Raw genomic sequence first — 287,455 nt, 5'->3', positions numbered from 1 at the left:
ACTATATATGAAACTTTTCTTCAACATCTTTGTCAGAATACCTTTTGTAAAAGAATGGTGTATTTTTCTTTTATTACTGATAATATTGCTATGTTTTCACGATATTTATAAAAAAAAATCTATATAGATGACCGAAACTTGATAATGTCTTTAAAAATAAAACCGACACTTAACAATTTTTATGAGTTATGTATATAAAATTTTGAATTATATATTGTTGTATTTTATTTTAATTAAATAATAATTTAATGAGTTTTTTTATATGGAATAATTTTATGGCTATTAAATTTATCTGCTAATTATTTGATTGATTGATGGAGATATTATGTACCAAATATAAAAGTTGGTAAAAAGTATAATAAGTTTCTACCCACTATTTTTTCAGGTTCCAAGTTACGTGAGGTAGGTACGTATATTTTTTTTGTTTTTTTTTTTTATTCATATATATGTTCTTATACCTTGTTTATATTTAAGTAATGACAAAATAATTTCCTGATATCTGAAGAAAAATAAATTGGAGTTTTATATACATACCCACGTACGAATGAGATTTATCAGTATTTATAGCAAAATTCAGTCTTAAAGAATAAATAATACTATGTCGTATAAAATAATTCATAGAAAATATATTTTTTATAACGTTAAGCTACTTATAGATATTACAATAATTGTTATTAGATACCGAAAAAACTTCCCACTGTTGGGGTCACTCTAGTGTGTGTGGTGTTCGATGTGTAGGTTGAGGATGATGATAATGACGAAGTCTACGATGTAGCCGGGTGAGATTTATTAGCAGCGTATCGGTACAATAGTATATTATACATGATAGTTACTAGCTAAGTACTCTGATTCGAGTGACATTGAGATAAATTGTTCTTCGTTATTTATACAATAAAAGTTAGTACATTAACATTAAATTCTGTTACATAATCATATTGAACTAAATATAGAGTCAGCGTTTTAAATTGAGTAGCGAAAAGAAATATTATTTATTTTTACAGTGGTAAGAAAATACTATGAGAAATGTTTATTCAGCTCATACACCGTAATGGTATAATGTACTGTGATATGATGTAATAATACACCGTCTCTTATTTCGCCTAATCGATTTGCTTGTCTAGCTGAATTGTTTACTGGAAATGGATTGGGAATATATTACTACAAAGTAATTTCATATTTTTATAAACAATAGATATTTGATCGCTTATTATTCTGCAGCTACACCACTATCCCGAAAGCGTGGTACTTATTTGTAATGTACTATTAAATTCAAAAGAATATAATATTATTTATAAAACATCGCGAGCGTAATTGTTGGATGTGATAAAAATGTAAAGATCCTGACGTGGAGATAGACAGACCAAATCATTACTTGACAATTATCATCATGTGAAACCCAAGAAATAATAAAATACTCAAAAAGCTACTTTCTTAAAGCCTGTTGGATCAATGAGATAAACAAGTGTGGTGGGAGTAAAAAGGTCGAAAGAAATGAATACAACAAGGAAAGGCTTTCGTCTATCAGTAAGTTTAGATGATGATAATGTCGTTGATAGAAGAACCGTCAATTGATCTATTCAATACTTAAAATATATTATATTATATATTATTGAAAGATTGCGCCACTGCATGCTATCCAGCCTATAATAATAGGCGTGACGAAATAACTTACTCAGTATGTAAAAAAACAAACAGGATAACGCGCCTGAAAATATGAAAAAGGGGAGTAAGCCACGAGACGCTGAATAAACTGAATAATGGATGAAAGGGGAATGATACGCGTCTATGCTGGAAAGTCTGAAAACTTTTACTGTCTCAGTTATTCGTCATTTAAAGAGGCTTATATTAAGTCTGCATCGAATGCCATAGGTCAAGATAGCAAATAGGTTGATAAAATATATATAATTTTCACAGTAAAATCGTATACAAAATATTTGTGAGTACTTGTAAATATTAATGTATAATAAAAATGCGACAAAGTATACAATTTTAAATATTGTAAAAACTACTTCTTTTATTCAACGAATACAAGTGGAATGCAGAAACATTTGTCATAATTAAAATTTCCTTAGCCCAACATACTATGCAGAAACATGTTGTCTATGGTTCACCTTGTCTTAAAAGCTTCGTTCGTTTTTTCTATTGAAAATAATACCATATTTAAAAATTCTCTTTCCTATACATAGTTTAGGTAAATTATTTTGTAATTGTTAAACGATGACAAAAATATGACAACTGCACTTTATAAATGCAATAACAATAAATACATTAATAATATTTAATTATAATACTCTTATGTTTCCGTTACCAGTCATTATACGTGATTTCACAGGCACCACAGGATATTTTTTTTAACATGGTAACACTGGCGTCAAGTGTCATTCTGTCTGGCATCTTGTATTTCTGCGGACTGGCATATACACAGTAAAATAATATTCTCCATGTACATGTTAAACAAATTAACACTATCAATATCCATATTGAGATACATTTTTAAATGAATTTGAGTGTATGGACTGTTTTATAGACACGCGAATTTATTTTGACAGCAGCTGTCAGTGGTAAATGGTGATACAGAAGGAGGCTTGTTCATAACAAAAGTATTCTATGGTTAAGGATTCCTTAACTCTATAGTCAGTATAGTATATAGTTAAGTCATCCTTTTCGGCAACTTATGCTTAAAATCGAAATATTGGATTCTGCATTCCGCTCCTAATTCACAAGATTTGAAAATGTAATATTGAATATACAAAATTTGAAAACATCTCATGCATAATATATGTACTAGAAAAAATCCATTTTATAAAAAAATACCATACCCGATGGGACTTAAACATGTATAACCGCTAGATTTGCGCCATTGTGCTTTTCCAAATTAGCTACGGGTTATGCTATATTTTTAAATTATTTATTTTTTTGTCGTGTATTATACTGGTCTTCTTCTTTTTCTTCGATGGCGCTACAGCTCAAGTTGAGTCCTGGCCTCCTCCACCGCCGTCCTCCAGCCGGAACAGTCCTTCGCACGTCTTTCTCAGTTCCTGATTTTTAGCAGCTAGTTGGCATCTTTTGTAATGTTATCACTCCATCGCGTGCGTGGCTTTCCCACTGGCTTTTTCCCCCCTGAGTTTCCTTCGAGGATCTTCTTCGGTATCCGTGACTCAAGCATGCGCTGGATATGGCCTGCCCAGTATAGCCTCTGGAGTTTTATGAAGGTGGAGAGTTTTGAATCTTGGTATAAGCGGAATAGTTCCGTGTTGTACCTAATGCTCCACTCCCCACCATAATTCATGGGTCCGTATATCCGCCTCAGGATCTTTCTCTCAAGGCAGTACACCATTTCAGCTGCTTTCATATTTAGCATCCACGACTCGCACTCGTATCAACGACTGTGCGTATGACGGTTTTATAGAGCCGGGTCTTAGTTTCTCTGTGGACATTTCTGGATTTATTCATATCTGGATTATACTGGTCTAGCTTCCTTCAATCGTTTCGTTTTACAGTTACATAATATTTATGGTTACGACTTAAATATTTTTTATCGTAGTAGATTTTTAGGTTTCCACCGGATGTCCTTCTTCCTTCTTTATTTGACGTTTCGGGCTCGTTGCAGAGGCCATTATCAAGAGATGATATGTTTTATGATGAAATGCTGCAACGAGCCTGAAACGTCGAGTAAAAAAGGAAGAAGGACACACGGTGGAAACCCAAAAATTTACTACGATAAAAAAACAACCGTGAAAGCCTTAAACATTATATAAATATTTTTTCTTTAATATTTGATTGATATCTTTATTGTAAAATGTATCGTTATCTTGGATAAATTAATCTCCGATCATAATTGTACATATCGATTCAATGAGTAAACATCAAGTTAATCCCTACTTTATTTATTATAAAGTGTGTTTTTTAATTAAAAAATCCTTTGACAATACATAATTACTTACCCCAGTAGTCAAAGTAACGTTTTGTCTAACGGTTGCTGTTTCAGGTTAGATCAAAATTCTTAGACCTACAACTCTAATTAAATTTGCCGTACAATTTTGCTGTCAAATACAATACAATTTGTGAAAAGCTGTTGCGAACACTATTACGGGCCGCTTATAACAAAGCAAATGTCCGTCGAATACATTTTGGCTTACCTTAATTTTGCTTTGTACAAACAGATCAAGAAGTTTAACTTACTCTGTAATCAGCAAACAATCTACTCTATTACTAACTATCCCGTACAGTTATAGTCAACAATTCAAGTTACGTCTGTTATGTAACTGCTAATAATTAATAAACATTAATTAAGAGACCCAAATGATTTATGTTTTCTATCATTGCTATCTATAGCTAAATGGTTGTAATTAATGGACTGTATGTGTGGGTTGGAATGGTATGTTCATGGTAATGTTAGGTTTCCGTACTTCTCACTAATTTATTGAACACCGTGTCCGGAAACTTGTACGTATGAAGTTCGCCGTATCACACTTCACCGTGAAATGTCATATCAGAAATATATGGCCATATATTAAAGACCGTCCAACTCCTTTGGGTCGTATTGTACTGACATAAAATTCATCTCTAAATAAAACACGGTTCTTGTCGGCTTTCACTTTACACTTTACATGAAGCGAGCAGCAAACAAATTTTGAAAATAGCCGATATACTGGATTATTTGTTGGGTTAGGTTGGGTAGGTTTTCATTCTTGAATTCATGAATTTTGCCTAAATCAGCTATGAAAAATGAATTAACGTTCATGTTGAATCTAATAAAATTGGAGACCCTATAGTATGCGGTCATCTCTTTCCATAAGAAAGCTCACGGCGAACTGTGCACTCACGGTAAATGTTTTACGTAAATTTTACAAAATATAACCATTGCACACACTTGAATGGACGACATAATTTAGAAACACTTTTTGCGCTTCCGGTTTTGTGCGTACTTTTCGCGCTGACCGCTTGTAAAAGACAATTTACTTTCACTTTACACTTTACATGAAGCGAGCAGCAAACAAATTTTGAAAATAGCCGATATACTGGATTATTTGTTGGGTTAGGTTGGGTAGGTTTTCATTCTTGAATTCATGAATTTTGCCTAAATCAGCTATGAAAAATGAATTAACGTTCATGTTGAATCTAATAAAATTGGAGACCCTATAGTATGCGGTCATCTCTTTCCATAAGAAAGCTCACGGCGAACTGTGCACTCACCATAAATGTTTTACGTAAATTTTACAAAATATAACCATTGCACACACTTGAATGGACGACATAATTTAGAAACACTTTTTGCGCTTCCGGTTTTGTGCGTACTTTTCGCGCTGACCGCTTGTAAAAGACAATTTACCTGTCGCATTGACGGCTTGAACCGTGACATTCCATTTACTCGTTTGTTGTCACATTCATAAGTCTTGAACCTATGAAAGAAATATAACCATATCATATGAATTTGGAGCAAATTTTATATATTATTATAAGATAATATAGATATTACAGTAAGCCGCAAAACAGTTAAATTTGTTGATGTTAATATTCCAGATAAAAAACACATTTTTTTTGGGCTATAAAACCATCATCAAAATAGTATACGATAACTACGTTTTAAAGCGGCGTTTGTGGTAGAAATAAGTATGAAAGTTATGAAGTAACTACAATATAATAGAATTAAAAGAGCAATTATTTCAAAACCAATACAATGAGTTCTACCACTTAACTAATATAATTTAACGGGGAATGCTGATAAGCCATTCGTTTATACAGTATCAATACGATAAAATTGTGCACATTTTTACATTAATACTCATTATTCATCTATATAATATTATTATATCTATAAAGTATTTAAAGTTATGTATGATTTAATGGTATAATTTTAGATATTTTATAGATATAAGAGTATTTTTTTACTATTATAATATTATTGCTTGGTTTTCGCAGGTTTTAATTGAGCGTACCTAGTTATACACATAAAGCAGCCGAGCCACACAAACTTCAAACAGAGATAGAAGCACTTTTATGTAAATTGTGTTTTTTAAATCAGCAACGCTTCTGAATACTGTTTATACTTTTTGACTGATAGATATTATATATATATATATATGATTTTTTTATAACTTTTGAAGAGATAAAAGCATATAATCTATGAAATTTTGGTATTTTAGCAGTCCAGGGTGTTTTGTGTAAAACGATTTTTTTTTAATGTTCATTCTGCATAATGCAGCCATCTCTAATTTTTGTAAGAAAAGTCTTTATTTTTTATTATTTTCTTTAAAAATAGCCTTCCAAGTTACTAAATTATTATGGGAATTGCAAAATTCTGAAAATAATTCGAAAAACTAAAACGTAAAATATATATCAATATTTAGCTGCCTGGCACTATTTTTTATATGAAAAATCTGTATATTATATTATCTATAAAAAATTAAAAACGTATAATGTAACTGAAAAAATAATGTTTATTAATTGAATGTAGAAAAATAAACCTTACAGTCACGATTTAAAAAATTAGGTAAGTACATAATATTATCGTTTCGCTGCTTTTTGCAGAACGAATATGGCATATTTTTAGAACGCATTTATATGACAGCAGCTTAGTTGCTTTATGCAAATCGAAAATGTCATATTCTGCGATTTGTAAAATCTTTAAACGCATTTATATGAGATTTTTGTATGACAGCAGATTGGCTGATTTGTGCAGAACGTAAAACAAACGTGTGAGATTATGGAAATCACAATAACTCATTTTTTTCAAAATTGTAGCTTGGCTGCTTTGTGCATAACTACGCTCAATTATAATTAATTCAAAAAACAAACCAACACCATCTGTAAATTGTAGTCTTATTTCAATAAAAACAAATGCGTATGATTTTTAATAAGTTTAGTGTGCACAGTTTATGGCAAATTTTAATAGCCTACCTCCATCCTTAACCACTGCTTGGACGTATACCGTTAGGCTGTCCATACCTGCTTGAAAATAATATTATTATGATAAATTTGTATTGTACTTTTCATCAAATAAAAATTATGCTCCGCTAAACGTTGTATTTATGTTTTATGAACCCTTTCTGCATCATGTCATGTCAATAAACAGAAATAAGAAAGTCCCCCCGTTTCACTTCCGGTCTATATGCATTATTTTTAATACTTACATACTGCAGTCTGCAATTTAGAAGAAATCTTTATTTAGCTACGTATTCTTTTCGACTTATACGAGGTATATATGAGAACTCTGCCATTCTGGGCAGTGTTGACCTGTGTGTCCCTGATAACTATCTTAAAAATAGAGAGCATCAGTTGTTTATTCTTCCAAGGTGCAGAACCAACCTGCCACTGGTAATGCCAATTGGGAGGGCGATAACTATTTTCAACGAAATTGCTTCGAGTTTTGATACATTCCACCTACGTGAGGATGAGTATTGGTGGATGTTGTTTTATAAATTCTTAAAATAGTTTAATAACTTACTATCTATCTCTATTATATTGATCTATTTCTTTTTTTTTGTAATACTGTTTTATATTTCTATTTTTCTAAATGTCATGTTGTGAACGTCTTAAACTTATAATTTTTAATGTCCACAATATGTAATATATAATATACAATATGAAAATAAATAAAGTGAAATAATTGTATGCCTAATTACTTTTTAAAATATTGACGAAATCCGCATACTATACTATTTATTCGCAAGTAATTTTGAATTGAAAGAAAGTATCGTGCATGCTCAACTTTTGATAACAACAAACTGGTTTTACATCACTCCTCCGAACAAACCAAAATGGCCTCAAGGATTTGTAATTGAATTTGTGACGTTGACTGATCAACACCTCTTTTAGGGCAAATCTTTTCTCGCTAAAAGCAGCAAACATCGGGGCGAAGCGCCTCACTTGAACACTATCAAATATCTCTTCACATATATTTGTGTGCTTATTAATTTAACGGGGCGTTCATTCACCCTCTCAAGTGCCCCAGTCTTTAAATATTTAAGTTTTCCAATTTGCGTCGAGTGAAGATGTCGTTAAAATAAATTGTATTGACATGTCTAGTCACTGATAATTGTTCTGAGAATCGCAAACATTTATGGTAGGTAAAGGTTATTCATTAAAATGTAATTTATTTATTTAACGTATAACGATGCAATTTATTTTATTTGAATTTGATTTACTATTTCAATTTCACAATCAAATATAAAACATTTAATATATTCAATAAATTATTAAATTGAATGAAATAAAAAAACATTAAGTAAGTATCTCAAAACTTTCACACTTTCAAAAGTAATTTAACCATTTATTTACATACTTGTATAGGAATATAATACTATATTTTTTGTAACAATACTATCCCTATTTTTGGTCTTTCTTTTTTTTCTGTAAGTAGTCAATTTATTTTTGAAAACATTTTAGTCATCCAAGTTATCACACATCGAAATACGTTCTATGATTTAAGTTACCCAATCTTCACCCTTTAGGTATATGTAGCCGCGATTTGTACATAGCCGCCTTCCGTGACACTATAATATTTATAGTGCAATACTTCTTTATCCCAAAACGACGCTTCATGGGACTGATGCAGAAAGCATGTACCACAGTGCTTAAAAAAGGAGTTTAGAAAATAAATAAGAAGAATATTGACTTGCTCTGTCGTCATTTATATCTTTATTGGCATAAAATATCGTCTGTATCCATGTACTGAATCTGCCGAAACTGACGAGTTAGGAGTTGAAAGTGATGAATCTTTTAAGAGCATACTCCAGTAAAACGGCAAATAATTTTCAACTATAGGTGCGACGAAATTTCGTGCTCGCTGTCCATCGGAGAGCGAAAGTCGAGCTGTGAACACGTCAATTTGTTTTGCGATGGCGTTGGGGGAACTACTTCTTAAATCGTCTAAAGATGACTAAAAAACGTTACCCATTTACTTGAAAAAGAAAACATGTCAATGAATATATTATTAATCGAACAATAAACATAACATTACATGGATGCATGTTGAATTGTTCTTTGCGTCACGTAGTCACGATCATTTTAGACCGTGACCTAGCTGAAGTATAGTCTTAAAGGACCAGAATTAATCCGTACTCCGTATGACGCAGGAAACTTTTCAAAGCCTTTTCCATCAAAGCTGGTATGGCCAACTGGGCCCGTGTATGGATAGACCCTGAAAAACAGCTTCGCTCGGTCGGATCTCATCAGCTTACAGTCACATAGAAAAAAATGAATAGTTTAATATCTTATGTATTTTTTAATACATAAACAGAAAGAAAACTATAATATTAGGCATTGGCGGCCCTTTGTTTGACCATTTGGTGGGTCATTTTTAAATAAGTAATTATATTATTTGAACTTGGCTTTTCGTTGTATACTTAAAAAACGTATTGCAAATTAGGGTTTTATACATTTCAAAAGAAGTGCTAGAAATTGTTATAGATAGGTGCCTACTTACTCTTCAAAAAAAAAAATTCACATCAAACAATCAAACACATTTAATAAAATACCGTAGCTTTTTAGCTTCATTTTTCATTTAACTGTCACTGTCAGAAAAAGTGTTGTGTACTGATATGGAACGGCGGGATCATTTATATATATAAAACACTTTTTATATTTCCACTGATTTTATTAGAAGGTAAATTTTATGATTAATATAGCAGATGATATTTTAATTGATAACTTGTATACAATGGTTTAACACAATGAAAGCAGTCGATGCGTATTACTCTAAGGTTGGATTTAAACTAAACTGCATACAAACATTGAAATTGCATATAAAAATTTCAGACAACAATAGGAAGCGATAACAAATAAGTATAAAAAGGTTTACCAAAACAAAACACGCTCGCCCATTTTATACCTGTTTCATTTTAACACATTGAAAATTTACATCTCTTTCATTTCTGGCAATGACCTAAATATTTTATAATATTTTATCCCGGCAGATTCTGAAATGCCCGAGCCCGACTATACAGCGACCGATCGTGATTCCTTCTGTTTAAATTTTATACACACGGTTAGCGTGCGTCGCGGATTGACGCGTTAGCCGATAATTATAAGACATTGTACCTACATCTTAGATTATAACCTACATATATTGTAAGATATTTATTTTTGGAGGGTCATTGACCAATTGACCTAAGAGAGGAGCCGCCAATGATATTAGGTATCTATCTATAAGTTCAACAAAATATAAACGATCATTGAAAATGTATCATTTTATGCATAACTCACTAGCTGATCCACTACTGGGAGTAATAACGCAAGGAAGCATTTCGGTTTATTGAATTCGAAAATGCAAATTGAAATAAAATGGTCGCGCATCACGACAACTTGATGCCGCATGAGAGTATAAGCACGCTGCATTTGCCATATTTCATGCAATGCGAGGAGGCCACTGGTTTTGCTGACACTGTACCGTAGCCAGAATCGTAGCAAGCATGATCGCTATGAATATAATATTCTATAAGTACTGTATCGAGTCATAGTTCAGATCTTACGTGTATAATATTATCATGTTCGTATTAGACTGAAAGGTTCAGAACGATTGACGACAGGCACTTGTTTTTTGAAAAAAAAAAACTAGTATCATATTTTAATAGGTTTTCAAATATACGAGTTAATATAATTGAGTCACGCAATTTATTATAGTCGTTCACATCTTCGGAGGATATTCAAGAGATAAATTGATGGACAAGTTTAATAGATGTCCAATAGATAGTATCAAATCAAATTACTATCCAATAATTTCATACAATATGCCAACACAGCGTGTCTGGTTAGCTATTAAACCCTTTAAACCAAGGGTTTTTAACCTAAATTCATTAGGAGCAAATACAAAATGGAATTGAAGGCATTTTTTAATTTTATAATGTTTGATGTATTAGTTTTATTTTTTTACAATTTTACAAGTCAATAATGTAATTTAAAATATTTCATTTTCATTAAAAATACTTCCTATTAAATAATATTTTATATTGAAACACATGATTAGAAATATGTAATTATGTTGTTTATTATGGAATAATAATACACAACAACAGGCCATGCTACCTAATGATAATAGTGTAGCGACACAGTAGTGCAAATATTAAAGGAAGAGAAACAATCACAAATACATTATGACCTGAATGGAAATCGCACCCGCAGCCCCCAGATGAAAGGCCATTTCTTTATGCACTAGACCAAAATGAACGTCGTGTGCATTGTTTAATTTATCATTAATCTATTTTTAATATTTTGACAATATTTTTTTTATTTTTTAATAAACACTATAGATCCGACGAGTTTGGGGACGCACGCAAAAGTGAACAGGTGCGCCCGCTGGCACAAGGTTGGGAATGTCTTATTTAAACTATAAAACACGGAAATCATTGAAATATTTTTCTTACGAAAGTTATCAGAACTTTCAGTTTAGCACTTTAGTGTAACTGTTTAGAATAGCGGAAGAGGAGTGATTTAAAACGGACACATTTAGAATAACTAATTTATCAAGACTTTTGACTCTTGGATATTTTGTTAAAATATAAGTAGGTAGTAAGCTATTATTATCTGACATAAGTATATTTTTTTATACGTTATCGATCGTAGTAAATCAATTTTAGTGTCTATTACGACATTTTATATAGTCGAAGTTAGACAAATTCTTATAATATAAGAATTTCTCTAACTTCAACTATATACAATGTCGTAATAGACAATTAAGATTCGTGAATTTGGTACGTTTCAAAATATCTTCACCGAAGAGACTCACAGTAGAGTAACACTTGTAGATAATCTAAATTTGCAAATACACTTTTTGAAAACTGTGCTTAAAGTAAACTTAAATAAGGCTATAAATAATGCTTTTAATGATAATATATGGATCGGAAAGCTGATCATTATAAAAAAACCAGTGAGAGAAAGCTCGATATTAAAAAAATAGGTATAAGGAGAGGTTTTAAGACTTGTTTGATATGATTATGGTATGCGGCAATAGCAACGGAAGACCAGCGACATTGTACGTATTGTACATCTATCATTATGCCAATTATAATGCGTATCCGGAAATTTGTACGTAAACAGTTCACCGCATGACACTTATTCTTGCGCCGCTGTACATGAAAAATGAGTTCGTGTAATATTTTTAATCAAATGACGAATTCTTCGTTGAACATTTCACCGTGGAGTACATATGCTACAACATGTGGAGATGTCTTTACTAGGTTAGGTTAGGTTAGGTTAGGTTAAGGTTATTCTAATTGGAAAAGTACTATTTGCAAACTATCGCCGCATTTTGTAAGATAGGTACAAATGCATTCTACGGTGAAATATTAAACGAAGAACTCGTCATTTGATAACATATTATACAAACTCATGTTTCACGTACTGTGACGCAAGAATAATTGTCCTACGATGAACTGCATATGTACAACTTACATGTAACCATTATAATGCGTGGAAATAATATGATGATTTTGTTTCGAAATATGTTGACCAACCACTTAATAGGCTTCTTTTTATTATCCAGAAAAGATAAGATAAACAATGAGATTATTGGACTATGAGTAAAAGAAATAGCATATTATTGAGGTAGTTTGTGTCAGACAAAAAGATACGTGACGTTTAGTTATCAAATAAGCGATATAATTAATCACAATAGCGTATTATTTGGCATTGCAATAAAATAATAGTATTTCCAAAAATTTTCTTTGCTGTTTCCAAAGATGTATTCGAATTGGTTCGCCTAATAATGTCGTGAATGCAAGTACTGCGGGGATGTGCCATAGCCCCATAACGGGTCTTGTATCGCATCCGAGGACGGAGGGGTTAGTACAGGCATTACCCCAGGCAAAACGAGTTCACATTAAGTTTATCGACTGGAAATACATTGGCGACAGGCAAAATATCGATAATATGATTTCTGGCAAACCTTACAGCGTCTAATTTATTCCATATTTTATGATAATTCTGTCTAACGACGGGTTCATCCGTATCGGCAATCTTTCACGCCGTGATTTTGCTAAGTTGATAGAATTTCGCTGACTATTTTTCTCAAAAGCTATTTATCACTTTTATGTATTTTGGATACATTTATCTTTCCAGAAAAATAATAAAATATGATTTTAAATGTTTTATCCCCCTAGAGATGACTTGAGAACATATTAAAGATCCGTTTTATTCTTTATTCCACACGCACAACTGAATACGAATTGAAATATACCAGATTGAATGCCACACATGCTAATCTTTTTATATTATATAATAATAAATACACACACTTATGTATTAACTCATTTTTTTTCCTGTCTGTATAAAAAAATGTATGTTTCTAGAGTGATTACCTAATACCTTAGCCATACATTTTAAATCATAATAAATATACCTATCTATGAAAATAACCATTAGCTAAATTTAATCTTACGCTAAAAATATTTGATAATTTAATAGTTATTTTAGGTGTGGTTATATGAATGAAATATGAGAGATATTTAAGAAATAGTACCTGCGATTCCACCATTTAAGAGAAAATAATTATTATTGAAGACATTTTGAATATAAAAATATATTATCTTAAACATACTTAACTTGAAAATACCTCAGATATATCATCATCATCAGCCGGGGTCAATCCACTGCTGGATGAAGGCCTCCCCAAGCTTTCTCCAACTCTTCGTTGCTGCCACGTATTTCCGCCGAACTTTACCAGTTCGTCAATCCAGCGGCTTTTAGGGCAACCCTGTGGCCGTTTCGTACCCCTTGGGTACCATTGGATGACGGCATTTGTCCAGCGGCCGTCCTTTCGGCGAGCAATGTGCCCCGCCCATCTCCATTTCAGCTGTTTGGCAACGTCTATTACATCGCGTACTCTTGTCTGCTTCCTAACCCATTCGTTTCTCTTACGGTCCTTTCGCGTTATGCCCAACATGCACCTCTCCATGCCTCGCTGTGTGACTCTTAGCCTTTGGACATCTCTCGTGTTGAGGGTCCACGTCTCGCAGCCATACGTGAGCACGGGTAGCACACATTGGTTGAACACCCTACGCTTAAGACATAATGGTAGGTCACTCTTGAAGATACTATTCAGATGTCCGAAAGCACTCCATCTCAGCTTTGTTCTTCGAGCAATTTCATCGTGTATGCTTCCGTCTATGGACACCTGCTGTCCGAGATAGACGTAGCTGCTGACTTGCTCGAGTTATGTGCCAGAAATACAGATAATCGCAGGGTCCGAAAAACAGTTCCTCATCACTTTTGTCTTTGAGACATTTATCTTTAGACCGACCGTTTGACTGACATCCGCGAGTTCTTGCATTCTACCTTGGAGGTTTTTCGGGTCTTGTGAGAATATAACAATATCATCTGCAAAGCGCAGGTGACTGAGGTGCTCTTCATTAATTGGAACACCTTTTTTCTCCCAATCAAGTTTCCTAAATAAGTCCTCAAGAGTAGCGGTGAATAGTTTAGGTGAAATGGTATCACCTTGCCGGACACCTTTGTTAATGGGGAATTTACACGACCGTTTGTGGAGTTTCACGCATGCTATGGCATCACTGTATATACTGTTCAATGTGTTTATGTAGCGTCTGGAAATTACTTGGTTGCTAAGGGAGTCTATAATTGAGATTTTTTTGATGGAATCAAATGCCTTTTCATTGTCTATAAAACCAAGATATAATGGCAGTTTGTATTCCTGGTAGCGCTCTTTGATTTCTCTGACGACCTGTATATGATCCATAGTACTGTAACCTCTTCTGAATCCGGCTTGCTCTCTTGGTTGGTTCTCATCTTGAACTGTTTCGAGACAGTTTGAGAGTATTTTAGTGAAAACCTTATACAAAATTGTCAGTAGACTAATTGGTCGATAGTTTTTCAGATCTTCAGTGTCTCCTTTCTTATGGAGAATAATAATGGAGGCATTTTTTCATGACTCTGGGATGTTCTCTTCGTGCAGACAAGACTTGAACAGACGTGCGAACACTTCGCTCACCGTCCTTCCGGCCCGTTTGAGAACATCGATAGTCAGCCCATCTTCTCCCGGGGCTTTCCCACTCTTCATGCACATTATAGCATATTCCACCTCTGTGGTAGTAACCTCGGGAAGAGGATCTCCATATTCTCCGTTCACCGGAAGATCTGAATTGATGTCAGCGTCATCTTTGTATAGAGCGCTGTAAAACTCTACAACAGTGGCCAGTAGATGATCCCAGTTACGCACGATACTTTCATCTTGCGCTTTTAGTGTCGTAATCTGCCGTCTCCCTATTGACAGATGCTGCTTGTTCTTATGTGTAAGCTCCTTCCTGACGCAACAATTGATTCTACAAGGTTTATATTGAACTTACAAAGATCTTCTCGTATGTTTTTACGTAGAGTTTTGCACAGCGTGGAGTACTCGAGATCATTTGCAACTTATTGCTCGCTTTTTGTACTCCTACGCAACTTCATAAGATCCAACGTTTCCTTTGAAAGTTTGCTTACTCGTTCAACCACAGCAGCAACTGTCTCTTCTGAAGATTTTATAATAATTTTTGTTATTGCCTCGGTGTTTTGTAGAGAGATGGGGTCATTTTCAGCCTGGAAAGCCGCTAGCCTGTTCTCCAGCTCTTGTTGGAATTCGACTCTGCTTCTCAAGCCTCTGCGGACTCTGGGTTTCTGCATCAGTTTCGATCTCTCACGTTTGATGTTAAATCGTACTTTACACCTTACCATTCGGTGGTCGCTGCCAGTATTAAATCTGTTAATGACTGTGCAGTCTAGAAAAATATCTTTGTTGTCGTTGAGAATGTAGTCGATTTTGCTGGTTCGTTTTGCTGGGCTTCGCCATGTCCATTTTTGGGAAGGCTTCTTTTTGAAGAATGAGTTCATGATGAAGAGATTGTGGGTTTCCGCAAACTCCACTAACATGTCTCCTCAGCCATCCCTGGTGCCATGTCCAAAGTGCCCGACCGCTACATCATCCTGGTGTTGAGATCTGATTCGTGAATTAAAGTCTCCCATGATGATAGTGAAGTGACATTTTCGTTTATTTTTCAACGTACTGATTTCTTCATATACCTCCTCCGCTTTTTCATCAGGTGAGTTTTGAGTGGGAGCATAAACTTGCAAAAGCAGAATTTGATATCTTTTGCTGAGCTGACGTGTTAAACTTGCTACTCTATCTGAGGAGAAATCAAATTCAACTATGCGATCTTTCCAGAGTCTGTGGATTAAAAATCCGACACCGCTTGTGTGTCCGGTCTTAGTCCCATTATAACAGAGTACATGTCCGCTGTGGAGATTGACGATATCGTCTCCTTGTCGTCTTACCTCGCTGAGCCCGACAACATCCCAATGGATTTTTTCGAGTTCTTCTTCGAGCTCTAGAAGTTTGGCGTTGCTGGATAATGTTCTCGCGTTATAGGTGGCAATGGTCATAAGTAAGCAGCCGTTACCGTCTTTCCGGGGATTCTTAGCACCCTCTGCCTTCCCTTGCTAATTGGTGCCGTGATCAGTGTCAGGTAGGCCTCCGGAAAATAAGGGCCGATATTTTTGTTTTTGTTGTTGTTCCATGGTGGTATTTCGACATAACACACCACGCTATCCAAACGGGTTGGTGTGTGGTTTTCTGTCCTGGTTTTCCTTCCCGTAGCCAAGAGGTCTCTCGTTTTAAGGCGCCAGAGTTTCGCCTTTCACCCTTTTCTTTTAGCTACAGATGAGTTATACTGTCACAAGACCGACCACATCTGCATTGCCCAGGGGACGCCGCGTGGAGGCTAGAGATAGGATTTGTTGGCCATCTGTAGAATAGCGTTTCAACACTTTATAGAAATGTACCTATTGGCATTAGTGCATTTCATTGAGGCCCTAGCCAACCATTTGCCCACCCACCCCGATATATACCAACTAGAACCCACGATGGCCACGCGGCTTAATTGTCGGCCTATAGCGTCATGGGTCTCAGGTTCGAATCCTGGGTCTGGTAAGAACACATATTGTTTTTCAATTTGTGTGTGAGTCAGGGTATGGACCTAATAGAGAAAGAAAGAAAAAATCATATTTGAAAAAAAATATGATACTTGACGGGTTTTGAATCGTGCCGTGTAATCACTGGTGGTCGACACCCACGGTGGCCACGCAGCTTAAGCGTTGGACTATCATGCCGTGGGTCCCAGGTTTGAATCCTGGGTCTGGCAAGTACACATATTGTTTTTCAATTTATGTGTGAGTCGGGGTATAGACCTAATAGGTTGAGCAAGTAGCTGACATCCATTTCTCGTAAAAACAAAAATCTGTGAATACAAACCTCTACTCTGTGGAGGCCCATATGATCCTATTAGGATCGGACATGGTCGGGAAAACTGGTATAGCGCCACTATAGCGGAAAAATACTAAGCTTGCAAATTTGAGACTTTTTTTTTTGATAATTTACAATTTCAAATGTATTAATTAATAAAAACTATATGTATCTGAAAACATTAAAAATAAAAATATTTTTTATTTAAAGTCAAAGATAAACATATTGTTGTAAAAAAAATGTTATGAAATGTGAATTTGTCAAAGAACCCCCCCCCCCCCCATCTTATTATTACATATAATATTTTATGATCATTGAGTTTTCTATGTTGAGATGAGAGAGAGATTCATGATTAATTCATAGTTTGAATATTATTTGTTATATTTATTTTAAAAAACATCGATTTTTATAAAAATATAAATGTGTATAACTTGAAATCCTTTTTATTACGGTAGGTAAAGATATCAACCAAATCGCTTCAGATGTTGATATTATATTATATTCCACCTAAGTGAAGATGAATATTATAGGTGGACGTTGTTTTATAAATTCTTAAAATAGGATCCACTTAGTTCATTCGGTGTGCTTCCATGCTTTATAATTTATAATTTTTGTACCTTTTACTTTACTTTTCATACTGTTTTTGTGATACTGCGTATATTTATTTCTTCTTTACACTGTTTCTTTGTTTTTAAATGTCATATTGCGAACGTCTTAAATTTATAATTTGTAATGTTCACGGTATAAATATAATATATTAAATAAATTTGAATTCTAATGGATTTAAGCATTTGAGTCGTTTTTTGCGACGCGGGTTTTGCCTTTCGGCATCTTCAGGCGTCGTGTGCACTCACCAAAGGCAAACACGAACTGACGATGAACACTCTTAACTCTAGCTTATATAATAAATCAATACAATAAAGTAGGTAAGAACTCCATTACCTACCTACCAAGTCAAATGTTGCAAAAAATACAACAAACAAACTAGTATAATATCTGTTTTATGAATAACAATACACTCGATAATAAATCGTCAAAGCCTAATAATAGATCATTATTCTTTATAAACAATAAAAATATACTACACTCAAGAGTTGTCAATCGTAAATTCTAGGAACAATGGTCGTATATTGTGAAAATAATGAATGGAATTAACAAATGAGATAATTTAAATTCAAATTCCATCAAGTACCTTCGGTCGATAGTATTAATTAAAATAAATTTGAATTGAATTTGAAAAGGTATTCTTTCTATACATTTTTTTTATTTAAATATAGTGTTTTTTGTACCCATATTTCATTACTTATTATTATATACGTTGTATTTTAATTCTATATTGTACTTGTACTTTAAAATTGATGTGTCGAAAGACCACTTAAATTTGTAAGCGAACGTGTTTTTGTAAAGGTGCCAGGATTTCGTTTATCGCTTAGAAAATATACTCCTCTCTGGTTCAGAATAATTAATGAGTGTCCTCAATTGAATGCACCATGTTACTTTTGTACGTGAAAAAGCGGGCAAAGGTGGGAGGATACAGGAAGACAAATAAAAAAGAGCTTCGAAATCGGGGCAAATAAAGCACGGCTCTGACAAAGGTAGGTTATCTGATTGAATTATCGATGAACATCCGCTCTGAAAATTCATTTCCCGATGCTAAATGATTTTTCATTGAAAACACTGTAACAAAGATAATTTCTTTATTAACAAAAAATATCGAAGTACTCACCTCAATATTTATATAAAAAAATTATATACCTATAAATTGATATCTGTATGTGAGAGCTAGTGTATCGTATAATCAAAAAACAGACTTCCAAAAAATTTTGATTTCAGGAATATTAGGTTTATGTAATGACGTTAATAATGGTATCTTTACAACTCACTGGCTCTGAGTTACAAATAAATATGACTATAAATATAAATTTCTTGATATTATCATATATAGAACAAAATTTTATATCTATTGAGATTTAATTTCTTTTCTGTGTTAACTGTCAATTCATGGTGTAACTGCATTGTATTGTTGTTTGGTTAAATAAAACGCATTTTTTTTGTAGTACTTATTCCACTTTAATAAATAAATTTGGACGGTTTCGTTCGCCTCAGAGGAACATTTTCAACTGAGATATAATTGTTGATATAGCATCCATTTCTAAAGTCATCGGTGTGAGTTCAAATCCCGCAAAATTAGGACAACTTACTGGCTCTAAGTTACAAATAAATATGACTATAAAATTAAATTTCTTGATAATATATAATACTATAGAACAAAATTTTCATCTGAGTTCATTGAGATTTGAATGTTGATATATCATCAATCTCTGAAGTCATCAGTGTGAGTTCAAATCCGACAAAATTAAGATTATAATATTGCATACAATAATATTATGGATATAAAAAATTTTATAAAGTGCATTATTTATCATAAGTGGTGTTTTTGCCAAAAGTTGGTAAGTCTCAAAATCATGTTATGAAGTACTTAATTGTAATTTGAATGTTTGACATGCCCTATAAAATCAGGCATAATGACAATTTCTTTGTGCTTTATGTGCATGTTCTATTTATATCGGATTACCTTGGTTTTTTTTCTAGCATACATATTATTTATATAGACATAATATAATCATAATATATACATATCATCATACAATTTTGAGGAAATGTTTATTTTTTATTATTTATGTTATATTGCGTAGTTTAATAAAACCATTAATATTATAATTTTATAAACCCAACATAAAATATTATAATTATTAGGAGAAACCTTACAGATATTACATACACTCAATTATAGAAAACCTTTACTACCACTATAATAATTGAGAAGAAAATATTCGTTCACTTACAAAAAAAAAATGATCATGGTTAAAGGGTAGTTTTCTATCTCTTCTGTGAAAAAATCGATTTCGTCACATCGGAAATTTTAACAGCTCAAAGACGATGTCTCATAAGTATCTAATATTAATTTAATTCAGTGTTACCTTCAAATTTAATATACGTAATAAATTAAATAAGCCTATTCAAATTTACCAAAAATATACCATCGATAATATTCCCTCCCTAATAAAAACAAAATAGAAAGAGGTGATGGAAGGTTTTGCATTTGAACGCTTCAAGGGCCTCAAAGAAAGATTAGAGCACGCTTCACGGAAATCGTGTTGACTTTCTTTTGTAACTACCCCCCAGTTAAAGGATGGTAACTAGGGTTACCATTTCGCGATATCTATCAGTTTACATTTTTTAAATGCAGATTTGCAAGAATTCCACTGTATATAGTAAGCGACTATCGTATAATATTATTGAATTGATATTATTAGCTTTATTGCATTTGTTGTTTCCAATCGTTGTCATTAAATTTACAATAATATTATATTTTTCAATGTGTTTCAAAGAATTATTTCTATTAATCCATATTTTAATATAAGTTTCATTTAATTCAATTATATTAGCATACGTGAGTCTTAATGATATAAATACCTAGTATCGTATTCTTCTGAGATTATTGTATTTTGATATAGAATTAAAAAAAAACGAATTAGGTATACAAATGATGTATATTATACTATTATTAATCGCTATCGGTTTTAACCCAATATATAAACAATGTCGATGTATATTTATGAAATGTGAATACAATAATAATTTCTAAAAAAGCAATATTATTTCCTAATATAAAAATATCATTTATTTTAAAGTAAGTATATTCATTCTAATATAAAACTAAAATGATATTGATTTAAATTCTAATGGATTTAAGTTTTTTACTATTCCATTTGAGTCGTTTTTTGCGAACCGGGTTTCACTTTTCGGAATCTTCAGGCAATATGTCCACTCACCAAAACCTCCCTGACAACGAATACAATTAACACTAACTTAGGTACATAATAAATTAATACAATAAAGTATGTAAAAACTTTATCACCCACATATAAAATCAACTAAATTATGAATAGTTGAATCAATAGGCGTATACTATTACATCGTCAAACCCTAATAATAGATCATTATATTCTAACAATCAATAAAAACTATGTACATTCAAGTAGTCTAAAATCATCAATAGTATGAATTTTAATTTTTCAAAATTAATATAAACCCTTTTCTACGATATATAAACAATATTGTTATATTATGCACTATGAAATGAATAATAATGAATTGAATAATATTAGATTTTTTCAAGTTATCAATTTAACCATACTAGAAATAATATACTTATCTTAAAGGTATAAAATCAATGATGTGTAGATGAACAAAAATAGTCTATAGTAGGTATATATTTACTGCTGACATCTTGCTAATTCTTTCTCATTCATAAATAGTCTTGCCACCGGGAATAGAGCTATTTAAACTTTTTCAATGCCTCACAATGTAAAGTAATAACTTTAAACCTTATCAGCACAAACTAAATGCTATTTTTCATATTATATTTTTCATCATAAATAAACTATACATAATAATATGGTTTTATTTAAATTTTGATTGATGAAATTTTGGACATAGCAGCTACGTAATAATGAGTCGTCGTCACGTGTGTCAGCCCCATCAAATGGCAAATTGTTAGAAGGCATGTTGACTCTCACACTCAGCCAAAATGACTCCCAGTCTCAAGTGTTTAAGAAGGAGAATCAGGCGTCAATATTGATAATTTACATGCTGATGTTTGTTTATTCATGGACTTACGCCCCTGAATTATTGGCTCCTCAACTAAACGGGTATCAAACATTATTATCACCAGTTTTCATTATTAATAAAAATACTGAAGCATTAAATATTAATTTTTTCTTTACTAAATACCTTAGATTATAGAAAAATAAAGATGGAGCTTTTGCATGTGTTTGTCCTTCAAAACATGACGAACTTTTTCATCCACTAGCCTCGCCCCCTTCACGCTTCCTCCGCGACTCTTTCCTGGGTTATTCGAAAATATGTGTGACAGTGTGCGTGTCGTAGTGTTGCCACATATCGAATATTTATTCTAATGTTATAATTTTACAAGCGATGTTTTTATAAATTATATTATGGCAACACTGGCGTGTTGGCTATGCACTTGGTAAAACATTACTCACTAAAATCGACTCATGCGGAGGGCTTGCTAAATACACTATTTTTGAAGTTATACTTCTTTAAGCGCGTTTGGGAAAAGAAGGAGTAAATTTTTTGCGTGTGACCGGTCGCGATGTAACACATATTTTTTTATAATTTATATTGCATTCGGGTTGCGTAATACTTTGAAATAGCGTTGTGTTAGGCGGATTCAAATTTGTTTCTGTTAACTTTTCTAATTAATAATGACGGAATGAAGCAATAAAATAATTTTAAACCAGCGGCGCTCCAATAAGCGGCGCTTTCTCTGAGTGTATAACAAGATAATTAAAATAGTGCTAATAAATAATATTAATTATTACAAAATGAAGCAATAAAATAATTTTAAATCAGCGGCACTCCAATAAGCGGCCCTTTTTCTGAGTGTGTAATTTAACAAGATAATTAAAATAGTAATATTAAATAATATTAATAATTACGGAATGAAGCAATAAAATAATTTTAAACCAGCGGAGCTCCAATAAGCGGCCCTTATTCTGAGGTGTAATTTAACATGATGATTAAAATAGTAATAGTAAATAATATTCATAAATACAGAATGAAGCAACAAGATAATTTTAAACCAGCGACACTCCATTTCAACTTCTTACCAATAAGGAAAACAAATAATTTGGATAGTTCGATGAACCAAAGAAACACTTTTTATTTATTTTGTGAACCTGATTTTAAATCACCACACCAAAGCTAGTCGAAGAATCTAGGTTATCACAAGTTTTTTCTTTATTTATGATTTTCCAAACTAACCTCACAATAACTTGATTTGACATAAGTACCTGTAATATAAAATTATTATTGTGCATGCACAATTGCACATTTTGATAATATTATTATATCAATATCTGTCTTATAAATGTCAATGTATAATATATTTGTGATCAATAATCAAATAAATGAATTCTATATAATATTCTATAGAAAGTCTATAATATACAACAAGATTTGCAGAGAATAGAAATAATGGTGATAATTTTTTTTCAGAATTCCTTAGTAACTATTGTTACCGTTGTAATAATTAATCTGTAAGATATGTGAAGCAGTGGATAATTTAGTCGCCTACTAGAGTCATTACTAACATTTTGAAATGTTGTCATTTTCTAGTTAAATATACCACGTGATTCTAATAGCATTAATCTATATAAAGAAATAATTTTAAATTTTCTGTTGAATCAGAATTAAACTTGACTTGACTAGCTTAAACGATCAAAAAAATTCGTGGGTCGGGACGTGTAGTCAGGTAAGTCACAAAACAGCAAAAATGAGATATGAATGCCAATATACTAAAAAAAAATCTTTCGTTGTGTGTAGTCAGGTAGGTCGTAAGTCTCACCATTGGCGAGGTGCATTTTCAGTCAAAACATATTTTTCATTTTACGGGGTGTGTACACAGTTAAGTCACATGAGTTGTCAGATAAGTCAACATTTTGTGTGACTTACCTTACTACTCATAGTTGGCTTACCTTCAAACGTCATACCTACTCAGTGTTGATTTTTGTGAATCTAACGTATTTTTAAAGATACTTTGAGAAATTTTGAAAAAAAAAATAACAACAGAACGTAAGTAAAATAGTCATATTATAATTATGACTAATATAAATATGTGTAGTATTTGTAAATTATACAAAGTTTACAAAATTCTTCGAATTTGATGTATTTATTTCTAAAAACACGTACACAATATCTAAACAAATAATCTTCAACCATATACTCCAATAACTTGTATGATGAGGATTCAGATGACAGCATAAAAGATCCTGATTTTAATATTCAAGAATTATTACAGTCTAATTTGCCATCTGATGATAGTGACATTGTAGAACCACCTCTTTCGGGCTCAAATAATGCTTCCACGATTACACATCGCAACGATGTTTTAACCTGTAACCCTCATTTTCGATTCAGAAGAAATAATAACCAAAAACGTAACTTAAAGGATGATACAAAAACCTTCAGAAATGATAAAGAAGTTGCACGAAATACTGGCAAAAATTACACAGCAAGTATAATGGAAGTTATGAATACGAAAAAAAGTCGTATCAGACAAAACAAACTAGGCAAACATTTTCGACAAGTAACAGTTCAATATTACTTGACGTTTGAACTGTTACGGAAACCAATTTGTAAAGGTTATACACTAAAAATATTAGGTGACAGTCACAATTTTTTTGCACATGTTTAAAAAAACGTGCGACTTATTCCGGTATACTTATTCAAGCAGATGCTAGAGGAAAAAATATCCCTAAAAATAAACAACGAAGAAGATAGCCAAATAGCAAAGACATATATACTCTAAATCCCATCACAATATGAGAGTCATTGCTCTAGAAGGGACTCTGTCAGTGTCAGAAAATACTTAGATACCGCCACATTTGACAATAACTGAGATATTATATTCTCAATATTTGAAGAGTATTAGCTCTAATCCCATCCATATTCGTTTATACGCAGAAAAATTCCATGGCATGAACTTAACATTCAAACGGCCAAATAAGGATACTTGTCAAAAATGCGCTAAACTTAATAACATATACAAATTAAGAATTCCACCGACAATGAGGAAAGAATTAAAAATCGCGAGGAATTGAAAGAGCATCATGACGAAGCTGACTTTGCATATTCAGCTAAGAGTTGTGATAAAGAGGACAGCTTGTAAGATCTCTCTTGCCAAATTGTAACATTTGACATGCAGCAATGTCTACCCACACTAGTTGTTGAAAGTTTCCTGGCCTTTTACAAAAAACAGCTATGGACGTTAACTTTGACAGTGCATGATTGTGATAATAACCAGGGATATTGCTATGTATGGCATGAGGCTCTTGTTAATAGAAAAGCTAACGATATCGCTTCATGCCTGTTCAAATACTTGATCGAAGGGATACATGATAATATTAAGCATGATAGCAGTGAAATATTCTGAGACTTTAAACAAAATTTATCACAAATTTTTAGTCCCTGGCCACACACATAATAATATGGAGTGCAATAGTGACCATCGTATAATTGAGAAGAAGAAAAAGACATTTAGTGGAATAATCGAATGTCCTCATGATTGGGCAAATTAATGTGCGAGGCTGCAAAGAAAAATCCTTTTAAAGTCACTGAAATGACTCATGCAGATTTTTTTTAACTACTCGGATCGATTAAAAGGACCATTGCAACTCAGACAAATAGACACAGATGAGAATTAGTTTCTCTGGAGAGATGTTAAGTGGCTTCAATTCAACAATCATGAACCAGGAATAGTGAAATTTAAAAGAACTCTCGACGAGACGACAGCATTTTTACAAATTTCATATATAAGACGAGAAAAGACGAAAGATTTAAATAAACTTACTCCCATACATTTCACCATATTATAAAGAATTTTATGAGTCACTTGAGACATCTGAGACAGTTAATGATATTTAACCTGATACCATTGAAGAAATCCATACTGAAGTTTAATGATAACGATGAAACTTTATTATATTCACGTTTGTGTGCCTTTTCACTACTTAAATAACATTAAAGTTTAAAAAAAAGTTATTAAAATGTTAATTTAAAATTTATATATTTTGTTCAATAAACCAATAAAATCTATGCCTAAAATGTGTGTTTTATTGCTAGTATTAGTCGGATTTACTATGGAAAATTAATAATTTCACTTCGTGCGTAGTAAGATAAGTCAATCATTTTTTGTGCAAATCCAGATAAGTGAATTCCCCCTTTTTTTTAATCAATTAAGTTTTAATGAAACAAAATAGTTAGAATACTTTTAGGACATATAATTGAAAGCCAATTACATGTACTTTGATTTGTTACTCATAAAAAAACATAACTATAATTAGGGGAATGCGGGGATTTTTTTGAACTTTGTTTTTGCTATATCTCAAAACGATAATTTGTGACTTATCTGACTTCACATCCCGACCCACGAATTGTATTTGATAGAAATAATACTGAAATTTCATTTTGACACTCATATTGATTTCTATAGTAACGCACGTATATATTCTTAATTTAGTTGTTAGGACCCTAGCAACCAATAATAGTGGATTGGATTACGGATTTCTTCTGAAATAACTAAGAATTTAATTCTACTTAAAAATGGCTAAAAGTATTTAAAAAATGCATTAGGATTGTGTTCTGATACATTCTAAAAGTTTCAATTGTCTAGCTAGTCGAGGAGTTAGTTAAAAATCGATTGCAAGATTTGTACCGGACAAATAAGAATACGACCTAATAAAAACGTTGTAAAATAGTTGGATATCAAAACTCGGCCCCCTTCCAATGAGTCAAAAACAACTCCATAATCGTATATAACTATCATATTTTTTAATGTATAAATTGGTATCCGAATAAAATATGTGCTTTATTAGATCCGACCATAAATGAAGTAACTACCAATCCGCCTCCTCAAATTTAAATCATGTCGAGCTCTCTGTCGTTCACCGTAAAGTAACATAATCCCTAGTGTGACACGAGGATGATGAAGAAGAAGATTTTTATTTAACAAAATTGGTTTTTAATTTCGCAAAGTATTTTTTTAATTTTTCAATTAAATTGAACCCTTCTCCGGAAAAAGAGCATTAACGTGATCATGCTAATTTTCGATACATGTGCTATCGATTTGTCAAAAATCATTATTTTAAATTTTGACATCAGATGGCACTATAAATTATTATTAAGTGGTAACGCGTAGTATATATAATAATACATATAATGATTTTTGAACTAGAGTGTGCTATTTTGCCACGAAGATTTCAGGATAATGCTACTTTTTTGAAGTGGCTAAATTATTGTGATAAGTATATTTTTTATTAAAATACGTACATTTAAATAACGAATGAAATAAATTGTAGTGATGTACTATGTATTGCTGTATTGATTGATTCTGATTTTATTAAAAGCTTCAAATTAATCTGATTGTTGCTGGTTGAGTGAACATTTTATTTCGAGATATTTTGTTTAAAGCTCGCTTGATGAAGCATTCATTGGAAAGAGTATTTATTGGATTATCGAAAAAAGCGTTTTATTTTCAAAGTATGGAGTGAAAACCTGTTGAAACTTTCAATATTGATTAAAAATTTGAGAGTTTAAAATAATACTGATAAAAATGGCATATCATTTTTCAAATATTCATATAACACAATTTTAAGTAAGTTTGCAAAGAAAAACCTAAAATACATAAATATTCTTATGTACCTAAATAGATAAGAAAATGGAATCTTTTTAAAACTTAATGGACTATAATATATATTTAAAAAAAAATGGTTCTTTAAGTAGTCATGGTATAAATATTTTTTGAAAAATTATATATTCAGGAACTGAGTTTTACTATTTGAGATCACGGCAAATTTTCTTAATAATATGCAACTGGCACGTATTTTAAAATTCCTTAAATATTGACGACCATCTATTGTAATTTTGAATCCATATATTAACAGTACGTATCTTGATTCCTATATGGTACCAGAATCTCTTCGGCCATATCCGCCCCTTGATTGGAGCATATAATGGACACCACGTGGCGCCTCCAAGAATCCTTGTCGCTCGCTAGTCTTCTTACTTCGTTCCAGGTCAAACCAGCATCCCGTAGCTCCGCCGTATACGCTCTATATATAGTATTTAGAGACCGGAATCTCACCAAGTTTTAAATTTACCGTTGGCTTCTTGCATGAATTAATTGTTAAGAACATTATTGATTTATTAGTACATAAAAGATAAAATATTTAAGTATTAGTTTCAACCGTTACTTACATCGTTTATTTGACTTAAGAGTAAACGTCTTGAAATTATATGATACTTGTAGAGTTTACTTTATGTAAAATAATTAACCTTGAATATTTTGGCTTATCCGTAAGTTAATAATTGTTATATAAGTATACATTTTCGGTCTAATATGCTACATCTGGTAAGTAAAATTCCTCTTTACTCAGTGGCTGAGTTGGTTCATTATGCAAATAATTTAAAACAGAAAGGTTTATTAAGAGTATTTTTTAGGACAGAGGCTTTTTCATTTTAAAACACGAAATTAAAGAAAAGTTAATAAACGCAAGAAAAATTAGACCTAGTGTCTTTAAAGAAAGCTTTAATGTTAGAAAATTCATCGTCTTTTAATTAAGAGCAGGCGGTTGCTTTTATTTGCTTTGTTAATGAAACCGCTTTTTGCTGAAAAATGTTGTAAAAACAATTATAAAATGCCTCACTAAAGCGGCGGAAAAACATTGGCCTCGTCAAATTAAAAAATAAATATACAGTTTCCAAATCACAAAAAGATTCTATTCACTACTGCAAATGAATATATTTTTTTAATTTTCATAATATGTGTGATTAGAAATATGGTAACATTTCTAATATACCTACGCATACGGCAGGCTATATAATTATATTCGTCATCCCGTTTTAGCTTGCTATTACGCATTAATTTCAAAATAACGGTTTTACAAAAAAATGTCTATAATTACCTATACCTAATAAACAGTTGATCATTTCTCTTAAAAATAATTTCTTTTAAAATATTAAATATTTATATATACCTACTTACTTATTTCGTTTAAGTATAAACTTATGTTTTATAAGTATTTAATTATACATTCCACAAAAATTAATGTTTTATTTTTCCCCTAGCTGTTCTGTTTTTTCATCCTTCTATTTTGTCATTTTTTCACTGTTTTGTTTTGTCATGTTCTATTTTGTCACGTTCTATTTGGTCCGGTTACCCATATAATATAATATACAAAAAGCTTACGCATATTACTTACAATATCTCTCGTTCTAATTTGTCCGGTTACCATTAATTATAAAATAATAATTTGATAAACTAGTTTTGTAATTTATGCATCTCGTTCATAAATAATATTATTTTGTAAAATATATATCTATCTATACTGATGAAAAATTTCTATAATTATTTATATTAATTAAATGCGAACTATTTTGATAGTTAGGTAGTTAAATTAAATTAAAAAAATAAGTTGGCTGGTTTGCAAATTAAGCAGTCAAAATAACTGTTTTAATAATTAATAAAAGTATAAAACCACTTAAAGTGATACTCAAACTACGTCTACATTCTATCAAAACTCTTTCTATAAAACTTCTATTTATAAATTCTACATGTAATATATCGGCTATATCCGCGATGGTGAGAGATTAGATAATTGGATCTTAATATGCTAATCCTTTCTATCAAGCAATTATGATTGCAGATAAATAGGTTTTAATATAATAATACCGCTAAAATATTATATAACTGAAGATTGTGAAATCTCTAGTTTTCCATAGAATTAATACAAAACATATTATTACCAATAATAGTACGATTTATTTAGAGTATGTTGTGTTTATTTTATTCTATTACCGAATAGAACGGTTGAAAAGGAAAATTCAACCAAAGTGCTTTTGCAGTTTTCGGTTGGAGCGACTGTTATTATGAAATGCATGCCCGGGATATTTATGCTGACTTAATTGGGTCAGAATGAACGAGATTCTAGTTTTACAATGGAAAATTATTCAAACACAATATGTTGAACTACAACGGACCAAACAAGAATAAACAAGATATTATTACTACCAAAATGAATGATAGAAATGCTACAAATACTGTATGAATGTTCCACATTGAATTTAAATACTAATTATTAGGGAGCGGATTTATATGCAACAAAAAACATAAGTATATGCATATATGCACTTAAAATCATTGAAATATGCACTAAAACCAAAGAAATATACAGTTAAAAATTTACATTTGTATGGAAAAATATTTTAAATACCCACTTCACCCAATATTACCGATAAAAAATCGAATAACAAATTAATAATCCTAAGCAATATAATACAATAACAAAATAACACGAATAATCAATATAAATTTAATCAATTACAATTTTCAAAATAGTTTGTTTACAAGTAGGTACAAATAATAATTAAACAAGAAATGCAAAATGTAAATGTAAACTATGGAAACTAATTACAATTTAAAAAAAACAAAAACGACACACTTAACTATCCCTAAATACTATTTGCTGTTTTTTTGTCCGAAAAAATAGATTACAATATTTTTTCAATATTCTCTGGCATTAAATTTTCCGCATATCTGTGACTTTTTTTGTTTATATGCGGAAAATGGTCTCTCAACGTCCACAGAGGTGATGGCGCAAAATTTAAATAAAGGTGCCCGAGTTGACGTAACTTTTTTCTGATAAATTAATGAAATGCTCGGGGTGCCATTAAAAATGCAAGTGCATCTACCTGATTTAGTTATGTTTCGATAAAAATATAAATGCAAAAGCCCTAAAATATGCATTTATTAATGAAATATGCACTAATGTCTCAAATATGCTCTAGCCTCTCAAATATGCATTTATATGCACAATAATTTATTTTTGGATTCTGCGTCTTTCGAAACGGATTTCTGTGCAACTCCCATAGCTGTGCATATACCCTAAAAAAACGTCATGCACTAGCATATAAATCCGGGCCCTACTAATTATGATACCATTTATAGCTAAATAATTATTTACAAAGCGTTTAGGTACACTTTATTCATCTATACGTTAAGTAGTATCAAAGTATTGGGCGATGGTATTAAAATGGACAAATAAAAGCTCAGTTACAGTCATATTTATACAGTCACTTTGTCAACAGCACTTCAGGAACACCGGTGCCAGCCCGTTTTTATCAGCTTAGTGGACAGCATAAAATCATATACGTCGCAGGTCTGAACAATATGATCAGTGTTGTGGGTTTTTTCTCTGCACTCACACGAGAATAATATGTAAATATACTTAAGTATCTTAAAAACACACTGAGTTTGACCACAGCGAATACAATATAGAATTTATTTTTTAGACTACATGTCGGGTTCATTGGAGCTCTATCATTGGGTCTGTCACCAGATGGAAGTCCTTAACACACATGCCTGTTAGTCACTGCACCAATCTTACCCAGACGATTCGTTTCTTTCGTAATGATGCAATTTCGGTGAGTAATGAAAGGAGTTTTACCTACCAATAAAACTCTTATTATTCATGTTGACTTTGAAGTCCTTGAGATAGGGTTTGCTCTTCCTTCTTCGCGTGAGGTGTTATTCTACTAATTTAATTTGCTTTTTCTTGTCGTTGGTCATTCCTCTCTTTTTATAAAACTATTGTTGTACGACGCGGTGGTTAGGGATTGCAATAACGGTATTTAGAAACCGGTATTCTTTTATTTATCGATACCGAAATACCTGTTTCAAAAATCCAAAATACCATCAAAATTAATTTAAACTGTATAAGTTTTATGCTGCCAAAACGCAAATAAATTGACTGAAACCAATAAAAATTAAATAAAAACAAAACAAAATCCCTCAAATATACTTAGCATATTAGTTTGTTGTCTGTAAATATAATTCCGACTGTTAAAAATCACTTTACCAATTATTTATTATCAGTCTATACATTTTTGGAAGAATTGATATATTTGTTTATTTATTGAAGTCATAAAACTGCTAGGTATTGTAATAAGTAGCGAGAAAGTAAGGATTAAAGCGTGAATTGGATACAATTCAGACTGGGTAATACAATAATAATTGTTATTTTGTATCTTTTGAAAATATACCGTTGTGTTTATATAAGTATCACAATACGTTTGCAAGCAGTTTATCATTCCCTTCTTGAGATAAATGATTCAATTTTAGCATTATTGTAGGCATATGAAGATGATTTATTTTATCTAAATTCACTTTCTTGTGCATATTATAGAGGTCGTATTTTTTGGTGCGAAACTAACACGTCTGGCCACGTGAGGGCAGTTAATCCAGAGCCTAGGTACGTCACAGGGTCCAGCCGATGCCGGCGCCGGCGTCCGAATAGCTCTGGACGTCGGTTCTTATTAAGGCTACGCCTGTCCCACTTATGACTAACTGGAGAAGATGGGTTTCATGCCTAAAGAATACTAATGAACATTCAAAGCACTTACATGCATTAATATGATCATGTTTACCTATATAAACAGTTTAACTGGCATTACATGTGTATTATTATTATATATCGTACAAAGTGTACTACACACGTGATGTTTTTTTTTCTGTAGATATATCATTTTAATCATGTAATCAAAAAATATTGTATATAGAATCACACCCAGTGAAAGCCGACTTAATTGATAATTTATTTTGTAACAATAAATGGGTATCATCAGCTTGAATCTATCCACTGCTGGACGAAGGCCTCTCTAAGCTGATTCTATTTCTCTCGGTCCTGTGAATTGTACTTCACTGCCATGTACTTCCGCAGACCCTTATCATTTCATCGATCCAGCGGCCTCTAGGTCTACCTTGCGGATGTTTTGTACCTCTTGGATACCACTGGATGACTAAGTTTGTCCAATGATTGTCCTTTCTTCGAGATATGTGTTTAGCCCATTTATATTTGAAGTTTTTAGCAAACTCTATTACATCACAAACCCTTGTCTGTTCCCTTATCCACTCATTCCTCTTTTTTTCCTTTCGCGTTATGCCCAGCATGCATCTTCCCATACCACTTTGTGCTGCTTCTGGATATCTCTTTTATTTAGGGTTCATATGACACACGAATATGTGATTACGGGAAGCACACACAGGTTGAACACCTTGCGCTTTAAGCACAGTGGGAGGTTACTTTTAAAGACATAATTCAGGCGGCCAAAAGCAATCCAGCCTAGCTTTACTCTACGAACAATTTAATCAAATATAAATCCATCTATAGACACTTGTTACAGATAGATGTAGTTTTTCACCTCTTCGAACTGAGTGCATATTTAAATGCATATATTATTATGTATGTATGAATAGGTATATTTATCTTGTTATAATAAGAATTTGATTGATATAACATAATATATTATTCTAGTAACTCTCATTTGTCAAAAAAAAAGATATTGCAATGTAAATTATTTTGTCAATAGAATAATCTACCATATCGCGAAATATCTCATAAGTAATTATTCAAGACTTGGGATGCCACACACTCAAGTGTGTTTATGTAAATATAATATTTTATTGAATTTTTTCAGATATTTTTTTTAATATATGATATATTAATTATTGTATTGAAAAAAACTACATTCATCCGATGGCCAGAATAGCGGAATTGCATTTATGCGTTTTTTAATTAAACACTATATAAATTTGATCATGCAGGTTGCCTTTGATTCGAATTATTTCATTTGACGAGTAAATCATGATAGTTTTTCGAAATTTTTGTGTAAAATTCATTAAATATGTTAAATTGGTAAAGTAATTTATACTGACAGGTTCACAAATTTATGTACGGTAAACAGTGATGTCTTTACTCTCTTAAATTTAAAAGTAGGGTGACTCTGGTGAATATTCAATGTTGTAAGCATAACCTCTATAATATATACCCAACTAATCAAAAAGCGTCTATTTCGATCATAAGATAAGACGATGCTTGGAAGACCTAGAAAAAGGCACAGTACTCTTGAAGGTGAAGCAATGTACATAATTTGACGTAAACAGATTTTGGTTAAGATATTTTTTGGAGACAGCCAAGATCCTCATTAGTTTGAAATGCTAAAAGTAATATTTTTTTAACAATAATAGTTTTGTTCTATACATTAGAAAAAATTATCGATTGACCGGAATAACGCAATAGGTAGCGTATGTGCCTGCTAATCGAACAATATAGATCGTACATTATGGCTTTGGTTTTTTATTTTATTTGATAAGTAAATCATGATCGTTTTTCGTTACAGATCAGTAGGGGTTTTGTATACCGCGTACACAAAAATCAATTGAAAATTATAACGTAACAGTATATATTTTGGTAAAGTAGTCTATACTGACAGCTTTTAAGTAATGTTATAAAGAAGTATTTTCGTAAAAATCTATATTTAAATATTATTTAAACACAATAATTAATAATACTTGTAACACTCAAAATGCGCATCATATGTACAATTCCAATTTCAAAAACAGTATTTTAAAGTCGATGACAGATAAACGAAACAAATGAAAAAAGAAGACATTTATTTCATTCGCATTATACACTGAAAAAATATTTAATTAAGTATTCATTAAATTATACCTGCATATTATTTTTGAGGTGATATATTAAAATAAAATAAAACTGTTTGCAAAACATGGAAAAGATTTACTGCAATATTTTATAATAAAATCTAGCTATTTGGATGACGTATTTCATTACTAATTGTGGAGTTTGGGTAGAAAATTTATATGGAGACTTCACGCAACCTTTTTTTGTTGGTACGAGGTTAGAAGTACGTTTTTTTTAATTATTATTGGTGCCAAAAACATATCCCTAATATGTAAATAACAAGAATTTATTAATTGAACAGGTGTTTGAGTGGTAAAACTCCTTTGTGATGATGTAAAATGAAGTTTGTTTCATAATCATTAATAAGAATTTAGATATTATTTATCCGTCATTGGATAAACTCTTTGCCAATAAGTAATCGATGTTTATTTAATATTGTATTAGTCTTACTAGTCTCAATATTTATTAAATTATCTTTCGATTGAACTTTCGATAATCAAATTGTTTTCAATTGCTGATTAAGAAGTTTGAATAATTAAAACACAATCGTTTATGATAACGTTTTTAATGTACATATTATAATAAAGACACTGTAAATTTTTATCAGACTACGCTTTCGAATTGTAGTTTTTTGCCTCGCAAAATATGTAAATTTATGAGACTGAATATTTAATGGCCAAAACTTTGAGGCATGACAAAATGGAAGTTTAAAGTAATTTTAATAATTCATAGTGAAACAGTATTCATGAGATGTTATGACGGAATACTAATGGATTAAAAAGAACAATGTGTCTTTGGTTGTCACACTATTAGAACTTGAAATACTATTTTAATTCCATAAGCGTTTCAAAAATAAGATTCAATTATTTTACTTCCACAAATTTCTTTATATTACCTACTTACTTTATTTTATCGACGAGATTTGTGAAAAAAATTAAATAAGAGCCTACCTTTAACAAAAAAGTCTTAAAATGGATCATAAAATTATTAAATCTACAAATTGTCAAAAGTAGGTAAATCTCGAAATCATGTTATGGAATAATTGCAATTTGAAGTTTGACATGGCCTCTTAAACCAGGCATAATGCTAATTTTATTAACTATTTACGATAGAACTTGAACCTGTATCTGCTAGATTCGCGCCAGTATACCTTTCCAATTAAGCTACGGGAATCTTATTGAATCACTATAATTTGAACTAGTACCTGTTACATAAAATGTTTATCGAATTGCCAACATTATAACGCGTATTTTTTCTAGTGGGATGTTTTCAAATTATGTATAATATAATGCTAATTTCTTTATGCTTTGTGTGCATGTTCTATATTATATCGGATGACCTTGAATTACACACTTGAACACATAATCCGTTGTTAACTCTAAATACCTAAATTATCGACTTACCAACTTTTGGTGGCAGCCCCTCGGTATTAATTATAATGTTGAATGTTGAAATAAAAATTTACGCATTTAATAATTCATTATTTTCACCGATTTTCCTTTAAAAAAATCATATGACACGGTGAATTGACTAATAATTATACAAAATTATCTCTGCTACAAAAATATTGGCAAAGAATAAATAAACGATGTATACCTTTTGAATGTTTCGGCTACTTGGATGGTACTGGATGAGTAGATTAATCCAACTATTGTTTTTTTTAGGTTAAAAATTATGGTACCTATATAAATTGTATTATATATTTTTATTTATACAGATGCATACTTTTTAATCAGAAAATATGTAAAAAAATCGGTGTGTGTAGTTATGAAAGCACGTTAAAGTTATACTTCTTTGGCGTAACAAGACTTGTGATAAACTAGATTCTTCGACTAGCTCTTAATTATCTTGTTAAATTACACACTCAAGAAAAAGGACCGCTTATTGGAACGCCGTTTGGTTTATTTCTATACACTTTGGATTATATTACTAAATTATATAATTATTTATCGTTGTTTTTATTTTTAAAGTAACAACTGCCACTATGACGTTTAATAGTTTGTTTACGTAAGGAATTGCAAATGGCCGACAATAATAAATTTGCTACCTAATAACGAAACAATTCTAAACTATAATATTATACTGTACTATCAAAGCCAGCTGGCGGTCGCCAGTCTGTCTCGCTAGGTCTTGCAGACGGCTTGGCGGTGTTGGATATTAATATAATTGTGAAGTATGCATAGACGGCGCCATAGTTTCCCTTCGGGATGGATTTTCATTCACCTCAGACAGTTTGACATTTCGCTAATTTGTCAGTTATGTTACGATTTGCGAGTTGTCACCGCCAATATAAATTTGGGGTCATATGCGTAGTCTCTTCTGAAGTCTGGCTTTCACAATATCGTCTGACACTACTTCAGACTGATATAGCTAGCATAACAGATGGCAATCGCCGATTGCTACCACTGACATTTTAATTGAATATAATTTGTTTATATATTGCACTTTTTCATTCGTACTTATTTGTTTTCGTTAAATTAAGAATACATATTACACAATATGTTGTTATAATTAGTTATTTATGCCTGCCTAAACCAAACAATAGTAGTTTAAAATATTATTCTATCTATTAAAATCCTTTCAGCAAATCTATTGTGTCCGATTTAGATATAATTATCATGTTATTTAAATGTGGTAATTAAATAGTAATTAAATACTCCGTGGTGAATGATTTAAATATGTAAAATGATGTAGGTATGATTTAATGGCATAATTTTTAATATTTTATAGACAGATGCGTACACCATCTGTAAATTGTAGTCTTATTTCAATTTAAACAAATACGTATAACTGACAAGGCTTAGTCTGTACTATCTATGGTGGATCCACCCTACCTCCACCCATCGCCGCAGCAGTATAGTCTAATTTTTCATACATTTAGATTATTGCGTTACAATACGTTTTATTTATCCAATGGGGATAAGATCCCATTAGATGAGAAAAAATGTAAAATATATTAAATTTCTCATAATGTCTTTTAAGATACATACTCGTAATTACCACCCTAAAGGGGTGTGTCCATATGCTTTGCTTTGGAGAAAAAAATGTATTTTATTTTTAAATTAGTAGGTTCTTAATAATACCACTGAATAAATTCCAACATGCTTAATTTATTATTTAACAAATTATCTGGGTGGGGAATTAAAAATGATATTATTTTTATCACGTACAAAAATGGAAAAGTAGTAGCTACTTACTTATAGTACCTTCTTAATCATGGTGTAAAATAGTTATAATTGACTATTAAAATATTATTTGCCAATAAGCGATGTTACAGTTGATAAAGAATAAATGAAACGTAATGTAATTTTTTACAATATTAATAAGAAGAAACATTATTGCAATTTAATTATTATTAATATTTGTAATAAACGTCACATTAATTGCATTTACCTACCTACCTAAATGTAATAATAATACAATTACATACTATATCAGGATAATCAAGGTATCTGAATTTATTACTCATTGATAGTAGATGCGAAAATGTATGGTGACGGATATAAAACGCGATTTAAAAATGATATTATCTGTGATTGTGTCGAGTTTTATCAGATTGTGTCGGATTCATATGGAAGTAGATTCGGGACTCCAAAAATTGAAGTGAATTCCTTTAATAATCAACAAAATGGTATTTAAATAAAAAATTGGTGCGTTTTCCAAAATCTATTAGGATAATAATATATAGGAGATAATCGTCACGATTGCAGTATCATTATGTGGCGTAATGGTTGTGCGTTTGGCTGATAACCGAGAAATTGTCGGTTCGAATCTAATCGAGTGTATTTTTTTGTGTGAAAAAATAAATTATGTGTTACGTGTCACACGCCAAAAATACACTCTGATCTGATTTTCCAAACATGCATAAAGAAGTATAACTCTAATAAAATTAATGGCTTGAAGACAAGATAAAATTTACTTATATGCATAGTAATCTATATTTATATTACTTCTGTCACATTATTGTAATATCAGATCGATACGGTTATCATCCATCGCTTTCACGTGTGCAAAGAGCCCGAGGCATTTGGCTTGCATCTACTCTTGTCCGTAGTTCTTTTCTCACAAGAGCATGAGGATATATTCGTAACAAAGAAGACAGAGTGGATTTCCAGTGACGACCTGGTAGTATTACATTTCAAAGGGCAATCCATCACTTAGCCCTGGGGTGAAACTTCTGGAAGGATCGACGGCAAGGATGCGTCAGAGATATTGTTATTTGTGGGCCAAATACATATGGGAAATTATGTTATTTTTTATTGCAATAAAATATTATGTATGATACAAAAAGTTTGAGTGGAAGAAGTACTAGTTACTAATGTAAATATCAGCATGTTTATTTTTATTTCAACTGAAATACCATTTTCATTTTTGTAATACTATTTTTTCAGATATGTATAATATCTTCTATTACTCCGATCTCTAGTTGGACCAGTCGGACATTGCGACTTGGTATCTACGAGGGAACATTTCTCAGCCTTTAAAAAGTTTGAGGCATTTTACGGCGATCGAGAAGGTGTTTACTCATCGAGAATTGACCGTAATATATTATCGAAGTGGAAATCACGCACACTCTAGTCCACGCCAACCAAGGTCTTGGGAAGTTGCTCCTGGGACACTTTTGGCATAAATTTGAAGAGCGCCTAACGTTCGTTACGCCACGGCATAATGGGTGTGGAGACGTGGCGGTTGGTAGAAGGAAAGGCAAGTATAATATTTTAATATAGATATTTTAGCATAATATGCTTTTGAGAATCAATACAAAAATAAATTAAAAAGAATGTTAGAGAAGAATACAATAAATCATGATCATTTATTATCAGTGGCAAAATGCCAAACCAGCAATACAACGAATATGTTGAAATGAGATAATGGGACTCAAAGTTTATGGGTAAATATAATAAACATAATAAATAAATAAATAACATAAATCAAATGTAGTGCTGTCGATGTTTGTTGTGTTTTTATTCATTTAGCAGATATAATCTTAAACTAACTTACTTAATTAATTTTTTAGAATTTAGTCAGTTATTATGATAAAAAATTTAAGGAAATATAAAAAAAAATCTAAATTGTGTGGCTTAGGCACAGATATAGGCATGAACTGCAGTGATCTTCTGAGTGACTAAAACTCTCAACCCCCACTGCAATTTTCTTCTATCAGGGCTTAGTAAAAACTGCCTTCAGTAAGCACCAATGCACTGAAACTCTTCTTCTGCTCCACTTTGAATAATGTGTCCAATAAACTGCAGAATGCGTATCGTACATATTGTCAAGATCCGTTTCTTTATCTGGAGTATCTGGATAATTGACTGATTTATCCTGTACTATTTACAAGAAATACAAAACCTTTGGCACTAACACTACATTTTGAAGGCATCAATTGCCTTCCGCTTCATTGACCACGACTTGAGACTAATGCTTGGAGTGCAATAATTTTTGTGACAATTTCTTGATCCTTCTATATAGTATTAATATATTCATAATCACTTCTAACCTTTTAATTACCACATTTAAATAACACGTTAATTATACCTAATGACCAATGACTCCAAACGCGCCAGTCGCGGTGTTAGCACTAAATGAGGACGTGTCGTTGCATTTTTTGCAAACTGTATACGCCTTTTTATTTCTGCTTCACATCCGCATTTTCCACTAAAAATCTCAACCCAGATATACAAACTCGTCCACTGCTTCTAGATCGTGAAATGTATTTGCTGCGGGTAAACGACTATAAAACGGTGTCGCGCGGCTTAAGCGTTGACCTATAAATAGTGTCGTGGGTCCCAGGTTCGAATCCTGGGTCTAGCAATTACACAAATTGTTTTTCAATTTGTGCATGAGTCAGAGTATGGACCTAATAGGTTGAGCAAGTGGCTGACATCCATTTCTCGTAAAAACAAAAATCTGTTAATACAAACCTCCACTCTTTGGAGGCCCATATGATCCTATTAGGATCGGACATGGTTAAGAAAAACGACTAGGTATCTCGATCGATAAAAATGATCTCGGTCTTATTCATATTAATAATGAAGCCGTATTTTAGACTCTATTTCTCCATCCGGTGTAATAGTTATTTGAGCATAATAATATTAATATCCTACAATATTAATAAATTACATTGATTAAAATGGTTTTTATAAAATAATGATGTTTTTATACTAAAGTCAACGTTTTTTTATTCTTTTGATAAATAATGTTATTTATTACTTTTCTATAGAATGCATTGTCATCCCTGGTCGATGCCTCGGGTAAGAAAATTACAACTCGCGTTTCAATACTCCGATAGTGGAATTACGGTACAAAATACTCTTTATCGCCTGTGGAGTCAGGTAGGTAGAATTTCTTAGAGTTTTTGTTTGTAGGAAAACATTAGCTATGTACCTAAATTTATATATATTTTGTTAAATCACAGTAGGTAGTTTTAAAAATATATTTTTAAAGTTGCAGCAGAGCGTCTACATAATATTATAAAAAAATAGTATCCACTAGTCATGACGTATTTAAATTTCACATTTGTCAAAAAATTTAATGGTATTTTTTCAATGTGTATCGTTATTTTTTTTCTCTAGTTTTGTAATGATTATAAGCTTCTTTAGCTTGTTGGCGCTCCTGCAAAAAATATGTCTAATGAAACGTGTGTTTCTGACGTATAATTTCGACTTGTAGTTCCTCCATTTTCATTGAATTTTGATGTACTCTTACTCGATCATCATCCTCCAGTATCATAACGGATATTAAATGTACTATATAACATGGAGGTATGTGTTGGGCATATGGAGACACTTTCCATTATGCTAGACCTATGTAAAGGAAAAAAACCGACTATTATCGCGCTACGTTACGAGTTCACAGAAAGATCACGATACGAGCAAAAAGTGATCAATGTCAATATAATTAGTATTTAAATCTATCAAAACTACACTGAGTCACCTCAATCGAATTACGTCGCACTAATCATAGAACGTTTTATAATTATTTGAAAATTGACAAATTTTAGAGTCACGTGATTTCACATAGGTATCTTTTCTTTTAGTGGTTCGGAATGAAGTAGTAATTAATGACAGGTATTTAATACTTTGGACGCTGAAGACGCACATGCGCGTAATGACCAGGCGGCCGATCAATGTTTTTAACGTGCATTTTAAAGGTGCTAATTAAAAAAATATTATCTACTCAGCAGCGAATGAGTTAATACAAAGTTTTTGTAGGTATTATTGAATGTTCCGATTATTCTAACATACAAGTTCTTGCGACTTAATAACAATCGGTTTCTGGCCTAGTTATGGCTTTGATTTTCCAAATTATATGTACATATTATAAGTATATTTATCTGAAAATTGTAAGTACATAATATGCATTATAAAAACTTACTATAAATCACAGTTTTTATTGAGTTGCCTAATGTCATAACTCACATATTCCAAAAATTGAGTTTTGAGATAATCGCAAAAAAACACCACGCACTGTTTTTTGTAATTAGAAGAAAAGTATTGAACTCCCCTGAAGATTAATGAGTGGGTGAGACGATTTGCAATATTTTTGAAAAAATATATAATATTATACCCTTAAGGCTACAGACACACAGCACATTATGATAAATAGATCTCCCTGATTGGTAAGAAAGACCTTGATGACAGAACTTGCATTATTCATTGAAAAATGTGAGTTACGATTTTTAGATGGTTTAAAGTGACTTTTGATAGCCAACTACTTTTCTATATACCTATAGAGTGATGCATTTAGAAACACTTGGTATATTTAATTCAAAAATGACAAAATTGCAAAATGTGACAAAACTCTAGGCGACTCAATACGTCGTTTGTAAATATATTTAAAAATAGATACTATAACATTTGGTAACCGGGAGAAAATATTTGATAATACGTAACCGATTCGTACAGTATTTCCTACCGCGGAAATTGAGAGCATTTTTCTGGGAAAATTCCACCAGAAAATGCTCGAAAACAAATGTGAAAATCTATTAAATCGCGTTAGCAGGAACACTTTGAATGAAAAAATAAAACAGAAGTATACAAAAAATGTCCCCCTGAGGCCAACAAAGTAATGTATTTATTACGTATTCGTATTCCAATAGAAACGTAGCGAGCAACAGTTTATGTGGTTTATCTCAAAATAGTGGAATAATTATTGTGCATGTTTTATATTATATTAACTATTTTTTTCTCATTAAAGTATAACATTGATGATGCGGTTGCGGTGTAGTAGCAGCGGAATAACTACTTCTAGATTCGTGCTAGACTAACTTTTATATATTTTTAATAGTATCTATTCTAAATACTCCAGTGTGTTAAGTATTGCACGAATTATATGACTAATAAAGCACAAAATGGTTTTAAAAATAACTATAATATCTGCAAAATCATCGTAAATATGTCATTGTAATATAATAAATATTTTCTTTTCTCATTATGTCTGTATAAATAATATAGTATGACATTTATACTATTTAAATTATTCCAAAATTTCATATATTTTAAATTACCTCAGATATAAACGACGTTTTTTTTCCAGTAAGTACCTATATAATCTAATATATAAAAATTAATATTTGTGTGTTTGTTTGTTCGTATTTAATGCGCAGCCATACCGTTCATCCGATTGCGATAAAACTTTGTAAACTTATTGCTTGCACTTGCGAGAAGAGTATAGGCTATACTAATATATAAAAATGAATGTCTGTCTGTCTGTATGTCTGTGTGTCTGTCCCTTATGCGTTCCTATACCATTCATCCGATTGCGATGAAACTTTTGTCAGTTGTGTGCGCACACCTGCGAAGGTTTCTAAATTATTATTATATAACATACAAAGTTTGTTGTTTGTTTGTTCCATCCAATTTTGATTTTTTTTTTACTACATATTAATAACATTAATAACGTTTTCATATTTTGGATTCGATTTTAATTTAGTGTTCCTATGTTTGACCTTTACTCCTATTAGAATTATTTTCATATTGCCATATTGTATTACACAGATATTTTAATATTAAAAAAATAATTTCCTCTTATTATTTTTCAAATATCTAAGATAAATATAACCACGAAGCGACCCTGTGCGAAGCCGGGTACTTCAGCTAGTAATATATAATATATAAGATGTTTTCAAATTATATATATTCAAAATATTCGGTTTTTAATGGACATAATAATATCTATCTGATAATAAACTAAAAATAATTAATATTATCTATCTGCTTGGTTTCTTTCATTATTTGACATTACAATGTCCTTATTTGTTCTTTAAATCACTGTTTTGGTACTAATATTAAAACATTTTACTTGAAAAATAAAAATAATACCAATACCGACAAAAACTCTTTTTTGTACCTCATGAAAAATTGACTATAATATATTATGTCAGAACACTAAAGCTGCTCAAATTTGAGATGCAAAATAATGTCTATCTGCATTGAAAGACTGAGGTGGCATAAGTGTATATCTGCAGTCTTACAGTACATTTTTGACAGTGTGGTTGTGCTGCTAAGTAAGTGTCTGTATTACAATTTCAAATAATGTTGTGAATTATTAGTTGAATAAAAGAAATGATTTATTAAATTATTAGCAAATGCAAGTACGTTTAACTCAAATTTTATAGAGCTCGAGGCGTTGCTTAGTAATTGAGGAAATTAATTATACCTTAATTTTAAATACAAAAACGGATAGTCAAACATTAGCGCAATTTGATAAACATTTCATAGAAGAACTATTAATTAAATATGTGTCGTAATTAAGTAGGGTGCCCGTAGCTTAATTAGTTAAAGCATATTGCCGCAAATTCAGTAATAACAGATTCATGTGACGTCTAAGGTGATTTCAAATAATATATAATATTGCATATAATTTTATTATAAAATCTCAAATCTTGTCAATTATTGTTTATTGAATAGAAGAAATGGTTTATACCAATACGAATATATTAAACTAGTACACCAAGTATAAATATTTTAAATTTATATTTTTTATTAATTATTATTAAATTTAATAAAATTATAAAAACTAAGTAAATGCAATAAAAACTTTAAATACTTTAATAGTTACTTTAATAATTATAAAGCATAATATGAATCCTAAAAGGTAATGTAGTTACTGTTTTAGGTAGGTACAATTGAGGTTTCCAGGGACAGGAGGAGGTATTTTATATAATTGAACAAAACTAGTAATTTAGTGGTTTTATAATTAATACTAGTACTTATATCGTTTAATTTTACACGTTTTGTGACTTTTTTTCTTTTTAAATATAAATTAAATTAAACATGTACGTTAAAAAAATAAAAATAAATTACTTTTCATATAAATGTATAGTAATTTCCTAATATTAATGGTAAGTTTAGGTAATATTTAAACGTCAAATACATTTTTTGTATATTTATAAGATGAAATTACATCATCCATTAAAAATATAAGTAATGGTTATCAAAAGCTTCATTACTGCCAAATTGTCCTGTTTAACATGCGTTTGAGAGATTCTCCTGAGAACTAACCTAAAGTCTAGACTATTTAGCTAGAAAGCCACCGAAAAAAGACGATTACTGGAGCATCATAATTTAATTATTCAGTAAAGCGTTAAGCCCCGCTAGCTGCCCCTTTATAACCCTTGTAAGTGTTCAGAATTTTTTAAACTGAAAACTGTCGCACTTAGTTTATAAATAATTCATTTGCTTAACAGGATTTATGTAAAACTTAGACAAGCAAAATAATAATTCTAACCCATAGTACTTACCTATTATAATAAAAATTATACTGACACTTAATAATATAAAAAAACTTGATATTTTGTATCATATAATATGCATTTGTTTTACCTACAACTGATTACTCCCTGACATTATTAATTCCGTCGTCAAACATTTTAACATTTGTAATCAATCTAAAAAATCCTTATATTGCATTCAAATTTCTGATTATATTTGTGGGAGTACATAACATATTATTTACTTTCAACGTGACATTTTAATATTAAAACAAATACTCTGCTTTAGGCATCCAAAATTACGAAATGAAGTTGCACAGTTTTACCACCCATGAATTAATAGAAAAAATATTACAGATAGTCACTTTTCATTCTTTGAATAAAGATGGAACAAAAAATATGTAATATCGGTAATTACGTTGCTTTTAAATAGTCTTTATTTTGAGTCTATTCTGAATAACATGTGAAAATACAATGTAATTTAAAAAAAATCTTTGGAACATAAAGTGCTTTAAAAAAGTACAATAAGTCAAAAAAATATATATCAAAATAAATTATTAGAAAAAAATACTCTGCTTCAGATTCAGAATCTATGTTTGGTTTTGGTGCCCTGGATGGGATGCTGTTTTCAAAAAGCAATCTATACTATCCATGATATTTACGAGGATTCGCTCTAGTATCACAGAGTTTTCGTAAATCTCTCTTTTAACTTGGTTATAGTGGTATACTCAGTTCTTATTTGTACAAATGACTTCAAACAAAATGGTGGGATACAGGGCTCGAAATGGACCGGAGCGCACCGGAGCGCCGTTCCGGTTCGTGACATCGGTAACATTATCGCTCCGTCTTTTGTGGAAAAAAGTTTTGATCGTCTGAGCTTAACTGCACATAATTAGCTTTAGATAAACCTATGTATAAGCAGATGATGGAGGACGCTGTGGCTTTAACATAGCGTTGTTGTTCTAGAAAGTATGAATTTCATTAACACATTAACATCCATCATACAACATACAACAACCAACATCCATCATACAACATCCAACATCCAACATACAACATACATCATATAGCATACAACATACAAAAAACAATATACAACATACAACAAACAACAAACATTATACAACATACAACATCCAACATCCAACATCTAACGTACAACATACAACATACATCATACATCAAACAACATACAACATACAATATGCAACATCAAACATACAACATACATCAACCATCACACAACATAAAACATCTAACATCCAACATACAACATCCAACATCCAACATCCAAAATCCAAAATCCAACATCCAACGTCCAACATCCAACATCCAACATACAACATACCGCATACAACATACAACATCCATCGCACAACATACAATGTACAACATACAACATACAACATCCATCATACAACATACAACATACAACATACAACATACAACATACAACATACAACATACAACATACAACTATACTATCCATGATATTTACGAGGATTCGCTCTAGTATCACAGAGTTTTCGTAAATCTCTCTTTTAACTTGGTTATAGTGGTATACTCAGTTCTTATTTGTACAAATGACTTCAAACAAAATGGTGGGATACAGGGCTCGAAATGGACCGGAGCGCACCGGAGCGCCGTTCCGGTTCGTGACATCGGTAACATTATCGCTCCGTCTTTTGTGGAAAAAAGTTTTGATCGTCTGAGCTTAACTGCACATAATTAGCTTTAGATAAACCTGTGTATAAGCAGATGATGGAGGACGCTGTGGCTTTAACATAGCGTTGTTGTTCTAGAAAGTATGAATTTCATTAAAACATTAACATCCATCATACAACATACAACAACCAACATCCATCATACAACATCCAACATCCAACATACAACATACATCATATAGCATACAACATACAAAAAACAACATACAACAAACAACAAACATTATACAACATACAACATCCAACATCCAACATCTAACGTACAACATACATCATACATCAAACAACATACAACATACAATATACAACATCAAACATACAACATACATCAACCATCACACAACATAAAACATCTAACATCCAACATACAACATCCAACATCCAACATCCAAAATCCAACATCCAACGTCCAACATCCAACATCCAACATACAACATACCGCATACAACATACAACATCCATCACACAACATACAATGTACAAAATACAACATACAACATCCATCATACAACATACAACATACAACATACAACATACAACATACAACATACAACATACAACATACAACATACAAAATACAACATCCAACATCCAACATCTATCGTCCAACATCCAACATACAACATACAACATCCAACATCTAACGTACAACATACAACATACAACATACATCATACGACATACAACATCCAACATCTAACGTACAACATACAATATACATCATACGAAATACAACATACAACATCCAACATCCAACATATAACATCCAACATCCAAAATACAACATCCAATATCTAACATCCAACATACAACATATAAAGTCCAACGTCCATCATCTATAATCCAACATCCAAAAACTAACATGCAATATATAACATCCAACATACAACAGGCAACATCCAACACATAACATCCAACATCCTACATACAACATCGAACGTACAACACACAACATCCAACATCCAACATCCTACATCCAACATCCAACATCTAACGTCCAACATCCAACATTCAACATCCAACATCCAAAATCCAACATATAACATCCAAAATCCAAAATCCAACATCCAACATACAACATACATGATAGAACTTAAAACATACAACATCCAACATACTTCATACAACTTCCACCATACAACATACAACATCCAAAATCCAACATCCAACATACAAGATACATGATACAACTTAAAACATACAAAATCCAACATACAACATACAACATCCAACATACATCATACAACTTCCACCATACAACATACAATATACAACATCCATCATACAACATACAACATACAACATCCAACATACATCATACAACATCCATTCCATTCCAATCCACTCATTCGCTGATAGCTACTAGCTAGACTAGATAATGATTTTTTAATTACTACCTTTAAAATGCACGTTAATTACATCGATCAGTAGCCTGGTCATTACGCGCCAGGTTCGTCTTTAGCGTCCAAAGTATTAATCTACTATATCGACGAATTGATTAAGTTTGACGTAAACACGTAGTGGTCAAACGTAATATATGACCAAAGAGTGCCTAGAGGAGGCCACCATTAAATGAATGAATCAGCCATTGCTGATGATGACGATTCTGATCTTTTTAATAATATATTATTTAAGTTTAGTACTAAGTCCTTAGAAGCCGTTGATTGTAAATAGAGTATCATAGAGGCGATATGACAGCGAGTCGCAGTCAAAGCCTTGGTAAAATCATAAAAATAGTATCATGTATAATGGATAATTATTATTTATAATCTCTTCCAAAAATTATGTTAGGATATTACATCAAAGTAAAATGAAAATAGAGTTTTAAAAATTCTTGGTATTAACATATTATTATAAAATTGGACCTTGGTACCTACTAGTGCAAAACTAGTTATTTCTTTAATCTCATATTCCAAAAATGTAGTTCATAAAAACCCACCCGATATACAAAAAAGTGTAAAACATTTACTTCAACAAACATAAATTATAAAACGATATACAAATATTTAATTAAAACTCTGCAACAGTTTGATATTATAAATGTGTGTAATTTTGTCGATACGGTATCAATATAATATTAACAATTATTAACTAATTCTGATGATAAAACCGAGGCTTGATTTTTAGAGTTTATGAAACGATTAAAAATAACCTAAATCGACTGTTTAATCTCCAAACCGGCTAACTCCATTTTTGCAAATTGTTCAGGAAGGAAAAAAACTTAATAATTCAACTGTCGAGCGGAATCTAACAGTTCCAAAAATACACTTGAATTATATTTTTTACAATAAGCTGCACTATGAAATTAATATACTATTTTAGCTTCCATTTTATATGAGCGGAGTAGTAATGTTTTATTTAAGATATTGGAAATTTGGCACCTGCAGCTGTTGTGTGAAGAACAGAAACGCATTTATTTATAGGGTTAAGAAATTGAGCATACAAAACATGCTTTATAACAAAACAAAATCTCATTTTTGATCATAAGTGCAGTTGGCTGGTTTGCAGATTAAGTAGTCAAAAAATGTTCTTTGTGGACTGTGTTACTAACATATTTGTTTTATAATTATTTTATAATCAATTAATTAAGGAACAATGACAACGATTTATATAGAGCGAATGGTATGCAACTGAAGTAGGTATCTACTTATATGATTTTAAATGTATGACGTTATGATAACCTCTATACCAGGGTTGGCGAAGCTTTTTATGTACGCGTGCCAAAATTTCCCAAATATTATTTTTCAACTGTCTGACGTGCCGAGCTTGCATGGGGAAAAAATGAACAAATATTTTGTTAAAAGTTATATTTATAATATTCGCCGTATTTTGAGCCTTTCAGTAGGTATATATCTTTTATTTTTTGAATAATTTTTTCCATGTTCAAGGAGATTGTAAAAGCATTTTAACCATGCTTCCTTCATATTATATTCTTCTTTTCTTCTTCCATTTTTAGCGATTATGTTTGAGGTTAAATAACAACCTGCTGCTTGTATTTGAATGACTACCGATAAATTTCATCAGGTTTGTTGATTGAATATTTCTAATTTTAATTGCCTGATTGGTCTCAAGCATTGTAAATCGATCAAAATCAGTGGCTAATGATGCTGCCTCTTCCGCCGCCTGATAAGGTGAGTGCGATAATATTATATGTGATGTACAAAGCCTTAAGACCGACCTATAAAATTATATATTTTTTACTTTAATTTTACAAACGGAATGTTTATTCATGAATTATTTTTTGTCTGCTTTTCTTTATACAATGCGATCTCCCATTTTTATGCATTTCGTCGTTTCCGTTTGCGCATCGATTGGTAAATATTATTCTTAAAAATAATATTATAAATCGATGAAAATATGCATGACTATGTCGCCATTATTTTTTAATATTATGTAAGTACTTATATATATTTATAAAACTCTTTTGTATTGTTTTAATAAGTTATTTTTTTCTTCAAAATAAAACATTCGCGTGCCATGCAAAATCATCTCGCGTGCCATAGGTTCGCCATCCCTGCTCTTTACAGTTATCTGAAGTGAGTTATATTATATGGACCAATAACTCAAAGGATAATAGCATCCATACAGATAATTACTTAATATATGGGGTTTGAGTCTTACTTGGCCTATCTATTTTACTATTTTTTTCATCTAATAGGTATATCAAAATTCCATATTTTTATTTAAATTTGTAAGCAATCATCGTTGTATAAGACGCAATGAAAGCATTTTGTAATTTATTAATATTAAGTAAAATAATACACCATGTACTTTTACACAGGGTATGTATAGTCGAATAGCCAGTCATTGCTTAGAAACTCTTTAAAAATAAATTCGCTGACAATGTGCAAAGTTAGAAGGGAGGGTGGTCCCGCAAAACCCGCCAAATTTGTGGCCTTCACAGGCCTAACTGTGATGCAGAGTCATAAAAGGAAAGTGGCACACGTTTGGGATTTTAATATTTCAAAGAATATGTAAAAGTTTCCATTTCACACATGAGTTCATTTGCCTAGAAAAGCTTTTTTTGCTTGCGCTTTGACGACCTACGGGAAGCTTTTTTTAAAGAGGCAACCCTTTTTTACACAATTGAAATAAACATTTTTTTTGATAATGTCATCATTTTTATCACTTTTCGAATAGTTTCAAAGCAATGGTATTACTATGGACTCCTCATAATGAATACTGTATGATAGCTATGTTATTATAATCTTACCTTTGTTAAATATATATTTTCTTTGTTATTACATCACGCTATAAACGCTGTAGTTTGTCATATTTGCTATAATATGTAAAATAATGACATTTTAATAAATGTTGAATAATTCGAGTAATTAATAATGGTATTCTACAGATATTTAAAATAAATGAATATTCTTATGTGGGTTTTGCTATAAGTCTAACTCTATCTAACTAGAAAATTTACAAATATTTTTTTTCAATTTAAATTTTTGTTAAGATACAATTATTTACGATCTAACAATTTACTGTAAAAATCGGTTAAAAATTAGAAAACTACTAAAATTAGTATTCAAATACTTAATTAATGGTGATATATAAGACATTCATACTATGGTAAGTGATTTAGGCTAACCGATTTTAAAAAAATGTGAACCATAATATTGATTGTTTTTATTCAATACGTACTGAATAGAAGAAAGGTTACAAATGGTAAATTATAATTTATTATATTTTAAAATAAAAAAAAAGATAGGTAAGCTAAGTAAGACTCGAACCTCGAATCTTTTCACTGTCAAGGTGACTGCTGTAGTTTTTTGAGCTATCGACATCCATAATATGTGTTCAATATTTTCCAAGGTGATGCGATCAGTTTTGGACCTTTAATTAGTTAGTCATTTGGCCAATTCCGGGAAAGTTAAGCGTATCTAATACCTCGGGACTGATGAAAATATTTTAACTGTATCTTGTTGTACTTGTCTAATTGAATCCGCCATAAAAATAAGCCCCTATTCTATAGCATTTATGAAACTTTAAACATAATTCATATTATATCCGTTCAATTACTTTTCTCTGTAAGCAACTGAAATGTATATTTTTCCATAGTTGGGATGCCTTCTGTTGTCTAAATTATGTTGCCATACTGATAAATTCAACTATATAACAATGTATGCATCTTATAATAATATGATACAACTAGAACGCGTTAAATATTACACAACGGTTTAAGAGTCATAAAATAAAATTATGCCCGAGTCGTATAACTGCAGCGTTGCATTATAATAAAGCATCGCAGTGTATGCATTTATAAGGGGTGGTGTATAGGTTTATATCGCACTTTTAATATTTCTCGTTGTTTCCGCGTTTGAAAACGAATCCTAGCTTCGTCCCGCCAGCCGAGCATACACGCTACGCTAGCTCAAGCGATGCGAAACTAATGTATTATATTACAAAGCCATGTTACCCCGCTGCCTCTACAGGGTAAACGGGAAAATTAAATCAAAATCTTTGCTTACCCTCTTGCACAGTTTTCCCTCGTTTACTCTACAAACGGGTAAGGAGTTAAAGTTACAGGAATGGACAGGGTAACGTTTCTGGATTTTTATACAATGTTTATATTGTCAGTCATGAAATGAACTAGAAACTGTTCAAATTAAAGTAATTTATAATGAAGAATACAAGAGTAAACGTTTTATAACTTTGCACTTCTTTGCACTCTTTACTTACTGATACGCCTTTCTGTTTGATTATCTTACATACAATTAGATCAAATCGCACATGTATTAGAAAAGTGACTTAACTAAAAATTTGCAATTATTCAGGACAGATATTTAAATTTTTATTCGATTTTTGATTCTCCGTATTTTAAAAACAATGAGACAAAATATAATAAAAACAGTTCACGTTTTAAAGATATTTCTCATATATACGTACTAGAAAAGCGACGTAACTAAAAAAGGTCACTGTTTAAATTCACACAACATCAAATATGGCCCAGTGGAAAAGTGACACTTGTGAAATCTGGGGATAAAAAAATAAAATAAATTATTTTCGCATATACGCACATGTAGATGGCACTAGCGAGGTTCCAGTGATGATAATCACAGAAAATCGACAAATTTTGAGTTAGGTCTCTTTTCTAATACATGTGCGAAATGATATTTACTTGTAATAAATAATATATGTAGTATAATATGTAATAAATAAATATACAGGAAAATATATGTAAAAAGAGTATTTTTAGTATAATATATTACACCATTTTCATCCTAGAGATGGAGTGCAAAGTTATGAAGCATATTATATTATACTCTACTTATAATGAAATTTAAAAATGATATAGTGAAACAATAATATTTTTAAATATAGTATACCTACAATTATCATAGATCAATCCATTGCTAGATGAAGGCGTCTCCAAGCTGATTCAAGCTTGTATTAAACTGTGTCTTTCTGATAACTATGAGAGAATTCTTTAATAGTGTTAACTGTCAATACATAGTAAAAATACTAATTTTAGATAATTTAATAACTATCTATTATTATCGGGACAAGTTTTTTGCATTTCCATAAACATTGTAATCAGAATTGAAGCGGACAAAAGTGGTCTTGATTATTAATATGTTATGAGGAATAAGGCGTTGGTACTACAAATTGTATTTTATTTTAATTAAAACTATGTAAGAAATCGGTAGCTTCAGTTATTTATTTTCAAAAATGGCAACACTAACCTCGGTGATGCCAATTTAGAGGGCAATAATAATTTAAACTAATTTTCTTTGGTTAGTCGACAAGCTTGAGGGTGAGTTTAGATGACTGTGCCTCAATCAATTCTTAAAATATTCTCATTGGCTGTTGAAAATAATGTACGTATACGTGATTAAGTTCATTTCATATTTCTTCATACCCGAGAATTAAATCTTGTTCCAGCCTCACTCAGAAGACAACTTTCTTATCATTATTTGTGTGTTCTCTGATATGCACCTATTTGATAACCATTTCTTCATTTGTTCGATGTAAAATTTAACAACCCAACAGTGATTGCATACATAATTGGCTATATATTTGTTTTATTACGTTTTTTATTGTAATAAAAATGGCACCTATTTTCCCCAAAACTTTATAATATTATGTTTCAATTAATTTAATTTTTAAACAAATATCTAATCATATTATACATTTTAATGTCTAAATTATGGTTCCCAAAGTGTGGGATTGATTTAAATTCATCTTCTAAACCAGCGATGATGAACCATTTTATAAACTGACTTGCCAACAAAACTAAAAAGTTTTTGAATAAATAATGTTCGACGTGCCAACGGTTAATATTTTGAAGATATAAACGAGATAGACCATTATGTAGATATTAGTAAATCAACTAAAATGTAAATTTTATTAGTGACCCCTTCCCCATTATGTCATATACTGAAAATACTGTTTTATTAATAATATTATTACAATGATGTTATACCACTTCTTATGTGAGCACAATGTTCCATTAAATAAAAAAAAATTATACATATTCATGAAAATTAAAACTTTCTAATAATACGCATTTATCCAAATAAATTTATTGGTAAAATATATTATATACCTAAAAAAGGGTAATATTCATTGCGATATTTGACCACCCAAAAATATTGAAGTACATGACGTCTATAAATAATTAAAAAATATTTTTATTTATAACATACACACGACCGCATTCTGATTTGTCAAAAATGCAGTAGGTACTGTAAGGGTAGTGAAGATTAAATATCATTCTCTTGTTAAAAATTCAATAGGTATGATATTATAATACTGCTTTTATAATCTATAATTATTTCGATTGCCAGCAGAATTCTCGAGTGCCACAGGTTCACCACCGCTATTTTAATCCAATGTGCATACATTGAGATCCACTTATTTTCAAGTAATTACATGATGATGACATACAATATTAGACTCAACATAAATATGTTTTCCGAACCGAGAGAAAATAAAATAAACTAAGTAGATACTAATACTAAAGAAAAGAATGTTATTTTTTTGAATAAACAGATCAAACTGGATACAATAATAATTATACATGATCTAAATCAGATATTAATCATTTGATTGTGACCATTCAAAAAATCAAAATCTCCGATATAAAAAAATGCAATACGACGATAGTATGTTAATAAAAATCGATATTCTCGTTGTCTGACGATGACTGATATAACAATAACGAAAATGTGAACAGTAATTCATGATGCAATAATATGTTGTGACATCATACAGATTCTGTACAAGATAATTATCTTGGTTTTAACAAATACAAAAAATGGCGTTTTGGAACTCAAATTAACGATTTCTTACGCGTGGATCAGAAAATAGTGAAAACACGTATCTAACATGGTTGCGCTTTTCGTAGTGGACTATATTTTTGTGATAGAATGACCGTAATGGTGGATATTCATGCTGGGTGAGGGGGTTATGTTAGGTTGCCAGGCACTAATCTAATTGTTATTGAGGCTGGCTCCGTGATTTGGTTGCACTATCACACGAGTGGTATTGTTTGTTGGGTTACCCGGTGCGCACTACTTTACGATACACTTTTGATAAATGACAAGAGCCGATATCACAGCTAAAATTTCTTAAATTAAAATAAATTTCTTAAACTTTTTTAATCACGATCAACTTTACTGATGACCCGTGACTACTAGTCACCTGACCTTGCGACAATAAGTAGGGATCTAAGGTAGGTAGGAAATATAGGCACGATAGCGATCATAATTGGCTCAACCACAACATTATAAGCCGCAGCAAAATCACAAACGTGCCGTGATATTGAGACCCATTATCAAACCGGGATAATCCCGTTCAAATCGAGATATATGTATGCTATATGATTTTGGCTATATGTTGCTTAAATTTACACCTGATTAGATGAAAACAAAATGGTAATAATTTGTATAATTTTAGCCTGCCCTGTAGTAAAACTACATTGCAGTGTGCTCAACGAGATGTAAGTTTTGCTGAAAAGCACAAAGTAACCGCAGCTTTTTTAAAATCGAAGAGCCGCACGCGGCTTATGGTAGGAACACAACCGACGACCGAAAGTTTAATTTATACGCTATATCAACAGTGACATTTATTACTATCGTTACATTGTTAACACGGATTTTTAAAAAGCTTTATAATAATCGGTTAATGGTAAAGTTCATACGTAATTATTGTAACAACAAATAAAGCAATTCTACTCTCCTAATCCATCACGTTCCAATATTGTAAATGGTGTAAATATTATTGTGGTGCAACTATCTTCAAAAACCTCTGTTGTAAATGGAGTTATTTTGAGTATGTGGAAACCCATTGTTTCTAATTGAACATACATACTTCTGAAAACACTTCTGAGAAAATATAGTATAACCAACAGAAAAAATCTTTTTTGAAAAAATACGACACCCAGTAGGAATCGAACCTACATTTCTCGGGTTTCGCGCCCATTCACATAGACCACGATGCTATAGGCATCATACTTAATTGTGACAAATTTTAACTTATGTCTTTTAATACTCTTTGAAGCGCTTTCCAAATTAAGTTACTATTGGCGATCGGCTTTTGTATTTGAAATCAAAGTAGGTATTACTTTAATTACTAATCGACGTCACGGCATTATGTATATTCAAAAATTAGAATCTTACATTTTTAAATCTTCTGAATTATTCGCTGAATAAAAAGTTATACTTCTTTGGCGTAACAAAACAAAAAAAAAACTTGTGATAACCCAGATTATTTGACTAGCTCTTAATTATCTTGTTAAATTACATACTTAAGATTTTTCTTGAGCTTATTGGAGCGCCGTTGGTTTATTTCTATACACTCTAACTTATATTACTAAATTATATAATTATTTCTCGTTGTTTTTATTTTTAAAGTAACAGCTGTCACTGTGACGTTTAATCGTTTGTTTACGTAAGGAATAGCAAATGGCCGACAATAATAAATTTGCTGCCTAGGCAACGGAACAATTCTTCTATTAAACTTGCGTTTGTATACAGCTCACTGATTCGAAGCTAACTTCATAGGTACTGTCGCGCACTTTCGTAGCGGTGTGCGCGCGCAACTCTCAATTTCACTCTCTACCAAACGCCCCAATAACTTATATATTATATATAAATATTTGATTATAATAATAATATATACATATCGTGTTACTCGTATATCACGCCTTTACAGTAGACTCCTCATTCTGCCATTCTTCTTCTCAGGTTGTTGTCTTTTGGCATGACACCAAACCGTCAAAGTCATGGTATTTTGACATTCAGTGCACTACACAGGTATCTCTTCAACAATGTCTTTTTTATTAAGAAGAAAGTATTGAGCTCCCTTGAATATTAATGAGTGAATGAGTCGATTAACATTAATTATTATTTTTTAAATATATATATATTATAATACACCTAGAGCTGCAGACACACATCACACTATAAGAAATAGAGCTCCCTGATTAGTTAAAAAGGCTTTGATGATAGAATTCACATTATTCATTGAAAAATGTGAGTTATGACAACAACAGTCAACAATTTCAACGATTTTCACAATTTTTAAGTTTAAAGTGACTTTTGATAGCCAACTATTTTTCTTTATATATATTAATGCCTTTCGGCTCGGTATATTTTACTCAAAAATGACAAAATTGCAAAATGTTAGTTATGACTGTAGTAGGCAACTCATATGGTCTAATTTTCAATTTTGTTGATGATTTAGATGATTGGCTGTGGTCATGAATGCTAATATAACACGTATATTAACATTTATGTTATAAATATCTGACTCAAATAACTACCCTGAATAGTTTTATTTAACAATAATAATGTATTGTTTTAATTTTTGGCTGCATTTTTTTACATGAATAGAGGCTACCAAATCATAATAATAGTTTTAGTGAATAAATGACAATAATTATTATTAAACAGATCTAGAGATACGTCTTGATTAAAATTATCTTATGTGTGGTTTATGGAATAGTGTTTTTAAGTTATTATTTTTTGTAGGTATCATTAACATACTACTAATAAATGAATCTAATGACAAATTATGAAAATATTGTTGAATAGTTTTGACGACATATTTTGCTTCAAAACGATTAATCCTTTCCTTACAGTTTAAAAATTTCAATGTAAAAATTGTACTGTCACTCCGACTACTTATATAATATAAATTAACTTGAAAGTATTTCATAAAAAAATATACTCTTCTCAGATTCCCCGCTGGGAAAATATTTTTATGCGATACTCATTACACCAGCGAACTTGCCGGTTGCATGTGTTAATATTCCATGATGACAATGCATTATTTTGTCCGCTCCGATATACAATGGTCGTTGGTTCCTTGCCACCTTAGAAAAATAAAGAAAAAGAAGAAGAGAAAAAAGGAAATAAATAAGAAAACCGCGGATAACGTTGGATACAGGCGGCAAGGGCCTCGTGATGATTAATGATCTCAACTATGGGGGGGGGGGGGGTTAGAGGTGTAATTTTCTCGGTGAGGGGGACATGACCGCAAAGATGATTTTTCTATTTTAGTTTTATTACATAATATAAAAGTATTGTCAATACAGTGTTCACTTTCTATAAAGTATTTACATTAATTATTGTATGAATTTTCACTAGCAAGACAATCCATTTTTTATTTTATTCAACGAATAATAATGTAATATTCCATATATTCTCTCTTCTTTAGACCATGTCCGATCCTAATAGGATCATATGGGCCTCCATAGAGTGGAGGTTTGTATTGACAGATTTTGTTTTTACGAGAAATGGATGTGAGCCACTTGCTTAACCTATTAGGTCCATACTCTGACTCATACACAAAATGAAAAACAATATGTGTACTTGTCAGACCCAGGATTCGAACCTGGGACCCACGGCATTATAGCCCATAACTTGAAAATACCTCGAATATATAGGTACCCACTATAAAAACTAATAATTGCAAAAAAATACAATGCTCGACGGGATTTGAACACGTATAGCCACTGATATTGCGCCACTGTGCATTAACCAATAATGCTACGAACCTCCTATCTAATTGCGACAATTCAAACTAGTAGGTCCTACATGAAATCGTTATCAAATAGCGTTATTATGCGGAATGTTACATTCTCAAACTCTTGTGAATTATTCATCGAATAAAAGAAATGGTTTATTAAAAATTGTTGGCAAGTTCAAGTAGACGTTATAACTAAAATATTTGGCGAGAGCCGGGCGTCGGTTAGTAGTTAAGGTAATTAATATTCCTTGATTTAATACAAAGAAACTGATAGTCAATAATAACGCAATTTGATAAACATTTCATGTATGAGCCAGGTACTAGTTTAAATTGTCGGTTAATCAGATAGGAGTCTCGTAGCATAATTGATTAACGCACAATGGCGCGATACCAGTGGTTATACGGGTCCAAAGCTCGGTCGATTTTTTTTTTTCAAATATGGTTTTTACTACTGGGTATAATATACTTATCTGAATTTCTTTTACATTGTTGCTCTTCGTCTAGCTCATATATATAATAATACTGCTTGGTGTACTGTTTTAATGTATGTAACGTACTCTTTTACGTAATATGTTATTATATTACATTTTATTTTATTTGACTTGATATGTTAAGAGCTTGGTGAGTACGTATAATGAACGTTACAGTTCGCTATCTAAATGAAAATTCCGCAATGTGGCAGAAATGATAGCGTTCAACATTTTTGAAGTACGCTGTTTAAGTTTCATAAACCCAATGCACTACTAACAACATCGTACAAGGTGATATTTGGCGATGGGCAGTAATCCCAAATGCTAGCAACACACGCCGTCGGTGTAAAAGATTTCTCCACAGACATGAGCAATGTATTTTTCTTAATATTATTTACACAATATAATCAGATGGCATAAGATTGCATACTAAATATTGACGAATCTTTAAAATTGTAATTCCTAATAAACCATTTCTTTTATATTATAATATATTATATTGAACATACATAGCTTGAAAATACTTTAGATGCTACGAGAAAAAAATCGCATTTGAATAAAATACGACGCCCGACGGGATTTGAACCCGTATATCCACTGATATCGCACCAATACGCTTTAACCAATTATGCTACGGGCCTCCTACTTAATTATGATAATTTTAACTAACAGGTCCTACATGATTGCGTTTTTTTTACTATCGGTTTTTGTGTTTTAAATCAAGCAATCATTAATTGCGTTAATTACTAACTGACGCCTGGCTCTCGCCAAATATTTAGTTATGACGTATATTTAAAGATACATACAATTTAAAATAAACCATTTCTTTTATTCAACGAATAATTTACAGAAGATTTGAAAATGTGACAATATTCTATAATATTTTGAATATACCTACATAACTTTTTAAATATGATTTTTTATAGAAGGTATATATCTAAGGTATTTACAAGTTATGTATGTATTACCTAAGTTTACATTATTATTTAAAAAAAAAAAAGAAATTAATGGTTATTTTTTTCAATAAAACAGTCAAATTTGATATCATATCTGTTTATAATTACTTGTATATTCACAGGGGATTCATATATTTATAGTGACATTTATGAAAAAATTGCAATATTTAAATCCGAATAAAAAGATAAATGTATTAACAAACCATTGTTTTTTTTACTAATATGTTACTTAACTTTAATTTATATTATTCTGAAATCGTATTCATTAATATCGATCAAATGACCAGTGGGTCTATTCTATGCTTATCGACCGCTAAAGTGATAAAGTGAAAAATATTATCAAACTTAGGGTAGGTTTGTATCAAAATATTAGCACTTATTGTAACAATTACACGAAGCCGGTTTTTATTGTTGCAATAAGTGCTATATTTTAACAGCACCTATCTTGCTGCTGTTAAAATATCGCACTTATTGCAACAATAAAAACCGGCTTCGTGTAATTGTTACAATAAGTGCTAATATTTTGATACAAACCTACCCTAAGTTTGATACTATTTATCAATTTAGTGTTCGATAAGTATAGAATAGACCCACAGAACTTAATAACATAATTTTATTCTACGATTTCTTAGTACCTATCGATATAACATTATTTAAAAGAAAATTGATTATAATAATATATTTTAATACATACGATTTTGCCTCATTTATCCACTTCCCGTCATGTATCGATCCAGCAACGCAGATATGGTTGTGAAAATACACGATATTATAGGATTTCCTAAATCTTGGATCATTGTCTATTATATATTATTTAAAGTATTAACGTGGTTTTATTTTATTGTTTTTGTGCTAGGATAAAATATGAAACGGAATATTTTCATTTTTGAGTGCAATGATGTATTGTATGAAATTTTAGTTAATGTGGTATTTTATTAAATTTTAAATAAGATGCGTGAAAATATTGATAAGTTAATTCAATTTCGCGTTACAAGATTTAAACCTGCTGACAAATTTAATCTAATAGACGTTTTTTGAAGTAATTTTATATCTTAGTAAATAATACTGATATTTATATTTTAGCAATCTAACAGTATAGGGCGGTTCTCGTAGTGCAGTGCATAAGGCGCTGGCCTTCCATCCAGGAGCTCTGGATTTGATTGCCAGTGAGAACACAATATTTATTATTTATGTGATTTTCTCAAAGCCTGGATGTTTGTAGTTGTTCAAAATTACTAACCACCACCTTGTACGAAAAAGCATGGACATGGTTATAATTAATTTAAAAAAATCTAACAGTATAAGAGACATAATATGATAACTATAATTTAGAATAGTTATGAATAATATTTATATGTAATTAATATGTATTAGTCATTATACCTTCATTTTGTAAGTGACTCAATAACAGTCGATTGTTTGCATTTCACTCATATTTCCTCTTAAAGTATCCAATTTGTGTTATTTTGCTTAAAAAATATGCATAATATGACTTTATTTATCTATTTTATATGTAAGAAAATCAATATTTATTTTCACTAAGGTCGTATACATTCACCTGTTGTGAATCGTCTCATAACCTGGCTAGTGAGCAGTCAGTAGCCGGTAGATTGGATCATTAAGCCTCTTGTTTATGAGTAAGCGAAACATTACGCGTATAGTACTTTGTTGCGCTGCGTCCCAGATAGGGATACAGAATCCAGGTACGTAAAAGTACATATTAAAGCTATCGTTTTGGTGAACACCTATGTCCATTACCAAAATATACGCAGCCTGCTTATTATAAGAAGTTTCACTACGCAATATTGTGTCATTTACATGTATTGTACCTATTATATACATATATAGTAGTGACGAAATTGAAATTGAAAAACAAATGAAGAACTTTAAGTTATTTTTTTGGAGCTTTCTAAATAACTTTATTTATTAAAAAAAAAAAAAAACAAGTAGTGGGAGACTCGTCACCATCGAGTGTTTGACATGTTTTAACTATCATAATTAATCTTTTTTTTTATTTTGATAGTATATTATATAACATTGGGGCGTTTGGTGTTTGTGAACTCAAAATATTATGTTAACAGATTGATGACACTATCTATTTTTTTTTAATATTACTATGGGATAATGAGACTGACATAAATATCTATACAAAAAAAGTATGTATAACCAATTGGCTGTCTTAGCAGTATCAATAAAATGTTTCCACGCATCTTTGCCTATCACAACCACCCTCCACAGTTTTACCCACATTGAAAATGTGCCTGATTCTACATGGTCCAGCTCCTTTGGTATTTATAATCTTTATGATACAGTTTCCGACTTTTAAATTATTTTTAATATACTTTGAGAAGTACGGAAGTGCATTCAGAAATTATATAAATACATTAAATTTAGATTTACTGTTATACAATAATACAATTAATTATATGCTTGAATTACAATTGATTTAATTATTTTACTATTCCATTTGAGTTACTTTTTAACTCATGATTTATTTTTTGGTATCTTGTACTATGTGTACTCAAAAATGGTCACAAACATAATATGCATACATATTTAAAATAAAGGATTAATGACCACCTGATGGGCAACGCACCTAAGCACTACAACATATCAAAAAACTAATTTTAAAATTTTTAGTGTTTTAAAATACCAATCAAAAAAAAAATTGGAGTCGATGGCAGGTGAACTAAACAAATGAAAACAAGGTTGCTGTCATTAGCTTTACGTACTGAGAAACTCACTTTTACTTAAAATATTCGTATATATTATTATATTATGGTGGTTTCTTTATATTTTACAATCATAGTAAAGATTTATTGGAAGATTTTGGAAGACATTCTGGCCATTTGCATGACTTTATTAACTATTATTAATTGTAGAAATAATAATTTTACAAATCTTTCTAAGACGGTTTGCTTAGCACTTGTAAAAAATGATAAAGGGATTATTAGTTAACAACTTTATAAGGAGTTTAGGCAAACTCTTTGTGTAATTTTACCTACGGCAAGTTTCTAAAGTTAATATTATTATAGATGCCAATATTAAGTTCCTAATAATCAATAAAATTTTAGATATTTTTTTATACATTACTGGATGAGTTTTCACTTATGTAGTTTTAATACCATGCTAATAATATAGTATATGGTATCTAACTAAAATTATAATAAATATTCGAGCTTTTTAAAATTGGTGAACCGGAAAGTCAAGCAAGCCCGAAAATTTTTGGAGAAAAATAAAATCTCACACATTATGTGACTACATGTGTAAAGCATACAAAACATAAGTCACCGACGACGATATGTATTCACTGCGCTCGTGTGCAGTGCAATTTTATTATTTGCAGATGACACTCAGAGGTTTACAATCTACAAAAATATTCAACAAAACATCTTTGCAATACAATATTAAATTCTATTAGAAAGTATAAAAATAAGATACTCTGTAATCATATCAATTTTTCAGGGCCTTTTTCTAATAGTTTGGCGATCGGAGTATTACTGTCGCATTGTTTGATGAGCTTGATGTATCTAAGCTCTACGTCTTTGATACGTTGGCCACATGGAACATTTGGATCATCAAGTAGGTATTAACCTACTACAAAGTGTCCAGAAGGAAAATGGAATGAATAAAGATTTCTAGTTCAAAATTTCCTTCTGAGGCGGACGAAATCGGTCTAGACATAATTTATGAAAGTGGAAAAAGTTCTATAAAATTTTGCGATTTATTAAATCAAATTAATAATGCACTTCTACTATGAATTCACAGTTAACACAATAATGAAGCCTTGTAGCACTTTTAGAGCAGTGGAATGTAGTTTGAAGGTGATGCTAAATTGGTGGATTACGGATCTAGGGGGTGGGGGTGGGGGGGGGGGGGGCGGTTGTACATGATTCCAGATACTGACCTTTATGTTGAGAGGGCTAGCGCGCTAAGGCTGGTTTGGTGTTCACTCACTAACGCACTGTTAAACGGACGGTACATTTTTGATGGATGATATATTATTATGAGGTTGATGAATGATGATGATAAGTTCAGGGTGGATTATATAGACGCGATGTTTACTCAAACCGTATAAGATTTTGTGCAACGAAGGCCAAACATATGCATTTGGAGTCACTCGGTAGTTAACGAAGGCTAAGTTATCACAAGCCCGCAACACGACCGCTTTCTTGATGTCACTCGAGTTAATTCTTGAAGCAGTCTGTTTTTGAATTATTCAATAAACTGTGGTTTAGCGATAACAGGCCTACACGCACCAGTTATCTTGAACTAACTGAATGTTATTCAATCATGGTCGGCTGATGACCCGTAATTGCTCATCGTCTGGTCTTGTGATAGTAATAAAAAAGGGATTTGAAAGTAGGTGGGAAGAGAAGAATGGGAGCTAGCATATTTGGCCCAACAAAATGTATTTATTTCTTTTTCTTTAACCGTTTTAGCATTCTTTCCTCTTTCTCACACATTTGCTTTACTTTTATTCCTTTACCAACACATTAACATTTACAATTTTTTACCATGACAATTTCTTAGATGGATATGCTCGTAATACGATAGAACCTACGTGGTATTGAAGGTTAGTGTTGGGCACTATATACAGAAGACCATAAAATAGTCCAATGCTTTTAAGAATACAGACAAAAGTAAGTGATGTGATATAGGTTGTGATCTTCATAAAATTTTAATGAGCTGGATATGTACACTTGTGAGTAAACCAACCATTGCTAAGGGTGAGAATTGATTGGACAAACTACTTTAAATACTAGATTAAATTATATTTTTCTAAGTGAATTGGTTACTATATTTTTAGGTTTAGTCATTATTTACACTGTATAGTCATATTCTATTATTTCTATTGTATGGTGGCAAAAATAGTTATATCTAACGAGAATACAATGGGTGACTGTAGTTTTAATGACCTAATGAATTTGAAAATTGCGATAATGTTAAATATTTACCGATGTTTTTACCTTAAATAATTAACAATAATTTTTATTTACAAATAAATTTAAAAAAAAAACGATAGAAAATGGGCGTCAAATAAAAATTTGATAATTATTAGTATACGTCATATTGTGTTTTATGAATATTTTTTATTGTTAAATTATAGTTTTTAAAATGAAATAAAATGTTAAAAATATTTTCTTCTTCTTTCTGCTATTTCACCTTATAATAAATTCATAAAATTTTATTTCTAAATGTCGAAATCACATTGACCGGTATCATATGGATGCAGTCTTTTGCAATGTCAAATTTCCTCGTTTTAGGGAAATTTAGTGAAATTTATGAAGGAACCTCTATAAGCACTCGACCCCGGCAGATGTCGTTAAAAGGGTTGCAGAGTAAGCGTGGCCAACTAAAAAGCTTGGGATAGAGATAACTGAATGGTTTGTAAGGTCTTGGAAATGTGAACTGGAAATCCTTTTTATTTATATCAATAATTAATTTACCATCACCATAGTTTGATTTGATCTAAATTAAAAAATTAAAAAATATGAAAAAAAAACATTTAAAATTGCATTAATAATCATTTACCATTACAGTACCGATTTATAATAAAATGGGTGTTTTAGTATATTCATTATTGTTTTTAGATTTTTTTTCTTTAGTAAGGTGAGCCAACTTTGAAAACTACTTTAGTCTCCTTGGAATGGAGGAATCCCTGCAGTCCTGCAGCGCCACTTTAGCCAGAAATGCAGGCTATATTTATGTCGAACATTTTTTGACATTTTTATCTCCAGCAGTCTAGCTCCGGCGTGATAACTTACTTAAAAGCAGCATGCGGAGCTAGGCTTACACGTAGTTTATTAGCGCGGAATATAAACGAGGAGATTTTCGCGAGCAGGCACCCCCTCCCGCCAAAGTTGGAGCTCAGCGTTGATTAATTTCGCGCGACATATGGGGGATATATTTTACAAGCACATTTTGATAGATATATTCATGTCTCGGATGTGTTAGCGAACAAGAAATGTGGATTCGGCTAAAAACGAGGCACCCGTTAATATTGTGACGACGCTAAATGCGTTTTATTAAGATAAATGATAATACGTTATTTCGTAAATTTGTATAAAAATGAAAGTATTTTTTTCCATTGTGCCGTTAAATACCTTTATAATAAATTGTGATCAGATAGTTTTGTGAATTTCTTTAATATTATATTTAAAATAAACACATAGGTACCAAAAACTATTTATATTACATTAGTCAAATTTTAGTATATTTATACGGTAACCGGACAAAACTGAACAGTGACAAAACAGAACATGACAAAACAGAGCATGACAAAACAAAACAGAACAGCCAGGGGAAAAATAAAACATACATTTTTGTGGAATCTATTTAGGTTAGGTTAGGTTAGGTCATTATTTTGTTGTACCTAGTCACCCAATTATTTTGAACATATTATATTGATTAAGTATTAAGATGAGATATCCTAAACTTGCCGGCAACATCGAGTTAAGTCCCGTTTATTTGAGGCTTTCTAGCGATTAGGAATGCAAAAATTAGGTATATAATTTGATTTATTATGGCGTATTGAAAATTTGTGCTATTAAAAATTAATTAACATAATAGAAATAGGACAATTTCAAAATTAAATTTTAATTTTTCCTGAAAGGTTATAGTTATATTTATCGTTGTTCTGTTTTGTCACTGTTCTCTTTTGTTATATTCTGTTTTGTCATGTTCTGTTTTGTCATGTTTTATTTTGTCATGTTCTGTTTTGTCACTGTTCTGTTTTGTCATGGAACTAATTTTATGTGAGGTAATTAGGCAAAGAGGCGAATCAGTGTAGTAAAAAGTGCAAAGTTATAAAACGTATACTCCACTTCATTATCACACTGATAAGACAAAATTTACTTAAATATATCTATATTATTTACACCCACGATGGTTGCGTGGCTTAAGCATCGGCTTATAGTGTTGTGGGTCCCAGGTTTGAATCCTGGGTCTGGAAAGTACACACATTGTTTTTCAATTTATGTGTCAGTCAGAGTATGGATCTAATAGGTTAAGCAAGTGGCTGACATCTATATTGGAAGTTCCAATACGATACGACACCCAGACGGGTGTAATATTTTTTCGGTACAGTTCGGTTATGAGGAATACAGCGGAAAACAAATTTTGAAAATACCCGAGAAACTGGATTATTTGTTAGTTTGGGTTAGTTTAGGTTAGGTTGGGTTAGGTTAGGTTAGGCTAACCTAACCTAACAAAAAATCCAGTATATCTGGTATTTTTAAAATGTATTTTCCGCTGTATTCCTCATAACCGAACTGTACCATTTTTTCTAGTAGGTATATAATATCTGAGATGCATGGCCCAGGTTATGATGTTTGGCGGGCCCCCATACATATTGCTAAGGATAAGAGCAGTGTGATGTTTTACATTGGAACCCGAATCCATTGGAATACAAATTCGAAACATGATTTGAAAAACCAAGAAATAGTATTACACAATAAAGAAATATAAGCAAAATTAGAAAAAAGCAGTTTAAAAAGAATAGATCCAATATAAAAAGTATATCCCCTATTTTAGGAATTTATAAATCAACGTCCATCTAAACTCACTCACCTGGGTGGAATATGTCTGAATATCTGAATCAATTTTGTGGAACACAGTTATTACCCCCACAATTGGTATTACCAATGACAGGTTATTTCTGTACCTTGAGAGAATAAACAAATGATATTCCTGATTTATAAGATAGTCATCATGGATATACAAGACCAACACCACCAATAATGGCAGGGTTTTCATTTACATTCTGTATAAGACGGAACAGGTACGTAGCCAAGTATTTTATAATATAGATATCTTCTATCTTTCAGGCGTAAGAATATTAAATAGAAATAATTGACATTCACTAGTTAAAGTCAAGGAGAGTATTCATACCACCTCAAATAAAGTAGTTTATTCTAAACCCTCTCCACCATATGACCGTACGTCAACTCATACACTGCCCAAAGAATAGATCCACTTTCAAGCCAACTTTGAACTAAGGGCGTGTTTCTCATTTCTTTTAACTGTCATATATTTTTTATGAATAAAAAGCAGTGAATATAATCGACACCCACGTTGGCCAAGCGGCTTGCGCGTCGGCTTATAATGTCGTGGGTCCCAGGTTCAAATCCTGGGTCTGGAAAATGCATATATTGTTTTTCAATTTATGCTTCGAGTCAGAGTATGGACCTAGTAGATTGAGCAAGTGGCTAATATGCCAAAAAAAAAACAAAACAAAAATCTGTTGAGACAAGTCACTCTGTGAAGACCCATATGATTTTATTAGGATCAGACATGGCGTAATAATAAAATAAAATATAATTAATAATATTTATTATTGGTTAAATAAATGACAAAAAAATACTATGACTATATTTTATTTATTATATTTTATGCAATACTGGTTTCGTTAAACAAAACTGTTCTGTCTAAATCAATTCAAAAAAATCTCGGATCTCATAGAAGAATCGCAGCCTAAAAGTATTCACCCGGAAAGTGAATTTGACTCAATCGAATTCTTTTTTTTATGATTTAAAAATAAAAATGTTTTTGAAGTTTTTCAAAATTGTGAAATTATTTTTTTAAACTATTATTGAAATTTAGTATTGAAAAAAAATCGTATTAAAATAGACATTTTAACAAAATTATGTAACATGGCACCACTTACTTTCTTGGAATATTCTTATATCTATATCATGAGAATGAGGAAAATTTATGTCAACAGGCTTAAACGGTACGATGCCGATAGTGTCCTTATTCCGAACGAGGTTAGTCTAGTTCAAGAATACTAAACCTTTTTTTTTTCGAGATTTTGTATTAAGAAATTTGAAAATTGAAGTTTAGTTGTAATATATAATTACTACCACTATTATAATATTCGACCATGTCCGAACCTAATAAGATCATATGGGCCTCCACAGAGTGGAGGTTTGTATTAACAGATTTTGTTTTTTTACGTTTTTTACGAGAAATACTTTGACTCATATTTAAATTGAAAAACAATATATTGTGTACTTTTTCCAGACCCAGGATTCGAGCCTGGGACCCACGACGCCAAAGGCCGATGCTTAAGCTGCGCGGCTACTACTAAACCTATAATATTTGTATGATAATATTAAAGTATATAATACTCACAATTCGATGTTTTAAAGATATTGTAAACATGTTATTGAAGACGCGAAAACTAAGTGGGCCGGTCATTTGTATTTACATTTATTGTCAATGTGTTGTATTTAGATTTAAGAACATATTTATTGTCGAATCTGGATATATTGAATAAAAAGAAATAATTATATAATGTAATAAAACTTATTTTTCTAATATTATCTATTAATAAATTTAAAAAAAATATCGGGAAAACAAAACTAGTTGAATATTTGACCATAATATTTTATATTATATTATATTAAATAAATAAGCATTTACGTGGTAAACCTTTATAACAATGGTTAAATTAACTCGTTTATATTGCCAGCTATTTTAGGCTATAAACTAATCTTCGGAAAGATCGACTACTGATTTTATGAAACTAATCCATTAACCTGTATTTTGAACGAGATACTGATAAGGTTTGTTTGACAAAAACATACAGAGATAATGCTACATACCTTGTGAATAGAGAAATGTAATGAATAATATATAATAGTATTATAATTATATATATATTTTTTTCGACCATATCCGATCCTAATAGGATCATATGGGCCTCCACAGAGTAGAGGTTTGTATTAACTGATTTTTGTTTTTACGAGAAATGGATATCAGCCACTTGCTCAATCTATTAGGTCCATACCCTGACCCACACACAGATTGAAAAACAATAATATGTGTACTTGCCAGACCCAGAATTCGAACCTGAAAACCACGGCATGATAGTCCAACGCTTAAGCCGCGATGCCACCGTGGGTGTCAACCTACAAGTCACGCATCACAAAAACTGATATTTTGTAAACCAGATTGCAGAAAAATTATAGGCCGACCATATAAAAGATAATAATATATAAGACAATAATATATTTTTTTTATTTATTTGAAAAGCGAATCAAATAGAGATAATTAAAATAACATTGCATATAGATAGAGTGTCATAAAACCCTTCGTTTCACTTAACTGGTCAAGGACTATACGGATGTTAAGCTGCAAAAGATATACATACAAATATAACATATTTTAAGTGCGTTGAATTATTTTATTATTTTGAAATGTACAATTTATAATACAAAAAAATATCGGAACATATTATAAAGCAAGAAATTAGGTAGGTACCTACTATAGTTATGTAGTTTTTAACCTACATATTTTTTTTTTTTTTTACATGAGATGCACTATAAATTCTTGCATTAATTATTATTACTTTTACTAGGAATGCTACTGACAGCTAGAAATAAATATCACAAATTATTTAATAAATAAATCCATTAAAGATTACTTCATTTTATCATCCTTTATATAGGCTGACTACCACTGGCTATAGTCAATATTCACCAGATGGGTGATAAATTTATATAAATAACGCCATCCTATTTCCCCTTTAATGGTGTTATACTCCTCCAAATGTCGGCGCAAGACGAGACTCGTATATCTTAATAAAATATGACTACAGGTTGCGAATGAATTCCGTCCCTTCGTGCTAGACTGCTAGAGCAATGAGGAAGAATGCAAATAATTGATTGGTGCTTTCATTCTAGCACAAAGTTGCATTCTTAATTAATTGAATGAGATAGCTTTTAATTTTAAATTGATATTAACGATTATATAGAAAACCAATTGTGTATAACGTATTTTAATGAAACAAAATGCCAGTCAAGTATTATTTTAAAGCATATAATCGTATTATTGGTAGGTAACAATTGACCGTAGTTATACGCAAAGCAGCTATTCCACACCAACCTCAATCAGAGATAGGAGCACTTTTATATAAAGTGTGTTTCTTTAAATCCACAAAACCTGTGTATATATATATGATTTTGTGTAACTTTTCAAAAGATAAAAGCATAACATCTATGAAATTATGGTGTTTAAGGAGTCCAGGCTGTTTTGTGTAAAAACGTTTTTTTAATGAATACTCATTGTGAAATGCAGCCAACTCTTATTTTTGTAGGAAACATCTTTATTTTTGGAAATTTTTTCTTCCTTCAACCTTTCAACCTTCTAAGTTACTCAAGTATTATGAGAATTTCAAAGTTCTGAAAATAATTCGAAAAACTTGTAAATTATAAATTAATATTTAGCTGCATGGCACTAATTTTTAAATGAAAAATCTATATATTAAATTATATTATATATTTGATATATAATAAAATGAAAAACATATAATGTAATTGAGAAAATAATGATTATTAATTGAATGTAGAAAAACACACCTTACACAATTACGATTTAAATATTTAGGTAGGTACATAATATTATCATAAATGGTTGCTTAATGCAGATCGAAAATGGCATATTTTTAAAACGCGTTTATATGACATTTCTGTATGACAGCACCTTGGTTGCTTTATGCAGATCGAAAAAGTCATTTCTGCAATTTGTAAAATCTTTAAAACGCATTTATATGAGATTTTTGTATGACAACAGCTTGGCTGATTTATGCAGAACGTAAAACAAACGTGTGAGATTATGGAAATCACAATAAATATTTTTTTCAAAATTGTGGCTTGGCTACTTTGTGTATAACTACGCTCCATTTTGAATAATATTGGAACTTACATAATACTATTATATTGTTACAAACCCTCCTAGAAATGGTTCTAAAATATTTTTACTGACAAGATTTATAGTTCTGCAGTAATTGAGACTTCAAAATACCGCAGGTGTAGGTATTTACAATTTGCAAGAAAAGTACATACATTGTCATGATTGTCATCAGTAATTATATATTTGATATCCAAAGTATTTCGTTAAAAGCTTCTTTTATCTTATGTATTAATGGGAAGCTTTCTATGTAGTCTTTTTATGTTATATAATTTATTTTATAAATAAAAGACGTTAAAAATATGATGGTTATACACGAGCACGCTGTAAAATAAAACATACATTAAATATAGAGAGTAGTTAGCCGATAGTTTTATAAATACATTTAAAAATTCATCATGCAGATGAGTTATATAAACCAATTAAAGCAAATTGGTTGAATACAGATATTACACTTCCAAATGAAATCAAAGATAGGTTTACTTTACACCTTTGTAGAATATATTATTATGTACCTTCTTATAACTGAATGTATCAATTTTATATACTATATTATATTATACAGATCAACAGAAGTAAGATTTTAATATCATAACAGTTGGATGTGTTTTTCATAAAAACCATCGACAATTAATGATTTACAAGATGTACCTACCTCATGGGTAAAATTTCGGAATACAGAATTTACATTGGAGGTATATAAAGGTAATGAGATAGAACAATGAAGTTTTGAAGAATTTTATGATCTCTCATATCTTTAAGGTAATTAAATAATATATCAATGCATGTAATATGATGTAGTATAATATTTAAGAGTAGTTACTTGACCGAAATAGTTCGCTGTATTTTTCAAATTTGATTTATTCGTTGTTTAATTATAATAAAATTAAGGTTCGACCAAAAACCAATATATGCCATCCAAATCACTGGGAGTTGGATCACCTAAAAAATACTAACGCTAGTGACATAGATATTTGCGAGAGACTCTCCTCGATTTTTTACACTATCCACAGTGAGGATAACGAATACAACAGCTTTTCCATTATCACTGGTCGTGTATGTCTCTAATAATTGGAGAGAGAGAGATATGGCGAGACAATGGGAATCATCTGACTTATGAAGGTGTCATGATGGGGATATGAAAACGAGTGCAAAAATATACTTTAAAATCGTTTGATAGAATGTAATTCGGTCAATTTTTATCCGAAAGTATCTACTATAATTTATAAGATAATCAGTAAGTTGTATACTGTCAAAATCGATGTGAAGTGTTAATAAATATTAATTGCACGTTTATCATACATTACCTTGTGTTGTTTTACCCTCACAAATTTATCTAAAAAATACTATTTTGGGATAACGCTGAAGAATAAAAAATATAACTGTGAAAAATCTGTTTTCTTGTGTTAACTCTGCTAACCATTGGTTGGCATAAATCTCACCATAGAGCTTATTATCAGTGATTCACATATACTATTAAATACATACTATAACTAATACACTGTTAATAGTAATGATTATCTAAACTATCCCAAATAAACATTTATTCTTATACTTATGTGGTTTTTACGATCTCGAATGATAGTTAAACCTTCAAAATTCTTTATGGCTTCAAGAGATTTCTGTGGAAATTTAACGAGAACACACACTGATATAGTTTTATATAAATACGTTGAGATTTACTATATTCAGAAATACTCTCACAAATTATGTCTGAAGACAATTCGTCCCCCAAAACTAGAATTTTTTAAAAGAAATGGTTTTTAATTATTTATTAATTTCCGTATCAGGAAATTTGTACATAAACAGTTCACCGCATGACACTTATTCGTGCGCCGCAGTACATGAAACATGAGTAACATTTAATCAAATGACGAGTTTTTCATTAAACATTTCACCGTGGAGTATATTTGTACGTATTTTACAACATGTAGCAAATTTTATGAGATGTCTTTACTAGGTTAGGTTAGTTTAAGTTAGGTTAGTGTTAATCTAATTGGAACAGTACTATTTACAAACTATCGCCGCATTTTTAAAGATACGTACAAATGTATTTCACGGTGAAATGTTCAACAAAGAACTCGTCATTTGATAAAGTGTCATACAAACTCATGTTTCACGCACTGCGGCGCACGAATAAGTGTCCCACGATGAACTGCATACGTACAACTTACATGTAACCATTAAGTTCACCTAATGCTGAAGCAGTCTGTTTATTATATGATATCCTCAGTTTTAGTAGAGTGATGACAGTGTAGTAATATCAGTGAAATTATCACATGCATACATAGTTCAGAATAATCCTCAGAAATTATATCACAGAAATAGGACTATTAGAAAAAATCGTCATAAATACAGTGCTGGGTAAGACACGAACCCGCATCATTCATCAGATTACGATTATTGGTTCCATAAAGAATGAACATTATTGACTGAAGTTACCTGTTGAATAAAAAATGTACTTTAAATCATAAATTAACTCATATTTGAGAATATTACACGTATTGTGACCTCCTTGGAAATCGAATTCGGAACCTCGATGTGAGAAATTAATTTAACTACGAGAATTACTTGCACTCCCGTATGCCAAATATACTTTCTAAAATAAGTTAATATTATTCAGTTATAATTTTAATTAACTAATAATATTATGTAGAAAAATGCAATGTTGCATTTAAAGAATATGCATATTAGGTTAGCTAACGTTAGGTTAAGAAAGAGCGCAAAATAAATTAATTGATAAAAAAACGCGTGCATGAAAACCCCAAGATAATCAAATATGATAATGTGCTGGAATTTCATTATGCAAATAGGGTGAACCACCCAATTATTGGCACTTTTAGAGATCTGAGCAGTTCAAGCTCGCACAGTATTCTATCAATTTATTGTCTTTATAAGTTTTTAAGTTCCTAATTTAGATAACCACTGAGTAAATGAGGTCATACCATGATTTATAATGACGTACGAAATGGCAACAGGGCTACCCTAACATCAACAAACTAATTAACTATTTTTTTTATTCATCGAATATTTCACTAAATTTAAGAATGTACCATTCTAATTATTGAATATACATAATTTTGAAAAACACTTTGAGAAAATATACTCGTATTATAACCAATAGAAAAATAGATTTTGAAAAAGATTTTTTCTATTGATTATAATATATTTTCTCAGAAAGTGTTTTTCAAAAGTATGTATGATCAACAAACAAGTCAATTTTAGCACACGTATAGTATATGCTTTATAACTTTGCACTCCGGGTCTAAGATGAAAATGGTGTACTTAATATATTCTAAAAATATTTTTTTTACATTTATTATCTAATTATTTTCTTATTATTACATAATATTAATACAAGTGAATATCATTTGATCTAATTGTATGCAAGGTAACCAGAAAAATAGGCGTATCAGTGTAGTAAAAAGTGCAAAATAGTACAAAGTAAAGTTATAAAACGTATACTCTACGTGTCAAGAAATTTCTATAGACATAAAAATGGTGAGACAAATTACGGGACGCTTCTATCCAGTAGTAAGTCAACGCGACTCAATGATTTCTATAATGATGATAATTTTATCCTTGATTTTATATTTTATACATTTGAAAATGATCTTGATATATTAAAAACAACCATTTTCATTACTAAAGGAAACAGATAGATCTCAACAGACTGGAAGCTCACTTGCTGACTTGACAATATATTTGTCTATAAGCTAACAACTAGGCACTGATAACAGTAGACGAATCTAGAAAAAGCTTTTATACAGCAGTAAATCTAACCAAATAGATGCTAATGGTAAATAAGATAGGATGTTTCATCATTTAAATTTATTTACAGTATTAAAAAATCCGCATGCAGCTGTCTAGGTCTCTAATCGATACGTCTCTAGTCAGAAAAATTGTTTGTAATATTATATTGACTAACTGGAAATTTCCTTTTGAGAGTTGACATAAACTGGTAATAGAAAAATGCTGAGCAAACAAAAACGTACATAGCACTAGTAAAATGGGATTTTGTATATGAATGTACTATTATTAAGTATTTTTGTTTTTTTTTGTTTTATCACCGAGAATCTACTATAATAATATAAGTTTATTAAAAAAAATCAGTGTGTGTAGACTCAGTACAAATTTATAAGATGGTTTTGGATAGATTTTTTTGCTCAAAAATAATAGTTTAAACTAAAAGATTATATACAATAAAATTTAATTAAAATAACTGATAATACTGACTATTTATATCGGCCAATGGGTAGCCATATAAAGCAAATTCTATCGGATAATAAATATTATGTTGGTGTTATTGACCGTCTTAAATATTAAATTTACCTCTACTTATATACGTGCGTTAGAAGTCTACGTAATACAAAACTTGTGATAACCTAGATTCTTCGACTAGCTCTTAATTATCTCGTTAAATTACACACACAAGAAAAAAGGCTGCTTATTGGAGCGCCGATGGCTTATTTCTATACACTTTAACTTATATTACCAAATTATATAATTATTTCTCGTTGTTTTTATTTTTAAAATAACAACTGTCACTCTGACGTTTAATTGTTTGTTTACGTAAGAAATTGCAAATGGCCGACAATAATAAATTCATTGCCTAGGCAACGGAACAATAAAATTCTACTATCAAACTTGCGTTTGTATACAGCTGACTGATTCGCAGCTAACTTCATACTGTCACGCACTTTTGTAACGGTGTGCGCGCACAGCTCTTAATTTCACTCTCTACCAAATGCCCCAAAAGAAGTATAACTTCAAAAAACTTTTATATAGTTATACGAATTGTTACGGATTTAATGTATAAATCCTACAATATACACATAAAGAGACACCCACGAAAACACGCATAAAGATACACACACACATGAAGTTTTAGCACGCACACACGGGTGTACAATGTATTCTATATGGGGATGTGAAAGTCGATTTACGCAACTTGCAGCGACAGTTGAGGGGATTATTAAGGGAAGATCTTTTGAGCATGTATGGAAGTAAATTCGGCTTTAAAGAACAGCTGTTTTCAAAGTCTCGTCATAAAATTGAAGCAATAAAAACTTAACTCTGTTATCAAACATAGATGGTTGATAAAAATTATTTACGCTAAGATTATGGGAATTTTATAGGAGACACGTTTTGGTTCAATGTCAACCAACGTTGCAATAAAACCTAAGGAGGTCATGATCTAACATTACATTTAAAATATCTAGGATTTTTGATTATAAACACATATTTTCATATACTAACTCATTTACTAAATTAATAATTTATTAATGGAAACAACGATTAACAAAAAAACATATTATTTTGCAAATTTTTGAATATAGAACTACTAGTTAAAATCGTCGTCATTAAATTAAATACTCGTAGATTAATTGGAAAAGTATACTGGCGCAAATCCAGCAGATATGGGTGAGTCCCATCGGGTGTCGTATTTTACAACGTTTTTATTAGCTCGAATTCTTATTTGTCCGGTGGTTGTTTGTCCGGTACAAATCTTACAATCGATTTTTAACTAACTTCCCGACCAGCTAGATATTTGAAACCTTTATAATATATCAGAATACAATGCCAATGTATTCTTTTAATACTTTTAACCATCTTTAAGTAGAATTGAATTCATTTTTAGTTAATTTCGTTATGTATGAAAAGTTACTTCGGAAGAAATCCGTAATCCAATCCACTATTATTGGTTGCTAAGTGGGTGGTCCTAGCAACTAAATTATTAATTTATACGTGCGTTACTATGGAAATCAAAATGAAATGTCAAAATGACAATTCAGTATTCTATATTTGTTTGTTTTTTATATACTTCATATCAAGTATAAGTTTGAGCATATTGAGCATAATAATTCAACAGAAAGTTTAAAAACGTTGTGTATAAAAAGTTATTTTTATCTTGTAATTATTTCTTTTACAAAATGATTTATTTCTAGTGTGTATATGCAGGAGATGTTTTCAAATTATGTATATTCAATATTTATAAAATTTTACATTCTGAAATTTGGTGTCTTATTCGTTGAAATATTTTACAGAGTAGCGAATATTTTTTTAATTTCTTCATTTGAATGACTTATTATGTACATAATAGGTACTAGGTAGCCTTCTATAATAAAGTAGAGGTTAAGCGGCTCTCGTGGTGCAAGAGCTTTGAATTCGATTCCCGGCGAAGACGCAATAATATAGTTATGTGATTTAGACAAATGCTGGGTATTTGTGATTGTTCAAAATTACTTACAACCACCTTGTACAGATAAACAAGGACATAGATATTAGTAATGAATAATAATAATAAAAAATAATTAAGTAAAGGTTACCGCCATTTTTCACTCTTCCGAATCCGTTATCCAAGATGGCTGTCCAAAGTGGCAGTCTTTATATTTGTATCGTTGGTTGTACACGAACATCAATCATCCGAGATACTTCAATCCAGCGCCGAAAATTTTACTATACCGCAGTGCTCCGCAACCTTTTCTCACACACGGCACACTAAAAGTCTTCCCAGAATCATGTGGCACACCACACGTAAAACAATGTATACATCAAAACATGGACTCCAGCCCAGAATCTTCGGCACCCCCCCTACCTATCGCTAAGGTTAAGGACAGTGTGATACTTTAAAATAGCGTTTTTCAAATGGTGTTCGAGGCAAAATTAGACATATTGATTCTATGTTTAGCGATTTTTTGTATTTATTAATACATCCACTTTAATTGTGGTTAGTTGTCGGGTTAACAATAATTATTTGTCAACTATTGACACAATAATAATAAATTGTATCCCATAATTGTATGTGTTAAAATATTAATGCTAGCGAATTCAAACAGCGCCATAGGCGACATTTTTGCTATTAAAGCCAATTTGTAATTTGTGTTTATCTCATTTATCTGCTTCACCTGCTACGCTGCCCCTCCTGAGCTTGGGCCATCAGGCTAGAGACATGCACCAAAATTGCATTACATACTTATTGAATTTGATAAAAAAATAAATATACATAATACACGACCAAGAAACAAATGTACATATTCCCATGTATTTGTATTATCAATAAAATAACTAAATACTACGAGCTTGTTCCAATGAACGTAAAAGTTTTTAGCCGTACTTACTTAGTTTGGTAGCCTTGTCAAAAATACGAGGATATTCTTTATTACCCGAAATCCAGAAAATAGCATAAACGCTTCTATAAAATTTTTGGCTTTGGTTGCAAAAGATTTTCGAGTACAGTCGTATTGATTGTATGAAAAAAAATATGAAATTTCTTTTGAAGCAAAGTTAAATATCTTTGAGACGGATCCAAAATTAATTACTTGTTTTCATTGGTAGTTTGGTAGGTCCTTTGGTATATTTGTAGAAATTCTTGACTTAAATCCTTCTAATTTATCAGATTACGTCAATATATTTTCATTGTGACATTACATTGTTTTATTAAGTTCATGCAGGTGCTCAACTACTGTATTTTTTACCAGCCATGTTCGCAAATTTGGCTATTAAGTATTGTATAATATACAAAATTATTTGTGTTTATTTTTGGAAGTAATGCTCTGCGGCACACCTACCACGATGGTAGGCACACGGCACACCGGTTGCGGAGCACTGCATCGGATCAAATTATGTCATGGAACATGCACAGATGGAGATAATATTATGTTGCCTTGTCCCAAATATTGCTGACCAGTCACAAAAATACAAAGTTGATTTGAATGAACTTGTACTAAATTATGCACATATTGTGTAGATAAAATAGTGAATTTGTCTTGTTTGCTTTTACGGCAGCAGTGTGTAAAAAATAATTAAGAACAGGACTACTAAAGTATTATAACGACATTCATACATGGTTTTGTATAAAAGTATGAAGGTAGTTAAAAAAAACTGAATAAATTATATAATATTAAAAGGTATTAAATTTATTATGATGTTAGTATATTACAAATGTTGGGAAAGTATTCTCGAAATCCAGATGACCGAGTGAGACCTCCGGGCGTCACTCAATGCAATCATTAATAAAACTAATCTCCGCCGGGAAAAGGGTGACCTAAGGGCAAGTCGGCCATTTTGTAGCGGAGATAATTTAACACTTTTTTGCTGACCCAAAAAGTATTTTCAATTTATTTCCGTTTACGGAAAACTCAAAAAAGGATTGAATGTAATTCGGATAAATGGCACTTTTACTGAGCGGTAGTGAATATTTCAAAATGATGTGTTATTTTCCCCTTTCTACACACACACATATATATATATATATAATTTGCAATAATATAGTATTTTAAGTCTGGAAAATAAATGTATTAATATTAATATAAATGTAAAAGTATTAATTTTAAAATAATAAACACGTAAGTAATACTTTTTAATGTATATTTCTATAAATGAGACCGAAATGAAAGCTTGAAATAATAAATTATAATAACATAATATACTAACTGAACATACCTACACATATTTAAAAATTTTAGATCGATAGTAAGTTAGTCGTATTATTTTTAATATTATTAAATTTTAATACTAACGTTGAGTTATCAAGTATTAAAAAAATATATTTAATCGAATATTCTTAGTAAGTGTAATGACATCATACCTACCTAAAATATTGATACATCGTGACGACATACAAATCGTATTACAAAATTCATTAATTTGATTGAAATAATAAAGGTTAAATGAAAAAATTACAAAACCCGTAGCGTATAGTTAGTTATCAGAAATTTCCTATGTACTTAGTGAACATTACAAACTATTAATTTAAGACGTGCACAACATGACATATAGAAATAAAGAAATAATATTAAAACAGTATATATAAAAAAGAAATAGATCAGTATTATGTCATTAAACAGTAGAAAGAAGTAAATACAAAAAAAAATATAATTCAAATACAAGGAAGTACACCGAATGAGCTAAGCAGACCCTATTTTAAGGGCGGACGTGCTCAGCGTGGGTCAAAATGGAACTTTTATTCTATTTTCAAAGCATGATCCTGGACATTCATTAAACGTTGTGGATAATCTATTTATATAATTTTGAAGCCTTATTATCCCTCATATTTATTTTAAACATTTGATGACTGCATAAAGTATTTTTATTACATAAAATAGTATTCTTTTAAACCTCTCGCTCTAATGATTTAGAATATAGTCATATTTCAGTACATAAATGTGCAGTGGTGTTAAGATTTTTTACGTTTATTAATTTTTAAACTTATTTATAAAATCATCAGTATAATTTATGTCGACATTATTATAGTGAAATATTTACGATAAAAATTATATTGATAATCTCTGTGATCTCAAATTTGACAAGAATTAGGCATTTTATTATTCAAAAAATGGGCAAGATTAACATATTAGAGCACTCATCTGGGTGGTGAACGATGTAAATTTGACGTCCACTAAGGTTTTCTTAGGATTGCTTTCGTTTTTTCACTGTCTTGGTGAAAACATGTATCTTTCAAGAATAATAATTGACAGTAATGAGCAAACAAGCTGTCGCCTGAATTGCTAATAAATTTGGAAAAAAATATCCATTTTCTATCGGATTTTGAATTTTCAATTTCAATAAAAATTTTGGGAATGTTTACTTCCATATTATTATTTAATATATTTTATTTTAATTGACGCGTAGGTATTTTTGTTAGTTAGAAAAAATATATGGAAATAAAATCATTTGACAAACGAGATGCAGATTTATTTTCTGTGAAAAATATATTTCTTTTAATAATAAATGTTTACTATGTTAACCTCGTTATCTGAGAGATCTCCATTGAGGGCGACTCAAGAATAAATTTAATGAACTTGTAATATGATATGAGTTTCTTACTTTTACAGAGGTGGTGAGAAATATTGATAATGGTAAAATATACTAAAGAAATTTAATATTTATTTTAAAAAGAAAGTCAATAACTTTGGTATTGTAAAATTTTCATCGTTTTTATATGAAGGTAACAGGAATAAATATTATTTAAAAAAGTGAACTTCAAATTATAGGTACCGAAAGATACAGTTATTTATGTATATTTTTATACTGTTTCATTTACACACAATTCAAAGTTTACAGGGAGCACAAAAACGTATTTGTGTAAATAATGTAAGACCTATAATAGTTTGATTGTTTTATTTTCCCAATTTGATATTAATTAATGAGGTTATTAAGGAAAAATACAGGATAAAATGATGGTTAAGTTTTTTTTCTCACTTCAATTATTTTTTTTTTAAATTACAAGCTTACTAAATTTAGATAATACATCAGAATTTGTAGCTTAAATCATATGGATACAATGTGTATTTAGTTTTGTACAATGATATTATTAGTAATAAAACATATTTAAAATAATTACAAGATAAAAAGAATCTTTTATATACAACGTTTTTAAATTTTCTGTTGAACCATATAAACTTGACTTGATTAGCTTAAACGATCAAAAAAAATTGTACTTGACATATCATATTGATTTCCATAGTAACGCACGTATATATTAATAATTAAGTTTCTAGAACCCCTAGACCTCAAGCAAACAATAATGGTGTCAAAATAACTTTTCATACAAAAGAGAATTAACTGAAAATGAATTCAATTCTACTTAAATATGGCTAAAAGTATTTAAGAAAAATGCATTGGCATTGTGTTCTGATATATTCTAAAAGTTTCAAATGTCTTCCTAGTCGGGATGTTAGTTAAAAATCGATTGCAAGATTTTTACCGGTCAAAGAGCCACCGGACAAATAAGAATACGAGCTAAGAAAAACGTTGTAAAATACACTGAGGGTTACATTCACTTGCCTTTCTATAGTAGAATAAATTATTTTCAAAGACCCCGGTTTCACTTATCGAGATTTTAACACATGAAGGTCATTATTATATAAAATTTTAACAAATTATCTTAGAAGAAGGTAAGTCAGTAATACTATAATCTAAAAAAATGTTATATCAAGAATATAATTTAGAAAATAGGTACTCTGAAACAAAAATACTTTAAATAAAAACCCCTATCTGATAAAATGTAGTTGAGTGGATTCGATACTAATTGAAACATGACCTTTCTAACGAAGTCGTTATACTTTTGTATATTAGATGACAGGGAGATAACTACATACATAATATCACGTACCTACAGTTCGTGGTTGTACCTCTCCTGCCACGCATAATCAAAAATATATTCAGCTCCCCTTCACCGTTTTTAAATTAGGTCCAATACTACAAATTTAATTAAAAACCGATATAAACGTAGGTACTGAAAGTTTTTAACAGTTTTAATTTTATTTTATTTGATTTTTATTTGTTTTAATTTTATTTTATAAGAGTCTTTATTGCTAGCGGAAAAATACGAAGCTTGCAATTTGAATTTTTTTTTTGATAATTTACAATTTCAACTGTATTAATTAATAAATAATAATATGTAGGTATCTGAAAATATTTAAAATATATATATTTTTTTAATTCAAAAATAAGCTTACAATTGTAATAAAATGTGAATTCGTTGCAGGGTCATACCGTATTAATACATTATAATTATGTTTTGGTCATATTTATTATTAAAATTTAGTTTATTCAGTTTTAAATTTTTGACTGTATAGATTTTTGACTAATTCATCGTATTAGTATTTTTTATATTTATTTTAAAATACATCGATTTTTATAAAAATATAAATGTGTATAAATTGAATTCCTTTTTATTTATATCAAATCAATTTTCAAAATTGGGACCATACCTAAAATAAGACCGGTCAAAAATTTAAATCTTAATAAACTAAATTTTAATAATAATATACGAGTATGACCCTGCAACGAATTCACATTTTATTACATTGTTTTACAATTTTATTGTAAGTTTATTTTTGAATTAAAAAAAAATCTTTTTAATGTTTTCAGATACATAATTATTAATTAATACAGTTGAAATTGTAAATTATCAAAAAAAAATCTCAATTTGCAAGCTGTGTATTTTTCCGCTAGGTTCTCTGCTGGCATGCCTCTCCCCCTTAATGAGATTTTGTGGAGTGATATATAAATTCTGATACATAATTTGAAAAGAATTTTAAAATATAATATAATACACATTAAGAAAATTTCTACTTCCAAACTACGATGAATATTCACTGACTTCTTAAATCTTTTATATTCTTCATTATCTTCTTAAATCAAAAATATTGATTTAAGTAACATTGTCCTGTTCAAGTACATAGCTGAAAAATATATATTTTTTTAATTTTCCTGACACCATCTAGTAATCAAAGTTAGTAAGCAGGGTTAAGAAATTGATTTAAAAATAACAAAATATGGTTCCAAAATTAACGAAATTTAAAATAACATATAAGATGGATTGTTGTATAGGATTCGCTGTATTAATAGTAGTATTATATTGAAAGGTTAATCAGTAAAACTAACTGCTCGGTTTGAGATGGATGTGGGTTGAAGTCTCATTAAATAGATTTTTTTCTAGGAATTATGTAATTATTATTAGCTCGTATTCTTATTTGTCCGGCGGTTGTTTATCCAGTATAAATCTTGCATTCGATTTTTAACTAACTTCCCGACTAGCTAGACATTTTAAACTTTGATCACGATGCCAACTGACATTTTTCAATGAATAATTTTGAGTTCTGTCATCAAGGCCGTTGTTATCAATCAGTGAGCTCTATTTCTCATAGTGTGTATCTGGAGCATGGCCCCCACATCCTGAACCGGGCCCCCAGGCTAGGATGTTTGGTAGCCCCTTCTACCTATCGCTAAAGGTAAAGGCAGTGTGATGCACTACAGTAGCGTTTTTCATGGTGTACGCGGTAAAATTAAGGTGTATTTTTAGCGATTTTTTTGTATTTTTAATATGTTAATCCATTTGAATTATGGAGTTGTCGAGCATCGGCAGACAGTTAAAAATTGCATCGTTAAATCAAATATTTTAATTATTGATGACTATTTAACTAAAGTAGCGCCGCAGGCGACTTTTTTACTATTAGAGCAACTTTGTGGTCTGTGTTTATCTCACTTATCGGTCGACTCATCACGCCGGGCCCTTCCTGAGCCCGGGCCCCTAGGCAAGAGCCCTGTCAGCCCCCCCCCCTTGTAGGGGCCATGGTCTGCAGCTTTAGGAGTATTGTATATATTAAAAAAATAATGTAAATGGACTCAATCACTTATTAACATTAAAGAGATTTTATTAATTTTCTTCTAACTACAAAAAACAGTGCTCTGATTTTTGGAATATGTGAGTTATGACTCTAGGCAACTCATATTTATTGCGTACGTTACTAAGTATTATTATTAATGATGACTTACGAACTGTCACTGATGTATCTTTGCCGGAGAACATCACGTAGAGTTCAATAAAAGTCTCGTGCGAGTATGTATGTACCTTTGTAAAAGATATCGCGCGTTACTTGTTATTCCGTGCATGCGTCAAGTGAGTCGCGAACACGACAGCGGCGTGGACTTTCGCAGTGAGCCTCTCCTCGAATGTTGAAGTTAATGAGATAACGCACGTTCGTCTACATCCATCTAAGTCGAGGAGTCGTCTCTCGCGAACTGGGTCGTGGAAATTTATTTTAATATCATACATTATGACATTTTTGCCCTCCACGTAGCCGTGTAACGAATACCGTGTTAATGGCGATATTAAATTTGTTGTAGGTACTTCCACAGTTAACCCCTAATATAAAGATACCTAAATATGAGAAATTACGTCATTAGTCTTGTTATAATATTATTTTATTAGGCTCATTTTAATCATCATTATTAGCCAGTTTTTTTCTGTATAAGTGCCGGGTGTCGACGACTTCTTAAGGCTATACCTCAGTTGAGGCATGGTCTGAAAAGATCGTGGATAGGCGATGCGCGGATTGTGCAAATGACGCGTGCCGAACGAAATATAATTTGTTATATAAATCCAACATGTGTCCATGTTATGTTCTGTTTACTGTTCTATTAGTAACAATAATAATATATTCATTGACACGTTTTCTTTTTCAAGTAAATGGGTAACGTTTTTTAGTCATCTTTACACAATTTAAGAATTAATACCCCCGTCGCCACCACAAAACAAATTTACATGTTCACAGCTCGACTTTCGCTCTCCTATTGCCAGCGAGTCCAAAAATTCGTGGCATCTATAGTTGAAAATTATTTGCCGTTTCACTGAAGTATGCTCTTAATCACGTAAGGAATCAATCAAAACTATACACTTCTTCGGCCATATCCGCCCCTTAGTTGGAGTATATGCACACCACGAGGCGCCTCCAAGAATCCCTGTCGCTCGCCATTCTTCTTGTATCGTTCCAGGACAAACCAGTATCCCGTAACTCCACTTTATACACTCTATAGATAGTATTTAGTGGCCTCCCAGAACGCCGGAATCAAATTGGTTTGAAAAACAGGTAAACCAGGTTGAAATTCTCTTCTGGCAAGCGCAGCACGTGACCGAGCCAGATCTAACGTCGCCTCGTCACTCTCAACATAATGAGATGCCGCTTGGTGCGTTTTCTTATCTCTTCATTGCTGCTAAAGTCATACCACCCCACTGCACATACAGTATCCGTCGCAAACATCTGTTTTCAAAACTCAGTATATGGTCGCCTTCGTAAAGTGCCATGATTCGCAATCGTAAAGCAGCACCATCATCATGGACACCTAATATCTATTAGTATCGGTCAATGATTTTGGACCTCGTCAGCAGTATTTCTCCATATTTCCCATTATAAATATTTAGGTACATGGGTCAATGAGAAATGGGACCAGTCTCTGGAAATAAAAACTAGAACTGAGATCGCAAGTAGCGCCTTTCTCAAAATGAGACGTCTCTTTAGCAATCGAGATCTTAACCTAGGTCTGAGACTGCGTATGGTACGTTGTTATGTTCTCTCAATTCTTTTCTATGATATGGAAGTATGGACGCTAAACCAAGAGATGTCACGGAGACTTGAAGCTTTCGAGATGTGGCTGTATAGACGCATCCTCAAAATTCCTTGGACCGGGTGACAAATGTTGAAGTTCTCAATCGAATGGGGAAGGACCGAAAAGTTCTACGTAGTATCAAAACCAGGAAACTACAGTACCTCGGCCACATTATGAGAGGACAAAAATACAGCATTCCCCAACTTGTCAATTAAGGAAAGATCAATGAGAAGCGTAGCAGAGGACGTCGCCACATTTCGTGGCTTAAGAACCCCCGTGATTGGTACGAGTGCAGCTCCACTGAACTGTTCCGGGTAGCAGACGACAACGGTAAGATCGCCTTGATGGTGGCCGACGTCCGCTAGGAGATGGCACAATAAGAACAAGAAGCATTATTTCAACAATGTAAAAATAACCAAGTCATTTAAACTATCGCACAATCATCACATCTATTGTCAGCATATTCTACATGCATGATATTCTTCGATTTTGTCAAAACGCTCGAAATGTAATAATGCGGAGATTCCCCAATTGAAAACTTCATCAGCAATTTACCGAATATTCATGTACCTATTTAAATAGCGGGTCATAGATGATGAGTAAGTCAGTCTAAATCTTATCAATCTTAATCAAAGTCGAATTAGTAATTCTCGTGGCAACAACATTATCTTCCACCGAGCCTCAGGCTTCATAACAGTATCATAACTATTTACTGTCATTTTACCATTTTTCTTATTTACTCGTTAGCAATAAACTCGCTCCTCCATTGATCGGATCAACCTCCAATCTTTACTTTCATCACTACACTCCACAAATATTATATTATGTCATCAATTGATTTAGATAGGGCACTATTATTAGAATCGACTGTGGACTAAAATTTTGTAACTGACGTATCCCTGACACAATGATTGAATGATTGGAAGTCACTGTAAATACTGTCGTTGCCAAACCATGCGGGTCTTCTTCTGAATGCGATGAAAACAAAATCAATGTGCAGTGCTGCTTGCATTGACACAGATACTCCTTTGGGGATTTCCAGTCTCACTGTATTTGGTCTAGCAACCACGGTTGCCGACGAAACCAGTAGTTTCTAATAATCTTGGACTCCGCATAGAATCAGTGACGTGTGTATTTAGCCAACTTAGAGTCACAGATTCATAGCATTTAAGCATTTGCGTTTGCCACAATAAATAATTATTATTTGTCAACCTACATTTTTTATATCATATATATAATATATCAAACAGTTTTAAATTATTTTATTTTTTGTAATATAATATGATTATTTTATTAGTATTACCCAACATTGCTCAAGTCAAAAATAAATTAAACCCAAAATGGCTTTAATACATTGATTTTTTTTTGTTAAAAAAATAACGGAATTACTTATTCTTATTTTAATAAGATTCTATCAATAGTAATACTTAATTTGGTTATAATAATATGTAAATTGTACGTATAATATTTCATCGTAGCACAGTTCACATTACGCGTTGTTCATGGAGCATTGCAAACAATAATTATGTTCCCCAAGCAATGAAAACCTAACCTAACCTAACAAATTAATAATCCAGTATATCGGCTATTTTCAAAATTTGTTTGCCGGTGGTTTTCTGTAAACCGACAAGAATCGTGTTTTATTTAGACATGAGTTTTATCTTAGTACTATACGACCCAAAGAGGTTGGACGGTCTTTAATATACGACTATATATTATTTTCGATACAAGATTTCACGGTGAAGTGTGATACGGCAAACTGCATACGTGCAGATTTCCGGACACGACTTAAGTTAACCATGTTGCAAGTTTTTTAAGTCACGGAAATGATATAATATTACACGGTTGTATTGTAAACTTCTAATATTATAAATAGATTTTTGGGTCATACAGTTTACATTACCACCTTTATTAATTAAAAAAGGAAATCGAAAGACAAGGTGAAAAAAATCTACTTATAATTGAATTTGTATTTGTATAAAAATCATAACGATAATTTAAAAATTATTTTTAATTAAAATTTTAGTACAAAACTTCGTGACAAAACATGCAATTTTTTATGTTATTCGTGGAAATACGTTTATGTTAATAAATAGATTTAAAAAATTCGGAATTAAATATAAAAGTGATAACCTAATAAGTACCTAAATGTTGAATCAACATTTCACAAATAAATGTCATTATGTATCTACTTATTATATTATTATTAGCTTCTTGACCACAATAAAATAAATTATCTTTTATAAGAAATAAAGCTACAAAACGTGATTAGGAAGAAATATGTTACCTATCTAAGCAAACTCATATTTATATAATACCGAGAAAATACAAAAAAAAACCAAACATATTTAGATATCAACCTTCAGAAAAGCAATATCAACATCTTAAGGCATCAATTTTCTACGTTCAATTTTTTCCTCATAGTTTTTCTCAGATACGATTCTACTTGTCCCCGACCGAGCGACCGCTTTCTCAATCACAACAAATCAAATCGAAAAGCTTTAGGACAATCTTCATTTCAATTTTTCCAATACGAGGTTGTTTTCTCTCAAGCATAAATACGGCTTGCATTTATTCTGCTCTGTCTATGGACAGGTTGTTTGCGGTGATGCGGAAGCTTATTTTGGTTGTTTCTTCAGTTATATTTTTAGAAAGCTTTGAAAATATTTTGTCAAATAGAAACTACACGGAAAATATAAAAAAGCTCACGGAAAGATAATAAATTCAAAAGCTTCAACCTTAACAAATTGGGGATTAAATAATACTACATACGGAAGAGCTTTATACATATTTACATACAAACAATATTTACATATAAAAATGGAGTATCACTCAACATCAGAGGCTATTAAGATCCGCCATTAATAGTGTACACTAAATTTTGTCATAATATTTGTTTTCATTTACATATTACTACACTTTTACAGATGGTGTTGGTTCCCTGTGATACCAAGCCATACTAAATAAGAGTAAAAATACTCGTTTATTAATAACATATCTAAAATTATGAAATTAAATCATACATAACATTGGATATTTTATAGATAGAATAATATTTTTATCTATTATAGCTTGGTTTAGGCGGGGCTTAATGAATTTTAAAAATAAACCAACAAAATGTGTAATATTATGTTTTTTCCAAATGTGTAATATAACGATAACAAATAAATTTTAATAAAAAGTGTACACAACTTCGTGGTATCACCTAAAATATAACAAAACTATTGTGGTTTGGTTAAGGCAGAGTTTAATTGATTTTAAAAATAGCTAAATTGTAGACTTCAATAGTTCAATAAAAACGAATATGTCTGACGAACAAACTATAATGTGTACTATTTATGGCAGATCTTGCCACACATCTTGCTTCATAGCCTACCTCCACCCTTCGCTACTGCTCAATATCCACAGCAATCTACGTAACAGCATTACCAATTAAGCTACTAATTTAAATGCTTTCCATATCGATATTTTTCAACAAACGTTTCTGTCGTGGAGAATGATTTTTTTAGGTACAAATACTATACGTATTTAATTATTATATAATTTTTGGCATAACGGCAAGCATAAAACGACATTTTTTTAATCGTAATTAAGCACTCAGAAAACGTTGTGAAGTCGCCGTCGTATATTGTATGTAGTATAAGAATTCATAGCATACCTTCTAGTGATAGTTCAAACTCTTCAAAAATGTTTTTTTCTGCTCGAACGCGAACAAAATCAAGTGGGCGTCTCGAGAAAGCAATAAGAAATAAATACACATTCAGATATCAATTTCAGCATCAAGATTTCAGAGCGTAATATAAATACAAGAACCTTGAAGTATGATTTATTTTTATCGAATCGAATACGAAAACAAAAAAAAAATGAAAAAAAAATAAAAAATAAAGAAACCTTAGGTATTTTTTGCACGGCCACAGAGATATTATCGGCGTTCGCCCCGGGGTTGTTTCAATTATTTATTTCCATGTAGATCCTTATCATGCCGCTAAGAGGGTGGGTTACATCCCCTTTCCTCTCGTTTTTGTGCGGTGAAGGGGCTTTAATTTTCATTTTTATCTTAACGGATCGTAACGCCATTTTAGAGTTAAGGCGTATGTACGTGACAAAAACGCATGGTCGTTTTATTTCCTTGTACATAAATTCCGTATGAACTCATTTGTTTCGAATCAAAGTGAAAGGTTTTCAAAATATATATTTTAACACGATTAAAATGTTGCATGTATCCAGGAAAATTTTGGCTACGTGTTACAACAAATAAAAATTATTAATGTAGTTGTTCATAGGGGCCGGGCCTATTTATTCTTTCAATATTTAGGCTTGATTAAAAATATACTTAATAATATATTATATTATATTTCCCTATAGCGCAAAACTTACTGCATAATAAAAGTGGTATGGTACATAATTAGGATATCATTGAATGTTTGAAATACACATATTATTGATGTTATCAATCAATGAGTATGCGTGGGGATGTCATTATCGAATAAAATAGTATTGAAGTATCGGTAAAAAAATATCAATAGTTTTTGACAGCCTTAGGTGTATGTACGTCATAGATGGTCTCCATTATATCTCTGCAGTTAACGCTTTATTAATATACTTGTTATCTTATGTAACTAAGTCATGGCATCTGATAAAAGCACAAAAGTCTTAATTTTTACGTCTTATAAGTCGATGCTTTAGTTGAATCATAGGAATACACTGGTACGACAGCAGCATAGACAGTTTGTGAGCAGCTACCTCACTCCATGGCTTCTCTTGACTTCTACTTAAAATGTCGCTCGAGAGTGCGATACTTTACAACATTTTGTTATAACCCAGCAAACTGTCCTACAGATAACGCTACAAGGGTGATGTACGCCCTTCAGAACTGACATGGCGAGAAATGCTGGATGGAGAGCAGATTGCTGATTTCACAGTATGCGGGAGTGGACTTTGATAATAAAGCATCATTATCATCATTATCTGACGGGGTCAACCTACAACTAGACGAAAGTATCCTCAAGTTTATTTAACTCTGCGTTTATCGAATTTTGGTGAGTTTGTCGATCCAGCAGGTTTTGGTTTGGCGACCTTGTGGCTGTTTAATTGTATTTTCACTGTATGACTCCTTTTGTCTATCGGTTATCCATTTTCCGAGCGACATATTGTTGTTGTTTGTTATATTAAATAGTTGTATTAAATAAATAAAATGATATTAAATATTTGCTGTACAGTAAATTATTAATTGTTTTCAAAATCTTCATGATAACGACATTTGACAGATCTCGAATTGATAAAAAAATATATGCTTTGGAATTTATAATGCATATAGATCGGTTTTGGCACTGATTGTTTAGTAATTTTAAACAATTACAAACACCCAGGCTTTGAGAAAAACACATAAATATTGTGTCCTCACCGGGAATCGAACCCAGAACTCTCAGGCGGAAAGCCAACGACTTACCCACTGCACCACGAAAGCCGCCGAGTATATAATATTATATGTTATTATATTTAAAATACTATCAATATAAAAAGATGATGATGGTATAAGTTATCCATGCATTCCATATAGGGCCTATCAAAACGAAAGTAGGATTATATGGTAGATAAAGCCATTTCAAACACTCAACTGCCCTACAATCATAAGTAGGCCCGTAACAGGAAACCAAGTGGGGTTTTCAGCGATTGTGCTTGTTTTATGAACATTTTGAAGGGGCCTCCTGTCATGAAAATACCCTATAGAATTCATCATTGGGCGGATATTATGATATCCTAATAAGTTTCATTTTCAATTGTTCATTATTGCATTAAGTACATTATATTTAAAATCAAAATAACTTTTTAACTAATGCACTCTGGGGTTCGATGTGTCGTAGGTCATAGCGTTGAGGATGATGATGGATAAGTCTAAAATGGATGCAGGAGCGAGTTTTATTAGCAGCGTAACGGTCGGTACAATAATATGTTACAGTACGTAGAATACTTAATATGATAATTAATAAATTATTAATTATCTATTTATTTTATTCAACGAATAATTCACAAGATTTAAGAATGTACCATTCTAAGTTACATCATAAAATATTGGAGAAATCCGTGACGTCGGTTAGTAATTGAAGTAGTAGGTACCTACTTTGATTTAATAAACAAAAACCGATAGCCAATAGTAGCTTGATTTGGAAGAATGTTAATGAGCAGGTATTAAAAGGCCAGTAGTTAAAATTTGTCGTCATTAGTATGTCACCTCGTAACATAATGGATTATACATGGACCCAAGCGATGCAGGTTCGATTCATGCCGAGTGTCTTTCTTTTTTCAAAAAGATTTTTTCTATTGGTTATAATATATTTTCTCAGAAGTATTTGTCAAAATTATGTATGTTTACTTATTATAATGTTCCGAGTTCCGAATTTCGGTACAATGACATATTATGCGGAGCGATTATAGAGGTTGAGATAGTAATGGTCCAGGTACTTAGATTCGAGTGACATTTTCGATGAATTATTATTCGTTATTTATACCATCAAAATAATATAATCGAGTCTGTTGTTTGCGTCAATGGATGACTGAATAAGTAAAAACCGGATATTATTTATTATTGCGGTCAGCTCCTTACTGGGTTTGCTATAATTTGATAGTACAAAAAATATATATTCAATTTATAATTCCATATCTCTATAACACTATCCACTATATCTACAAGTAACAAAGTAGCTTTATGAGAAATGACTGTCGGCCTTTTGCCCAACCCGATAATATTTACCTGTAGTTTTGTTTAGTGTACATACCGCGAGTTTAATCTACCGCGCTGAGATCAGCAAGTCGTTATCATCTTGGTTACTCAACGCAACTTGAATCAACGGCGCGCTAATCAACCGATCGCACAACAGGGTAAATCAATTGCGCATCTTCTCTTGTACGTGCGCATTTTTACAAATTATATACATATTTTTATAATGCGATGTGCACTAGATAAAATGAAATGTCATTCAGTAATTTCTATTGGAATTACACACTCAACTATTTAAATTCTAATGGATTTAAGTTTTGTACTATTTTATTTGAGTAATTTTTTGCGACCCAGATTTCGCCTTTCGGCATCTTTAAGCGCTATGTGCACTCTCCATAAGGAAAATACAGTTAGCTCCAACTTATATAACAAATTAATACAATAAGTAGGTAAAAACTTTATCACCTTTTTATGTTATTTTTATTTCAAAGTTTTTACCTATTTATTGTATTAATTTGTTATATAAGTTAGAGTTACTGTATTCATTGTAAATGTATACTTGCCTTATAGTGAGTGCACATAGCACCTGAAGATGCTGAAAGGCGAAACCCGGGTCATAAAATCGACTGAAATGGAATTGTAAAAAACTTAAATCCATATGAATTTAAATTTAAATTCCATCAAGTAGATACCTTCGGTCTATAGTATTAATATTATACTAAACTATTTGCTTTAAATTATACAGTTACTACATTTTATTTGCATAGTATTACAGATGATTTACTACACATATTTCTGACCCTAATGTCAGTAAGATGGAATATTTATATAATTAAAACAATTCTTACCTCGTACTGAATAAAAAATAAAGAATATGCTTGAAAACTTTCACATTTGACATTACAAAATCAATTCAACTTTAAAACGAGTGAAAAATGAATAATACTACACAATTCTATGCGAAATAATATGTATAAGACAAACGATAATATGGAATTGGCAGTAACTTTTAAACCTACTTACAATTTAATTGATAAGATTTCTGTATACTATTTGACAGTAAGACGTAGACAAATAATGTAATAGTTACGCTGCAAATAAATGCCGCAAAATATACTCACGACATACATCTCGACTCGCGGAACTATTCACGGATTCGAACATGGATAGAATAAAGATATCGTTTGTCATGGATACAACTATTTTTTTGGAATACTCGCGGCAGGATTGAATAAAACTGCTGGTAGGGTATTAAATTTACAGAAAATATATTTACAATAATATTATAATATTATTATGATTTTTTCTACATATAACACAAAGTCGATATTGACCATTTTACATTAGGTACCTTTTAATAGTATGTTATTATAATTTTATATATTTTGAACTGTATTATAGAGGTACGAGGCTGACAACAAAAAAAGAATACCAAAACCAATTTGGAAGAGAAAAAACAGTATTACTAATATGGGTCTAGTAAAATCTCTCATTTTCCCAATTTGTATGTACGGGTTACATATAAATTGTATGTATTAATTACATTTCACCGAAGCACAGTTCACCGTGTGATTTATTATCGGAAGAGATGAAAAAAAAATACGCGCTGTTCGTGGAGCATTGCAGACAATAATTAATTTATTTAGAAAAAGAGTAGGTATTACAGCATTACAGCGATTCGCCAATGCGCCATAATACATAATAAATACAAAATTAAAAAAATATCTTAATTACAAATAACAACTAATATAATAAAAAAGTAGAAAAGACAGCATATTGTGTTTATGTAAATATTAAAGAAACATGATAATATATACAATTATAAATTTAACCTATTTAACACGTCCACAAATATTATATAGTTAATAAAAAATAAATCAACCTTTATAGTGCCATTAAATAAGTTAATCGCACGATACACAGCATCATGAAACATAACATCTGTCCTGTCTGTAATGTTTCTTCAAGAATGAAAACCTAACCTAACCTAGCCTGACAAATAATCCAGTATATCGGCTACAATCAAAATTTGTTTGCCGCTGGCTTCCTGTAAATCGACAAAGCTGTGTTTTATTTAGACATAAATTTACTAGTTTTACTATATTAGAGGTAGGACGGTCTTTAATATACGAGCATATATTTCCGATACAACATTTCACGGTGAAGTGTGATACGGCGAACTGCATCTGTGTAAACTTCCGGACACGGTATGGAAGACGGTTAAGGCAAGGCCAGAACATCCAGGAAATAATATTATTTTTCCACATAAAGACACACAATAATTTATAACTATGGTTGTTTAGCCACAACTTAAACAGTGTTTTCTTCTTCAACGTTTTTGTTGATCTTTCTTTGGATAATGAGACAAAGAATGCTGTTTTATGTCCTCTTAAATTAGTGTCGAAATACTATTATTATACTACGTAGTTAGTTTTCCAGTTTTGTTAGTACGTAAACTGGCAATGAGAATAATTATGACCTGGAATATTCGATCAATATAATTTATAAAGATTTAAAACATTAATACATCTCAAAGCTTAAAAGTCATTATCTCAATGACTTCTAAATAATAAAAGCTTTCAGCCATCTTCAGCTGAAGGTAAATAAACAATATTGATAGTGGGCTTCGTATGATAATATATTATAAGCTTTATTTGGAATAGGTAGGTAAGGATCAAGCGAAGGGTTTTGTTGTTTTACACAAATCCCTACAATTTGTGTCCGTTTAAGTAGGATTGATTGGGGCTATATGGCAATTCACATGGAAAAAGACTCAAAATTATTCCACAGTTAGTGCGATATTCGCTGGAAGTATTTTACATCTTCAATATCATAAAGTATACGATTAGTATTGTTACATCATGTTTATTCAACGTATCTGGATCATACATATCGACTGTGTTTAGGAAAAAGGGCGTAACCCTCGATTTTTCGAAAAGTGCTTTAATTAGATATTAACAATGTATACAACTAAATACACGTTCTTTAAAAAGGAAGTAAGCCACAAATGCTGATTTATTATCTAAATTCAGGTTTTAATTGAGTTTTAATTAAGTTTTAATTTAAAGAAAAAAGCATTTTCCCTCAATTTTATTGATTTTTCTGTAATAACTTCTTTAATTATTAGTAGATCAAAAAGATATTACAGAAAATAATCAATCATCATCCATCCAATGTATGTGACTATTTTTTTTATTAATATTAAATCAAAATCATTCAAAAAACATTTTTTGCCTCTTCTGTAAAATTTGTTCCGTGTGAGTTACGCCCTTTTTCCTAAACACAGTCGATATGTAAAGGAAATCATTTTTTTTGTATTAGAGCATTTCGTCACCTCAATTTACTACAACTAGATAACTTGATTTTCACTTTTTTTTGAGATAGCTATTGAATATGACTCTACATTAATATTTTCCTTCTCTACAAAATGATAAAAATAGGCAGGTAATTCAGAAGTTAATGGGAACTGTATTAATTTTTTGATTGAAAATATAGATATAGATAACTTAAAACCCAGTCATAGATTAAGGCTATACCTCAATTGAGGCTTGGTCTAAAAAGATCGTGGCTAGGCGATGCGTGGATTATGCAAATGACGCTTGCCGAACGAAATATAATTTGTCATATAAATCCAACATGCTTCCATTTAATGTTCTGTTTATTGTTCTATTAGTAACAATAATAATATATTCATTGACATGTTTTCTTTTTCAATTAAATTGGTAACGTTTTTTAATCATCTTTACATGATTTAAGAATTAATACCCCCGTTGCCATCACGAAACAAATTGACGTGTTCACAGCTCGACGTTCGCTCTCCGATTGCCAGCGTGTCCAAAATTTCGTCGCATTTATAGTTGAAAACTATTTGCCGTTTCACTGAATTACCGTCTTAAATAGATAAAATAATAATATATCTACAATATTTTTTTATACAATTGAACATTATTTAATTGTTCCTAATTTATTAGACAAGCACAATTTTCCATTTTTATTTTAGATAATAATTCTAGATTTATGTTAATCAAGTAAAGTTTAAACTTCATTTTCCCAGCAATGACCAAATCAGAGTTATCTAGTTGTAGTATTGAGGTAACGATTTATTATATTATAATTTTCTATAATATTAACAAATACAAACAAATCATACTGAATGTATTTTTATTGTTAAGTAAAGAAAATCTAAATAATAAATGTAGGCGTATTGCTTTGGTTACTTACCTTTGTGGATGTTGTGTAACTGTTTATATAAAAAAATATAACTGTTTTGTGTAGAAGTTTTCGTTAATTATACGGTATTTTAGTTATATTATTCCACTCATATTAAGGCAAAATAATTTCTTGACTCCGCATATTCCCTATGAAATAGAGACTATGCGTAATATGCATACTGCCAGTGTGCAATAATAAAATTTCAAAAATTAATTCTAGTGCATGTTGTGCTACGGTTTCCATTTTGGAAAATTGCAGTCAATTTTAAGTTTTCAGCTGAAAAATATTTACCTCAAAACTACTAAAAACAGATTTAACACGTAAATGCCAATCCAATTTAAAAAAAAAAATGTGGCATATTGTAGGAATTTCAGATATAAAAAAAATACATTAATTGATTTTTTTAAATTTCGATATAATATTATATTAAGTATAAGTTTTAATATTATTTATCAATGTAAAAATAATTTATAAATTAGTTAATATCCCCTTTCCTTTTCTACGTGAATGCATAATGTGAATGCTTATTGATTTATTTTAACACTTGTATAGAAATACCTAATGTATTTTGAAATTGGAAAATCTTAAAAAAGTGTCATATTATAATATGCACTTGTGGTGTTAATATAAAATTGCTTCGATATATTTCTCTCCCAATTCGGACCTGAAAAAGAATGCTTGGGGTACCTACACGTGCCCAAATAGTAATAAATTAATCTCTAATGCAAAATGATTTAAAGCTAATTTAATCATTTTCCTTAGTAGCTATAATAATATATCAGGATCATTTTCATAATAATTATAATAAGACTTTGATTCCGTCTTTATAAAAGTAGATTTTCTTTACTTAGTATAAATTCTCGTAGTATGTGAAATATTCAGGCTTTGTTTATGTTTTTAATCTATACTTAGTTAAGATTAAAATTTAATATGAAATTCATTGAATAACTTACACAACGTTTTACTAAAATGCTGAGTAGGCAAAGTAAAAATACTCTCTTGTTTATCTACCTACAGCTTTCCAGCCACAATTTTTGGCTTGTATACTACCCACAAAGCCTGTTTGCATTGAGCATGTGGCGATTTGTTTGAAACCACCCACCCTTTGGCCCGTGAAAGCCAGCCTCATTACATAACAGCAAGGGATGATGATACATACTTACCCAAGCTATACATCCTTTTTAGCATCAAATAGAGGTCACCATTATTTGTAATGCAGCCTGTGGTGTATTCCACGTTCGCTAATGGGTATTGAAATTTATAAAAAAAAACATATGCCTAGTCTGCCTGATGCATTTTTACAGTGTATTTTTAGTTTCGTAAAAGAGAAAAATTTTCTTTGAAGTGGATTTTACTTTTATAAAAGTAAATTAAATTTAAGAAATGTATTATGCCAGTAGGTAGTGAACTATGTCAGTAGGCCAATGCAAGAGATCACAATACATTTAAAACTTTATAAAAAAAATATTATTATTTTAATAAATAAAACGCAAAAGCCTCCAATGTGTGGTAACTTTTTACGTGGGATTGTTGTTGAGTATTAGGTCTATGATTTCAATCAAAGAAAGCTTCAGAAATTATTTTTATATGGCATGTCTTCTTCGACCATGTTCGATCCTAATAAGATCATAATATGGGCCTTCACAGAGTGGAAATTCGTATTAACATATTATGTTGTTTTTACGAGAAATGGATGTCAGCTACTTGCTCAACCTATTAGACCTATTATACTCTGACTCATACACTAATTTAAGAACAATATGTGTACTTGTCAGACCCAGAATTTGAACCTGGGACCTACGACGTTATAGGCCGAAGCTTAATTCGCGTGGCCATCGTGGACTAGGGGTAATTTATGAAAAAGCTGTGAATTGGTATAGAAACCCAAAAAAGAAATGCAGTTGCTGTTTTGCGTATTTCTACGGTATCCACGGGACTAACAGATTTATTTATTATACTAGGAAAAACCTAGGATATCAATAGTTTTATAAATATTAGTTTTTTATATACTACTAGCTGAAGTACCCGGCTTCGCACAGGGTTGCTTCGTGGTTATATTTATCTTAGATATTTAAAAAATAATAAGAGGTAATTATTTTTTTAATATTAAAATATCTGTGTAATACACTATGGCAATATGAAATTAATTCTAATAGGAGTAAAGGTCAAACAAAAGACCACTAAATTAAAATTGAATCCAAAATATGCAAACGATATTAATGTTATTAATATGTAGTTAAAAAAATCAAAATTGGATGGAACAAACAAACAACAAACTTTGTATGCTATATAATACAAATTTAGAAACCTTCGCAGGTGTGCGCACAACAACTGACAAACGTTTCATCGCAATCGGATGAATGGTATAGGAACGCATACGAATAGAAGAAGAAGAAGATGGTTGTACTAATTCAGAAACCTTTGCGGGCGTGCGCACAACAACTGGTCAAAATTTCATTGCAAGCGGATGAATGGTATAAGAACGCATACGAATAGAAGAAGATAGAATAGAAGAAAAAGAAGAAGAAAATGGTTGTATCAATTCAGAAACCTGTGCGGGCGTAAGCACAACACTTGATCAAAATTTCATTGCAATCGGATAATTGGTATAGGAACGCATACGAATAGAAGAAGATAGAATAGAAGAAGAAAAAGGTGATGGTTGTACTAATTCAGAAACTTTTGCGGGTGTTACCACAACAACTCACGAAGGTTTTTTCGCAATCGGATGTATGGTATAGGAACCATACGAATAAAAGAAGATATAATGAAGAAGAAGAGAGGATGGTTGTACTAATTTAGAAACCTTCGCGGGTGTTGGCACAACCACTGACGAAAGTTTCATCGCAATCGGATGAATGGTATAGGAACCATACGAATAAAAGAAAATAGAATGATGAAGAAGAAGATGATGATGATTTTTCTAATTTAGAAACCTTCACGGGTGTGCATACAACCACTTACCAAAATTTCATCGCAATCGAATGAATGGTATAGGAACGCATACGGGTCAGACAGCCAGACAGACAGACATACAGACAGACAGACATTCATTTTTATATATAAGATATAGCCTATTCTCTTCGCGCAAGTGCAAGCAATAAGTTGACAAAGTTTTATCGCAATCGGATGAACGGTATGGCACTGCATAAAATACGAGCAAACAAACAAACAAATATTGATATTTATATTATAGATTATTATGTAGGTCCTAGTATCAGATTTTACTTTTTTTTTTACTATATTGTACCCTTTTTTGTTTTTTTACCTTATGTTCAATTTAAAGATCATAATAATATGGGCCTCCAGAAAGTAGAGGATGTAGGTTTTAACTGATTTTTGTTTTTACGGTAAACGAATGTTAGCTACTTATTTAATCTATCAGATCCATACTCTGGATTCAAACACACTAAGGTAACATTTTGGGTTTCATATTACATTGCCTGAAAGGAACTTGAAAATATGTGATTGTCCATTTACGATAGTTGACAATAATAATTATAAACATGAAAACGTATAAAAGTATAAAAATACTTCATATAAAAATTCAAAAATAATAAAGTTACAATTCTAAATGTATTATATCCAATACATTTTCTTTTATTCGGAGTGGATTAAATAATAAAATCGAAAACAAACTGGACGGTGAAAATACCGTATGATATAAATAATCTAAAGTTGTTTTGTAGTGGGCCGTAAGGGAAATTCATTGGCGACCCTTGCCGTAAAACCTCCGTGGTCGAGGATAGACTCATTTTTGGCTTGACGATAGGGAAAGTTTACCATCGCACGTGTTGTACTATTATACCCCCAACAACCCCGTTATAATAGCAATATGTCTCTGGAAAAGCACAACGAGGGAGGAATAGTAGTTGGAAATTTAATTTTGATAAGATAATATCAAACATTATCATACAAGGTAATTGGTATGATATAAAATAATTTATAAGTAATGCCGTGTCTAATTTAATAATTAACCGAATGAATAATTACTTTTGTCTAATGTAAATAGAAAATTTAGGCTACTAGCTACTGGCTTCTAGAAGTATGACGTATAAAAGAATATTGGCTTTAACTAATATATTATTATAATATCACACAACTTTAAAAAATACTTAAAAATAATGATATATTATTATTGAAAGCATAGAATAAATCTAAGACCGAGTGGGATTTAAAATATATATCTTTTCGAAGCTTTTTAAAAAGTTTTCTTGTATTATGTGTGTTAATTTGGATTTAAGAAATCATGTCATTTAAATAAAAAAAGACTTCTTTGCTTAAAAAAATGAACCTATTCACTCTAAGAAAATCTCTTCTCTTCCACGGCGCTACATCCCGGGGTGGGATTTGGCCTCTTCCACAACCGATCTCTACTCACTCCGGTCTCTCGCCACACTTCTCCGGTTACCGGGTCTTCCTATATGAAGCCAGTCCACTTCTACGGCGTCAGCCCATCTCCTTCTTGGACGGCCTCTGGGTCTCTTCCGTTGGGGTAGCCACTTCGTCATGATCTTTGGCGCTCTAACTTCAGGCATTCTCTCCACATGTCCCGCCCATCGTAGTCTTTGGAACTTACAGTATCTTATGATTGTTTGCTGTTCAATCAACTTTTTCAATACGTGGTTCATTTTTATTCTGTAGTTCCCGTTTTCCAACGTGGGTCCAAAGATTTTGCGGAGTATTTTGCGCTCGAAGACAGCTAATTTGTTTTTCTCATTTTGAGTTAAGCACCATAAGTGACCACTGGCCTTATAACTCTAAGAAAATAAATGAATGAAATATTATTGTAGGTACGATTATCAGAAATAAAGATAATGAAATATAATTTAAAAAAAATACATATTATAATCTATTTTAAAAACATTTCTTGATGTTTTACGTTTAAAAAAAGGTGGGAAAGTTAGTATTAATAATTGATTTATACGCTGTCGCGAATCCCGAACAGTTTTTTAATTGAAGCGCCTAGTTTTAAAAATCTCTAAAACAATTTTAGGTAATTCTGAGAAAAACGATTTTAGGTAGTTTTGAGAAAAATTCATAAATATTAAATCTGTGAATATATTTATTTTTAATACGTATATTCTAAAGAGTATTTGGCTTATCCCTTTTAGGGGTATTTGAAAAGCACACCCAACCATTTTAGCGGGTTTTGAAATTTACCCTAAATTTTGATCATACGTATTGATGGTTTTGGCGTTTTTTAAAGTTCAATCTTTGGCCATCATATAGGTACCTAACAAAAAATATCAATCTAAACAAAATATTATATCCAAGTCAAAAATTTTCAAAAACCATTTTAGGGGGGTTTGAAACTAGGCGCTTCAATTATTGTTTGAAAATCCAGGCTGTAATGTTTCAATTACTGATATCAATCACTCTTGTATAGAGGATTCAAAAAAGAGAATAATAAAAGATATAAAAAGGAAATAATATTAAGATTTATATTATTTAAATGGTTATGATGAGCAGAAAATGTTACTTGAATTTGGTAATTGTGTAGGTACTGCTACCCTCACATCCTATAGAATTCTTCATCACATAGTTGTTTTGAATAAATATGTGGATTATAAAAATAAATTCCCTTTTATCACGTTTATTGAAACAATAGTTATTGTAAGCAACGTTCCCTCTAATTTTTCTATTGTGTGTGCCGATTAACAACGCATCTGAGTGGTGTCACACGTCAACCGGTGCGGTAAATTTACACCCCCCCTACAAATACACAATTACAATTTTTCATTAAAACTTATATTTTTAAGGTATTTATTAATTTCAAATACAAATTACAAAATTAGCATTTTTTGCACAGATATATCCGTACTTTCATCATACATGATTTGGAATATCTTGTACATAAAGTATAGGACCATTTATTTCTATAGCCAATACCTAGTACATTATCAATTAATACTTTGACTAGATCGCTACCAGATTTTTTGCGTTCAGCGATCTCAATCCTATTCTTTCGTTCTTCGGATGTTTCCGTCATTATTTTCAAAAGTCCACCTCTTTTCAAATTTTTCAATTTCGTAATAGTATCCCGGTGTACCTACTGTTTGACATAAATGCCTTTTTAAAAGATACAACCTACATTCAATCCACTTCTTTCCAGACGTGGATTCTCATTGCATATTTGCTGCGAAGCATAATATATGTATTTGACACACGACTCATCTGTTTCCGAATAAACAAATTTATCACCAATTCTTACTTTTTGAGAAATCATTGAAGATAGCATTTCTGTTACGACAATTTCAGAGACCCATTCCAATTTAAATTTATCGCAGGATTTTTTCTTAATGCTCGCAATTGAAATATCACATCCACTTCTTTTTGACATTCTCAGGGGATAAGTTTTCTATAATAATTAATAAGTATAATTATTGTACTATATGTAACTGTGCAAGCAATCGTATTGTTCACTTGAATTGTTTGATACGTACACTGAACACACCTGTAGTTATTACTAAAATCTGGCAAAAGAAACTTTCTTTTACAATATTTTTGTGTGAGAACTGTGCGGGGGATGAAAACATGTGTGCGAACATATTTTGGGAGGTGTGCGCGCACACACGTGCACACCTTAGGGGGAACATTGATTGTAAGCCACATATTTATCATGATTAAATAGTTTTTTTAACGGTAACTTTAAGTCTGTAAAGTTAATAAAAAAAACTCCAAACTAAATACATGGTGGACTTAAGGACCCTGGAAAGACAGGGGTGGGTAATTATGCTAAATTAAAGAAGCACGTCAAAACTTCAGGCTGTATTCACCTCTCAAAAAAATTTAACATAAAATATTTTGAGCTATTTTTTAATTGAATTAATCTCTAATTATTGTTCAGAGGTGGCAAACTGTTATGTTGTCGTAATTTGTTGGCACTGAATAAAAATATATCATCGTCCTACAGCTACGTCTGACTTTAATTATGATTTAATAAAAATTAATGTCCCTTCGTTTCAGAGTATGAAAAAATGTTTAATGCGTAAGAGAATAAATACGAAATCTCTGCTTATTGTAGGAAATTTGGTTTTCCATCGTGAAAATTCTTTGTTTCTTTTGATGACATAGATTGATCACAGTCTCAGGCAATCGAATTCACGACAAAACGATGATTGATGAGTCCATAGAAATACGAAAATGATTATTTTTCCAATTTCAATAATAGACGCAAGCACGAAAATTATTTTTGTAATGCCTTTGGTAAATCAAAAAACTTTGACTATTTCCTATCTGATTTTCTACTTACATATTATTAAACATTTGGTTACACAAATATTAATATTTGTCGATAAGTTTTATTAGTTAAAAAATATTAAGACGATACATCAGTGAAACGGAAAATAATTTTCAACTATAGGCGCTACGAAATTTTGGACTCGCTGTCATTCGGAGAGTGAACGTCGAGGCGTGAATACGTAAATTTATTATGTGATGGCAACGTGGGTATTAATTCTTAAATCGTGTAAAGATGACCAAAAACATTACCAATTTACTTGAAAAAGAAAACGTGTCAATGAATATATTATTATTGTTACTAATAGTACAATAAACAGAACATTAAATGGACGCATGTCGGATTTATATGACAAATTATATTTCGTTCGGCAGGCGTCATTTTCACCCGTAACCCGCAATCAGCGCATCGCCTAGTCACGATCTTTTTAGACCATGCCTCAACCGAGGTATAGCCTTAACAATCGTAACGTATTATAATAGATAGGTTCTGTTGAACAAGATCTTCTTGTGAACGTGTAAAAACTGTGAATTAATAAGCTCCTCCTACTTTTAACACCACTTTGACTACAACAACTTCCGGTTATCGACAAGTTGTCTACGTGTTAAAACTGTGAACTAACAAGCCCCTCCTATTTAGTTAATCGCACTTCGACTCCAGCGACTTGCATAGATCTTCTTGTCGGACAGTAGTGCATCTAGTATTTTAATGGATTTAAGTTTTGTACTCTTCCATTTAAGTCGTTTATTGCGACCCAAGTTTTGCCTTTCGGCATCTTCAGGCACTGTGTACACTCACTAAAAGGCAAATAAACACTGACTACGAATACTATTAACTCTATCTTATATAACGAATCAATACAATAAAGTATGTAAAAACTCCATTATCTACCTATCGAGTCAAGAGTCGCAATAAAAAATATAACAAAGAAATTATGAATAGTTGAATTATTTGTAAAAAAAACCCCTATCTTATTAATAATTCTATCTAATTTTATTTTAATCTTATTATAAATAGTTTTTTACAAAGGGTAAGAGTTATGATAAGTATGATGAATAAAAATAGATATTAATAAAAAAAAAATTACATTTATATATTATAATCTTAACAAAATCCTTATTGTATACGAGGGTGGGTCAATAATTCCTTAGAAAAAAGCATTAAAACAGTTTTTATTTTTGTATTTTTTTTTTATTTCTCAACATAATCTCCTTGGAGCTCAATAAACTTGGTAAGACGTTTCTCAATTTTTTTTAAACCGTCAGAAAAATAAGTTTTCGGAATGTCCTCAAAATAAGCATTTGTCCGATCGATGACTTCTTCATTTGAAAAAAAACGTTGTCCACTTAGCCATTTTTTTAAGTTTGGGAAAAGAAAAAAGGCGCTGGGGGCTAAATCTGGCGAATACGGTGGGTGGTCGACCAATTCGAACTTCAATTCTTCAATTTTAGCCATTGATCGTAAACATGTGTGAACACGGGCATTGTCCTGATGAAAGAGGATTTTTTTCCTGTTTAAATGAGGCCGTTTTTCTTCAATTTTGTTTTTTAGCTGGTCCAATAAAGATGCATAATAATCCCCTGTTATTGTTTTTCCTTTTTTCAAATAGTCAACGAAAATAATTCCACGTGCATCCCAAAATACAGTAGCCATAACCTTACCAGCTGATTTTACGGTTTTCGCCTTCTTTGGACATGGTTCGCCTTTTGCAATCCACTGCTTTGACTGTTCTTTCGTCTCGGGAGTATAGTGGTGTATCCATGTTTCATCTACAGTCACAAAGCGACGAAAAAATTCATCCGGATTGCGTTGCATGAGCGACAACAGGGCTTTAGAGGCCACCACCCTATTGCGTTTATTGTCGACTGTGAGCAAACGCGGCACCCATCTTGCAGAAATTTTTTTCATGCCCAATTTGTAATGTAAAATAGAAATGACGCTACCTTTTGAGATCCCTGTAACCTCAATTATCTCACTCAACTTTAATCTTCGGTCACTTAACACCATATCGTGGATTTTATTGATCATTTCTGGTGTAGTCACCTCTACAGGACGTCCTGAGCGTGGTTCATCCTTTGTTGATGTACGACCACGTTTAAATTCATTTAACCAGTTATAAATAGTTGCAAGTGAAGGAGCAGATATGCCGTGAACTAAATCCAACTCATTTTTTATTTCCTTTGCTGTTAACCCTTTTATATTAAAATGTTTAATAACAGCTCTAAACTCAATTTTCTCCATTTTCCATTTTTCCATTTTCCACAAGCAAATTTTTTTTTTAAATGTACGAGAAACACACAACAACCCGACCAATCTGATTGAAACTTCGCAGCATACTGAATCGGTAGTGCCGCTGCATGAAAACAAACCGCTTACAGTACTAGTCGCGCCACCTGTCGGCTTTTCTAAGGACTTATTGACCCACCCTCGTACCATAAACGTCTCTCCTACAAGTTTTTTTTAAAAGAATAACAAACTCTATGCGTAAAAGCAGAGATAAAAAGAAATCACCACATTTAGAGCAATATTCACTACTGCTTACATCCAAACGAGACGTAATGATAATAAATATGAGGTGTTAAGACGGAAGTGACAATTTACTTTATTTTATTAGAGTTGGGGAGTGCAATGAGCAATTAATTATTTTTCAATATATTATTATTTATTTTTCATTCAAAGAATATTCAGAAGGTTCGAGAAGATATCCCAGATTGCTAAATTGGTCAGAATCAAACAGATATGTTCTAGTCCCGTCTGGCACCATTTTTTTACAACGTTTTTAAAGCTCGTATTCTTATTTGTCCGGTGGTTGTTTGTCCAGTACAAATCTTGCAATCGATTTCTAACTGATTTCCCGACTAGCTAGACATTTAAAACTTTTGGAATATATCAGAACTCGATGTCGATGCGATCTTTTAATACTTTTAGCCATCTTTAAGCAGAATTGAATTCATTTTCAGTTAATTCTGTTTTGTATAAAAAGTTATTTCAGAAAAATCCGTAAAAAGTAAAAGACTATTATTGGTTGTTAAGGGGGTAGTCCTAGCAACTAAATTATTAATATATACGTGCGTTACTATGGAAATCAAAATGACATTTCAGTATTCTTCATTTATTGTTTTCTATTTACTTCACATAAGTTTGAGCATATTGAGTATAATAATTCAACAGAAAATTTAAAAACGTTGTACATAAAATGTTCTTTATATCTTGTAATTATTTAATATTATGTTTGTGGGATATTTCCGAATAAAATTATGTCAGTTATTTTTTTAATATTTATAATGAAAGATAAAAGTTTTGCAGGGCTGAGAAATACATAATATGGGATCAAGTGAAATTTAAACATACCTACGTGCTGCGTAGGTATACCTAAGAAAATAATCATACGTCTAACTGCTCTCAAAATAGTAGGTTATTGGAAACACTAGTAAATTTAATATGTAAACGATTATTCAACAAACTTGGTTATACATGTACCTATCCCTTCTCATACTCTTGATAAATTTACCTAAAAATGATCGTTTCCTTGTACGACAGTTCAATAGTTTTAAAACAATTTAAGTTATTTTGTAAGCTATAAAGGATTATGCAGCAACCCTCTTAGCTAACTGTAAGTAATTAAATATGTTAATAACCATGTTTCTTATTCAACAAATCATTCACAAGATTTGTGAATGTAAAATTCTTTATTGAACCTCAGAGACATACAATACTAGGTACGATAAAAACATTTTTTTTTAAATACAATGCCTAGCTACACTCAAACCCGCATCCACTGAATTTTCGCGAATATACTCTTAAAATAAATTAATTCTATTTTAGGAAGTCAAAAATAATATTACGTAAATAAATTATGTATGATAATCTATCTCCCAATATCCTTGTAAGAAAATCCCTATACTAAGATGTCGGCCGTTCATTCTAAAGTAACCCCTATGCTTAGATATGTAACTCTATTTATAAATAATAACTCCATTATTTTCTGAATTTCACATAATCTTTTAAATCAATAAGTATATTCTAATAAATTTAAGTTATTTACTTTTGACTATTGACGGCATCTTCAGGCACTATGACGTGTACTTTCCAAAAGGTAAATACACACTGACACATCCTTTTGGTGAGTGCACATAGTGCCTGAAGATGCCGAAAGGCGAAACCCAGGTCGCAAAAAAATTATTCAAATATAATAGTACAAAATTTAAATCCATTAGAATTTAAATTCAAATTCCATCAAGTACCTTCGGTCGGTAGTATTAATACAATAAGTATAAAATGTTGTATTTTTATTTTTATTTTGCTTATTATGTAGTATACGATGCAATATATGCGTCAAAAATTTTCTCAGCCATGCCTTGGCCACCGTGATGACTGCTTCATTTGTTTAAAACATGTAATAATGTTTAATTACATATTTTATAGTCACAGCATGTTTGTTATATATTTCGTTTAAAATAAAGTATTATAATATAAACAAAAGGTACAGAAATTGTATTTAGAAATAATTCAATAATTCTTACCGGAAAAACAGTTTGAAGAATATTTGTTTAACATTCACGGAAAATTAATGACACGCAGGAATACTTTCGTGAAATTTTACAATAACAATAAGGAAATTCAATAAAAAGAATTTTTTGACAAACTTATTACCTACTACGAATTCTATATAATTAACATAAACGCATCATAACTCAAGAAATGTAATAAATACTATAGTAAAATTGTTTTTTAAATTCCAAAAAGCAGTTGGCCACTTTTAATGGTCTGCGTGTTTGACTGTTGTATGTCAAGCAGTTGACACCGGCCGACTTTTTATGTTCTGTGTTGGGAAAACATCGAACGCAATTCGTTACAACTTGGCGTTTCAGCTGCGGCTTTACAACACAATAGATCAGATGCGCGCATGTTTTGTCAAAAAAATATTATTTGAAATCCATGCTTTAGCGGTCATTCGAATAAAAATAGCCAATACGCAAAAGTACAGCATACTTCATATCGAGTGCTTATAATCAAACAACGTTTTCTACAAAAAAATGTTGTTTTTCTTAGATAACGTTATTTGACATGCTTGGCTTCATGATAGTGAAACAACTGTATGTAAATCTTTTCCAGTTTCTTCTTAAATCGTCATTAAAGTTTAACATTAACTACATAAAGTTACCCTTGTTGTGTATTTTTTTTTTAAACCAAACCTATAAATTTTAAGATTACCATAAGCAAGATAAATATACAATACACAATAAATTATAATATATGAACATAAGGTTTTGAATAAACATCTCCTTTGTTGCGTTACAAGAAACTAAAAAAAACCGTTTTTTTGCCTCTTCTGTAAAGTTGCACTTTTGTAGATAGTGTCGTTTGACATTAAGCCCTCGATGTAAAAAAATATTAAATTTTGCGTACAAAATTAACAATAAATTTCCATAGCCTTTTTATGTTCTGATATTTTTGGATTATTTATATTTATTGGAAATGTATCAAATCAAGATTGGCACAGGCTTTTCGTTATGCTGATTATCGAAAAGGATATTAGCTGAAGCATAAAAAGTCACTGCTTGACGACCAAATCACCTAGATAATCCCTCATTAAGAAAGAGGCAGCCGTGAAAAATAAGAATATGTGAATACATTTGTGATTTTCTACAATTTAATGATGATATTTTCACTACCCGTTATTTGATAGTTTTTTGGACGTAAGGGTATGATGATGTGATGGGAGACAAGTACAGTGATACAACGATAAAAGAGCGAGGTAGATATTGTTGGCCCGAGGCACGATTATACAGAGTGACAGTTCTCTATCAAAATAAAATACTGAGTGAGATCTTCATTCAATTGTGATAGCCTGTTCATTAAACTCCTAACGATTAAATAATGCATACACTGAGTATCTCATGCCTTACGTGAAAAATCCATTAAAATATTAGAGTATTATAAAGTTAGTATTAACCGATACGCTGACTCTTCTTCTTCTTCGACCATATCCGCCCCTTAGTTGGAGTATATGGATACTACGAGGTGCCTCCAAAATTCCCTGTAGTTTGCCAGTCTTCATGCATCGTTCCAGTCAAACCAAAATACCGTAGCTCCGCCGTATACACTCTATAGATAGTATACAGCGGCCTTCCAGGACGCCGGATTCCTGTCGGCTTGAAGAACAGGCAAACCAGGTTGACATTCTCTTCTGGCATCCGCAGCACGTAGCCGAGCCAGGTCCAACGTCGCCCCATCACTCTCAGTGTGATAGGAGGCTACTTGGTGCGTTCTTTTATCTCCTCGTTGCTCCTAAAGTCATACCACCGCACACCCAGTATCCATCGCAAACGTCTGTTTTTGAAGCTCAATATACGGTTGGTCTGAACCTTCGTAAGGTGCCATGATTCGCTACCGTGAAGCAGCACCGTCAGAATGCAGGTATCGAATAGGCGGAATTTGGGTTCGACCAAGTACAATCGTGAGTCTTAGATATTGCGTTGATATCGAGTTGAACCTGACAAATCCCTCATTAACAGACAGGTGAAAAATATGAATATGTGAATAAATTTCTGGTTTTCTTCACCACCCGTTATTTGATAGTTTTTTTTTTGTATATAAGTTATTGATTATATGATGAGATACTAGTACAGTGATACAATGATACAATAATGATAAAAGATAACAGCGAGGTAGACATTGTTGGCCTGTTGTATGATGATACAGAGTGACACAGATCTCAGTGACAGAGTAAGAAGATTAAATGCGGAGTGAGATCTTTATTCAATCGTGATAGCCTATTTTATTAAACTCCTTGCGATTGAATACTGCTTACACTGAGTATCCCATACCTTATGTAAGAAATGCATCTTAACATAATAAATATTAATAATATTACTGAGGTAATTGCAGTTCGTAATTAGAGAGGTGTAAAATTTGTATGCTAATGGATCTTATTTTTAACCGTCCGCTTTTCTCCCCGAGTTAGTATTAACCAATACGCTGACGCCTGTGAAAAATGTATATAAAAATAATTCAATTATAATATTACCGCGATCGATTTGTATGTCACGAATTTTGCTGACAATGCTTATTCTCACAGGACTCGTTGATCACCACAGTCTCTTTATCAAATTCTTTGAAAACATATTTTTTAAGCGCGAATGCATTACATGTGTTTTAAAAAAAAAACATAGTTATAACAAGTTTCGGAGAATCACGTTACATAGTTTTTTATTCATGAAGAAAATAGCAAAAGATTTAAAACAGGGATTTCGTTTTAAAACTTTATCGTAAAATGCGCGATAAAATGTTGGAAGCGTGTGTCGGACTGACATTTCCTATTAACCTTTAGTTACATCCACATCCAGCCGGCGTAAAGTGCATTGATATTAAATCACGGTTTTATATTTCGGCGTGAACTTCAAATAATAAATTCTGTTACGTATAATATGTGAAGTCATTTTAAAAAACATAACACATAGAATATTTTTTATTTATAAAATAGAAACACTTACGATTTAAGTATTTATTCAGAGTTCACAGAGAATAATAGATAATAATAAAGAATACTTCAAACGGTATACGAAAACATATTGACAGGATGAGATCACTCGCTCGACGAAATAACCAGATGAACTTGCCAAAGGCTTATTTAAGTTCAGGTAGGTATCACATTTGACAACTAGAAACAACAATTATCACTAGAAACAAATATCGATAGTGTAAGGTGCTCAGTTTAAAATAGAGGACGTGTATGATCAAAAGAGTCAGAGCTAATCAGACTAAGCTGACTGGCTGTAAGACTTGAACTTTGTTTTTGCACCACCACCCGTCATGTATGTACAGCCGTGGATATGCACGGCTGCCTTCCATGACACTATAAAAGTGTCTGAAAGAAGTGATTTTAAGTGCTCATTCCGTCGCAATACGTACCAGCACGGGACTGATGCTACAACCATGCACCGTAGTGCTTAAACAAGAAAGTTAAGAAAGAAAAAAAATTAACTGGCTGGAGGTCCACAGAGGAGTCGTGACTATCCCGCTCACCATATCATGTTGCAAATTTCTCATTGCCGCAAAGTTGGCTATAAGACTGTAAGAGATACCAATTGCGGAGTTAACATAGAGCTAAATCCTAATCCGCCTACATAGCGCTTGCGGCGTCCAGTAAATGGTCCGCGCCATCTATGATGGGTCTCTTTTTGAAATCACGCCGCTAGAATCTTATATTATATAAAAATAGTATAGCTGAACTGAGTAGCTAAATTTTAACTTTTGATAATGATGCTATCAAACTGAAAAAATCGTTAGCAGATTTCTCATGGTCTGAATTACATTATTCCGTCGATATTAATTCAATGTAGATAAAATAATCTGTAATATTAATTATATTATTGATTGTTCAAGTCGGATTAAGAGTACCAAAAATTTACTGAAGTTGCTGTTTCCATTTGCATTATACTCTTTGTAAAGTACCATGGTTGGAATTTGCACATAATAATATTATGGAGATAGTTATATAAGAAATATTGATAGTAATAGCGCTTAAGAGGTGCATGGGTTTACTTGCAGTAATAGAGTACATTTTAAACTATCGCGACAATAACTGTTTATACATTAAAGTGCTGACTGTCTCGCCAATCTTATTCTTCAAGAGTAAGCGAGACGCGATGTTGTCATTTTATGGCACTATTTTCGACAGTTATAAAAATCAGTTAACCTCAAAATAAGTCTCTTTGCGATGTAGTTAGTTTTGTTTCCAGCAGCTTCGCCACTATCGTTCTACTATCCATGCGCAGATATCGAACGAATCCCAACTGTCGCGTAAAAAATCAGAAGCTTCCGAACTTTTTTGATTCATGCATGCAATCTTGCAACTTGCAAGATAATACATCTTTACACGTACATTTTCTTGTTATTACCGCGATAATACGCACTATCACAGTAAATCCATGCACATGTAAACTAGTTATAATTTTGAAATGAGTAAAGAATCAAACTAGACGGTATTAACTGAATCATTTTATAATTGAGCTCAGAACGTGTAATTTAGTATTAATTGCGCTCGGCTAGTTCTATATTTTGTAATCATTCAAACTCAACTTCATGCATGTGACATCGAGGGAGGGAAGTATTATTTTCCAGTATTTGTCTACGGCAAAATTTTGTATAAATTTCATCGTAACACCTAATATGGGGTTTTAACTACGATACAAGCCTGATGGTAATAAAAAAAACCTAGTTTTAAGTCCTAAATATTATTCCCATTTTTTCAAATGTCACTAACTCCTGAAGAGCTAGACAAAACTAGAAACCCTAGGCAACTCAATTATGCTTGTATCGATTTGAGTTCAAATATTATTAAATATGTTTTTTTTTTCATCACCTTAATAAGTAAGAGTCGATTTTATAAAATCAATATAAAATTTTAAGTAATTTAATTTATAATCTATATAAATATTATGAATATTAGCAGCTAAAATAATTATTATCATAAATTACATAATTTTCCATTTATGTTCTTAAGATCCGTGTTTTCAGTAAACTTTATCTTTCATATTATCAGTTTAAAGTTAAATGATTTAATGATGAGTTGACATTAGAATCACATTTAAATTATTGCAACAGTAGATTAATTAACACATACATTTTATGCGACAAACCGATATAGTCGGTAAATCACTCGGAACTGACTGTCAAAATTGAATGATTGCTTCGCCAATACACAGTTGTCGGGATAAGTACATAGTTGATATAAATACATAGTTCCTGTTTTCAAAAAAAAATTACGAAAAATAACGAAATGCATATAAAATGAACAACAAACAGTTTTCAAGTATGCATAAAACAACGAAAGTTTACCATATTGCTTGCAACTCATGTTTGTTAAAGGCTACGAATACCCCTGCGATTTCCATGAATGTTTATATTATGCATGTAGGTATTCATAAAACTTTAATTTGTATGTGACATGGATACCATATTATTGGATTGGATTAGAATGCCAGAATCATAAATAAAAGCAAAATGCATAAATTTTATATTTTTTAAACATATTGTTGGGTATGTAAGAACAGAATGTAATATTATATTGTATACTATGAAAAATTTCGAAAAATCCCTACCTGGCTAACACATAATATTAAGGTCCAGAGGAGATAGTCAACAACACAATAAGCTAACCTTAAACACACTAAAACTGTCAACTATTTACTATTTTATTATCAATTTTTGTATACGTTCATTACAATATAATTGATTTATATTATTGATAGTGACACTTGCAAATAATATAATCTTTAAAATTGCAATATACGATATATCTACTTATTTACAAAATTGCAAAGCATATTGATTGCGCCGCAGGCAACATTTTTCATAAATGGGTTATCTAAACATCGTTGTCCAAAATTTATTTACATACATATTATTTCCTAATATTATATAGTGTAGCGATTGTAAATCTGTGATGTAAATTTAACATGAAGTAAATTTAAACGCTTTGAAAGAATTAAAATGAATAGTGCGTAGTAGGAGGCGACAATCTTTACTAAAAATTAAATAACTTTATTCCTTTCTGAAACAAAAAATCATCTCCCAAGTAACACTCTCGCTATTTCAATAATATTTATAAAATTTCTGTTCTGTGGAACCCTTATTGGAAACGACTGTGATAGATAAAGTCTTTATTATAATATAAATTTTACATTATATAGTAGATAATCATTTAATCGTACTACCGAAAGTTTTGCAAATCATGACTTTCATACTTAGTTACGAAATATAAGAATCATAAATTACAATATGGATTGTTGCTGATAAATTTATTGCCCAAGTACTACAGTTATATTCTGGACTAATTTTATTTTTATATTCATTGTCGCTGCTTCGTGGCCATAAACAATTTACGGGCTGACTAGAATTACTAGGCTTTCGTAACTTTACTGCCATCAAAGTAATTCAAAATAATTGTCAGAATTTGGCCAAGGCCCGTATCGGTCAAATTAAATTTTAATTATGAAACATAGGGTACGGTTATTCTTGATTATCATATAACGAAGCATATCTGAATAAATGTTATTTATATTCTATTAATCACAGTCTTAAAACCACTAAGAGTAATTTATTGCCTTCTACTTGGCCTCGGTTTAAAGGTGACCTAAAATGCCGTGACCTTACGAAGGTAAATTTGGGATGAATTCACGGAAAATTGAGCGGTGACTTGTACCTATCTCAAATAATATAAAAAACGTTCATTTTTCTAACTAAACGTGAAAAATCTAATTTAAACAGTTTGTATTGCTTTGTAGTAAGGGTTTTATTCTATTACTATTAAGGCTAATGTTTTCAATGTCGATTATAAGTTTTTGTTCATTACGACAGTTAGTAATCCATCAATTACATTGAGCTACTTCACGAGCTGCTTGTTGGCGAATTTACAATCTGCCGGTAAAGTCGCCCAGTGTCACCATTGAACAAACAGATTGTAGAGAATCTTCCGAGAAAGTTGAAAACCGGCCAACTTTACACGCTACATGTCAGCGTGTGGGCCTACTACGTCTGCGCAGGGTCTAGGACGATTTTGCACCGGTCGACTGGACGCCACGGAATTCGAAAATAAATAGACGTTAGGTACTTATAGGTACTTTAAAAAAATGTTCAATATTATTATTTATATTTAAATGATTATATTATGATTTAATAGAGTTGCTGAGAATGTACATATGCAGACGTAAACAATGATTTAATCGTGCATATGTTTAAGTTCTAACGAAGAAAGAGTTTTTTATTACATATAAAGTCTTAGGCATGGTAATTCTTAATCCGCGATAAAGAATACATTATGTTAAGAGTAAAATGAATTCAAACTACTAAGTAGTAGATATAAACTGATTAAAATACCTCGTCTACGTTCTGTATACGTATCTACGCCAGTGTGGCGTCCAATTGTCCGGAGGCCAATCGTCCCATTCCCTCTGCGCAATAGAGCGCTGTAGCAACCTCCTGGTAAAAAAACGAACTACGTTCTGTCAAAATAGTCGCTGGCTTGTGGCTTCTTAGCAAATGGAAAGTTTTGTGTGTCAGCTATTAAATTCGCCAATAAACAGCTCGTAAAGTAGCTCAATGTAATTGACGCATTAGACAGAAAATATTTGCAGGCTTTTGAGGAAGATACTTCAAATTCCATAGATAAATTCCAAGCCCACAAATACCTATATTTTATAAGAAAATAAAAAAACTATATTATGCCATCTTATTTATAGAATGGCCAATAATAGCCTGAAGAGACAAAAAGATGAAGATGACTTGAAAAGGTCCTGAATTGGTGAAATTACCAAGACAAGGATGCCACCAGCTTCTTTTTTAAAATAAGATGTACTCAGTATAAAAATGAATGTTGGGTGATCGTTGAAGGAAATGTGGCAATTCAGGTCAGTCGCGACATATAGAAGTGAGATTCACAATAAAGATGATTTAGTCTTGAATTTATTAAATTTATAGTAGTAACAAGTAGAATGTAGGTGATATAAATATATATAAAATTAAGCCTCGTTTTTGTGTAAATCGGTTTAAAGTCGATTAAAAAATAAACAGTTTTGCTATATAAATGAATATAAATTAGCTATACTTAATCAATATTTTTTAAATATAAATTACTTTTTCAAAACGCGTTATGATAGGAATTCAATTCTGTTAAATATGGTGAAATCATTGATAGGCAGGTAATTAATTATTTACAAAATGCAGGACATCTTAAAGAAGTTTATAAGTATTATGAATTATTATTTAAGAATATTATACAAAATACTTTAATAAAATAAATTATAAAATAATTGAAGCGAATGTGGTTCATTTAAATACATCATCAGCTGTTTTTAACGTTATTAAACCATGTGATACGTCATAAATTCAAAATAATATTGTTATTTAGAATATAATATTATAATTCATTAATGGAAAATATTCAGATATGATATTATTACGAAAACTATTTTTGTTTTCAGATAAACGCGCATTCGTTATATTGTTAGTTTATTTACTTATTAAAATCACCCATATCTATGACAAACATCAGGTGGAATTTCACAATTTGTCGGTGAAATTAATCAAAATGAACCAATATTATTGTACATTCGCACAACTGCAAACTGTCTGACATTTTCAAGTCATGAAATTATTCGGAGTCATTTTTGACTGGTGTCTTTTTATCGACAACCACGATCAAGATTTGTACAAATAGTTACCCCAGTTTCCATGACGTTTTACATATTCGCAATAGTGACAAATACGTTGTGAGATTTTACCTTTGGTGCAAAGTGAAAAGATAACATATTGAATACTAACTAGTTCAATATATTTTTTTTTGTTATTACTTACTTAATAAAATATTTTGTTGAAAATCCACGTTCATTTTCACAAAATTAAGCCATAGTCACCTCCGCTTCATTACTACCAACTTAACTAAATAATAGGCTTTTATTTGAAATGTTGTGTTGTTTATGAATTGTGTTTCAAAAGTTTTCCTTGGCTCCGCCATTATGCAACAACGCTTAACCTTTTATTCAGCAGTACATAATCTGGTTCATAAAATGCTTTAAACTTTATTGTATTCAAAATAAACTTTTCAGATAGGATACAGGGCAAAATTTTCATTAACTTGATATAAATTTTACACGAGTTCAAATTAGTTAAAAAGTATTTTATTGTCTTTGATTAAATAGTGCACATTATTTCTTTACCATTGCAGAAAATACACCAATTAATCGATTGATTTAGTTTTCTTATGTAGGGGAGGTCGTTTTACCTGTGAAAAGGGGCTTTATTTCGGTAGGTATTTATATTTTTTCAAAACAGTGTTCTAGGGATTTACGTACATATTATAACTCTGGCAATACTCAATCCAATTTTCAGTCCAGGAAGCTGCCAGATTTTGAATTTGTGTTTTTTAGATCCAGAAGTAAGTATTTGATTATTTCCTGTTTATTTTATCATAATTATTGAGAGATAATTGGATGCAACTTATAAGTGAAGTTTGATTTGTGAATTATTAATTGTTAAGTTAAAAGAATGCATTTTGTCAAAATACCTATATACTCAAAAAACACAATATTGACTGCTGACTAGATAATTACTTTTTAATTACCACATTTAAATAGCATGCTAATTATATCGAATGTTCACCTAATCGTTACGCACTAGGCACGTCTTTATCGTCCAATGTATTAAGCACACTTTTAATGTAAAATTTTGATTTGTTGTACTTTTGGACATATTGCTGGTTGTACCTGTGGACGCATCCAAACATACAACATGCATAGATTTTATTGATATTTACATGATTTTAAGCTAATAAAAGCATGCTTTAGATAATTAGTTGTTAATGTTACAACATTTTTTCACAGATTTATTTAATTTATGAAAAAAATAATTCTGTCGGCAGGATTTGACACTTTTTCAAAATAATTGTTTTCACGATTTCGACGATTTAGAAATGAAAAACAAATAATTGTCTACAAGTACAACACCTTCCCCTACACTTTTTGTCAAATAACTTTGAATTTAACCATTTTGTTAAGTACCTAGTAATATGTCTTGATATTTCAATATATATATATGTACATAGTTACCTCTGAGACCTAAATGGTATGTAAAGGAAAGGTAAATACAAAAGCTTTGTGCCGCTATAGGTTGACATTGAGTATCTCGTGTATGGCAAAAGCAACCAACGTTTCCATAATCAGCAAACTCCTGATTCAAAATAGACTCTTCTCATTTTGTCTTTTCTGGACAGGTCTTGCGTTTTGCTGAATTCTTCGATATATGTAGCAAAGTAGTAAAGGAGGCTGTAACATCATTCGGGTCTCAATCCTCATTCATGAGCATGATAACAAAAGAAGCATGGTATAATATTTCAAAATAGTTAAATAATTCAGACGGTATTTTTTTATATTATACTCGACTCTATTTTTAACAGTAAAAACTTTCAAATAATAACATATGAAATCGGTCTACACTTTAAAAATAAAAGCTGCACTAGTAGTAGTCCAATAAATCTGTTACCTGTTGAGAAGATTAAAGAATCTCTGTAAACATATTATTGAATGAAAGAATATTTTAATTAAACACTGTCTGAGAATTCGTTCACAAAGTCTATAGAATATTATGGATGCTAGCATTCTACGCTTTAATTCTCTAAAATATTCAGTAACAACGTTAATTCGGTAATTAAATAAGTATAGGTGTTAAAAAATATATTCCTTTACTGCCTCATAAAATGCTAATGCAACGTCTCACGGAATCACTCTCGTTCGCTTGTCCTCTTGGGTCTTTCACAGGTTGCTTTCCCGTATACACCAGTATGAATATGGTATTTAGTGGCCTTTTGGGAATCCGGTCAGCTTTGAAAATAGGCAGATCAAGTTGAAATTCTCTTAAGGAATCTGTAGGACTTAACCGAGTCAGATACAACGTCGCTTATTCACTTTCAAGGTAATTAGAGGTTGTATTTATAATCAAACTCTCCTTGATGCACCTAAATTCACACTACCAGTTTTTAAAGCTCGATATACGGTTAGTCTGAGTTTTATTTAAGTGCCATTACTTACTACCATAAAGCAGTACTATTAAAATGCAAACGTCGAACAAATGTAGCTTCTTGTTCGGCCATATCCGTCCCTTAGTTGGAGCATATGGACACCACGCGGTACCTTCATGAATCCCTGTCGCTTACCAGTCTTCTTGCATCGTTCCACATCAAACCAGCATCCCGTAGCTCCACTAAACAGTATTTAGCGACATTCCAGAATGCTTAAATCCAAAACATTTATTATTTGAGTACAAATCTATAGACACATTTAGATGATTATAAGTGATTTTTCTTAGAAAATAAAATATATTATTTGTTGGCTCGGTAACTTTCAGTAGCTTATAATACCTAGTATGGTAGTTTAGATTATACTCAAAGTTCGTGTTCTGGTACGTAAATTATTAAGAAAATATTAAATTTATTTACATTATATATATTATATGTTTTTAAGTTTTTTACAATAATTATATTGTATAGTAAAACGAGAGAGTGTACAGAAATATTTTACACAGTAACACGTTTAAATATTTTCAGAAAATTATCCAGCACTCCGGTTCGTAAAATATTTCATTTTGATCGCTGAGTTTAGTTCAACGCAAATAGTATAAAAAAAGTTTACGAGAAAACTGGCAAGCTAATTTAATTTCCATAAATTGAATGTTTTTTTATTTCTTTAAATCACGGGATATTAATTAGATTGCAGGTAACATTTATTTCATCTCATACATCTGGCAATGCGCACATACGCATGGATAATTTTATGCTATCTATGGTTGCTATCGCCGACAGTGTTTACATTGCTGCCATCGTATGAATTTATCTTGTCCCCCCTCCTGATTTCGCTTGCTACTCGCCTGATCAAACTTTATTCGCATTATATAATATAAAATAAATAATATTGTATTATAATAATAGATTACCTACCTCAGTATTTTTCGTAATAACACACTGTACATAATCTTACTTTGTTTTAAAACATAATTTAATTTGATATATATTATATTATATAAATATAATTATGCACGTGAAATAGCCACTCTTCAGTCAGTTCTCCAGAGAACCAGAATATATATATAAATAATTACAAGATAAAAAGAACTTTTTAAATACATCGTTTTTTAAATTTTCTGTTAAATCATATAAACTTGACTTGACTTGACTAGATTAAACGATCAAAAAATTTTGTACTTGATTGAAATATTGAATAATGAAATATCATTCCATATTGATTTCCATTGTAACGCACGTATATATTATTTAATAATTTAGTTGCTAGGGCCCCCTAGCAACCAATAATGGTATCAAAATAACTTTTCATACAAAACAGAATTAACTAAAAATTAATTCAATTCTACTTAAATATGGCTAAACGTATTTAAAAAATGCATTGGCATCGTGTTTTGATATATTCTAAAAGTTTCAAATTTAATGTCTAGCTAGTCGAGAAGTTAAAAATCGATTGCAAAATTTGTACCGGACAAAGCCTACGACATAAGAAAAACGTTGTAATATATTATTACATACTTATAATTTTTTCATTGACTGATTTACTGATCTAATTAATATCATAATTCATATCAGTTTCTCTGGTGATACTATGTTTGTCGTATTGTTTCATAACAAAATATCTTGTACCTTCTCATATAATATAATTATTATAGTTATATAGATAATGCTTTAAAATACTATTAAAGTACTATTTCTTTTGAAAATATATAACTTTAAATTAATATAATCCTCAAAAATATACCTACTGAAATTACGTTCGAAATTTTTTTTTTTATTTATCTTGTTTTCTTAAATTACACGAATATAAGTACCTACCTATATTCATTATTGAATAAAAAATAATAAATTCTAATGGATTCTAGCTCTGTACTATTCCATTTAAGTAAGGAATAGTACATTGCTTGAATCCATTAGAATTTAAATTCAAAATCCATCAAGTACCTTTAGTCTATAGTATTTATATTAAAAAAATATTAATTTAATTAATAATTATTTATTTTATTGTTTGAGCGAAACACTGTCAGTACGTTACTAAAACTACACTATTCGAATTAGGCATTGTGTCGCGTCATCGTGTCATACGTCAAAAGCATAAAGTATCCCGGACTCCGTTCGCACTTGCAGGCAAATCTACGAGGAGTGCCTCGCCTGGCCCTCGGGGACGCCAGTGGAACAATGCGAGGAGATGGATCGGCTAACTTGGCCCAAGTATTCGGGTACTGGGACAAAGGGGTCCGTTGTCACCCTGCCGGGCTGAGAAAGAGACATCGCGTGCCAGCAGGCGTTACCCCTTATCTCGGGCGGATTTTCCAAACAAAGCGCGGGCTTCCTTTTAAACTTAATCTTGGAACGCCGCGTAGATAACGGGCTATCCTCAAAACAAAGAAAGATAGTCTATGCATATTATTTATGCAGATAGCCGCCGTTGCAAAGTAGTAATTGCGCCTGCCAAGAATGGATTTGCTTCGTTATGTCTTCTATTATTTCGCCGTTTTGTTTTTTTGACGTTTGCAATTAACCATTATTTACTTTTGCATGTTGATTAAAAATATTACAAAAGATATAATTAAAGTTTACTTTAAAAGTATTTATTTGATAGTTACTTCTATAATGTATACGTCGAAAAGGTTGTAGTTCCTAAAGGTTGTCATTTTAATTAAATGTTGGTATTACAATCGATTTCGTAACATTTTTGGTGCAAATTCTAATGGATTTAAATTTTGTACTATTACTTTTGAGTCGTTTTTGGCCATCCGGGTTTCACCTTTTGGCATCTTCAGGCAATGTGTACACTCACCAAAAGGCAAATACACACTGACAACGAACACCATTAACTCTAACTTATATAACCAATCAATACAATAAAGTAGGTAAAAACTCCATTACCTACCTATCAAGCCAAGGGTGACAATAAAAAAATCGGTATATGTACTTATGTACGCACGTTAGAAGTTATAATTCTTTGGCGTAATAAAATAAAATAATCGCATACCGCGTTAGTCAAAATTCACATCAACCAAAAATATTCAAACAGTTAGAAAATAGTTTTCACATAAACTAAATATGTAATACCAAACAAAAGTAACGTACCTATCATCGATGTCGATTTCGTAACATTTTTAGTGTACAAACATAACTTGAAAACACTTCACCACTAGAAAATATTATATTAAAAAAAAAAAAACATGAAACATGAAACATGAAACTCGATGGGATTTGAACCCGTATAACCATTGGTGTAGCGCCAATCTGTGCATTAACAGAAATGGTTTATTAAAAATTGTTAGCAAGACAGAGTATACGTTATAACTAAAATATTTGGCGAGAGCCGGGCGTCGGTTAGTAATTATTAAGGTAATTAATATTCCTTGATTAAATACACAAAAACCGATAGTCAGTAATAACGCAATTTGATAAGCATTTCATGTATGACCTATTAGTTTAAATTATCGTAATTATATAGGAGGCTCGTAGCATTATTGGTTAGTGCACAGATTGACTCGACACCAATGGTTATACGAATTTAAATTCCGACGAGTTTCGTAGTTTTGTCTAATATGATTTTTTCTATTGGGTATTATATATCTGAGGTGTTTTCAAGTTATGTATGTTCAATAATTATATAGAATGTTACATTCTTAAAATCTTGTAAACTATTCATTGAATAAAATAAATGGTTTATTTTTAGTATAGTTGAATCGGTATCCAAAGACAACTTAATACTCTATATGTTGGAGTATTAAAAGATAATGGCATGTTTTGACGTTTGGTTATTAAGTACCTTTGTATAAATTTTGGTGCCTTGAATAGGGCGGGTTTTAATAAGTGGTATGGTGGAGAACATTAGTAATTTTAAAATTAAGGGTGTAAACAGCGCAAGCTTAAAGTTATCATTATAAAGACGATCCTCTATAAATAGACGGGTCGAATGGCAGGTTCCAATAGTATCGGTTAGATTAATTATTCATATTGCAGAATGATATATTCCATATCTCGATTTAGAGCTCTTTTAGATTTAGAACCACCCATTCATAAAATATTAATTACATTTAATTATTATCAATCAACGCAACTATAATAAACATTGTTTATTATTTTTAATTTATAACTTATAATAATTCATTGATAGTTATATTATAAAATACATTACTATGAATCACCTATTCATATAATAATTTCATTACAAATCAATACTACGATAATATCTATTGATTAATATTTGTCATTCATAATACCTAAGTCATTGGTAGTTTAACCAATTATTGTTCTGGCGTAAGGTTCTGACGATGAATGATTTTGTATTTTTCAGTTAATTTCCAGTATTATTTGCTGATAAATATGGTCTTTTCTCAAACTGGCTCAAGCAAACTAATGTGCAACACCAATTTCATAAAACGTATTGATTAGGAAACTTAAAAAAAATAAGAATCAGACTATTATAAAATGCTTTATTATTTTTTGAGCAATATTCATTAGATACCAGATCTCAACAATGATTTTTTGTTTAATATTTTGAAATCTACAAATGCTCTGAACGGCGATGTGGTACCGAGTTCAAATAGCTTACTGGAAGTCTTCTAATACATGGTAAAATGATGGTAAACGAAATACCGTTTATGTAATGTGGCACAAATTGTGCTATATTCTTTATTTATATTTTGGTTACCATATTAATTATTTATTTGGGCATTGTTTTCCTCGACATCATTATATCTGTATGCTTAAACAAAGCATGCAAATGTATCATAAATTCAATTTTAACTGCAGGGAAATATTATTTCAGACTATTAACAGGTAGCCAATTATCAACTGATTGCTTGTAAACACATATAATCTAAAACATTAAGACGTTATTGCTTGCACTGGTTTTGACCATTGATGCCGCGCACAGGGTGATTCAATAAACAGTAACGCGCGAGAGTAGTAGTGCGATCAGGAGTGACAACCAGAGTACGGAGCCAGCCTCAGCAACATAAAAAGTCAATGCCCGGTATACTTGTTATAACCCTCCCTTCAGCATCCGAATCATCCCGTCAAATTTATAGTCTACTGAAAATCGCAGTCATATATTAATTTTTACTTATAGTCTCTACTATAATAATATATTCTGGAAAAAAGTTTCCATTAAAAATAGAGTGGCAAAATTTTAATAAAAATTGTCTGAAAGTTCACAAAAAATAAAATATTTGGCGAGAAGCAGGCGTCAGTAAGTACTTAAGGTAATTAATATTCCTTTGATTTAATACACAAACACCGATAATCAATATTAAGGCAATTTAATAAGCATTTCATGTATGACCTTCTAGTTTAAACTGTCGCAATTAGATAGGAGGCTCGTAGCATAATTGCTCAATGCACAGTTGGCAAGATACCAGTGGTTATAGGGGCTCAAATCCTGTCGAGCATCGTTATTTTTTTCAAATATGATTTTATCTAATGGGTATATTTATCTGAAGTATTTTCAAGTTATGTACGTAAAACGCATACATTTAATTTTGCTTTTATATAATGAAAGCTATTTACATACTCCCAATGCATTCCTAATAAAATAACGAATTTAATCTAAATGGGTAGTATGACATGGCACTTTTATCGAATTATTTAAAATTGCGTGTTTGAGCTCAGCGCTCTTAAATATATAGCCTCACTTTCCTGAGCGTCAGTTAAATTGGACAGTTAAAGAAAATAAAGATTGATGGAGCTGTATTTCCACTTTCCAGTAGCAGCACAAGCCCCACTTTTATGCGCTACTTTTCAAAAATGCTTGGTCAGCTTTCGCCTAAGACATCATATATTTTCACTAGTTTTATAATACCATGTACTACCTCCGTTTCCTGAATTTTGATTGAAAATTCAATCAATATGCATATAAAATTCTCCAATGCAGTATTGTGATTTTTTTTAAATAATATTATGAATGTATTTTGTACTATATTAAATAAATAAAAGGGTCTCTCTGTCATCTCATGATATTTTCATGTTTATCAACATTTTGACTATATTCAAAATACCTACCTAAGCACAAATATTACGGTAATATTTTATTTCCCTAATACTTGCCCCAAAAACTATTTGATCAGTATTGATAAATCTTACAGCTCTTATGGACTACGTACATTATTATTTCAACATAATACACTTGCAAAAGTTCATAACGAGATTTTATAACACTATAATTTTGATGTGAATGGCTTATTAGTCTTTGGTTAGTTGTCAGTTATCACCAAAGGCCGGTTCGGATTATTCGAGTAATTAGTCGAGTTCAATTTTTTTTTTTTTTTAACATATTGTGGACATTACAAATTATAAGTTTAAGACGTTCACAACATCACATTTAGAAACAAAGATATATAAAACAGTATTACATAAAAAAGAGATAGATAAGTAGATACATTCGATAGGTACAAGGAAGTACACCGGATGAGTTAAGCAAACTATATTTTAAGAATATATAAAACAACGTCCACCTAAACTCATTCTCACGTAGGTGGAATAGATCAACACCCGAAGCAATTTTGTTGAACATAGTTATCGCCCTCCCAATTGGCATTACCAGTGGCAGGTTGGTTCTGCACCTTGGGAGAATAAATAACTGATGGTCTCTATTTTAAAGATAGTTATCAAGGACACACAAGTCAACACTGCCCAGAATGGCAAAGTTCTCATTTATACTTCGTATAAGTCGAAAAAACTACGTAGCTATATAAATATTTCTTCTAAATTGAAGATTGCAGTATGTAAGCATGCCTATGAAAAAGTCAGTTGGATAAAGCTACGGATAGTATACATACAACCTCAAGTAAAGGAGTCTCAAGAATTTCTTCTGTACCCTCTCCACCATAAGGCCATACTTCAACTGATGCGGTGATGCCAAACAATAGACCCACTCTCAAGTCTGCTTCGAACTCAAGAATTAATTAAAAGTTTTAATACCGTAACATTTGAAAAGACCCGGGAAGTACGCATGACGAAGCCCAACATTTTAAGCGCCTTGTTACAATAATGGTAACTATATGGCTAATAAATGTCAGTTTACTCTCAAACGTAATTCCAAGATCCTTTACAGATGATATTCGTGACAGAACTCTGCCATGCATCGAGTATTGGAAAAACAACACTTTTGAGGCTCTGGTAAACGATAAAAGATTGCAATTATCAATATTGAATTCTAGTTTGTTACGCCTGCCCCAATTTAATATAATATTATCTATATTAAGTTGGAGCTGACGACAATCATTCAAGGTGACAACTTCCAAAAAGAGTTTCAAGTCATCAGCGAACAACAAAAATATAGCATTTTTTATGACCAATGCTATGGCATTCATAAAAATCGTGAACAGCAATGGCCCTAAGTTTGAGCCCTAGTACCTAACTAAACGTGTACAAACAGATAATTAATTTAGTCGAGTAATTTAGTAAAATTATTTAGTCGAGTCAGGTCTCGAAGGAAGCCCATGGTCCCGAAATATTTGAAGACGCACTCCTCGATTCCGTCTTGGAAGGAATCGAGGGCGGCGAAGAGCTGAGAGCATATTTGTATTGTGGTATTTATTGTTATTCCATTATGTTACGGTCCACCGAATTAGCCTTTTATTTTGTATTCTTAATTGTTTAAATCATACTACGCTAGGCGCTCGTAATTGATTAACTTATTTTTACACCTTTATACACTTTCGCCCGCTAGTAATTTTTAAATCTTAATTATACTTCTGTTAAAATTCTTTACACGCGTTTTATTTAAATTTCCTTCATCATTGTCTCTATGCATTTCATAGAGTGGCGCTCAAAACCGAGATATTAATCATTGCATTTTTATGTATTTTATTATTACAGCCCATAAACGAATGAGTGAAGTAACCGGACAGGTAACCGAGGTTATAGAGGTAACGTCAAACCACCCACGACCCTGCATTCCCCAAGTCTCATGTTCTGCTGCACTCCAATTCCCTTCCTATCCAAACAATCCTACCCACCTCCTACCCACCTCCTACCTACATTTACCTTTTCCTATATGACATTACATAGTAGACTCGTAGCACCAGTATACGGGTTCAAAATCCCATCGAGCATCGTATTTTTTCAAATATGTTTTTATAGTGGGTAGGTATATAATATCTGAGGTGTTTTCAAGTGGTGTATGTTCAATATAATATGGAATGTTATATTTTCAAAATCTTGTGAATTATGCGTTGAATAAAATAAATCGTTTATTTATATCCTTTGTATTGATAAACCTAATATATAATATAGAAGCTTTCGTATATCGAAGAATAAAATATTACGATGTGGTGATGATGGATATGCATTATTTTCTACAATGATACCTATATAGATATTAATATGACCTCACATTGACGGGATGAAATATTTCATTACTTAGGTACTTTCCGAGAATATTGAGTAGCAAGGAAATTGATAAACACGCACGATGGCTTTTATATTGAGAGCAATATTCTTACGGAAAATGTTTACAGGAATGCAATATGGTCGAAGAGTAAAGCTATCAGTCTGGGGCACAACCGTATAATATTATAGTCTTACTGCTCCGTGTAACATTACGATTAAGTCCATCGATCTGAAAATACTTTAATATAATATTCTCTTGAAAGTAGAATAATACACATAGATTATAACTGCACCTATATGATATTTTATTAGTCTAGTTCTAAAGCATATCTTTCAGTCTACCTACAACACTTCTTGTTGGTTGTGCCTCTGTAGACTGTAATTTTGTAGGATGCTGGTGGTGAGTTCCGGATCAGGGGGGGGGGGTTTAAACAATAATACCAGGCACTGACCTTTGATGTTGAGAGGGCTGGCGCGCACTGGAACTTGTTCGGTGTTTGCTGGTAAATGGACGATATACTTTTGGGTGAATGATATTATATTATGAGGTTGTTGAATGATAAAGATGAGTTTAGGATGGATTTCTAGTCGCGACGTTTGCTCAAACCATATCAGATTTAGCGTAAGAAGGTCGAACAGCTGTGTTTTATATGAGTCACGCTGTAGTTAATGACGGTAAAGCTATAACAAACTTACGCGCTCGGATTTCTTGGAGTGACTATCTGTTCTTCGCAATTACGGTCGATTCATGATCCGTAACTGTCCTTCGCCCTAGTCTGGCGACAATAATATAAGAATGGTAGGTGTGACATATTTTTGCGGGTTTAAGGATAGGATTGAGGTCAAAATCGGCCCAACAAACTATATACGATACCTACTTTGCTTTAATATACTAAAACCAATAGCCAACACTATCACGGAATTCGATAAGCATTGCATGTAGCAACTACTAGTTAAAATCGTCATAATTAACTAATAAATGCCCGTAGCTTAATTGGAAAAGCATACTGGCGCAAATCCAGCAGATACAGGTTCAAGTCCCATCGGATGTCGAATTTTTTCTACAAATTTATTTTTTCTAGTGTGTATATCATTATGTATGAGATGTTTTCAAATTATGTAGATATATTTAAAATTATATTAAGTGGAATACCACAATATCATAAAACTTTTTTTTTATCAATATGTGGTCAATGTAAATTATAAGGGATGCATGTGACTCAATAATTATTACTAAAACACATTGGCGAAAATCCAGTGAATACGTATTTGTGCCCCACCTGACGACGATTTTTACTCGATCGATCTAATACTCAGGTATATGAGATATATACTAAGGTTTTTTATAATTATGTACGTTTAATAAGCAATGTTACATTCTTTTGAATAAAAAATCGTTTATGAAAAATATATTGATTTCAATTGGAAAGAAAATATTATAAATTAATTAAAAATAATTTATCATATAACACCACTCTATCTAATCTAATCACTTCTATCTGCACTTTGCATTGAATTAATAATAGCCAAGTACTTCCACAGTCATAGTTCCGTCTAACTTTTGGATGTTTCCTTTGTCTCAAGCATCATTGTATAGCGAGATTTGTCCAACTGTTGTCTCTATTTTGAGATACATGTCCAGCCTATTTTCAGCTCTGTTATATCGCAAATGCCGCTCGTTACCTTCCCCAATAATTATACTATTATTGTACCATATTTTATGCATTTAAACTTTATAAATAAAATCAAGAGGGTGTAATGAAAATAGCTCGCGAAACTTTAAAGGTCAAGCCATCGCTGATAATCCGTTACTTATATAAATTTAATTCAACACTTATTTTGGATATTTCTGAAGGCGTATCGGGTATTAAATTAAATATCTGAATTGAAAAGGATGAAATATTCATAGTAAATTTTTTGAACGTAAATACTTTAGTAGGGGGGAAATTTGAACTTTTTATTACAATACCTTTCGTAAATAATATTATTAATATTATTACTATGAAAAGTGAGTGATAAAGTGGAAGCTTTTTTTTTAACTTATTTATGTATTATTATTGTTTTATTTTTATTTTAATAAAATAATAATATATTTTCAACGTAAATGCTGGCTGCATCTAAAGTATAAAGCTTTTTTTAAATATTATGTTATTTCAAAAAAAAAATTATTAAATACATCTGAGCTGAAATGTAAGTATCGAACATCGATGAAATGCAAAAAAACTCATGGTTTTAAGACACTGTTTAGCGTAATAGCGTAATATTTCAAACAAAAATTTTTTTGCAAGATAAATTTATATTTTTCTGATTATAAGCTTAATATGAATTTTTGATTAAGTTCAAATATTCAGATATCTTTTCAAAACCGTGTAGCATGAAATACTTATAAAAAGTTTACATTAAAATATTGAAGAAATAAAAGCGTTATATAATATTTTCAATAATAATAATATAGTCAATATAGTGATTTTAATTTGCAAAATTGATTATTTAAAGTCAGCCAAAACGGCAACACGTATTTCTGTGGCTTTTCTTTCTTTTTTCGATGAAAAATTTTATTTCAAATTTCAAAATGCTCTAAAACTATATGCTTGCATTTAAAAAATAAATCAGAGTCATTCATCTAGCACAAAAGTAACGATTGATATACGTTTCGCCAAATCATCATTCGCGACTATTGGATAGACAAAGGGAGTTACACATTTCAAGCATGCAGTGTCTTTAGAATATTAACATTAGGTTAAAATGTATATTAGTTATGCACAATAATTTTATTTGAGTGTATTGTTCTACAAACATCGGTTTCGTCATTTGGCTTCTTCAACTGGTACTAACAATGGACACTAGTATAATTTTTGGTAAATATATAACTTGCACTTAATATCTTCTGTATGCTAAGTTAATCTATTTGATGATTGTCAAAATACAATCATAAGTAAATAATTTTTCAGGCATCGGAGAATGCGTGCTAGTATTGGAATGTGTTATGTTTAAATACTTACTATTTAAAGAGTAATATAGTAAAATGATCATTATTTTTTTAAAACAACAATCATTGTTGACCTTTTAATTACCACATTTAAATAACACGTTAATTATATCTAATGGCAAACTGGTCCAATCGCGGTGTTAGCACTAAACAAAAATAACGAACTTCTATTAATTAGAAGATATTTGGTGATAATTATAATGTGACGTACAAATATTACTATACAGTATACTAAATTTTATACAATGTAATGGTATAATATAAAAATAGGTAAATTAAATTGGACTTTCTACGTATTATAATAAAATGTGATGCATTCAGTGGTATTGGTAAAGTGTCTCACAGTGACAAGTGATTCACAGGTTGATTTTCAATGTGTATTATTTATCACTCGCGATGGTCGCACGGCTTACGCATCGGCATATAGCATCATGGATCGCAGGTTCGAATCCTGGGTCTGGCAAGTACACATTTTGTTTTTCAATTTGTGTATGAGTCAGAGTATGGACCTAATAAGTTGAGCAAGTGGCTGACATCCATTTCTCGTAAAAACAAAATATGTTAATACAAACATCTACTCTGTGGAGGTCTATATTATCTTATTAGGATTGGAAATGGTCATAAATTTAGACCCTATTAATATATTAATATGTTTCTCTTATATTTTATTTAGAAACATGTCTTTGCCAGGCAGCGAAAATTCACATAATTGTAAAGTCATTTAAAAATAGTAATATAGTTATTATCAAGTAACTATATTACCTATAAATAATAGTTGAGATACATATTTTTTCATAACGCATCAAAAACATAAGTATAGGAAATTATTATTTATATAAATGTGACTTGAATGTCATTTATAAAAGTTTTGCAGGTATCCCAAAAATTACTGGCAACACAAAATGATACAAACGTCACGCAACAATCGAATTCGTCACTTATTTCTTTGTTTATATTACGCTGACCCGTTCGATTCACTTTGCCTTCATTTTTTGCGTCAATAAATTCATATTTTTTAATAATCTAAAAATGTTAGCTTTATTAATTATTAGCGATTTAACGTTTTAACCCCATCTATGCAGATAACACAAAAATATATAAAAATATCTCGTCAGTAGAGATACTATCAATTGAATCACCTTTATTTAAATGTCAACAAGTTTATTGCTCGTCAATAACATTCTCTAGAAGTATCAACCCTATCAACACAGAATACAAACTAGGAGTCGAACCTTGAAACGTTGCTCAAAACTACGTGGCCTGGGTGTGATAATGGATAACAAGATGAATTTTAATGCACATATCTACGAAACTATCAATATAACATTAAAATTACTAGGTTTTATTCTTCAGATGCCGCGGCACAGCGGTTGTGGAGCACTGTTCTATCTGATCAGTGTTTTCTTTTCAAAATATCAATGGTTTTGCTGACTCGCCAAACCTACTCGAAAGGGTGGGTTTTCATTGTCCATCAAGAATTACGCGAAACCAAGCTATGTACCATATCAGTCGTAGTGATTCTAATTATGCGCAAAACTTTTTATTCATGTTTAAATTACATTATGTATTTCTTCACGGTTGATCCTTTCAATAATTCACCGATTTCGTTTAAGCACGATATCTCCAAAATTTTGAATACTTAATGGACATTAATCGAATTTTAAATGTATGTTTTTTTCTGTTCTATCTTAGATCACTCAAATAATGTATAAATTTCAATAATTCTTAATACACATATAATATTATAATATAAAATATAGTGTAACGATATTTATACTCACCTAAATTATAAATACGTTCCTAAGCGCTGGCAATACCCGCGCAGTTGAAAACAAGCAGCCGTTATGTTGCGCGACTGATAAATATTGGGTTTTTACATTGGCACGAATGCTTCACGAACTCCTACACAGATCGATACGCAGATCGACTCAGGGCAGTACAACATCCGGCATCGAAGCAGAGGGACGTTTTGTAGGAAGCGCCCGATTCTTCACGTTCCGTCGATCGGACCGACGGACGCCATTTGCGGTATTTACTGTATCAATTTTATAGCCTATGGATTAGATTCTTTTTGTCTTTATTATTAATACCCCACAGGATTTACGAGTATCTCGTAGAGAACAGGCCCCTGATATTTGTTCGTTATTACTATTTCGCAGTCACTGTATTGACCGACCATGTGATTCCTAACCTTTGTTGTTATAATATACCATCATTTTTGATCATGGACTTGTTCCTAACTTAAATATTCTTTTATTTCAAATGTTTCCTGACTATTCCCATGTTGTGTTTTTGCCCAATAGAGTAGGTCAGGGCTGGCGCCCTTAAATTAGTAATATTTAGATTTACTTGTGCACGAGTTGAACTTAGGCAGACAGCGTAGAAATCAGCCTCATGCCCTGTTATTTTTGTTCCTATAAAGGTGTTATTTCGCTCTATTTCTTTACCCAGGGACTGAGCTAAGTCGTTGTACAGGGGAACTTGTGGTAATATTTTATTACAAACTTGCAGGGTAAAGGCGAGGGAGTTTATACTTTTGACAATTAATATTATTATGATTCTATCATTTTACATTATACCGCATTTTTCACCGTTACAATAGGTACCAACCAATATATTTTGAAAAATGTTACTTTTTTGTCTATAATTAATTATGCAATATTCTTCCTCATTTTTCTTGTATTCTTGTTACTTTCTATCTTTGTTAGGCTTAACTATATTATAAATATTTATAAATGGAAACTTAGCCGGTTGCAATTACTTTTCACTATTGTATTTTTAAACATATTTGTGTATTAAAAATGTAACTGTTTGTTTCCTTAATAAATACAAAAAAAAACTAAATCCATATTTCAATATCTAAACCTCAGTCAAAATTAGGTAATAAAATGATACATAATTTTATTCTAACTTGCAATAGTGTATTACATTGTTGAAAAATATAATTGCTTAATCTCAGTTGAGTATTGCATAATATTCAGCATATCAAGCGCGGGATATTAATCAAGTTATATTCTCGACATGACTGCTCGCTTGCTCATTCATATAACGCGGAGCTTAAAGTGCAGTAGTGCTTTATATTACGAAACTGCTGCAAATTAACAGATCAACCTTTGTAGCCAAGCAACACGCTGGTGTTTTCCAAAGTACGAGTATGTAGCATTTCCTTCTGTTTGACTGACCGCGTACTTAATTATAGCAATTTATAACTGTAACGTGTTTATGGCAACCAGAGTATTAAACATTCATTTTAATTAACTTTATTATTATGATGAAGTTAATGCACATTTTATATTACTTTTTAGTTATGTTTTAAATCTTTTATGTATCGAAAATGACTTAAATAGTATCATACAAAAATTTGAAAAATCTTAGAAGCACAGATATTATTTTAAAAAAAAAAGTATAAAGATGTACCTACATACATAATTTTATTCTGAAAACACTCATGAGAAAATATAGCTAATAGAAAAAATCTTTTTTGAAAAAAGGAAGACACCCCAAAGGAATAAACATGTGTGTCTTATACTATAATATGCTACGGCTGCCATGCTTAATTGCGACAAATTATACTATTGACCTTTTAATACCTGCTCATAAGCGCTTTCCAAATCGAGGTGAATTATTCGTTGAATAAAAGAAATAGTTAAGTATAAAGATGTACCGAATGAAACTTGAATCCACATTCATTGAAATCCAGTCGACGATCAGCTTTATCAATTAAGCTCCTAAAAAAATTACAACCCGTTCCTAACAACTATGCATATGAAGAATTATTTAAAGTTTCGTTAATATTAGTGATCATCTTTTTTAATTAACATTAATGTCTACTCAAATTTCAGTTCTAACTAGTTAATATATTTTTAATCAAAAATTTATATTCACTGGAATAATAGGTACACAAGATTTATAAACCTAACATATTTTGTTGAGTGTTCATTACAATATAATTATATACATACGTATTACATTAAACATCAATTAATTAAGGTAGTATGATTATTAATTTGTTTGGCTGCCTGAGTCGCTTCTCAATTCTCTCACAGGTTTCACCAAGGAAATGAACAAAAACGAGCCATAGGTGCGAGTGAGAAAACATTCGGCACGCTTCTTTCTTCTGATTCTCCGCAATATGCGATAGAGTAAGATAACATTTCTACAGCTGAATTAAATATTTTTTGTACGTCATGTCGCCGGTAAATATTGGTTAGAATGATGAGCACGTATTGCTGAAATTAAATGTTTTTGTGTTAAATATAAAGTTAGTGGTAATTATTTTTAGTTAATTTAGTAGAAAATAATATGGTTAACTACAAAGTTAGGAGACAAATTTAATAATTGACTTAAGGTAATGTTGCACGTTGGACATTGGCCGTAAACATTATAATTGGTAATTTTCTTAGAAATGCGTTCAAATAAACACGTCGAATAAATACTATGCGATTATTTCTTAATACCTGTTTTGAGATGGAAACACAGGGGCTTATTACCCAAAGGTTGGAATACAATTTAAGTATTAACAGTAGTTAAAATTATATACGTGCTTTTGGATGCATTACATGTTATATTCTATCAGAAATATAAGTAGTTATTTTAAAACTATAAGTAAGTAATATTCTTTTCATTGGCGAAAATATGAATTTTTCATCTGTTTCATTATACCGCATTTTAATAACTAGCATTCGAGCAGTCTTTTCAGAAGCCAACCATGTAGGCGTTTTTAATAATATTATAATAATTCTCGCCAAAATATAAAGGATCCCTCCAGCAGCGTCATGTGGCATAAACCAATGCAGGATGATACATCACTTTAAGGGATACATAGGAAATCGGTTATAACTTCAAGCGAGTTATTATGGGTGTCGGTTCTAGCCTCTTACAGTCCTACTGATTTTTAAACGTATTGGGTATGCTTCCGAGGTAAACCAAACTGGTTACATGTAAGTCGTACGTATGCAGTTCATCGTGGGCAATGACATTATTAATGGACAACGCACTCAGTACAGTAGCTAGCAAGTAAATTCGCGCATAGTGACATTCACACATGTAAAGGTAGACGTCACGTGACAAATTCTCGCAATTTCGCATCGGAAATTTATAGCAATATCACCTTTATTGTAATGACGTTAGAACAGTGTTTCTAGTGTAAATGTTCATTTGAGCGAGCGATATTGATATTAAAATATGAATTATGCCATTCGGCAGATCGGAGAAAAAGAATCGGGAATTTATAGCAATATAACCTTTATTGTAATGGCGTTAGAACAGATTATCCCATTCGGCAGACCCGACAAAAAAGTGAGTGTCATTTTTTTCCAGATGCTTCGTCCATATTAATGTCATTGATCGTGGGACACTTATTCGTGCGCCGCAGTACGTGAAACATGAAATCGTATAACCTTTTATCAAATGACGAGTTCTTCGTTGAACATTTCACCGTGGAGTACATTTGTACGTATCTTACAAAATGCGGCGATAGTTTGCAAATAGTACTGTTCCAATTAAAATAACCCTTACCCAACCTAACCTAACCTAGTAAAGACATCTCATAAAATTTGCTACATGTTGTAGCATACGTACAAATATACTCCACGGTGAAATGTTCAACGAATAACTCGTCATTTGATTAAATGTTACACGTACTCATCTTTCACGTACTGCGGCGCACGAATAAGTGTCCTGTGGTGAAATGTTTACGTACAAATTTCCGGATACGAACCGAACTATATATGAACAATTATATATTATTGTTAAGAAAATATACGACAATAAAGGTATACGTCTTGTTACATCTACATCATCAACTAGATTTGATCTACTGCCATAAGAAGGCCATACTTTTCTCGGTACATAATTTATCTATAATTCGTAGTTACCAAAAATGATGTTTAATATTATTAATTATATCACATACTCACATTTCCATACAATATTTCCCCAATCTTAGTTTGGTATTAATCTGTAATTCACACATTGAAAATTCTATACAATTTTGTTCATATTATGTAAAATATTCAAGTATTTTTTTATGAACTTTAACTATCAATATTTATTTATATTTAAAAAATAATTATATAGAATAAACGGAAAATTAATTCTTATAAAGTTACTTTAGGCACGTTTTAAAATAGCGACAATAATTTTACACCCCGGTAGATTACATCCTATAAGGCTTTAGGCCCGTTAAAGCCTTAAGTCTTGTGAATCTTGTCAAATTTCATGAGGCTCATTAGTGTGACATATATCTTTTAACGGGATTATTTTTTATCCGACATACTTCGCGCGTGTTTAATAATATTGCAATCACGAAAGAGTGGCGACTGCCAATCTTTGTGTCGTAAAATATACAAAATAACACATTGTATACTACATTTAGAATACGTAAGATTATAAATACCTACCATTATATTATAATATAGTTTAATTACAATTTAATATGCTATTTATTTATTTTTATAATAATTATAATATAGAAATTTTATAATTTACAATTTTTATTTTTACCTCAATTAAATGTTATAAAACATCTACCTGAAAAAATCTTCGAATAAACTTAAGGGCGGACGTGCTCAGCGTGGGTCAAAACGGAGCTTTTATTCTATTTTCAAAGCATGATCCTGGACATTCCTTAAACGAAATCTTAAAAAAAATCTTTTTTTTTAAACGGTACATGTTCAAACACGCGCGTTATCATTATCTTACTCCTTACTTTAGTTTTAGTTTGTCAATTTATGGCTACGGCCGTATGTTGTAGCTTAACCACTGGGGAATGCCAATAGAAATGGTGTATTTCAAAAAAACACTACCTTATTCTTTGGTCAATAATTATTATGAAGCAATCATTATTCGTAGGATGTTTATAACACTTGAATGGTCAAAGATATAGCTTATAATCAATATCTTTATAATTATCTTCAAATGTGTTAATCTTGCCCATTTTTTTAATAATAAAATGCCTAATTCTTGTCAAATTTGGGATCACAGAGATTATAAATATATTTTTTTATCGTAAATATTTCACTGTAATAATGGCGACATAAAATATACTGATGGTTTTATAAATGCGTTTAAAAATTAATAAATGTAAAAAATCTTAACACCACTGCGCATTTATTTACTGAAATATGACTATATTCTAAAAAATTAGAGTGAGAGGTTTAAAAGAATACTATTTTATGTAATAAAAATACTTGATGCAGTCATTAAATGTTTAAAATAAATATAAAGGATAATAAGGCTTTAAATGATATAAATAGATTATCTACAACGTTTAAGGCATGTCCAGGATCATGCTTTGAAAACAAAATAAAAGCTCCATTTTGACTTACGCTGAGCATGTCCCCCCTTAATCTCATATCCACTGGATTCACGTCGATATATAAATGTATTCTTTATAATTAATATAAAATTTGCTAGTGGTGTATATGACTGAAGCGCTTAAAATTGCATTGATTTTTGGCAATCACCTATATTATATTCGGTAAATAATGGATACATTTAATTTAATGAATCATTATCGGCTTCACTCTTATTATTGAAACTAGCCTAACCAATGAATATTATAATACTATATTTTAAAGAAGTTGACATTTTTTTTAATACATAATTATATTTGTCATTTTTTTTAATTAGTAACGGTAGATACTACCTATTATTACTCTTATAGAAATTTTATTATATTATTAAGTTAGTTAGTCGATATTTACCAATATTATAAAATGTTTTATTTGTCATTTGTTAAATTATATTACGTAAAACAAATAAATCAAGAATTCGCATAGTGCATTTAGGTACAATAAATTACTAACAGCTACACATTTTATTTTTCAGTTTAAAAGTAATATAAAACTTTCAAAAAAATATTATAAAACTATTAGTTAACTAATATAACATTTTACGTTCTAATAATAGCAATAATTGTTATATTGGATATACTCAACCACAAGTGTGTGGTTTATTATACTAAGTAAAAATTAATATTTATAGCGTACTAGTATTATATAATAATATGTTATGAAAATGCAGTTTGTTTATTGACCGAAAAATGTATACAATCTCACATTTTTTAACACGCTTTCGTCACAAAATTTCTAAAATTATGATGCATTCCTTCTTGAAAAGAATTCCAAAAAATAATAATCTATTATACAGCCAACCCTCTTTTATAATATTGAAATACCCATGTGTTGAGAAGTTTTCAAGTAAAGCCTTATGTAGTCTTATATGTTTTAAGTGAAAGTGATCCATCATAAGCTTGGAATAAATTACAAGAAATCCATCGTAATCCTGCAAAGTGAGCGGAAGTTTATGAAAAGTGGTTGAATTTTGCAACGGTTTTAGAATACTTTTGCGCTTTTTGTTTATTACGTCAGTCTAAAATTTGACTTTTTAGAAAGTCAGAATAATGAAAATAATCAATTTTTTTTTCATGAAATAAAATTAAATATACAGTGATATTGATACCTTTATGAAAAAAAAACACTCAAAATACTTCATTCTAAGATAGCGATTGAAATTTTTGCGCGAATTCCTATTCATTTTAACAACTTTATTTTTGTTAAATGTTTTATTTTTATTTTCTGGCAATTAGAATTTAGCGATACTCAATGATATTTTAAAACAAAAAACATCGTTATATATTTAATGGCATCATTAACTTAAAATCTTGAATTAATATTGAGTTATTTCTATATAAACTAGGGTATCGTTTAGGGTAAATTTAGTAGAAATATTTTGAGAGCAACATTTGAAGGATATTGGAATTTCTCGCATTATAATTATAAATATAACCAGGAAATCAACGTCGAAATTCCAGAATTCGAAGAATCCAAAGAATCAAAAATCTTCAAACTTAGATGAACATGTCATTTCTGATAAATGGATTTGACTAGGTAGGGCCGAAGGTTTTGTATATGATGCCATCTGGTCGGAAAATTAGTGATTGGAGATCAAGTCGCAGTGGTTGAATGATGTGCTCCAGGATGTACAACCAATTGACATATAGGATCGGAATGGGGAACAGCCCAGATTCTACGACGGGCTGTGTCATTACACGACATTCATGTAATACTGACTTATCGTCGAGTAAGATTTCTTCATGGTTTTTAATTATATTGCTCAGTGTAATATCATGCATGGTTGCAAATACACACCAAATTTCAAATACCACCTCAGTAGCTCATGTTAGGAATGTTGCCTAGATTTGTGACCACAGCATTCATTAAAGCAAATCATCTGGAATACGATGGTCCCATGAGGTGGATACAATAAATCCAGTATTACATTAATAATTGTTAATCAGTTAGTCCAAATTTAATGGCGTTTTTATACTTTTTAACTGCGATGAATAGTATACCACGTTTATTTATACTGCTCTTCTAAGGAAGAAGGCAGTAACGCGCAAAATTTGTGAAATTGAGTTATGAATGCCATCCATTAGGTAATTTTTAAATCTATATATTATGTAAACTTTAAAATCAGTATTATCAGTAAAATACCGATAAAATCCTTAGTAAAAAAATAGACATCTTCTAAAGTAATACATTTTTTTAGCAAAAAGGCAGTAATTGCACCTATTCATTGCAGGAACTGCTTATTTATTATTACTTTGTTTGTATTTTACCATCCTTCTAATAAAAATTACCACCGGTTTTTTATATAAATTCACAGTACTAAAGTTTGAGAAAAAAACACATTATGTCATGTATCTCGAAAGTGTGTGAGAGTCAGTTACTACCTTTTTCCATTGAAGAGCAGTATAGCGGTAATATTTATAACGGAAACTACAAAACCTCAGACATACTATATCTAGGTATGAAAAAAAACCGTTGAGCACGGCGTAGTAGGCGCTTCAAAACGCGAGCTTTTCACGCGGCGCGCCGTCAAAAAAGCTCATTAAAGCTTTTTTTATTAGGCGGTCTACAAATCTTCGAGTTGTCAGCAGGTTAGTGTAACGCTCCGCACGGAGATACGAGCGCAGTAATTGGAGATAACGTTGGCGAGGTAAGGAGCAGAATTTATGTCTAGCGTTGCGGTCTGCTTGCCCCCGCTAATGTCTTCATAATGCTTCCGATCACGTAAGGCTCTACGGCGCTAGATGAGCAACCTTTCTTAGTTATCGGCCATTTATTGTTAATATTATTAAAGTCAACCAACCAGAATATTTACAGTAGTTTTCATCAATTTAGTGGAAAAAAGATTCACGCAATATTAATGAATATATGATATAAAATAAACGAATTAGTGATGGCCCGGATACCAAGCGGATATAGGAAGCATTCTTAAATTAAAAATTAATTAAAATCATTTACGAAAAAAAACATTTATTTTATTTAACACAACGAAAAGATAAATAAAAAACAACAGGAATTAATTGGAAAAACACAATAATACAGATATTAAAAAAAATATAATAATATATATTTTTAAAGACTTCAATTAATAGGTCAATACACCCAAGGTAAGAAGATAGTGTATTTAGTAATATAAATGAAACAATAATTACAAATACCCAGGCCTTTAGATAATCACATAAATATATTATTATGCCGTTACCGGGTCGAACCCGGAGTTCCTAGATGGGAGGCCAGTTCCTTTCGCACTTCACCACGTATAATGGTACGTACTCACCAATATATTTAAATTATTTTTCAATGGTTCTCAATTACTGTTCACCAGTTTGGTTTCTCTCAGTTTCGCTCAACGAAAGAGATGAAAGTCAAAGAGTTGCCTTGAAATACCACTTTGATGTACTATTTTATTTATTTATATGTTACAGTTGTAGGATGAAAATGTGTAACATGTTTTAAGTTATTATTAATCATACTTACTAAACATATGAAAAGGCATTAAAAGTTTTCTGTATACGATTGATGGCATAATATAACTACGATGAGTATTTATTATATAGTATAAAAAGTGTAGGTTGTATTTTATTAAAATCACAAGATAGAATATTAAGTTTAATTTATTTTAAAAAAAAAAGGTAAAATATTGAGGTACCTACACTGAAAGGCAAAGTATTTTAAGCCAAAGCGATAAATTGTCCATTGAATAATAAATTAGGGCTACTTAATTTTCAAATCATTTTAATGCAGAATGATCTTTTGTCTATTTTTCGATACCCAAAGACATAAACAAATGCCTGCTCAGTCAAATGTCTTGCAGACTGCAAGAACAGACAAAGCAGACAAAAAGACATGCAGAGGCTAGAAAAAACTGTTGAAGGTTGATAAAAAATATCAGAATTCCTAGTTATTCCACAATAAAGAAGAAAATAATATATTATGTATTTTTATTGAGTTTATTGAATAAAATAATATACTATGTCTTATATTCATCAAATAATTCACAAGATTTAGGAATTTACCATTAGAATTCAAACATAATTCTGAAAACTGCAAATTCTGCGTCTCTTGGATATCGCGCCCTATGCATTACTACTATGCTACGACTGTCATACTTAATTGCGAATTTTTTTAACTATTGGCCATTTCTAAATTTGGAGAGCGCTTACGAGCAGGTATTAAAAAAGCCAATAGTTAAAATTTGTTGCAATTAAGCATGGCAGTCGTAGCATAGTGGTAATGCACAGGGCGCGATACTCAAGAGACGCAGGTTCGATTTCTGCCATGTGTCTTATTTTTATCGAAAACGAATTTTTCTATTGGCTATATTTTCTCATGAGTTTTCAGAGTTATGTATCTTCAATAATAATACAGGTTTTGGTGTCCATTTTCTTCTAGTGAGAATAATAGAGACGTCTCAACTTCCCAGTTTTTGAACATATATAATTTTGAAAAACACTTTCTGAGAGAATATATTATAACATAGAATATAATATAGAAAAAAAATCTTTTTTTGAAAAAAAGTAAGCCAACCCGACGGGGAATCGAACCCCGTATCTCCCAGGTTTACGCCCTATCCGTTGCATTACCACTATGCTACGAGGTGACATACTGATTGCGACAAATTTTAACTATTGGTCAATTTTAATACCTTCTCATCAGTGCTCTTCCAAAACAAGCTACTTTGGCTTCAAAAAAGATTTTTTCTATTGGTTATAATATATTCTCTCAGAAAGTGTTTTTCAAAATTATAGATGTTCAATAATCAGAATGATATATTCTTAAATCTTGTGAATTATTCGTTGAATAAAAGAAATAGTTAATTCCAAGTTTTTAATAAAAAATATAATATCCATAGTTGTAATTACAATAATTAATACACTAGGTAAGAAGATAAGTAAATTAATTTTTTTTTAATTGATGGAACCAAACCCGGAACTAAACCTTTAAAAAAATTAAGGGTTCTCTCCATCATTTAAAAAGAGTGACGATAATATTATATACAACATAGGAAAGAGTATAAACAACTGATTTCGGGCGTTGACTGCAAACTGTACACGCAGTCGAGTGTCAATCGACAAGTGAGGATATCGCGATTGCAGTAAAAAAGGGTATTTTTTATTGTATTTCCGGTCAAAAAGGACCGCGTATAAAGTGTATTGAAAAGGATGCTAGTCATCGATTATTTCAAAGCCGTACGTATTTGGTGCGTCTTTTCAGCTACATTGTATTGTTGTGATCTATTATTCCCATTGACCTACATTTACTGCTATTGACTGTAACACGGATCGATATTCTGTTCTTTATATAAATAAAACACAAAAATGGTATGTGATGAAAATGGTGTGGTGAAAAATGAAATATTTTCAGACTTCTTTTATATTCACTAATCAGCAAAATTAATATGTTGTTTATTATAACAAAAGTTATATTATCAAAAGATGAAACTGGTATCGGTAAAGTAATTATTCAAGGTTATAATTATGGTTAACTACTATAAATATATATTTTTTTATTGAATAATAATTATTCACAAGGTTCATTCTTTATTGAACATACATAATTCAGAAATACCCCAATGACAGACCTAATAAACCTTATAACTGAGTGGTAAACCCACATTTACAAGTATTAAAAAAAACACTTTCGGCACATAGTAATATTAATTATTATTGTTTCGTCGTGATCGGATATGGTTCGCGTGGCTAATTTTGCGAAGGACATTGGCCGGAATCCGAATGAAACAAGTTTTGTTTTTATCTAATATGTATGATTCTGAGACTGTTTCCAAAAAATATACTAAATATAAACGAGGTTGTTTCCAAAAGTTGGTAAGATGATAATTTAGGTATTTAGAGTTTAATAACGGATTATGTGTCTATGTATTATAAATATGTATGCTAGAAAAAATCAATGTCATCCGATATAAGATCATGTACACGAAGTACACAGAAATTAGCAATATTCCTGATTTTAGAGGGCATCTCAAACTTCAAATTGCAATAATTACTCCATAATAAGATATCCAGATTTACCAACTTTTGGCAGTAACCCAGTAACAAAACATACTTTAATAATAAGCGATATTTTTTATTTCATTAGAAAAAGGTTAGTTATCTATCTAATAGAAGTTCAAATTATATTGGCAGCGTAATTAGTGACAAAGTATATCTGCTTTAACAGGCTGCGAATTTGAATCTCTTGTATTCAGAACAGTTACAGAACTAAGTATTGAGGTCTAATAGCTCAAAATTACTGCTTATATTAAGTCTGTCAATGAAATCTCCCCCCCTCCCTCATTGAGGAATATAGTGGCTATCTAATGTATCTTTTCAAATTAAAATATTCATTTATACAAATATTTTTATAATCCAATTCTAATTTAGTATAAATGTAAGGTATTAATCTAAAATACGTGTTTACTAGTGATTCACCATGTATAAACAATGTAAGCTTTACTATGGGTAAGTATCAATTCATCAATCCGTTTGATTCCATGGAGCGTTATATATTAAAATTATTGTCAATATTATGATGTGATGGAGTTAGGTATAAAAAGAATTATTTAATGCAAAAAAAAAACAATTAAGTTCTAATAAAATTTCAGGCAACACTTAAATAAAGAGAGTGAAAAGTTTATTATAACAATCGTAAGAGAGGAGAGCAATTAATGAAAATGTTAATAATTAACAAAGCTCACTGTATGAGAGAAACGCGAGTCATAAAGTAACTTTTATATTATGTGGTAAATACCGACGATGGTCGATTGGCTTATGAGTCGGCTTATAGTAACGTGGGTCCCAGAATCAAATCCATCAAGTAAATATTTAATCTCTTGAGTAGACTGGCGTCAATTTATTTAATTTTTTTTGTACGTTATAAAGCTTTGGTTTTAAAAACTCTATAATAATATTTTTAATATCTTTCTTATCTATTCCTAAATAGCAAGCCAATTTTTACAAGTTTTTTAACCTTAAATCGCCATTTTCTAATCCAATATTCTGCAAACCTCACTAGTAACGATGGCGTGCGTACTAAATAAACAATGAATGATAACCTAAAAAAACAGCACATTAAAAAGATTGATTTGTATGTAAATTGTTAAGGTGAAAAGTTCAAACCGAAAAAATACGTAATTGATAAGTCAGATTTGTCAACTTGACATGCTACAACTAGATGGCGGCAGCTTCGCATTTGTTCGGCGGGTATTTCCGGGAAAGCCGCGATTCGCGCCAACACTGCTTATTCCGGGGAAACCCTTGTATGGTGTAATTAGATTTCGCAGAGCGTGAGGTGAAATTACAAAGCTCAGCTCAGATGGTATAAATATCTCACATTCAGAATTCAGATATACACGACTTGAATTCAATTGAAAATGAACAATGCGAGATTAAAGTCATCGATGTTTCTGTGATTGTGAGATAAGTATTGAATTAAGCTCATGATCTTATTGTACAATGATAATCTTAGTACCTAAGGCATAATACAATCTATTGTTTAATAATATGTACTATAGAATTTAGGTTTAATAGATAAATGAAAAGCTTTCAATGTCAAAACGATTCGTTCCAGTAATAGATAATTATGCGTAATTTTATACGACGTAATCTCAGTGAAAACATAGATAATAACTGGAGTGAGCAATATAATGAATATGTACTAATGTTAGTGGTTTCATCAAATAATTTTATATATCTACTCTAAATAACCTATTAGGTACATACTCTGACTCATACACAAATTGAAAATACTTGCCAGACCCAGGATTTTAACCTGGGACCCACGATGTTATAGGCCGATGCTTAAGTCGCGTGGCTATCGCGGGAGTAAAAGCAAGTGGCTGACATCCATTAATAGCCCATATGATCCTAATAGGATCGGACATGGTCGAAAGAAATCTTATTTTGGAGGTAGATTCATAAAATTTCGTGTATGGCCAAACGTACCAATAACTCCATAATCAGAAAACTCCCGATTTGGGTCAAACTTTTGTCGGTTTACCTTCACCTTTTTTAGTCATAAGGCTCGTAGAAAAGATGACAACCTTAAAAAACTCGCCATGTTACGTCAGGTTGAAGGTCGGATGGGATAAAAAAGAACTCATTCCAGATAGGTGGATCCAAACAAGAGTACCACATGTTTTAAATTTATGAAGGACTTGCATGCCGCTGAATGCTGATTAGAATGGAGCAAAATCGTGAAGAAATCAGACGACCAAGTTATTAGGAAGAAATCTTTAGAAGGTCGCTGAAAATGGTATTTTGAACATAATATGAGCAAACTTTCTTTAAGCGAGAGACTAGATAAATACACTTAGGAACCGCATTTCGATGCAAATCTATTTGCTGTATAATAATAATTTAAATTGATTTCAAAATAATAACATGAAAATATATGTGCTTTTATAATAATAAAAAGGTAATTTGAGTATGTTAAAAGCAATGAGGCGTCTCTTCATATTTAAAATGTTCAGCAGCCACTCTATTTTGTGTTCAAATTAAGACAAATAAAGTTTTTATTTCCACTTTTAATGATTGATTGAGTTTCTCACTATTATTCTCTATCAGTAATACCTATAATAAAAATTATAATAAATCTAAATCTCCCAAAAAGCTTTATATTTATTTGTAATCGTATATCTCAATGAGTAACCACAAATTTAAAAGGCTATATTGTATTATTATATTGTAAATAATTTTGTCGTTATTTTTTAATAATATTAATATCGTTTAATTCACCTAAATGAGCTGAAGTTAATAGTTATGTGGCTGTCATCGGGTTCCTGTGACCTAGATCTCAATTATAATATTATTTATCAAATAATATTCATTTTTCACGTACAATCAGTCAGTACCTATATATAATACGATTTCGTAATATTATGAGATAGGGGATCCGCAGTTTTATAACATTACGAATTAATATTATTTCATAATCATTTCATAATCATTTCACAATCATTTTATCATATTTTTCTATAGTGCGCCGGTCAATAAATAGCGGGTCAGGATCGATTGGACATGCCAATTGACTATACGTTTCCGTTAAAGACACATCGAACCCAATTGTCGCTATATTTATTATAGTACATCGATTCTACCCTTGTGGTTATTTGAAACAGTTAACAAATTCTCGCCATCACCATCATCACCAATAACCACTACTACCGTCTTTCATGCAATTTTCTGCAATACCTATGCTCCACCGAACAGTTATATAAATAACTAATCAACCATTTTCTTAAGGTCAAAGACCAGTTTAAATAGTTCTAATAAGAGGAAATAACTAACTTTGCAACTAATACGTTTAAGGGTTATTATTGCATAATACGATGAACAATGACTAACAACAGAATGAAAAAATCATAGATAATAATATGAACATTATTTTTCGTTAATTACATTGATTATTAACATTTTTCCATTTCTTTACCATACTTATATTTCCCGGAAATTGCACATCAAAAGTGATGAGTCACAAAAAATATTAATCGTGAATCAGTTTTTTTGTTCGCTAAGCTTGATAAATGAACCCGCGTTATTTGTTTGCATCAAGCAATGCTAAATAACACATTGCGAGTTGATTGGCTGCTAAAAACTCACATAAAAAATGAAAATAAACTTAGAAAATGTATTATACTATTCGTTAATTCTATAAAAACGTAATAAATACATTTTTCATTTTGATGAAACGTTGGCGTATTTAAAAAAATGTTTTTTATAATTAAAATAATATCATATTGTCTCCTTCTTCCTATGGCACTCAATTCGACCCTTGGTCTGATTCGTATCCAGAAATTTTTACGTAAACAGTTTACCGCATGACACTTATTTGTTCGCCGCAGTACGTAAAACATGAGTTCGTGTAACATTTAATCAAATGACGAGTTCTTCGTTGAACATTTCACCGTGGAGTATATATTTGTACGTATGCTACAACATGTGGCGCTGGTTTGCTGTTCCAATTAGATTCTATACGAATTTTATGATATGTCTTTACTAGTTTAGATTAGGTTAGGTTAGTTTAGGGTTAATCTAATTGGAACAGTACTATTTGCATACTATCTCCGCATTTTGTAAGAGACGTATAAATGTATTCCACGGTGAAATGTTCAACGAAGAACTCGTCATTTGATAAAATGTTATATGAACTCATGTTTCACGTACTGCGGCGCACGAATAAGTGTCCCATGATTAACTGCATACGTACAACTTACATGTAACCAGTCTGATTCACCTCTTTTTCCAAAGGGACAAATCATCTGCGCCTCTTTTCCTATATTATAATCGATATCATCAATATAAAATAATTATATTCTAATGTATTTAAGTTTTGTACTATTCTATTTGAGTCGTTTTTTGTGACCCGGGTTTTGCCATTTGGCATCTTCAGGCACTATGTGCACTCACCAAAAGGTAAATACACACTGACAATGAATACAATTAATTATAACTTAAATAATAAATTACGAGTGAAACTATTCAGTGATTATCTATGAATTGATGAATACTTTAGACATATTGTGTAGAAAAAAATTATTTCTAATTTAATGTAAATGTTATAAACAAAATGGAGGCTTGGTTATGGAATTTTTTTCATCCTTCCTATCAGAGTTATATAAAATGAACTCTTTAGAAACTATTATATTTGAAAACAAAACTGTAACCAGGGACATCATAATATTATATTGGTTTCGATATGTGGATGATTTATTCTATGTTTGTTTAATGGTACAGCTGATATACAACTAACAAAATTCCATTATTTTTTTTTAATTCTCTAGATGACAATATTAATTTTAGTTAAGTTGGTGGTATTAAAATTAATATTCTCGATCTAAATATCAATATAAAAAAGACCATTCATAGTTTAATATTTATAAAAAGCCGATATATTCGGATTGTATGATGTTGTTATCCATTTGCTAAACTAATTAAATCCATGTCCAGGATATAAACACGTCTCAAATTTACGGATCCAACGGAATCTACGCAAACGTTCTGCTTTCTCTTTACCGTAACAACCTATTACCCGCCGTAAATTTTTATCTACCCAATTTATGTAGTTAAAACAAATTAAGTAAAATATAAGTATGCGAAAGGTTCTATTTTTACAACGTTTTTCTTAGCTCGTATTCTTATTCGTCCGGTGGTTCTTTGTCCGGTACAAATCTTGCAATCGATGTTTAACTAACTTTCCGACTAGCTAGATATTTGAAACTTTTAGAATATATCAGAACACGATGCCAATGCATCTTTTAATACTTTTAGCCATCTTTATGTAGAATTGAATTCATTTTCAGTTAGTTCTGTTTTGTATAAAAAGTTATTTCGACACCATTATTGGTTGGTAGGGGTCTGGGGTCCTGGCAACAAAATTATTTTTATATACGTGCGTTACTATGGAAATCAATATGACATGTCAAAATGACATTTCACTATTATTTCTATCAAGTACATTTTTTTTGATCGTTTAAGGTAGTCAAGTCAAGTTTATATGATTCAACATAAAAATTTTGAAAACGTTGTATATAAAAAGTTTTTTTTATGTTGTAATTATTATATAGGTACTGTGTACCACACGTTATTATTTAAAAAGCCATACTAGAATGAGGTACCCAAATCAAATAAAGCTTTAAGCTCTAGGTGAACATTAGATATATTAGTATTGTTGTATTGCTACTATTTGATTATTTAAAATCCTGTAGGAGAGAGGTGATCTATATACTAGAGGGTTAAAATTGAAGGTAGCCATAAACCTCGTAATGCAAGTAAGGATATGCTATGAACTTACACATAACTTGTAGAAAGTAAAAAACTCAAGTAATTTACACAAGTGTTATTTTAACATATTATTATTCAACGCACTTACATCCGAGATATTTTTCTATTTGATAATGTAACACATTGACGATTGTTGTTATCACCAACACACTTATTTTAATTTTAAAATAAAAAAATAAATCATGTTTAAAATCAATATCAAATATATATCTAAAACATCATAAAAAAATGAAAATCGGGCGGGTTTACTTGATGAACATTGAAGTTCTATGATTAAAATGTATATTTATTGTAAACAACTAATTCTTGTTATAGTCCCACGATAGTCGCATGGTTTAAGCGTTGGCCTGTATTCCGTGGGTCCCAGGTTCAAATGCTGGGTCTGTCAAGTACGCATTTTGTTTTTCAATTTGTGTTTGAGTCAGAGTATGGACCTAATAGTTGAGCAAGTGGCTAACATCCATTTCTCGTAATAACAAAATATGTTAATACAAACCTCTACTATGTGGAGGCACATAATAATATGATAGGACATGTCAAAAGAACTCGGATACTGTAATCGTTCATGGCAATTCGATGAGTAAAAATAATATGCCATGATACAATCTTAGTTTTATTGATTGTCAGTCATGGCCCCCACAAGGAGGGGACTGATATGGCTCTAGCCTAGAGACGGGTTCGTGCGGGTTCACCAGATAAATAAGATAAACACAAATCCTAAATTTGCTCTAATAGTAAAAAAAAAAAGTCACATGTGGCTCTACTTTACGTCGGAGTTATTATGATTTTAAAATATATAGTTGTGCGATACAATTTTGGTTGATGCGTATTCATGACCTATCGGTGTCCTAATAAATTTAAATTTACATGCGCCTGCCAATTACCTGGTCGCAGCCATGATTTATTCTAGATTGGAACTGTTTCCTCGTGTCAAGCCTATCAGGCACCATTAGCCAAGGGTGCAAGATTGGTAAATGCGCTCCCTAAAGACATAGACATTTCCAGTGATGTACTTTGCATTTTGTTTTTGAAACTTTATTTTCCTGTGTAAAATTGTATGTCTTTTGTTCTCAAAATTTTATTTTTCTGTATTAAACTGTACTTAAGTGTGTTTTGATCTACTTTGTTTTTCTGTTATTATTATTATTATAATATATATTGTAATATTTGTTATAATGTAAATCTCATGTTGTGTACGTCTTGAATTTAGATTTGTTATGTTCACAATGTTTTGTATTCTTAAATAAATAAATAAAATGACACTCGACAACTTCATAATTCGATGTCTTGAAAAAGTCCCTAAAAATACACTGAATTGTATTTGACTTCGAACACCATTTGGAATACACCACTGTAGAGCATTGGATTACCTTTAACCTTAGCGATAGATAGATGGGCACCCAAAAATCATGGCCTAGGGGCCCGCTTCAGGGTTTGGGGGCCATGAGTTTAGTTTAGTTTCTTAAGTTGTTTTTTTGTCAAATTGTAATAATTGCCGACGTTAATACTAAATTTATTATGTTTCTTTTTGTAATATACGATTAGCAACATGTTGTGTTCTTTCTGTCGACTTTAAGTCTGAGTTTTATGTTGTATCAAATGCGAATCGGAACATTCTCGACGTATTTCAGAACATACGAAACAGATTGCATTAATATCCTGGAAATGGTTTCAGCGAGTATGGGGGCGATGTTACTGCCCTCTAAAGAAGCGCATCATTAAGCCAGGTAATGGCCAATCCCACTCACGTCCAGCGATCGCCCGCCAAATGCCGCTATTTGTCTTCCTGACAGTGTTATAACATTCTATGCTACGATTATGCGTCTGAAAACAGTTGGATATGGCACGATATGTTGACTTAGTAAGTATTATGAGATTATTTAAAATATTAGGTATATCTTCGCACGCCAATCTTAAGCCGGTTTGAACTGGTGTGGTATTTTTGTGCAAATTCTCGAAGCCCAGTTTGAAATTGATAATAAATATCATCACTATACAACAAGCCAATTTATTATAAAAAAACTGTGGGCATTGGATTTACTTATTAATTTATATAATATTTTTTTAATCTTCGGCCATATCCGCTCCTTAATTGGAGCATATGGACACCACGAGGCGCCTCCAAGAATTCCTGTCGCTCGCCAGTTTTCTTGCATCGTTCCATGTCAAACCAGCATCCCGTCTACCGTATACACTTTATATATAGTATTTAGCGGCCTTCCAGAACGCTGGAATCCAGTTGGCTTGGGAAACAGGCAAGACAGGCTGAAAATTTCTTCAGGTATCCGCAACACGTGGCCGAGCCAACTCCAACATCGCCTTTTCACTCTCATCACTGCTTGGTGGATTCTCTTATTTCTTCGTTGCTCTTAAAGTCATACCACCGAACACCCAGTATTCGTCGCAAACATATGTTTTCGAAGCTCAGTATACGGTTTCTCTGAGCCTTCGTAAGGTGCCATGATTCGCTACCGTGAAACAGCATCGTCAGAATGCAAGCGTCAAATAGGCGGCATTTGAAATTAATACATAGATACAAATTGTAATTTAAGAATAACTAGTCTTTCATTTGTTTCATTTAAAAAATATATTTTATTTGATAGCATTGATTCTTTACAATTTCCATCTTATTAAATGATTAAATATTAAATTTATGACAGTTACCAAACGTTAACGTACCTGCACCTTTTTAAAGTGCATCTCAGTTTACCACGCTTTGGCCTGTGCAACCTATACATATTTTCAGCGCTCGAAATGGAAAATTTTACGAACCGGAGCGCTCGACAGTTTTCTGAAGATATTTACGTAGCTTTCAAATGTTATGTGTATTTCATAAAAATAAGTGTGTTAGATTTTCTTTTATATGGCCTATCTAGTTCAGACGTTCCAATTATTTTATCCACGAGACGGAGCGACAATTTTACCGATTTCACGAACAGGAACGGCGCTCCGGTGCGCTCCGGTCCATTTCGAGCCCTGCATATTTTGTAATGCAAACTATGTTACTTTTATTGCTTCAAGACTATGAGCAATATGTAATTATCCTACTAACCCAGCATTTTCTATTCACTTTAAGATAAAATATAATTTGTCGGAAACTTGACTTTGCAAAACCGTTTAATATTCACCACTCCATTGCACTTAAAATTATATCACGCATCAGGGCTTTCTGCCGTCTATGTAACGTAACCATAATACGGAAGGTTACAATACCTAGTTACTTATTTAGATTATTTATCTTTGAAAAAGTCTTTTCGGATTGATATCCGCACTATTTATATGAAAAGAGATTTAACTTTCGGGATTAGATATTAAGCCCACCATGTTTTTTTGTAAGATTGATGTTAGTATATTTAGAAACGGATAAAAGCATTTCTTGTATTTTTCTCTTTTATTTTCAGGAAATAAATAATTTATTGAATGTTTCATAGGGTAGTATAAATTGTGTATAATCGATGTACATAATATTACCTAAAAAAAAATTAAAATCATTATTCAAAGCGCGATATCTATCGTATCGTGAGACATCTAACTGTCATTATCATTTGTGATTATCCTTTCCATCTCGCTTCTCAGCATCATCGGTTTAAGTTTAATAGTTTAATATGACCAACCCATCAGCCTATAATTCCTGATGGTTTAAAGTATGTCAAGTTTGCCAAATAGTTCAGTGATTCTATAGTTAAATTGAATACGCCATCAACGTCATTTGAACTAAAACTCAATATTTACTTCTTTTTATGCCGAGTTTTCTTTTAACTAACATCAAGGATTTTGTGTTACTATCTACACAATCCAACCATCATAATTTAGGGCTAAGAATTTTCATGTTCTCTAGTGTTCTCTGAAAGATGAATCTCTTGGGTAATTGGGTGTCGTTCATATTAGATATCGCTTTCCCAATAAAACCAACTAACTTTGTATACAATATACTATTAATCTTATCTTATTAATCTTCTTAATTTACTCTTGTTTAATATTTTTTGAAGTTGTCAAAAATATCATAGATAGTATAGAAAATTATTTATTACAAAATACAATAATGCAGTACTCAATTTACATATAATAAAAATAATCACACTCGGTGTGGTCTGTTTGAATGCGATATCGTCAACTGATATAAAATATACAATATTATATTCTAAAAGCAAAGTTATATAATATTTAAGATGATATTTACGATAATTTAAATTAAACACAATATGTAGCACAAGTTTCACTTATTTTAATTTTTGACAGTACCATCGGTATCGCCCGCTTCAAAGGGACATTATCAAATAAGAGTTGACTGTTTATCCCTTTTTGTATGTCCCTTTGAAGCAAATGAAACCGGTCTTGACTAATACTAAAATTAGTGGAACTAGTAGTATCTAAAATGTGTTTTATTTTAATTAAGGGGGTACATGCTCGTCGAAGGTCAAAATTGAGTTTTTATTGTATTTTCAAACCATGATCCTGGACACTCCTTAAACGTTGTAGATAATCTATTTATATAATTTTGAAGCCTTATTATCCTTTATAGTTATTCTAAACATTTGATGACTGCATAAAGTATTTTTGTTACATAAAATAGTATTCTTTTAAACCTCTCGCTCTAATGTTTTAGAATATAGTCATATTTCGGTACATAACTGTGCAGTGGTGTTAAGATTTTTTACGTTTATTAATTTTTAAACGCATTTATGAAACTATTAGTATAATTTATTACGAGATAATTTTTGTAAAATATTCACGATAAAAAGTATATTGATAATCTCTGTGATCCCAAATTTGACAAGAATTAGGCATTTTATTATTCAAAAAATCGGCAAGATTAACACATTTGAAGATGATTCTAAAGATACGTGTTATAAGCTATATCTTTGACCATTCAAGTGTGATAAAGATTTTATGAATAATGATTGCTTTATAATAATTATTGACCTAAGAATAAGGTAGTGTTTTTTTTGAAATACGCCATTTCTTTTGTCATTCCCTAGTGGTTAAGCTACAACATACGGCCGTAGCCATAAATTTACAAACTATAATTAAAGTAGGGAGTAAAATTATGTAAACGCGCGTGTTAGATTAGTATAGATCAGACATGGTCAAAAAATATATTAATAAACTGCTGAGTGTATTATTAGTAGAAATCTATTTTACTATAGTATTTTTAAACACTATTTTTTTTTTTAATTTATCAATAAGTTATTGTTTTTTTTCATGTTTTTTTTATTGTATATATTTGTTATATAAACAAGAATTAACTTCATCTTGTTTCTGTATCAGTGAACATAATATTTTGTTGAAGGTGAGTGCGAATACTGCCTGAAGATGCTAAAAGAAAAATCCTGAGTTGCAAACGGGTATTACTTACAGTCGATACCTAATATTAATTTACTACATTTTATTATAATTATTGCAATGTATATTCAGTTAGAATTGATGGTAAATAACATTAAAGAAAAACCATGGAAACCTTCATGAAATACTCTTGCACCCTATCTCGTAGTTGTAACGTATTATTGAAAACGATTTCAAATGTAAAACTATGCGCTTCAAGTTTTTAACAGCAGACAAAGCCCGAAGGTCGAAGGAAAACTAAAGGCAAGGGATACTTTATAATGATACGCAGGTTTGGCGCGAGCGGAAATGGGTTTCCCTTTCTTTGTGTGTATATTTGTTTTTTTAACAATGCCTTGCCTGTTCGGTGGAACTTAATTGGACACAAACAGGAAAAAAAATATGCATCTTATAGATAACGTCTATGGAAAACAATTATTTTAAATAATGATTACGTCGAAGTATTTTGGTTGTAAATACCTAAGATCTTTTTAAGTGAGATATAAGAGCTCACACGAGTTGCAATATCAGGTATAAAACAAATTATAATATTAAATTCAATAACTTTAGTTTTTATGAGATTTATATGAGGTCTTTAAAATAGCTATCGGCTTAAAAACGTTCTGTAAAATTTAATCTAATTATTTATTACTTATATTATTATTTGTAATATTAAAGAGATGATAATTTATATGAATAAACGGTTTGTATTTGCTTATATATATTATTTACTTGGAGAAAAATTATTTAAACCATAACATAATATTATTATTAAGATTACTCTGGTATTATGTTTGAAATAATTATATAGGTCAGTAGATTTGTAGTTTGTAAATGTAAGTTTGGTTTTGATAAGTGATGTTAGTAATTTTATTGTAGGTACTCTTCTGAGTTTTGGTTTTGATATTTTTTATTTTATAAGCTGTGTGTAGAACATAATTGGTTGCGATTTTTTTCAGTAGACTATAATTATGGGATGCTGGTGGTAGATTACGAATCTAGGGGAGGGGGGTTTAGCATGATGCCAGACACTGACCTTTTATGTTGAGAGGGCTGGCGCGCACTGGAGCTGGTTCGGTGTTCTCACACTCACGCACAGGTAAACGGTTGTTTCGAAATGTCACTCTTTCGATTTCACTTGGTTTTGGGATGAATGATGATGATTAGTATAAGATGGACCATAGACGCGACGCTCGCTCAAACCGTATCAGATTTAGCGCAACAAAAGTCAAACGTCATATGTGTTTTGGCTGGGTCACTCTGTAGTTAACGACAGCTTCGCTTTACCAAGCCTAGGTGTATCCGCTGTCTTAAAGTAACTGAACTTAACTTGCAATCACGGTAGACTCATGACCCGTAACTGCTGACTTGTAACAATATCTGAAGATTTGAGGTAGGTGGGAAGAAAGGAATGAGTGCCACCATAATTGGCTCAACCAATAATTGATATTACTTACATAATAATATTATTATATATTGTCTCTTTATAGGAAATAAAATGTACCAAATTGAAAACGTTATTAAAGTTTTTAATTTTAAACAATATAGTATATTATTTGATAAACCACATTTTTTATTCAACAAATAATTCACAATAATATTTCATAGTACATAATTTGGTTTTTAATTATTTGTATTATAAAATAACTTTATTATGGATAGGTTTATTCAGAGTTATTTTCATTGTTATTTTATATTATAATATATATAATATAAACAATAAATAATATGAACGTACATACTAATATTTAACTATGTCAGGTTTCCATTTACAATACGGTCAAAAGATGACAACTTTGGCAATTTCCAACATCGAATATAGACTGACCGAGGCACTGAATTTCAAGTTACGATGGTAGTGTTAGTTATATAATATCTTAGAATGCATTGGCGTTAAACTGTTTGCAGTACATGAAGATGTTCGTTTGTATATTTTCTTCAATTCAATTAACTTATTACCTTGTGTTTCAATATGAAACCATCATAATTTTCTACAAATAGTTCACCATATTGCTTGCACTTGAAGTATGAAAAAAACCTAGCACTACGATCAAAAAAATAAATTGACAGTTTCGCGGGAAATTTCTATATATTTTTAGTGGAAATTAAGCAATATTAATTCTACTTTCGTCTTTATTTATAACAATAGTATAGTTAAGAAAAATTTTCTTATCTCTTTTCCCATTTCTCAAATAAATAATATAAATACATAATAAATGAAATGCTATCCAACGATGTTATATTTCCATTTACACAAAGATACTGGCATCGTTATCATATATTATTATTTTATTGTTGACAAATCGTATGGAAATTTTACAACGCACCATATCAAATAATATATGTTTTCACATATCCCACATAAACTTCTGAATACGTTTAAGACCCCCTATGGTGCGGTATACCGCTCAAAAACTCATGTATTTGCATTTGTAATTGGCTTTTGATAAACGTTGACCATGTGGGCGACCCAATGGATCCAATTAGGTGGACCGTCTTCACTGTATCTCTACTGTCGACACTTACCCCGGGTGAGGTGGTTATGGCCACCCCACCAGGCGTGTAAATTAACATGGGTATTTGCGTATTGATTTTGTCTGAGAAACCTTTATTTCTGAATTTATACTCAAATAATTTAGGGAATGAGAGCACACTGGATTCGAGTACGTAGATAACAGTTTGATTAAATTAACTGCAACGTTAAATATTCACATAATATTTTACTTTGTAACCATAGACGAGTCCTGGTCTCATCAGTATTCTTAGCTCGACGGTTTTCAGTTATTAAGAGCAAAATAGTTCTTGACAACATCAGTGTAACCAGTAAAAGTCTTCATCACCCTTTGAGCAGGCCTGAGAAAACTTTTTGGATAAAAAGCCACATTAGGAATATAAAATGAATGCAAGTAAAATACTATTTCTACACAGACATTATTTATCATCATGAAAAAGAAGTGATTCTCTTATAGTTAACAATTTATGAGAATAACGAGATTCATAAAACTGCTTGTAAATGTGCATTTTCAAATTATATCTTAGTTTGAACAAAAGCAGAGATGATAAAACAATTTAAAAGTTGATAAAATCTTCAATGCATTATATAATATTATGTAGATTGTGTAAGAAAAAATAAAAAGGCGTTCAATGCAGAAAAACGGAAAACTTTTTTTCAGAAATATAACTAAAACTCACGGGCCCAATAGGAATACTAGGCCTACTTTGGGGGTTTCGAAATAAACCTTTTTAGTTGGCTCACCGCGATGCACGTGTTCTACTGTGGTCATATTATTTTTAGTATAATTATTTAGTAAGTAAAGTATTTCTAAAGAAAAAATAATATTGTTACTTCGTGTATTAAAAGTGGTAATTGAAGTTTATAATGCTATAACATTTAAAATGGATTGCTACAAAAATGACAGTTTTAATACAGATAAAATGAAAAATGAACCCATAAGGTTATGGTTATCGCAATGTTTTATATGTAAACATATTGCAATATATGTCTTTTGACATATCGTCACCGTTCAGGCAAAAGTCACCAACCCTGAAAATGGCAGTTTTGAGTTGAGTATGTCACCCGAAGCGTAAAATTATGTTCTTTAAGATGCAAAACTCACCACGGTACATTAGTTAGTAAAATTTTGCTAAAATTCGAATTATTTGTTTTTCACTAAATGACTTTCGAAAAAATCTTAACAAGCAAAAGTCATTATAGGTGAATAGACATTATTGACCCTATAAAAAAATAAATACTTCGTTATAAATATACAAGCAAAAGTCACTATACTATGGATGGTGAGTTTTATTGATCCTTCTTTTGGCTAAAATTGTTCAGATTATTAACAAGCAAAAGTCACCAAACCATAATTGAGCTACCTTGCCTCCTTCAAAACCTTCCAGATGTTTTAATTAGCATCAAAAAGTAAAATTACCTTAAAAAAATTATTAAAAAGACATGAGAAAATAATTTATTGTAGATAAAACCTTAAAAACATTAAAATCTGATTTTTCCTGCATTTTCAAACTTTCAAATTGCGATATCTCAAAACTATGTTTTTAGGGTTGGTGACTTTTGCCTGAACGGTGACGATATATTTGACTTATATCTATGATACACATTTTTATACCTATTATAACCTAAAAATATTATCCTGCGGTTGTGTATTAAATTAAAGTATAATAAACAATCCCTCACTAAGAGTTTGTAAAAACATCATGACTAAGTATGACTTGTTCTTAGAATAAAATAAATATTGTTTTTTTCGACCATGTCCGATCCTAATAAGACCATAATATGGGCCTCTACAGAGTGGAGGTTTGTATTAACATATTTTGTTTTTACGAGAAATGGAATGGATGTCAGCGACTTGCTCTATCTATTAGGTTCATATTCTGACAAAAATTGAAAAACAATATGTTTAGGTCCTTGCTAGACCCGGGATACGAATCTGGGACCCATGTCACTAATTTATATACAATTATTACAATAACAAAGCGTGATTTGAGGTATCAAAATGATATGTTGGTATAACACAGTCAAAATATACCTTAAATAATATATTATGTGAAATTATATCTAGGGCTGAAATAATTTTATTTAGCTTCTATCCAATGTAATCACGTAGTAAGTTATTTCTATGTGTTAATGTAATTTTCTAACTAATAAATAAATTTGTGGAAGTGTAGCTCAATTTTATTAAATTCACATTTATATCCCTTGAATTCTCATCCCTTAAATTCAGTGTATGCAAATGACTTATTTGACCTCCAGCGGTTTGGTTTAGTAATTATTGCAGTAGTTAGTAGACTGATTACAAAAACCTAAATGTGTAATAATCAGTCATCATTAACAAAAATAAACAATAGAGTTAGGCAGTTGAAAGTCGTCTGCATCGTTAAAAAATACTATTTGATATCAGGGATTATTAATTTATTTTATTATTAGTGCCAGAATAATTTCAGGAATGACTTCTTACTGTAAAATTATATTATGGATTTAAAATATTTTGAAATCATTTTCAAAATATTAAAAGAATTATAATTAACACTCATTTTTTTCAATATAAAAAAAATAATAATAAAATAATTATAAGATAAAGAGAACTTTTTATATTCAACGTTTTTAAATTCTCTGTTGAATCTAATGACATCATTGGTTGAATCATATAAACCTGACTTGACTAGCTTAAACGATAAAAAAAAATGTACTTAATAATACTGTAATGTGATTTTGACATTCATATTGATTTCCATAGTAACGCACGTATGTATTAATAATTTAGTTGCTAAGACCTCAGACGCTTAGCAACCAATAAAAGTGGATTGGATTACGGATTTCTTCCGAAATAACTTTTCATACAAAACAGAATTAACTGAAAATGAATTCAATTCTACTTAAAGATGGCTAAATGTATTTAAAAAATGCATTGGCATCGTGTTCTGATATGTTCTAAAAGTTTCAAATGTCTAGCTAGTCGGCAAGTTAGTTAACAATCGATTGCAAGATTTGTACCGGATAAACAACCACCGGACAAATAAGAATACGACCTAATAAAAACTTTGTAATAATTTTTGGCGCTTTTAGCAGTGGACTGTAATTTGAAGATACTTTTGAATTACGGATAAAGAGGGGGGGTTACAGAGGATGCCATACACTACTTTTATGTTGAGTGGGCTGGCGCGCGCTGGAGTCGGTTCGGTGTTCACGCACTCACACACTGGTAAACGGGCGGTACACTTTTGATGGATGATATTATATGAGGTTGATGAATGATGATGATAAGTTCAGGATAGATGATATAGACTAACGTTCACTCAAACCGTAACAAATTTAGTGCAACGAAGGTCGAAAATATACATTTTGTATGAGTCACGCTAGTAGTTAGCGACGGTAAAGCTATAACAAGCTTGCACACGTTCGCTTTCTGGATATCACCTGAGGTAACTGAATGTTATTCAATCACGGTCGACTGATGGCCCGTAATTGCTGATTGCCTGGTCTTGTGACAATAATAAATAAGCATTTGGAGGTAGATGGGAAGAAAGGAATAAGGGCAAGCATATTAAATTTGGCCAAACTAATAATTATTATTAAGTAATTATTTGATTCTTTCACTTGAATTCACCTTCTTTTTATTCTTATAACCTTTGTAATCATACTATAATACAATATTGTAACAATGTAACAATATATAATATATCCATAAGTATCGCCAATTATTGTTTATAAATAATTTTAGTTTGTTGATGGTCGGAATTTGAACATAAATTCTTAGTTATATCCTAGTGGGAATAAGAAACTACGTTTGTATAAGTACACTATAAGTGTTTTAATTTTACTTTTCAATAAAAAATGCTGTAATATTGTTAAAAATAATGTGTATAATTTAATCGTGATTAAAAAAATAATCAAAATCCTTAAATTGTATTTATAATATTCCTGAGTTATAATAATATTCTATGTAGGTCGAAGAAAACGGGCGTAAAAATAAATGAAAGGATTGTTGAAAGTAGCAAACGCGATTCTGGCTGAAAGAAAAATAATAATAAAAAAAATACTGCAAAAGGCACCGGCGCAAATTCATATTGAAAAATCTCTCAAACTAGTACACGCTTTGCGGTGTGTAGAATAAATGAAACGGCTCCCGTTTGACTATAAAAGTTTTCGAAAAACAAAGGTGGGAAAGTGAAGGCGCCGAGCGACTGGAAGAAAATAATTATTGGAAAACAGACACGGCCAAAGGATGCCGGCGAGATAGTTTCTATTATTTAACACTCAGCGCATCTTTGTGTCATTTCAAGCGAAATGAAATCTAATCAAATGAAAGTATTTAATATGAAATTTTATTCGAAACACTTAATATATATAATTATATTACATTCTAATAGATTTAAGTTTTGCACTCTTCTATTTGAGTCGCTTTTTTGCGATTCGGATTTCGCCTTTCGACATCTTCAGACGCTGTGTATACTCATCGAAAGGCAAACACACACTGACAACAAACATTATTAACTCTAACTTACATAATAAAATAATACAATAAAGTAGGTAAAAACTTATTACCTACCTATTGAGTCAAGGATCCAATAAAAAATATGTAACAAACAAATTATGAATAGTTGAAGTGTTAGTAAAAAACCCCATACCTTATCAATAATAATACACTTGATAAGCGTATAATAAATTATCAAACCTATTAGATCATTAGTAATTATAAAAAATAAAAATACTACACTCAAGAGATGTAAAATCATAAATTCTGGGAACAATGGAAATTAATGGAGTTAACTAATAGATATATCTAAGATATTATCAGTATACACAGTGCCTGAAGATGCAGAAAGGCGAAACCCGGGTCACAAAAAACGACTCAAATGGTATAGTATAAAACTTAAATCCATTAGAATTTAAATTCAAATTCCATCAAGTACCTTCGGTCGATAGTATTAATAATATATTATAACATTATTTTTATTTTTAGTAAAATTATTATTTTGAGAGTTTGAGAGTTTAGAAAATGTCATTTAACTTACCTGCAAAAGAGTGGGTAAGTGTTAATTAAATATTGGCTGAAACTGACCTTGGACCTGTAGACTGTATAACTTGAATACTATGATCGGATGCTAGGACTCCAGAATTTATTTATTATACACTTGAAATTTATACTATGAATCTTTTTATGTAATAGACCTAAAAACATACCACTTATAGTATACAATAAATCCATATATAGTTACTACTAGTTCCACTTATTTTAATATTAGTTAGGATTGGTTTCATCTCCTTCAAAGAGACATTGTCAACTAGTGACCAGTTGTCAAGGTTACCAGTTGACAATGCCCATAGAACAGAGTTCCCCTGACAATGCCCCTTTGACATAGACGAAGCCGTACTTGACTTATATTAAAATAACTTGTACTACATACATATTGCTTTATTTTAATAGTACAAAGTATTTCCACCATGAATTCACAGTTAGCACCATAAAAGAAAATTAATATTTTAATCTGTGAAATAATGCATTGTTGATCTCTGATAAACACTATCGTAGGCGTTACTTTGTTAAATATATAGATTAAATAATATTTTTTTATCCAACTTTGAAAAGTAAATTATTATTTGCTATCCTATGTATCTTTCACACTCCCCATTTGTCATTTTTTACTTTGAACATACATATTATTAATATTTGGCCGAAGATACTAAGGCGTAACAAAAACGACTCTAATCTTTCACCATCATAAAGAAATTTGTACTTTAAGTTTTGGTCTTCTGCAAAGAGCCTACTTCGTGACGGTTAGAAGAACTACGCCTCAACTTAAAGCGAAAATTTTCTCATGAATAATTTGAAAACAACTTACAAGTAAGCTGGTAGAGGAAATAGAAATGGTTGATGCATCCTCTTTAAAATATCAAGAAAATCATATTATTCTGTACATACTTTTTTTACATTTTAGGGACAAAATTCCTATGGACTTATGATGCGATTGATCAAAATTAAACCAGTGTTGGACGTGTCTTGTATAGTAGTTACACAGTTTAATCACGATTGGGTATGACCAGTGTGAGGAAGGTGAAAAAATAAAATATATTGGCATAATCTCACATTTTTTTTCGTTGTACATGTGTATACTCAATTCATAATTATTAAATTGCATAAACATATTATTTTGTATGTCGGCACCTTTTTATTAAGACATTGTAAGTCTGATATTATTGAAAAATTAAGTTTGAACAAAATTAAAACAAAAAACATTTTAAATCTTATTAAAAACTCGGTTCTCCAGACTAGTATGCTATCCATCTATCGACAAATTGTAAAAACTCGTAAGTCTCGTGGTTTCAAACATGTAATTAAAACCTCGTATTTCATAACCAGTGTTAGCAGATTCATCGATTAGAGAAGTGTTTAAAATATTATTTTTATTACGTTTTTTCCTTCCCCTCAACATTCTTCTCACACAGACTTTCGAGGTTTTAATAGTAGGTGACGATATTTTTAATATGTCGACAATCTTATGATACGCACTAAGATATAATAATATATATTAGGAAAAGCTGGAGGGTAGTAATGTCGTAGAGTCGGTAGAAAAAGATTCCCTTAGCCACGTAACATCTTAGCTCAATTTTCAAGACATGGGTTGTCTGATTAACCAACAGAGTTTTCAATTTAAGAGATCTGTAATACATTCTTTCCGTATTACATGGTGATATATTAATTGCAGGGTGCACATCGCACGTATTTTTGTTCAATATTTAAGGTATGATCGATGAATCGTAATAATGTAAACATTTACAAGCGCCTATCTTTCCATTTGGGTAATTCATTTACCCACCCCAACTGTGTGTTTTGTAATAATTAATGAATTGGCACTTTCCTTTCTGTTGTAAAATGACAAGTATGAAATATTTGAGATCAACTCTCTAATAGGGTGTCCATGTATCTCGTTTTTTAACAAATAGCGGACCGCTTTTCATAATGACGTATTATTTTACACATATTTCTAAAACACCATATATTTATTGCACTAATTACTGGTAGTACTATTCATCGTCATCATTATCAGTCGGGGTCGATCCACTACTGGATGAAGGCCTCGCCTAGCTCTCTCCACTCTTCTTAACCCTGAATTTTTTTTGCCACGTAGATACATCCACTGAACTTTATGAGCTCATCTATCCAGCGTGTTTTAGGGCGTCCCTATAGACGTTTAGTGTCCCCTGGGTACTACTTTTATGACGAAATTTGTCCAGCGGTTATCCATTTGCCGAGCCCATTACCATTTCATCTGGTTAGCAACCTCTATCACATCGTGTACTCTTGTCTGTTTCTTTATACATTGGTTTATTTTGTTTTCTTTACGCGTTATGTCCAATATGCACATTTCCATGCCACGTTGCGCTTCTCGTAATTTTTGGATTTCTGTTACATTAACTTTTCGTGTTTCACATGCATACGTAAGCGTCAGTAGCACACATCGGTTGAACACTTTACGCTTTAATTCATCCATTATAAAGGATGCTGTAAATTTCTATCATTCTATTCAAACAGATAATCCCAGTTCCACACAACAGTCTTATCTTGCGCTTTTAGTGCCGTATTCCTATTGCCAGCCGTTTCTTTTGTTTATTCAAGCTATTCTCGATGGCCGCGAGGCTTAAACGTCGGCCTATAGCATCGTGGGTCCCAAGTTATATCCCTGGGTCTGAAAAGTACACATCGTCTCTGTTCTGGCAGAACACACTAACTGGAGAATACTAGTTTTGAGTAATTTGACTTTGAAGCTTTTAAAATGTTTGAAATGGTCTATCATATGAGTTTATTAAGTAATCGTAAAAGGATGACTTTAAAATAAAGACTGTTTATTTATTAAGAAAGTTTACAGACGGTAAAGTTTGAAATAAGGAACATTTTGGTATAACTAACTCAATATGTCATTTTTTCGAATAAGTGTCTTCTGCCACAACAGTGACGACATGTTATTGTTTTTCAATTTGTATATGAGTCAGAATATGGGCTTAGGTCCATATTTCTATTAGTAGTTTGAGCAAGTGGCTGACATCCATTTCTCGTAAAAACAAACTCCCACTCTGTGGAAGCCCATATAATATTATGATCCTATTAGGATCGGACATGGTCGAAAAAAAAATTCATAGGTACTTATATACTATAGTTAATATAAATAAACGTTAGTATTATATATTTTTTTTATCTCATTTTATTATAAAAAAAACAAAAAACTTATTGTACACAAATGTTTTTTTATGAAAACTGGTTGTTTTTTTTATAACCGAACATGCACGAGTTGTAAGGGATGATAGTTTGAATCCTGCATTGTCTGACGGTGGGTTATCCCAAATAGGGAGGCGTTTGCCTCGCAACGAGATGACGAGGAGGCTCTTCAATTTTGTGAACAATAATATGCTCTCGGTACATTGTGTTCGCTGATTGTTTTGTTCTGAGAGTTTCGAGTCTTTAGTACAAACTTTGAGTTGGCGAACAAACCGGGATGCTGCGGGGGAGGGGTGGGGGAAGATAACTCATCTGGAGGGGATTAGCGGTGAAACCAACTTAATGAATTGCTCTAATCAATACGAGGATGCCGCCGGTGTAAAGTATAATGCTATTTTGGGTAATAAAGAAAGACTTTTGGTAGGTACTTAAAAGATAAATAATAGCTTGTTAATTTATTATAATATTTCAATGCGCATTCGGCATTATGAAATACATTAATATTTCATAGTTAATTGAGTCATAGAGGTATCTGATACAATAATTATTGGTAGTAGTGGCGAAGGATGGAGGTAGGCTGTTAATATAAGACATACATAGTGCACACTGAAGTTTGTCAGTGATACGCATTATGGCACGTTACCCAATCGCTGTAATGCCATCAGTGCGAAGGGTGACTTTTGGAAACAGGTAAGCTGTGGAGACAGCACACTTGTTAGATGTATTTACGGGAAATAAGAAGATATTCCGACATAACTACTTATGAATAGGTAGGTACACAAAAAACGATGAAATTTCAAAAGCTCACTGATGGTATAAAATTAAGCAATTAATTTGAATTATGTATTTTCTTAAATATAAACGCAAGATACGCTCAAAATATATTAAAAATATCCGTTTTTGTGAATCTGTTCCATAAGAATTTATAATTTAACCCGTAAACTAGACATTTTAAAATACTTCTATATTTAAAACACAGACTTAGATACAATATCAGATTTCAACTTACATAATTGGCTGAATAAATTGTCTTAGTCTATGAATAAACTAACTGACAAATAAAATCACGAGATAAATTATTTATTATTTTTAACAACAATCAATATTTATATATGATTGAATCCCTAGAAATTATTTTTTTAAATAAACAACAAAACAGTATAAATTTAGTTAAGATAATAAATGAAGTTAGGTAAATATACGTCATAATATGCGTCATGCCAATTGACAAGATCACCACGCTCGACCATATTTGAGGCATCTAATTACAAAAAGCGACAAGTCCACAATTCAATATTTTCGGGAAACAACGTTTTTATGTTTCAAGCTTCAATTATTTGTTTTAACGTGAGACTATTTTTCCGTTGTATTCTATGTCAAAATAAGAACCAAATGGCTATTTATTTTAGCCGATAAACTCTTAATGTAATAAATATAGGCAAAATAAAATTGAACGTAGCGCTATTTGTACTTCACTTTTTAATTTACTCTGCATAAGGCACATATTTCCCTGGCACTGTCATGAGTTTACCAGATGCTACGGCATGGGAGACGCCCTTTTCAATATTGAACGTTCCCTTATTGGTTGACTTAAACACGCGTGAAATCAACCAAGCTTTAAATATTATGAATCATGGACTTGGCGCTTTTTGTAATAAATCGAGACTTTATTCGTATGGTTATGTGTCGCGTTTTGGAATTTATTGATCAATACATATTGTGTAAAATTATACAAAGAATACGTGCGTATTTTTAAAAACCTTGCATAAACCGTATAGTGTGAAAAGAGCGTGAACTTGTTGCCGATTCGGGTTTTTACCGTTTGATTTTTTTCCCGTACGGTTAAAACCGTATAGTGTGAAATAAGGGTAACGGTATGATTTGAGTTACCCCATATCCACCCATCATGCATAATATGTCGCCGCAATTTGTGCACGACCACCTTCCATGGAGCTTTATGCGTGTCAAATTGAGAGAGATTTTAATGCAATACTTCCTTGTACCAAAATGAAGCTGCACTTACTTTTATACTATTATAGTTATCGAAAATATTTCACTGTATAATGTTAACATTAATTTTACTAATGGTTTTGTAAATGGCCAATGGCCATGAGGACCAATGTTAGGGATCTCAGGTTATTTATATATTTATATAATCAGTGGTAAGTCATCAAGTGGACAATTGGCACGTGTAATTTGGATAAGAAAATATTACTACCTACACTTTAAAGTGGTGATAATTCTTATATACGAGGGAATGACGAAACTTACTATAGATTCACCAGTATAAGTTGTCCGCTGAGTGAGGACGCTACATGCTAACATTAATTGACACATAATTTTATATTTTGTTATACTATGAGGAGCTTAGTTCTAAATTTGACCACCTGATGATTTATGATGGTATATCTATAACTGTGGGTCTATTCAATACTACTTATCGACCGCTAAAGTGATCAAGTGATAGATGTTATCAAACTTCGGGTAGGTTTATATCAAATTATTAGTACTTATTGCAACAATTACAACCAATGCATTGTAATTTTTACAGTAAGTGCTAATACTTTGATACAAACCTACCCTAAGTTTGATAATATTCACCACTTAATCACTTTAGCGATCGATATGTACAGAATAGACCCACTGGTATATTAAAAATATTGTTAAAATTCGTTAAAAAATATCTTTTGATTTATTTCAAAGAATATTGTTAAAAATAAATATCTCTTTGGAATAAATTTTATTTAAGAAATGAAATTTAACAGAAACAATAAAACATGAAAAAAATAAGCTTATTATTTCTCCCATAAAACGCTTTTGTGTTATTATATTCGCTTGAGTACAAACAAATTGTACTTCTCTTCCTAATTTAATTTTATAGACCAATGAGACAAAGATAGAGGCAAGCATTTAAGTTTCAAATTGCTTTTTGACGTTGTCAATATCAATTAGTGGAATAGAGAGACAAGAAGACTTCAGCGAAACAATTCCGCTTTGAGCCTCAAAAGTAAATAGCTTTGAACAAAAAAAAACGGGTGATATACAAAAGTATAAAACACAAAGGATTGGATTGTATTTAATCACACAAGGCTCTGATTTCAGTATTTATTTTTTAACATTTCAGGATATTTAAATGTATATAAATCACTTTGTCTGTTGACAATATACATATTATATACCTACTACAAATAATATGAGCAACGATAAAAAATTATGTAAAAAATATTATTTATATAATTTTTTTGGTACTGTTCGGTTATCAGGAATACAGCGGAAAAAATTTTGAAAATAGCCGATACACTGGATTATTTGTTAAGTTAACCTTACCTAACTAAACCTAACCTTACCTAACCTAACCTAAACTAACCCAAACTAACAAATAATCCAGTATATCGGGTATTTTCAAAATGTGTTTTCCACTGTAAGTATTCCTGAAAACCGAACAGTACCATTTTTTTATAACGAAAAACTGTATATTAATAAACAAGAACTTTGTGTTCACATGTTAAAACTGCGAACTAACAAGCTCCTGTTGTGCAGTTAATCGCACTTCTGTTTTCATATGAGGAACGCCCCCAAATTAATCATTTAATTTTACGCTTCCATAGTGTACGTTACGAATCTATCAATTTACGTAATTTTATGCTTTTATAATAAAAATATGTCTAAAACGATCAGGAGTGATGTTAGAATTATTATTAGTAAACTTTTGGTTTATTGCGAAGAAAAAATAGAGTCGTATCTAAGAAGAGTGCCGATACATTATTTAAACACGCATGGCCACCATGACAGGCGACAGCGACTTCTTGTTATCGACGAGGTCTTGTTGCCGGACCATAGGAACATACATAATTTAATAAACCTCACATACCTATAATATACTTACTTGAAAAGATATTTGAAAAACAAATGACACCCGGGGGACTCAAACTCGCATTTACTGGATTTGCGCTAATGTACTTTACCAACTGAGCTGCCACGTGCGTCATTAACTTTACTATTACGACGAAATTAATAATAATAAGTAGTATTTACATCTTAAAGCGTTTATTAAAATATAAATTATACCATTATTAGAGGCTTTACTGACGGTATTCTAACAAATTGAAATTGGTCAGAAACAGGCCTCTACGACAGCGTTCCAAGGGTCATTTTTATGCGCGTTTATGTTTTGTAAAACATTCAATAAATAAAACAAATTCAAACATTTCTTACGCTAATTTAGTCCAAGAATGGCCTGAAAACGTAAATTTATATTAGAGAAGAATTAAAAACCATATAGTGGAAAGAGTTCAGGGATGACCTTCATACAGCGGTGATTTGACTACGTCTAATGATGGTAATGATTAACTCAATCGCTGCTGACTATATAATGATTTTTTAATTAGCACTTTTAAAATGCACGTTAATTACATCAATCGGCCGCCTGGTTATTACGCGCATGTGCGTCTTCAGCGTCCAAAGTATTAAACGGGCAAAAAAAACTATATATTTTAATAAATATTGTCTACAAATTAATGCATTGAGAATTATCAAGTCGTGGTTATATAATATAAGATTTCCGTAGCAGATTGTATACTTTCACATTTATGTAGGTACGTACTAAACATACCTATAGTTTTAATTTGAAATATATTTTTAATTTTATTGGTAAAAACAAAAATAATATGAAAAATTGGTGTGTGTACATAAATGTATGCGCGTTAGAAGTTATATACTTCTTTGGCGTAACAAAACAAAAACAAAACTTGTGATAACCTAAATTCTTCGACTAGCTCTTAATTATTATCTTGTTAAATTACACACTCAAGAAAAAGAAACGGTTATTGGAACGCCGTTGGTTTATTTCTATACACTTTAACTTATAATACTAAATTATATAATTATTTATCGTTAAAGTAACAACTGCCACTATGACGTTTAATAGTTTGTTTAGTAAGGAATCGCAAATGGCCGACAATAATAAATTCGCTGCCTAGGCAACGGAACAACTCTAAACTATAATATTATACTGTATAATCGTCACGATTGGAGTATCGTACTGTGGCGTAATGGTAGTGCGTTCGGCTGATAACCGAACAATCGGTGGTTCGAATCCAATCAAGTGCGTTTATTTTTGTGTGAAAAAATAAATTATGTGTTACATGTCACAGGCCAAAAATACACTCTGATCTGATTTTCCAAACGCGCCTAAAGAATAATAACTTCAAAAATGATTATAAAATAGTTAAGGTAAAGCTTTTCTAGCCACGAATAAGAAAAAACCCTCTTTCAAAAGATTTGAAAGGGTTGTCTTTTTTGTATACGGATGCCTGTTTATGAAACCAGACAGTTAAAATGAAGAATAAGTGGTCGCGGGTAAGGCAATAGGCGAGAAAGACGGCACAAGATGAGTACCAAGTTTATTGCTAGGAATAGTGTCGTGCCGATAGGCTGTACTTGTAGGCTCTAGCTGTTGTATAGGGAGGTAGCGTGCTTGGTTGAGATAGCAGAATATAAGTAAAATTCTGTAAGCTTTTCGGCTCGGTCTTATACGTTTTATATTGCAGCTTGCCTGGATAAATTTGATTATAATTTATTATTATTTAACACAAATACCCGCGTAATTTCTCGATCGTAAATTAAATAAAAATAACACTTTCTTTTTATAGCCAATAATAATGTTTCAATAAATTAACCTTTCGGTTATTTATTACTATAATTGACAACTACAGTATTATTTACTATTATGTTGGATATAAAATGATTGTTTAAGTTGTAAAAATCTCACTTTCAGTTTCATTCACAATGGTCATTTTAGCGGTAACATATCAATAAATCTTTATTTAACCCTTAAATTTCGTCATCTTCTAAGCGATCAATACTCCCTACCCCACTTGGTTATATGCTTCTCTAAAGGCATAGTAAAAGATGTCCCCAATAAACTCGTTCAGTTGGTCGCTTCAGCATGCCAACACTTTTCCTCTACTCCGCCTACCCTTTAAGCTACCCAAAACTACCAATTTTTACAGATTAAACAGTCTGCTTAACATCCACCTTTTCCACAATCGCTCCCAGATAATATGCAAAGTCATCCACTGTTTCTAGGTTTTAGTGTATACTTTCTGGTGGTAGAAGGCTAGTCCGATCGATAACCATTAACTTGGTCTTATCTCTCTTCATCAGGAGGTCATATTTACGACTCTCTTCTTCTATACCAGGTAGTATCATCTGCAAATCTTATATGGTTAATTTTCTGACAACTAATAATTGTGATTTCACCTTCCCACTGATCTAAGGCTTCCGCATCTATGATCTCCCATCGTAGAGCACTAACATTGAAAGAACCAATTAAACATACAAGTTTGAAGAAAACTCAAAGATATTCATTGACTCACCAGGAATTGAACCCAAAGCACCACGATCGAAAATCAGTAACCTAAACAATATATATTACAGGAAAAAGTATTTGAATTCGACATTTGGTTGCTCAACACTCTATTATAGAAAACACATCATTTTGAAACGTATTTAAGAAAATAATAATTACAAGATAAAAAGAACTTTTTGTATACAACGTTTTTAAATTTTCTATTGAACCATATAAACTTGACTTGACTTGACTAGCTTAAACGATCAAAAAAATTTGTACTTGACATGTCATATTGATTACCATATTAAAGCACGTATATATTGCTAGGACCCTAGACCCCTCCCCTAGCAACCAATAATGGTGTCGAAATAACTTTTCATACCAAACAGAATTAACTGAATATGAATTCAATTCTACTTAAAGATGTGCTAAAAGTATTAAATTAATGCATCGTGTTCTGATATCGTCTCTGTTCTGGCAAAAAACGCATTGGGATCGTGTTCTGATATATTCTAAAAGTTTAAAATGTCTAGCTAGTCGGGAAGTTAGTTAAAAATCGATTGCAAGATTTGTACTGGACAAACAAGAATACGAGCTAATGAAAACGTTCTAAAAATTATGTAGGTACAACAGTTAAGACGTAGGTGTCAGAAAAAATTGCATGAATTTTAACCGGATCGATAACTGAAAGAGGAAAGTACTCGCATGGAAAGTAAAAAATGTGAGTTCAATTATTTTAATGTTTTTTTTTTAATAATTATTAATTATCATTAAAAAAGTAAACTCTGGTTCTATGGTTGGAAGTCGGCTGGCAGGTCCAAACTTTGGTGATCAGATGGTTTAAACAAGGATGCTAGAGCTAGCAATACCGATACCGGGAAGATATTGGTCCAGAATAGGCGGAGTTTGAGGATTTTTTACAGGAAGGTAGTACCCATTCTTAGTTTTTAGGCCACAGATGATGATTAAACGCCAAATCGCATAAAAATAATGGATAGTTTTATTTTATACCGATGAATGTTTGTATTTAGTTATAAATTAAACCTCTTTATCAGGTGTCGTAACGCAAAAAGTCAATAATTCTTCTAGTATGGTAAAGTGGTTGTTCAATCTTAGAAAAATGTAAACTTGTTTAAATAAAAAAACACGTTTTACCTCCTTCGAAGCTATTTTATTGGCATTTAATTTATATTCAACGTATTGAACGTTTTCTACGATCATTTTTCTTTATCATCACGGAAAAAAATAAAACCGAAAACCGCTTGTTTGCCATAAATCAAGTGAGCCGAGAGTCGGCAAAAAATCATCATAATCCATCTTGTTTTAAAAATCTGTTGTTTCAAAGTAACTCTTAGCAGTTTATTCAAAACGTTTAGACAAAAAAACTCGTTTTCATTTTAAAGAAAAGTGCGCGCCTCACTCGCGTCGGTAGCGCCAAACAAAAAAGGCAATTTTTCAAGTGTTGTGTAGTATATGAGCGTTTCACAACCCATGAGGATTTTATATGCGAATTTCGAATAGAGTTTTTTCATATTACCATATTTTTAACATTATTTTATGTTGCTTAGATTTCAAGCTTAACTTTGAAATCTATATTTTTCATGTTCAACGTATTCCACGATCATAAATTTACAGAATAATTAATACGTTCAACTTATACATAATTTTATTGATATAACATAACTATTATTTTTATTCAACGAATAATTCACAAGATTTAAGAATGTAACATTTTAATTATTGAACGTACATAATTTTGAAAATACTTGAATATAAATGAATATATATGAAAACACTAAATATGTTATAGGTAACCAAATAGAAAAAAATCTTTCGAAAAAAATACGACACCCAGTAGGAATTGAACCAGCATCTCTCGGGTTTTGCACCTATGTTATAATTTATAATATATTTTCTCGGAAATGTTTTCAAAATTCCTGAATTCCTTAATCACTTTTTTTGTATTCCTCTTCCAATTTTCTATGTGAAGACTTTTTGAATCCACATGGTTAACAAAAACTCTCGTGTCATTCTCCATTTTGACAAATGCATAGATAATTATTCTAGAAAGACCAACATAACGGATCAAAAACAAGTGACTTAATGTTGCTAGATTAAAAAAATAAATATGCCAAAACAGAGGCAATGTGATGTACCTAGATCATTGTTGTATATTTAGTTAAAAACTGCCAAAATGTACATTATCAGTCATTCAGATATATAATTATTGTTATTAAAAGCGATGTGATGTGACTTTTACTTGTAAAGATGCTGCTCAAAAAAGATCATAATAATATACGCATACTATTTGCTACACATTATAACCGTATGACTTTGTAACTAATTTAGTATTTCAATCTAGACAGGAAGCAAATGTAGTAGTATGGTATGTGATATTACGGTAGGGTAGCTCAGAGATATTCAATAAATATTATTTACATAAAACGTTATTGAATATTTCAGGGGATGCTTCATATTTACACCATGTATCGACCACGCGTCATTAATAATTAATAAAATTAATTAAAAATATATAAATCTCATTAAATTGAGCTGGTTTATACAACCGTATATCATTAAACCTGAAACGAAATTGATATTTATTTAACGAGTTCGTGTTCATTGTTAATGTTCTTTTTTTACGATTTTTTTTTTTATATGTATGTACTAAGACTAGCGTACTAGCGAGAGGTAAAGGTAGGCTATAAAGATTCGACATTAGTCACATTAATCATTGTCAGTACACTTATTTGTTATCATTGAACTCAGAATACAAATCGCAGATAGTATTAGTTAGTTTTTAAAATGCAACTAAACCCTGATTAAAGCAAACCATAATAGATATTCGATAACAAATATTCTGCTGTACATAAAATATCTAAAAATATGCCAATAAATTATACATAACTTTAGATATTTTATATTTATAATGATTTGACCATGTCTAATTCTAAAAAGATCATATTATGGGCCTCCACATAGGTGTAGGTTTGTATTAACAGACTTTGTTTTTACGAGAAATGGATGTCAGCCACATGCTCAGCCTATTAGGTCCATACTCATACACAAATTGAAAAACAATATAATATGTACTTGCCAGACCCAGTATTCGAACCTGGGAATCACGACGTTATAGGCCGACGCTTAAACTGCGGGACTATTGTGAGCATAGATATTTTATAACTAGAAAAATATTGTTTATCTATTATGATTTGTTTTATGAAGAGCTTAATCTAATTTAATCAGTAATTTAATATAATATATTCTATATGTATGTAAAATCTCCACAGTCTACCTCCACTCTTCGTCTTTAGTAGGCACCACTATTTAATTTTAAATATTTTCAAATTTGACTAAACTAAAATATATCAATTAAGTACTGTATAATATCTTATAATAACCAAAAAAAAAATTCACGCTTTCGAGCGGATCATATCATCATTTATCATCATAGTCCCCCGCACAGAGTCGATATTGGAATCTTTAGTTAATTTTGATAAGTATCATTATAATATGGTACTAAAAAGTTATGGCATTTATACGAAAACTTTATATTAAATATTATTATCAACACTGCTGCAATGAGCAAAGGGAACATTCTCATATATAATGGTAACGTATTAACGATGCGCTTGTCATTTTATTTTATTTTTATAAGCTACGAAATCTTGATTTAACTCAATTCGATATTTTAATCTAATAAATATTGTAATAATAAGTAATATTGTTTTATTGATTCAATAAGCAAAGATATTTCTTAGCCTAGAAACTTTTATGTAAGAATATTATGATTTTTTAAACCCCATCAAAGTTAGCATTATGGAAACATCGTACTATTTTCTTGAAATAACTATGTCTTCTAAGTAATAATTTATTAGATTTTTTATACTCGGCTATATAGCAAGATGGCAAGATGACAAGATGGCTATATCCAAATTATTGCTGATATCAATTATTGTTATGCATAATTATTTAAAAATATACAAGAGAAATATTTGAAAAAATCAGAAGAAAGTTTTGAAAGCATTTGCATGGTGCACTATATAGATATGTACGCAAGAGGGAGAGTATGGAAAGGTAGTTTGCCAGGTGAGGTCAGGTTTAATTACTGCGGAATGGTCTCAGCTTGAGGTGTGCTAAAATGTCGCTTAGGAACTAATCGCTCTCAGCTGAGAGGGTTCACTTGCCGGTTATTAACTAGCGGGTAATAATATTATTAATTGCAATTTATATACGAAATCCATTTTGATTTATGTGCATATTATAACTATTTTGGCTGGATTAAAAAATATTTTATATAAAATCAATCACAGTATTTAATTATATTATAATATTACTGTTATATCATGGTAACGGAAGTCTGAGCTATAATTCATATGACTATGGTTCCCTCCGCATAATCGAGTACCAATGTATATATATATATCTATGCTCTAAGGGTCCGCTAAAGTTCTTAACACTATATTATACAGAGCTATAAAATTCCAACCAAGAAAATACTATGTAGGTTCTAGAATAAGTGAAATCATTAATTTCATTGTAAAATAATATGGCCGTCACCCGGCATTACTATCTCAATTTTTTGCAGGTGTTGACAGGTTGTGTTTATATGGAGATACGTCTTTGTGTTACAGATAGAACCGGTTATAGTGAACAAGTCTGCATACTCAACTAAAAAATGCATTTTTTGTATATTATACGTTTTTTGTGTTAATCACCCATCGAATTGATAGTATACACAAAAATGAATTGGTGTCAGTCCCAGAAATGATCACGGTAAATATTTTCTACCTCCTCCGCTTGGTATTTTAAAGGCATTGCGTATATCATAGTTTCTTATTATGTATCATATCTTAGCATTATTTATCTTCTTCTTCATTGGGACTTCATAACTGAGGATCGTGTTTTGGATGATCAGGCAGCAGCCTTCTTCGTAGATCAAGTCTACCATTTTAAGCTTTCAACGTCATACATATTATTATACCATGAGAAATATAGAACGAAAAATGTCATAATATCTTCAAATTATGAGTTAATTACAATTATCAATTCCAATAAAAACTTTACAAAATATATCATATGATTTTTGTAAAGTTATTTATAATACAATTATAACTAAAATTGGAACTAGGATAATTATTAATAAACTTATTGAGAAAATAAAAATAATGATTTAATTATGGACACCTATTCGTACCTGATCTAGTAAAATATGACTGTAATCTAAATTGTAAAGAACGGCGATTATAATAATGAGCTCTTATGATATTTATATATTTATAAAAAGTGTAAATTGTAATAATGACGTAGATGTGTCCTGCAAAGCCTACAATTTTTGAGTATTAACTCTCAAAAATATCCCCAATTCTTCATTTTTAATCTTTCTACGATACATTGTCTATTAACAATTAATACTACTAATTTTGCTGATAAAATGATTATCACTTTTGGTCAGACAATATAATAATCTAGCCTCTGAGGGTCTCGATAAATGCGTAAAGCCAGCAGAGCATCTCTCGTCCGGAGCTTTGATATAGCACACCCGAATTGGTAAAATAAGGCTTCTCAGATGACTAAGTCTGCAAGTAACGGCAAAAATAAAAGCTAGGTATGTTCATGTATTAAGTTCATACAAGGTATTCCCTCCAAAATTAAATATTAATGAGATTTTATAAACAGAGAAAATGATATTGTTACCTTAGCTTACTTTTGGAGGGACATCTGTTGCTATTAAATACCCAACTCGATAGAAAAGAAGAAGACAATATTATAACTGTTTGTATGAGCCCTGGATATCTTTTTATTTATCGTTTAATTATGTTATTTTCAATAATGAAGCTTATTTTTTTAATGTTTCAGTAGTTCACTAGCAAAGTGATCCGGGATGTTTATGAACATATAACTAAGCCTGTCAGCGAAGGAAGTTTTAGATGTTATTTTTTAATATCATTTTGTTCACTGAATGAATGAAGTGGATCAGATGAGATATCATGAAATTATGCGCATAAAATTGCAACTTGAACGCGCAGTTATCAAGGTATATATTTCACTGCTCGTATTGCCAATTTTAAGGGTTTTACCCACCAGTTTAAAACTTGTATTCACCACCAAGGGACTTTTTTATCTCCACACTCAGTATATTTTTTGTTTCGCTACATTTATTTCTTGAAAACTCATAACGATTCTAATTTAACATTTTTTTGGATATTATTACCTTACCTATAATGTAGTTTTGTATATAAAAAAAAACTATTTTGTAATACCAGTTCTATATTTATATTGTTAAATATGTTTTTTTATGAAAGCATTAAAGCTATACTGACACTTGAGGCATGGTCTAAAAAGATCATGGCTAGGCGATGCGCGGACTGTGGAAGTGAAGCGTGCCGAAGGAAATATAATTTGTCATAAAAATTCAACATGCGTCCATTAAATGTTATGTTTATTGTTATATTACAAATAATAATAGTATATTATTGACATATTTTTTTCTTTTTAAGTACATACGTAAAGTTTTTTAGTCATTTTTACACGATTTAAGAATATTTTCATCCGACGCCATGGTAAAACAAATCGACTTGAGCACACCTCGACTGTCGGTCTCCGATTGGCGACGAGTGAAAAATTTCGTCGCACCTACTGTTTAAAATTATTTTCCGTTTCACTCCGCCCTTAAGCTTTTTAGGGTAGTACTGTTTGGAAAACATGAATTAATGTTTCGATGAATATTGCCGAATACATAACACAATAAACAACGGTTAATGGTACAAAGCGCCTGTGCTTTCACGATATGTCATACAGCGAATAAATATCTCCGGCGCGACTGACAAAAAATAAACGAACATAACCATTGACGCTAATTTTTCACACTCGCTAACAAGTCGGGTATAAAGCCACAACCTGAAGCACAAAGCTGCAAATCCTCGTTCGTTTTATCACACTAAGAGGGCTGGAAATAAAATTCTCCACTTTTTAAAAATCAAGTCTCTCCAGTAAGGGTTTAAATTGCGTGGGCCATTTATTCCAGTCTTGCCACATAATCCCGCAAATACTTGGCCTGCATGCAAATAGGGCATTATTGTTGTTTGAACTTAGAGAAAATAACAGCGCTTGGCGCGTACTGAGAAAAAAGTAAACTTCAAGTTTCTTCGTTGCCGTATACAGAGTGAATTAGGCAAGGACTGATGGTAGCAAATGTATATTTTTATGTATGAGAGTTCGGAAAGTTCAGACGTGAGCCGAATCGCTTCAATTGTACTAATGTCTTGACAAAGTTGATTAGGACGTCTTTTTTGAATATTTTGAAAATTACATCAATTGCAAAATGAATTGACATTTATTACAAGCCAAATTTACTGATGATCGAATCAATTGATTCGTGTTATGCATAGGGTTGGTTCACAATATTTATGGATCAAGTCCATTTAAGTGGATTCTGAGATTTCTGGACCTAAAGTTAAAAGCCTTTTGTAAAATTCAGAAATGTTTTCACTGCATATACTTTCCATATTTCGATAGTACATTAATCAATTTAAATAGATAGTCGAAAGATAAAGTATAATAAAGCTTTATTATTACTAGAAAAAGCAATCAAAAAAAAAACATAGACATGATTCACTATTATTCTGAAATATTTCATAATTGATATGAAACATGTCCAAAAAATTAGCAAAACAGGGCAAACTTATTTAAGTAAATTAATCATAGGTAATATACGGTTTCATCATTTCCCATAATCTTCCTCACTATAGTCACAATGTTGAAACTGTCGAGTGTAACTTTTTATAGGGAAGTATTTATTATTGATAATTTACATATATTATAACATGTATTTATCATCAAGTGATTTTTTACCAAATAATAACAAATTATTATCTCACAATTATTTTTTTAGTTTTCACAGTTGAAAGATACGTTGTCAACCATATTTCAACCAATTTGATCAACTTGTAAGTTGAATTGATTAGAGTGGGGTTTTTTTATACCTTTAGTTGATACATGGGAATCACATTTCACCTAAGTTAATCAAATTGCAAGTTGAATTAAACGATCATAGGTAATTTCTACTTTTACTGGTTACTTTTGGCAAGTAACCAAGGTAATAATAATGTTTATTAGCACGTCCGACGTACCTTAAGATACATATATGTTTTATTTCTTTGCTTTAATTCAACTTAAACTGATACGTGGAAACATTAAACAATATTCAACATTCAATAGATAGTATAATTACAAAAATTGACACGTGAGAACGCGGCATAACCGTCATGGGAATAATTTGTAACATACTAAAAGCTGTTACTAATGTCTATCAAGCAACAAACATATTCCTAATAATTGGTATATCTTAATATAAATTTTAACGATGTTCAGCAGTTTCAAAGTCATTACAATAGAACCGAAGTATAATAATAATAATATGTAATTGTCCAAACCATGTAATTAATCTTAGTTAACTTGGCAAACGTAATCTTCTTAACAACATGCAGGTAATGCAATAATATCTTAGAGAATCCATTTATTACCATAATACTTCTGATGAATCAATAAAACAATCACCTGATCGAACTGTTCACAAAAACACTGAAACAATTACCTGATCGAAATCGAACCCAGATCCCCTGATGTGAAAAGCCAGCATCTTTGTTTTGGACGATGAAGATCATCACATCAGTTTATTGACTATATCGTCACCGCATCGGAAAATAACTGATACATATTAATAATAATTATTTATCCTATACTACTAGGGTACATGAGAATTACTTTTTTAATAACTATCGATTTTTACAAAAAATTAAGAAATTGCACTTTACTCAAAATAAATATGTTAAGTAATTTTCAAGTGCAGCTCTGTACGTTAATAAAGGTATATTATACATACACTATAATATTATGACGTAATCAATAAAATGTTATAACAACTTTATAAATAATTCAAATAATGTTCAAAATAAACATGTTTACTTCAGTGTACTTACTATTATTGTTAATTTCTAAATACTTGCAATATTTTTGTTTTATTATTTTTCACTTTGTTTTTTATACAATTCAAGTAAAATGTCTTGTGACCTATAATGAAAAGGTAATTATCATCGAATGCGATGCATCGCTGTGGAAAAAGTCAATAAACCGAGATTTGAGTATCAAAGAATTTTCATAATATAAAGGATCCCTTTGATCTCGTCATCGGTCTAGTTACAAAAGGGAATAGGCTTGATTTATTTTTCTAGTATTTGAAAATCTTTTAATTTATATGACCTGTTCATAAGAATAACATCAGATTATATTTTTTGTCAAATTAATAGAACCATAAGTATTTAAATTATAGAATAGAGTTATTATAAAACATATACTATTTTTATTGTTATAAAATACACTTACACTTGTTATAAAATATATTATACATAATATTCAATACAGTTTTAACAGCAATCAGGATATTCTCAATATAATACAGACATCGAAGTACATTCTGATTGGAGCGGTAAAAACCAGTCCTGCTTGCGGCCTTTGTACTCCAGTGCGTAAGGTGGTGGTCTTTCGTCCGGGGGCCCAAGTTAGATCCTCGGTGAGGTCACAATATATTTATATGTGTTTGTGATTATCATTGACAAACCTATATTGTATATACAGCGGCGTAATTGTTTCTATTATTTTAAATAATAAATATTTTTTTTTACCAAATACAGCACTGATTCACTATAATACTATCATTAATTATTCTCATGGTCCGTTGAAGTGTTAAGAAAAAAAAATAATTATATTGAATTAGTTATAAGAAATAGATATAATGTCTTTCTAGTAATATGTTTATAGTAGTTACGTAATAAAGAATATAGTTACCTTTATAAATTATGTTTACTGATGTATATTATTTCATGTTTTAAATATTTTATAAATTATAACTCTATGACGCTCAGAGCAATAATACTTAAGACATACGGTGTTGTCCGGCTATTTATTTTATATGCGACAATTTTTTTTTCGATGAAAGGTTATACCATTACCTTGCTTCTATCTAACCTAGCCGAAAAAAAATATATATTTTTAAAAACGGTACATGTTCAAACACGCGCGTTACCATGATCTTACTCCCTACTTCATTTGTCGTTTGTCAATTTATGGCTACAGCCGTATGTTGTAGCTTAACCACTGGGAAATGCCAATATAAATGGCGTATTTCAATAAATACTACCTTATTCTTTGGTCAATAATTATTATAAAGCAAAAATTATTCGTAAGATGTTTATCATATTTAAATAGTGAAAGATATAGCTTATAATCAGTATCATTAAAATTATCTTCAAATGTGTTAATTGTGCCTATTTTTTTAATAACAAAATGCCTAATTCTTGTTAAATTTGGGATCACAAAGATTATAAAATATTTTTTTTTATCGTAAATATGTCACTATATAATGTTAACATTAATTTTACTAATGGATTTGTAAATGCGTTTAAAAATTAATAAATCTAAAAAATCTTAACACGACTTCACATGGACGTACTGAAATATGATTATATTCTAAAACATTAGAGGGAGAGGTTTAAAAAAAACTATTTTATGTAATAAAAATACTATATGCAGTCATCAAGTGTTTAAAATAATTATAAAGGATAATAAGGGTTCAAAATTATATAAATGTCTTATCTACAACGTTTAAGAAATGTCCAGAGTAATACTCTGAAAATACCATAAAAGCTCAATTTTGACCTACGCTGAGCATTTGGGCCGATAAGGTTAGTTTTCTATTTTTTATTACGTCGCAACTCGCAAGTGGTAGTAGTGGTTTTATGGAATTAGTAAAGTTGTTTGATCATATTATATTAGTAGCCGATTAAATACTATAGAAAACAGTATATTAAAAAAACAAGACGCAGAAATTATAAATCCTTTGATGTATACTTTTATCTCTAAGAGACCTTTTTCTACAAGACGTTCCTTAACCTCGGCCAATGCACTTTTCTAGCAAAATTCCGTAGCGTAGTCAGTTTATAAGCGAAAGCCTAAGATCATACAAACTTCCATCGAATTTTAGAAACTTAAGATCTATAATTACCGCTTTGAGCAAAAGTAGGATCTCAAAGTTTGCCCGAAGGATGAAGTGCTCTCCAAGCCTCGAACGTGGTAAATTGCAACTTGTTAGACGCCTGCCATCCTTTGACGATAGCGTTACGGGGCGGTAACTTAAATTTATCATATCTTGCAAGTTTCGATGGAGAAGATCTTACTATACCTACTTACTATAGAGTAGTAATTATTTTTATTAAGTTATTATGTTTTCAAAGTATTTTCAGCCACTGAAAACCTTAGAAAGTACCTATAGCATTTCACATTTTTTATTTAGTTCTAACGATAATATAATTTTTTTTAAATACGATTTTTGTATTTTTTATTGTAATGAGTTTTAAATTCTTGACAGGCGTCACTAAAATTAGTTTTTAACCTAGGTACCTACCAGTGGCGAATGGTGGAGGTAGGCTATTAAGATCCGATATAAACAATGCATACTAAACTTTGTCAGTCGAACGTATTTATTTTATTGAACTAATACTACAATATGTAGATATTGTTTGTTAGTTTCTAAAATTCTATTGAACCTTGCTTAATCAAAGCCATAGTAGATATTAGTCAAAAAATCTTCTTTATCTATAAAATATCTAAAGTTATGCCATTAAGCCATACATCATTTTACACTTTATAGATAGATGAATATTTTTTATCGATTATGGTTTGTATAGGCAGGTCTTAATGAATTAAAAAAAACAAACCGACACCATTTTTAATATTATGTATTCTTACTTCAACAAAAACAAATAATTATGACAGAAAAGTGTGCACTATTTTTGTTGTATCGCCCATAGTATACCTAAACTATTATGGTTTGTTTTAGGGAATCTTAACTAAATTTCCCAACTTATGCTAATTGTATTCTTAGTTTAATGAATACAAATATGTTTGAATGCCAAAATTTAGTATAGACTATTTATCTCGAATCTTAACAGTCTACCTCTACTCTTCGCCGCTGGTACCTACCTACTGATATATTTTATTACTACATTTTAATATAACTATTTTTTTCATTCAAATGAAAATAATATGGTTCATTTAATATTATGGAAATTGCTTGTTATCAAATCCCATAGCTCCTATCCGTAGGTTAAAATAGAAATAATAAAAACTAAAATCACAGTTATAATCTTGTTCATAATTTATTATAGCAATTGAATAAAACAGCACAAAAATACTTTTATCCAACCGAGAATCGTACTCGAAACACTACGCAATATCACCGGAGCTCATTATAATTTCAAAAGAAAAAAACATTATCAGGTAGGTATATTGTAATAGATACGCGGGACATCTAGTGATGGAATTACAAAACATGCTATCTTAAACTAATACGATTATAATTTTACTTTAAGTTATAATTTTATTCAAAATGGGTATGTCTAAAAATGAGAGTTGTTTGTTTATTATTCTAGTTGTATAAATATATTTTAATTTAATATTTTTTTTCCGACCATGGCCGATCTTAAGGGGGGACATGCTCAGCGTATGTCAAAATGGAGCTTTTGTTCTATTTTCAAAGCATGATTCTGGACATACCTTAAACGTTCTAGATAATCTATTTATATACGTAATATCATGTTAACGCGCGTGTTTGAACATGTACCTAACCGAAAAAAAATCTTTTTTTTTAAAACGGTACATGTTTAAACACGTGCGTTAACATAATTTTACTCCCTACTTCAATTTTAGTTTGTCGATTTATGGCTACGGCCGTATATTGTAGCTTAACCACTGGGAAATGACAAAAGAAATGGCGTATTTCAAAAAAACACTACCTTATTCTTAGGTCAATAATTATTATAAAGCAATCATTATTCGTAGGATTATCACACTTGAATGGTCAAAGACATAACTTATAATTAGTATCTTTAGAATTATCTTCAAATGTGTTAATTTTGCCCATTTTTTGAATAATAAAATGCCTAATTCTTGTCAAATTTGGGATCACAGAGATTATCAATATAATATTTTATCGTAAATATTTTACTAAAATAATCTCATCATAATTTATACTAACGGTTTTATAAATGCGTTTAAAAATTAATAAAAAATCTTAACACCAATGCACAGTTATGTACCAAAATATGACTATATTCTTAAAAATTAGAGCGAGAGGTTTAAAAGAATACTATTTTATGTAATAAAAATGCTTTATGCAGTCATCAAATGTTTAAAACAAATATAAAGGATAATAAGGCTTTAAAATTATATAAATAGATTATCTACAACGTTTAAGGTATGTCCAGAATCATGCTTTGAAAATAGAAAAAAAGCTCCATTTTGACCCACGCTGAGCACGTCTGCTCTTAATAGGATCATATTTATGGGCCCCCATGGAGTGGAGGTTTGTATTAATATAATGATTTTGTTTTTACGAGATATGGATGTCAGCCACTTGCTCAAAACAAATTGAAACAAATTTTCAAAACAAATTGAAAAACAATATGTCATTGCCAGACCCAGGCTTCGACCCTGGAACCTACAACGCTATAGACTGATGCTTAAGCTGCCATATTGGGTGTTAATAAATTATAATTATAATTTTTTACGATGAAATAAATAAAATTTTAAAATAATTCGTAGTAGTAATATATTATTTTTAAAATCAAAAAGACATCAATTATGTAGATTTATATTAAATCTAATGACATTATTTTTTGTTAATTTTTTCATAAATGGTTAGCTAATTATAGCGATTAAGATTCAATTATATTATCTAACTTCTATTACAATCCCATGCAAAAATAATTAAAAAGAAAACAATTAAGTAAATAAAAAACAAACGAACAAATAAATATAGAATACTGAAATGTCATTTTGATTTCCATAGTAACGCACGTATATATTAATAATTTAGTTGCTAGGACCACTCACTTAGCAACCAATAATAGTGGATTGGATTACGGATTTCTTCCGAAATAACTTTTCATACAAAACAGAATTAACTGTAAATGAGATGGCTAAAAGTACGAGTATTAAAAGAATGCATTGGCGCCGTGTTCTGATATATTCTAAAAGTTTCAAATGTCTAGCTAGTCGGGAAGTTAGTTAAAAATTGATTGCAAGATTTATACTGGATAAACAACCACCGGACAAATAAGAATACGAGCCAATAAAAACGTTATATTTGCTATCTGTGCTTCAGTATGTCTATCAGATAATAGTTTTAACTTCTGAGTTTTTAAAATTGATGTTATTATGAAATGTGTTATTTGTAAAAGCACGCAATTAAAAAAACCTCGGTAAACTTGAACCGGATATTGATCTTCTGAAAGCTGCCCGCGGTTTTTTTTAAACCCGGTCCGTTACGGTGGAGTTTAACCAGTGACATTATGTTTTTATCCCACATTTAAATGACGCAAATGCAGTCCGTAGGGAGCACAGGGGTTGGAAAGAGCGCCACCCCCGCTGCGATAAATACACCGCCATAGGTGTCGGACAGGTAGCCGCGTATACCAAATTGGATTTTCGGCTGTAAAATTTGGTCAGATAAAGTTTCCAATGCAGATTTGATATCGTTTTTATTACCCTACCATTTGTTTGGGCATCAAACATATTGGACGCAGATTTTAGATTTTTATTGGTAATCATTTTTATATTGAAATTTTAATCACATAACATAATGTCATATCAACAAACATACATATTTAGTAATTTAAAAACATAGCTATACTTCCTTTAATAACATTTTATATCTTCCGTGTTAAAATACATAGAAACTGTAAGTACCTATTATTTTACAATAAATTACTGTTAAATATTTATATAATTAATATATCTCAATATCAATGATTGCTAAATACTATTATAGGTATATTGAAAAAATCTGTGACAAATGCATTATATTATATGAATATAATAATATAATAATTATGTAGGTAGATTAAGTTGTAAGATAAATACCTAAATATAGAGGTATTGTTAACCTTCAGTTTTTTTAATCAATTTTATTTTTTCTCTCATCTTGCGATCCATGTATATATCATTCAAGTCATCAGATACTCACTAAAATTTGTTTAGTGGTTTTTGCATACTAACGGATAGATATTAGTAGATATAACTATTCATAATTATTTTACATTACAAACTTATACCAAATATTCAGAAAACTCTTTTAATATTCTAGCCTCCCGCTAGTAATGAGTGTCGATTTTGACTGTCCACCGGAAGTGAAGGATAAGCAACCGACGCCTTCAAATTGACCGTCTGGTTATTGATCGCTTTTTGTTTTCGCTGCCAATGCCTTGTCGATGAAGCGAGTTTTAAGGTAGTATTGTTAAGGCTATTCTTCAGCTGAGGCACGGTCTAAAACGACCGTGACTACGCGACGCTCAGATTGTGCAAACGACGCGTGATGAACAAAACATAATTTGTTATAAAAATTCAACATTCGCCCATTTAATATTATGTCTATTATTATTAAGTAATAATAATAATATTTTCATTGACTTGTTTTGTTTTTCGAGTAAATACGTAACATTTTTTGTCATCTTTATACGATTTAAGAATTAATTCCTCCGACCCCATTACTAAACAAATTGACGTGCTAACAGGTCAACTGTCGCCTTCCGACTAGAAACGCGGCCGAAATTACGTCCCACCTAATGCTGAAAATTATTTGCCGTTTCACTGAAGTATGCTCTTAACATTTAATACCCCTTGGTTAACACTGTATGACTGCATTAGTCCAGCAGTTATCTATTCCATGAGAAGCACCAAAGTCCGTTACCATTTCATTAAATTGGTGACATATTCTTTTCATGTGGAAGAAGCATTTGAAAAGTATTCTTAAATGTAGCTTCATTTTACACCAACAGGTTAAGTATTCATTCAAGGTTTTCTATCAATGTTAAAACATACATGTACAACATGGACACTTAATCTAAGAGAGACTTAAAAATTATAGATGGCGTAATGTGACATGGAAAGGTTCATGTCGGATATATGGCAGAAACACCAGAAAAGACGATAAAAATACCCCGTTTACACGTGCATGGATGTACTGTGCATAGTAAGAAAATGTATGTGGAAACATGTATTATCCTGCAGTTCGCAAGATTGCGTGCATAAATCAAACAAGATTGGAAGATTCCAAATTGTGATGATGTATTGCGCGCAAGTAAGATTATTTTCGATGTGCGCTTGCGCAGTAGAGCAATAGTGAGCGAGACAGCGATAGAGAACGTGCCGGTAAAAAAACAAACTACTCATTTTGAGCTCCGATTTTCAATACGACCTGTCAGATAGTAGTATAAAATGACAACCTCGCGTCTCGCTTACTCTTGAAGAATGAGATTGGAGAGACAGTCAGCACTTTTACGTGTAAACAGTTATTGTCATGACCGTTTAAAATTAGCACAATTGCCGACAGTAATTCCATGCATGTGTACAGGTGATATTATGTAAAGAAAAGGTTTTTTTAATACTGTGGCTGTCATCGGATTCCAGTTATAATATTGTTTATTAAATATTCATTTTTCACGTACAGTCTGTCAGTACCTATATATTATCATATGATTTTATAATGTTATGAGATAGCTGATCTGCAATTTCATAACATTGCAAATTAATATTATTTCATAATAATTTCAAAATATTATTTCATACTGCGGCCGGTCAATAAATAGCGGGTCAGAATCGATTGGACACCTCGCTCGATTACAAGTTTCCGTTACAGACACATCGCACCGAATTGCTGTTATATTTATTATATTGCACATATTGTATCCTTGTAGTTATTTGAAATAGTAAATAAATTCTCGCTTCCTAAATCATCACGAACAACTACTACCGTATCTCATCTGCAATACCTATCCTCTGCCGAATCAGAAGCCTACAATATTAATAATATAGTTCGCCCTGATTATCAAAACAAAAAAAAACTTGACGTTGATAGTATTGTATCAAATAAAATATTATTGAAGTCTAAAAACATGGGTACGTGATATTTCATAGTTTACGTCTTCAATAACCATTTATTACAACTTCTTCGGTAAATTACTGACATTTTTATGCATATATTTTTTAATTTAAATTACTATTTAAGAAACGGAAAACATGACATTTTGCATTTTTAAGACGTGGCACCGGCATGGTACGAGCGCAATTTATTCATTATTTATTTTGTATACCATTAGTCTACTTTTCTAGCTTATTGGAAGCAGATGTAATAAATTACAAAAGTTTCGATAAGAGATCTTTTATATTCGATTGTTTTTTATCAAAACAAATAATAAAGGTTGATCTTTGCAATACTATATCGTATAAAACGATAGGTAATCATATTATTATTATTTCATCACTTTTACTTACAATACTTAAACAATATTATATAGACTCAAGTATTTATTTATCCTAGAAAAACTATGTATTTTATTTCACGCATTGGAAAAAAAACAAAAAGTGAATTGCAACAATAACATATTTCATTTTGTTTTTTAAATATTGTCTATATGCTCTCATTTTTACCGTTCATTCAAAAACAGGACATAACACGAGTTAAAAGGTGTTAAAGTTTTTTTTTAATACAGCAAAATAAATCATTGACAAAAGAGTTTTTACAAATACATCATACAATAATTAAGCCAAATGACATCTTTCTATTACACATTTTTCTGGTAGGTACTTCAAAAGTTGACAAATAATCATATTTATTGTGTAAGAGAAATTAAAAAAAACATAATTCACAAGGAAGAGATTCTATTAAGTTTATTTGCTCTCCTGTAAAATTGTTCAATTCTGACATTATATATTATGTTGTTTTTGTATCAATCCTTCAATTTTTCTTATTATTAAAGCTTGCAAACAATTATTCTGCTCAGTGATGCTCATGTATATCATATCAACGATTGTTCCGAATAGTTTTTCAAGCTCCGTAAACACAATATGGAATCACATTTTCTTCCACTTTTACCCGATAAATTTTACAGAAAATATCTTGTACTTTTTGAACATTAATATTTAGCGAGTAGGTTTTTTTTGCAATTTTATTATTATACTTATCTTAATTTTCACATATATATATCTATATTCCGATCCAATAAATCAAATTGTATTATTTGTGTGTGATTTTTTGATCACGGTTTTGACATTTCAATGATATCTATAATACTTATATACATTTTTATTAAATTGTTGCCTGTTTTTTTATTCCGTTATAACTAAAAAACTACTAAACTGATATTAATAGCGTAGAACATATTATTTTTACCTATGTACGGTAAAAACTTTAGTTACTAGATAGCAAAAGTATAGTGGTAAAGTGAGGTATCAGTAGAGAGAGACACGCTTATATCCAACCGTTTTTTTTAATACACTTGCAACAATTATTCATCACAAAGTAGGTAATCAAATATCAGTTTTGGAGTTTAGTGTGGTAACGTGCGTGTAAAGAAGCACATGTCTTCGTCTAATCGTTATCAATCATGAAGGCTAATTCGGACCTAATATTAATATTTTAATCACTGCCATCAGTGCATTTCGTAAGGTAATGCATGGCCTTTCATTCGGCAGCTCCGGGTTCGATTCATAATATTTAATTCGACAATACATGTATGTCATTTTCTCAAACCCTGGGTGTTTTTGATTGTTTCACTTATCTTACTAATAAATACACTACTGTTTCACTGTACTACCATCATTGGACCTCTAAGCTAGTTGTAGTGTTAGAAAAATGAGGTGAGGTACAGGTAAATGAGTGCATGCCAAGATCCAACCGTTGTCTATACAGGTAAATAAATAATATTCAAATCGATTTATTCATTGTGTATCTCTGTTTACTGTTTATTTCCGCATTTCACGCGAACGAAGATCAATGTTTATTACTTTTTTTTTCGACCATGTCCAATCCTAATAGGATGATTTGGGCCTCCACAGAGTAGAGGTTTGTAGTTGAGGTTTATTACTAATTCAAATTTAATTATATACGTTATGAAATTACTTATCTTACTATATCCCCCTATTACCCATCCACGGTAAAGTTGCGAATCTGCAATTTTCGTGAAAACGACTTTTTGGTGAAAGAAAAATCTAAATTTGATGATACACACTGTGGTAAATCGACAAAATTCTATCTCCGGCGGTTACATATTTATCAAACCTAATAAATTTAATAAAACTTAAATATATGACGAGTCATTCGAATCAACTTATGGTAAATTTACGAAAAAGTTCATAGGAATATTTACCATGGTGTAAAACTGTAAAATATGAATTAATAATAAAATTGACCTCAGACGACTTGCGAATCTGATATATTGGTACTATAAATATATAAACAGTATGCAAGATACAACACATCAGAATGATGTCGCACAATTGCGGGGGATAGCAAAAGAATTAAAATTTTTGCTGCATGCTTCTTTATTTAATAATAAATCACCAAACAGTGAATACGATTGATCACGTATTTTTTGAGACAGGACACACTCACATGGAGTGTGATTCTATCCATTCTAAAATCGAGCAAAATAACAAGAAAACACCAGTTTATGTCATCAGATAGGTGGACACAAATAATGAGGCTAGCTAGAACGAAGGCATGCCCATTTAGTGTTACTAAATTACTTCATGATGATTTTTTTAATTTTAATACGTCTCAGGCTCGGTTTATAATAGACAGAAATCAAAACAACATACGTTTTTATTTGATTTTTTTTTATTCGTTTTTCCTGAATTTTAAAGCTCTCGGATTGGCTTAGAAAAGCTTTTTATATCTATATAATTCGCACTTTTTATATAATATTTATATTGCAATATTTTGGAGCAAAAGTCAAATTGTAGTACAAACTTGCGAAACTGCGACATTCGTAACTTTACAGTGGTCTGAAAATAATCATTCTGGTTCCAATGAAGCTTTTACATAATTCAACTAAACCATCCAAAAGCACTCCAATATTTATGTGCCTAATCATTTACCAATACTAAGTTATTGCCATATTATAATACACTTTAAAATAAACGAAAGTTTTTTTGCTCTCCTGAACAATTGACATTTTGCAGATTTGCAACTGTACTGCATAAGTTTGAATTCATGTTTGAATATCATCCATCTAGTTTTAAATCAGTAAACCATTTCGTTATCTTTAATGAACATATTACTGATTGGCTACTTTATTATTTACAGCAAGGAGGTGGTGTTACCAACATCCTTCAGAGGATGAACATTCCAATTGTCAAGCAGAAAGTCTGCGTTACCGCCTACAGTGGATTCAATATCGTTACCGACAGAATGATCTGCGCTGGATTAATCGAAACAGGAGAACAAGACGCTTTCCAGGGAGACTCTGGTGACCCACTTGTCGTTGATGGTGTCCTAGTAGGAGTCACCTCATGGGGTAGAGGTTGCGCCATGAAGGGATACCCAGAAGTATGGGCCCGCATTGCATCTATGATGGATTGGGTCAACAAAGAACTCGCTTAAATAAATCAAAACAATATAATAATTTTCTCTTTTTCTACGACACATTGTAAATAATTTTTAATCAATATTTTTAGATTTTTTAATGCCTATCTTTTGTACGTGTGTTTTGTAAATAACAAAATAACTTGATATTTCACAGAAAAATAATATAAAATTCATATTTATTTACCGTGGAAGGGACGATATTAAAAGTTAACTAAAAAGTACAGGTATATTATAATAATAAAGGCATTTTTGCTTATACATATTATTACAAACCAAAATTTCATAAAGGCGATGTGTCCTTTTCAAATTATTGCAATTTTCCCCTGTACATGTTATGTAATGCAGTTACGATACCGCCCATACACGACGATAAGATATTTATTTTTACGATACAATATTTTTTTATTATGCGAATCTACTCATAAATGAACGTGTACCTACAAACGTATAGTCTAGATAAAAATAATGTTATGAAATAAATAATATATGGGCAAATAGTGTAATACAATTTGGTAATACGTTAATTTCTTCATCAATATCGGTAACTAGCAGTACTCGAACCCACATTTGTTGTATTCCGGAAAATCTTATAAACCTAAGCCAAAGAAATAATCAAAAATGTCTGTTGAATGTATGTTTAATATCGATCGCTATATTCTTACATTGTATGTACATACTTAATACCGATTTAATAAAAAAAAAAGTTTAATTGAGAATTTCTTTAATAATATATTGTAGTTAACCAATAATATTAAATTATATTTGGTGAAAAGACACTATCGTAATGTTTAAAACATAATAATATAATATATTATAAACATTAATAGAATTCGACGTCATGCTTGTGATACTTTTCTTTCGATACGACGTCCCTACCTATTTAGGCTTAATGAGCATACAAACATAATATATAGCAAAAGCAAAGAGTGGAGGTAGGCTGTTAAGATTCGCCATAAATAGTGCACATTAAGCTTTGTTAGTCGTACGTATTTGTTTTTATTGAACTAAGAATACAATTTACAGATAGTGTTGGTTAGTTTTTAAAAATCAATTAAACCCTACCTAAACTAAAGCATAATAATTTTCATATTCTTTCGGCGATACGACCAAATTGTACACACTTTTTATTCATACTTTTCGCAGGGTTGACTTGACTTGTAATAACTAACCAACACCATCTATAAAGTTTAGTCTTATTTCAATAAAAACTAATACGTATGACTGACAAAATTTAGTGTGCGCTATTTATGGTGGAACTTAACAGCCTGCCTCCACCCTTCGCCATTGATATATATGTAGTGAATTTATCAGATACAGGCGCAAATCCAGAGATCCACGACTTTATAAGCAGACATTCTCTAATACTTTCATAATATTTAATTTATAATGAATCATAATTATATATACCATAATAGCTGGTATTATTCAATAAACAAGGCATTTTTAACTGATAGAAAATATATTTCAATAGAAATTTAGACTAAAAAATTAATGAGAACAATCATTTATTTGTGGCAAGTAAATATTAATACAATAATTAAAAAATTCTGTACTTATTTAAAAAAATATTTTCACCCTTTTGGCTACAGACTCTAAGCATATTATGAAAAACATAATGTGGTGCTAATTTCCTCGATTCAAACTAAAGACAGATAGTAAATAGATATTTTATTTATATTCAAACGTATATGAGTCATCTTATATAATACTGCTATGTTTATTACCTGTGTTTCATCTTTCGTTTCGTACCATACATTACATAAATACCGTAGGTACTGTATTATATATAAAACCTGAAGATGTTGAAAGACAAAACATGGGCTGAATATTTATATCGTTTTATTATAAATTTCATTCAATTCAATCATTTAATATTTGATATCTTAATATAAAAATAATTGTGCATATTTTTCTTTAATTCATGTTTTCTAAGCACTAACTGGGTAAACATAAATTGAATATTATTTTATTCGTTTCCACGCCATAGCGTGACGAATTATTAAACATGCGTATTCAATATCGTGTATACTTTTTTTTATTTATAAGACTTGTAATTCTTATAAAAACACCTCATTATTTTCAAATAAAGTCATCAAACGGAATGCAGACCATGATGTTTCTGAAAGTTTTATTTTTTCAAAACATTTCTTTTTGTAGAAAAGTTTAACTTAATTACTTTTATTAATTTTACCCTGATCACTGCCAGAGCTGATTTAACTCGTCAAACCATGTATGTCGCGTCAAGCCATGGATGAGTTAACTCGCTAAAGTGACTAAAATACTGAAGTTGTGACAACCCTGTTTGTGTATATCAATATTTTATCATTTTAGTGTGAAAATATTCAAGAAACATGTTATTTGATAAGTTTCCACCAATATTATTATCATTCTGTGCCTATTTTATATTTTCTTACCTTACTTTGAAAAGGTTCTAATTGCACTTGACCATGTTTTGAACTGTGAGCGTTTGAAATTTGGAATGTTCATATTTTCAATATAAAAGACATGTAGATAGAACTCCGGCATACTGCTAATTCCCATATTTGACAATAGATGACTCTGAAATGAACGTATATGATAGAATATGGCTAATGGAAACTTTTCACACCAAAAAGTCATTTTAGGCTAAAATGTCAGTTAGAACCTTTTCAAAGTAAGGTAATGATTTTTTAATTGGTTTATTTAATTCCAAAAATAGCTGGCCTACAAGACGTCCATCTAGTAAAAGTTGGCTGGCAGTGATAAGGGTAACTATGGGTTTTTTTTTACTAACCATGGTTCTTGATTTTTCGTACAAGGTGGAAGTATCTACAGGTTGTATTAATGGCAAAGATCTGAGTCATATATGTATGTATATAGAGGTATTAAATATAAATAGGGGCAACGAACCGGCTTTCTCATATAACTAAATGAAGCAGGCCAATAATAGCCGACAACTTACGAGAAATAGCGACGCGATAAAAAAATTCAGGGCATCACGGAGGATTTACTTTGGTCATTATAACGTACCCATATAATATAATTTTAACGTGGAAATTTTGCCGCAAATTGATTACCAGCCTGCCACACCATACTTTTTCACCATACTTGCCTGCTTCACCATACTTGATATAACAGGCCGCCCTTAGGTGGAAAACATTGTCATTTCTCACTTTGATAGAAGAAGTAGATAGCAGAAAATTTTACCGCGCAGATTTAAAGATAAATATTTCAAATATAAAAGTTAAAATGAACCACTTGGTTGACCCAAAAATAACCCTAATCAATGGTATCTATGACGAGCTCTTCTGCGACTGCAGCTATCTCAGACAAGTCTTAGTGTATGATATAGATCAGTGCTCTGCAACCGGTGTGCCGTGAGACGATGCTAGGTTTGCCGCAGTGCAATAGCCAAATTTGCGTACATGGCTGGTAATATATTTGAGCACCTGCATGAACTTAATAAAACAATGCAAGGTCAGAATAAAAATATTTTGACGTGCTCTGATAAATTAGCAGAATTCAAAAATAAGCCCGAACTTTGGCAGAAGGAGTTAAGATAAGAATCTCTCAAAATGTTCCAAAGAAACTACCAGACCATCATTGAAAACAAGCAATCAATTTTGAATCGGTCTCAAAAACATTTAACTTTCGTGTCAAAGAAATTTCATCAGTACTTTCATACAATCAATGCGACTGGATACGAAACCCTTTTGTAACCAATGCCGAAAAGTCTATAGAAGCTTCTTTTCCTATAAATTCGAGAGGAATTTGTTGAATTGATAAATGACGGGACGCTAAAACTGAACTTCGCCGATGTTTAATTGGTTATATTCTGGATTTCGGTTAATAAAAAATATCCTTGGATTTCCGACAAAACTATCGCAGTTCATCTCCCATTTTCGAGTCAAAAAAAGCTATTTTGCTACGCTAGTATTGATATTTTTAAATATCTTATTGTAGGATACAATTTATTATTAATGTGTCAATACTCGACAAATAATTATTCCTAACCCGACAACTAACCATAATTATATTAATATAATATAGCCATACGAAAAATTGCTAAACATAAAATCAATACCATTAATTTTACCTCGAACAATATTTTAAAAATGCTATTTTAGAGTATCACGCTGTCATCAACATTAGCTATAGGTAGGGGGGCCCGCCAAAGATCTTGGCCTGGGATCCCCTTTCAGGATGTGGGGTCCATGTTTTGGTGTATAAATTGTTTTACGTGTGGTGTGCCGCAGAGTTCTGGGAAGACCTTTGGTATGCCGTGGGTGGGAAAAGGTTGCGGAGCACTGATATAGATGGTGGTATGTATGATGAAATTATTCGGCAAAAATAATTAGCATAGAGAGCATTCCGACTTATGAATGCAATTTTCAACATCGACATCCCATTTACCGCATCATCAGGGTATTAAACCAGTGTATGCTCCATATGCTCACACGTGAATGTGATACCTACTTAGTTTCTAAATTAATGGGTAAATTCAGTATTGAAGAGTTCTATAATGTGGCATGAAGAGGTGTAATATGTTTTAAGATGGAAAGAGGATAGAATGAATAATAGAGCAAAAATGTGTATGTAATTAAATTATTAATTAAGTATACAACTAAGTATTCTAAAACCCTTAAACAATAATGGACCGGACATGTAAATTATCAGTTCGCGTTTTATAAAAATATTATGGGCTAGATAGAGCAACAGTAAATTTGCATTTTCTGCATTGCCTTTTTTTGAGAATCTTTAATACACCGTTCAACAATACGGTACAATTAACGGCGGGCATTTACAATTTCGTTGGAATTGTTTTTCATTGGATTGCGTGCATAAGCGGCAGGGAAGTTCTCCCACTTGTTTACGTCTACAACTGTTATTGCCGACAGCACATCTGAATCTAATTAATTACTCTGTTTAGATTCATACTAACTTGTTAAACTCTAATTTATACAATGAAATCAAGTTATACGAATAAATAAACAATAATGACTCAAGGTAGTGAAATATATTGTAATACTATTAATACTTTCGACCGAAGGTACTTGATGGAATTTGAATTTAAATTCTAATGGATTCAAGCTCTGTACTACTCCATTTAAGTTGTTTCTCGCGACCCGGGTTTCGCCTTTCGGCATCTTCAGGTGTCGTGTACACTCACCAAAGTATATAGTAAATCTACCTATCTACTACCTTATATAGTAAATCAATACAATAAAGTAGGTAAAAACTCCATTACCTACCTATCTAGTCATAGGTTACAAAAAAAAGAAAAAATACAATAAACAAATTATGAATAGTTGAAGTGTCAGAAAAAAATCTAATTAGTAAAAACCCTATCTTATTAATAACAATACACTGGTTAGCATATTATTATTATAAATCGTCAAATCTAATAATAGGTCATTATGCTTTATAAGTAATAAAAATACTACACTCAAGAGGTGTAAATCGTCAATTCTAAGAAAAATAATTAATGGAGTCAACTAAGGAGATATTAGTATTTAATAATACTCTTACATGGTACCTACTTTTATAACATTATTTAAAAAAAATATAAACATAAACTCGCTTAATATAATATATATAACTCACCTAATATAATATATGTATATAATACACACCTATACATACCTAAATCAACAATCAATTATTAAGTAACTAATACATAAAGAAAAATCGGGTCATGGTTGCGCTTTTTTTCAGTAGACTGTAATTTGAAGATTCTGGTGGATTACGGATCTATAGGGGGTTTAAATAGGATGCCAGACACTGACCTTCTATGTTGAGAAGGCTAGCGCGCTTTGGAGCTGCGTACTCATGCACTGGTAAACAGACTATGCAGAATATCACTCTCACGGTTTCACTTGGGTTTTGGGATAAATGATGATGACATGTTTAGGACGGATGATAGACTTAACATTCACTCAAATCATAACAAATTTGGTGCAACGAAGGTCGACCAGATGCGTTTTGGATGAGTCACTCTGTGGGTAACGCGGCTTTGGTTTTATCGTATCAAAGTGCGATAGAGTCTTAGATTTAACAAGCCTAGGTGCGTCGGCGGTTTTGAAGTAACTAACTGTTATCCAATCACGGCCGAGATGACAATCTGCAGTTGGCCATATTGCCGGCCACAGACGGACAGTTCTCGTAACAGGTTGAACATGCCAGTTAATAACCATACAGTTATCTTTGGTAGATAATCTGCTGCGCCCATAGACGGACACTTTTCGACCTTTCAGGTGTGTGCCATGTTCAAACTGCCAGCGACCCCCCACTCCCGTGTTTTTGTAAAACTGTTGGAATTTCAACTAGCCGAAAGTTCTCGAGTGACATTAGATGTCGGTAACGTAAAGTAGAATATACCGCGCGATACAACTACGGCTGGTGTTGCTTGTTATAAAATACAAATTCATTTATTATTAAAAATATAATAATATTATGTATGCGAAGATCGCAAATATTATATTTTATTTATTTTTACGAGAGTAAAACAAAGTAATAGTTATTTATGTAAACATATTATTTTATACAATATAATATAAATGTTAAAATTTTAGAGAGCATTATAAATATTAAGTTATTGTGAAAATATAGACTAATTTTATTTATTGTATGTAGTGAATATTACAAATTATTAATTTAAGACGTTCACAACATAAATTATTATACCTAATTGTGAATGACAATGTCGCTAAATCTAAATAAAATTTAAGTATATATTTTAATAATATCATAGTAATTAATTATTATACTGATGATTGATGTAAATATAATTTTGTGGCTTATTGTATATAAAATCAATACCTTTATAAATATTACCGTTTTCTTACTTAATTAATACTGTCCATTAAAGGGAATAATTTATTCAAAAGAAAAGATTATATTTTATATTTACACGAATGTGTATAATATTGTTTCGGTGAATCGATAAAATACACAATCCACTAGCGAAATCATGATTTATTTTACCAACGTCATAGGTGTGTATTTATGTCAATTTGTTTCTAATAAAAACAATTATAACCATAATAAATTCAAAGTTAAATTATTCGTGTATCATCGTTCAAGTATACCCTACCTAAAACTAATTTAAACAATACCCCTGTGTATTATCTCCACGAACATAACCTCCATAGTTTTTGACACTTGCTCTGCCATGGACAATAACTGTACGTATATGGGCACGTCTGTTGACAGTTCGACAGATTTAAATGGGGTAGTTAAACTGATCTGTGGTGTGGCCACTAACGTACAGTTATTGAACAGTTATTGTCTGTGCCATGTTCAACCTGTTACGAGAACTGTCCGTCTGTGGCCGCCTTATGCCTGAATAGTGAAATGCGCACATTTAAGTAATTTTTATTTTGTTAGAAATCTTTTTAATTTATGAATCTTCTTTAGGAACAAGAATAATTTTATTATTATTACACTATTTATAAAAAATGAAATAACACGTAATACATCGCATAGAAACACACTAACAAGTACGTTCACTATTATGAGTAATCAGATAATTCGAATTAGAAATTGTCATTAATGAGAAGAATTAGTCTAATTGTATATGATTTATATTATAATTGTGTACTTAATCATAATTGACTCCTTAGTGGCCCATACTACATACGAATTACGTAATTAGCGTTACTCGCGTTCATTTGGAAATTTCAATAACGAGTAACAGGTATTCATTGAATTCGCTGTAAACCACGATGCATCAGCACACCGCTCGTTCTATACGTGACAATCATCATGGGACAAAATCGCGAGAGCACCCCGCAGGCTGCACGGCCCGTTGGGGTAGGGGGCGAAACGGCAGACGTATTATGTTTTGTTGGACCGTAAACAAGCAGCTTAATGAGCCAATCTAACGGCCATGAATACTAAATTTGAATCGTACAGTCTCTATCAGATTAGTGTGGAGAGAGGATTACAGTGCCGCCGAGGGTTGGGAGTGTTGGGACCGTAATCGTATCTGCTGGCGAACAAACTTAACTTAGGTTATTATTGGTTGGAAGCGGGAAATAAAATTGGACATTCATTTTTGGAAGATTTTTTATCATAGTTAGGTAGTAGATATTAACAATATTTAAATACATAATTCGTAAACCTCAGAAACATATTCATTAAAAATATTTTGTAAATAATTGATAACGTGAATGACTATTGAATATCGTAGTATTAATAGGAACATAACAAAAGATAGATGAGTATTCTATTTATTTTACAAATTCAAATTTTTTTACAATTGTAAGCTTATCTTTGACTTAAAAAAAATCTTTTTAATGTTTTCAGATATATATTTACTAATCAATATAGTTGAAATTGTAAATTATCAAAAAAAATCTCAAATTGCAAGCTTCCTATTTTCCGCTAGGTTCTCTGCTGGCATGCCTCTTCCCTTTAAGATTCGATTATATTTATTGAAAAGAGCGCGCCCAGTCTTTGGCATCACGGCATAATTTTAACTTTTAGAAAACTATATTTTTTGCAGAATGATCATTTATATAATATAACCTTTTTCAAAGTGTTAATACAATATATTAGCACGGTGAGTAACGTGTCGGCTTATAATTTCGTGGATCCTGTGCTTGAACTGAACTTAACAAAAAATGGTAACCAATAATCGTAACACCTAGTGACTTAAAAAACATGTGCAATCATGCCAAATATTTTTTTAATGTTACGCGGCACACTTTCCAATCGCTCACTGCATACTAACTGTGTATTCTGGGTGAAGTGTGTACTGTCCATAAGCAAAAAAAGCATTTTGAAATAATGAGACATATTATACGTTTTTCAACTTTTCTTATGATAAAATTCAATAAAGTAGATGAATCTTTTGATTTATGATACCTTATAATATTAGGTATGTTATAGTGATTTTTAAAATCATCAAACGTAGGTACATAAAATATTATTTATTATTTAAAATCTTAGTATTTGTTTTTTACTTCATATTGTGAAAAAATAGTACATCTCGATCATAAATAAAAACACAGTATGTCACTATTGATAACTAAGAACCTCGTATATAACTATGATACTTTGTTTTTGCTTATGGCTCTTAATTAAACTACACAGTTTAATATGCATTATAACATATTAATCATTCAAGAAGTAAATATTACATTTTATTTAAATTTGGTACATTTGTATATTTTGTAATAATCATGTACTATTAATTTATTAGATGTAACAGTCATATTACATCATAAGTATATAAGTAATTTAATATGTACATATAAAGCTAGAGATTTTGTAAATATTGTTTTGTAATGTAAAAAATGTTTGCTAATGTTTTTTTTTCTCTTCGTTTACTCCACAATTAGTGATGTATGCTAAAGGGTCTGGCATGTTTTCAATAGAAGCTTTTGTCAAAAAGTGCATTTCATACTGTATAGAATCATGTACTTACTGTACATGGCATACCGAGTGAGAAACTTCTTTCTTCTATGATATTCCTTATATAATTACTCGTAGTTTAAAAGAGAAAAAAATAACTGTTGTATAGAAAGCAATTTCAGTGTATGGTTATCTAATACAGGATTTGATGTAGCGTTCCTTTCTTTAAAAAATCATGGAGAAATGATTGTTGTTTGATTTAATAAAACGCGTTATTTTTACTAGTACTTTATTCCACTTTTAGTATTTATTCCACTTTAATAAATAAATTTGGACCGGTTTCGTCCGCCTCAGAGGGACATTTTCAACTGAATACATTTTTGAAACAGTATTTATCAAACAAAATCAAAAGTGACAGAAATAATATAACAATAGGTACATAATCCGTCCAATAATACCTTCCCAATAACAAATTAATTACATCAGGAGCACTAAACAAATTATTCTAAAATATAAACAAAACAAAATCTTTTGAAAATCATTTATGTTTAAATAATCACTCATTTAGTATAATTAAATACTTTAAAATCCTGCATTTGAATGAGAAATTTATAAAATTAAATAAACAGGAAATCCTAGAGATTAATAAGAATACATTTTTTCCCAATTTTAATTTGTTAAATGATCAATTATATTTTGTGTCTTCTCCGTTATTATACCCTATTAATAAATATTTGTTATAAATATTGTGCATTATTTATTATTTTAATTGTTATTTAATTATGACTCATATTTTGGTTGTATTTGTATTCGATCTTACTTCAAATGATAATATTGTTTATTTTATTTTATATATATATTTAATTGTAAATTTTGACTAATCATAAATATTTGTTGATATTAATTTTATTGTAAGTGTTGATTGTTTCATATTTTCATCTCCATCCCAAGATCAAAGTGTAACCGTAAGAGTGATAATCGAACAGTCAGCATACTAGTGTATGAGTGCGTGAATCCGGAACCAGCTCCAGCAATACAGATAATCAACACGTGGACTGAATCCCCTATAAACCGCCCTCTCCCTATTTTCAAAATCCAACCCCAAACAATACAGTCCATAAAAAAGTGTAATCAAAGGATTTGGTTTAAATTTGGTCTAAAATTTTAACTCACTAATTTCAATATAATATTATCGTGTCCAAAAACGTGTAAGTATATAATTCTGACACCCCGGAAGTCCGGGTAGGGAAGGGAGTCGGAGCCGCACAGCCCGATCCGATCTCCGCGCTCGACTCTCCGGTCGACCGGGCGTCAATTACGCCCTGGTTAACGTGCTGTCGGTCGATTCGTGTGTCACACGACCAGCTTCCATCCTTTGACTAGCTCAGTGATTTAAATTGTTTAGGGCGGTCAATTTAAGCTGGGTTTTGTGTTTGGGTAGAGCACGTTCAGTGTAAGGTTAGGCCTTGACAGTTGATTATGGTGGATCTTCACAATGAAACACACGTTGTTCGTAGCACAAAGTTTTATTTTTAATTTATAGTTCACAAAAAGGTACGTACAGAACACACAGATACACAATATTAAGTTTTACACGGTTTATAATTTTACAACAGCCCTACATTTATTAATGATGGGCGCCGTAGGCTGTGACAATTAAAATTTAAGAATCAACGTGACACGAAGTCCGTCGCGTATTGGAGGCTTCGGCTAACTGCCTGCCAGATTGGTTATGTCCTCGTTTCCGCCTTATCGCTGTCCCTCTCGATCTACCCCAGGACGCTCATCCCTCTCTGTCGTTCTTGCCTGTGGCAGAACGCTTGGGCCTTTACTTGGGTTTTACCTAAAGGGTCGTCCAAGTCACTTTTTTGCCAGGTAATCGAAAGCTACAGCGATTTCGGAGGGATTGTGCCCGAAAGAAACAACATTAGGTATCTTAATACAAATACAATTTAAAACTAAAGTTATTTCCTTCGAGTCTCGATCATACCAATCTCGCATGACCAACCTTTATCTCGCTATCTAGCAATTTGTACATTTTTTTAGTTAATAAATAAAAGTACAGAGCATTCTACTTGATCGAGCGGCGATAGAGGGAAATTTGGCTTGGCGAACTATAAAAAAACATGAATGTGGCATCCATATCTTCGCTCGTACTTTACCCTAAAGGGGTCCTCCATATACGTAGAAACGTGGAGGTATCAGTTCGCTATATCACACTTCACCGTGAAATGTTGTATCAGAAATATATGGCCGTATATTAAAGACCGTCCAACCCCTTTGGGTCGTATTAATGGTACTGACATAAAATGTATGTCTAAATAAAACACAGTTCTTGTCGGTTTACACTTTACAGGAAGCCAGCAGCAAACAAAATTTGAAAATAACCGATATATTGGATTATTTTTTAGGTTGGGTTAGGTTAGGTTTTCATTCTTGAATTCATGAATTATGCCAAAATCAGCTATGAAAATTGAATCAATGTTCATATTAAATCTAATAAAATTGGACACCATAAGAAAGCTGACGACGAACTGGGCCATGGTGAAATGTTTTACGTACAATTTACATTTGGATGGTTCATAACCATAGTGAACCATGACCATTCTGGTTATTTTTGAGTAAGCCAGTTTCAAACATAATATTTCAGTATTTCCTATTCTCTAAGGGTATGATTTCCCTTACATAATAACTTAAATGTACTCGAAATAACACTTTAGAAAATTGTAATCATACCCTTACAGAAATAGAAATAGGTATTCACATATTATATTTGAACCTAGCTTACTCAAAAATAACCAAAATGGCTTTGGTTCACTATGATGGTTGTGAAACACACATATTTCGTAACCTCAATATATTATATACACTGATTTTACTAACGCATAACTCAAAGGAATGCCATAATAACATCATAATAATCTAAAATATGTTGTTTTCAATCGAATTACAACTATATTGGTTAAGTGCACAGAACACAAAATTTTCATTGCGGTGAAATCGGTAGCCAATTTTTGAAACCCAGCATTACGCACCTGTTATAATAATATTAATATGATAAATAAAAAATAGGTATGTATGTAACCCAACCAAAATGCATTATTGTAAAAGTCCGCGAGAGCGTTATCCATTTATTTATGACCATTGTATAAATGTTAAGTGTGCCCGCGCTTATTAATAAATTATTCAAAATGATAATGCGAAAGCTGTTGGGCATATTTGAATAAAATTAAAATAGAGTATGCAAATGTACCCACAAAGCGTGGTTCTTCTATATATATATATATATATATATATATATATATATATATGTACACACTATGACTATCAATATAGAGCGTAAAATTATATTTTTATTATAATAGTTGTACGGAGACAGAACTATTTCATTATAGTATTGAACGCTTACAGTTAATATTATGGTTTTAGTACTACTGTACTGAGTTATTCATATTATTATAATTATTGAAGTTATACTTCTTTAGGCGCGTTTGGAAAAACAGATCAGAGTGTATTTTTGGCGTGTGACGCGCAAATGTAATGCATTAATTTGACAAGGAATGTGGGACGGAAGTTTTGCCCGGCGATGCAACATAATTTATTTTGCGCGGCGACGTTTGGGTGTTCTAAATATTGTTGCAACTTTTATTATGACTATTCATTAAGATTTGAGGCTATATTTATGTTAGTATTATTTATGAATAACACTATATATAAATAAATAAATAAATTTTGTGAATGTTGAGTTGGTAAAAAATAATTCAAACAATGGTATGTTGTAAATTTACAATATTTACACAAAAATACATATTTTTTCAGTTTAGGATAATATTTATCGCATATCTCATGTCAATTTATTTATTAGCGGCTTATAATAATTGAAGACAATAATAATTATTATGTTTAATCACGAAAGCCAATATCACGTTTCAGTTACACCGTTAAATAGGCTATATTTTATTTTTGATTTGTAATAAATTATTATGGTTAACGAAAATAGTTGTACAGTCATCTGTTTAAGCAAAGATGGTCGAAATAGCGGTTTGCTAAATTCGTCAAACACAGGTTTTGAGATTTTTTTTCTTTCAAATTAGGTACATTCTGCAATAATATTATTTATTCGCATACATAATATTATTTCTGATGGTACCTATATCGATAAAATACCCTTGAGACCGAAATGAAACACGCCAATAAAATTTGATTTTTTATTAATTCATCATGGGCACTTCTGAATCGATTATAACCGCTGTATGGCAAAGATGAGTTTTTTGTTTTGTTACTCCAAAGAAGTATCACTTCTAACGCGCGTACATAAGGACACATACTGATTTTTATATTATATTTTCTTAATAATAAGATAAAAAAATAACTACATTCGACTATAAGTGAAACAGCAACAAAATAAATTAAAAATAATATCAAATAACTTCTTCCTCTTCTTCTTTCACCCTGTCACGACCCAGCATTGGGGTATAGAACAAGCACAAGTTTGCGCCACTTCCCTCGGCCCATTGTCAACGATCGTTATTTTAGCACCGCTGCAGGGTTAGAGAGGGCCGGCCACAGTGACAGAACCCTTGAGATTGTGCAATAAGGGTACGAAGTGTCGCATTCTCTGGCGGCATCCGGAACACATGTCCCAGCCACGTAAAACATCTCTTCGTGATTACCTCAAACACCGACGGCTGCTCATGAACTCGAGTGTTTGTAATGCAGCCGTACCAATGCACAGCCTTGACCTCCATGCGACCAAGTTGTCTAAATGCAGACTCGGCCATACACATGCAGATTCCAAGTTCACTGGAAAATCAAATAGCTTACATAATTATTATTATTTATGTTTTACGTTAAATATAAAATATTATTATATATATGATAACCTAATAAAATATATTTATATACCTACTGAAATTTTCTTCTTTTCAATAAGTTGATTGTGTCATGAGCTATATGACATGTTGCACCATCTTGTTGGAACCACATATTGTTCAAATTCATCCTGTAACGTTCTTTAATGACAGTTACTACATTTTTTTTAAGAAAATACAGTCGAATTACACCTCTAGACCATCAACTTCACCAAACTGTTAATACTTTATTGGATTTTTATTACTCGAAGTACGACAATTGTGGATATTTATAATTTCATCAAAAAGTTTCATTGCTGAAGATTTCATGAAATAATGGGTCTGTTTTAATTTGCTCTAACGCCCAATTAGCAAAATTTGGTGAACCAAATAATCATTTGGTTTAAATTCTTGTGTTTGTATTTTATACGCAATCAAATAAAAATATTTATGAAGAATATTCCATGTAGGTAGTACCATAAGAAAGTTATAATTCTCGAGAACGACGTGTAATAATAATTAATGGTTCTGGATTTCCATCCACACTTTGATTCACAACATCGATATTTTTATCATCGAGTTGTTTAAATAGATTACAAAATAGTAAGCTCTCTAGCTAAATTCTTTTGATCATACATTTTACGTGATGCCCGAAACGTAATTGGAATAGATTTATTATTATTATAATACATATTAAAAATTTGTAAACTATATATAACTGTATATGTTTCCATGATGATTTTTCAAATAATACTGAACACAAAATGTTAATCAAAAAATGGCTGCTATGACGTTTTAAAAATTTACATTACTAATTAGATAACGCTGTAGAATTTTCGATAAATCATTCTAATTAATATTATCTGCGATTTAAAAAAAAACCTTTTGTATTAAAGATAGAGCCTCAACATTTATAACAGTAAAACAAAAAGAACCCTTACTTTTTAATTAAGTTAGGTATAGATATTTTTGCAAAGCAGGTTTATTTCACACTTCTGCTAAGAAATTTATTTGTCAATTTACAGGGTGTGTGAAAATAAATCCGTCACGATGAGTAGATAAGCCGCCAATAATAGAACACTTCATCGTTATTTTTCAGTGAGATACCGTGACTAGGTATCAAAAATAAACAAAAACCATTGCTTGAGTTCGGGAATTGTAAATACCAGCATAGCAGTGTTAATACCCGTAAAGTTTATCATACTTTTGGGAAATGTATTCATGTTATAATATAAACAGAAGTGTAGTAAATATACATAATTTTGAAAAACACTTTCTGAGAGAGTATATTATAACCAATAGATAAAATCTTTTTTGAAAAAAGTAAACCAGCCGGAAGGGGAATCGAACCCTGTATCTCCCGGGCTTACGGCTCATCCGTCGTATTTACCAATATGCTACGCAGTGACATACTAATTGTGACAAATTTTAACTATTGGTAAATTTTAATACCTACTCAACAGCGCTCTTCTAAATCAAGCTACTGAGTCAAGCTGATGAAAAGGTATTAAAATTGACCAATAATTAAAATTTGTCGCAATTAGTATGTGACTGCGTAGCATATTGGTAAATGCGACAGATGGGGCGTAAACCCGGGAGATACAATGTTTGATACCACGTCGGGGTGGCTTACTTTTTTCAAAAAATATTTTATCTATTGATTATAGTATACTCTCTCAGAAAGTGTTTTTCAAAATTATGTATGTTCAATAATTAGAATGATACATTCTTAAATCTTGTGAATTATTCGTTGAATAAAAGAAATAGTAGTGTAGTACATGATAAGACTTTTTCTATATGCTCAAAATTCTTTGATAAATAATATATTATACTCAATTCATTATAATTTGTAAATTGCATTTAACGCATATACTTAATACTTTCAGTAGCTGTTTCGCTTACGAGGTGAGTTTTATCAGATAGCTACTTTGGAAATAAAGTACTTATAGCTTGAATTATAAAACTAGTTAATAAAATTAAATATCAACAATTAAATACCACATTATACTAGATTGCCCACTTATCAAATTGCAAATATTAAAAATCATTATTAATGAGTTGAATGAACCTGGTGTATTATTACCAATTTAATAGGATAAATCTCCTCAAATATTCATGGCTAACTATATTTTGTAATCAAGACTATTAACCATACTAAATTAATGCAGTATAGTTCTGATTCTTAGAGCTTGACAATCCATGATACTGGGAACTTATTTGATAATATAATTATAAAATTAAATTAAAAATATAGCCACCAGAGGAGATGGTTCAAACGAAAAATTTAAAACTATGCCTATAATAAGTATTACGTGAAAAAAATATTCCTCTTGTCCACTGTGTCCATATTTTCATGTTAAGTTGTCTGACTATAAAACTTAAACGGAAACTTAATTTTTAACTTTTTACCCTGGAATCGTTAATTATACATATATGTCATATTATTAAATATTGAATAAAATAATAAAATAAATTAATATTGAAATCAAACACTGCTAATTCCTAGTTTCAATTGTATAATTTTACATCCACAAATAATATTATAAAGATTATATAAAGTCAAATTAATTACCTATTATATAAGGTAATAAAATAAACCCAAGCGAATGTTACGTTATTACAAAAACAATTAATATTATATTCAGATACACACCTCAATTCACAAACCTCAATTAAGTCGTAAATAGATACTTCCCATATACATTTATCGTGATCGAAATATGCTAATAACTAATTCACCGAGTAAAACGGTGCCATTAATTTTCATATATTTCAGACTAATCATTTCTCTATTTTTACTGTCGTGCAATCAAAATAATGTGATTCAAATACAGATACATAATAATATAATCAATTCCAAAAAATAAGTTTTTTTATCTGACATAATCAAAACATTATTTTATACAAGGGGTTCTTAACTGTGTATCCTTTAGGGGCATATTATAACCAATAAGGTAGTAAGCAAGCACATATTTTCACAATAAAACTTTAGTAAAGCAGTTTTAGTAATAATTACACTTGTATTGCAAGTTTTGATCAAGCAAAAATTGGTTATTGAAAGTCAATAGAAGCATTCACAATTTCTCCGCAAGCCACTTTTTGAAATTAACGGAATAAAAATATGGTATTTTTCAAAGATTTGGAAACAACATAATATGATGACAAAACTCGGTTAGTTAAAGATGAAATAATTTAATTTATAATACTTTTGCACCACGTTGCACTAATTTGGATACATCTTTTATCCAGCCATTGATCATTAAATTTTAAACCTACTATTAATAATATTATCATTTAATGTCATACATACATATACTTGCCGTATTTGACGGATTTGCTGACTTTAAAATAATTAAAAAAAATCATTTCTATTTTCAATAATTTGCTGATAATATAATATAATGGTTATCGATAATAAACATTTTATTTAATATTCTAGAATTTTACAACAAAAACATATACGTGTGTAGTAGCTCCCGAATATAATATAGCTTCTTATCTACAATAAACTAAATAATAATTATTATTATCTTTGATGCTCTATGATTAGTACAAGTTTAAATATTCGTAAGTAAAAGTATATTACAAGTACAATACAAGTAAAAATAAATTATGAAATTATAAACTTTTATAATTCGTGGTACTGCCAAAAGTTGGTAAGTCTCGAAATCATGTTATGTAGTTGTTGCTCTTTGCAGTTAGACACGCTCTCTAAAATCAGGCACAATGTTAATTTGTTTGTGTTTTATGTCTTCTTCTTCTTCTTCCACGGCGCTACATCCCGGGATGGGATTTGGCCTCCTCCACAACCGCTCTCCACTCACTCCGGTCTCTCGCCACACTTCTCCAATTACCGGGTCTTCCTATATGAAGCCAGTCGACTTCTACGGCGTCAGCCCATCTCCTTCTTGGATGGCCTCTGGGTCTTTTCAATTGGGGTAGCCACTTCATCATGATCCTTGGCGCTCTAACTTCAAGCATTCTCTCCACATTTCCCCCCCCCCCCCATCGTCGTCTTTGGGACTTACAGTATCTTATGATTGTGTGTTTTATGTGCATGATGTATAATATATCAGAATACCTTGATTTTTTTTTCTAGCATACATATTCGTATATAGACTCAATATTCTAATCCGCTGTTAACTATAAATTCATAAATTATCGACTTACCAACTTTTGGCAGCAACCACACGTTATTTTAACTCTAATATTTGCTTTCAGAAGTTTAAAATTTAATTCATACAACACGTATAAAATGAAAAAAAATATAGTAGTAATATTGAAAAAATATATAATTTAAGAATGATAGTATAAATAAAATATATAAACATAATTTAATGATACGATTGTTAAAATGAAAATTCCGAAAGGGAAAAATTATGTTGTTGAAAATAATGTTGACAGTTATTTGAAAAATGTTAGGCATCCTTAGTTGAAAGTATTAAGTAAATAGTTTATTAATAAAGTAAAAATATATCACAGGCGTTATTATTCTATGTACGTTAAATTGGAAATCTTTACGCTTTTCTATTTTTCAAACGCTTATCACCGACAGTTTAAATGGCAAAATGATCTTTTTAATAGCAAACAAACAACTGTGTTCTGTTTGTACATACAAATGGTACTCGACTGTTAGGGGTTTGCGCAAGTTACACATCAGTACGGGGAACGTGTAAAGCCGAGAGCCAGGCAAATACTTTTTAAAGCATTTACATAATCTGGAAGCATTTTTCACGTGGACAAAAAATATCGCATTTTTTCTTCCGTCGCATATGCTTGAAATTACATTATTAATTTTCATAAATGCTTCTTTCAAGCGTACTGTTGCACTGTTTTTACATAATTTATTTTATCTGCACTTTTAAAAACGTGGAATTTATCGCAAGGAATTTTAACTATTTTTTTAAAACTTTTTTCCGACATGGCCGTGAATTGTTATATGTGTACGCGTCGCTACGGCAGGTTGTTGTTCATTAATAAAATATCAAACATGTAGGCATTTATGATAAATTCTGAATCAAATAAAATTATCACAACATTACTTTATGTTTTGTTGACACTCGTAAAATATACGTATTTACGACGATAATGTATTTACATTAAAATATATTATTTCATTCTGTATACCAACAATATACGAGGGTGGGTCAATAATTCCTTAGAAAAAAGCATTAAAACAGGTTTTATTTTTGTATTTTTTTTTTATTTCTCAACATAATTTCCTTGGAGCTCAATACACTTGGTTAGACGTTTCTCAATTTTTTTTAAACCGTCAGAAAAATAAGTTTTCGGAAGGTCCTCAAAATAAGCATTTGTCCGATCGATGACTTCTTCATTTGAAAAAAAACGTTGTCCACTTAGCCATTTTTTTAAGTTTGGGAAAAGGAAAAAGTCACTGGGGGCTAAATCTGGCGAATACGGTGGGTGGTCGACCAATTCGAACTTTAATTCTTCAATTTTAGCCATTGATCGTAAACATGTGTGAACACGGGCATTGTCCTGATGAAAGAGGATTTTTTTCCTGTTTAAATGAGGCCGTTTTTCTTCAATTTTGTTTTTTAGCTGGTCCAATAAAGATGCATAATAATCCCCTGTTATTGTTTTTCCTTTTTCCAAATAGTCAACGAAAATAATTTCACGTGCATCCCAAAATACAGTAGCCATAACCTTACCAGCTGATTTTACGGTTTTCGCCTTCTTTGGACATGGTTTGCCTTCGCAATCCACTGCTTTGACTGTTCTTTCGTCTCGGGAGTATAGTGGTGTATCCATGTTTCATCTACAGTCACAAAGCGACGAAAAAATTCATCCGGATTGTGTTGCATGAGCGACAACAGGGCTTTAGAGGCCACCACCCTACTGCGTTTATTGTCGACTGTGAGCAAATGCGGCACCCATCTTGCAGAAATATTTTTCATGCCCAATTTGTCATGTAAAATAGAAATGACGCTACCTTTTGAGATCCCTGTAACCTCAATTATCTCACTCAACTTTAATCTTCGGTCACTTAACACCATATCGTGGATTTAATTGATCATTTCTGGTGTAGTCACCTCTACAGGACGTCCTGAGCGTGGTTTATCCTTTGTTGATGTACGACCACGTTTAAATTCATTTAACCAGTTATAAATAGTTGCAAGTGAAGGAGCAGATATGCCGTGAACTAAATCCAACTCATTTTTTTATTTCCTTTGCTGTTAACCCTTTTATATTAAAATGTTTAATAACAACTCTAAACTCAATTTTCTCCATTTTCCATTTTTCCATTTTCCACAAGCAAATTTTTTTTTAAATGTACGAGAAACACACAACAACCCGACCAATCTGATTGAAACTTCGCAGCATACTGAATCGGTAGTGCCGCTGCATGAAAACAAACCGCTTGCAGTACTAGTCGCGCCACCTGTCGGCTTTTCTAAGGACTTATTGACCCACCTCGTAAATATACTATGATAATAATCATACCCATTGATTCAAGTTGCAAAGATTATTATTTGTTAAGAATTTTGTTTCTTTTATAAAATTAGTTAGTTTTATAAAAACTTGTTGTTTTACCGTATGTTACGATTTATAAGCATATTTATGTAACTAAATCGTTGAATGTTTAACAACTATTTCAGATTCACATTCAATTCTATGAATAATGTTGCTAATATTATAAAAAATGTATTTATAAAAAATATTACAAAAATATTAATTGTGTATTTATTAATTGAAACTCGTAGCTTTTTTTTAGAACCAACTATCTAATTGGAGAGCAAAGTCGTAGAGAAGGTAGTATGAAACTGACCACACATAATATGTCTTTCAGTAGAAGACTAGGTTGCTGCATAGTTTTATTACAACATAATATAAACATAAGTTTTGTCTCAAGTATGTTTAATTTGACGGCGATAGATTAAATTTCTTTTTTACTTTAGTATTAGGGGGAATGGGACGACTGGCATCCGGACAATTGGACGCCGCACTGTCGTAGACACGTGTAGACGAGGTATTTTAATCAATTTATATCTACTACTTAATAGTTTGAATTCATTTTACTCTTAACATAATGTATTCTTTATCGCGGAATACCATTACCATGCCTAAGGCTTGATATTAAATAAAAAAAACTCTTTTTCCGTTGGAACTTAAACATAAGCACGATTAAATCATTGTTTACGTCTGCATATTTACATTCTTACCAACTATTAAATCATAATAATATAATCATTGAAGTATAAATAATAATAATGAATATTTTTTTTAAAGTACATAATATAAGTACCTAACGTCTATTTATTTTCAAATTCCGTGGCGTCCAGTTGTCCGGTGCCAAATCGTCCTAGACCCGTATTAGGAGATAACAATACTTTTATAGGTAACTCTAAAATGAAAAATGCATTATATACGTATCACAAATTGACAAGTTTTTTATTCTCAACAGCGATACTCAAATACTTTTCTCATAATTTATTTTCCACATAAATAAATGAAATCTGAAGAGAGGTAATATCCAATAATAATTATCATTAAAAATCCGTTACGAAATCTTTTTCAGAAAATGGCAAAGATTCACATGTTTGTATAGCTAATTTTTTTATTTGTTTCTTTGTTAAACACGACAACAGGTTGTGAAGCCCAATTACAATGGCAAAACTCTCAGTTTTGAAGAATTTACATATTAGATTATGAAAATATATTTTTACCTCACCGGGATCAAACCCGGAGCTCCCGGATGGAAGACCAGCGCCTTACGCACTGAACCATGAGAGCCGCAAATGATGATATCGTTAAAATATTCTTTTTCATAGTAGACAAATAGTAAATTACATTTTTGCAACCCTTGGTTGTATTGGTTACATACCAATATTGGTTACATCATTCTGCATCCTGTATTTTGTTTCTGCGGAACTTTGTTCGATAAGTCAAACCAATGAAAAAAAACATTGGTATTGATTGAGTCTCTAACGGTGACCTGACAGTATAATGACGACGCATTTTTGTATTTGTAACTGTAGTTTTTTTTTGTAATATTAAATAACTTCATACAAATCTGTAATTTTATATAATAGTGAATGGATTTAGAAAGAAGAAAAATGTGGTACGAATACATACTGTTAATAATAAAAATCATTTGCAAATGTAATTATTAGTAATACCATAGTTAATTTTGCATTAACCATTGCTCAGGTCGTTACATGTCCACTTATAAAGTCAAAAAACTAAAAGGAAAGAGACCAAAACGATCCACGTAATTTGCCATCGGGTGATTTACCGCGAACGTGATGTCGTAGCAAACCGTAGCAAACCGTAGTAGTCGTGTTGCCATTCGTAGCACCTCTCTTCTCTCGTAGCATTGGCAAGGCTAAATAATTATTAACAGGTACTGCCAACAGGACCGACTTTACAAGTGAGCAAGTGAATCGAATTTCTCTTAATTCAGTTATATTTTAGTGTTCATTAAGAATTTTGCTAGTTCATGTACCTACCTAATTACAGAGTTGAAAAACTGACTTTTCATAGAACTTAGAAAATGTCAAGTGAAGTTGGCTAATTCAATTTTAGTACAGTCAAATATACTTTTAAGTCTGTGTAAATAAAATATTCAGTGAATTTCCATTTAGTCTCAAAGAATTTAATTTATGATATACTTCGAAGAGTGAAGGTTATATTATTTTTATTAAGCTACGAAGACTCAGTTGCGGCTTTTTTAGTTGTATATTTCTATACTATTGTTACTTTATGATAATATTGATATTGAGGCCAAGACCCGCCAAGGGTTAAAGTGGCATAAGTGATGATACCAAATTTGCACTTGCTAACAATTCTATATATTATTTGTTTTGTATAGCTACGCTGCATCGGCCACATGCATATAATGCCGGAGGATATACCGAGAGGCGACCTATATACGCAACCCCTGATGGCAAGAGAAGACTTAGATGGCCGAAACTGAGATAACTGGACTATGCCACAGGAGATTTAAAAATTCTAGAAGGAATTGGAGAGTATTGTCGCTGAATCGTCCAGGATGGAGGAAATTTTTGAAGGAGACCAAGACCCACCAAGGGTTGTAGTGCCATAAATTATGATGATTTGTTTTTTCACAATAATTAATTACAAGATTGAGAATTTAATATTTTTTTTTATATAGAACCTACAAAATTTGAAAACACATCAAATAGGATATACCAATTAAAAAAAAATCTATAAAATTCGATGCATGACGGAACATGAACCTGTATCCAGTGGATTTAGAGTACATTTGCGCGAATCTGGTAGATTTGAGTACAGAACCAGTCAGGCGTCGGCAGACAGATTTTTGGTGGTATTTTCAAATTACGTAGATTTATCAAAACTATAAAATATCAATGTTTATTTTAGGTTATATCAAGCTATTGAACTTAAAGTATACAGCCCTCTAAATATACAGCTCCCAATTATTGCACAGGTTAAAAAGAAAGAAGCATTTATTTCCAAAGAAGGTCTAACAGGGTTAGAGTATTATATAAGGGACCGCCTTGGTACAGAACGCGATTGTACGATAGACTAAACAAGCTTACTACACGGCCTATCTCAACCAATAATTCACATTGCGGAAAACAAGCTATGTACAAGCGAGTGCTAATAAGCATTCGCACGGCACTGACGGCACGCGAATTCTCTCAATACCTGAATGCAAATATATAATAAATTTAATACACAGTTATGTAAAACATTTTCATACGGGGCTGAAACATAAATCCTATGTTCTGCTGACTATCAGAAATTTATAGCGCGGGGTATTCAATAATATTCTTAGGCCAATCTGTGAAAATATATAATATAGTGATATCCGCTAAATAATATGGTTATATTACACGGAGCAAGTACGACACAGATTACATAAAATTTTATTTGAATTAATCTATATTATACTGCCACAGCATGCGTGAAACTCCACAAACGGTCGTGTAAATTCCTCATTAACAAAGGTGTCCGGCAAGGTGATACCATTTCACCTAATGTATTCACCGCTACTCTTGAGGACTTATTTAGAAAACTTGATTGGGAGGAAAAAGGTGTTCCGAATAATGGGGAGCACCTCAGTCACCTGCGCTGTGCAGATGATATTGTTATACTTTCACAAGACCTGAAAGACCTCCAAGATAGAATGCAAGAACTCGCGGATGTCAGTCAAACGGTCGGCTTAAAGATAAATGTCTAAAAGACAAAAGTGATGAGGAACTGTTTTTTAGACCCTGTGATTATCTGTATTAATAGCACCCAACTCTAGCAAGTCAGCAGCTACGTCTATCTCGGATAGCAGGTGCCCATAGATGGAAGCATGCATGATAAAATTGCTCGAAGAACAAATCTGAGATGGAGTGCTTTCGGAGGTCTGAATAGTATCTTCAAAAGTGACCTACCATTATGTCTTAAGCGTAGGGTGTTTAACCAATGTGTGCTACCCGTGCTCACGTATGGCTGCGAGACATGGACCTTCAACACGAGATATGTCCAAAGGCTAAGAGTCGCACAGCGATGCATGGAGAGGTGTATGTTGGGCATCACGCGAAGGACCGTAAGAGAAACGAATGGGTTAGAAAGCAGACAGGAGTACGCGATGTAATAGACGTTGCCAAACAGCTGAAATGGAGATGCACAGGGCACATTGCTCGCCGAAAAAACGGTCGTTGGATAAATGCCGTCATCCAGTGGTACCCAAGGAGCACGAAACGGCTACAGGGTCACCCTAAAAGCCGCTGGATTGACGAACTGGTAAACTTCGGCGGAAATACGTGGCAGTGAATGACACAGGATCGAGAAAGTTGGAAGAAGCTTGGGGAGGCCTTCATCCATAAGTGGATTGACCCCGGCTGATGATGATATTATACTTCACGTAATAAACCAGAGCTACACTTTCACCGAGACATCATGCCAAGCTTCTTGACCGGACTTTCTCTAATTATTTGGCACATGAAGGGTACGCAGCGCACCTACTACACTTTCACACTCGCTCTTGCTTAGGTTGTCTTAGTGAGACTGTGGTTACGCCATAGAGAATGGCGCTTAACGCCATCAAAGCCGGAGGAGGGAGATGGTAATATGTCTAAAGATGATGACTTCGGTGGCTGGACAGAGTATAAATACAATTTATATTCTTGATAATATATTCAACTATTATTTTAGATTATGTTAGAAGTCAATATTAGAGTGGACCAGATTCCACACTGAGCTTTAACACCATTAATAATAATATAGTATTACAATCAAAATTAAAAACTTAATTATTAAAAAATTAACTTATTATTAAACACAAAAATTACAACAAAAATTCGATTAGTGTTGGATATAATTATATTAAGGTATAAAATCCGAATTATATGACGTATTATCACGATTTGACGTCTTCAGTAAATTGAACATTATTTATGCAACACATAGATATCGAGTCGTTTAATTAGGTATATTTGAAATCATCAAAGTTAAAATGAATCTTATTGGAAATTGATAAAATGATTATTTTTTTCCAAATAAACACTTTATAAATATTGATTTTTGGTCGCGCTTTTAGCAGTGAACTGTAAATTGAGGATGCTGGTGGATTACGGATGATGGGGGAGGCGGGTTTAAACAGGATTCCAGACGGCTGGCGCATGCTGTTTGGCACCCACGCACTCACGCATAGATAAACAAACGGTTCAGAAGGTCACTCTAACGGTTTTACTTGGTTTTGGGATGAATGATGATGAAAAGTTCAGGATAGATGATAGACGCGAAGTTTGCTGAAACCATATCAGATTTAACGCAATAGCTTAAGCATGCTTAGGAGCGTCGCCTGTCTTGAAGTAACTCCTTGTAACGTCGAAAGGGTACTCGATGGGTGTATCACCCTATACGCATAGCAGTCTACGAACAATTAATTCACAAGTGCCAGTTAGCGACGGCTAAGCTATAGTAAGCCTGCACGCGTCCGCTTACTTGATGTTACTTGAGCTAACTGAATTTTATTCAATCACGGTCGACTGATGACCCATATTTGCTGTTCGTCTGGTCTTGTGACAATAATAAGGGATTTGTAGGTAGGTGGGAAGAAAGGAATGATGGCACCACAATTTGGCCTAACCAATCTTTTTTGAAAGATGTCTGAAAGATTGAAATTTATGGAATATTAAAGTTTTTATTATTGATTTTTTTTTAAAAATAGCTTAGTAACAGTTAGTAGTATAACCAAATCAGATAAACAATTATTATATATATTATTCAATGGCATTAATATGGACGAAGCATCTGGAAAAAAATGACACTCACTTTTTTGTCGGGTCTGCCGAATGGCATAATCTGTTCTAACGCCATTACAATAAAATTGATATTGCTATAAATTCCCGATGCTTTTTGTCGGGTTTGCCGAATGGTTTGGTTCGAACGGGTTCGTTCAAATGAACATTGACACTAGAAACATTGTCACTAGAAACATTGTTCTAACGCCATTACAATAAAGGTGATATTGCTATAAATTCCCGATGCGTGATATCGCATAATGGAAATTGCGTGATGTCTCCCTATACATGTGCGAATTTCGCTATGCGCGAATTTACTTGTTAGCTACTGTATTGAGTGCGTTGTCCATTAATAATGTCATTGATAATATTATTACAACATAAAATACTTAGATAATGATATATTTCATAATACTCTTACTCTTGTACAACCAAATCCATACAAAATACATGTAAAAGGGATGAAAATAGCTTTATACTTACCTCCCAATCGATAAAAAATGGACATTTACCCATGGTACGAGCTGTGAAACGTGTTCACGTTGAATTATATCCGACAAATGAAGTCAACAAATACGAGAAAAAAATAAACTGCGTATAAATATAAAACAAAAAAAACTTGACACGGTGCACAAAAAGCGAATTTACATCTTACACGGAACGGCTTTCTATTTTGACCGTTTGCAAAAGGGTCACGTCTGCAGGTGCCGCCACCGGTCCGCGACCCGCCATTTGCGACCTCTCATCCCCACCCCCGCGCCGCTCAACTTTCAACTTCTCACTATAAAAAATATAAAGTTTTCGGATAAAAGTAATATATCTTTATACAATGAAGACATTTCAAGCGGCCAGTTCCGTTTGAGTTTGTTTTGACAAATGAAGGTTTTTTTTTTGTTAGACTAAAGTGATATATATTCCAAAAAGGCTTATGAAATAAAACGATAAGACAAACACTATTCGAATTTCAGGTACAGTAGATTGTCATTTCAATATCAAAGTAACTTAGTCAAACAGACATAGATAAGTGATAATTTTATAGAGAATAATTACAAGATAAAAATAACTTTTTATATACAACGTTTTTAAATTTTCTGTTGAATCATATAAACTTGAAAAAAATTGTACTTGATAGAATTAATACTAAAATGTCATTTTGACATTTCATATTGATTTTCATAGTAACGCACGTACAATATATTAATAATTTAGTTGCTAGGACCCCAAACCCCTAGCAACCAATAATAGAGTTTTACTTTTAACGGATTTCTTCCGAAATAACTTTTCATAAAAAACAGAATTAACTGAAAATGAATCCAATTCTACTTAAAGATGGCTAAAAGTATTAAAAAAATGCATTGGCATCGTGTTCTGATAATATATTCTAAAAGTTTCAAATGTCTAGCTAGTCGAAAAGTTAGTTAAAAATCGATTGCAAGATTTGTACCGGACAAACAACCACCGGACAAATAAGAATACGAGCTAATAAAAACGTTATAAAAATATGTTATATTAATTATATACAATAGCATACTTAAAGCTAATCTCATAATAATTCACGCCATAATATATTATCGTTCTAAAATGTTGTATGACATTTACAATTAAATATAACTGTCTTATGGGTGCAATTATAAAAAATAGTTTATATTGTATGTGAAACAAAATGACTTAAGACTTAAGTCTGATAAAAAAAAAAAAAAAAATTTGTAATAAACAGAGTATAAATACTAATGAAAGTGATATAAAAATTAACTCAACCTCCATTGTAATATGGGTCAATTTTCAAACTCCATCATTATGTGTTTTTCTCTCCCCGATGGCAGATTTTAATTTAATAATGAATACACATCGTATTTACTTTAAACCGAACTCTACCTACATTGAAATAATGGTGATTCTTATAGATTTTGTTATATTTGTAAATGATGTCAGATGTGGAAAAAAAACTAATTTTTCATTTAGATATTCTAAGATAGTGTGTTTCTAAGGTACCTATACCAATGATCCAATTTGATAATTTGCTTAAATCCAATTAATTTGTATTTTAATCATTTACTGCTAACTATGCCTAGGACCTTGAGAATTCTAATATGTACCTACAATACTTTAAATTCATGCATTTTAAGTTTAGGCTAATTAAGTTTATACAGTTTTAGAAATACTGGGTATTACCTACAGTCCTACAGTATTATTCCTGCATAGTTGCTGGAGTGCAATACAGGAAGGAAACCGTATTTTTTTTTTTTTTTTTTTTTTACCATGTCCGATCCTAATAGGATCATATGGGCCTCCACAGAGTAGAGGTTTGTATTAACAGATTTTTTTTGTTTTTTACGAGAAATGGGTGTCAGCCACTTGCTCAACCTATTAGGTCCATACCCTGACTCACACACAAACTGAAAAACAATATGTGTACTTGCCAGACCCAGGATTCGAACCTGAGACCCACAGCGTGATAGTCCAACGCTTATACTTAAACTTACTTAAACAGAGACAAATCATTTATTGTTGTAGTCTTGACGACAGCGCGATAACTGAAACAGTTATCGACTAATTAACTAACCTATTGATATTTTTACAACGATTCTATTAGCTCGTATTCTTATTTGTCCGGTGGTTATTTATCCAGTACAAATCTTGCAATCGATTTTTAACTAATTTTCCGACTAGCTAGACATTTGAAACTTTTAGAATATATCAGAACACGATGCAAATGCACTCTTTTAATACTTTTAGCCATCTTTAAGTAGAATTGAATTAATTTTCAGTTAATTCTGTTTTGTATGAAAAGTTATTTCGGAAGAAATCCGTAATACAATCCACTATTATTGGTTGCTAAAAGGGTGGTCCTAGCAACTAAAATATTAATAGGTATATACGTGCATTAATATGGATATCAAAACGACATTTCAGAATTCTATATGTGTTTGTTTGTTGGAAAATAGCAAAAAAAAAACGATTTGTTGACAATTGCCTTATTTGTCCTAAATTATTAATACATAGAATTGTCAAGTTTATATGATTCAACGATTTAAATATATGTCGATATATATACGATTTAAATCATATGATTTAAAAACGTGGTATATAAAAATTTCTTTTTATCTTGTAATTATTATAATATCATTTTTTATATCTCTCAAGTAAATGGTAACTAATGTTTTAAAGTAATATAACTAATTTATTTAATAAGGTACCTATTTAAACATCTAAAAAAAGTGGATAATTTTTGAAAATAAGTAGATTACGAGTATTATAAATTAATATATTATATTATTATAAGTCGCGACAATGTCTCTCTACTCTATATAAAGTGGTGGAGAATCTAACTATCATTGTTTCATGAGTAATGCCTCGAGCATCAAGAGCCGAAATCTAACCTTTGGTTTTCTACCCATTAACACCCTCTATTTGTCTGGCTCTATTTACCCGGCAATGAATACTTACCAAGTATAATATTATGATGTTGATATTGGTATTGGTATTACTTACTACACTGAAACCATATTGATATGTTCTTATAAATGGTCGAGTCTTATCCGGCGCTATATTTTTTTCAAGATTTTTTCTAATATGTATGTTTCTGAGGTATTTCCAAATTATACATGTTCCATAAAGATTATAATAATATCACCTTGTTATTTATGTGTTGAATAATTTAATAAATTATTAGCAACTGCAAGTATGTTAAGACTACAATTTGGAGAGATCCTCATTTCAAGGTATCTATCTTATCGTATATTATCTTAATTTTAACCACAAAATTTGCTAGCCAATATTAACCAAAATTGAGAAATTTTTCAGTTACAAGTCCGATCCTAAGTTGATCAAATGGGCCTCCACATTGTGAAGGTTTTGTTTTAACATATTTTTGTTTTTACGATAAATGGATGTCACCCATTTGCTTCATGTTGTGACTTCAAACACTTATTGAAAAACAATAATATGTGTATTTGGATACACAACATTATAAGACGACGCGTTAGCCGCTCGTCCATCGTGGGCGCTCGTCACTTACATGATTATTTGTTTATTTCGTCATAATTAGGTAAGGTAGAGATGTCTAAATTTATAAGCAAGAATTTAAAAGCACATTAGCCGGAATGGTTCGTGTCTGGCACCATTTATTTTGTTTTCAAGATTTTTCTAATCTTATGTATATTTTTGATGTATTTTCAAATTATATCTTAAATCTTGTGAATTTTTCGTCGATTACAAGCGTAATAAAATAAGGGATTAAATTTCACTTCATTATGTGAGTATTGAAACATTTAATAAAATGCGCGTATTGCTAATCTTTGTATGCTTTCCATGGAATACGTGTATACTAGAAATGTGGTTTAGTCTTTAAGATTTTGTATGACAATGTTTTTGATTGAATATCTCTATGCTAACACTGACATCCCTTTTTGAATAATTTTCAATAAAAAAAAAACTATGTAACGGCACTCCAACATCGTTTGCTTAGCTGTGTCGAGCGAAAACAGCACACACGTTAATAATTAACTATTACTTTTATTCAACGAATAATTCACAAGATTTAAGAATGTACCATTCTAATTATTGAACATACATAATTTTGAAAAACACTTAAATATTTCATTTATTAAATATGCTTATGTATGTTCTATAATTAGAATGGTACATTCTTAAATCTTGTGAATTATTCGTTGAATAAAATAAATAGTTAATTATAAATTATAAGCAAGTTCAAGTAAGTTACATCATAAAAAATATTGGAGAAATCCACGACGTCGGTTAGTAATTGAAGTAATATCTACTTTGATTTAATAAACAAAAATCGATTGCCAAAGTAGCTTGATTTGGAAGAGCGGTGATGAGCGGGTATTAAAAGTGGCCAATAGTTAAAATTCACCGCGTAGCATATAGGTAATGCGCGGATGGGGCGTAAACCCGGGAGATACAGGGTTCGATTCCCTGCCGGGGTGGCTTACTTTTTTCAAAAAAGATTTTTCTATTGGTTATAATTTTATATTTTCTCAGAAAGTGTTTTTCAAAATTACGTATGTTCACAAACGTTAATGATAAATAAAACTTTACCTGAAGTATAACTCTTATTTTCTTTTTTGGTTTACCTTACTTATCAAACAGCCCTCTGGTTACAGTAATCGTGAAATAAAAAAGTCCATATTACTGTAATATAATACTATAATCGTATTAATTTTTGTTAGCTTTTAACATTTATTCTGACTGTCTACAATAGTAATTATCCCTAAATCTAAAACCATAATCTCGTTATATACAAGGTCAGACTATTTTAATGATCTACTTTTCAAGGTTATGTAAGTAGTTGAAATGGCTCAAAGGTTAAAACAACTTTTTGTTACAACTCAGAAGTACGTCTGTTGGCAAAATAATTTAGCAAGCTCCATAATTTAGTGTTTTACAATACGTTTGTGGCAGTTGTTTGGTGGTAGTTATATAGTATTGAATTATTTAAACAAGTTAACAACTTGTGTGTACATAAACTCCACAAAAACTTTTTCATTATTTTATTTTAATGTAAATACAAAAACTATATTATTTATGTTGGTGGAGTTTATAAAAAAATATAATTACTTATTAACATCTAATATACTATTTATTACCCTTCGGAGATAATGTAGAAACCGACTCTGGGTGATTTTATAGCTTAAATCTATATATAATGAATAATTTACTTTTATTTCATTATTTTACTATATACCTACTATAAATTGTATCCGAATATCTTCTGAATTGAATCTCAGTATACTAAACAATTTATGAAGGGCAAAGTATTATAGTAGGTAAGCCAGTAACGATATTCTGGTAAAGAGCATAGAGAGAGTTTTACATGTGAGGGAGATATTTGTTAGACGAGACATTATTTTTTATAGATTCACACGTAGTCATTAAATAAAGTCAGAAGCGAAGATGTCCTACTTTCTAGAAACGAACTTTAAGAGTTGTTTAAGAAATTTCTACTTCGTTTGCGATTCATTTGAATAGACTAGTTGCTATTTGCTTTTCATCAAAAAGTCCTATCTCAGGCGTAGAGAGTGTGAGAAGTAAGTAAAGTTTTTGGTGAAGCCTCTCCGTAAAAGATGCGTTTAATTAAACTTTAGCAGTGAAAAAAGAATGATGGAGCTTGAGTATTTTAGAAATTTTGCATGGCTTAATTATAATTTTTATAGCATGATTTTTCATTGAAGTAAATCTAGTATAGGTATCATTTTACTTTTGTATATTTTTTTAGTTTTGTTATTTTGATCTATAAATACTGAAATATTATACAATAATAAAATTATTGTTAAATTAGGTAATTAATATCCAGGTACAATGTTTCCTGTAAGGTGTGCGTATGTGCGCGCGCACACCTACCAAAATGTGTCCGCACACATGTTTTCATCCCCGCACAGTCTTCACACACAAATATTGTAAAAGAAAGATTCCTTTGCACAAAACCACCACATGCACAATTCTTCGACTCATTTCTTGGAAAGCGAAGGTCAAGTGCGACTAGTGGGTTCACTTTATCCGTCGCGTTCTACCGCGTGTCAAAGTATATGAAACGAAGATACGTATTTTAGTATTTATCAATCTTTGACATGTTTCAACTTGCTAGAAACATTGTTAGTACAGTCTCATAGTAGTCCTTATTGTAAAAACGTCACAGTTCTTACAATATTTTTTAAACGGTAAAAGTGTTCGTGCCAACAAGCGGTGTTTTTTACTTAACATATTTATAATACAAAATTTATTTACTTCAAAAATTATTGTTGTTAGTGTTATTATTATATAGAATCACTGAAATTGATAAATACCTTAAAAATATAAGTATTAATGAAAAATGATATGTGTTTATTTGGGGGGGGGGGTATAAATTTACCACACCGGGTGACACCAACCCTAGTTACGCCACTGCTCAGATGCGTTGATGATCCGCACACATAATAGAAAAAATTAGAGGTAACATTGCCCAGGTGAATACTTAGGGTGACACTGGTTTTTGAATTTTGAGAATCGATGTATGGAAAATGAAAATTGTTGTTAAATTCCATGTTAGAGTGTGTAGAGGTAGAAATTTTTAATTGGAAAATAGTGAGGAATGCAAATTATCAAAATATAAAATGCTGTTAATTATCGTGTTATTTGCGTTAATATGTTGTATTGATTTATATGTATTCTAGTGTTTTATTTTTTAAGCGTATGTTATTAAAAACGATGAAAGATCATAATTTAATATCATATAGTGAAACTGCAGTTAATCTTTACAAAAATAATTCACCGTTTACTTGACAGTAAATAATGATAATTTATAAATTTATATAATTACTAAGTCACTTGGTATCTACAACATATAAATATTACATTAGACTTTTTTCGTTACATTTTTATTCCATGATCATTTACTGTTTATTGTAATTTGGAAACTTTGTCAGCAGTCTATTTGGCATATCAGCGCTCCAAATAGAAACGTTTACGAACCGGAGCGCTTGACAATTTTTACAGATATTTTTAAATTATAATTAATTATAAATTTTTAAAGATGTGTGTTTTATAAAAATAAATGTGTTGGATTTTTTGTTATATGGCCTATCTAGCTCAGACGGTCAAATTATTTTTTCAAGGGGCGATAATTTTACCGATTTCACGAACAGGAATGGCGCTCGGTCCACTCCGGTATATTTCGAGCTCTGTTGCATATTATACTTATATCTCTTTTGCTACCCTTTACCCATAGCATTAACGATTATTTTTAAATTACATGATTTTAAATGCAAAATTAAGTTGTGTATTCATACTTGATAAAGCTCATAATATTAGCGAAATGCGTATCATAAAAGAATACATGATAAAGATATACGTAACATAACAACTGAAATATATACAAGATAAAAAGAACTTTTTTATAAACAACGTTTTTAAATTTTCTGTTCAATTATTATGCTCAATATGCTCAAACTTGTACTTGATATGAAGTAAATAAAAAACAAACAAACAAACAAATATAGAATACTGAAATGTCATTTTGACATTTCATTTTGATTTCCATAGTAATGCACGTATATACCTATTAATAATTTAGTTGCTAGGACCACTGCCTTAGCAACCAATAATAGCCTTTTACTTTTTACGGATTTTTCTGAAATAATTTTCCATACAAAACAGAATTTTCTGAAAATGAATTCAATTCTGCTTAAAGATGGCTAAAAGTATTAAAAAAATGCATTGGCATCGTGTTCTAATATGTTCTAAAAGTTTCAAATGTCTAACTAGTCGGAAAGTTAGTTAAACATCGATTGCAAGATTTGTACTGGACAAACAACCACCGAAAAAATAAGAATACGAGCTAATAAAAACCTTGTAAAATGCTTTAAATTAAAAAAATGCAAAGCTAAAATTTATTTAAAATAACACATACAACAAGACTGTTTGCAACAGTTATATCAACAAACCTCATGTACGAAATTATTTAGATTCAGATTTTCATTCATTCACTGCATTGCGGAATGTAAAATACACAAGAACACGGTACATACATCAGAATTCAGAATGCTCGCGTGGGTCACTTCCATGTATTCAATGACCCATTATTTCACCGCATTCTGGACAAGCGTACGAGCGTTTACATGCGGTCACACACCGTCTCGAGAGTTTCGCCTCCTTTGTTCTCAAGTATTTGTCAAGATCCCCTCTGCAGACGAAGTTCCCCGGTAGACAGTCGCCGTTGGCATTGTAGAGATGCCGAATCGATCTGCTGAGCCATCAAACGCAAGACGCACTTCAGAAACATACTTCATCGTTTACACGAACCTACCTATTATGATAGTGTAACATGATATCATATTCTATTCATCGATAATGTTGCAAGGACACTTTTCAGCGTGCTTAGGAGGTGATATGATGTCATTAATCACAAGGCATCATGACTCATGAGTCTAGTACTCATTGTATACATATTATATAAAAAAAGGAAAATATACCGTAAATATAACGGGCTTTCTTTTTGTTTTTATAGAACTTACGAAAGGGATAACTGTCATAATGTAATACTGCGCTAACTTCTTAAAATTTATATGTATAGTCAAGTAAATCATTATGTTTTAGCAACCCTACCAGATTTGCCATTTTTTGGCTTAACAGATGTGCTAATAACCAAAATTCCCATACAGAGGGTGAAACAAATTAGGAAGAAACCACACAGACTCCATTACATCCACAAAAATGTACTGTTTGGTATGATTTACACGCTGCTGGTATCATCGGACCTTATAACTTTAAAACCGGAGCTCACATTACGGTCAATGAAGATCGTTACCGGACGCGATATCGTTTCAACAGGATGGTGCCTCTCCACTATCAGCATGAGAGGGTGCTTGGTCAGTTGCTTTTTCTCCCCATTACTCCTAAAGTTGTACCATCGTACACAGTATTGCTGCAAACATATAGTCTCGTTGGTGAGTATACAATTACTTTGAACTTTTGTAAAGTCCCATTACCTGCTACCGTAAAGCAGCACCGTTGGAATGCAAGCGTCAAATAAGCGAATATATTATAATATTATTATAATATACTCAGATCGGCCATCTTTATTTACTAGAATCTCTCTATTTATTTCTTTCTATCTATCTTTACTAGAATCTCTCTATCAAATGCTAGTAGATATAACAATTCACATACAAAATATAGCGTGTTTATATGAAAATATTAATATGTTAAGAGCGCTAAGCCAAAAGAGTATCATTTGTGACAATTTGCAGAATAATAAGAGAGAGGTTAGAAAATAGATGTTGATTGGTTACGTGATAATAACCTCCAAAAAAAATAGTTGTAAGTTTATCTGGGAATAATTTACTATTGATTAGGATATTTTCTTTTTGCCATTTTTAGAATCTTCGGCCAATTACCAGAATTTTGGTTTACAAAATATGTTTTACTTAGGTGATACAAAACAATTGAATATGAATTGAAAAAAATAACGACAATGTTTTGTCAAACTAAATATCGATCATAATAACATCGACAGGCCTTACCGATGAATTATTACGTAGGTCATAACAGGTACAAAATATCTATGAAACAGAGCGTTGTATTATACAAATATCTAAAGTAGATCATATGTAAGTTATATTATTATCTAAGTGGTTTCTTTTATTAATGTAATAATTAGCTGAAAGTAGTTATTCATTCAAATTTCCGCTCTGGTCCCTGTAGTGATTTAGTATGGGTACTAACCTTGCCATCCTTCACGTGATTAATATTTTGAACCTTAGTTATTACAAATTCATTACTTCAAAGTTAATTGGGTGATGCAAAGCATTATTATATCCGCACAAAGGCAGGAAGGAGGAAATTAAGTTTCCTTAGCCCTTCCTACCTACCGGAGATTTCTCCCCGTAAAAGTACCTATCGTCTTCTAACCAATGTGATATACAACCTTTTTGTTTAAAGGACTGCCTCAATGTTTTAAGGTTGTTTTTAAGATTTAAAAAATGCTTATGTTAACTAATAACTTAACTAACTAAAAGCACGTCCAAATATTACAAATTAAAATCGTATTTGTCCATTTAGATCATACGATCATAAACTTTTTTGGCGCATCGACCCGTTTTGAGTGCCCTCTCCTACCGACAAAATATAAAATGGCACTAATATGACGTATAATGTATCTTTTTAATTTAAAAAAATGTAGGTAGAATAGGTTGAATCTGAAATACTAAAAATATTCATTAAGGATGATTTTTTACATAAACGCACTCTTACATTGCTCAATATTATTACCTAGTAGTAAAAGAAGTAAACTTAAAAAAATACTCGTTCACACAATTGTAAGACACAGCCTGACTTCTGTCAAAATGATCTTTGATTTTAAGCAACTGTAACATAAAGAACGAGACATGTTATGTAGTTGTGAGAAAAATCTTCAGTCAATTATAATATTTTTCTTCTTCTTGTCTCTCACGTTAATGAAATGTTTTAGTTATATCTTTCAAGGAATCCATACATTCCGCCATCTTCATAGCTGAAGATGTTGAAGAGAACCGTAGCATTTGACCAAAGTGCTGTCATGTTTACATGTCTACATCTTAAACGCAAACTTAAATAAATATCGTTAATTAATTAACAAATAAATTTGGCACAACCTTGTTGACATTGTGTGTCAACCCTGCACCTTAAAACAATAAACCGTTATAAATCAACCAACAAAAAGTCTTCCTGCTTTTTAAAGCATGACGCAATAATCTGTCACAAGGGGAAGGGGAAATAACAAACAAATTATTCCCGGCCGCAAATATATCTTCACTCAATTTCAGTATTCATTCCGTATGGACGTCTCCCGATTAACGTAATAGTACAGTTCAACGCCTTTTAGATGCTTCCCCTCGGACAGGATGTATCTTTAACATAAGAGATCCAGCCAAGTTATAATACCAGCCTTCATTTAAAATAAAGTTAAGTACAATCAAAACCATTTAAATACTCTATGACCAGTACCGAACAAAATATGCACCTCAAATTTGTATAAATTTCAATTTTTTTTTGTATCAATTCTAAATTTCAATGTTGTACGCTTGTTGTACGTAATTGTGTTGTGTGTAATTAAATAACTCTTTTAACAAACTACGCTATGTTCTTATTTTTCATTGCTAATTTTATTTGTAAAATACACACTTTCAAGGCGCCCAAATATTATAATTTCATATTTCAAACGAGGTTACCGATGACAGTTTATTTGAGGTAGATAGTGGATAATACATTCCTTGCAGAAAGTTAAGTTGGCAGAAAGCCGAGTCTATACGTCTTGAGATTAAATAGTACTTTATTTCATGTTCTATCGATTAAACTAGTTGGCACTTCATGTTTAACTATTGTTCATTACAATTTTTAAACTCATTTCTATTTAATTCTATTATTATTATATTCCATGTCCTATTTACTAGATTTTCACTATCATATAACAGTGCGCAGCATCTGATTTAACACTTCACTTCGTCTTTGGTTTAAGTATCTATTAGTCATAGTTTACCTTGTCTTAATAAACTTATATCTTCTATAATATGATCTAAATGGTGCAAGATATCATTCACTGCGGACCAGTTAATTAATATTAACTTACCACATTTAAATAACATGGCAATTATATATAATGGCCATCTAATGCCGACACGGCAGCCGTGTCGTTAGCGCTGTATGAGTTTTAAGAAATAAACGCTGTAAAAATATACCTGTGTACTAAGTAAATCTTCTCTTATATATTATACACATTAATCTCCATATTCATATCCAACATATTTTGGGTTTTGAAAGAGCTCGTGAGTCACTGGTTTGTTATTTCTGATATACTGCTTACTGTCCGTAAGATTACTGCTTGCCTATTAGGGTAAAACTTGGTCGAGCTGCAGTAGTATAATCGCGCTTTATGTCATTATTTATATCCTTCAATTAATACTGATATATTGTTCAGGATCGACATTTTGTCGAAAGGATAACGAAGATCTTGTAGTTACAAACATTTTATAGTTATATAATTCCTACATAAAGGAATATGCTTATATAAATTTACGGTTAAATATGATTTAATTTTGTTCTCTCCTTTTTTAAATTTGTCTAGGTCAACCAACATGATCAATCACAGAGAATAAATATAATGAGAGTATAGAATAAAATAATATGTGATGGTCCCAATAACAGGCGGAAACAAAAAGCATAGTAAATCAAATAAAATGCATCAAATATTAATAACAATTATTATATAGTATGTACGAGTAAATGTGGGAAAGACCAAGTATTTGAAAATGACAAGAGGCATTGAACCCTCTGGAAACATTGGAATAAGAAACTCCTCGTTCGAGAGAACCTCTCTCTTCAAGTACTTGGGCTCCAACATTACCTCTAAAAATGAAATGTCCCTAGAGCTCTCTGACCGACTGAGAAGTGGAAATGCAGCGTACTTCGCGCTGAGTCGTCTGTTCAGGTCCAAAATGCTGTCCATCAAAACGAAATTCCGGGTGTATAACGTGGTCATCAAGCCAATCGTCATGTATGGATGTGAAACGTGGGGTTTAACAGAAAAACAAGAAAAGGCGCTCCAAGTGTTTGAAAACCGAATCCTCCGGAGAATACTTGGACCCGTCAATGAGAACCACCGGTGGCGCATCCGCACAAACGCTGAGCTCTTCGACCGATACCAACCTAGAATCACTAATATTCTGAGGTCAAGAAGGCTCAGATGGGCGGGCCACGTTGTACGATCTGAAAGATCTAGAACTCTCTATAGGATTTACAAAGGCACACCAGTTGGCACTCGACCTCTTGGCCGCCCTCGACGGAGATGGGCGGACAAGATTCAAAGGGATGCGGAAAGGCTGGGGATAGTCAACTGGGAAGAGAGAGCGCTGGACAGAGATTCCTGGAGAAACGTTGTGCAGTCGGCCATGGACCTGAACGGCCCCTAGCGCCAGTTTAATAATAATAATGTATTGGAAAGTTATTTAAAATTGATTAAAAAGAAAAACACATAAATAGTAATCATAAGGAAAATAAAAAAAATGCAGTCTTCCAGATACAACTAGTCGTAAATTTTGGAGCTACTTAATTTTAAAGAAGCAAGAGAACAAAACGCATCTGCCGGATCACTGTAAAAATGTATGGTACCGCAGAGGCTGCAAAATAGTTGTATATAATATGAATGTATATAATTGAAAATATTAAATTTGATGGTGAATATTGACTCTGGGTACATTAAACTTAATGTTAGATAGTAAGTTTTTCATGCAAACATTAAACCATTTTGATATCTCGATAACAATAAGTAAATCTATAAAATAAAATTAAGGGTTCCTCAGTATGAATAGAAAGATCAGTATAAAACCAACTTGACATAATATATTTATACTGTAGTGGATATAACCCTCGACATATAAATAATAGCAAGTTAACAAATGCACATTCTAAGAAATAATTGCAATTCCTTGCTTAAATTGCATTGTAATGGAGATTCTGTGTTTGATTTAAGATTCATTGTGGGTTTTAATAATTGAAAATAGCACATGAAAAGGAATTGTAAATGTTTTAAAATAATTATACAGTACAGTCTAAAAGAGGAATTTATTTAAAATGAACTCATTATTATTTTATTTACTTTTTATTTTTAAACACGTAGGTATTATTTGTTTAATTAATTATTGATTTACCTACCTACATTGATTACATCAATATATAATATATATATATACTTATATATTATTGTACTTACTGATTTTTAACTTTAATACACGTTATAGGTATTCAATAAATACATAAAAAAGTATAATTTCATTTTATATCTTTTCTGTATTCACAACAAGAAAGATGTTAAGAAAAGTTGTATAGCATTTAAACTACATTGTTGATACCTATCAACTTCGTAGAGTTCCATATATCAAAAGGTTTGGAAGATAATATTAAACTGTTCGAAAATAAAACACTTCCATCACCAGTAGTTAAAGTAGTCAAATAGTAGTGGTGGAATGGTGAGATGAGGTGCGGGTATAGTGGTGAGTGTCTAGATTGAACAGTTGTTATTGATTTGAAAAATAAAACGAATCAGATAAATGTATCTCTCATATCAAATTTCAAGTACAGGTTAGGGATATTGCTAGTTGTAAATTAATATAAAAATGGTTAAATTAAATAATATTTCTATTGTATAATTTCTCATTTCTGAGAGAAAAAAATCTGGTACTGTTCGGTTATCAGGAATACAGCGGAAAATACATTTTGAAAATAGCCGATAAACTGGAATATTTTTCAAATCAATAACAACAGTTCAATCTAGAACTGTTGTTATTGATTTGAAAAATAAAACGAATCAGATAAATGTATTTCTCATATCAAGTTTCAAGTACAGGTTATGGATATTGCTAGTTGTAAATTAATATAAAAATGATTAAATTAAATAATATTTCTATTGTATAATTTCCCATTTCTAAGAAAAAAAAATCTGGTACTGTTCGGTTATCAGGAATACAGCGAAAAATACATTTTGAAAATAGCCGATAAACTGGATTATTTGTTAGGTTAACCAAAACAAACTTAACCTAACCTAACCTAAACTAACCCAAACTAACAAATAATCCAGTATATCGGGTATTTTCAAAATGTGTTTTCCACTGTATTCCTGATAACCGAACAGTACCAAAAATCTTATTGAACCAAAAACGAATATCTAAATGTACACGAATATATTAATTGTTTACTGTTAAAACCCCTTATTAATAAACATTTATATTTCAATATCTCATTATCCCAGCTTCAATATTAACTTATTACAACCCCACGAGAAACATAATATAACATCAGTAATTGAGCAACCCTCTCGATAAGCTCGTTACAATATTAATCCAATCAAATTGAGAATGGGATCATTGTCCATTGATACAATACTAGTTGGACAAATGTGTATATTATATTATGTACATCTGTATATATATATTATGTATAGTAGTTATTACTACGTCATGTTATTATTAAGCTGTTAAAAGTTAAGTACAAAAAATAAAGAACACATTATTTTTTTGTATGTTTTTGATTAACTTGATCTACCTATCTATCAAAATAACATGTACCTAGTAATTATTATGTGGCTCGTCGGATTTGGAATACTTATGAGTTATATCCAATGTAGTACAACGTATCTTGTTAAAATTAATGAAACATGTTGTACCATATTGTGTTTCTGAAAGAAATTATGTTTTCATATTGATATAAAGAACATTGAGATTTTTAGTAACATATGTAGTCGAATATAAAATGACAAAATTGTCAGATCAGAAGGTTTAATAGCTCAATGACGATATTTATTTTAAAACTGCACTAAAAAGTTAAGTTATAAAACAAAGTATTATTAATTGTTAATGATTTATTGACGCTAGTAGTTGTCTTGAGCTAAAACTCAATTTCCCCTATGTTAAAAAAACAATTAAACATCCAAATAACAAAATTTAATTCTATGATTAAATACTTTGCCTCCATGGAGAAAGAGTATTCTTGGAAACATGTTTCCGATATATAAATAGGTACTTAAGTTTATTTGTCAGTAGATCTTTTCAATGATGTTTTTATTGCCTGAGAGAGTTATTATCAAGTATTTTGTAAATTTTGATGATAATTATTGTATTTACGTAGGTATTTATTACATAGTTTTAAATCAATGAGAAAAACTTAAGTTACTTACATGATTTTTGTTTAAATTATGACATTTATGGAAAATTACTTTGGCTGAAATCGCTGAAAAAAATCAATCTTCATAAATACTTTACTCCCTCATAGTGAATCGTATTGATAGTTTAAGCCATTTTTTACTTAAATATGTATTTTCATATAGGTATGTTTTCGTATACTCTATCTGACATTTAAAGCGAAGCTGAATTTGTGGATTTTTTTCAGAATTTCCGGGTTCTATATATTTTAAAAAAAACCAGTTACAGTGATTTTATTTTGAATAGTAAATTCTATTTTTGAATGTCACGTCACACCCACGATCAAAATGAAAGGGTGTCAAATACTCTTCCAATAAACGCGAAACGTGAAGATAGGTACATTTATACTTATTTACTTAACCTTTGTGTTGTAGCTATTTTTACTTTGTGAGAATCTATATTAGTACATTTCTATTTCTTCACATTAACTTGCTGTTCGTTACAACCTCTAGTTATTTTCACATCCATTATGCATGTGGAAATTGTGACATATCAATATTGGACAGAATTGTTTTATTATAATAATATTAGTGTTTATAATTCATATTCTTGTAAAATCAAAAAGGATAAGCCTTGATAAAATACACAAATTGTTTTTTGGAAACTTGGTTGCAATGATTAATCCAATAGAATTTAAAAATCCTCATATATGAACTAGAATATGAAGATATTCTTAAGTTTATTTCAGACCAAAAACATAGACCTACCAGTGGTAAAGGGTGGAGGTAGTCTCTTAAGGTCACCCATAAATAGTGCACACTAACCTTCAGTCAACTTCTCATCAATCTCGTCAAGTCAACTTCCCATAAAAAGTCTTCAACCAGTCAGTCAAATGTATTTGTTTTCATTATTATTTTTATGTATTATAGTTTGGTTTGGGCAGGGCTTGATGAATTAAAAAAAAATGAACCAACAATATGTGTAATAAATGTATTCTTAATCCTACGAAAACAAATAAGTATGAATGAAAAAGTGTGCACAATTTTGTCGTATCGCCCAAAGTATACCAAAACCATTATGGGTCGGTTTAGGCAGGGTTTAATTGATTTTTACATTTAACCAACAACATTTGTAAATTGTAAATTGTAGTCTTAGTTCAATAAAACAAATACGTATGACTAACAAAGTTTAATGTGCACTATTTATGGCGGATCTTAATAGGCTACTTTCACCCTTCGCTACTGGTACCTACATAAATTATAATAATAATGTGTTGTTGATGTATGCTGGGAAACTAAAACCAAAATATCATATTTTATATCAGAGCATAATGATTGTTATATTGCACGTAAATAATTTTTATACAATGTTCGTTGTTAACTAAATCGATGAATCTTGGCTGGACTTGCTAGTAGAGGATACAATAGGCAATTATTTAGCACGAAAACAAATATAAAAACTCAAGTATATAAATTATAATCATCCAATCTTCTGGATTTAATCAGACAATTTCCATAAGGTATCTTGAAGTAACTGTTCATCGCCCTTGCCAGACAGATAATCATTAATAAACTGTATTGATAGGTTTTTAAATATCATTTGAGATATTACATAGATAAAAGTATTTTTTTTATAAAAAAAATAATCAATTGTTTAAGTCTTCTTATTTTCCAAATAACATGCATTTTACTTAAATATTTAGAATACTTAAGAAATTTTACATCGACCCATTCGGAGAAAATATTTTGGAAAACTATTTGTGTTCGGAACATTATTTTTCAAAAATATAAATTTTCTAATAATTCTTTTTCAAATTATGTAATTCAATAAAAAATTCTACCCACATTCTTAACCATTAAATAAAACATAGTTTGTAATAATATAAAATATAGGTTTATTATATTTACAATGAAGAGGTATTTATCGTGAAATAAGGTTTAATATTATTTAACAACCTATCGTCAGTTTCTAACATTAAATACACTGAAAAATCTTTCTCAAAAATTTATGTAGGCTTAAAGCTTTTAACAGTAATGGAATTAATACGAAAATCAGTGATATGTACGTCATTGATTTTATAAATTCCATGCTGTTTATATATAAGTAAATACCAGATCTCGCAAACAGGGAACATCTGCTATTTAGACCTTTCTATTTATAAACTTTTTGACCTTATACCTTATTCATTTCACTAGAAATACGTATTCAAATCTAACATTTATCAAATACCTAAGTATTTCTTTACACAGTTTCTACAACTGTCTTTAATTTTTTTTTGATTTTTGACGGATACACCCCTTTCATAAATAATTTTTAAACACAAATTAATCATTTTTATTTTAAATACGACATGTTTTTTGGTTATATCTATCATGTACTGCACATGGCACCATAAGAAAAGCTCATGTAGAAATAATTTTAACATCATGTATCTTTCGTGAGTACCAGTGGCGAAGGGTGGAGGTAGGCTGTTAAGATCCGACATAAATACTGCACATTAAACGTTGTCAGTAAAAGGTATTCGTTTATATTGAACTATGACTACAATGTATTGATAGTGTTTGTTATTTTTTTAAATTAAATAAAATCCTGCCTAACCCAAGCCAAAGTAGATAATAGTCAAAAAATATCCGTGTATCTATAAAATATCTAAAATTTTGCCATTAAACTTTACAGAATTTCAGAAATTTGATAGATTGAAGAATATGTTTTATCGATTATGGTTTGGTGAGACAGAGCCAAAAAAAACTATTCAAGGCTGTAATATGTATTCTTAATTCTACGCAATACCGCCCATAGCAACCCTTATTTATTATGGTTTGGTTTAAGCAGGGGTTAATTGAATTTTAAAAACTAACCAGCATTATTTGTTAAATGAAAAAAAATATATTATTAACTATTTCTTTCATTCAACGAATAATTCACAAGATTTAAGAATGTACCATTCTGATTATTGAACATACATAATTTTGAAAAACACTTTCTGAAAAAATATATTATAACCAATAGAAAAAAAATCGATTCAAAGTGGTTCGATTCCCTGCCGGGGTGGCTTACTTTTTTCAAAAAGAATTTTTCTATTGGTTATAATATATTTTCTCTGAAAGTGTTTTTCAAAATTATGTATGTGAAAAAAAATATGACTGAAAAGTTTAGTGTGCACTATTTATGTCGAATGTTAACAGCTCACCTGCATCCCTCACCACTGGTGAGTACGTAATATTGTGCATTATATTGATCTAAAAAATGGATATTTAATATGCCACTCGGTGAGCGGATAACAGGTTTGAGTAAGGCGTATTTCAGTTTCCTGTAAGGAAGCTAAATACCTAATGCTGGGTCTCCCTGATGCTGGAATAATAGAAGTAATATGCATAGAAGTGAACATGAAAAAATAACAAGAAAAAAGACACAGGTGACATTATACGACAACTTCACCAATATCCGTTATTCAAAATTGGGTTCTGCAGTCCTCCAATCTCCATTGTATGCTTTAGGTACATATGGATACAGTTTCTCTGCGATAAGCCAAATGATACAAATCCCATTTGGAGACGCTTACACCTCGAGAAATAAAGCAAGAATTTCCTTTCTGGGGGGTGTGCTATCGGTCATCTACTACAATGATAGTTGCAATAAAGTCGGCACCATCCACCCTTTACTCGCCAGTATGGCAACTTGAGTATTTAATAACCGGTTACTTAAAAAATTCGACTTAATTTATTAAACTGAACTTCGATATTCCGATATATTCAAGTTTTCTAACCTTATTTTTTGTGCCATGTCTCACTAAAACGCTTTAAAAACTTCTATGGACCAAAATTTTATAAGTACCTAACAAATTCTGGAAAAAATTTTTGCTTTAAATAAAAAATGCACATAGGCGATACTATTTTACAACGGTTTTATTAGCTCATATTCTTATTTTCCCGGTACAAAAATCTTGCAATCAATCTTTAACTAACTTCCCGACTAGCTAGACATTTGAAACTTTTAGAATATATCATAACACAATACAAATGCATTATTTTAATACTTTTAGCCATCTTTAAGTATAATTAAATCGATTTTCAGTTAATTCTGTTTTGTATGAAAAGTTATTTTGGAAGAAATCCGTAATCCAATCTACTATTATTGGTTGCTAATGCGTCAATTACATTGAGCTTCTTTACGAGCTGTTTGTTGGCGAATTTAAAAGCGGACTATTCAGCTACTGCGATTTGATGATTACACACAAAACTTTTCATTCGCTGAGAAGCCACAAGCCAGCGACTATTTTGACAGAACGTAGTTCGTTTTTTCACCAAGAGGTTGCTAGTGCGCTCTACTGCGCAGACGCAGTAGGCCCACATGCCGGCGTGTAGCGTGTAAAGTTGACCGGCTTTCAACTTTTCTCGGTATAGTGTTTACAACCTGCTTGTTAACGTGTTCGAGTATTACACTAGGCGACTTTACAGGCAGATTATAAATTTGCCAACAAACAGCTCGTAAAGAAACTCAATGTAAATGATGCATAAGGTGGTGGTCCTAGCAACTAAATTATTAATATATACGTGCGTTACTATGGAAATCAATATGAAATGTCAAAATGACATTTCAGTATTATTTTTATCACGTACAAATTTTTTGATCGTTTAAGCTAGTCAAGTAAAGTTTATATGATTCAACAGAAATTTTAAAAACGTTGTATATAAAAAGTCCTTTTTATCTTGTAATTATTTAATTTAACTTTCATAAGTAAATAATATAAAAGTATATTAAGTTACATTTACAACACGGAAGAAAATGAGTGTGATCCTTGTGCTATGTTTTGTGTTCAAATGAGTTTCAAGACAAACTTTTTGCCCCCCAATATATTCAAATTGCCCCCCGATAGGGCGTACACCTATCTATACCTACGTATACTTAATATTGTATAGTATCATACCACTGTACATTTTTTAACAAATTGTATTCACTATGCTGATGCTTGTACTATTACATACTGGTTATAAGCAACTAAACCAAACTTGATACGATATACTAAGCACATGGATATAAATACAATAAAACATAATATAACATGGTACGAGTATTTCACATATTATTAAATTAAAATACTTAAGTTGAAAATGTCCTCCTAGAATAATAAAACTGGTGTTAGTCTTTAGGCATTAAATTATGTGTAATAATTACTTTAATGTCATCAGTTTAAGTCGAGCCACTGCTATATTATACCTAAAGGTTTCTGTAGATCTTAGTTCTAGCCATATACTTCGGCGAAATGTCAAGAGGTTATTGATTTATAAAGTATTATGATGCCCGTATGGTTGTTTAGTTATTTAATACCTTGATTACCGCTGTATGCGTCATTTTATATGCAAAAAATATTATCGCGCGGTGAACAATGGTCGTGCAATAATATTCGTCGCAAGTGATTAACGGGTTTTAGTGATACCATAATATTAAATGATCATTCGATCACCTTAAAACTTGTTGTATCAACGTGCTCGTAAAGTACGGTTCAAGTATATGGCAATGGAGATCTGGGGAAGCCTTCATGCAGCAGTGGAACCACGTAGGCTGATAACGATGGTAAAATACTTTTAGGGCGTAATTTAATAAAAGTCACCAGCAGTTTTGTTATCTTGGCAGAACCACAATGCTTATTTCACCGTAAATACAAACGTGCCAAGTTAATCTTTATGCCGTCCAACTCAAAATATCTGAACCTCACTGTAGAATGAATAAATTGTATTTTTCTACAACACTCATGATGGCCGTGCGGCTTAAGTGTCGGCCTATCGCGTCGTGGATCCTAGGTTCGAATTCTGGGTCTGGTAAGTACACATATTTTCAATTTGTGTACGAGTCAGAGTATGGACCTAATAGGTTGAGCAAGTGGCTGACATCCATTTCTCGTAAAAACAAAATCTGTTAATACAAACCTCCGCTCTGTGGAGGCCCATATTATGATCTTATTAGAATCGGACATGGTCGAAAGAAGAGTACTGAGGATATTGTTTTATAATTTTGTTCTTGCTATATGCTTCGAAACTAGAGTATATTATAGTAAATAATGTAAGTGGATATTGAAGCTGTAAATATCCGATTATTCGGTTATTTGAAAATAAGATGAATACTTGGTCATGCCTACACTTGCCAGTCTCTCAGCCCAGCGTTTATAAACATCCCAATTTCCGGCAGCTGAGACCTTTCGAGAGCGGACACCGGTAATGCATTTAAACGTGGATGAGAACAGAGTGGAGACGACTTTGAAACTACTCAATTTAACAAGGATTTACTCGGCGTATATGAAAATATGAGAAGGTAGGTAGTTTAAATGTTTCGACATTCAAAGCAGAATTAATTTTTATACGATATAAATTATTATTAATTTATTTTATGCTAATAATACTAGTACAATACTATTACTGCATTGTCTTATTCTAATCTTACATAATCATCATCGTCATCAGCCTGAATCTATCCACTACTGGATGAAGGCCTCTCCAAGCTAATTCTACTTCTCTCGGTCATGTGCATTGTGTTGCCACGTAGTTCCGGAGAACTTTATCATTTCATCGATCCAGTGGCCTCTAGATCTGATTGCGGATGTTTTGCACCTCTTGGATATCACTGGATGACTAATATTAAGGATGAATGATATTCAGAATTCAGAATTTGAATGTGATATTCAGATTTTCATCTGATTTTTAATAATTTATTTAAAAAAGACACATTGAGCCCATAAAAAATATTATTAATTCAAGACGTTCACAATATGACATTTAGAATAAAAAGTAGAGAAAAAAATAAAGAAAAAAATAATTTGATAGACAAGAAATAATAATTCAAAAGAATATTAAAATTAAACAATAAAATAGAATTTTAAAAACAAAATACACAATGCATCGCTAAAAATATATCTCTAGGGAGTGTATTGACCAGCCGCACAGCCCTTGCTACTGGTACCTGGTGACCCTGACATGAGGACACAGCTTTCACCCCAAAATAGGTCATAGCTGCGACCACGCATGCACAGTTGATGGGTGCATAAAATTTTGGAAACTATCCACGTGAGGCCAGAGAAAAATGCTTTAAGAGAAGAATTGACATACGAGCTTCAAGAGAATGAAAGGCAAGCATGCTTTGAAGAAAGTTAGTCGTAAAATATTCCTTTGATATACTGTCAAATGAAAATAATTATATACATTAAAATAAAGATGTCGAAGAAATTTCTTCTGAACACGCTCTAAAACAAGCTTAGGTATAGGATATCTTTAGCCTATTCTGAAAAACTTATCCAATTTAATATTTTGAATTTGTACGTGAAGGATATAATAATATATTACACCTTTTTGTCTGTGAGATTACATAATAACTTCAGTGATTGTATTCAAAATTTGAAAATTATCAGTTTAGAAACCAAGGAGCTCAAATATGTAAATTTACCATAATATTTTGACATAACTGCTCGCAGAATCTTAATTATTTTTGAGATTGTAAAGAGCATACAACCATGTTAAATTTATTATCGCCGCGCAAGTTTGAATGAAATAATTTGATAACAAATCTTCGCGGCGTACCCTCAACAGAGAGTAACGCAACATAACACAGCAGAATACAATGGATCGTTCATGTAAATGAGTGTTTGTAAGGGGTCGTTCGACGCGACGACAAATAAGGGTAGCGGGCGCAGTGCCTCCGAGCCTTTGTCACGACCACAATATTTGATTGATGACGTCCATCTCCCGTTGAAGTTCTTCTCAATATGTTAGCAATCTTATTTAAGGGTAGATTTTAATGGATTTAAGTTTTGTACTATACCGTTTGAGTCGTTTTTTGCGACACGGGTTTCGCCTTTCAGCATCTTCAGACGTTGTGTATACTCACCAAAGGCAAATGTACACTGACAACGAACACTCTTTAATTGAAACTCCATTAATTTCCAATACGTACCATTGTTCCTAGAACGGACGATTTTACACCTCTTGAGTGTAGTATTTTTATTGTTTATAAGTACTAATGATTTATTAATAGGTTTGACGATTTATTATAATATGCTTATCGAGTGTTATTCATTAATAAGAAAGGGGTTTTTTTACTCACACTTCAACTATTCACATTTTTTTTGTTATATTTTTTATTGTGATCTTTGACTTGATAGGTAGGTACTGGAGTTTTTACCTACTTTATTGTATTGATTTAGTATATGAGTTAGAGTTAATAGTGTTCGTTGTCAGTGTGTGTTTGCTTTTAGTGAGTATACACAGTGCCTGAAGATGCCGAAAGGCGAAACCCGGGTGGCAAAAAACGACTCAAATGGAATTTTACAAAACTTAAATCCATTACAATTTAAATTAAAATTCCATCAAGTACCTTATTATAAGTAGTATTAATATTATGTGTAGATGTTTCATAATAATATTATGTGCATAGGTACGTACGCACTGGTAGCAAACATATTTGTTAAACACTCTGAGATTTATTCAAATGGTTGATCACTTTTGACCGTATTATTCAGACATATAAATGAACTCTTTGAGAGTTTGGTTCTGCGAGTCATCTCTTCATGGACATCTCCGCCAATATACCAGTTATTTTGAGTACCATTTCGATGGGTGATTAACACAAAAACGTGTATACAAAAAATGCTCGTTCAGTATGCAAAATTGGTCACTATAATCATTAATCGGATCTATTTGTAACACAAAGACGTATCTCCGTATAATACTATGAGTATGAAAATAATCTAAAACGTATGTCATAATTTTAACGAAAAAAATTAACACAAAAATTTTATGGATTTTTTTCCAACCGTCTGGAAACACACACACGTATCGCCTTGTTTTAAAACTGTCAAACTGTTTATTATTCATTTTGAAGTCATTTTACGTAATTTTTTTCTGAAGAAATAATACATAAAAAAATAATTAAACGTTTTATGAGCAAAAATATATAAAACATTTTCTTATTACTTTAACTTATTTTTTGTTACTATTAATAAATATAAAATTATGTGTTTATTAATACTTTCCCATGTGCAACAATGTACTTTTGATAGGTGGAGGATTTGCTTTAAACGATCACAAGTGTACCCAAAATCAGGTTCGATAGATGTATATTATCTAAGCGACGAACTAAAAACTAAAGAAAATGAAAGGACCTAGGGGAGGTCTTTATCTAGTAGTGGATGAATCCCGGCTAATGATGATCATAGTAATGTAATAACAGTATTAAATTCGGTTCTACAATCTTGGTCGCCTCCAAGAAAAAGTTTTTTTCCATACTCTGGATGTAAACACAATATTATATTACATTAATAATATGTATGGTTTCCAAATACAACGGAAAGGCCAAGTAGTAATGCCTTGAAATGATCTTTTATAATTTGATATAATTTAAAGGAAATTAATTATAATCCGTGTTAGTTGTACATTATTTACTACAATGAATAATGAATAAAGATGCCAAAGTGAGAAAGACTTATTTCTATTATCATTATTAATGATTAAAATGGAAAAGTACAAAACTTAAGTCAATCAAAAGTTATATTCAAATGTCATACTTACTATATTTTTGAATCATGAATGCAAGATTTTTAGTAGCTTTATATTAATTATTTCTTCATTTAATTTTACAGTGTTCATTACTTTAATATAATGTACAACGATAAACATCAAGGCTGTTTCAAAATCTAGCATTTTTTTAAAGTATTCATTAAACACCATTTTTCAGTGGCTATGACTGTTTAAGAACCACTTTAAAAAAAAAAAAGTAAAGAGTGGTTAGGTGGGTACGTGAGCAACAATTCTAAATTATTCTCCGCATGAAAGAGACCTTCTAGATTCCCTTCACTCAACGATCTGTCCTCACATCGCCCATGTACTCTCATTACAACAATAGCCTTTCAAATAATGTTATCTCATACGGAAATTTATGATCTTTTCATGGGAACGTATACTATATTATATATTATATTACATAAGGCGTTTTAAGAAATACTTTTAAGACAGTATTTTAATAAAAGACAGTGGTCGCATTCACTTGTAACTTTTTAATGCCAGCGTATTGTTTATTACTATAGACTCTAATGCAGGGGTTCACAAAGTGTGTCCCGCGAGATTCATGCTAAATCTGTATTATTTTTTATTCTTCATATTATCGAATATTAAAAATTACATTTAAAATGAAATATTTTCTAAAAAGAATGAAGACTTTCACTTGAGGTATATCCAAGTACAGTTAAATATGCTCTTAAAATGGCTTCTTTATTTTTACTCGTATTTTAAAAAAAAATATATATTTTTGATTTCTTTTATAATTAAATTATCCCTTTGACGAAAAAGTTTATAAAACCTTGTTCTAATGGCATCAACTTTATATTATTATTTATTAAAAAGATTGTATTGACAGTCATTAATTATTGTCAGCATAATAACATTTTAAGGTATAATAATGCAGTAAAAATAGTGCGGTATCGCCTCCCGTCCTGACCCAATGCCAGGGTCCTTATTCCAACCTTCCCTAAACGTACAAAATGACGACGTCCCCTGATGAAATATTTAAATTCCATCAGTTCTTAAAGTAGATGGACAGGACTCATATTTTTATATAATTTTATCTGAATATCGTATATAAGTAATTTCTTGGTGAAGGTTTCCGATCAATATCGTGATTAACAAAAGCTATTTTTTTAATACCATTGTATGAAAACTCTCATGTAGAAAAAATGGGTAATATTAAAACATTTGAAGATAATTTTAAAGATACTCATTATAAGCTATGTATTTGACTATTCAAGTGTGATAAACATCCTACGAATAATGATTGCTTTATAATAATTATTGACCTAAGAATAAGGTAATGTTTTTTTGAAATACGCCATTTCTTTTGGCATTCCCCAGTAGTTAAGCTACAATATACGGCCGTAGCCATAAATTGACAAACTATAATTTAAGTAGGGAGTAAAATGATGTTAACGCGCGTGTTTGAACTTATGTCCAGGATCATGCTTTGAAAATAGAACAAAAGCTCCATTTTGACCTACGCTGAGCATGTCCCCCCTTAAGCTTATTATTGTTTTCTCACAAAAATGAATTCATATTATTATGTTTGTCTTTTTTTATCACAAAATTATCCACTTTAAATCCACCAGTATAAGTTCTCTGCTGAGTGAGGGCGCCACATTTTAACAAAGTTTAAAATTTAGAAGGAATTTTTATTTAGCTACATATTTTTTTTGACTTATACGCGGCGTAAATGTGAACTCTGCCATCTTGGTGGTGTTGGCTTGTGTGTCTCTGATAATTACCTTAGGAATCGAGGGCATCCGTTGTTTGTTCTCCCAAGATGCAGAACTCACCTGCCATTAGTGATGCCAATTGGGAGGGCAATAACCATATTTAATGAAATCGCTTCGGATATTGATATATTCCACTTACGTGAGGTGAATTTAGGTAGACGTTGTTTTACAAGTTTTTAAAATAGGGTCTATCGATAGTTCACTATGTGTGCTTCCATCTACTTTTATTTTTGTTGCTATATTTTATTTCTTTTCCTATTTTTATTTAAAAAATTGTTAACACTTATTTTATGTCATGTCGTGAACGCTTTGAATTTGTAATTTGTTATGTTCATTATAATATGTAAAATAAATAAATTTGATTTTATTTGATTTGATACGAGGAATTTTATACTGTGATGAGCTAAATTCTAAATTCAAGCACCGGACAATTTATGATGGCATATCAATTAATAGTAATTATTTGTAAAATCATTTACACCCAAAATTAGTTATTTTCAGGAAATAAATCATTTTTGTAGATACATATTATTATTTGAGCATATTAGAGCAGTAATTGTGATAGATATATTATGACGTGGTCAGTTCTCTCATTACTTGCATCCCTGCAGATTTATTTGGATGCAGAAAATCTATGATCAGATGCAAAGGAAGGAACAGACATAATTAATCATTAGTGCTTAGCATTCTTAAATATGGGTTGATTATCTGGTGTCCTTATAAGGTTCTCTATAAGCTTATTTTAGACCGCGTCCAGAAGAAATTTCTTCGATGTCTTTATTTTAAGACATGCTAACTATCTTCCTTTCGATAATTCGTCAAATGTATATTTTCCGACTGCCTTTCCACAAGGCATGCTTATTTTTCACTCTTTTGAATCTTATAGGTCTCTTCTGCTCTTGAAACACTTTTGCTTGTTATCGCAAGGGATGGTTTCCAACCCTGGTGTAATAATGCATTTAAATTTACATGCGCCTGTCAACGTGCTCGCAGCCATGATTTATTCTGGATCGGAACCGTTTCCTCGTGTCAAGCCTATCAGGCACCATTACCGAGTGGTGTAAGACTAATCAATACGCTCCTCAAAGACGTAGATATTTTTGGAGATCGACTATGTATTTTTTATTCGAAATTTGATTCTTCTGTATAAAATTGTACTTATTTATGTATTTTTATTAAAAAAATATATTATTATTATTTTATATATTCTCTTCTTCTTTCTACTGCCCTTCTAATGAAAAAGGCAGTAACTGTCTTCTCACACTTTCGAGATAAATTACATAATGTGTTTTTTTTCAAACTTTAGTACTGTGAATTAATAAAAAACGGTGATACTTTTTATTAGTAGGATGCTAAAATACAAACAAAGTAATAATAAACGAGCAATAACTGCATTGAATAGGTGCAATTACTGCCTTTTTGCTAAAAAAATTGTATTATTTTAGAAGATGTCTATTTTTTCACAAATGATTTTAACAATATTTAGTGATAATAATGATTTTAAAGTGAACAGAATAATTATATAACTTTCAAAATGACCTAACGGATGGCATTAATAACTCAATTTCACAAATTTTGTGAGTTACTGCCTTCTTCCTTGGAAGGGCACTCTAGTGTGTGTAATATTTGTTATAATGTAAATCTCACGTTGCGCACGTTTTGAATTTAGATTTTTTATGTCCATAATGTTTTGTTTTCTTAACAAATAAATAAATATGAATAATAATTTTATGTCCACCCGTGGATATCTACAGTTAGAAAATAAGAATAATTTAAAAACTTCACAATTATTGCGTCGCTTTAATTATGACTATACTGGATATCTAACATATGATAATGTCTTTAGAAAAAAGCTCATACCCTTATTAGGACACCCTCTACGCCCCTATCTTTTCCGTGTGTTTGTGAGTAATGGGGCTATAAAAGTGTCCTGATGAATTACCTGGGTGCGGTGTGTCACGTACTTATCTCAGTCAATGCCATGCACTAAAGGATGTACACACCTGCATACAAGTATCCGTACATAAGACGCACCCAAAGCCATTACGAACGTGTTTCCCAGAAGCGTTTCCTGTAAGCTAGTGTTTGTCAGTACTAATGCAAATTTCTCGTCAATGGCATTATTTGAAAGTTTCATTGAACTAATTCAATAGGCAAATTAATACATCGTTCAAAGGGGTACATGTATTATGGCCATTTAACTAAGCGTTTAAATTTCGTCACCTCAATTCTTGAACTGGATTACTCTGATTTTTAGTCAGTGTTGGGAAAATGAAATTTAAACTTTACTTGATTAACATGAACCTAGACTATAATTATTATTTAAAATAAAAATGGAAAATTATTACAATTATTATCTAATTGGGAACAATTAAATAATGTCCAATTGTATAAAAAAATATTGTAGATTTTTATTTATTTAATGCATTTATGGTAACATAAAACTAATACAGTTCCCATTAACTTCTGACTTACCTACCTAGTTTTATCATTTTGCATAGAAGGAAATATAGAATCATATTCAATAGCTATCTCAAAAACAGTGAAAATCAATAATTTATAATAATATAGTTGTAGTATTGAGGTGAGGATTTTCAATGCTGTGTATCAATCTATATTATTTGTATTACTAATATATAAGTAATAATAACTATCCGGTACTGTTGCTTAAATATTCAAATTTGGTGTAATTAAGGACATTCTATTTTGTTGGAAGTGAATTTAATTTTATATAAAGTGGCAATTCATTTTTTTTTGTTTTACCAAAATATCTGTATCTAATAATCAGTTGTTTCATTTTGCTTTTCAATAGTTAGTTACTCTCTTTTCTTGGCCATTTTCTCATGGTTGAGGATCGTGCTGACCTTAAAAGTCTAATTATCATCTGAGCGACCAAGACTTTGGCAGGGCAGAGTGGAGGCTATCATCATTAATCTCCTTTAGTTGGTCGGTCCAGCGCAAAGACATTCTCCTTCTGCTAATAAGTTTATATAGGTAATAATAAGTGAGTAAATATGTAAGTTTTGACGTATATTGTATTTTAAATTCAAGAAAAAAATAAATAAGAACTATTAGGTATATTTCTATAATATGAAAGGATTGTATACGTAATATTATTATATATAAAAGGTATAAGATATAAAATGAATGCATTTGTTATGTTATAATATATTTTATTTTATAATAATAATTGCGCAACTCTACATATAATTGGTAGTTAACACCATGTGGCGAATTGCAGAATACCGATCAAATCCTCAGGGATTGTGTCCATATTATGTTGGTTGAAAAGAAAGAGTTTCCCAAATATCGGCAGGGCATTGTGATATGATTAATTCTGCAAGTGATTTATTGCAGCTATTACATAAAAAAACAAAAACTTCTTATAACTCCAAATATTTGATTATATAGATTGAATGAAATACAAATCGCATACATATTTTTTAAGTAACAGACAACAGTAATTTTGGAAGTATGTGTGTATGAGTTAATGAAATATTATGATAAATCGGCTTAAACATTTCATATTTTATAAATGATTTTTTATCGAGTTACGCGTACAATTTGTCATATTTCATTCAAAGTATATCTCTAAAATAACTATTTATAGGGTTCTAAAAAAATAGCAGTAGGTCTACATCAAGTTTATAAATTATACAAGGAAATAATGAGCATAGTAATTAATAGTAAGATAATATATAAGTTTATTAAAGCAAATGTCTCTAATAGAGATATCATTCTAATTAAATCTGAAAGAAAGATGTAATCGCCAATAACATAATAATAAAATAATAAACAAACGAAATCAACGTCATTTATAAAGGCAGTAGTTAGTCACTTACGAAACGTATGGTTTGCAGAAATAAAAGACCACTGTCAAATGGTATAATTTCAGTAAAGAAAGAAACATGTTTCACCTACCAATAAGTCATAATTGATTGGTATACATAAGACTGCTATCGGCAGCTATTGAGGGGAGTTTTTCATATGTTTATATCGAAGTTTTATAATTGTAACAATAAGTCGACCGTTTAAACAGTCAAAACTATCTATCTCTAAAATTTAGCACACCCAAGAGCGGTGCTGTTAAAACATAGCACTTATTGTAACAATTACAACTAATTTATTTTATTTGTTACAATAAGTTCTAATATTTCAATACAAAACTACCCTTGATAGCTGCCGATAGCGGCCGATAGCAGCCTTTTCTATAGAATAGATGCTCTATGATGACTAGATAGTCTGATTTTAATGTAAATCTTAGATCTATTTTTATGAGAGATCTTGAACTACAGAGATAAAAATATTCGCTTATCTTAACTTGAGTTTATTCTAGAGCAATCGAGTAAAAACAATATCTATTTATTGCGGAAATAACGCTGTATATTTATTATTTAATTCTAATTGACTAAACGAAACTAACTTTTTGATCCTGTTAAAAACAAAACTTACATAGCAGTTTGAACGCCGAGTTCAAATTAACAAAGTTAAATTAATTATCCATTGAGGTACGAATGAGAAGGCAAGCGTGAGACACCGAACTTTACACTTGACTTTCAGGCTGCTCGGGAGGTGGGAAGGTACTTTCGGTACATCTGCTTTCGCACAGGACTCGCTATTTCTGTTTTCCTGTGTATTCCAGATCGAAAATTGCCCTATTTGTCCCGTACTATGTGCAGGAAATTTCAGCTCGGCTGCACATTTGATCAGTATTGAGAAATTGGCATTTTCAAGATTCAAACTATAAAGCTCCTTCTGAGAATATGGGTACCGAATCATAATACTTGCATATATATACAATATCAAAAGATTTTTTTGAAATTTGATATTAATAATAAATAATAAGTGAACAACATACTCTTTTTAAAACAAAACACACAATAAATTATATAATATATAACTCTCTTACATCCAGTATATTAAAACCAAAAGTAACCTTAATTATTGTATTGTATCATCATTTTTTTGACCATGTTATCCGATTCTACTTGTAAAAAGATCATACAGGCCTACAAAGAGGTTAGCTAAGGTTTCAATTAACAGATTTTTTAAAAGAGAAATAGATGCTCACTCCTTGCTTAACCTATTGAAAAATAATGTGTATATTTGCCAGATCTAGGATTCAAACCCTGTGACAGATAACATTCTAAGCTAACACTTAAACCACTTGGCGTTAATGTCATTATTATCAATTAAATTCTCACACGTTTGTATGATAGACTATTAATTGTTGATTTATATTATGTTTAACAAATATACAAAAGTTTTAAACTTATACCAAATGGGTTCAGTCTTAAATATTCGTATTATTTAATCATTTGTATAAAACTGAATATAAATTTTATGAGTGAGATATCATAATATTTATTTGGTAGTGGATTGTCTATTTTATAATATCATACTGTTAACTCAAACATATATATATTATAATAGCCTACAAACAGTCTTATGGTAATAGCTTCAAAAATAAAAATTAGTACAGACAGAATAGACTATTTCGTATTGTATGATTTATACTTACAATTAGATAATAAACTATTTCTTTTATTCCACGAACAATACACGAGATTTCAGAATGTAATATTTTATATACTGAATATACATAATTTGAAAACATCTCATGCATATACAAACTAAAAAAAATATTTTGTAGGAAAAAATATGACACCTGACGGGACTTGTACCTGTATCTGCTGGATATTAATATACTAAAACCGATAGCCCACATTATAACGCAATTCGATAAGCACTTCATGTAACAAGTAACTGCGTTTAGAAACAAACATCAGTATTGTAATCTAATGATAAGCTCGACGATATTCATGAGATCGACAAATGGTTGGATATAGGCGTGCGATTTTCTACTCCTAACTAAATTCATCGCCTTACTATTACTATTTGATCAATTTAACTACCTGTACCATTCATGTTGTAACTTTGAAACGTCTACTGCCAAGAATGTATTCTATAAGATCTGAAATTTGCATTCATTATAACTCATTTAGTAGTTTTTGAGTTAAAATGAAATAAACATTTATATCAATTAAAATTGCACTTAGGTATCATTTATAGTCAAAGCTCCGATAAAAAGGCAAATAAGAATTTTGAAATCACAAACAACACTAAAATTATATTTATTCGTATAGATAAACATCGGTATTTAATATTAATACAGTAACAACAAGGTAATTTACATATTATAACGTCGATCACATTTGAAATTCTGAACGTATCAAAATTTTAAATACATGTACGACATTCATTTTAATTGGGCTTAACGTCTAAGGCATTTTGTTTGACTTTAGCAAATTTGTAAATAAGGCTTCGCGCTCCCCAACGAGGCGACCGTGTGACAAGGCGAGCCTCCTATATCCGCACGTGACGCGCCTGCGTAATGTCATAATCTTATCGCGGCGCAGGGCGTGTTTACAGTTTGTCGCCGATAGAGCCTTCCCTCGTAGCGGCGAGGCGTCGCTGGCGTCGATTTGCATTAAACGCGCGTAAAATAATATACAGGCCCACTATGCCAAGTAATCTGTATTTTTAAATTAAGAATATAGTGCGATAAATCAACACTATTTTAATTCTATTTAATTTTTATAAAAATATATTTAAAAAAAATTATGTTATTCAAATAATATACATTACAAAGATACCTACTGAATCCATTAATAATTGTATTCCTTATTTCTACTTGGAGGCATCTGCTGATTATTTAAGTTAACAAAAATAAAACCGGTACTGCTCTTTATTACATTTACATGCATGCCTAGGCTATCTAGTTATTTTGTTGAAAAAAAAACAAACAATTGCACGATTTTTTTTTAAATGGAAGTTTAAAAAATACTGAGTAATATAGATATTGTCTTATAATATTCTTCTTCTTCTTCTTTTGCCATATCCGCTTAACTGGAGCATATGGACACCACGCGGCGCCTCCAGGAATCCCTGTCGCTTGCCAGTCTTCTTGCTTCGTTCCAAGTCAAACCAGCATCCCGTAGCTCCGCCGTATACACTCTGTAGATTGTATTTAGCGGCCTTCCAGGACGCCGGTATCCGGTCGGCTTGAAGAACAGGCAAGCCAGGTTGAAGTTTTCTTCTGGCATCCGCAGCACGTGGCCGAGCCAGGTCCAACGTCGCCTCTTCACTTTCAGCGTGATGAGAGGCTGCTTGGTGCGTTCTCTTATCTCCTCATTGCTCCTAAAGATAATATTAATATTCACTTTAACTTAATATGAAAGTAATATTAGTTTTATTTTTTACAAGATTATGTAGCAAATATAGCAAAAATCTTAAATAATAGTTAGTAATTAAGGTTGTACTTAATTAATGAGTAACATCAGAGCTAATGCGATTATAATATACTATTTTTAAATTTTGTTGCTTATAGAGTATAATATAATATATTTTCCGAGTATATCAAAAGATCTGCAGATTACTTATGATAACATCTTTATAATATGGGTCGTTCATAATGAAACAATTATTAATAGTTATGCATATAATATATTATGTAATCGTGTGACCTGTGACAAATGGCAATTAAAATTTATCGTATGGAAGATAGTCTTCTATAAAAATGATTGAAGCATTATCACACTCTACCAATATTTTTTCACAACAAAAAATGAATTTAATTTTCTTTTTCCAGACTTTGTATGAGAATTATTAGACCAGTGGTCTTTTTTTTGCTCTACTTCCATATGTATTATATATTATAAAAACCGTCTTTACAGATTGAATTATTATTCTATATCTTTCAATACAATATAACTATTAGGACCCTGTTTACCAGGCCCACCATATTATGATCTTATTAGGATCGGACATGGTCGAAAAAAAATACAATGTACTGTTAAGTGTATTAAAAAAACAATAATCTCTACCGATGTGGAGGGAAAACTTTATAGCAATATGTGGTAATTTCAATTATTTTTAATAAGGCAATATCGTAATCTCAAATACTATGTTAAGTTATACCATAATAAATCATAATCAAAAAAAATATATTTAAAATATTCTAATCTTGTCTTTTTTGATGAGCCTGTATAAACAAAGCCTGAGCTTTCGTCCCTTCAGGCCTTTTACACGAAACAAAAGGGTGGCTTGATATATGATATGATCGTGGTATTGGCTTTTTGAGGCAGTCGCAGTGATATTTGTTTTTTTTTTCATGAATTATGGTTATTGTAGCATAATGTAATACAACCATCATGTTAATGCGATAAAAATGATACACAAGACTAGATTTGATAATGGTAGGTATACGATGAAATAATATTTGATAATGTAATGTTTGAGGAGTTTCAATAATAAGTATTTATAATCATATTTTTTTGTTTTTTAAAGAATATAATATAACAATCACTTGGTGATTAATCTTTCATAAATTTGGTAATTAGACTGATCCTATCGATACATTAATTTCTAATGATACGCGTAGTAAACTGTCATTTAAAATATTATACATAATATTATGATTATGACAGATTTTAATTATTATGTGAATTTAAAATGTTACTGTGTAGGTATACATTTTTCCCGTACAGGGCTATGTTTTGTGGTTCTTATTGTAACGTGTATATATTTATTGTAACAACGCTGAAGAGTAGGCAAGTGATTGGCTACAACGTTAGAATACGTTTGATTATGCGAATACAATTGCGCAATGTGGTGCACTATCGCCTTGTAAAACAAAATTGAGTAAATGTAATGATTGTAAAAGAGGAATCTTTTAAAATTATCAATATTCAGAACCAAGAGAAAATTAAGTTTTAACAACTTTTTATGGGAATTTCTATGGTTTTCTGTTAAATTTACTAATTAGGAGGCATTGGACTCATTTTTTTTCATATAAATACATAATATTCATTATATTAACATATATGTAACATCAATAAGGCTCATCTTCTAATTCTTTTCATACACCGATATAATATTAAAAGTTGAACAATTATTTTTTTGTTTATTCTATATTATGAATTTCAATTATCACTATCAATATGACTTTTTCTGCTTCTTCATGCTGCAACCTGTGTGAGTCTTAGCTTATTCTAGCATCTTCCTTCATCCAGATCCTAAATCCAACTCGATACTATCCCACCACCTTGTACGAGGTCGACCAGGTTACCAGCAACTACCTGACTACCAGAATAGTCGACAGAAAAACTGATAGTTCTATATCAGTTATATAAGCCGTTGGTATGTCTTTACCTGTGAATACAATGATATTAAATTTAGATTCGATAATATTTATAATTTCAAACTAGTTTGAAAAATAGTTTGATTTATGTACCTTTATTACTTATACTACATTGCCTTAATTTTCAACCACGTAAAATATAGTCTGTACAATAATTATAATATGCAGTGTCATAGTATGATTTTAATTACATTTACAATAAAAATAATATCATGTTTTAACAGAATTCAGATGTAGAAATGTAATAATTCTAATTTAATATATAATACTCAGCAGAAGTTGTTAAATTTATATCTCGTTTCATATTCATTTTATTTTTCTCTTTTATTGTGTAATCAAATATAAAATATGATACTTTTTTATATACGTCGTGTTTATAACATCAAGGTACTCGTAACAAGAGGAAAAACGATACAAAGTTAATCATTAAAACCGTTTCTCTTAATTAAAATTTATACCCGACTATGTAAGTTTTTCCAATTAAAAGTTGACAACAATGATACGGCAGAGTTTTTCAACTGTTTTAACTTATTCAGAACTGACTATTTTAAGGGGAACCGGAAATTAAAATACGATTTTTCATAGAACAGCATAAAAGTTTATAATATTGACAAGTATGTTTAACCTTTTCCCTCTTCATTAAATATTGGGGGTTTCAAAGTAAACTATCCATTTTTAAAATTGTGTCCCCATTACTTAAATAATAATATGTATCTCTTAAAATATGTTTCGTGTAACAGAATAGAGGGCTGTAATAAAACCTTACAGTTTAACCCCTGTTTTTTTTCAATGGTAAGTTTTAGGCAATTTCTATATATTATTATTATCGTCGCTAACTATTGAGACTCTCCCCGACTCAGCTTCTATACTTTAAATCTTTATTTTAATTGCATTAGTCATTATTTTAATTAACTCAATTACTATTAATAGTATAACATCTATTATACACATGGCATTTTATTAGGTATTTATTCTAATTTTCATTCATATTTTATAATTTCAGTTATTGTTTTATTTCCAAACTAGCTTTTTTATTAAAAAAATACACTTACGATGTTTTTATAAATAATTGAGATATATATATATGTTTTCAGGAGGATACTGAATAAAATATTTCTCTTCTTCTTGGTCGTGCACTTATGTCTGAGGATCGTGGCCACATTTAAATTTCGCCATCCTTTGAGCGACCAAGACTTTCCATCCTTCTCGATCTTCCGCTTCTCTCAGGGCAGGCGCAGAAGGGCTTCTCTCAGATGGTGCCCCCAGTTAGATCTTTCACTTGGTCGCTCTATCGCGCAGACGCTTTTCCTCTGCTTCGCCTTCCCTGGAGGCTACTCAAAACTACCAGTCTCTCCAGGTTGTCCAGTCCGCGCCTGACAATATGTCCAAAAAACTGCAGAATTCTTCTCAGACATATTGTGGAGAGCCGTTCTTTTATCTTTAGTCTCTGGATGATCGACTGGTTCGTCCTGTGCTCCGTCCAAGAAATGCAAAGCATTCGACGCCAACACCACATCTTAAAGGCATCAATTGCCTTTCGCTCTCTTGCCTCCTGTTCTTGGTCCACGACTCGACTCCGTATAGAAATATCGAGAATACTAATGTTTGCACAAGCATCTTTTTTGTGGCAATCGAAATTCCCCGATTCTTCCATATCGTGGTAAGGCGTGTCATCGCATTTTTTGCAATCTGTGTAAAATATTTATAGAGCCCAAAAAAGTATATTACATATTAATATAGAGCAGGGACTGGCCACATTTTTAGACAAATGGGTCATATTCAACTTTTAGTATTAATGATAATTGATCCACATGTATTAAAAAAAACATATGGGCATGATGTACAAACAACACAATATTTAACAAATATGTTTTACCAAAACAAAACGAATGTAAATATAATAGTATGTAAAAATCAAAATACACCATGCAAAACATCATTCTTTGTCTCACTGTTTAATGTGACTTTTGTGACTGTTTTCCCAAAACTAAATTATTAATTATATAATTATACTCGTATATTATATATTATATATAAAATTTCAAACCCGAAATGAAAATAAAAACTGAAGCATATAGATTTTTAATTTATAAGACAGTGGAAAAAAATATGAAATAAAAAAACTTGTAAAATGTTCCAAATATGATCTGAATCTACGTAAAACTTATTAATGACATTTTTTTTATTGGATACTTGATAAAATTCTTAAATATTTTCCGATCAATGCATTCTTTATTATTTCAGTGTATTGAAAACCTAAAATTTCCAATCGTATTTTTTTTGATATGTCATTAATATTTATTTACATAGGTACCTGTAAAGATCTTCTTAAAAGTTCAGTTTGTAAATATTTAACTATACCAACAAAGATTTTGTGTTTGCTATATAACTGTAGATACAAATTTGTAACATGAAAAATAATGTAAATTTTATTCGATGACTTTATTAAAATACAGTTAGTATCCAGTATTGGAATAATTTAACATAATATGGGCCGCATGTTATTGTAGTATAGTTAACCATATTATTGTAAAGAGCCGTATGTTGCTGGTTGCCAGCCGCTGATATATCCATACATACAAAATTATTTAGTTATGTTATATTATGCTCTTAATACAGTAGGTATTTAACTTTAGTTAAATTTATTTATGATTTAATTGAACATCACTGAGAGATACAACATTGGTTTGATACCAAACACCACCAAATTTTGCATTGCCTCGCCTCTGCCGTGCGTTATCTCATTTAATGTATATAGTGGAAATTCATAAACAGGGTTTTAAAAAAAATATTAAATGAATATAATATATGAAATGTTATAGTCACTTCCTGGACATACTATAATAATATTATGTTTGACCGACGGAAAATAGGAATAATTATTTTGTTATTTTTTTGATAATTTTCTGAGCCATACTTACTTGTTACTTGTTACTGAAACTTTGTGAAGTATTTGCCTACTACAGCATCTGCTTGCATCTTTGTTTGTTCAACTCATTTATATTGGTAGGGTACGACCAGATTTTCTTTTGTTCTCAAATTTCTTGAATGTCAGTTATAGCCCATTCATTAACAGGCATTTCATGATCCGTGATAATGATCCACTGCAATTGCGTTCTCCATTGTAATAAATAATGCTTTTCCACAAATCGTCCGCCACCTGCAATAATCATGTGGTAACGGTATATGTGAAGGTTATCACATCAGATCGTCATCTCGTATCATGCATTTGGACGATTATATTGGATAGTGGTAAAACGATCTAAGGTTCTCTAATTTAATGTATGATGTATAATACAAAGCATACAGATCATTATTGTATTTACGTCTTTTCTTCAACTGTATGTAATTGGTGAGTCTGAAGATACTGTACAATGTACATCATGTTCCGATCAAATGAACGAAGCGCTCTTTCCATTCGACCATAGGAAGGAAAAAGGGCGTAACTCTCAGTTTTTTCAAAATAGGTTTTATTGCATAATAACATTGTACACGACTATATTATTTTACACGTTGTGTCCAAAGGAATTTTATCTGAATTTAGCTAGCAATTAAAAAAAGAAAGAAGTGATGTGGGAAAACGACTGAACCATCATCTTTGTAGGGTTTTTTTTTTAAATCAACTTAATAATTAATCTTAGATTAGAGATAGAAAAAAAACAATTAATTATCATGCACTTCAAGGTTGTCTATGTTGTATTTTAACTTAACCAAAAACCTTAACAGAATCGTTTTTGTGCCTCCTGTAAAATTTAATTTTTGTGAATTACGTTCTTTTTCCTTTCCTGGGTTGATATATCTATTAATTTTCCGTACCATAAAAGTCATGAAAACTGGTCTTATAAGTATATTTCACAGTATTTATTTAAAGTGTCAGTTCGATGTCATGATGAACGTGATGTATTTTTTAATAGAAGTTATTGATATTATGTAATAATTTGATTTTACTAATAAACTACTCGTAGTACTTAATATTATAACTTTATAATTTATTGTGGTATTCATATTAAGTCAGTAGGTACTGTATTATATGGTTGTCTACGGCGTCAAAGTGTTTATAATAAGCACGTATTTTTTATGTTCAGCCTATACCGGCGTCGACAAGGGCTTGTCTCCACGCCAACTAACAATAAATAGTGTGCACCATCATAATTGCTAGTAATTAAAGTTTTATTTCCAGATAGTCGAATAAGGTGTTTTTTTTAGTTATAGTTACTTACTCTCATGGCCGCCCTGAATAGTTTCGTTTATGGTGTGCTGACAGATAATATGAGAATGTATCAGTTTCATGCATGTTTTTGTTATATTTTAGAATGTCAATATTATATTCATTAAATCGATCATTTTAATTTTTTGAAATATATACTTAATACATTTAATAAGCAATATAATAGTTAATATGTTTTTATACAATGGATTATTAAGTGACTATTATAAATTTAGTCATGGAAAATACTAAAAACACTAGTCCCGATGAAAGTCATTAAAGTAATATGGAGATTGCGAACGGGCCGAATAAAAATATAGTATCTACCTACTTGGTCGCAAACGGCATAAGTGAAGTGATTGACTATACCTATACGGTTCAGGTTTAATGGAGTAACGAGTGGATTAACGAATAAAATATACGATGGACTGGCACTGACCCTGAAGATTAACGGTGACTGCACGACTATAATATTATACACATAATGTGGTCCCGAAATTGAACTTGTTATGGAAATTATCTATTTAGCATTGAAGAACATCTTGTTTATATTTTACATTCTAAAATTTTACACTCTTATAGTACTCTAATTTATTTGATTATACAACTGAATGTTCTTGGACAGAATTTTCACCGAGTAATTGATAATTTTATCACAATGATTAATATAAGCAAAATGAAAATATGTTTACATTTTTTTTGTTTCATATTATATTTTCATGGTTGCAACATAAACAAATCAAATTGGATCATCTAGTTGATATCCTAAATAAAGTAAAATACCCTAAGTACCATTAATCGATAAGATATACTATAATTAAGTTCAACGGAATTATATCAAAGGGAAAAACCAAGGATGTATTGTTTCAGAAAGCTTGTAGACGCTTTTATCCGGTAATAGTTAGTGAGTAGGTAGCTGAAATAATTAAAATGACCTTTTTATTTATTTATTTGTTTATGTGTATTTCATTTCCTGCAAAATAATAATTAAAAAAGTAAATTATATGGAAAACTCATTTGATAAACGAGATATTATAAATTAATTTTCTGAGAAATGTTTATAAAGTTAACCTTGTGCTCTGCAAATTGAAGGTGACTGAATAATACATTTAATGAACTTGGCATTTGTTATTTGATAAAATATTATTTTTTAGTAGAAGCAGTAACAAATATTGATGAAAGCATTACAAATAAAAATAATATTATTTAAAAGAAATGTTGAAATAGAACAAGCAAACGTACGTTGCAGTCTAGACAGTAAGAAAATATATTAATTAAACATTAATTTGATCAAGTGTTACTATATTAACGTATCCGGAGTCATTTTACTTTCTAAACATATCTGTGGAGATTGACTGCAGCAGAATCTCTCAATTTAAATTGATTCAGATTTTTGGGGATGACTCTTTTCTTATAGAGATAATTCCTGTGGTAAGATGGCAATATCCAAGTGAGTTATGTATACCACCAGACTCGTCTAGATCTAGATCTACAAGCTGTCAAAATATGGTATGTCTAGGTCTTATTTTCGGAGAAATAAGCTGCGTCAATATGTGATTTGTCCATTATTTGAATTTGGAAGATGGAAAACTATGATATGTCATGACGTGACTTATTTTGGCTTCCTACATTTTTACACTTTTATCCCAGATAAAAAGGCAATTTATGACATGTATGATAATATATCATATTTGGTCACCATTTTTGTAATTCTCATTTTGGCAGAATGTTTCTAAGCCTGTACTCACTACCCTGTAAAGCTACCCACAACGGAAGAGGCTCCAGAGTTTAACGAGCTAAAAGATTTAGATCCAACCAGTGGTGATGTTTAATGTAAAATAATTGTAAATTTTGTGTCTTTCGCGCTATACAACGTGATTTTGTTTATTACAATAAAATTATATATTTGTCAGAACATGCAGTCTTCTTTCTTTTTTAAAAAAAAACCTTAAACAAAACTTTAAAATACAATAAACAACTATGTATTTTGATCAATTGCCATGACGTATCATGTTTTACCACCTGGATTAGATGGTAAAATATGATATGTCATGAAAGCCTGGAGATATTTGGAAAATTTAAGCATTTTTTTCTATAGCTCTCTTAATTAAAAAATTATCCCTCCGTAAACAACTATTTTATACACATTTAACAATAAAGAAAGGCTATCAAAATTAAAACTCTGATTTTTCCGAGCCCGTCAGAGTTTAAATTGCTCTCCTAATCAATTTAGAAAAGAGAACATATTGGGGATTGCTATCTTATTACAGATTCTTGAAATTGAGTTTTGAAGACTTATGATAATGAACTTATGATATTCATCTGATACTTTTTATCATATTTAACTATTATATCTCTTCGTTTATCAGAAATAGCAATATCATCGAGTGAGTATATATTATATTATCCACGGGGATAGCCCGCAGCCATTTCAATTCGATTGTGAACATAAAAAGCTCTCAATGCAACCACAATAGAGCACGCTTGAGACAACACAGTAAAATGTGGAATTCCTGATAACTACATCTACCTACAAGTGTGACAATATGTAAAAAAAAAAATAATACTAATTTTTGAGCTTACGCTGCCGAATTTTTGGACTTGTTAAGTATTGAGAAAAATACATGACGTATATATAATAAGAACACTTCTTTAAATAACTTAACGGCACCGTCTCTGCATTTGACCATAAGGCTATATTAGGTATTTCTGACAAAAAAACCCAAAGTAAGCCTTATTTTTCTCAAGTTGTCGTCTCCAATTCCTTTCTTCCATCTTTCACTAATAATTCTTCTCTAACATAGGATAATATCACTCGCTCATTCTGTCTTTTAACTGGTTCTATACCTTCAGCGAGTTGTATCACAATTTCGCGATTTATCACATCCGCCTTTAAACCCAAATTACTAGACACTGAAAATTGATTTGAATAATCTAAGAAAATAAAGAAAGTCTCCGTAAATGCTTTAGACACTCGTGGTACGCTCTATTAAGAGCATACATAAGTGAAACGGGAAATAATTTTCAACAGTAGGTGGGACAAAATTTTTCACTGTAAGCTGAGGTGTAAGCATGTAAATTTGTTTTATGATGGCGTCAGAGGAATATATTCGTAAATCCTGTAAAAATGACTAAAAACGTTAACCATTTACTTGAAAAAGAAAGCATGTCAATGAATATACTATCATTACTAATATAACAATAACATAACATTAAATGGACGCGTGTTGAATTTTTATGACAAATTATATTTCGTTCGGCTCGCGTCATTTGCACAATTCGCGCATCGCCTAGTCACGATCTTTTTAGACCATGCTTCAATTAAAGTATAGCCTTAAGACCGAGTGTGGTGCGGGGTGGATTGGTTTGGAGGGGTCTATGTTTGTGTTACCTTTATCAAAAAACTACTAGAGCAATACTTTATATTTGACGGCCCAACATGACATGTTTCATTGAAAAGAATGTTTCATAAACATAACATCGTTATTTGGCGGGAAATCGGCGCTAACACCTGTTTCAATTCCCGAGGAAAACGATTTTTATAATCTTCATTTTAATTACGCCACGCAGAGTGAAAATTTCCCGCGCAAAAATAAATATTGCCCACTATCGGGGTCTATCGCACAACCGGGACCGCGGTGGAAATTCGCTCTTGGTGATTTGTCAGAGCCGGCGCGGGGCTTTATGACGTTTTGAGCGGTTATATATATTTTTTAAAAACATATCGTGACGGCGCGTCCCCTGTGCGTAGTTTGGGAGTATCTTTCCAGCAAGCGATGCCCATTTTGCGGGGATTTTTTTTTATTCGGCTTCATCATTGTTTATTTCGCACCGCTCGTTCGTTTTAATATAATTCTGCGGAGTCTGCTTAAGTTTTTTTTCGCCCCAACCTCGCATGGTCGTATAAAAATGTGCAATAACTTAAAATATTGCATTGTTACTTTTTGTACCTTATTTTTGGGAGGTGAGGTTCGTTTATTTTTGTTTAGAGCCTAATTTATATGATAAACATACAGGTTGCAAATATTACTTTAAGAGATCGTATATTATTTCTTATATAAGAGAAATTTTAAATGAACAATAACGAAGCACTGAGTCACAAATCACATATTAATTCTGACATTCTAACATCACAATGTATTGTTATACGTATAAATTTAACATAATTACGTTTTATTAATTAATTTTAACCCTTTACTGCATAGTGTCGCAAATTTGCGACATTTCAAATTATTTCGATATTATAGCCAATCCAATATGTGTAAATTATCAAATAATATCCTTTTTCGATGCCTAGAAAACTGTTTTACCATAAACATCCTACTTTACCGATTTTGTTTGGACATTTCAAGAAATAAAGCTTTTCTGAATTATAGTCTCTGCTTTGACAGTTGACGAATTCGTATGTACGCGAAAATCCGCATTTGTAAATAAATGAAAAAAAAAATGTACAGAAGATTGAATTTGGTTGAATAAAAATATCTACACATCAAATAAGGTGTTTACATTAGTTTTATATAATTGTTATCATTTGGTTTTGTATTTTGTCATACTGAAATGTAAGATTTCTTAATATCGTAAATCTACGACATCACGCAGTAACATAAAAAATTTAATGGAATTTTTGAAAAAAAAAAATATATTTTCCTTCATTCACAAGGCATTTTGACATCAAGAAAAAATAAAAATTTTCAAAAAGCAAAAATCATGCAGTGAAGATGTATTCCTACCAATCTAAAGCCTTGTTATAAAATATCTCCATTTAAAAATATCATAAAGGTTCACTGTACTATTTTGTGAGTATATTATAATATAATGGGTGATTGTGTGACTTTAGTTATTTATAGTTATTATCAGACATGAGACATCTTCGATAAAGAATATGACGTAGAGTTGCTTCTTCATAACTTTGCATTCCCGCAAAATTATGAAATATACTATATCTATTTATTTTCTTATTACTACAATTACCTATATTACAAGCAAATATCATTTGATCTAATTTTATGCGATATAATTAGGCAAAGAGGCGAATCAGTGTTGTAATAAGTGCAATGTTATAAAACGTATACTTTATCGGTATGCACTACAAAGAGAAAAATATTATGTACCTACACATAAATTGCATCGAATAACACCATGTACTTTAGTGAAATAAAATGAACTATTATTTACAACTTTAGTTTCCTATGCCTGGGAAATAACACATATTTATCACCATGATAACCTTAAACTACTGGATAAATCTAGTCATCCAATCGAATATAAGAAGTGATAATTTGTCTAAAAGATAAACCTCTATCTCTGAATTAATAATTACAGTTATCGAAATTGCGTAGCTATATAATACTCAAAGCTTAGTGAAATTAAACCATATTGATAACCCTTAGATCAAAATATATACAAAATAATATCAATTAATTGTTACATGTTTTTTTATGATCAACCATTTATAACAGAAATGAAATATAATATAAAAAATATAACAATTATTAATCTCACATAATATTACGACCTTCAGCGTTCTTCAGCATAATGTACTGATATTAAAAATCTTCCTGAGTAGCAGAAATTCATTGTGTTGGTTAATTAGTCACAGGCTTACAGAAATAAAGAGCTTGTTTTTATAATGAAACAAAAACCAATATTGCCTTTTAAACCTTGAATTGGTATGAAAAAATATTTTCAATTTTAAAATTACATAATCAAATTTCTGTATCGACGTATTGCAGAATTATTTTATTTTTAAGTCGAATCTGTAATCATCAAAACCGTGTTGCAGTATGTGCTTGCATATTGTAATATCTTGAATCAAAACTGACACCGTTCAATGTTCATTGAACATTGCGACTCATGAATAACATCGTAGGAATCTCTTTGCCATCTGAAATAGTAAATTTAGTTACTGTAATATACACAAACAGGTTACAAGACCAAAGACATACTGCAATCAACATAGACTCTACAAGAAAAAGCTTATTTTAAAGAACATGACGTAGTTAAGTTCTAAGCTAAAAACATTATTATTTTCCAATTTATCTTGAATTTTAAATTAGTGTTAAAGTCTTTATATTTAAAAAATGGTTTTAACTGATAGGTAATGAATTTATAGATCAGTTATTTATACTAATTTTGACACAATATGTAGTAATTAATTTAAATAATTAACAAAATGTTGTATTTAAACTGAATTTAAAAATATTATAAATTTAATAATAATCCGAAAATAAGATTTTTTTTATATTTACCTAGATAAACAGTTTTATTATGTACCTTGAGAAAACATTTTTTTTACTTAATACTTTGGACGCTGAAGACGCACCTGGCGCGTAATGACCAGGCGGCTTATCGATGTAATTAACGTGCATTTTAAAGGTGGTAATTAAAAAGTTATTATCTAGTCATCAGCGAAAGTTTTCTGCCGTAAATACATTATAATTTTGAAATATTTAATTAAATATTAATAATATGTAAGTGGAGTCGCATCCGCTTATAAAATCATGGGTTCTGACAAATTACATGACATTTATCAATACATTTGTGAACCCCATAGTATGGAAACCACGTCGTAAGACAGCCGGGATCCAGATCAAATTGTTGATGCAAAAGAAAAAAATGTAATTTTTTCCAATGTATGCCTATTTCTTGGTTCGAGTACTGAGAAAATTAAGCTACTGAGCATTTCGTTTTCCAATTCAATTTGGTTATATTTCCGACAACTACCAAGCTGATAAAAAATAATTAGGGGCCTGCCCTTGTCTGGCTAGTGTTAACTATTACTGATATTTTCTCTTCCCCGTGGGCATTTTTTGAGTGAAATTTAGTTCTCAGTCAAATCACCCATACAGTATACACGACGATGATTGGATCTTGAGCGACTGATTCCGAGAGATTCTCAGTCATAAAAAACTGTAAATGACTCACGCTACTTTGTGATACAATTGGGTTTGTTTCATAATGAGTTAAATGGTACACATTATCTATTGAATAATTATATGCGTTATATGCAATTTATTGTGCTGATGTGTATGTGGTTTTATATATTTTCTTTCTGCAATATTAGTGAGTAAATTGAATATATGCTTACAATAATTACAATAATAACTTCATGTTGTATTCCAAATAATTCAACAATATTTACTTTAATTAAATATTCTAATTGGCTTAAGTTTTGTAATTTTTATTTAAATCGTTTTATATAACCAAAGTTTCGTATTTCGATGTTTATCACCTACTAGTATAATAATAGTAAACGTACAACTGACTAACAACAATTTTTATTTATATTATAATCAACATACCAAAGATTGCAAAATTTAAAATCATTTCATTGCAAAATTTATTAGAAATTACTTACATTCGGTTGCAACTATCATTCAGATCGCTCAAACTTGAGGATTTGAAATTCCTTTAAAAATTAGTATAAGAAATGGTTAGAAAAAACGAATTGAATTTAAATTAATCAATGCTACAGTTTAATATTAAGGCTATACCTCATTTGAGGCATGGTCTAAAAAGATCGTGGCTAGGCGATGCGCGGATTGTGCAAATGACGCGTGCCGAACGAAATATAATTTTTCATATAAATCCAACATGCATCCATTTAATTTCTGTTTATTATTCTATTAGTAACAATAATAATATATTCATTGACATGTTTTCTTTTTAAGTAAATATGTAACGTTTTTAGTCATCTTTACACGATTTAAGAATTAATACCCCCGTCGTCATCACAAAAAAAAATTAACGTGTTCACACCTCTACGTTTGCTTTCCGATTGCCGGCGAGTTCAAAATTTCGTCGCACCTATAGTTTAAAATTATTTGCCGTTTCACTGAAGTATCGTCTTAAAAAAGTCAATTCGAATTTACTAGAATTTAAATTCAAATTCCCTAACGTGCTTTCAGTCAATAGTATTAGTTTTTTTTACATTTTAAAGTGTTAAACTATGTAATTTTTGTAAATACAACTGAGTTGGAAGACTGTTTTTCCTGTAATTTTTATTAATAGACCTCACTCACCCAGAGGCCATTTCGTGGTCGTTGCCAAAGAACCTGCTAAGGATAAGTTTTATTAATGGTTATTTTGAGTGACATATCACGCTTTTATACTTCCCCATCCTCTCAATGGCAAAGAAACAACCCAAATAATCTCAAATATAAATGCCCATTTGTGTTACGCCTTCAGAGTAACTACAGATGTGGAACCTTAGAGTAATGATATATAGAGAGAGCCTATTTTTAAGCAAAGTGAAGCCGCGTTTCTAGCGTATAACGACACAGTAGAACAACGATTTTATTATTTTCAACTTAACTATGAAACGTTATACCATTGTGTTACTTCTCAGTGCGACCACCAAATTTAAACACAACCTAGTTAACCATTCTATTACAACGTTTTTCTTAGGTTTTATTCTTATTTGTCCGGTGGTTATTTGTCCGGTACAAATCTTGCAATCGATTTTTAACTAACTTCCCGACTAACTAGACATTTAAAACTTTTAGAATATATCAGAACGCAATGACAATGCATTTTTTTATTACTTTTAGCCATCTTTAAGTAGAATTGAATTAATTTTTAGTTAATTCTGTTTTGTATGAAAAGTTATTTCGATACCATTATTGGTTGCTAGGGGGTCCTAGCAACTAAATTATTAAATAATATACCTATATATGCGTTACTAAGGAAATCAATATGAAATGACATTTCATTATTCAGTATTTCTATCAAGTATAATTTTTTTGATCGTTTAAGCTAGTCAAGTCAAGTTTATATGATTCAACAGCAAATTAAAAGTTCTTTTTATCTTGTAATTATTATATTTAATACAAAAACAATAAATTTCAGCAACACGTGCTCGCAGTTTTTAAATGCATGTGCTGGGTCACTACTGTGGTGTTCTATGTGTGGGTTGAGGATGATGATAATGAAGTCTACGATGTAGCAGAGTGAGATTTATTAGCAGCGTATCGGTACAATAGTATATTATACAATGATAGTACATATAATAATCTACTGAGATAGTTACGAGCTAGGTACTTGGATTCGAGTGACATTTAGATAAATTATTCATCGTAATTTATACAATAAAAAGTAATACATTAACATTATACTCTGGTACATAATCATATTAGACTAATTATAGAGTCAGCGTTTTAAATCGAGTAGCTTGTGAAATATTATTTATTATTACCGTCGTAAGAAAATATGATACCATGAAAACGATTATTCGGCTAATACACCGTAATGATATTTTGTGCTGTGATATGATGTAATAATATACCGTATCTAATATCGCTAATCAACTTGCTGATCTAGCTGAGATTTGTTTACTGGAAATTGATTCGCTGGGAATATATTATTGCAGAATAATTTGATACGTTAAACAATAGATATTTGATCGCTACTATACTACAGCTACACATGTAATCAGCCAAATCCTTTTTTCCGGCGTTGTTTTCATATTTTTAAAATTCAGTCGAACTAATTCTATCTTACTCTAACGAATAGACCAAAGATATAAGCGTGCCAAATGCTTACTCACTTGCACTTATAGTTTATTTTTGTTCAGGCCTTGTTTGGAGCAGTAACGAAGCATTGACAATCGAGGTACTTACAAGAACTTCTGTAAGAATGTAGTGACCTTCCATTATAAGCCTTAAGCGTAAATTGTTTTACCAATATGTACTACCAACGCTCACGTATGCATGTGAAACATTAACTCTTAATGTAAGAAAACTCCAAAAATTATGGGTAGCGATACGTTACATAGAAAAGTGCATATTGGGCATAACGTGGAAAGATCACAAAATAATCCAATAAATATGAGTACGTGATGTGATAGAGGAGACAAAGCAGATGAACTCGTAATGGACTGGACATGTCGTTCAGCGAATGGAGAACCACTGTACAAATTCCGGCGTACTGTGGTACCCAAAGGTCACTAAATGCTCACAGGGACGCCCTAAAAACTGTTGGATAGATGAGCTCATAAAAATCGGTGGATGTACGTGGCAGCAAAAAACTACGGACCGATAAGAATAGAGAGAGCTAGGGAAGGCCTTCAACCAGCAATGGATCGACCTGATGGTCGACCGGCTGATGATGATGATGATGACGATAGCGTGTAGTTCAATAGCTAATAGGAATGCAAAGATGTATTATTAATTATTGTCGTAATTACAAAAACACAAGTTTTTTATTTATTGTGGTGGTATCAATATAACAATAGGTAAAATCGTGAACATACATAATAATTGTGAAAACATTTTTAAGAAAATATAATTATTATAACCAATAGAAAAAATCTATTTGAGAAAAGTAAGACACCCCGCAGGAATCGAGCCTGCATCTCTCGGGCATCGCGCCCACGCACATAGTCCACTATGCTAAAGGAGTCACATTTAATTACGACAAATTTTAACTACTGGCTTCTTAATACTCTTCAATACTAAAGTGCTTTCCAAATAAAATTGAGCTACTATTGCCAATAGGCTTTTGTATTTTAAATCAAAGTATGTATTACTTTAATAACTCCAAGATTTTTATTTATTTGCAATACAAAAGCCAAATGCCAATAGTAGCGCAATTTGGAAAGCACTTCAGTGAGTTTTATAAATCCAATAATTAAAATTTGTCATAATTAAGTATGACACCTTTAGCGTAGTGGACTATGTGCGTGGGCGCAATACCCGTGAGATGCAGGTGCGATTCCTGCGAGGTGTCTTACATTTTTCAAAAAGATTTTTTCTGTTGGTTATAATATACTTTTTCAGAAGTGTTTTTAATATTATGTGTGTTCAATAATAAATTAGAATGTTAAATTCTTAACAATTTTGAATTATTCGTGAAATAAAAAAATAATTCAACAAGATGGCGATTTAAACCGTTTTTAGTTTTTTTATTTTTATTAAAATTAATGATTACCCTAGTAGTTACGTGACAATGTTAATAAATAATAGATACTTAATGTAAATGTTGCTCAAATTTATAACAATATAAAAATTCATAACTTTTTGTTAATTAGGTAACATCATTTTTAGCCGAAGAGTAGTACTCTGGAAGTATTTTTAATTATTCCTTTTGCTTTGTGACTGTTTTCATTTTTAAATATTTAAAAACAGACTATTATCAGATTCCAGTCTATTACCACAAAGTATGCGGATAGGGTAAGTTGATAAAAGCTTATTAAGAATTCCAGAATAATTATCATGAATGTGAGGGTGATCATGAGACAAAGACGTACTATTTACTCTATATCTTAAAAAGAGTTAAATTAAAAAAATAACATTATTAAAAAATTCAAACTTTGGACATTTTATATTAGAAAACATAAAGTAAAAGAATGCATGACATCACACCAATTGTTGCATTAATTATTGGAACTATTTAAAGAAAATTTATAAAACAACGTCCATAGCTCAACTAAATTCATCCTCGCGTAAGTGAAAAATATTGATATCCGAAGGGATCCGATTGAACGCAATTATTGCTCTCTCAATTAGCATTACCAATGATGCTTTTTTTAAGCAGCGTTTATTATGAATTTCAAATACCTTTTAAAAGACGATCGTGCAATAAAATATTAAAAAAACAACTTGGATGTTTATTCTTTTCAAGGACACGAAATTTAGTGTACAAAAAATACACTATATTCTGTAGGGAGGGCATGTGCCTGATTATTAATTGTAAAGTTTGAGAATAGAATAGTACTAACTAAATTGGCGTTGGAGTTTTATGTCATTTTACTTATAATATATTATTTATGAGGTGAAGAATAATGTAAATTAATATTACAAAAAGTGAATATAATCGTATGACGACAGTAAAAAAATAAATAAGTGAAACAATTTATTAAAAAAATGTCACCAGGTAACAGAATCACAAAAACAAAATCGCAATCACGAAATAGTAAAACTATCGATTGCATCATTTTAAAAAATGTGCCGACTTATCTAATATATAAGAATTAATATTTGTTTGTTTGTTTGTTCGTATTGTATGCGCTACCATACCGTTCATCCGATTGCGATAAAACTTTGTTAACTTATTGCTTGCACTTCCGCGAAGAGTATAGGCTATATCTTATATATAAAAATGAATGTCTGTCTGTCTGTCTGTCTGTCTTTCTATCTGTCCCGTATGCGTTCCTATACTATTCATCCGATTGAGATGCAATTTTGGTAAGTGGTTGCATGCACATCCGCAAAGCTTTCTGAATTAGAAAAATCACCATATTCTCCTTCTCATCATTATATTTTCTTTTATTCGTATGGTTCCTATACCATTCATCCGATTGCGATGAAACCTTCGTCAGTTGTTGTGGTAAGCCTCGCAAAGGTTTCTAAATATGTAAAACTATCTTCTTCTTCTTCTTCATCATTCTATCTTCTTTTATTTGGATGGTCTCTATACCATTCATCCGATTGCGATGAAACTTTTGCTAGTGGTTGTGCCAACACCTGCAAAGGTTACTGAATTAGTACAACCATCTTCTTCTTCTTCTTCATTATATCTTCTTTTATTCGTATGGTTCCTACACTATTCATCCGATTGCGATGAAACCTTTGTCAGTTATTGTGGTAACACCCGCAAAGGTTTCTGAATTAGTACAACCATTTTCTTCTTTTATTTTATATTCTTCTATTCGTATGCGTTTCTATTTCATTCATCCGATTGCAATAAAACTTTCTTCAATAATTGTGCCAAGCCCCGCAAAGGTTTCTGAATTAGTACAACTATCTTCTTTTTCTTCTTCTTCTATTTTATCTTCTTCTATTCACAATGAAACTTTGGTGAGTTGTCGTGCGCATGCCCACAAAGATTTCTGAATTAGATTATCATCTTCTTCTTCTATTTAAATGCGTTCCTATAATTTAGTGGTCTTTTGTTTGACCTTTACTCCTATTAGAATTATTTTCATATTGCCATATTGTATAACACAGATATTTTAATATTAAAAAGATAATTACCTCTTAATATTTTTTAAATATCTAAGATAAATATAACCTCGAAGCAACCCTGTACGAAGCCGGGTACTTCAGCTAGTATATTTTAAAAACAAATAATGTGTTGCTTCACACAATGTTTAGATAACAACTAGTTAAATTTTGTTAAAAATATAACTGTATTTTTTCTTAACTGGTGTCACGAGTAGAAATGACACATTATATTATTATATTATAATATGGCATTTATAACTTCATGCAATCATACATAATTATTAAAAAGTATATAAAATGCATTAAATAAATTTTAGACCACAAATGTGTGATATTTATTATAAATTAATGGTATGCAATGTAAAATCATAAGTAACTGATTTAATTAAGGGTTTTAGTACGTTTTTATTCAACTTCATATTTTTAGGCATTTGTATCTATATAGTAAATCTTTCTTCAGTGCCGTCATTGCATTATTAATTTATAGTTACGTGACAAAGATTTATAAATTCAACCCCTAAAGTAACAAACAAGACGTGCTCGTGATGCTTTTAATCTCGTTTCGTTTAAAAAAGTTGTAAAAAATAAGAGTCAGAAATGTGATTTACAACCTTAAAAAAACTTTGTGTATTATGGCCTCGACTATAATAGCTTTCATTCATAAAAGTAATTGTGACGATACGTCAATGTCACCATATGGATAAGAAAGTATTTTGCACTTGACTCCGTTGAGAGACACGATGCAATTTTACTTTATGTTGCACGCAATATTATGTTGTATTAGATTATGATAGTACCTACTGGTTGTAAAATAAGCTTACGTTTTTTTTATAAGCAATTTTAAAACGTACATTTCTTGAATCCGTCATTAACGATTAAATCATGCTCCGTTTGCTAATAGTAATTGGTGAGGTTATTAATTTTAAAGTATGCTATCTCCATATTCCGCTATTTTGAGATAAACGCAAAAACGATAAAGCTTCATTGCTAGGACTACAAATAGAACATTTAATTTTGCAAATAGTAACAATAATTTTAAAGACGATTGGCAAAATAATATGTTCTTAACGTCATTAAAATTAATAAAGATCTTGTTTAAAAATAGTTAAAAAATAGTATATAAAATAGAGGCTGATAAACTTTGCAATCAACATCCGGTTTAATTAGCTTTCGTTTTTATTAGCTCGTATTCTTGTTTTTCCGGTGGTAGTTTGTCCAGTACATCTTGCGATCGATTTTTAACTAACTTCCCGACTAGCTAGACATTTTAAACTTTTATCATATATAAAAACACGATGCCAATGCATTCTTTTAATACTTTTAGCCATCTTTAAGCAGAATTGAATTCATTTTCAGTTATTTCTGTTTTGTATGGAAAGTTATTTCAGAAAAATCCGTAAAAAGTAAAAGACTAATATTGGTTGCTAAGTAGGTGGTCCTAGCGACTAAATTAATAATATGTACGTGCGTTACTATGGAAATCGAAATGAAATGTCAAAATGATATTTCAGAATTCTATATTTGTTTGTTTGTTTTTTATTTACTTCATGTCAAGTACAAGTTTGAGCATATTGAGCATAATAATTCAATAGAAAATTTAAAAACGTTATATATAAAAAGTTCTTTTTATCTTGTAATTATTTATAATAAACGTAGTCTAATATACATACAATTTAAAAGTAAATACATACAGAATCAGAATTAAGAAATCTGTAAAAAAATATATTATAGGTAACCGACTTTAAAACCATTAACCTCAGATTTTAAAATTAGTAGTGGCAATGTGATAAGAAAATTTTATCATTCTATTGAGTTTTTTTAATTTAATCTGGCCTTTGTGAAAAAAATCTTGAATGTTACCAATCCATATTGGTAGTATATTTATTTATTTATTATATGTATTTGAGAATGCTAACTGATTTTGTATACTTACATATTATTATTATTTTTCAAATTTTTTTAAAATTTAGTTTTAATCCAAAAATATGTACTTGTTGGTAGTTTATAAATACTAAGACCTCATGACTCATGACTGACCCAAATGATTTGGCCGTCTGACAGTCTTCTCCGCGGCTTTCCTCCATTCCTTTCGACAATGAGCAGCATTCAGGGTTTTTGTCAATATGAACCTGTGACAATCTTGATTTGACCATCTGGAGGATACTCTTCTTCACCTTTTACGACCTTTTTCGATCTTTTCCGAACTTTCTCTAGATTATCATCTGTTCTGTGGCCTATACATATAACCAAAAAAATTAAGAATCCGCTGAAGGCAAACAGAGGATAATCTGCCATGAATCTAGATTTTGTTGATATATAATTGTTTATAAATTCCAAATTTATAATTATTACCAAAAGGACAAAAGAGAATTAAAAACATAACTAGTAATGTGTTAATATAGGTACTTAACTTTTGTATAGAAAATTACATTTACTATTAACTTTAAATTTATTTAACTTTAACTTAACTATTTATACATATTATCCAAGAGCTCGTTATTTTATTACAACTCTATTATTTTCTTTATAAAAAGCTCTATTTAAGTTAATTAATATAATTGTTTTTAATAAAATTATTATAATATTTTAATAATATCATGGCATCAGAACAAAGCAGAAAGGTGTGAATTAATCTAAAAGTTTTATTTATTATATAGAGCTAAAGACCATCATTGTGATAAATGTGGTCGTATTTACTTAAATTTTATCAGCCGCCACCCAGACAAGAGCCAAACAAAGCGTCATACAAAGCAGTGGCCGTTTATCAGCGATGAAATGAAATAGGGATTGATAACATTTTAGCACGAACGTATTATAAATTATATAAAAGTCATATCAATTTTTAAGAAACTGTGCTGAAGTAAATTATAAATATGCACAATAAAATTGTGTACAATCTTACGTCTATCTACTGCCATATTTCATTCTGATTTTTTCATTGTTTGAACATGTGACTATTTTAATTATTCAAAGCAGCATTAAATACAAAAACCTAGCACTTATAGTTTTAATCATGGCAATGGAGCTTAATGATAATAAATTACACCTACATAGATAGCACAACAACTCGTTTTGGTTATATAAAGTTTAACCCATCAACGTATTTCTATATAGATGAAGTATGTGAATAATAAAATCACTAGAAAATTCCAGAAGAGCCAGAACTCTAGTCTACGAGTATCAGATGGTAAAATTCTCCTTTTTTCGTAATAGGTATACAAATAAATACAGAAACATTTTTCGGAAAAATTGCTGTTTTTAATTTAAGGGTAAATTTTCAAACTATATTAATTTGTAATCTTATGTCAATTTTACAAAAAGGCTAATGCTTCCAATGAATATTTAAAGTATGTAGGTACCTACGTAAATCTTAACTCTACCTACATTGCTATAATAGTAATTCTAAAAAATATATTTTGTTAGATTTTATATGTCCTTGTCTAGAAGAGCATCCATTTTTCTGTTCATTGCACAAAATGGTGTATCTTGTAGATATATCAACGGTTCCAACTAACACGTATAAAAAAAGATGAGAAAAGGCTTGATTAGGAATGACTATACGCGTTTTACAATGACCCACTGACTTCTCACATATTAAAATGGGGGTGGAGCTTTTGATTTATAAACTTTTTTTTTTCATTTTTAGAGTTTCGTAAATTCAAAAATCGTTGATTCTCAAGATTCTGAATTAAGTTTATTGATTTCTCAAAAAACCTGTAAGTATTGAATTTTTTCGGTCCAAACGATTTTTTTCATCCAAAAGTTAGGCGCTTTTTTCAATTGTCTTTCGCATTTTTGCAGAATCCTGACTTTTCACAGATTAAATTTATTCGCCGTTAAAATTTCTCGAATTATTTAAAATCGTGAATCAAGTTTTCTCATTATTAAATTTCTCTATCACAAGGTGTTAATGTGGCAAGAATTAATACTAGATATTCAATCACTTAAAAGGTTCTTGTTTATTGACCAGAAATAAAAATAAAGGTCGATTGCGCTAGTTGGGTATCTATCCCATATAATCACAGCATCCCTGAGATTAAATCAGTAGGAGGGCTTATGATAGACAAATTAAATGAGAGTTCAAACGTATTCTGGAAGCGGTCAAGACTGTAGTGCCGACAATGAATACATATAAACTGTATTCTCATTGTACCAACAATATTTTTTGTTTAGTGGACAACGCCTGGAAATAAACCCTCACTCTGAATAATGGTATACGTCAGCTGTTAACCGTGCAGATTTGACAGTGAACATAAATTTCCAGTTCGAAAGAAGCTTTTCAGATGAAGTATCGCCGATATTGATCGCTTATTGTTTTTTTTTTCTTTTTTTTGTATTTGTTTTATTCAAAATGTTTATCCGTGAGTAATGCCTGGAGATTACCGGGAAGCTGAATTATCTGCAGCATTTTTATGGAGATTCTTTATTTGGTTACTTGTTTCAAAGCGAAATAAGGCAATATGGGTATAAACTTTGTTGAACATGCAAACCAAAAATATTCTTATTACAAGCATAATATTTACCATAATTACTGACTATTTTTGTTTTTATTATTTATTTTATTTATTTAAACTGACTTTTAGCAATATTTAAACTATTTATTTATTAATAGCGTGAAGTAACGTTTGAAATCGGCCATACTCTTTATAAGTGATTATGCCTTTCTATGAAAACAGCTATTTACTACCGTATTTATGAAGAAAGTTTTAATTATTTTCAACACAATATTATTATGTTAATTACAAATTTATGTTGTCCTGTAAATATTATTTTCTTTGGTCAAACGAATGAAAGTTATACAGCAATTCTGTGTAACCTCGCTCCAAATAAGATACTAAGTACATAATAATATGTGATTTTATTAATTATAAATTAAAAAAACTCAAATATAATAAATTTTTATATGTGGTGAATTCCAAGTGTGTGATAGGTTTTACAAATAATTTGGTTGTATTACGGTACGGGCCAGGCCAAGTCGTGTATCTTTGGACACATTTACCTTTGGACCTAAAAATCCCCCAAAAATACGTATGCATGCTATTAATGTCACTTAGCAATACTCACTTATCAGATAAACGATAAAGCATGCGTTGTATTTTAGATTCAGCGTAAATCATTTATCAACAAAAAGTATTTTTTTACACTGGTTTTGACAAGTTTTTATTATACTTAATAACATGTTACAAATGATATTTATCTAACATATTTGTAATGGAAGAACTGTTTGGTCAGAATGTTCTTATTGGCTATTTATAATCTCGAGATTACGTGGATTGTATTCTGTAGTGTTAGTATGAAATTATTTTCATATGTGGAAAAATTTTGACGTGTACCTCTGGACGCGTTCAAAGGTACACGGTATAATATGTTCATTGGTATATGACTGGTGAATAAAAATAATTTACAATTGTTATTTAGAAGAAGCAAATGGTGGTTATAAAGGATGTTACTGTTGACGACATTAAAAAAGTTGTTAACGAGGTAATCCAAGGAAGAACACTACGATAGTCTGCAGCGAAATAGGTACGTTAAACAAAAAGTTAGAAAGAAGAAGTGCTACTACGGGATTATTTAAGGAAAGTCGCATACCTAAATTTTTGTTAAAATATTAAAAAAACATATTATTATTGTATTCATAACATAATATAAAATTATTGCAATCGGCGTTATCTAAACAACACACATACAAACAAACAAACACGCATCGAATAATAGAACAATTTATCTATCTTTATAGTATTATGTCGTTTAGTGTATTTAATTTATTTTATCTACGTATATATTAAAATTAATAAAAATGCACTAATAGTTTTACCGCTAGCCATTGTATTTTAATTATTTTTATTATTTTACTGGAAAGCCGGGGATCTTTTAATAATTTCGTAGGCAGTCTTTAGTGAAAGGTCGCGAAGGGCATACCAGCGAGCCTGCTGAAACCATCCGCAATCAATTTGCCCCTAATTTATATTGCTGACGAGTAATTAATTAGGGTTGGGTCCATTATGATAGTCTCACTATTGTCTATGGAAAGCGATACAGTACTCTAACGGCACTACTAATTTACTGGGCTAGAGTACTGAAAGCACATTTAATCATGCAATCATGATAGCCTTTTTGAATGAAAGTCAAATTTAAATAGAATAAACAATACTATTTTAATGTAGGTATTATGATTTTATGGTATAAATGATTAATATATTTATTTTAATATATTCATTTAATACTGCAAGGTTTTTAAAATTGTGGTTTCTTTTCTATGGAAAAAAATAAGTATAGAAAACATCATTGAAAAAAGTTAAACCAAGTGTGACTCGATCTTACAGTTTTCGCTTGCCAGATGAGTGTTTTCACCTTAAAGCTACAGTAGTGTTAAATTTTTTTATGTTTATTAATTTTTAAATGCATTCACAAAATCATTAGTAAAATCAATGTTAACATTGTATAGTGACATAAAAAACATAAATTACGATAAAAAATTATATTTTATAATCTTTGTGATCCCAAATTTAACAAGAAATTAGGCATTTTATTATTCAAAAAATGGGCACGATTAACACATTGGAAGATTATTCTAAATTTGTTATCTTTTGTAAATCTAAAAAATCTTAACACCACTTCACATGGACCTACTGAAATATGACTATATTCTAAAACATTAGAGCTAGGGGTTTAAAAGAATACTATTTTATGTAATAAAAATACTTTATGGAGTCATCAACTGTTTAAAATACAAATGTAAAGGATAATATGGCTTCAAAATTATATAAATAGATAATCTACAACGTTTAAGGAATGTCCAGAGTTATGCTCAGAAAATACCATAAAAGCTCCATTTTGACCTACGCTGAGCATGTGGACCGTTAAGGTAAATGTTATTAATGGCATTAATCGTTCTTGAACTTTAATCATGTAAATATTTTCAATTAAATACTTAATATACCTACACAAAACGTTAGGAGTATTAGATTCATTATCATAGGAAAATATCATTTTTGAAAAAAAAACCTTTTCATGAAACTTAATTTCACTTTAATTGATGAATTTTCTTTTTCTAAAATTTCTTCTATATATTTTATAGTGTATTGTTGTTTTAAAAAATGAATCCAATTAAAAATACAGAGTACGTGAGTAAAATACGTGCATTATTATACAACTCATTAAAAACCTTGAAATGAATATAATCATATATCATGCAGGACCTTTAGCTATTAAATTATGGAACCAAATAAAGCTCTAAAAAATGATTCAATGATATTCACTTTTCAATAACTAAAATTATATAATCAAAAATATTGTTGTTGTTCCGCATTATTTCTGCATATTTTGTTTTGTAGATATAATTAGTTGATTGATACGGATCAAAACTTATCAATCACTACATAAATTATTGTTGTGATATTATGCATTTCAATTATTCGAGAGGCATATATCAGGTAAATATTTTGTCAAAACCAAACGGGCATTCTATGGATATAAAATCAGCAGAAATTCAGTAATTTCAAATAATCGCTTTAAGAAAATACTTTTTAATGACGATCTTTCAAAATATAATAATATATTTATTATTTAACATATAGGTAACCATTTTTCTCTCGATCTCCTGAATAATATAGTATTTATTTTCTGCAACCTTCGTAGTGCAATGTGTAAATCACTGAATTCTCATACGGGGGTCCTGCATTCGATTTCCGGTAGGGTCACACTACAAACCTATACATGATTTTAAATGATTATTTCTCTTCAACTAGCTACTACACTACTATCGTCGGACACCATTGTCTATTGTAGTGTTTATTATAATATGTTATTCGAAAATTAAATTTTAAAAAAATTGATGTTATCCATCCAATTTGAAAATGATTACTATTAACAATATTTCTAGTTTTTTGATTAACCTAGTTTTTGCTTGTTATATTATTATGTATAGTATTCATCTATATTTCCAAAAACCTTGTATATGTATAATAAATTTAAAATATATAACCTGTATCCTGACCTGACTGTTATTTAAAGAATTGTTTATTTGCTAATACTATATACATTTCAATAACAATATGTTGTTTTATAATATGTCTCAATCCTATATAATATTAGGTAATTTATTGGATTTTAATGAAATAAAATAAAGAGATTTTATAACAACGATAGTTTGCCTGTACATAATTATTTGGTATACTTTTAAAAACATGCCTATATATTACATTTTTTTTTAATTCTTACCATAAAAGCTTTAACAATTACGTTATCAGCTCAATTTCCCACGATGATAAAATTTCGTATTTATTATGCATCCAAGATGGTATTTCAGTTTTCTAACGATTTCAATATATATATATGGGTTTCATTCCCATTCGATTAAATGTTGTTTTTAAGATTTTTCTAATTTCTCAGATGATTTTAAATTTCATAATATATTATTTCTGTGGAATGATTACATTCTTTACTAAATTACCGTGCTTTAGTAAACTATGTTAAACGCATAATATTGTTTTACAGAAATTAAGTATTTTAATTGTTTGGAAATTATGATTACACAAATTATAATTTTATTTTGTATAATTGTATAATTTATAGTTTTGAACTAATCAGTTTTATTAGCCGGGGTATAAAATAATATTTGAAACGGTAGGTACTATAAGAATGCTGTAAGCTGACTAACTACTTATTGTCTCTTAAATAAAACCTTTGACTACTTTATTGTCGACCGTGAAAGAGACTATTTATTCACCTTTATGATACTGTGTTCTTTTTTTAAATTATTTAATGTGAACACGACGTTTTAAGTCGAAATATAAGCGTCGTTATCGCGCTAGACGCAAGGGCGGCAAGAGCTGAAAGTTCCGTGGGTCACCGCTTGATGGATGCCGCAGCGTTTGTATTTGTCGAGCGGCTTGGTGGGCGCAGCGGTTATTAACCTTTTCGGCGGGAATTTTTTGAAAATCATAAAACAGAACAATGCTAAATTTTCTTTAGCTGTTTTTGCATACTATGAAACACCATCACTATTATAAAGCAATTATTTGTCACCCTACATCTATCTCGTAATTTTGAACCATTTTCAATTATTAAAAACGTGTATAATCTGTGTTGTTCTCTCAATAATAGAAATATTTTGATCCATCAGCTCATTCTTTTCTTACATTTGATGATAATATCAATGTAAATAGCGACAAAATCAATATTTTGTCTTATTTGCGTGACGTTTGATGAATTCGGACGGCGGTGGTCACAAAATTTATACCAACGTTTTCATGTCCTTCACTCTTTGACTATTTTTGGTATCCTAGTTATGAAAAACCAGAAATCTATAGGCCCGAAGACTTCTTCCCTTGATCATACTATCATCTATATGTTCGTGACCTTTCTCTTTTAGATCAACATTTACTGATTTCGTAGATATAACCATACTAAACTATTGTTTCCATGTGAATTTTTTTATAGCAAAAAAAAATATCGATACTTCTGTATCGGAACCGTTTCCTCGACGTGTCAAGCACCATTAGCGAGGGTGCAAGGCTAGTTAATACGCTTCCCAAAGACGTGGACATTTTCAGTGACGTAGGTACTATGTATTTTGTATTCGAAATTTTATTTTTCTGTATAAAATTGTAGTTATGTTTTATTATTATTATTATATATAAGTATTCTTTTCTTCTCTCTAGTGAGTGGAATATTTATTATATTGTAAATCTCATGTTGTAAACGTCTTGAATTTAGATTTGTTATGCCCACAATGTTTTGTTTTTTTTTTAAATAAATAAATAACTTTTATTATTCGTTGATTTCAATATGGCACTACTTATTGTATTCTATCCAAGCCTACTATTGCTCTCATTGCGATAAGCTTTCTGCAATTAAGCTCTTCTCATAACTTTTGGTACATATTTATAATGCAAGGGTAACAATACATAAAATTATTTACCTCTATTTTTCCACTACGTTAGGTGAAAGATTGTTGATCAACATTTACCTAATGCCGTGATTTCAGTTTTTGAATCGTTTACCTCCAAGATCCAAGACTAAGTCTACAACATAAATGAGTGTTGTTTTTTTTATATATATCTAATAAATGAATAAAACCAAAGAAGAACAATAAATCGACTTACAAATCTAAGATGATGATGCCGTATTGAACCTTCAGCCATTTTACAGTATATTTTTTAATCTTTTTTATATACTTATACATACGGAATCGGAGTTACAGAATGCTGGATTAGTAGGGTTAGCGAACAGCAAGCATAATAATAATTGTTGAATATGTCATCTAACTTAACTTACCCCACGATGGCCGCGCGGCTGAAGCGTCGACTTACAGTATCGTGGATCCCTGGTTCGAATCCTGGGTCTGGAAATTACACATATTATTTTTCAATTTGGGTATGAGTCAGAGTATGGACCTAATAGGTTGAGCAAGTGGCTGACATCCATTTCTAGTAAAAACAAATTCTGTTAATACAAACCTCCACTCTGTGGAGCCCCATAGGATCGGACATGGTCGTGAAAAAAATTTAACCTAACCTAACATATCCTCACCTCAATACTACAACTAGATAACTTGATTTTCACTGTTTTTGACATAGCTATTGAATATGATTCTTCATTTCCTTCTCTACAAAATGATAAAACTAATTAAATGCATTAAATAAATAAAATAATATTATATCTACAATATTTTTTTCATACAAATGAAAATTATTTATTGTTTCCAATAAGACAAGTACAATTTTCCATTTTTATTTTAAATAATAATAATTATAGCCTAGATATTATGTTAATCAAGTAAAGTTTAAATTTCATTTTCCCAATAATGACCAAATCAGAGTTATCTAAGTTGTAGTATTGAGGTGACGATAATATGTTAGGTTAGGTTAAATCAATTTAAAGTTAGGTGACATATTCAATATTTATAATGTTTGTAGTATATTGAGGTGACGATACATGTGTTTAGTATGCATACCGGATAAAAGAGTAGACACGGAAAAATATAATAATAAAACAAATAACCTCGGACGGAGTAAATAATATTATAAATTTAATTGACTGGCAAGCTGTTGTCAGGATTTATTTAATCTTTTTAATTAACAAATGTTTTCCATTTGACGATTCCTGTTTTTAGTTTAGCCAACATTTGTTGCGAAAATGGCACGCGTGCCGCCAAAAATTAATGGACGGCTGACAGAGAGGTGAGGAACGGGGCTCGCGCCAATGGCATATGAATGAGATGTTTTGTTTGTGGATCACAACTCGAATACTTTTAGCGAATAAAGTAATTAATTGTACCTTTTTATTTTTTTATATTTTTATAGGGAAAAAATACGTAAATATTTAAAATATTTTAACTCGCTACGAACGTCAATTTATTATCATTCCTAGATTTTAATCACAATTATTACTTACCAACTAACTATATTTACCATGACTATATGCTCAACTAGTGGTCGAGTATCAGATCGATATATGGATAAAACAATCTTATACGACGTCCTGTCCTTTCTGAGATAATTATAAACCTTGTATTGCGTATTATATTAGTATGTTGTATGTATAGTAAGGTCATGGATAGCCACATCAATAATATTTGTGGATCTGTGCCAAAACCAAAATAATATCAATCCAAATCATTTTGCAGGAATCATGATAAATATAGGTTAACGAGCAAAAAATCGTTCTTCTTCTTATTGTGCCATCCCCTAGCGGAGGTCGGCCACCATCAAGGCGATCTTATATTTGTCGTCTGCTACCCGGAACAGTTTGGTGGAGCTGCACTCGTACCAATCACGGAGGTTCTTAAGCCACGAAATGCAGCACCGTCCTCTGCTACGCTTCCCATTGATCTTTCCTTGAATGACAAGTTGGGGAACGCTGTATTTTTGTCCTCTCATAATCTGGCCGAGATATTGTAGTTTCCTGGTTTTGATACTATGTAGAACTTCTCGGTCCTTCCCCATTCGATTGAGAACTTCAACAAAAAATAATTAAAAAACAGTAATTAGTAGGACTATATTTATTGTTGATAATAATACGATTTATCTTGTTTAATTTGTAAGACTTTCATGTGTTTACAAAAATACCAATATGTTATTTTTTATTACAACATCTAAAATTCACACGCTTTCTGCCTCTTGAGTACAATCGAATGGCTAAATTTGTAGAGTGATTGTCTCTACTTCAATCTGCTCTTCCGACCTATTTAAAATTTAAGGTTTTTTCAAACTCTATTATATCGCATTTCCCTATTTGTTTCTTTATAATATTTGAGGAAGGAGGCCAAAAGCACATCAGTTAAATAACCTTTTCAGAGGAATCACATCAAACACACATCTACGTCATACTTATCTTATACTTATCCTAGAGATATATATTTCTTCATTTTTCTTTGACATTCGTTAAAATAAACTACACAGACATAATATTATTCGTCAAACTAAACCACACCGCACTACACCCGGTCTTAATAGAGCGTATTGTAGTTTATTTTATGAGACACTTAGGATTCATGTGAAGAATCATAATATCGTAATTATTTCATACTTTCTGGAATTGGGATCCTGTGGCTGTCATCGGATTTCTGTGACCCAGATCTCAATAATAATATTATTTATTTAATATTCATTTTTCACGTACAATCAATCAGTATCTATATAATATGATTTCGTAATGTTATGAGATAGCGGATCCGCAATTTCATAACATTATGAATTAATATTATTTCATAACCATTTTAACATATTATTAATAATTCTATAGTGCGCTGGTCAATAAACAGCGGGCCAGAATTGATTGGACATGTCACTCGATTACAAGTTTCTGTTAAAGATACGTCGCACCGAATTGCCGTTATATTTATAATATTATATTGATTATACCCTAGTAGTTATTTGAAATAGTAAATAAATTTCGCCTCCTCCATCATCACGAACAACTACTACCGTCTTCAATTTGCAATATCTATCCTCCGCCGAACCAGAATACAAAATAGTGTGGAGTATCATTTGTATCATTATGCCTGATAATGTCTTGGAACCAGTCATCTAACACTGAGGTCACCATATACTACAATATTATGCATTGACTAAATTTCTTTGAACTTAATCTACTTTTGTTCATTGGAAAGAGGGTCATTTTGTGTGCCTGAATAATCTCTTCAAAATTGACTTCCCACTGTACCTAAAGTATAAAGTATTCATCCAATATGTCACCAGTTACTACACATGCTTTTAAAATGAATACGTGTATTAAATAAGGCTCTAAGTACCAAAAAGTAGTATTGCCTGTATTTACAAAATACCGTGTCATTGCAGTAAAATTTCATGAAGCAGACCTTTTGAAAAATGTAGTTTTA

At 31.0% G+C, this 287,455-nt stretch overlaps 1 protein-coding gene across 1 annotated transcript; it reads left to right on the top strand.

The window, feature by feature from the left end:
• The first annotated feature begins 49,889 nt into the window (after positions 1 to 49,889).
• Positions 49,890 to 193,923, top strand: LOC147066429 (trypsin-3-like). The gene is made up of 2 exons (XM_085956199.1): positions 49,890 to 49,916; positions 193,598 to 193,923. Exons 1-2 carry the CDS (start codon positions 49,890 to 49,892, stop codon positions 193,892 to 193,894), a joined length of 324 nt encoding a protein of 107 aa, XP_085812325.1. The 3' UTR covers positions 193,895 to 193,923.
• Positions 193,924 to 287,455: the final 93,532 nt, after the last annotated feature.

This window comes from Rhyacophila brunnea, unplaced genomic scaffold (assembly GCF_057557595.1).
Source record: "Rhyacophila brunnea isolate RB1 unplaced genomic scaffold, BYU_Rbru_1.0 scaffold_5, whole genome shotgun sequence".
Taxonomy (NCBI): Eukaryota; Metazoa; Arthropoda; class Insecta; order Trichoptera; family Rhyacophilidae; genus Rhyacophila; species Rhyacophila brunnea.
The sequence above is the reverse complement of the archived record's forward strand: the minus strand, read 5'-3'. Positions and strand labels throughout refer to the sequence as shown.

What these genes read in the sequence shown, in the direction of transcription:
- LOC147066429 (XM_085956199.1), top strand. Translation starts at nt 49,890, where the DNA reads ATGCTGCCTCTTCCGCCGCCTGATAAG. An exon ending in CTCTTCCGCCGCCTGATAAG is followed by an intron (nt 49,917 to 193,597) that starts GTGAGTGCGATA and finishes TATTATTTACAG; the next exon opens with CAAGGAGGTGGTGTTACCAA.